The following is a 287,014-nucleotide window of genomic DNA, read 5'->3' as shown; positions in this document are numbered from 1 at the left end:
TCATGCTTCTTGGTTTTGTACTTCTTGGACGTTCTCTCGAAGAAAGGGCTAGACTACAGGCATCCAGTGATATGAATGAACTCTTGGTAAGCCTTGTTTTTGCTATGTGTATTAGCTCCATATTTATCTGTTAATTCATTTCTCATAGTTGTGCATTTCTAGCAAAATTGATATTAGCTTCATCTTTTGTCTAGGTAGTTCATTTGGCATCATTATGCATTTATAGTCAAGTTGAGAATCTACTAGTCATTATGCTTCTCCTATCATGCCAGTTGCACTTGACATTATCATATCAGTTCCAGCTAGGAAAATCATCATCAATCTATTCCCTGCATAGTCATCTCAATAGGGAGAAAGATGAAGAGAGATTATTCTTAACAGCTCACTTATATTCACTGTAAATGCCTACTTTAAATTCTACAATGTAGCAAGAAAATGATTTAACTTTTAATTCTATCTATATAAAGAAAAAATGTAATCATAAGTCTCTCAGAAAAGATTGTATTTTTGACAAATTTAATTACTTCCTTGCAGTCATTGGTCTCCTCTCAGTCACGATTAATAATCTCATCGCCTGAAGAGAATCCTACATCTGACAGCTTCTTGAGTGCTGATGCAATTAGCATTGAAGTTCCAACTGATGATATTCGTATTGGAGACACGATCTTGGTTTTGCCAGGGGAAACAATTCCCGTAGATGTATGTTTAAAATTCAATTTTTTTCACTGTTCTGCTTTTATAACATATCTAGAGACAGACATAAGACACAAATGTTGCCTCCAACTCATTTCATAGTACGTGTCTTTTTTCTTATTATCTAAGTTTACTTGTTAATTAAACACCTATACCTATCATGTTGCTCTTTCTCTGCTTTTTAACATAGAGGCATCTATAACAACAATAGCAAACTTCTAATCAGTTTATTGGAGTCAATTATCTAATTTACAAGTCTTTGATGATTATTTAACATCATAACTCATACAGACTTAAATGTGAAACTTGATTCTAATTAACCATCTGATTTACAAGTCATGATTATTATTTGACATTATAACTCATCCAGACTTGATTACAGAATGTGAGTCTAATCAATTATCTAATTTACAAGTCAGGGATGATTATTGTGAAAATCAATGGGATTTTTTTTTTTTTCATCTTTTGGTTCATAACTTGTCCAGACTTGATTGTTGGTAAACCACATATTTATCTGAAATAATTTTGGATGCAGGGGAAAGTTCTTGGAGGTAGGAGCGTTGTCGATGAATCCATGCTCACAGGTGAATCTCTTCCTGTATTCAAGGAACATGGTCACAGTGTTTCTGCAGGAACAGTTAACTGGGTATGCTCATTCATGAAACTATATACCAACTTTAGTGAGTTGTGCCTAAATCTTGAGCAAAAGACTAGATGCTGTAAAATATTGCATGTGATCGATATATTTCTATGAAGTGCTTGATTATAGCTAGGGAAATTTGTTTGAAATAGTTCTTTAAGGTACTCTTTTAAGGTTGAAGTGCTCCTAGTTTCTTTGTTCTAAAACTAAGGGTTTCTAGCCTGATATTTCTTGGTTTCTGAATGCTTTTAATAAAATGTTGTTCTCCTTGAATGATGTTCTGTGATTTCTCCATGTTAATGTTAATATAACTTCTATATGAGACCTAGTTGGGTTTTTTATTTTGCAGGATGGGCCTCTAAGAATTGAAGCTGTGAAAACTGGTGCTATGTCAACTATCTCTAAAATAGTTCGCATGGTCAGTATGCAATACTTTCTCAAATTCTTGTTGGAATGTTTTTTTTCCTCTTAACTGAATGCTCTGATTTTTGCAGGTTGAGGAAGCACAAGCACATCAAGCACCTATTCAAAGACTGGCAGATTCAATTGCAGGACCTTTTGTGTACAGTGTGATGACACTATCTGCTGCAACCTTTGCCTTCTGGTGTGTGTTTGGCTTTTTAGTTGGTATTTGATAATCAATTATTGCATGCCTATGGAAGACACTTTTGAGTGGTTCCAGTAAGGATACAAATCTGAATTAATTGGCTTATATTCTTATTTGTTGATTGAGGATGAAAATGAATAAAAATAAGTTCTTCAATATCATGGTTTGCATTAAACAGATATAAATAATAGTTTTTTCTCTGCACATCTTTCAGGTATTATATTGGAACACACATCTTTCCAGATGTGTTGCTTAATGATATTGCAGGTCCTGATGCAGATCCATTGCTTTTGAGCTTGAAACTCTCTGTGGATGTACTGGTAAGTATATATGAACAATTCCGTTTAGTCTACAACTATATCATATCAAGGCCACATGAACAGGGTTTTTTAAAAAATTATCTTGATAAATTACCACATAGTTATTTATTAGCTTTAGATGCTATATTTCAGATGAAAAGTTGATGATTGCCCCTTAACTTGCATGCAGTTTTAATTTACTTGACTTTTTAAGTTCACACTAGGTGTTTATTGTATATCTATTTGCTGAACTAATGGACTGCACTTTACAGGTAGTTTCCTGTCCTTGTGCGCTGGGTCTAGCGACACCAACAGCCATCTTAGTAGGCACTTCTATGGGTAATATATTTAATTTATTGAATTTAGTTATGAAGATACTATGACGAACTGTAGAAAATAAAAAAAAATTTATGCTCTACATTGAGCCCGAAAATGGTGGACAAATTTAGTGGATTATAGATCATTTGAGATGGATCAATCTCTGATGTGTTCAGTGAACAACATTTGTTTTGGTGCATGAACTTGCTATCGAGCATGAATTGCTGTTTGATCTTGCATGTGCTTTTGTTGTTAATTTTGCATGTACATGCATATCGTTGTTACTCTATAAAGACTGTTTTCTCCGCATGAAGACTTCGACCATTCTGTATTATCTGTTCTTTTTTATCTGTTGAACAATGTGCTAATGTCCTAGTATTAAAGATCTGTCCGTCAATCAATCAAGGCTTCTTGGATGAACTACATTCTATTCTGATAGGTCAATTTCATGAGCAGGGGCAAAACAAGGACTTCTTATAAGAGGAGGTAATGTCTTGGAACGGTTGGCTGGTGTAGATGTCATTGCACTAGATAAGGTATTTTTGATGGTTGAATGTTCATTTCGTTTTATAGGCATTATTAAGTGAAGGAACAGCATTTTAACATGTGAGAGTTTTCTCTGCTAAGTGACTAATATTTATCCTGGAATCTTTTGTCTAAACTTACAGACTGGAACTCTTACAGAAGGAAAACCTGTTGTTACTGCTATTGCTTCTTTGGATTATGAAGAATCCGAAATTCTCCGACTAGCTGCTGCCGTGGAGAAGACGGCATCACATCCAATTGCCAACGCTATTTTGGATAAAGCTGAGTCACTGAATTTTGGAGTCCCTAGTACCAGTGGACAACTGACAGAACCTGGTTTTGGTTCCTTAGCAGAAGTAGATGGATCTCTAGTTGCAGTTGGTAGGCTTGACTGGGTTCATGAACGTTTTCAGAAAAAAGCTTCAACATCTGAATTGCTGGATCTGGAAAATCGTGTGGGATGCCTTTCATCTAGCATGGCAACATCATCAAAACAGTCAAAATCAGTAGTGTATGTTGGGAAGGAAGGTGAAGGCATAATTGGAGCTATAGCAATATCTGACGTTCTGCGATATGATGCAAAATCTACAGTTAGCAAGTATATTTCCTACACCATGGATTAACATGATAAAAGATGCAAAATATTGAATTCTGAGTTTTTTCCTTTTTTGTTTTTTAGCTTCATTTTAAAATAGAAACTTGTTGAAGTTCCTATTAAGAAATATATTATTCAACTAAAAGTCCTTGAATTTATTATGAACTACAGCATTCTAAAACATACTTAGTGATATTATGATCATATCACAAACAAATATTTGGTCTTAGTTTATGTATAAGATGTTTTAGCATTTCTGTTTACATGCTTAAACGTATTCTGTTTGGTTGAAAGGCTGCAGGGAATGGGAATAAAGTCAGTCCTCGTATCTGGGGACAGGGAAGAGGCAGTGACAAGTGTTGGCGAGATGGTTGGAATTGGAACTATAAATGCAGCTTTGACTCCGCAGCAAAAATCAAGTATCATATCAAGTTTACAAGCTGAGGGGCATAGTGTTGCTATGGTAATTCATTGTAGCATATTAATACACTACCAGTACTCCATTTTAGAACAACGTTAATCATGGCATTAATATTATGATGCAACTGTTTTTGGAATTCAGTCTTATACCAAATGGAATATTCTAATGTTTTCTTTATTTCTTTTCGAATTTAAGGTTGGTGATGGTATAAATGATGCACCATCATTGGCACTTGCTGATGTTGGAGTTGCTTTGCAAATTGAGGCCAAAGAGAATGCTGCATCTGATGCAGCATCAGTTATTCTTTTAGGCAACAGGCTTTCACAGGTAAAAGATCTAACGGTGATACTACAATTGTATGCCCATTGTTGCATTTCTGTAACAAAGACAAAACATCTTTTTTCTGAATTTCCTTCGCCTAGATAGCAACCAAATGAAATCTCCCATGGAATAGAAGTGTTATGAAGATGAATAGCATGTTACTGTTTTAGGGCATCTTGAAACAACATTATTGACAATAGTAATAGTTTATCAGTTAAGTCCAATCCTTTATTCCACTATATGTTAGTATTTGCTAATTGCTGCTAGTATTTCTTTTGTCTTGCGATGCATGTGACCTTTCATCTCTTTTTAGCAATTGCATCTTTTTTATAACAACAACGATACAAGCCATACCATATGGATCTTTTCCACCAATGAGCCGTGTCGAGGGAAGTATCACACTATTGTTTAATGTTTGTCTTTCTACTATGAGTGCTTATGAGTAGATTGAAATCTTGCAAAATCGTCTTATATGCTACCAGCAAATGCTGAGGGGTCTAGCAAGCTAAATTAGATCATTTGCATGGTAGTTTGTCGTGCAAGTGTGGGCATGGTTCAGATCATGGGCGCTTAAAAAGGATCCTGTTATTCAAATCACATCTTACATAATCTGTATCCAACGGCCATAATGATTCCTGGATACTTCAAACCGAAGCACTGGTCTTCCCTTGCGTTTTTTGTGAGCTAGCTGAGAGATAAAACCACGACAAACACATGGTGTTTGCTGTTTTGTCATGTCCTATTTGCAATATATCATTTTCAGTTTGTTGTTATTTCTGATTCAGTTCAAAACTTGTTTATTTACAGATAGTGGATGCTATATCGTTAGCTCAAGCAACAATGGCAAAAGTTCACCAGAACTTGGCATGGGCAGTGGCATATAATGCAGTTGCCATCCCCATTGCAGCAGGGGTGCTGCTCCCGAATTTTGATTTCGCCATGACACCATCACTTTCTGGTAAGTCATGACAAAACGTCTTAGTAGCATGATCGACGCTCCAGTTTGTGATCGGATATAAACTAATTAGGTTGACAATTCAGCTATTTAGTTGAAGGAAAAACAAATAAAGTTCCTAGGAAATTTTTGCAGGAGGGTTGATGGCCTTGAGCTCCATTTTCGTCGTCAGCAACTCTTTGCTACTACAGCTGCATGGATCTTTCCCCAAGAAAGCGAACAACTACAAAGCAAACGTTGATAAATGACATCGAGATTCGATGTGGTAAAACCCTACAACTGGAGATTTTTTTTGGTTGTCTTGTATTAGAGCATACATCAACTCAATAGCAGCTATCTTAACTCAATAACAGCTATTGACAGAATAAACTATCGTGTATTTGGATTCAGTGTATGTTGTTCCTCTACATTCCATTCATCGAAAGTCGCTGAATTAAATAGATCTAAAGCAAAATACTATGTATATTTCCATTGTTCCCCTGATAGTTTTGCTGAAATGATTGTATAGAAATTTATAGATGCACCTGCAATTTCGTATTACCTACCGAAAATGTAAATTCATTTTAGCATTTATGTATATATCTATACAGTTATAATAAGCATATAATGGAAGGAATACATGCAAGAGAAGGTTTGTATTTGGATAGACACGTTTATAACCAGTAGCAACTCAAGAAGATGATGCCATATGCTGCTGCTTGTAGCTTCATCAACCCCAATTCAACACATAATTTCCATTCAAACCCATCTCCCATCTTTGCAAGAAGACTAGCGTAGTATTCCCATACATAACCACTAAAGGGAACTCATGTCTGAATACCCTGCAGCAAATAGCCCGGGGCTTATTTTTCTAAACAGAAAAGAATCTAATCTACATCATATCTGGACAGTGAGAGTCGTCAAGCACAACCACCATGTAGTAGTTTACAGTGAAGACTTGGGTGCACCTAATAAGAAGCTGAGGACGACCTTGTTGAACCTGCCGGCGTCTTCCATCTGCGGCATGTGACCAGTTTTCTGCACCACCTCCAACCTCGCATTCTCTCCGAAACGCCTGCACTTACTCATTTGGTTCACGGTCATCAACATATCATCATTGACAGAAGCAGGAAAAGAAGGCTTGTTGGCAACTTACTTTTGCATCTCGAACGCCTTATCCACTGGGAATATCTGATCATCCTCTCCCCATATCATCAGAACTTGCTGCGAGGAACAGGGACTGAGAACAAAAGAAGGTTTTTTGGGCTGATGAGCTGATTGCATGCAAAGTAAAGCTGTTTGTTACCTGGGGAAGAGGAGTAAGTTGGAACTGGTCTTTGTTGGCGAGGGAGATGCCCTTGACGAGTTCTAGCTTTTCCTCCAGCTTATCGCTGAACAGATTCTGCACACAGACAGACATGCATATTTACTTTGGTAAGCTTTTTGGCATAATTTGTGTTTCCTTTTATCCCAAACAAGTAAAAAACAAATGTAAGTAGAAAGTGCTTGCTAAATTAAACAAAAAATAAGAGTAGGAACATTACAAAGATTCTATTACATCTTCATTACGGAAAATAATAGTCAAGATCAGAGTTTACATTTACTCTTTGTAAGATTTAAGATTCTTCACATATACACATCCCTTAATATTCATCCAAAAATCTCAAGTTAAATAATGACTAGCAGGTTTTAAAGAGGTTCTTGGCCTTTTGTAAGGATGCATATGCTAAACTTAGATTTGTAAAGGATGAATGCTAAGATCATGGACTTTGGATGCATATATGGTTTCCTTTGTAATGTGAGAACCTCCTATATGTCATCAATACATTGAGATTTGTAGGAGGCTTTGATGTGTGCTGCCACTTTTCTAAGAGAATCAACGCTTTCATCTTCCCATCGACCTATGATCTCGCCGTTGCCCCTCTCTCGGCCGAGAGAAGAATGTAGTCCGTTGGTTGGTAGCTGCGGACACCAGCAGCCAACCAACGGTGGGTCCAACCGTTGGACCCACGCTGCCAACCAATGGCGGGTGAGCAGTGGGACCCACGTTTCTTAGAGCATTTCGTTGATTTCTATGAACATGATTTGGGGACGATCAATGTATCTAATAATCTCATCTTTCTAAGCGAGACTGAACTAATCGATCGATTCTAGGTTTGAGGATGAAAGGGAATAAGATCGAGGGAAGTGGAGAGCGCAAAGATGAACGTTTACCCGAAGCATGTCGCGGAGGATGAACTCCGGCATGAATCGAGGCGGGCGGTGGACGGCGACGCGGACGAGCCTCCTCATATCGGCGGTGGTCCGCGGGAGGAGAAGATCGGCGACGTCTCCACGGCCACCGGCCCGCTCCAGCAGCGCCTTGTCGTCCTCCGGCCCCTTGAGCAAGTCGGAGCTGGCGATCACCACTCGCTCCACCCGGTCCGGCCCCATCGCCCGCGCCACATGGTACGCCACGAACCCTCCGTAGCTGGTCCCCATCACCGAAACCCTCGCCCGGCGCGGCGGCGCGACGCCGAGGGCGTCGAGGAGGCGGGCGAGTGCGGCCGCCTGGAAGGCCTCGGACCGCTGCGGGGACCGGGTGGTGGAGCCGCCGAAGAAGAGAAGGTCCGGCACGATGAGGTCGAAGCGGGCGGCGAGGGGCGCGATCTGGCTGCGCCACTGCCACGTGGCGCGGGGCCCGAATCCATGGATGAGGAGGAGCGGGGGCTTCGGCTGCCTCCTCGATCCGCGGCCGGGGTCGGCTCCGGCGGAGGAGGGAGTGGGGAGGAGGGAGGTAGAGATCCAGCAATGGACGGTGGTGTCGGCGTCGACTGCGACGGTGTGGGAGCGGAGGCCGGCGGCAGTGTAGGCGCGCCGGACAAACATATCCATCAACCACACCAGGCTAAGCCCCATCTCTCTCTCTCTCTCTCTCTCTCTGCTGCTTCTGCTATTTGGATCCCTCGGGGGGCTTCTTATATTTATAGAGATGGGGAGGGGTGTTTCCATAAAACATAAGACGGGATTTAACATAAAACGAGAGGGGTTATATGAAAAATCTAAAAAGTGAAGGACTGAAAGGAAAAAGACTAAAAACATGTTGGATAGTTACATTGGCGGTTGGTTTACGTTAATGGAGACATAGAGATAGACACTCGAGGGAGATAAAAATAATCCAATTTAAGGGAGACATAATGAGTTGTGGTTTCATGTTTCATGTACTTGTTCTTGGAAGAATTCAACTAAAAGACTTGCTTATCCAAACAGTTTGGTCGAGAGTCCTCCAAGATTTCCGTAGAAGGAATTCTCCATGAAAGAATGATCCTGTGCTTGTGGAAGACCCCACCACCCCACCAAACCATTGCCTGCCTCTCTGGTAAGACCAGGCAATCTTCCACTCTGTTTTTTCTCTGTGACATCCGAGCTTCCCTTTTATTATTTCTCTAAGTTTGATTGATTCATAAATCTATCTCTTTCATGAACCCTTTTTATTTGGTTGTTGGTATGAAGTGACTCGTCAACCATCGATCACTTCTTCTTACCTTCATTATCTACCAGTATTTGATCTGATCAATTGGATCCAAAAGAAAAGATTTTGAACCTGATGGAGTGTTTTCATTGTGGCCATGGCAATGGGTGGCTGATCGGATTGATTAACATCGATTTGTGCATGCAAATTAGGTCGATATTTAAAATCATGCATTAATTCTACTTACTGTGTAAGCAACTAATTGGTAGTTCCACCTACCAATAGTACATGTGATTGATTATGAGAGACATAATGAGTATAACGTGATGTTGTCACCTTCTCCGCTACTCCTACCCTCTTTTTTGCCAGTAGTACCAAACCCAACTCAATGTCAACCATCCGATTTCAATCTTGTAATTTTGATCTGATGTATTTTTCACATCTATCCTTGTAGAGTTTAATGCTTTTATTATTTATCAAAAAAATCAGATTGATTATATTCCTGATTATATATATAATTAATATTAGTTTATTTTAGTAAAAAATAAATATAAAATATACTTATGGGATGAGCAGATAAAGATTTGAGGACTTATGTTGTTAATATAATGTGTTTTGAGGACTTGTATGTAAATAGGAAACAGAAACCAATTTTTCTGCGTAATAAATATAAAACATTTTTTCTTCTGTATTTTTTTACCTACACGTGGAAGCTGACATGGCGTCAACAACGAGGAGACGGTTTGCAAGGGAGGGAGAGACGGCATTGGAAGGGCAATAATGAGAGTCCCCAAAACCGCTTTCTCTAGTCTTGTCAGAACCCAACACACGGCGGCGAGAGCCCCCTCGGACGCCTACGCCTCCCTCCTCCGGCGATGCGCCGCCGAGCGGTCCCTCGAGAAGGCCCGCCGGGTCCACCGCCATATGAAGTTGTCTGGCTTCCGTCACCTCAGCCTTGGAAACAAGCTGGTCGACGTGTACCTCAAATGTGGCGCGATCGAGGACGCCCGGGAGGTGTTCGACGCAATGCCCAAGCCGCATCCTGTCTCCTGGAACGCCATGATATCTTCCTGCGTTCGCTGTAGCAGAAGCCGTGAAGCGGTGGATTTGTATAAACGGATGCTGTGGGAGGGCGTCAGGGCAGACGAGTTCACCTTCTCGAGCGTGCTTAGAGCATTCAGTGAGCTCGGTCTCGTGGCACAAGGCGGTGCAGCTCATGGGTGTCTGGTGATCACCGGTGTAGATGCCACAAATGCCTTTGTTGGTAGTGCCTTGGTAGATATGTATGCAAAGTTCGGCAAACTGAGAGAAGCTCGAGCGATCTATGATAGAGTATGTAGGAAGGACGTTGTCTTGACGACAGCTTTGATCGTAGGCTACACCCAGAATGGAGAGTACAGTGAGGCAATTCAGCTATTCCGGCAGGTGATGAAGGATGGCTTGAGTCCAAATGACTTCACATTCGCAAGTGTTCTAATAGCATGTGGGAGCATTGGAGACTTGAGGTGGGGGTTATCGATTCATGGTGTCATGGAAAAGTTTGGTTTTAAGCTAGGCTGTTCTTCACAGACATCACTCCTTACCATGTATTCAAGGTGTGGACTGATTGATGACTCCATAAAAGTCTTTGAGAGTATAGCGGATCCAAATACAGTAAGTTGGACGGCTATAATTGGATGTTTGGTATGTAATCACAGAGAAGAGCTTGCTCTTTTGATGCTTCAGAACATGATTAATGATTCAGTTCGGCCTAACGCATTCACTTTGTCCACAGCTCTGAGAGCGTGCTCCGCCCTTGCATTGTTCGAACAAGGGAAGTTGATCCATGCCTTCACTACAAAAATTGGGTTGGATAGCAACAGATTTGTTTGTGCTGCATTGATCGATACATATGGAAAGTGTGGGCGTATTGGAATGGCCAGAATTATTTTTGATGATCTGCCAGGGCTTGATTTAGTTTCTGTGAACTGTATGATCAATGCCTATGCACAAAATGGCCACGGAGTGGAAGCAATTCGAGCGTTTGAGATGATGCAAGTATTGGGTTTGGAACCAAATGATGCGACATTCACCAGTGTTCTTTCTGCTTGTGGTAATGCAGGACTGCTTGAAGAAGGCCATCGAGTGTTCTCCTTCATCATCGACTGCTACAAGCATGGACCATCTAGTGACCATTATGCATGTATGATCGACCTTCTAGGTCGTTCCGGAAAACTGGAAGAGGCTGAAGGGCTGATAACCAAACTTAGGAGTCCAGACAAAGTTCTGTGGAGGTCTTTGCTAAGTGCCTGCAAAATACATGGAAAACTGGATATGGCAAAGAGGGTTGCGAGAAATATACTCGAGCTTGATCCAGGTGACGATGCAACTTACATTCTTTTGTCGAACATTTATGCATCTTTAGGTCAATGGAATGAGGTGATCAATGTGAAATCTGCAATGAGAAGAATGAACCTGAAGAAAGATCCAGCCATGAGTTGGATCGAAGTGGACAGGGAGTTCCATACATTCATGGCGGGAGACAGGGGCCACCTGAAGGCAGAAGAGATCTATAAAGAGTTGGAAGGGCTGATTACAAGGACCAAGGAACTGGGCTATGTTCCGGACACAAGGTATGTCCTACAAGAAATGGAGGAGCTGGAAAAGGAGAGATCCTTGTATTACCACAGTGAGAAGCTGGCCGTGGCCTTTGGGGTCATGAGCAGCAATGACAAGGGAGACATACCAATCACAATATTCAAGAACCTCAGGGTTTGTGGTGACTGTCATTCTTGGATAAAGTTGGTGTCTCAAGTGGTGGGCAAAGAAATCATTGCTCGAGATGCTAAGAGATTCCATCATTTCAAGGATGGGCTGTGTTCATGTAATGACTATTGGTAATCGAAACTGGACTTTGGAGTGAAACATGGTTGAGTTGATTCCTCTCAGCTTATCCTGTTGGATTAACTTAAGAATGTGGTCTGGCCGTGGGGTGTTCAGCGAAACTCATTGCAGCTATTATGACAAGTTGATGGTGCCACTATTGCTGAGGTTATGGTTCCGATGATTTTTTCTGACCACTGTTACCGAACATTTCACTTCCTCCATAGAAAGAGATTGCTCTGAAACATGTGCCAGCATCAACTTAGTCAACACAGAAATCAAGATCTTTGCTATGGATGCTGTGAATTTGAAGGTGACTACAGGTTATCAATTTTTGCTAACTTGCAACTTGCTTCTTGAAATATGCAAGTTGCAAGTTAGAAAATTTTTGCTTACTTTACAATGTTTGAGCTAGCAATTTTGTTTTCATTACAAAGTGTAAGTTAGCATGTTTTGTATCTTGAGATAGGCAAGATTGCACTTTTGGTATATAAATGTATAGTATGCAAGTTATCAATTTTTACACATAAAAAGTTAGCAAAAAGATGTGCAAGATGGACTATTTTGCCTCTTTTCGAAATGTGTAACTTGGCACATATTGTTTTTATTGAGATTTGCAAGATAGCACTTTTGCTTCTTCGTAAAGTATGCAAGCTAGCTAGCAAGCTAGTAAAATTTGCTCCCCTATGTCATTGTCAAATAGAAGGGAATAACAATACAATCGTGTAACTCATTTCCCTTTACTATAATCTTTAAATTATGACAAGGGTAAATAACAAAGATGAAAAGTGAATATTTTTTGACAAATTTCTTCTTTTGTAAATAGAAAGCATGATAGGAAACAATCTTGATTCAAAAAGAAAACTCAAGTTATAAATTATCAAGATGTCAAGTAGTATATCATGGTTTACAAGAATAAGTTTCTTGTTAGTTAATAGCAAAAAGAATAGTAAAGAAATGAGAATATATTCGATGTGTATAAGAGTTATATGCACCAAACTATAGTCACAACTAGCTTTTTGTGCTAGAGGGAATGAATACGAAGGGAATCATCTATCCAATCCTATTCCATTCAAATGGTAAAAGCCTCCAAGACGGTATATTAGACTTATATTTCTGATGGATCTGTGTCTGGGCGTAAAGGAAGTACGGGTTATGTATTGGGAAATGACACCAGTATTTATGTTTTTGCAGGATGTGGATTCAGAACAGATCGAGCTTACAAAATGAGGCCAAGATAGGAAGGATACACAAAGACACAATTACTCACAGCTTATGGATGAAATATTGACAGAGAGCAAGACTTGGCGTTGGACAATTAAACATAGTATCTTTGGGATGATTGCTTGTACATGTCGAGGACAGACTCTCAGGATGCTCACTTGTTATGTTATCGAGTGTAAATTGTCCAGCACTGCATGGAAATTAGGAGGAGATGGATCATTTGCATGTACACGAGACTGCAAGAAAGAAAGCTATAGGGAGATCGACCAGTTGCAGAAGCTCCCCTAATTTGCAAATCGCAACAATACCAATTAGCATCCGCAGCGATCGCGTGAAACCAAACTTATCTCTGCTCTTCAACGACGACGACGACAACAAAAAGAGAGAGAAGGTTGCTTTGTTGGCCTGGAGATGCCAGCCTCATGGCATCCAATATTTGCCAAAAATGTGGGATGTGCAAAACCAAAACTTATTGCAGGAATCGACAGAATTAAAACACCAGGCAATTAACCCAAGCCATCAACATGCCACCATGACCCAATCAATCACCGCATGAATCTGTTTGAGGTGAGTTGACTGTCGAGTGGCTATCACAACTCTTCTATGTTTCCAACTTGAAATCAGCAGTGAAAGAGAATTAACAATAAGCAACCTGAGAAGTGCTACCATATTCCCAGGCAAATTTTGAGCAAGAACCTAAATAGTCCATAAGCCACAAAATGCAGCATGTTTGAGTTGATATAATCACATAAACTATCTAACCTTAGCAAAATGAGTGACGGGTATCAAAGATTTCACAAAACAATAAGCAACTGGAATCAACTTCTTATAAAAATGTTTGCCTTATTCCCAGGGAAGTTTTGAGTAGGAACCAAAATAGACCATAATCCACAAAAGAATATGCTTGATTTGGTATGATCACATAAATTGGTTAACCTTGCAAAATGAGTGATAGGTATCAAAGATTTTAGGGTAATAACATATTATCCCATGCAATTAGTTACCTTTAACCTTTCGATCCCTACACTATAAAAAAGTACATTGACATCCCTATAGTTAGGGAAGTGAAATATTTAAATTCATTCATCTGAACGTCGTCGATTTTATCAACGAAAACACAAAAACAAAAAAAAGAAAAGATAATTTAAATGTTTCAGTTGGTGGTGACAAACAACGTCGCTAGAGGGCCACGGGTAGCTGTTGTGGATGAGAGAGACGAGAGGTGAGGATTGTTCTGCATTTGCATCGACGCTTACACAATTACCGAGCAACCCTTTTATCGCTTTGCATCTGCGTTGGTGTCAATGCAGTTGCCAAACAACAAAAGGGTCGTCGATGCAGATGCCGAGTGATGTCGCACGACAACTGCGTCGACACTAACAAAGATCAAAGTGACACCACTAGACAATTACGTCAACGCCAACACATATGCAAAGCAACGAAAGGGTTGCTGGACAACTATGTTGGCGTTGACATAGATGCAAAGCGACCCTCACCTCTCGCCACCGCTCTTCTCATCCACAACAACCACCCGCGACCCCCAACGATGCTTTCGTCCGTCACTACCAACATCGTCCACGACCACTAACTGAAATAATAAAATTATCTTTTTGTCTTTTGTTTTCGTATCCATTGGTAAAACTATCGATGTTAGAAAAAATGGATCTAAATATTTCACTTTCGTAACTATAAGAATGCCAATGTAATTTTTTAAGTGTAAGATCCAAAATGCTAAAGATAACTAACTACAGAAGATAATATGTAATTAGTCCAAGATTTTACAAGCTAATATAATCTCTAATATGGTCCTTGATGATTTCTTTCTATGGACTCAAAACATATCGACTTGAGCTAAGAACACAAGTATTCCAACATCTGAACTCTACCAAGCCGTTAGAATGGGAATGGATTCCCAATATTTAAGTCCTGAAAATATGCAGAGTATCAAAACCAATTCATATCCACATCAGGAAGCACACCTGCAGCTAACGTAATCAGTTTTTCCAATTAACTTGTGCTTCATGTGTCATAGATTGGACAAACATGAGATGAACAGTTTCATCAGGTAAAAAGAGTCTCATCTTCATAGTCTATACAGACTCACCCATACCATTGGCAACCTCAAATATAGACAGAAGCTACACATCAAGTCTAATTATTTGCATTCATATAAACGACAATAATTTTACATAACAAAGACAATAGGCTCATCAACAAAAAAAGAACGAACATAAATATTTCTTCATGATAACACATATAAGAGGAAGAATAGCCTGACATTGTCCATTTTATTATGGAGTCCCATGTTTGCCTACTAAATTGTACTAATTTTAGATTCATTCACGGAGGCCAATAACTATGAGATCAAAATAAGAATTTTCAATCAAACATCGCATTACTAACTGCATTTGTCTAAATTGCAGATATTCTCAAGACAATAATTCAAGTCCAAGCAACAACATCAAAGTCAAAAGATCAAACAGATTGGGCTCAAAATAAACATTGCAGATTCCTATTGATGAGTTCAAGCAGATTCAAAAAGGAAAGCTCTTTGGTATAAAAAGAGACCGTCGATCGTGCAGATCAAGCGGTGAGCACTACAGCGCCACCGGCTGCCTTAATCTTCTTCTCGGCGATCTTCGAAATGAGCTTGGCCTTCACGACGACGGGGCGGTCCGGCGGCAGCATCCCCTTGCCGAGCACCTTGAAGTACCCGAACTGGGTTACGTCAATCAAGGGGGCGGCGGTGCCGTCCTTGGCAGCGGATTCCTTGACGGCGTCGGGGACGAGGGACCAGAGGCGGTCGACGTTGACGGCGGGGCAGTGGAACTTGTTGCGGAGGCGGTGGAAGTAGCGCATACCGACCTTTCCAAAGTAACCGGGGTGGTACTTGTCGAAGAGGATGCGGTGGTGGTGCATGCCACCAGCGTTACCGCGACCACCCGGGTGTTTCCGGTGCTTACCGATGCGCCCATGGCCGGCGCTCACGTGCCCTCGCTTCTTCCGGTTCTTCCTGAAGCGCGTCGTCATCGCCGCCGCCCCTCTCCTCCACTCTCCGCCGCTCCTTAGGGTTTGGGTTTTGAAGAGCGCAATGGAAATAAAAACCACGAGAGAGTAACTATTTATACCGACGTAGAATACCTATTGGCCGTCCGATCGAGAGAGAAATGGCACACGATTCAAAGCAACGTTCCGTGGGCTTAATGCGCTATGGGCTGCAATAATAGTCCGTCTCGACCCAATAAGAACTACACTCGACGATCGTAATACTATGTGAGAGTCTATAAAGGGTTTCTGATTTAGATTATGCTACAAATTTTAGTTCCAAGAAAGCATGTAAGAAGATATTATTCAATTATTCTTAGTCATGTTTCTTATATCAATAAGAAGAATAATTTTTCTGACTACCCTCAAAAATACAAGTACCCACCCATCACTAATTAACTTGATATGGCTAGGCGAGATAGTTAATTATAATTCAACATATAAAAATTAGTCAAATCGTAAGTGGTTAATTAAAACTCAATATGATAGTTTGATTTATTTTGATAGGTTGGTTAGTCAATAATAATATCGCGTCGTATATATACATACACATATACGTACATTCATATATATATATATATATATATATATATATATATAGCGAAGGTCATTATAGAGAATAAAAGGTGATAGATTTCATTATGCAATATGTTTTCCTGACTTATGTTATTTTCTTGGTGGTCATTATAGAGATAAGTATGTATCTCATTAATCGAAAATATTTATTATTGAGAAATGATACGGAGAAGGGTAAGAGAGGAAATATATGACATAAGAGATGCCTCTCAAGTGAAAAAGAAGATAAAAATATAATATTGTAACAATTATTGATGTATGAAATAAAAATAAGAAAAGACAATATGGCCATAAAGGATGATTTAAAATAAATAAATAAATAATAGTAAAGACCCTAAAAATAACAAAAAGGATATAAAGAGTAGGAGAAGCTATAATAGAGTTTTCCAATAATAGAAGATGATAATGATGAACACAGGGATGACAAAGAAAGAACAAAGAAATTATTTTAGGACCAGCTAATATGTTATCATTGGTGATGGCAATAATAGATGTGATAATCTTAGTATTATAAGGAGGAAATGAGAAATAATAATTAGATATTTTAGTGATGTACTATGAAAGATTGAAAAAAAAAATAGAACAAAGAGGTATTAGGAGAAAAATATGGAAAAGGGGAAAAATTATTAGTCTATACTAACATTTCCCTGTCAATTTTGAAATCATAAATAAAAATAAAAAAGAAAAGTAGTGTATATATATATATATATATATATATATATATATATATATATAGTAGGAAATAGTGAGTTCATTTGAAAAATGATGTATCAGAAATTTAAGTTTGAGGAGATTATCCTAAAAAAATGACACAAAGTAATTTCTACCATTAAAAAAAAAGAAATATTTTCCTGAATGCAGATGGGTCAAGCATTCATTGTCTCTTGTCAATAATAATTCCTGTTGGACCACTTTGAACATCTTTCTAGCTTGTACTTGAATCAACTTTATCCACATTATTGAATGCTTGCCCAAACTTTGCCCCCCATGTCCATTGTCAGATGCCACTGTGCCTGAGCCTAATGCATAAAAGTTCCACACAAAGGCCAAAGAGGAAAAATGATACAGGCTGATGGCAAGCAACTGCAATCAATCTTTCCCCCACCTTCATTAGATTTAGATTTCTTGTGCTCAATCCAGCTCCCTTCCCCACCTCAATAAAAGAGAATTATCACACCAACATGATTGCTTAGATTGCTCCATAAATCCATGCATGCTTGTTTATTTCAAATGATCACTTTAGGGGAATGCCACATTTCCACCAATGTAGATGCTAATGTCAAGCTTTTGGACCCAAGATGAGTGGTCACAAATCTTCATAATGTTATGTTCTCCAATAGTTAGACCAAATTGTTTTAATCTAGGCAGCATTAGATTAGTTTAGTGAAGCAATTACTAGGTTTGTTTATTAATCTTGCTACACTGAGTTAGGCAGGTGTAGGCAGAGCAGTCAATGTTTACTTTGTTCTGCAGCATCTTTTTGACCCTTCTAAACTCACATTTGAATGTAGTGCACTTGACATAATATAAGTTTTAGATATGAAATTAACAATCCATCTCCTTTCAGACAGGTGAGAAGTGATGCCCATCTGCTGTCCCAAATGCACTCATTTCTTTTGTATCTCTATCTGTCATGATTAAGTAGATGTCCCAGGATGCTCTGTTTCCAAGCTTACCATGTTGATGATTACAAGTCAGATGCTTACAACTCCAATAATGGATTGGAATGAGACTGCATGCAATGCTTCAGGCAGCAGATTAAGTAGGCTGCCTACATCTGTTCCTAGCTTACCATGTTAATTACAGGTTAGATGATGGCTGGCCACCATTGCTGTTTACTCCAAAAGTGGAGAGGAATGAGATTGCTTGCAGCGCTTGAAGCAGAGGCAGCTTTAATGGCTTCTTGGATTTTTCTGCAGAACCGCTTGTTGCAGTGATGAGCTAGTTTGGAAAGCTGCTGCTCTCAAATGCCCTCAGTGTGTCCATGGATAGACCCCAACTTCTCTCCATGCCTTGTCCTCTTGCAGCTGCAAAGTCCTTCTGCTACCGACCTCTGCCATTTGACTCGAATCGGAGCTCATGAACATATCATACATCTACAGCCCATCTCCTGTGATCACAAGTAGCACATGAATTGGCCATTTTATTTTCGACAATAATCAATCTTATCCCACCATAATCTTACCACCAATTGTGTAAGCATAAAAATAATTCACAGGCTTGAGCCACTTGGTCCATATTTAATACTGGCAGCCCCCATTTAAACCCAACCATGAGCTGTTTTCATTTGACTGCTATAAAGAATTAAAGGACGGATTAAAATATATATCTATATATATTTTTAATACATGAGACTCCTGTTAATATGAAATTTAAAAAGGATCAATATATATAATTCTATATTTAAATATTTAAAAATAGGTGTATTTGAAATATTATATATTTTCATAATTTTTATTTTGATTATAATTTCAAGATTTACTCATAATTATCATCCACCTCTCTCTCTCTCTATATATATTATATATTTAATATAATATATACGTACGTCAAAAAGAAGGAGAGTTACAATCTCCAGGTCTGCAGTGGCAGCTGCAGAGTGTTGCATATCCCGGAGCAACAGCCCTGATCGCGCCTACGTGGATGTCACGTGCGGTCTGCAGTACGTTGGCTCGCTCCCCCACCCCCACTGGCGCTGCCTAACCTACAATTCGGATTCGGATCAGATCCATCTAGGATCCAAATACGTGTGATCCGTCATGGAGATGCAATTGACTAGATTTTGATTCGGTAACTTCTAAGGATCCGTAATGAAGATCCATTGGATATTGGGTTATCGGATTTATTCCCTGACGGCCCCCGTTATATATGCTGCGATACATGGATGTTACGGGATTCGTGGTGTTATGTCGTGATAACGGACCGTGAGGATCATTGGCGACCGTTTTATGTGCTCCTTATAACGACTGTGAACGGCGGTGGAGGCGGTGTCCATATCCCTCGATCCGGTTACTTGCTTTCCTCCGCCGTTCCTCCGCATTTAAACGTGACGGCTCGCTCCTCCTTCCCTTATTGTTATTGTCGTATAGCTAAAGGCGACGCTTCTTCTTCCTTCATCGCCTATCGGTAGATTGTTATAGTGCTTCTGTTACGCTCGCACGAGACTGATGGCGGCAGAGGAGGGGTCCGGTGTACCGCCGAGCCCGCGGCCTCGGTCGCCGCCCCGGTATCCTGACCTCTGCGGGCGCCACCGGTTGCAGGCGGAGGTCCAGCTGCTGAGCCGAGAGATCAGCTTTCTCGAGGTAATTTTTTGTTGTTGCTGCTGCTGCTGATGGTTTTTTTTTTTTTTTGGCTCATGAAGGGTTTTCTTTGGTCTTTTGATTCCATTGAATGCCTGTGAAGATGTTGGCTTTGTCATGTGGTCCTGAGAGTGAGTTCTTAGATGGGACAACACAGTCATAGTTGAATCCTTTTCATCAGTGTGTGGGGGATGCACGTGCAGCACAGTGGGAGCGTGGAAGTCGATAACAATGTCAGATTTTTTCCCCCCTTTTCACTCTTTTTTTTCGTGTTGAACAATAGATACTGGTCAAGCTGAGGTTTTGCATTTTGAGATGAACCAAAAAGATCCGATGATCGGTAATATACTCGTTGTTGTTGGTGAAATGTATGAGAATACTGTTTGTGTGAACTTGAGTTGCAACATTGTACAAGAACAAAGTGCATAGACAAAAGTAAGGGAAGCGCCCTGTTTGTAAGTACATTGTTCAAGAGTTCTTTCTCAGTAGACAAGAAAAACTATAGAACCCCAGTTACTGCAGGATCTGCTGGTACTTGCCAAAACAAAAAGTGTGGCGGAAGATCACCCTTCTCTGTGTTGGTTATCTCTCTGTGGGAAAAATTTAGTGCACTCAAATAAATCTTTTCAAAAAAATTCTAATTTGTTCTATTATCTCTTGATATAGTAGCTTTCTTGAATATCTCTAATATAAAAAGTATAGGGGTTTTTCCATGTGCAAATTTTGCAACTTTTTTCTAGATGTCTTGGTTTTTCTTTTGTTAATATGCAAGGGTTTTAGGACCCTAAAATTTGTTGGTTTCTTTTCTTTTTTTGTTTTGTGTGTGTGTGTTGGGAGGGGGGGGTAAGACTCTAGGTTTGTTGGAGTTTTAAGGAATCTCATCGTTTCTCAAAATTACAATTTTCTTGTCTTGTGAGGAACGGATAGATGCATTTATCATTGACCAATTGTTACCGATACATCATGCTGAACAGTGTCAAGAACATTTGCAGTGGGAAGCATCCCTAATCCATCGAGTTCATAGAAGAAATAGCAGACCTTGCATGTAGATGAGCAGGATAGTTTCCTCTTAGCAGAACATGAAACACCAGCATCCTCATACTTCTCCCTCGATATGTTTGTATCCATAGAAGCCGGCCAGCAAATGTGCACATAAATCTTCCACTCCACATGATATGTCTGTAACGTAAAAACTATCAAACTACATCTTGTAAAAGAATAAAAACTGCTGTGGTTATTCAGTAATATAATTCTGTTGTTTGTGCTCTCCATAGTCCATAACTTGACACCAATACGTGTTCTTTCTCTTCTTTCTTTTACAATCAATTTTTCCAGCGAAAAAAGAGGACACATGATTGTTGTTATGAACTTCTTGGAGTAATGACTGTAGATGTAATTTCTTTATTTTTCCAGTCACTCAGGTTTTCGTATGCAGATATGTTCTCTATGATGCCTTTTTTTATCAGAAGTTCTTGAATATATGTATATATTTTGAGAAACTAATTACAACTTTATTTAAGTAGGATGAGTTACAGTCAGTTGAAGGACTCCAACCAGTCTCTGCATGCTGCAAAGAGTACGTTAGACTCAGTTATTGTTTTTCTTCTTTTGCAATCACAATGATCGATGGTTGAGATGGAAAACACGTAATAATGATGTTATTTGATATTATAACAATGTCCCAAATCATTTGAGGCATATTTTCTCTGGCCATCAACTGCATTTACCAGTTCTTATGGAGCCTACCATGAGTTAATAAAGACCAAATTCTTTTTTATTTTGTTACCTTTAATATCAGCAGAGCAAATAATTGCTATCATGATATTGGCAGAATTGATGACTATGTAGGGGCAAATCCAGATCCCTTAATCCCAATGTATGGTACTATAAACTCACTCTTTATATTGGACTTTCCTTTTAACATTGTACTTACAACATTCTCCGTAAATCAGATTTAAGAAGAGAAACAAACACCGCTGCATTTGGAGGTGGCTTCGGTAATTTCCAATTCTTTTAAATCCGCAATTTCTCTATTGGTGAAATGACTTCCAAAGTTGAAGTGTCTTATTTATTAGCTTTTCATGCATACAATATTTTTTTCCATATTGACCGTATGGATAAGCAACTATAAAATTTAGGACTACCAGAGAAGAGTTTATTCATGTTATTTAATCCTTTTTTTGAGTTTTTATAAGAAGTTCACTTGACAAATTTTCATACTGACTAATTGTTAATTAACATGGATAATAACTATTGTTCTGTGTTTAATAATTATATAGTAAAAAATCTTGCTGCTCATTATTCTTGTTGTAGGTACTTCTTTATGTGTCATGTGCTTGTCTTATCCCAGTAGCTTTAAAGCTTAGGTTGTAGAACCAACTCTTTTAAAAACCACGCAGTGTGGTAATTGGTGTTAAATTGTGTATGTGTATTGGATAAAGAGCACTACCATCATAACTTAGGTACTGTTCTTGAAGATATCATCATAGTTTGTGTATCATGGCAATAAATGTTTATCAATTTGTCAAAATATTTGTTGCTAAACATCATTCATATCATCCTTGATCACAAAAAGGAACTGAAAATCTTGGAGGAGGGAAAGATCCATCTCCTCTTAGAATGCAGTAGTATATGTAAGCATGAGGGATCTAAGTTCTGTCCGAGTTCAGAACAATGGGTCTGGTGGACATGTGAACAAAGGAAGAGAAAAAATGCACCAAAACAAATGCTTTTATTATTTACGATATATAAGCATGACGGATGCGAAACTGCCTGGAGCCTAAGAACAAACTAATTGATGTATCCCACATTGATAGTTAAAAAAATAAGTGAAATCTTGGAGGAGGAAAAGATCCATCTCCTCTTGGAATGCAGTAGTAAATGTAATCATGGCGGATCTATGTTCTGCCCAAGACCAGAACAATGGATTTTGGTGGACATGTGAACAGAGGAAGAGAAAAAATGCACCAAATCAAATGCCTTTAATTATTTAATCTATATAATAGAACAATGGAGTTGAGGTACGTGAAACTGGCTGGAGCCTAAGAACAAACTAATTGTTATATGTCGCCTTGGTCATGTGCAAACATGATGGTAAGTGAACTTTACAAAATCCTATGTTGATTTCTTTTAGATTTGTCAAGTTGCATCAGTGTTTGAAAATGGTCGAGGCAAGCAAAGAAGCAGTATCTTCTGATACAGATAAAAACTGAACTTAATAATTTGCTGTTTCATTCTTCAATTTACTTCTAAGAATGAATTTTGCTATGAGGTCAATATCTGCTTTCTTCTAGCATCCTTTATAACACACACACAGATAGAGATATATACACACACACACACCTTTGTCATATTGGTGATCCTCATACTAACTATAGTTGTTACTCGTAGAAAGCTTAAGTAATAACATCAAGTAAATTTGCTTTTCATATTGCTAGCCATTTAGTACATGCACCGAGAACTTGGTCTTTCCAAGTTTCTGTTTCGTATTGCTGAGATCTTAACATAGGGTGTTCTTTTGTGAGCAGAGCAATGGTTTGCTGCAACCCAACAAGGACTTGCTGCTCAGGTGATCAGTCGTGCCGGCGGAAAAGACCAAGTTGCACCTGTAAACAGAATTGGTCCTGCCCCTCATGTTGTGCATGCACACAAAGAAATTGCTGCAAGGTTCCCTGCTCCAGATTACATTGTGCCGTCCCAACTCTCTCGTGTCCTGGATATTCCTGTGGATGTGTTTGCTCTTGCTCCTTTGGAAGAAAAGTGTGCCTTTGCCCCAGATGTTTGTGTTGTATCAGCTGATGAATATGTGAATAGATTAATTTGATGCTCTTCTCTCAAGATTTCTTTTACATGGGTGTTTTTTCGCCTTTTTGGAATATTAATAATTGTTGTCATCACAGAATGATGGTGTAGTAGCCACTGTCATTCCCATAACAAAAAGTACTGAGTTCATTTTGTTGCCAGATTCACATGATGGTTTCATAACTTGTTTGGACCCAATGCTTATTTTAGAATTACTTTGTAATTCTATTTCTACCATTGCTTTAATATTTTTTGTGGTTAATATTTTCGTTATTAAGTTAATTTCTTGATCTTTTTCTTTGTGAATTAGCTAACATTTAAACATAGAGCTGGTATTTTTCTATACCTTAAATTTATCGTACATCTTGTAACTTCCATGATAATTCGATTGGATTCGAATGTGATCTTTTATAGCCAAGCAAGATCCGGATTGAAGAACAATACAATGTCAAGATCAAGCTTAATTTTTATTTACATGAAACTAGTCTTCTTGGTGACGGCGATCGATGTAATGAAGGAAGAGGGCATGGCAGGCCTGGTCGCACTGCTCAGCCAGCCAGCTTCAGAGGGCACACACGCCAGGTGAGCTCAAGGGTGTTAAGCCTGTTGATTCGGCGTTGGCTGATCACACGACCAAGATGGTGTGCGCTCCTTGCCGGCTGAGGCCAAGTTGGGTTCGAGAGCTGTGGCAGAGGAACAACAACTCGGTGTTTTTGTAGAACCATGAACGAGGAGATGGGTGGTGAAGACGAGTGCAGAATTTGGAGGGTTGTACGGAATTTGGAGTGCAGAACGAGGAGATGCGTGAGTTGGGTTGCGAAGACCAACTACTTCGTGCGAACATCATGTACGGCAGGAACAGCTCGCTCCGGCGTCAGTGGTGCAAAGCAATGGCTGCCTCCATCCATTATCGTTCCTCTTTCCTTCCTCCTGTCGGCAAAATATGGCCGGAAGAACGGAAACGAAGATAGTTTGAACATGAGACGCCAACATCCTCAAAACTTCTCCCTCGATATGCTTGTGCGCATGAATCTTCCACTCGATGTGTCTCTAACGTAAAACCTATCAAACTACTACAACTTGTAAAAGAACAACAACAGCTGTGGTTATTCGGTAATATACTTGTGTTGTTTGCGCTCTTTCACAGTCCCAGCCCTCGTGATGCGACACGTGTCCCTATTCCACCACAGCGACAGGCGTCATTTGTCAATTGGTGATAGTTTCTGTTTCGTATTTCACCCGCGTTGCTCTCGCCTCGTCCTGAAACAGCGGCACCGGTATTATACACGTAAAGACTTCACACGAATGACGTGGCTCAGGTCTATTGCGGGCGCCACCATCTCTGACCAACGGAATCACTTTACAATAGGCGGGTAATTTGGAACGAAGTGTTTTTGACATAAATTGCATTACATATCTGTCGTTGAATATAGTGTATTCACTGTTATGAATTTTGAGATAACACACGTGGCCATGTAAACAATGATCCTTTACATATGCAATTATCCACTCAGAAAACACTGTTGGGCCGCTTTTCACTACAATAAATATTAACTATTTTAAACTCCTAATAATATATTATACATATAATAACAATAGTTTTCCTTATAATAATGTTTTACAAGTAATATCATTTAGGATTCCAACTAATGTCAAATAATATCAAATCAACATATATGTAAATTTTTAATTTTACAGAAATATAAATTTAGAGGGAGGAATACGAATGTATATATATATATGTATGTATATACATATATATATATATATGTATATATATATATATAATTAATTAATTAATAATCATGTAGTCATTGTTTTAGTTGGGCGCGATTTCCGTTCCATCTCCTTTCTTGGCCTTATTTATTGTTTCTGTTTCACCGCACGCTTTTGAGGCTTCGACGCGAGCTCTTCGTGGGATCTGGACCGTCTTGAATCGGGCGGACCATGGCCGACGACGAGGCTTTCGCGAAGGCCGTCGAAGACGGGCTGAAGCTAGCGAAGCGGGTCTATGCCGGGAAGGACCAGCGGTTCGCCCCGCCGGTACCGGCGCCGCGGCCGGCCGCGGGAATGGAGCGGTCGCCGGAGTCGCCCTTTCTACCGGCGGCGCCCATGGTGTATGCGGTGATCGCTGATCCGGCTATCGTAGACAACCCGGACATTCCCAGCTACCAGCCGCACGTGCACGGGCGGTGCGACCCGCCGGCGCTGATCCCGCTTCATATGACCGATATTGGGGTGGAGGTGGACTGCATCCTCGATTCGGCCTTCGTCGCCGTCCGCGGCCGGTGGCGGGTCCACTGCGTGATGCGGACCCGGAGTTGTGACTGCCGTCTGGTGGTCCCAATGGGCGAGCAGGTAAGGAAATTTGGCTTTGATTTATCCGGCGATTGGTGATTCCATCGAAGCTGTCGCCAAATACAAAGGTTTTATTTGGTCTTCATTGCACTTTATGTTAGAACGAGGATATATATTTTGTAAATGATGAGTTATTGCTTACGTACAAAATTGCCTGCAATAACTCCGATCTCGAGCTATGTTTGTTTGTCGTTCGGCCAAGCTCGATCAGAAATATGAATCCTTTCGATCAACAATTCGGTTGATGAAGATTAGCGTTTTGATTAAATTGACACGTGTGGCTTAATTAGAGAATTGAGCTGAATGCTGCCAAATGGGAAGACAAGTTGATGGGTTGGTGATAAGTTGACGATGACATCTAGCTCGGCATCAAGCTTTTGTGGTACCATAAACACAATGAGCAAAAAGAAAAGCAAGAAAAAAAAATACTGATAATTTTGCTTCTTATATTCTCGAAATTGGCAATGCAATCCTTCAGGGAACTAAGAACAAGTTGAGACAATCATTAATACATGTATTGTGTGGTCACAAATCTTTGTTAGATGCTTTACTAAGATCAAAGGTGACTGGCGAATGTTATGATTCTCGTGGTTTCTGTTGGAGGTTTGTCTTCGTGAAATTATTTTATCCTAAAATAATTAGGTGGTTTATACTGATCTTACAGGATTAAGTAAACTACAAATATCAAAATTTGGCTGAAAAAGATGGTCCTCTAAGTTATCCTAGGTGATAGTTATTGTTCAATATTTTCTTTACCAAAGGTTTTTGTTTCCATATTAAACATTAAAGGCATGTAAATCACTTGGTAATAAATAGAATAAATGAATACTCTCTCTTGTAGAAATTAAATTATTGATTGTTTAGGCACATTCCTATGCAGATAATTTTCTACAAACTTTTCATAGTTTCCCGTGAAATTCATGCCTTCTTTTATTGACTGGCTTTTTTATTGCCAATATTTTGCTAGCTTTTTCTTTCTTCTCAAGCTAAGTGTCTTTTGGCCACTAGGACTCAGTTCTAGGCGTTGAGGTTGAAGTCGATGGAAGATCATACACTACCCAGGTGATTGAGCTAGAAGATCACAACATAGAGAACACTGCTAAAAGTGAAGGTGGTGGCTTCCTGAAACCACAACTGCTTTCTTTAACAATCCCCCAGGTGATTGACTCATGCATTTTGGTCTCTCACTGATCATCTATTCTCTTCTAAAAGGATATTGTCAATTCCATGTGTGATCAACATCTATATTATTTCCTTTTTGAAGGTTAATGGAGGCTCAGACATTTCCATTAGAGTGAGATGGTCTCAAAAGTTAATCTATAAAGATGATCAGTTCTTTGTTACCATACCTTTTAATTTTCCAGAATATGTCACTCCATTGGCGAAAATTGTAACAAAAAAGGAGAAGATTCAACTAAATGTGAATAGTGGTACCGGAAAGGAGGTTGTGTTGCAGAAATCAAGTCGTCCTTTGAAGGTGAAAATATGTCATATGTTAGTAACATGCAGAGGACATGAAAATAAATAGCTCTGTTAAAGGCATGCTCTCTTTCCTTTTTCAGGAAAGAAGTCGTGAAGTGGGGAAGTTGAACTTTCTGTACGAGGCACTCGTTGAGGGTTGGTCAAACCAAGATCTTGAATTTTCGTTTAGTGTAAGTACTATTTTCCTGGAGTTTTCATTTTATTTAAATTTGATCATTTTTCTAATGAGCTATGCATCTTCTAGCTTATGATTACAAGCTAATGATTGAGTTATGAACCAAATGAAGTCTTTGCTTCCACAAGTTTTTCTACTTATAGGTGTTTCTTTGCCAAAAACAACACAAAATGACACAAAATGCATGACTGCGTGCCAAGTAAAATTTGAAAATCGCTCCTTCTGGTATTTAAACTTATGGCTTTTTTAATGGTAGAATAGTTAGATCTGGAGTATTCTCTCCTGGATATGTAGATTTGCTTGCAAAATTCATTTTCCAATATTTTTTAGTGACGTTGCTGTATATATTTGCACATTCATGTAACTTATTGTCTATTGTCTACTGAATGTATTGTAGTTTTTTCTTTACAAAAACTAATAGTTAGATTATGATCTTAGTTCTTGAGGGATTTTATGGGTGTAATGAAAAAATGACAATTTTATATGGAAGAACCAATGAGTAAACAACTGAGCAAAAGGTACTTAAATGATAGTAGTAGGAATCCTTACCCAAGTTACTGGAAGATTTAAGATGTTTAAACTGTATACATATATGACAAATGAAAAGGAGGATATACAAATCGACATGTGTACCATTTTACATGCAAAATTTGCTAGAGGTAACATAACACATATGAACGTAACACCTATAAGCTTACTCTTTTTCAATACATGGATTTTATCCAGCATAAGAAGGATGTACATAGCTATGGCTTTGGTGATCAAGCACTATGCTGAGGTTAATATAAATAAGACTCCTGAAGGTTCTGTAGCAGTTATTTGTAATTTTATTTTAATTCTTACGTAATAAAACAACAGTTTTTCTGTTTAGTTATGAGTATTTCATTTCTTGTCACTTCTATATTCAAACAGGTCTCCTCGAACGATTTGTTTGGTGGTATACTCCTAAAATCCCCAACAGCATATGATGGTGACCGGAGAGATATATTCAGTCTGTATCTTTTTCCAGGAAGTAACCAGAAAAGAAAGGTCTACCGATGTCTCTTCTGCACATCTTTAGCAACACTCTTTTATCCTCAACTTAAGAAATAGATTTTTCCTTGTGCTTGCAACCTTGCATGCCATTTTAGGTTTTGAATAAGTGCACTGCAAGATTTTAAAGCAAAAGTTCTTTATTAACATATGCATAACAACATTTAATATATCCTGTAACTAGGCTAGCTATTTTGAAGCAAGACAAAGGTGATAGATATCTGTAACTGAAAAAGCCAAGCCAAGTACTTCAAGTAAGTTCTCCATTACAAATGTTATCTCACTGTTCTGATTGGGTCAGAACTTTAAAAAATGCTTGTCTTCTTGATGGTGTTATCACTATTGCTTAATTTTTTTTAATCAAATATCAAATTTTGTATTGACCATAGTGGACACTGAACCAAGAAGGTTCTGTTGGAGAATAAATATCTTTCTTGGCTGTCAGCCTACAATCACTTTATCTAAAGCGGTCACCCAATTCCTCTCAAAGACCTGATGTCTACTTGGTAATTAGTGAAACTATAACTTTAAACAAGCCTTCATTCTGAATTATTTAGTGTTGGTTTCTTGCATCTTTTCCTGCCATTTAGATTGTATAGTTCCTGGCAATTGTTAAAGCTGCATTTCATGAATTGAGAGTCAGCATGTGTTTGGTGTCTTAAAGAAAGCATGCAGGTTGAGGAATCAGGCATTGGTCTCAAAATTTTCCATGTATAGACATAGAGTTGATGAAATTTGTTAATAATATAACCAGTTATTAATAATTTCCTTATGCGGAGATGCTTAGGGATTAGTATGTATATTGACATAAATAATTTTCTATAAATACTTGAATAATTTTTATACATATGTTTTTTATATGCTGGACATCTAAAATATATAAAATATTATTTTAATCACCTTATCCATGTACATCCTAGCTGTATCCCTGTGTTTATATTATGTCACATGTGTATCCTATATCCATATCCATGGTTCTTAGCTTAGAAAGTAATTTATCTAGAACATTTAGTATACAATCAGACTCACTGAGCTTGTTAAACTTTTAAAAGTTGGTTCTTCCTTCAACATTTTTTCATTATCTTTATATTATTATCTTCAAAATCCCTGGTTCTTATACATTATGCCCATTTATTTCTTTCTGGTACCCTAATTCAAATATTTCCTTGCTTCCAAAGGAATTTTTGTTGCAACTTAAATGATCTAAGCATTTTGATACACTAAAGGTAGGTGCATACTATATGGTACCTATACATGATAAGAGTCCACTTGTGAATTCAAAATGCATGTAGATATTGTACGCCAGGTTTTTCCTTTTATGTGAATATGTTCAACCAAGTTACTGTCCTAACTCTGAAAATTAACTTAGTTTATGCAATAGGCCTTCAAAAATGAAGTTGTTTTTGTTGTGGATATAAGTGGAAGCATGCAAGGAAAGCCTATTGAGAATGTTAAGAGTGCATTAACTACATCCATCTTGGAGCTCAGACCAGGAGACTATTTTGATATAATAGCTTTCAATGATGAGTTGCACTCATTCTCATCCTGTTTGGAGCCTGCAACTGAAGTTGTGGTAGAAAATGCTATTCAATGGATGAACAAAAATTTTGTTGCAGAGGGTGGGACAGACATTATGCATCCATTAAATGAGGTAAATTCTTGACCATAACAAGTTTGATATATAGCTACATGTTTGTAACCTGTTGGTTTCTTGTCTACAGCCACAGGATGAATTTAATTTGTTCTGATGTCTACATTAAAATTTCTATTTCTTTTTGTTTCTTATTTATTTCATTTTTATTAACACTGCATTCAAATTCTGTGTAATGATTGTTCTCTTTCTCGTTGTATTCTTATAGGCAATTGGTTTGTTATCAAGTGCACAAAATTCCATTCCACAAATTTTTCTCATAACTGATGGAGCTGTTGAAGATGAACGCAACATCTGTCATACTATTAGAACACATCTGGCAAATAAGGGACACATGTCTCCTCGAATTTCTACTTTTGGCATAGGTAATGGTTCTAGAAAACCTGAATATTCATCTCTAAGTTAAATGTTTCTATGTAATTCCAATAGCTGTTCCTTTGTGTTTCATGCAAGTTCCTTGTCGCTTTGGATCATCGAAGTGTTCTAGGGGGCATATCTTTTAGATGGGTTTTCTCTGTTTCTATTGTGTGGCAACTTGCATTTTATGTACTTTATTCAAATGGATGAAAAGAAACATCTAAGTTTCAGATTAACTGCAAATGTAGCTGCAAATCTTCTCATTTTCTTATAAACAAATTTTGTGGCTGCTCTTGTTTCTCTATTGCTTCCATTACTACAACTATTATATGTTACTAAGAATCATAAAGTCCACTTCGATCAAATATATTCAGAAGTGATCATTCGAACTAGCGCCTTTGTATTTTGTTTCTAAAGCTAAAATGTCACCAATTTATTCAAATGGATCTTTCAGACCTACTTTTAAAATTTTACCACTGTATCCTTGCCTTTTGGTAGATAGTGATACATGGTTTCTATGCTTCTTTTTCCCTGTGCACTAGCTTATGCTTGTTATACCTTGATTGAATTGTCAATCTCCATCAACTAATAGTGTGTTGCATAATTATTCTATTGTTTATTTTAATCACTGATTATGGATGCATCAAGTATTTGCTCTGTACTAACTTAGACTCTTTTATTTTCTTGTCACACTGAAAACTTATATTAGGTTCTTATTGCAATCATTACTTCTTGAAAATGTTGGCATCAATTGGGAGGGGTCAGTATGATGCTGCATATGGTGCAGGTCAGTTGCAATTTTTAATATGTTAAAGATCTTCAGGCATCCTTCTGTGAAAATTAATTGTTACATACGTAAGCACTTCTTTAATATTCTATTTATGATTTTTAAGGTTTGTCATGTATGAGAAATCTATTCAATGTTGATTTGGATGTTTCATAAGGCTAGGAGAGTGTGCGGGACTCAGAGGATAAACCTAGGGTAGCCATTTAGATGTCATTTGTGCATGTACAACTTGGTAGATGATAATGTTACTGAGGAAGTAATGATTCTTCATTATAGGTGCAAGAGATCTGGAACAGAGGCATGAACTGTGATTTAAAATTTTAAATAGTCATTTTCCTATACTAGTGCTTGGAATTTGAAGTTTGAATTATAAAGTAGGATGCATCTGGTTTGTAGCAAGCCCTATACTTACTAGAGATGGTTGCACTTATTTGCTGGACCTGTATTTGATAGACCTAATGATATGGTAAATGGTTGAATGAATGTTTCTATGGTCAGTGCCTCAGTGATAGAACAAAGAAGACCTCCATATAAGTCTGTTCATTTGAAAAAAAAGTGCATTTTAAGATGGCTTGTGAACTTGCATGATCTCCTACAATGTTTCTGAGAGTCAACTGTCCAAATGGCCCCTAAGTTTTGACCACAGTTTGTACAGCTGTACAGCTAAGTTAGACACATGACATAGAAAATGCATGATTCATTATGTCTATAGTAGCCTCTACTTATTTTATACCTGTGGTGTTTAAGAAAAACGAGTTCAGCCCAATGTACAAGATGCTCATCATGCCAGGGTTTGGTGAGGGTAAACATGCAGTCTTACCTTGTTTCCATGACTGGAAACTTAATCTCCCAGGTTGCAAAGAAGCAACTTATCATGGTAACAAGTTTTCACTCTCTGTCTGGATGAGAACATGTATTTGTGTCAGGTTTCAGGGCTTAGTTTTCTAATGGCATTATGATTGTATATTTAGTTAAGTTCTCTGGTGACATCAGTTCAAATAGTTTCATTGACCCTTTTTTATGTCAAGCTAATTGCACCTTACGTTTTCTATGTAGATCTGATTGAAAAGCATATGGCAAGATGGTTTCATAGGGCTTTGTCCACTATGCTTGCAAATATCACTATTGACATCTTCAATGATCTTGATGAAGTAGAGGTATGTTCTGGAACTGTGAGCTCCTAGCCTCCTGCAGCTGCAATGTCAACCTTAACTGGTAACATGAGGTTAATGCTGTAATCAATTCATCCACCAGATCAGTTTACCACAAAATGCCACTTTCCCCTTCATTGTGATTCTTTTGTGCTCTAGATCAAGGTCCCCAATACCAGTCCAAGACTTGTACCAATCACAATCGGACCAGCATAGATCTCAGTGTGTGAGGTGTGTTGACACAGGACACCCTCAAATGGGTTGGTATGGAACAAAGAGAAAGAGGCTGAGAAGGAGAAGGAAAGAAGGAACTGAAGGAGGAGGAAGAGGGAGATATGGCTATGCATGTCATATAAGGAAGCAGTGGCAGTGACAATGTGAGGAGGCAATAGTTATAGCAGACATGGAGGTTGCAACATTGCAGCTGAGGGAAGGAAATAGAGAGAGAAAGGATTCCAGTTAACAGTAGCTTCCTTGAAGGGAAAACTGTCAAGAGATGAGAGAGAAAGCATCATTGCAGCTGAGAGAAGGAGACAGAGAGATTATTTCAGCTATTCAGATTAAAAAACTATAAAAAACTTGGTCTGCAGCCCACAACCTCGTGGGAGTGGTATACTGGTCCAATCAAGGATCTTCGTTTTGGGTACCAGACCCATTTTGCTGATCTGGTCAGAGTAGTACATGCTGGTTAGCACTGGTGTACTATGCGTCAATATGCTAGTATGTATTAGTGTTTCAGAGAGGAAGAAAAGGGAGAAGAAGAGGAAGGGATGGAGGAAGAGGAAGAAGGAAAGGAGATGGTAGAGGAAGAGGAGGAAGGAGGAAGAAGGATGAGAAAGGAAGAGGGAGGAGGAGGAAGAGGAGTTCTCATAGGCAGCTGTGCAAGGCAGAGGTGTGTGGCGAGGTTGTGGCGGAGGCATAGGCAACTGCACATAGCGGAGGTGTGTGGTGATGTGCACTACGAAGGTGTGCGGTTGTGCACGACAAAGGTGTTGCATGGCGACAGTATGCAATGTGCACAAGAAGATTAGGGTTATCACACAGACAATGATTTCCTATTTGCATGGGCAGACCAAACTAGGGATGGTCCATGTACCGGTTCATGCTCAGACCTGTACGTATCGGTCCGAGCAAAAAGTCAATCCTTGGGTCCAATAGATATCGGTCTGCCCTTTTTTTTAACCTTGCTTTAGACCATATTTTCTTTTATTATTTATGCATGCAACTTGAGGTAATCATGACTTTTTTCCTTGTCAAATTAAATTGACAAAATACAACTCAAAGGTTTGCCTTTCTGGTTTTTAAAATCTAATTGAGTCTTGGATGGTCCATGCTTTACTCGAGAATAAATGCAGTATCCTCTTCATCACAAAGTCCCATTGCTTGGAAAACATTGTTACTTTTGACTGCTTTCTATTAGCATCCTTTCACAACATGTTTAACTAGTGAAACATGTAGATACTTCACTAAATCCAAACTATCAGATAGTTCTAGCTTGTTGAAGGTGGAAACTTACATCACTGCCAAAGTAGAAAGGTTGGCTAATATAATTTGATGATGGTCATGTGCAATGTGATACCATATCCTTCATTGCTGACCTTAATTATTAAGGTTCTCTTTTGTTTTATGACTCTTGAAATTTGATCGAGTTGTCTTGTGGAGTAATATTCTTGTGCCGTGGGGACTACTTATGTAATCCTCTACCATAAGTATTGATTTTAAAAATTGTGAGCATCAAAAACGACTTTGCAAACAGGTCAGTTGTTTGGACCAACAGAAGGTCTGATTTAAACTTCATTCTATAATGTCAATCATGGTGAAACATGCCATTTACACAATCTGGGTGGTATTTGATACATCTAGAATTATTTTGCGTTATCATTCTCTGTCTAGATTTTATCTCATTATCAAGCAATTTATGATTTACTTGCGTGTTTTCTTAGGCATATAATCACCTTAAAACTTGTTTGCTTTCCTCGCAGGTATACCCTACTCATATTCCAGACCTAATGCGATGTCCATTGATCATATCAGGCAGATGTCGTGGAAAGTTTCCGGAGACTCTTAAAGCTAAGGGAATCTTGGCTGACATGAGTGACATTATTATTGACTTGAAGGTGCAACATACAAAAGATTTTCCTCTTGAGAAAGTAAGATGCTTATGTTTGATCTAAATGCTTTTAATTTCTGTTAGACATCTTACCTCATGTCAATTTGTTATCAAAGATTAAGTATGCCATACATGTCCATGGGGTCTTTGCCACCATATGGTACCTTGTTGGTGTGGTACTGCATGATGCCCATGCTGGTCATGAGCCAATGAAGCATGCCAATGTATTCAGTGCCTGCACCTACCCACAATAACATGTGATAATGGTTTCACACATATTGATCCCGGCCAGCATGGGATGGCATGACACCAGCAATTTCAGTGCAATATCAATAAACTCTTGTTCTGATAACATATTATGCATTGATGATTAGCACCAGTCTCAGACCAAATGGTCAAGAACCAGTCAATATTAGTTTTTTGGGTGATACCAGGTGACGTATTATGCCGGTCCAGTAGATTACTAGATAGATGTTGGACCAAGATTTGGACCCTTATCAATCAGAATCCATAAGTTCAAATTATTATGACTGTCAACTTCACTATTATTAGAACTGCCTAGATATATTTATGCTCGTGTATTTGACTTTATATTCAAATTGAGATTAGCTGTGTATGCAGGCCACAGATTATTGGTATTGCAGATCTGAATGATATTCTTTCCTTAAATGATTCTTTTTACAGGCTTTTTCTAAGCAACATATTGATCTTCTTACAGCTCAGGCATGGTTTTCTGAAAGCAAACTACTTCAGGAAAAGGTTTGTTGTTACCACACTTAGTATGTCATCTGCAACAGTCAATTACTGTATGCATGGATCAATTTAGAAGTTCTAAAGTGCATAACTACAATTTAGTAGTATTCTGTTCTTTCAGATAGAGTTTTCAATATATTTGATTCTGTACTTGTATATGCTTTGACCAGAATGCATGTCAGATTCACTTTTCCATATAGGTCATCATTATCCTCATCTCCAGTAACATCTACCCACGTGTATGGCATGTGCTGCTAACTAGTCTTATTTTGGATATGTTGCATATCTTGCGGCAGAGGCAAACCTGCCCTAAATTCTTAAAAGAAAAATAGACCTGCATTTATGTTGGATGTTTTTTCCTTGTTTAATGTAATGTATGAATCAATAGATTCACTATTTGAGGGAAGTATGCATTACAAAGAAAACAGTGGTGGGAAATTAAAACTGACCATAATGTTTTCTTTTGTGGATCTCAGTGGTGGGAAATTACCAATGCAGTGACCTAAAATAGTTGAAATCTCGTGGCTAAATTCTAGGAAATGCAATGAATAATTCACATAATAGATAAGAATTTCACTCGAACGACTTTACAATTCCTTAAGAAAGACCATTGCATAGAAAATGTTATTTTTAATTGATTTAACTAGCAAGCTGCTTCAACAAAATCATGCATGACCCTACGACCTCATGTGGAATGGCTTTCTTCCAATGTCATCAATTTTAGACTACAACGCACTGACAAATGCATATCTTGCTTTAGATATGGAGATATGCAGGTTCATGTCAATCGTTTTTTCCTATGCCGAAATTCCTTTGTTTTTTGTCATATATTAAATTGGAAGTGTTTAAATATGCTGAACAATATGCTGAAATCTTTAAAATTCTAGTTTATATTTGAAAAATGAAAATAAGATGATTTCTTCAACGTAGTCAAGTAGTCTTTTCTGTAATTGGCTGTCATAAAATTTGGTATTACATCTGCTCATAAATAGCAATGTCATGGCCATGTATACTTTGTGTTTTATTTTCTCTTTCATTATATAGGTGACTAAATTAAGCATACAGAGTAGCATCCCCTCAGAGTATACGTGTATGGTCTTCCTTCAAACTGACACTGGAAAGCAGGAGGCAATAAAACAGGTACTGCAGCTGTGCTAGCATATTTTACCACATGCAAGGCAGGTATTCACCTGTCTAATAATAGTAGGTGATCTGATACTAAAAAATTTCAATCCAACTTCCTTGAATATTAACTAGAGTTGGACATTATTCTGGAGATTAAGTTTGCTTTGGCTGAATTTATGTTCTTTATAAACTGGTGCATTGGTATGCCTGCCCAGTAAGCTAAATAAGCATGGAAATGACTTTTAATTGCAAAGAAATATCTGCTTCATTTCTCGACTAATATGGTAAGGCTTTAACATGCATACTTGTGATCCTTCAGTTGGTCATTACTGCCACTGTAAGAGTATTTGTTTTCTGGGATTTCTGAACATCAAACAGTTTCTGATGATGAAAAGTTTGTGGAGTCAGATTCATGTATTTAAGATATCATGATCATTTTATATAAGTTGACTCAAATCTCCCAATATAAGGTTGCATCATCAATAGCCAAGAAATCCAGAAAGAAACCTCTGTTATGATAAACCTTGATCGTTTTACAGGTCTCAACACTAAACCATCGCATTTTGAGACTTACAATTTCAAGTTTTTGTTATTATATATGTTCCAAATTCCTATGTAAAAGAGAGTGTCTACTCAATTCTCTGTGACTTTTGAATGCAATGGTAGGTTCGTCAGTAGTGTTTCCGATTGAAATGAGTTCTAAGTAGATCAGATACAACATAAAATAAAGTTTTCAAACATCATACTATTATTGTTTGCCTTAACCTAAAACTGGCATAGGATCTCAGCACTGTAATGTCCAAATTATCTGATAGATGTTGCATGGCTGTAACAGGTTAAGAAAAAAGATTCTCGGAAGCATGCCAATCCAAAAGAAAACTTATCAGTTTTGGTACGCAGAACAGCCATTGGATTTGGAGATATAATTGCAACCACGGAAAACCATCCTACTGGATTTGGAGGGCTCAAGGAACCTGAGACCTTCGACGTCTACAACAAGGCTGTTGGCTGCTGCAACGGGATAGCCTACTGCTGCTGCTGCCCGTGCTTCATAAAAACATGTTCTAAGGTGAACGATCAGCTTGTGATTGCAATGACACAGCTCTGCACAGCTCTTTCATGCCTTGCCTGCTCAGAGTGCTGCACCGAGTTATGCTGTGATGGCTCCGAATAGTTAGATTTCTCTGGCCATGCCATTGTTGTATATTTTGTTATTTACTTCATGCATATGTTTATGGTTTGATTTATGTTGCCGGTTACAAGAACATTAGTTCCAGGATGAGTTGTATAATGCCTTGTATTCATGCTTGTATGTTGATATATAGCAATTGACTTAAGACACGAGGAAATGACGATAACGATTCTTTGTATTTGAAGATGTTTTTTCTCTTTTTATTTTTTGTCGAAAGCTATATTAAATATTTGAAAAGATTACATCCATCACCTTTGGCTTAAGAGAGGGATGGTTCTCTCTCTTAAAAGTTATCAATTATCAATGCTACTATTTACACATCTTAATACAATGGTAAGGTTACTTTTTTACAATTTGAGAGATCAAGATACTATATATACATATATATATATATATATATATATATATATATATATATATATATATATATATATATATATATATATATATATATATATATGGTAAATTTCTTAAAGTTCGCTTTTTTTTTCACATAATTCTCCTTTTTGGTTTATTTTGGCAGAGCGCCTCTAATTTAAAAGATAAAATTACTTTTGTGACTTGTCAACGCCACTCTCACTCCTTCGATCATCATGACTTCAATCTTTTTGTTATGATCCATCATTAGCGAGACCTCATATAGGCGATAAAAGTTCCTTCCCCATCCTTTTTTATCATTAGAATCTCTTTTCCCACTTCTATCACCGTTCGAAGCCCTCCTCCTCCTTCCTTCGTTCATTAAGTGACATCCATAGTCCTTAAACGAGAAGCCTCCGATATCCTCATCGACTAGAAGTCAATCAACTCTAATGTCCTCATCGACTAGAAGTCAATCAACTCTAACATTCCTTAGTCCTACTGTGAGGCCTATCACAGGGGTGGGGGAGGGTTGTGGGCACAAGGGTTGCTTCGTCAAATGGACCAAATTCGTGAATGTGATGTCGAACATGTTATAATATCGAGTCAGAGCACTATCGATTGAGGCTAGCTCTAGCATAAGCTAGGGACCCAAGAGCAATACAATGTAAGGAGAAAACCGTAGTCATATGAGCTTGCTAACACCCTCAAGGTGAGAGGAGGTGACGGTGACACAGGTCTCGTGACAAGGTGAATACAACAAGGGTCTCCCAATGTTAAAGGTGGCCCACAATACAATGCAATGCAACAGGACAAAGACCAAATATAATTTCATCTTAAAAAATAATAATAAAGAGCACTCTGCAAGAATAAACCAACAAAAGAGCACTATGTGAGAAAAGACAAAAAAAGTTAAAAAAAATTAAGAATTTATCATTATACATATATATAAATAAATATAAACTTGAAAAATCTAACAAAGAACTTAAAAGGTAAATTATGTCAACTATTTTTTGCAAACTCGGAGGAGGAGGAGCAAGTTCACGTTTGTTCAGGATGTCACCTAAAACTTTGGAATTCATGCAAATAATATCATTTTCAACAACTGGATACAAGATACCATAGGTACACTTAGCCCCATGAAATGAAACATCACTTCCGGTCTGCCATATCATCCATAAGGAAGTAGAAACCATAGTCCTCACAATTAGGATTTAACACTATGGTCATAATAACCCTTCCCTAAGCCATACTCCGTCTAAACTCGAGTTATTATTTTTCATCACAAAGATATCACCAGATGGGGCCAACTCTTTCCCTTCCCATTAGCCATTGAAGTGGCCAAACGGAAATCAGCTCATCATTTTTTCCCATCTTACAAACTTCAGAACCATCTTAATATTATATACATTGTATTCAAGTTGTTCTAAGATCCTTTCCTCAAAAGAAAGAAAGGAGTTTTACAGAGCTCCCATCGGTTCAATTGATATTATTAAGCAACTAAACACAGGACAGTGTCCAACATATTTTCTAGCCAAAGAAACAAACACAAAGCAACTAATGTAATTTTAGTAACACAGATCTATAGAGTTCTATGATCCAAAATTTTCATCGCTGTAAAATCCTCTTCACGAATCCCTGCATTGTGTTACCCATCCCTGCCCCGACTGCCTCTGCTAGGTATGCCGCCTACAGAAGCAAACCAGCTCAACGTGAATGCTGTGGTCAACTTCTAATGTGACAAATAAACTTGAAGCTATAGGTGGAAAGATGGAAGGCTAATACTGTAATACCTCTTGAACAGTTTTCTGAAAGTCGAAAGCATCCTTTATACAGCGGTCTAAAAACCTCCATGTGTCTTGAAACTCTGCAGAACAATAAAACATGCCTAGCTTTGTTGGAGATGAAAAGTAACAATATAGCATGCAGACAAAAACATGTTGAGTATCTTCAGCTGTTAATCAAGTGGCATTAGCAGGAAGAGACATGAGAGGAAGGAACAACTATGGGAGAGGCCAAAGAAAACCTCACAGCAAACGATAATCCAAAGAGCACCCAAGTCAACACTTTGTGAACCTCAATGACCAAAAGCATGCATAGATTGAAATATGCAAAGAGATGGTTGAGCGTCAATTGAATCAACTATTCAAATGGAAAAAAGATCAGTGCAATGACCTTAACACTATCTTGTTGAGGGTCGACCTTCGCACCAGAGTTAAATTATTCCTTTGTGAGACAGGGAATTAGTTTCACCATATGATGTGATTACTTTGCTTTATGGAAAAAAAGTCTAATCATTTTTTAAATAGTTCTTTATCCGGAGGAAGTTGTTCAGTCAGAAATGATTATGAATAAATTTAGAACAAAAAACATGAGAAATTTAACGAGTGAAAGAACTGAACCTAGAGAATGATCAGTCACCATATACACTTCAGTTGTTGAGTATATACCCCCAAGTACTGTTCGCTTCACATACCAATCTATGTCAGAACCTGAATCTCCAGCCGCATGCCATATCTCATCAACCAGTTCAGCCCGTTGCTTAAAACTGGTTGGGAGGTTTGCTGGTTGTGCCTGACAAAAACTAAGGTAATGAGCTCATACACTGATAACTTGGTCAATAGAAACACAAACTTGCACCTGGATACTTAGCGCTTGTGGCCATTTTGATATATAAGGTGTTTGCATCTTCAACCGGATGCGAATAAGCTTTCCGAGACGATTACTAAGTATCAAATCTTTTAGTTCATCTCCTGACTCAACTTTGTCTATAAGTTTTTGAAGGCAGTCATCCATGAAAAACTGAAGAGATGAAAAAGAGCACACGAACAAGATTAAGAACAATGTGGTATACCATACAGGTAAGATAGGGGCATAAGCTAGAGAAACTTCTGAAACTATGGTTGTTAATATCTCCTTAAAGCAGAGAATATACTGTCAAATTTTAGTACAATTTGCACATAAAGATTCAACTGGGAGAACCAAACTTTACTATTATCTGTGATAGTTGGGTTTCATGCTCAAATCTCATTTCATGAAAAATCTTAGAGGTATCTTAATGACTTTTGCAATATCTTCCTGTTGTAATATCCATGCAAAAATCTTCAAACGATGTTAATGACACAAAGGATACTAGTACAAGCTAGCTGAGACCAGTAGAAATTGCAAACAAAATATGCTCAGAATCAAAGAACATGAAAGAAAATTAGATTTAAGTTCTTGCTACCTATTACTTATTAATACAAAGATATTATTAAAACTCAAAGAAACAAGCTTCATGCAAAAGATAACTAGTAAAAGCTGTTAGATGACTACAAGGCCTGCCAGCACTTCCCACAAGAGAAGTATACCAAGATAAGGTGCTTCAGAGGAAAAAACTAGCCATCAACAGATGAACTAAAATTTAACCAATACGGAATATTGCATTCTCATGATGAGTGTCAAGCATGATTAACTTTTGAAGAGTTAAATCAGATCAATTAGAACCTAAGCATCTTCAGCATCAATGACGTTGTCCTCAAAAGTGATTTGGAGAAAAAGAAAACGAGAGCATAAGCATTTATTAAGCCAACTCACCACCATTAACATAGTGCAAGTCAACTGTAATATATTGAACGATAATGCCAACATGAACTGACATTCTACACCAGAGCTACAAAACCTGTTTAACATGTCGCTAATAATGATTAGTCGAATATTCTTGACTCAAGTAATTTTATTTTAAACTTTGTGTAATAATCATATTGCCAAAATTCTATGCCTAAGAATGTTGGGATAGACTTCCTTGAAAAGGAATGTTAGTATAAAAATTCAATCTACGCAATGAATGCCCCAATCATCGGAGATATGTTTACATAAGTACAAAAAAAGTTCAAACTCTAAAACATATCATATAAGATTCTATACATCTAATCCTAGGTACAAAATAAATTTCCAACTGAGATTGGAAGACTGAACTTCTTTATTTACGAATTAAATATGAGATTTCCTCATGTTGATCTCAAATAGGGTTGTTCCTCATTTATTTAAATACTATAATAAACCCAAAAAAAAAAACTACTCGGACAGAAAAGTCATTCGGCAATAATTGAATCGGCATGAAGAACCACATGTTAGAGCATGACGTGCCAGTGCCGACAATTTTAAACTATGGCTACATCAAACTTTTGATTTGTCTCAGCCAGTATACAGGGAGTGCCTTGATCTAGATCTTATCCAACTCTTCAAGAACAAGAAAACAGGTGTACATGAATGTCAATTCTATGCAAGCATAACCTAAGCATTGAGGCTATTTTATCGATCAAGAACTAGCTGGCAACCTAGAATTATGAACAATAATCCCAATTTTGTTTTTACCAATTACAGTCCCAGAAACTCTGCAACCTAATCCGAAACCCAGATATGTAGTTTCCATTCAGAAATTCAAACTTGCAATTGATCCATAAGGTTCAGTGGAGTTTCATAACATTCTAAAACAAATAAGGCACGGCAAAACCAAATGCCATCTACAATCACGAATCAGCTCTAATTACTTGAAAGAATGTACAAGAATAGCCTATTTCAGAAGTATCAAACAGAAAAGGGTGAGGTAGGCATTGATCTCAGACCAATCGACAAAGCTGCGTCTGTTTACCTCAACAAGTGCGGCTTCTTTACGAGGAATCGAGCCGACAATGGCCGGGGACACGCCCGCGTCTCTCGCCCCAGCGATCATCGCGGACTCGCTCCATCCCATCCTCATCTGCAACACCTCAAATGTCACGCGAGATCGAGAAACGCAGATCTTAGCACACAGTCAAGAAGCACGAGCTTGAGTGCATCGAAGGCATACGACGTGAGGAAGGGCCGCGCGGAGGACCCGAGCTTGCTCCTCCTCGTACTTCCCCGCGCCATCTGTCGTCCTGGATCCGGCCCTCTGCCGGCGGGCCGAGCCATCATCCTCCGAGGTCTCTTTCTGCTGCCGCGGCTGCTCCTCGGAGGGGGCCGGGGGAGGGGTGGGAAGGGGCGGTGCGTCGGTGGAGAAGCAGCGGAGGGCGGAGGGTGCCGCTGTGGCGACACGGTGGCGGGACGCGAGGGCGGAGAGGAAGCGACGAGTGGCCGCCGAGCTCAACATCGCGCGGAGAGAGAGAGCGAGAGACGTTTGAGGAAATGACCGAGTGAGCGAGTCTGTTCGTTTCCGCCGCTGTCTCGAGTGGCCGCTGAGGTTCACGAAACGATGTGCGCATAATGAGGGTATGGTGCGACTGAAGCATTCGCCATTGGTGGTAGACGAAACCGTAAACGAACGGTGGATCAAACGGTTTTGCGGTCGGGGTGGGCAGTTCGAGCTGGTCATGTGGCTCGGATTTGGGCATCGATCCCCGACCTGCCACCACGGAAACCCTCCAATAATTCCTAAGCGGGCCCTTCGTTGTTGTGGCGGGGCCCGCCGGCGGCTTTTCTACTTGGTAGAACAGCTTCCAGCATTATGTTTCAGTAATCTCCTTTCTCCTTCCTTTTTATCTCCAGATGTTGATGCTTGATATAGTCATTTCATACAGACCAACACTTCCTCTTTCCCTGCTTACCAAAGTGCCATTATGACAAAGCTTTTGATCTTAATTATTATGACCCGATAAACTTTTTTCAATGTATTTGTTGTAACAAAATATGAATAAAATATTTCTTCATTATTCTCTTTCTGATTAACCAAAAAAATCACTGCAATTGCATACAATCAATATATTTCAGATAATTTGGACATTTGGTATGTTCTGTGCAAAGGAAAGTAGTGATAAATTGTGTAAACTAGTGAATAAGAAAGCTATTTATTTGTAGCTGAGAGAGCTTTTAGTTAGGTTTAAATATGAAGGGTTCAAACATCCCAAATTCTCAAGAAAGCCTCAGTGACTGATTGAACTGAGGATTCTAAAACTATCCTGTGGATGATACCATCTCATCTTGCTCTTCTTTGTGTTCCTGCTATTAAATTCTTTCCAAGGGCATGAGTTCAATCATTGAGCATACAATCTTTTTGCCTATTTTCCATAAGAATTCATCTTCATAAATTGTTATATAAGTATTTTTTTTTACTTTAAGATACAAATAATATTGGCCCAAAAGATGATATTTTGAACTTAGCTTAGCTCCAACTCTCATCTTTCTTGATTTTTCAGGAGCAGCTTTTTCTTGCATGTATCAGCATAGACTTCAAAGCTTTCTCAGGAACTTTAATATATGGTAGATGGTAGAAGAATTGGATCAAATTTACATATCTGTTCTGGTTGACCAAATCTATAATTTCCGTTAAACCACCATCCATCTCTGTATGGTGATCCCAACTCGATGCATCTTTTTTGGCTCTTCATGATGAAAGATAATAGCATGGATTTCTTGAGCCAAGAAACCCCAAACCTTCGAAGAGGAAAAACTGGGATTTAGTTTGTGATCATAACTATCAAAATTTCTCTTACGCAACAGATTACACTGTTCTCATGCTAATTAATATCATCATGTGTAAACATGGTGTGATTTCCTGCAGCTCCAAGCTCTCTGATGCCTTCATTTGATTCCACCTTCACGACACAACGATGCCCGGAGAGAAGATCCGGTCACCGGAGTACGGCGAGCTCGATATCTCGGTCGGTCTCGTGGCTTCTGACCCACAGTTTTCCTGGTACTCGTCACTGACGATCTGCTGGTATCTGCACTCCATGCTACAGAACGCCTTCTCTCCTCTGCAACAACGATTGCATCGCCGTTAGCATACCATCGTATGCTATGCATCTAATTTCACAGAACAGAAAGATTGGTTCTTGATCATCCAAAGAAGTAGATGATCCCAATCTCTTCAATTATCTGAGACTAAAAGATGTGTAATTTACCTATACATGTAGATATCCTTTCCATGGAGTCTCTTCCTACACAGGTGGCAGTGGCTAAGGAAATCAGCCACCTGAAACCCCCCAAATTCTCCGGGCGTCGGCGGCGACAGGGACTCGCAATAGAAATCCATCACCCGCTCTCCTAAATCTCCACCGCCTTTCCCTTTTTCACAACTTCCACCGCTGGAGCACAGTTCAGATACCTCCGGACACCCTCTACGCCGGCTAGTCCTCGACGGAGTGATCGCGATCGGCGACGTGGCCGTGCTAACGACCACGTTAGCGGGACTCCCGCCGCGGGTCCTCTCGAGGGCCGCCACGATGGCTAGTCCGACACCGTCGGGCTCGAGCTTCCTCCAAACTTTAGGCGACTGGGAGTTACGTTCCGGCGAGTTCACCTGTGTTGGGGTGGCGTCGGCCAGCCGTGATCGATCACCGGTTAGTATAGGGTCCGGTAGCCGCCGGATTAATGGCCGAGATTGATGCACCATCTTGGCCGGAGTTAGCCCAACCCTAGATTCACACCCAGAGAGCAATTTGGAGGAGATTGAGAATGGGGATTTGTGCTCGCTTTTTATAGGCATCAACGTCTCCGATTTAGTACCTACTCAATTATTTAGTACTAATTTCTTTATTATTTTAATGGGTGAAAAATATTGAATTATTGAGCAATCATTGCTCGCTGAAATATATGCGGTTGGACGAAGGGAGCAACTCCGCTACACGTAAACTAATTATATAGGAGATTCCGAACAAAAGGAATCGAGCCCGTCGGATGAAGAGATTGGACGGTCAGGATTGGGGATCCTGAGGTTATTGGATATAGAGAACAAGCCTGCGAAAGACTCACATGGATTTCGGGGGGACAGACGGAGGTGTCGGAGAAAGACGGGAAGTCACCTCCGCGGATGGAGACCGGGTAACCGGGAAGTGAGGGGCGCGTGCCGGTTGCCCACGATGGCGAAGTGGGGAGGAGGGCGGAGTCGAGCGACGGCCACGTGGCTGTGGATTCGGAACCCCTCCAAATCCACCGTCCGATCAAGAACTGTGGGTCTGCTGGGGCCGCACGTGTACCACGTCTCGTGCCGCGCGAAGCGCTGTGGGCCAACGTGCTTCGCCAGACGACGAAGTGCCAGCATTGTCGGCGGGGCCCCCGACGTTGAGGCCTGGCCCCGCCTCCACACCTTCAGTTCGTGGCTGGGGCCGGCTCCCGTGGCTCGCCCAGAGACGAAACCATGATGAAGCCCCTCCGATTGGTCCGAGTGCAGGCCCCACACCGTGGGGCTCGCTGTTTGAGTCAACTATACGGGATGCCCAGCCCTGTTGCGGCCGGGGCCCATGACAGCACTCGAATAAAAAAGTGGTTGCTTTCCGGGTGCGTAACTGAGTGGACCCTCTCGGAGGCATGTGGGGCAGACTGAAAGCGACGTTGTGGGCCAATGAACAGGGAGATGAGTGAGTCAGTGCGTTGAGTGGGGATGGTAGGTATTCTTGAGATTGGCCGCTTCTCCATCCTGTGGGACCCAGTGTGGCATTCTTTTCGTCGTTACTGTTCTTTTTCTTTTGTGGGTCCCCCTCCCCATGGGTGTGGTCGATGACCAATTCGATAGAAAGTTCTTTTTCACATATATTATTTTGGGATTTATGATGGTATTTGAGTCTCATATAATAGATCGTTTTTATCTTTTTAGAGTTACCAAGATTTCATTTGATGCAGAAACTGTGGAATTACTGAGGTTGGCTCGGTGTGTGATTCGATTCTGATGCAGAAAAACAATAGTAGACAGCCCCGTTAGAGACGAACTGAGACATCATAGCTTCGACCAGCAAAAAAACATTGGTTGGAATACGTCCGATGCTTCACTATGAATCTGCTGAGACCGAGTCATCTCCAGCTCCACCTTGCAAACTTTCTTCCATAATGATGGCATTATTGGACTGGTGGGTTCACGAAGAAGACAACTTAGCAGGTGGAACATCACTTTCTGATGCTCTCGCATTTGTCGTACTTAATTGTGTTCGCATTTCCATGTTAATCTCAGTGTTATGCAGATTACGACGTTCGTCTTTATTGCGAATAAAGTTAGTATCATGGATTAGTGGATTAATCTTGCCCAAAACCCTCTTTTTTTTTGTTGTGGTGGCGGACAATGGGATCGCATATGTTCTTGTGCTTTTATGGGTTTATCGAGTACATGTTTGATGAGGAGGAGAACATTCCTAAAGGACGATATGCACATGGTTTGCTAATGAATCCTGTGAAACTAAGATCGCTACCGCACCCATGAACAGATGTCTCTTGATCTCTTCCAAAGTGTAGCACAGCAGCATGGTTCTAAATTCCAATAAGAAGACTGAACTGGCCATGGCCATGCAGATGAACACAACTGAGAAGGGAGAAAAATAGTGCATCATGGAGACGGAAGAAGCTACTGAGATGCTATCTGTTTTACTTCTTAAGAGTGAATACGTCAACACCAAGGTGAATGAACATGAACTATCAGATGCATCAGCTTTTACAGAATGTGTAAAGCCAAAAAAAAAAAAAAAAACACTGTTTCTTCATGATCAGAAGATAATATATTTTCATAGATCAGGCGAAAACAAGAATAGATACCAACTTTTGTTGAATGCATGCATGAGAACGAAGTTCCACTCATTTAACACCGAAACAAATTGTACAGAAGAAAAAAATTGTTCCTTGCCATCAATAACAAGTGGGGAAAATTTTAAAAAGAGACATAAGATTTTTTTTTTTTCATACAGTATCCTCTTTTTAACTTTTGACCTTTGTACAATCGTAATCGTCTTGGGCTTTCACCTATCGTTTTTGTCTAGTGCTCTCATCATCATCATTGTTTGTCACTATCAAGGTGTCACTAAAGCTTTTACCCTCGCCCTCCGTCTTTACCATAGTCTTTGTTATTATTATTATTTTCCTCCTCATCTCTATTTCGAACACCTCTCAAAACGTCATCTTTAAAGAGGATGTCCTCAACCACCTCTTATATTCCAAGCCTCCTGAATTAAGGAGCATGTCATTTCTCACTTTTGTCTATTGTTTCTCGTCGTATTTGCCTCTCGTCATCGCTCAATTAAGGGAGCTAAGTAGTTTGGAAAGAAGGTATAGGTGACACATGGCACAATAGGCCATGCGACAGACGAGAGGAAAAACCCTGCAATGATTACTTTCTTTTCCTCTATCGAGATCAATGACCATGATACATTGGAAAAAAAGTCGATAATCAATGTTGCATAAGGCAATGGGGCATCACAGTTGCACGAAAGTGGTATTGTGATTGTCTTTTTGCCCTCGGTTTTATCCCCCACCTCGATACTCTTGAGCAATAGATGATCACATGGAGAGGCCTCGTGACGGAGTGAAGGCAACGGAAAAAGATCAAGAGTAATCTTATATTTTTTAAAAAAATAAAGGATTCACTATGGATAAAAGTGAAAACTTAAAAAAAAAATTTGAGAAATTTACCAGAGAAAGGTAATCTAAGATTAAAAAGAGAACATTGTTAATACCATTATGTAGGAAACACAATTATCATAAAAAGAAATGAGAAATCGGTATTGCCGTGATCAATCTATTCTCGTACAATAACAAATTGGTTTGTGACAAGTTTAGAGAAGTAGAAACCTTCTTCCCCGGTGGAAGAACCCAACAAGTTCCCTACTGATATGAATCTATATGGATTCCCAAAGTATGCTTACACACTCCATTATAAGTTAGCACCAGCGAGTGTTACATGGATCAAAAAATGAAAGAGGAGAAACCATCAGAACTAATTCGATGAGCCATCTCCTGTAAATTTCATGTTCAAACCCACAAAGCTTTTTGTGGCTTTGGACTGCAATGGCTATATTTGATCATGCAAATAAATAGTTAGCCAATGTCTTCAATCAACAAGTATAAACACCATTCTTATTGATCTTACGCACCTAATAGAGTAAACAAAAGGGATTAATGGTTAGAGCATAATATAAATTGAATCCTTTCCGAATTGTTTAAACCTTTACGATAATAATAAGACATTATCGGATCCAACAAGTTCTGAAGACATGCGAGCATCGTCCCAGTCATCAGCCACGTTATCAGATAACTATCCAATCAACAACAACATGCATGATTGGGATCAAACCCCTCTTACCTCACTTGAATACCAACTGAAGATAACCACATCTTTTTCATTATAAACGAGTACCCTACGCTGATTGGACTGTTTGAACGGTCAACGAGTGAGAACACCGTAAAAGAAGATTCAAGGATAAAAGTGGTGAAGGATGACCCAATGTGAGGTCAACCAAACACATCCGTGGAAGCGGAGTAGCCGGTGACGGCCACATATAGTGAATTCCAAGTTGTAAGCCTCACTCGGCCTGCTGCTGGGTTCCACTTCTGTTGTATTCTGTGACACCGCTGGACACACGGACAACGAACGACGCCAACTGCCACAAGAAAACTCGACAAGGCGCCGCTGTTTCAGCAGATCTACCCTGCTGCGTCTCTCTCCCGTCTGTAGGTGTCCACGTGGCAAAGACATGTGGGACCTGAGTTCATACGGTGCTCGTAGTGGATGGTGTGATTCCGGGGCGATGGAGGTGGAGCTACGTAGCTCACCGTCCACAAGACAAGCGTGCCAGCAACATCCGACCGCGTCTCCATGCGGCCTTCCCCTGTCTCTCTCTCCTTTTAAATACGCGCCCATTCTTCCCGCCTCATTTGGAAAGCCATTGCGAATCGATCCGAGAGAGAAGCGTAGGACGTTACGGAGGGAGCGAGAAAGACATGGAGAAGGCGGCCACCGGCAAGCAAGCGCAGTCATCGTCGTCGTCACCGCGATACAAGGGAGTGCGGATGAGGAAGTGGGGCTCGTGGGTCGCAGAGGTGCGGTTTCCCAACAGCCGGGAGAGGCTGTGGCTCGGCTCCCACCCCACCGCCGAGCAGGCCGCCAGGGCCTACGATGCTGCCGTGTACTGTCTCCGTGGCACTCGTGCGGCGTTCAACTTCCCCGACCAGCCGCCCCAAATACCCTCGGCGGAGAGGCTGAGCAAGGAGGAGATACGGGCGGCGGCCATGCAGTTCGCGCAGGAGGAGACGAGGCGGCCTGCTGGGGAAGCACAGGAGAGTGGCGGGGAGAATTCGACGGAGGCGGTGGGTCAAGGGAAGGGGAGCTCGGTGACGACGGCAGTAGAGGGATTGATGATGGAGGATTCTTTCGTAGCAGCAGGAGCACTACCGGAGTGGTGGACCGAGGAGGATGAGGATGCTTGGGGTGCTGTTGCTGCTTCTACCGATGACATATATAGCTCATCACCTCTCTGGAATTTCTAATATTAATTCTCAGTCCATTTTATTGTGTCTAAAAATGAAACTTGAGAAATAAGTTTGCAACATCATCACAAAAAGTTATAGTCGTCGACAATAAACTATACGACTGTCAGCTCTCTTGATAGTCTCTGATGAGATATCCCGATGATTCAACTGTTGAGACCAACGGGCTTAACTATCATGATGCTTGGCTTGTGGGCCCATGATATCTGGAATTGCCATATCAGCACCATTCCTGTCATTTGACTAAGGATAGGTTGGGCTCCACTTTGCTTAGCTGGGTTAATTCAGAACCCAAAACAAAAGTTTCGTATGGCAATTTCTCAGAAACATAATTAAATATCTGTACAAAAGTACTACTGCTATATATACACACATAAAAGAGCTAAACTCATATTATAATTATCATGATTAATTTGATTGGAGTCAGGCACTTGTGCATCGGTTAGATGATAATGAAACTCCAAGTAAGTACAGAATAATATTAGTTTTATGGAAGCAACATCAAACTAAACAACATCAGTGATATTATTATTATTATTTCAGATGGAAACATATACTTGGTATTTCAACGATGTTTACCGTCGTGAGTTCAGATTGAATTTAAAGGAAAAAGAAAAAGTAAACCCTGTCAAATTTCTAGCATTGAATTCTCATCAAAATGACGTAAATGCTGAGCCGATGTTAGTGTGCACACAGCGAACGTTAATCAAAAATAGTTTCAACGCTATGTGATCGATGTACACGGACAATCGTTCCGTCCAACCTCGGACACGTTGACTAAGCTCACCGTCCAATAGATGTACGGATGCAGCATCCGACAGCTGACCATTCAACTCGTATCATCGGACGCTTGTTCAACGTGCATTCTTCTCGAAAACAATGGTGCCGTGTGCCCGTCCACGTACGTGCACGGAGCACTTGAAGTTAGTTAGTCAAAACCACAAACAGTTGATGGGTCAACAAACGATGATCGATCATTCAGGTGGTAGTAAGATGGTAAGCTCGAGCACGCAAGCGACAAGAAGACAACAATTGATCATACAGAAGCTTCGAATCCATGTGGCTGATGACACGGACGATGGCAAGAAATGAATCTCGTCATAGATCCATATTAGCAGGAGGAAGAATTTAAATGACAATGACCCAAAAGGCCATTGTGGATCCTTTTTAATGCTCAACTGCAAGTTTAATTGGTTGTATATAAAATATTTTGATGATTCAACTATTTGACTCTTTAGGTAGTCAACAGCAACAACATCAATAATAAGAATGAATGATAATAATAAAGAAAAGATAGATAGAAGGCATGTGTCATGGTCACAACCAGTAGAGGGGTGGCTGGTTCGAGGTCTGACCCAATCCAACATAATCCCTGTCATGCTGGCAGCAGACTATGGTGGATGAACTGCATGCTCCACTTGCTAGAGCAGATCAGTGTCTTGCATTGACAATGGTGGGGAATTCATACCACCAAAACGCAGCTGTCAGTTCACTACCAAGTATGACTCTGTCATTTATGTGGAGATGGCAGTGATTTTGATGTTTGGGCAGCCAGAGCATCATTAAAGAGTCCAGGAAATGAATCACTCTGCCACATTTAAGTAGATGGTGCCAAATCAATGCTTGACCAGTTTTACAATTAATGCTTAGTTTTGGCATTCATCTAACTTTAGGATGTATCATCTCAAATAACCAAAAAGAGACAACTACAAGAATACAAATGTTTGTGTGAGAATGAAGAGAGAAAGAGAGAGTGAGAGAGAGCGAGAGAGAGAGAGCCAGTCTGCAGGATCAGTTGTTGGTACCACATCTTTTAATCTTCCTTCCCCTGTTTTACTTCTTACCCTTGTATGATAAGAAGAAGAGGGGTTTGGAAGGAAGGTTTCTACACTTTGGGGGATTGGTGGATGACCCCCATTTGTCTGCTGCACCTCTTCTCAGTGCTGGTGGTGAAGGGATTGGTGGGAACAGACCTTCTCAGAAGTAAGGCCATGCCACCTTTAGTCTGTCTCATTATACCTCCTCTTCTTCCTTTCTTTCTTTCAGAAGTTCAAGGCAATGGCCACTTTAGTCTGTTATTATCCTCTCAGTGTTGGGATGTGTCTCCTTTCTCATCATGCCTCCTGCAAGATTTACCTTTTTTAATGGAAAAATGCCTCTATTAGGGATGTTGTAAAACCTGAAATTTTCAATATTTCTGCCCATATCATTTTGATTGAGGCAAAGGATATAAGAAAGGCTTTCATCCACTCCTTAAAAATTTACAGTAGAAAATGTGGGTGGTTTTACCTATTTCTCTGTTTTGAGCAAGACTAGTCCATGTAGAATCTTATATCTTATATATAACTTGGTTATCAATTTTACATCTTTGTGATGATGATGATGAAGAGAACTATCTGAAAATTGTTGTGATGTTGGAGAGGTTGTAGTTCAACTTTTGTTGTTTAAAAGAACATGCACCCCTTTTTTTGTGTTACAACAAACAAGTGATTTCGTGCATGCAAAATTAGTTAGGTCATATACTTAGGCACATCTCCATGATGATTTGTGCCAAGAAATTTTTTAAGATAAAGAAAGAAAATCAGACACTATGTCAAGGCTTGGTTGGCAAGAACATAAACATTCAATTTGTTGTTAATCTTGTATAGTTTCTGATATTGTGTGACACTACAACTTCAGTTTGTATGATGCACATACATGTCTAAAAGAATGTCTGCTAACACAATGGGGAGACAAGCTTAGTCTCTTAACCTCTATTCTAGACCACATATCCCAGTATTCTTGGTGGAAAAGTGTTAGTTGATTTTTTCTGAAACAATATATAAGCATTATATAGGTTAATATATTTTCATATGGCCAATTTGAGACAAAGCACTTCCTCTTCACCGACTACAGCAGTAATTTAGTCTTTCATCTCTATATACTTGTATGTCCCCTGATAGACTGCTATTGTTGCACTGAATCTAGCTGCCAAATCCAAAGTTTCATGCTAACATGTAATGATTTTTTTCTTTCGTTTTCTTTTTTGATTGCAGTTCATTAGATTTTTATTTTTGTGCTTAAATCTCAATATGCCTTTCAATATTTGAATTGCTAACCTAGGTGACCAGGTAGTAAATGATCAGAGAAGTGATACATAACCAATGAAAAAGAGAGGAGGATGAAAGAAATAACAGTTGCAGAAGCAAATGGAGATTTTTCTGACAGACCGTAGGTCCTATATAGTTCGGTCCCGTGACAAAAGTTTACAGATCTAGAATCGTTTGATTGCCTGAACAGCTACACACCTGACAAAATTACTAGGACACCATATCTTGTCAGAACTCAGAACTAATAATATGCTGAAGGTAGAAAAGTGATAGTTAAAATTCATATGCTTCATTTCTGCAAAACGTCCATATGCTTGATTACTGGAGAAAAGGCTACCATAAGGGCAATTTGTGGTGAGGAACAAATATGTAAGTTATTTTTCTAATGAGGATACATTTTGATTTGGTCCTCCCAGCAGGATGATTGGATTAGCAAAGAGTTTAGGAAACCAAATTTTCTAACAAGGTTTAAGAAAACCTGCAACTCATCCACATTTTGGAATATCATTTATGTTCTCTAACATTCTCTAGACAACATCAACCACCTTCATCAGTATCCTCTGTTTCATCAGAGTCTGTTCCTACATATCTAGACAACATCAACAACCTTTGTCATTTGAAAATCTGTTTATAAGAAAATGAAGTGAAGGCACTACTTCCTTAATTTGAGATTTTAAGGTTCATGAAAAAGCACTTTTTGTTTCTAAGATCTTTTACCTAATCATTGTTGCCAAAGTTCCTGGACTCATATCATACAGTGTTACAAGAAGAATGATGTCATGAATGACATCTAGCATAAAAAGTAACTCAAATTTCTTTCGAAAGTAGCAGCCACTAGTTTCTTTTCCCAATTACCGCCTCATGTTCTCTTTCATTGTTAATCTTGTCTTCTACTGCATAGTCTTGAAATATGGAAACCTGTTAGGCTTACATTAAATTAGGTGGGGAACGTTTCTGAAATGTTCGTTACAGTATACTTCACAGAGATCATGAATGAATGCTCATTTTTAGCTTGGACCTTGTGCAGTGGCAATCAACTAGGATTGGCAACCTCACCAAGGTGACAACTTCCTTGGCCATGCTTTCTGTGATGATCTTAAGAAGCTAGGTTAAAGTTGAAACTAAATCATAGAAGTTAAAAGGAAAACATCTTGTTGCTAGTAAACTGATTATTGCTTGATAGACTGGGAGGGGGATATAACAAGTGAGTTCAAACTTTTCTTATGATCTTATGAACAAAATTCTTGTAAATATCACAGATAAATTCCTCACTACGACTCTTAGCTAGAAAAATACAATCCCAAAATCATACAAGAAATTTGAGGAAATAAAAAGACGTGCTTCAATGGCTATAATTGTTCAGAAAATCTGAAAAATTCCACATCCAGAGTCTTCTTGTTGGATTAATCAAACCAAATTCAGATGTGGTTAGGATTGATCCTTTTGAATGGAAGATCACAATTTAATCTCAAATGAAACTTTATTGTATTAGAATGGATAATATGTGATATAGTTGAGTTACCTGCTCTACATTGATTGAGTTCTCTATTTTTCTTTTAATCAATTATTCAAATGTCTTAATCAAGGTATGCTCTGTGGTAATCTGAATTTTAAGTCCAGTAGTGTGGCTTATATATAGTCATCAATTTAGTCATTTCACATCACATCCATCACAGTCAGTAACAAACAACAAAAACAAAAACTTTGACATCTCAAAGAAAATGAAACTGTTCCCTGTTACATTGTATTCAACTCTTGAACTTGCCATTCTATATCTAAGAGAGCACTTTATTTGGGTCATGATGAAAGATTTCTTTGAAAATTGTGAGTCTCATTACACTGCAATCTCCAAGAGAACCTTGAGTTTCATTTTATTGAAGTATTGATGAAATAGCCCTTGTCAAAAATCATCATTCTCGCTCTGAAAACCATTCTTCTTACCAATATCCAATTTCTCCAATATCCAAGCTGCAAGAGAAAATAAAAACCACAAGCAAAAGACAATAAGTTTCAGCATAATGTGTCAGCCGAATAAATGAAGGTCTTTCTGATGATCATGCTGTCTGTGACTTAAATCACATGCAGAAGACTTTGTGGCTAGGCCACATGATGACTAATTTTTTGCAGCTAAAATTCAACGTATGCCAATCTCATCAAATTTTGATCTATCGTTGTTTCAGCAGATATTGAAATTCAGAAGATAGATTTTTTTTTCGTGGCTTTCAGAAAAAGTAAACAGTCAGTAAAAGAATTAGGCTTTGTATTCAGCAGATATTGAAATTCAGAAGATAGATTTTTTTTTTCGTGGCTTTCAGAAAAAGTAAACAGTCAGTAAAAGAATTAGGCTTTGTATTCAGCAGATATTGAAATTCAGAAGATAGATTTTTTTTTCGTGGCTTTCAGAAAAAGTAAACAGTCAGTAAAAGAATTAGGCTTTGTATTCAGCAGATATTGAAATTCAGAAGATAGATTTTTTTTTCGTGGCTTTCAGAAAAATTAAACAGTCAGTAAAAGAATTAGGCTTTGTATTGATTGTGTCATGGATTGCAATTGATCAAAACTGATCTAAACCTTTGGAAACATAAATTTTTTCACTTACCTTGCCAAGGATGTATCTTGCAAATAATCCTCCACTTGAAAATTGTCATCCAAATCTTGCTGACAAGAGGAAGTCTCCTTTGTATTCCCTTCGACACCATCATTTAACCAAGATGGTATATCTAGGAACTCATCAAACACATGAAGCCTATCTGCACCGACTCCACCCTCTCTCTCCTCTAGGCCACCTTCCATGCTTTTCAGGAATTTACTCCACCATGCTGTTGTTGCCAAATTCACTTTATCATTCCACTCCATGTCGTGTTGTTCCCCAATTGAATGTATCTCTGCCATCTCTTCATCATCCATCGCCAGGTGCAGCGGCATGGATGCAGGGTCCAATCGAACTTGAGAGGCTTGTTTGGAATTGTTTGAGACAGCCAGTAATTCTATACCCAACATGGCACTAGGAGGAGAATAAGAACAAGACGATGATGAAGCTTGTGATGATTCAATTGGTTGTTGATCGCGGTGGTTGTGGCGCAAGGAAATGTCGATATCCTTGAAACTTTGAAGGTTGAGGTTTAGGCCTAATGGCTGATCAGGCAAAGGAAAATTCAGGTTATCAGAGATGGACAAAGGTGTAATCGATGGACAAGCCCACGAGAAGGAAGAAGGGAAAGTTATGGGCGAGAAAGGAGCGCCATGCAAGTAGTTAGTAAAGTTGTAATTCGGCAGATGATTTGTAGTGTTCCTCACAGAACCCATCAGCTCATTCGATGTTTCTTTCGAGGGCGGTGCAGAGAGGTTGAAATTTGATACTGGTGCCGAGTTCTGTTGTTGTTGCTGATGTTCATTTGCTTGTTTAATGGCAGCTCTGTGCAATCTGAGGGCAGCTACAATCTCTCTTCGAGCTTCTGCCATGTTGAACAATCTTTCCTGGTAAGGCCTGGTTGTGTGGAGTCTTCTTCTCACTTGTTTCTTAGGTGGCCTTGACCTTGGTAATTGTTGTTGTTGCTGTGCTCCATGAAGGTGCTCACCATGGCTGCCAAGATCTTGGAAAACACCACCTACAACCTCCTCTTTCGCTGACGATGGATCTGTTGAAGCTCTGGACCTAGAGGAGCTCAGTTGCTTGACAAGACTACGAATGTACGCACCGGATAGATGCGGTTCTTCTTTGTGGTTTGGCTTCTCCACCTCCACGCTTCTGTTGACGGCGTGCTTGGAGCAGGAGTGGCTCCTCATGTCTCTCAATGGTGGCTAAAGTACAAGGCAGTTTCCTAGTCCTGGAAGGCAACTAAACGAGGCCTCATGGGGTTGCTATAAATACTAAAAGACATTGTTGCATTTGCTACTGTTTCTGCAGTCAGCAATGTGCAAGCATCCTCAATTCTCTTGATGTTTTAGCATCTGAGTGAGGGTAAAATGATTGGCTCATGATCCTAATAATCTACAATGTGCCATTTTCACAAAGTGAAAATTGTACAAGTGGTTAATTTGGATTTAGCAGTATAGATCTTATGTAATTGTTGGATCCTTCGGTTTGGTGACTTTAAGTATTCGTCGATGAGCAAACTAATGTTGTCGATTAGAAAACTTTGAAGTCTGATTGTGTGGTATTACTCTTATTTTTATGTAAGATTTCTGTTTCATTCAGCAAGAAAGTTGAGCTGTTCATAGACATGGTTTTTACTTATTTCATTCTTTTATATTGAATAATGCTATATAAAAGGTTTGCCTTCAAAATCTTTTGTGATGCCAAACATCATGACATAGAAATGAAAAGTGCTGTATCCATGGGAGACTCCTACTGGTGTCATATTTCACATCAACTAAAGATTTAAGCACACCTTTTTGCATGTCAGAATATATTCTCCTTCCATAACACAAAACTTGCTAGTAGAAAAAAGCATATGAATTGAGAATCTTATAATAATTTAGAATGCAAAGGACTTATCAAAAGACAATTCACAAAGAAAAGAAAGTGAACAGTCTGAAGTGAGAAAAATCAAGCCAATGTAGGAAGATCAAACCCAATGCATTCTCATGTGAATATAAGAGTCCTAATGTTCCAAACATATATTTATATATTCCATTTCTCTCTAGTATACAGAGAGAGAGAGAGAGAGAGATGCTAGAATGCCTTTGGGACATCAACCTAAGAATGTAGAACTGATTTAGTGACATTAATAACATATATTCTTCAATCAACTAAATAATACCATTAATATGCTGTGATTATGGCTATATATTGCAAAAGAATTATTGGGGAAACTTGGAAATTACAAGTTCATGGGAACCAACCATGTTGCTTCTCCAATCACACCACAAACCCATTTACTTATACTAAGTGAAAGCAAATGGAGAAAATAATTCCACAACTTAGTTTATTTAAAATGACAGTATTACATATTACAACACAAAAAAAACCTGAATCCAACCAAATGCAAATTCGGTCCGTCGATCGGTCGGTCGCGATCCGATCGAAACAAGTTTTGCTAGATTTTATTGGAAATGGTGTGAAACCGAACAAGATCATGGATCTTGTGTTATCAGAAATATTGATCCGGATAAAATAATTTTCTTCACTATGTTATGAACATAATAAATACACATAACATACTAATATTATATTACATAGAGCTATCTATGTAAGCAAGTAGTTGAGGACCCATTACTGTGGGCTTGTCTTGGAAGGGAGAAAGCACAAGGGAAGGGGACCATCATCACTTACTGATAGTGGACCCCAGAGCTGGAGTCCATGTGATTCAACCACCGTAAGGTTCGAGTGGGCACCACAGGATGAGGGGCCCATCCAATCTAAACACTACGTGTTCGCTTCTCTCACTCACTCTATTCATTCATTCATTCATTCATTCATTGGCCTATATGCGTATGTTGTGCTTACTCCCTACGCCATTCTCTTCTACACTGCCCCTTTCTTGATTGGATTTGGATGTTCTTTTGATTAGACAGAGGGATGAATAAACATAGAAAGAAATATATATCGAATTATGTTGCTATATAATAAATAGATGACTAGCACTATATTGTTGTTATTGTTATGATCATTTCTATCTATGACAACAAAATTACATTCTAATTCTAATTCTAATTATTATTATTTGATGAGATGGATCGTTTTGTAATGTTGAGCAGAGCTATAAATAAATGTCAAAGTCGTTTGATGCAATTCTTGGTCAGACCGATCAATCATTTGACTTCATGTACCTAATTGGCTAGAAAGTGTGGCTAGCTAGCACCTAAGGTCCTAAATGCACGTAGTTAATTGAGTTCAGTGCATTTCTTGCTTCTTTGTTTCTTGTGTGTGTTCTGATGATGATCATGGGGGGAGGAAGAGATAAGGAAGGAAGGAAGGAACGAAGGAGGAGATTGAGAATCCATTCATGCTTTTATGTGGAAGACATATGAAGTATGGGGGACCGCTTGATGGCGGTGGGAGGAATGCACCACCACCCAAGTTGGCTTGTGGAAGATGACAAGAGCCTTTGTTTGGTGAATTGGTTTGGTGCTCTTCCATTGCCATCAATAATGCATTTTAAATAATAATAATAATAATAATATATAATTTCAAATATAGGAATCTCTAGAAACCATTATCTTTTATATATTTATTTATATATGATCTATTCATTAAAAATAATATACATATAGTAAGCATTAGTTATTTATTAGATTGATCTAAAGAAAATAGGGGACGCAATCTAAAACTTAAAATTCATGGATGACTTAATCTGATGAAAAACTCGACGAAAAATATTTAATTCATTGATTTCACTCTTAATACTTTTTATTCGGTAAAATTTGTCTGACGATTAAGTTAATAGGAGCTTATTAATTTTTAAAACCTTCGTTATACATTCGATTATAAGAGATTAAATATTTTTAATAATATATTATTATGAGATATTATGTTATAACATATATAATTAATTAATATTTAGATTGAATAAGGTGTCGAGCTATAACTGAGCTAAAATAATAATCATATCACTTAGAGAAAAACATAATAAAAGTATTTACTATAGTATAAACATAGTTACAAGAGACTCTACGGTGTGAAGAGTGCGTAGCTGAAGACATAAAAATGAAGACGGATAAGAAAATATATTTTAATTATCTTGATTTATTAAAAATATTATGCTATACAAAAAAAATTCATAGGAAAAGTAAAGTTAGAGGTAGTTGGAATTTATGATTGTTGCAAATTTTCCTTCGTCAATAAATTACTTCCGACCTTTCTCTCTCATTCCCCTTGACAAATGCAACTCACACTCCCAACTTTCTCATTAGGATCAGATTGACCATAGCCTTTGGCTTTAGTCTCATGTTGGCATCGCCTTTGTTTTCTTGTAGCCTCCTCCAAAAGCATAGCTTCATAGGCCTTCGATAAACCGCCATCCCATCTGAAAAGACATGTTATGCATAATTAATAAAAATAGGTAAAGATCTTATAAATATTTTAGTAAATATATTTTTCATAGTTAATAAGGATTATATTTATAATTGGTCATTTTATCTTATTTTTACATTGGATATTTTTTTTTATTAATTTAATGAAGAATATCTTTCTTCATCTATTAATAACTTTCAATCATAAATATCACCGTTGACTGTCATATCTCTTTTGCTATTTTCTTTTGCTATCACCACAAACGATATCGCTCGTTGTCCCTTGCTCCCATCAGAGTGACTAATGCCACCCTTGCCTTCTTCCTCTCCTCATCTCTTTTTGCTTGTTGACTGTTTGCTTCCTCCTTTATTCTTTCGCTCTTTCTCATTTAATGAGCACGAAAAGATCTTAGTAGACAAAGAGGAAAATAGATGAAAGAAAATGAGAAGAGAGAAGATGACGAAGGAAAGAGAAAAGAAGAGAGGGCGGTGCTGCTCGCGGTGGGAGAAAGGGACGACAACGACGATGATAATCGGAGGCTACTAATGGAGGGAGAGGGATATTTTCATCAAATTGATAATAAAAAAAGTCCATAGATAAAAATCAAGTATGGGATGCTATTTGATTAAACCCTCAAGGTTTTTTAGTTAAAATGTCCTTTATAATTCAATATATATTTCTTGTACTTCAAAAGAACTTGTTGATGTTGGACTCATGTATATCTTTGTTGGGCCTCCACATGAACTTGCCTTCTCGGTCCACTATAGGAAGTTTACAGTGGCCCCCATCTGACGTGGACGATGAGATGCCCTTTCTGTCATCAACGCGTAAAAGGACTCTTTTCATTGGTCGTTGGATGCGCCGGAAGCGCGGTCCACTCAAGGAACTAATAGTAAAGAGACCTTTCCCTATATGCTGGTTCGGTCGAGACACGGGAGGCGAACTCTTCCACCACCACCACCTCCTCCTCCGCCTTACACGCGTCGCCTCGTTGCTTCTCTTCGAAGCTGCATCTCCGGCGCTCCATTCCCGTCGTCTTTCCCCATCCGACGAGTGCCGAATCCGACGGTCCACGTTTCGCTATTCCACCCTTATATCTACTGCTCACCGTTCGCGTTGCTGTTTCCAAAACTCCGCTTTTCTTCCCGGAATGGAACTGTTGGAAGCGCCGGCCGTGGTTTCCGCCTCCCTCGCCGGCGCGCTATGGGCGTGGCTCGTAGCCCTCTCCGTGGCCCTCGGCCTCTATCGCATCAGGGCCGTCGCTCCCAACCCCGACAACCCCCACGTCGTGAGCCCCGAAGCCCCGCCGGCCCTGATCCAGCTGCAGTTTCGCCTCCTCTCACTCTTTAGCCACGCCGAGCCGCCTGGTGAAGGACAGCCCGGCGCCGAAGGGGAGGTTCATACGGAGGGCGTCCAGGAAGAGGGCGACGGCGAGTTGGAGCAATAGTTTGGCCCAGTACTTTAGCAGTCATATTTGGCCCAAATAGGCCCAAAAGAGACCCAACCCGTTTAAATTTCAAACCCTCGTTTCTGCCGACGGTCTCTCTCTCTCTCTCTCTCTCTCTCTCTCTCCTCCAAAGTTAAAAGGGAAACACAGGAAAGACCACCATCGATACAATGGCCGCCCTTCGTGAGCTCAAACCATTGGAAGATGTAGCGGGTCCTCGAGATGAAGAAGACAATAATGATGTTGATGCAGATGAATGTTCTTCGGAGGAGGAGGAGGAAGAAGAGGGAAAGTTGGATTGCGACTTGTGCGGGACGGATGATTCCGAGGAAGATCCTACGTTTGATGTCCTGGAGGAGACGCGATCGGCCCTTTCAAGTATCTCTCTCGAGAAATCCAAGTGTCGGTAGGGGTTCTTGTCTCGTTCGATCAAAGAGATGAATGTGGACTCCGTTTCTTTTCTCTGTTGAAACTGGTTTTGGCACATACAGGAAAACGAGAAAAGGGGATGGAGAAAATGGGTCGGATTGCCCCCTGGTGGAGATTCCGGAGCTCGACGCGAAGGATAGGAAATGTTTCGAGGTTGTCGAGAAGCTTATCAAAGGTCAGTCGGATGCCATTCCACATATTTTTCTTCCTGTTCCTCTTGTATTTTTTTATCAATGCGTCTAAAAGCTTAAGCCTATAGTTTTATATTCTTGACAGTTCCGTTTTCATCCTCTATATTTTGAGACACTAATTGCCATTGCATATTTTATGTAGAAATAAAGAAAAAAAGGGGAAATTTTCTTATAACATAAAGAGAAAATAGTTGATTGAACATTCGTTGCGGTTTCAATCTAACAATTGTTTGCTTCTCCTTCTTGTTTAGTCATGTTGAGATTTTTCTTTAATTCATTTTGAAACCCCTGTTTCAACAATTTGTAGTTTTTCTTGTTTAAGAACTTCTTTGCTTTCTGTGTGGTACAATCTCTTTAGAGATGCTCTAAGACGGACTCATGCCAACGCATTGTTGCTTTGATATTCTATATTCCTTCCTGGGTAATTTCCATAGTAATTTTGATATTCTTGAAGACTTCAAAAGGAACAAGTTTTGTCTTTTGGCCCCAGCAAATTTCTGCACGTAAAGATGTCTCTTGAATCGTACTACTTCTATGTTAACAAAGAGTCATCAAGATTTGCTCTATTGTGCTAATTGTTTATGTACAAATGATTTCTGATAAATTATTATCTTCCTTTTGTTGAGACAATACCTAATGTCTAGCCGATCTTCTTGAGATGACAGATGGCCAGATGGAGAAACTTAAAGTCGATCAGTGCAAGGTCTATCTGAGGAAATATGGGCTGAGGTTAACAGGAAAGAAAGACACCCTCATAGGGCGAATCAGAGAGCACCTAGAGTATGTAAATTTTAATATAACTATTATATCTTTCACTATTAACTTAAGAATTTGTTGGAAAGTAAGTGTATGTGTGCCATGTCCTATAGCTGATGGTTGGTCACCCAAAGAACATATTATTTGGTCACACAATGTTGAGTCAACAATCTTCGATTAGCATAAGCATTACACACGAACCAGTTGTCCACTTCTAAGTTGTTTTATCTTACATAATCAATTGCAGGATCAAAGATGGTGGTGGAGAAAGAAAGTATCCGATTTCTAGCTTTGTGGTTAATTGCAAAGGTAAGATTCATGTTTCAGTGCAGTAAAGCATTAAATAAAGCACATTTAGTGGTATAATGGCTTCTAATTATTCTAAGCAAACAACGATAAACTAAGATAGCATAATTAAGTGGGTACAAGATTTAAGGCTATTGTTACTTGATTAAATAAAACAATATCAGCATCTTTTTGCTGATCTATCAAGCACACATTTGATTAACAATCAATGCTTCTTTCTCTATCTATAGGTGATGCCTGCACTGGGGATGTGGTGATGTTTGAGCAGAATGTATATGAAATGTAACATGTCTATATATACTCATGATCATTTTTGAAAATCTCAAATATTAAAAATGATTCTTCATTGTTCATGCTCCATTTCTACGTATCTAACTCTCATATGTTCGTTCTGCCCGACTTTATTTCAGGTTTAGCATTGCATCAAGAAGTGCCACAGGTCCCCCTTGTGGTATAAGGTTAGTAGCCGGCAGGATTGTGAAGGAAAGCTATGGCGCAGCCAAGCAGCAACACACGTTTACAGTATGATATAAACACCATAGTAGAGAAGTTTCTAACCTTTATCAACCACTGCATAACATCTAAGAGAATGTCACTGTCATTCTGGGAGTAGATTGAGGTGCTATGGAGCAAAGGAGAAAAAACACTACCTCTTCTCTACCCCCTCCTTATCAAGGGAAGAAACCTCTACCGTTTCAAGACATTGAGGCAGGTGGGTGTTCTCCAATGCACATAACAAGAAACACGAGTGTTGCTATAACAGATGGTCTAATTTCTTGATTTGCAGAGGTGGGATGATGAAGAGAATAGGAGAAAAGTTTTGCAGGAGAAACATGCAAGAGGATCCTTTGCACGATTTTCTCGAGATAATAGGATCCAGGAGAAGATGCTGAAAAAAGACAGATTGGACCGGTAAAAATTTGACTAAATGAAGGTTTCTTTTTTCCTGTGACTTCAGTTTTTTTCCCCCCTGAGATTTTAACTGAAGTTTTCATGTAGAGGACTATTAACTAAATGACCTTGCATTTTCTGTAACTTCTTATCCTGGTTCCTTGAGGAGATATTTAGGAAAGAAATAGTTTACATACCAAGCAATTGAGTAAATCCTTTACTCTTGAAATGACCTTAGAAAAAGTTAGAATTCAATTACAAGAGATTGAATGGTAATCTTTAAGTTGAGATATTTATTTCTTATTATTATATGTTGTTTAAGAAGCTTATTGGTCAATCATTTTTTCTTTAAGTTAATGGCATTTTCTTGATCTTTTGTTCATTTGTTATTACAGGATTCAGAAGAAAAGTAGTAGTAAAACGGTAGGAAAAAAGGGAATTCTCAGCCAAGTTGATCCATTTCGAGCAGCTGTTGTCGAACAACATAAGCTTCAACATGGACAACCACCTCAGCAGAGTCTAAACTCAGTCGACTTGAATTTTATGCAGGAAACAATCCTCAAAGAGATGCCAGTAAGTGGGCCTGGACCTCATCTATGGATGAGGTTTGATAAACCAACTACTACAAAGCATCAATCATTTGCTGTTCAACTGCACAAGATTCAGCATCTACGATCATTGCAGCACAATCTAAATTCGGTCGAATCAAATGATCCGAAACAAGCAACAAGTTTCAAGGAAAATCTAGAAGAATGGCCTGGACGACATCTGAATATGAGGTCTGATAAGCCTATCATGCCTGAGAATCAGAACTCTTTTCACCAAGGTTCGAAGCAAACTTCAGGTGGCTTTCAGCATCATCAGATCACTTGTGGAACATTGCAGAAACAGAATTATCTCCCGGACATGCACCAGTTGCACCTTCATGCAGAACGTCATCACCAGTATCGACTACCTCAACAGAGAGCATGCTCCTCCCATCACATGCAACCTTTGGTTAGTGTGAATTCTTTCCACCAGATTCCACCGAAGAGGCAATATCCTATAAGAGACAGAGAATCATGTCGCTTCTATCGCCAAGGAAGGTGTTATTTTGGAGTAGAATGCAAATATGTGCATGACAATTAGATTTATGGTGACCAATTTCTTCTTTGGCATTAGCTTTGTCAAGATAAAAATAGATGATTGCTAACTTCGTCCAAACTCATTTCTATGAGTCCATCATCTATGTTGTTTGATTCTGCAATGGTGTTGCAGGAGCACTTGTGCTGAACTTTTGCATACAACAACATATTGCCTCAGATCATTTGTCCTGCGATCAAATGTTTTGTAACCTGTTTTATCTTTTTGCCAATCTTACAAGGCAAAATTAGTTCGTGTGAGAGAAGTGACATCAGTAGAAACCTTCTGAGCTGACGACATATACGAGGCGTCCATCGGATAACCAAAAAATAAATGTAAAGGCTTGAATGCTATTTAGATGATGAAATATAGGTTGACTAGTAGACTAAATAAGGTCACAAATCCTATTAAATTGTTAGTACATGTATGCTTAATTTTCAAAAACTAATGCGCGATTAATCTTTCGCTCTCTTCGATAATATTTTGCACGAAAAATGCAAAGCATTACATAACGAATAGTTTCATTATCTCCTTTGAAGGTTGAAACATTCATGCCATCTGTAACCAATCCTTTCCATGAAAAGACAAAATATGATGCTTTCCATGAAAAGACAAACAATACACCACATGATAGTAAGCAACACAAAAATGATAAATAAAAAAATAATTTTAATATTCTCTATGTTTCAAATGACTTTACCGATAAAAAATAATTTTAATATCTCACATATTAAAAATAAAAAAATATTAAAATTATTTTTTAATTATCATTTTCATATCAATCCAATATATAATATAATGTATTATATTCTCCATCAATACATTTAACGATGTTAAAATAAATAAAATTATTTATTTCACTTGTATAAATAAAAAAATCTCAATATAAATCTTTTAAATACAAAAACTATGATATTAATAGAATCCAAGTATAGAAATTAATATATAATTAACTCGCAATTAGCCTATCGCTAGGCCTTAATATATAAGGAAAAAAAATCACTAGTAGCTGTTAACAGGTTCAGAGGTGGATAGTAAAATGGTGAGAAAAGCAAGCATCCAGAGGCACTGAAAGTGCTACCTAAATAAATACAAAAATTGAAACTACTTGACACATTCATGATTCCCAGCCTGAGGAAGCAGCAGGTGGAGCAGTTTCCCAACCAGATGGAGGAGGAGCAACAGCACCATCAGCAGGTGGAGCAGCAGCCACATCCCATCCCCCAGCAGCTATGGGAGCTGTCCATAAGAAAGACAAACATGTCAGATCCATTCCTTGAGAGACAGAATTGCACTATAGTTTCTTTTGCAATGGTTCAAAACGCAGATTGACTAACATGCTTTGTACACACGTAATTATTTTATGTGCCATATTACACTAAACCTTAATGCCATGGGAATATACACCCCGAGAACTGCTATCTTAAAGAACTACCGGTTGCTCCGATATCAAAATTATCTTATACTGGACATAATTGTTCTCTACAAACTACAAGAATAAAAGATTAACACCCTCATAAATGTGATGACAAGGACACCACTGACCTCAATAAGAATGCAATCACATCTGTCAAGCTGCAATTAGTGACAGAAAAAAATTCGGCCACCCCTATGTAACTGATAAATTATAATAGTTCCTGAATTATTGTGTTAATGGTTTTAAAAATAAATCTGGATAAAAAGGTAAAGACAGGGAAACAAATCTGGATGCACCATATTTCATTACTTTGATGCGGAGGGTAAATCCTAAGTATCATTTGCCTATATGTCTGGTTAGAGGAAGTAGTAAGCCTTTGTGGAATCAGGTGAGACTAACCTCAAGATTTCATTAAAGCATATCATAGGTCAATATAAACTTTGTTGTATAAATATCATCACATCAAGAGTTCGAGTCTTTCTAAAAAAATATATCATACAATTACCGAGACTAACCTTGAGCAGCAGTCCACTCAACCCCAGGAACCAGAGGCACGACGGCAGGTACAGCTCCCACATCAGGCATCCACTGTTCAGTAGTCCATTGTTCATTTGGTACCATAGCACCATAACCAGGAACTGCACCAAAATCGGGAGCAACTGGCGCTTCCTCTTCCTCCTGTTCCTTGGCTTCTTCAGGGTCTCTGTAGAAAAACAGATCAACCTGCAACAACCTGGCTTAATTAGAAAATAAAGGTATTAAAAGAACACCTCCAATATGCATTGATGATGAACCACCATTAACTTCAGGGACAAACAAAAACTAATTACTTCTCAATAAAATAAAAAGAGAGCAAAGACGTAAATAATACAGTAGTATGGTGAGCTATTCTTTTTCAATGAACCCAGGGGAATCACTATACAGATAGTTCTCAAGTGTAATAAAAATTTATACTAACAGGCATAAAGAATTTTGGAGTACAAGACTACAATATGTATGCTTTAAGATGCTCCTATTATGAAGCAATGGAGTTCACATAAACTCAAGGCCAAGGTTGCCATTAAAAGATTACCATTAATAATCTAAAAAATTTAAAAACAATTATACCAAACTGTATTAAGACTTTCTTAACCCTGAATAAAGGCATATCCATCAATGCATGCCTTGCTAAGGCCAGTAAAAGAAAACTAGAGGTGAACAACTTATGTAAGCTTACCATTACTTCCCATTTACGCCCAAGAGGAATGGTGCCACGCATCTGCAGAACCATCCTTGACAACAACCAAAAGAGGCAGCCAATACTGTGTTTTCCTTTATTGTTTGCTGGAATTCCAATATCAACATATCGCATTGGAGAATCAGTGTCACAGAAGGCAATTGTTGGAATGTTTCCAAGAGCAGATTCCTTGATAGGCTGTTGGTAAAAAGATCAAACAATGTTTTAAATAATCTATCTGTTCAGATATAAAACTTCATTTTTTTTTTACAGATTTTCTCACCTGGTGGTCGGTCCTAGGATCAGTAAGGATTAAAAGGCGAGGCTCACTAAAAGATGTTTGAAGCTGATTGGTAAAGGTACCAGGTGTATGCCGCCCTGCAATAGGATGAGCACCCGTGTACTGTGCAAACTTCAAAACAGCTCTCTGACCATATGGTCTTGCAGATTGGACAATAATATCCTGAGGGTTCTCGATGGCAACTATGACTCTAGCTGCTAGCTGAAGCTTCTCCCATGTTTTACCAAGGTTGATGATGTGTACACCTGAACAGTTAAAAGTATAATTGTTGAGAAACAGGGCTTAGCAGGTGATTATATGATTACATAAAGACAATTTGCTAGGTCAACAATAAAAAATAAAAATAAAAAAAGAACAAGGAAATGCAATATGCACATATTAATATGTGAAAAACTACTAGTTAGTGAAAACTAGAACAATATTCCGGAACTGAACTAAACTTCTACAACACTATCCAAAATATCCATCAAACCATAATACTCTTTCAGATCAGGTGGCCCTTTAATGAGTTCATTCATAGTTTATACATTTTAGTGTTTAATCAGATTGGTCCTTACTTCAGGTTACAAGGTGCTTTGGTGAATCAAAACCAGTCATTTGGGAGTACTATAAGCTCTAGCAAATAGAAAAGGAATATTGGTTGGGATTTATACTCTATTTGTTGTTAGCATTATGGAATTTCATATTTCAGCCACAAAAACACACTGCTCACCAACATACTTTAACATAATGAGCGAAAACAACTAAAAATAAATCAATAAACTCTATAAATAGAAACATGTGATTAACTAAAACAAAAGCCACTATGGTAATCTGTACAGAACACTTGAAAAAAATCTGCAAACATATCTTCCTGTCAAACCTAATTGTAATTCTTTTAGGTTCCTGAGTAAAAGATGCTGAATGATCAACAAGTTTTGGATTATAAATTCATGAGTTATTTAGAGACAATTGACCAAATGGGGTTTTGATATACAATGTCAACCAACAATTAATATGATGGTGACATAATCGGAGGAACAAACTAGCAATTTCCACTGATGAGCAAACCTGCTGTTTGCAGTAGTAGAGAATACTGAGATATGTTGTGCACATTGTGCTTTACAACGACCACTATAGTGTACTATAATGTATCAAGAACCAATATCTGTTTTTAAATTTTTTTTTACTTGCATGACTGCCATGTCATTCACAAGAAACAATATCCATTCTTCAATGTGATTCTCAGCTTGCAGAATCCTTAAGGTCCCCTTATTGCTTTCAACCTGCATCTATTTAATGATAAGTAGGCAAAAATGACCTTCAATTACCTTTACATAAGCACATCTTATGGGGCATCTACATGAGAGGTGTTCCTAGGGTTTTCCGATAAAACCCAGAACACTACTCATCTATGTTCTTGCCTATATTATGGACCTACTTCCACATTCCAATGACAACAATGCCGCCACTGAATCACCACAGCGAAATCTCTTTGTGAACCAAAAAGTAAATCCTATCTTCCTCAAATATGAGAATAAAAGCCATAAGCTCCGACGACAGTCAACCTTCACTCTCAAGAACACAAACTTATTTCTCCTCCACCACAGTTCGTTGCCATTAACATATCATATCAAACTTGCAAGGCAAAACATGAAACCAGAACAACAAATAGAAAGCACTACCAAACCCTCATGGAACACTACTATCAATTACTCCTCTCAGGCCCGGACGGCCAGAAAGCAGAAGAAAACAGAAGAAAGGATCAGACATCAAGGAAAGAAGAAAACAGAAGAGCGCAGAGGCGGTATCAAGGGGTCACCATCGGATCTGCGCTTGTAGACGTAGCGTTCCATCTGGAAGTCACAGTTCCTGGCGCCGAGGTGGACGTTGGCGGCGAGCATCATCTGTATGTCCTGCTCCTTCGGCGACAGCACACGCGTTGCCATGGCTTCGATCCCGAGAGCTCGCTCAACACGTTCCCGTGCTTTTGATCTCGCGAACGGCGTCGGCTGCGTAGCGCAATGGAGGACGAGTCGATGTTTCGCTTCTTATTTCCTGTTAAAAAGCCCTAGCAGCACATTAAAAGACCAAAATGCCCCGAAACTCGTAGAAAACCGATGCGGTTCGAGCGCGTATACGAATGCGAGTAATAGGGACCGGACCGGGACTCGGCTCGGTATTGGACGTGCATTCGAGAGACCGTTAGAAACCCTATCGGATCAGACATTGAAACGGCCAAATCTATGATCGCCATATTATTAGTGAGACTGATCGATCGACGGATCAGAACATAGGTTTTATTTTTTTATAAAAAATAATTATATATTGTGTTAAAAAATAATATATATATATATATATAGATAAAAAATAATTAATAAATTATAAACCATTATAAAAACATGTCTGTAATGAATAAATAAAAAAACACCCCTTGATCATATATAGTAAATTGTAAATTCTTAAGAGCTGGACGACGATAAAAAAGAGAATAACAGTGAGACGAAAAAAGAATAACGGTGAGAGAAAATAATATTAGAGATGAGAAAAGAAAAAGAGGAGAAAATAATATTTCATTTTTTTTTAATCTGGTCTGAGCCATATAATTACGGTTATGAAACATATCGTCAGATATGTTAATTTTGATTTTTGATTCATAACACTTCTAATGAATAAATGCATCCACGATATTAGCATCATCCATATCTGTCATGATCTCAAAGAAATACAAATCAAATAATCAATGAGCTGGGGCACTGTATTTCAAAAAGCATCTCAAAGAAACTTGTATACTTACAAATTATGGCCAAAATAAACAGCTTTAGCCGTAAAAGAAAATGAAACAGATCGGTTCTGTTACAAGTTTAATCAAGGCCACCAAGGAATCATAACTAATGTAGGCAAACCCTCCAATGACAGGATTCCAGTACTTAAAGAGTAATGCCACGATGTGGTCTCAAGAACAAATTCAGCTAAGCATGGGGAAGATGCGGGTAACATGCTCAAATGGCACGCCTTCTGCCGTGTGCTTCTTCAGCTCCGGGTGGTTGAACTCGTTGCGAGGAAGGACAATCAACTGTGAGCGGCCATGACTCTTCTCGAGGACCCAGCCACTGTTGGCCACATGATGTTCGATAAACTTGTCTAGGGAAAGACCTTCGATGTTGATGGCCTGTCCAAGCATTACAACATAACATGGAATGAGGGAAAAAGAAAAGTGGGCAGTGAGCTTAAGCAACTATATTCCTTCTGAGCACCCATGGTGTTTCATCTTGAGGCCACTGCATGAAGAGTAGCCCAGACTTCTTACAAATGGAGAAAAAAAAAAAAGGTTCAAACTTTTGAACTAAACAATCTCTGCAAGTTAATCAGTCTCTCAATAAAGGGTAAAATGTCTTACACATGTGCATCAATCGATATGTCATATTCTAACCACTGATGTGCCTACTGACTTATACTGTCGACCATGTAACATGAAAGATAGCCAATTGGCACCAGATTGGGATATCCATCCATATATTGCAAAAAAAAAAAAGGGTGACCAAATATTGACTATTCTTAAAGGTAATAAACATAATAGTGGCATCAAGAACATTACATTACTTAGTGGGTGGACAGAGTAGATGCCTCATTACATGGTGCAAGAAGCATGCACTCTTGAACCAGCATAACCCGGGGACTAGAACAGAAAATAAAACAAAAATTAGAAATGTGTGTAGTAAACGACTTCATATCAGAACCAGGTGGCTTTTGTTATTTTAACTGGTATTTATACATGTGTATATATAAATATTGGAGAGAAATAGACTTCAGGACGTGTTTATCAAAGCTAAATAAATGAAACTAGTATCGGCTTATGAAATATCAACATCAGGATCACATTACAACCCACATTTATGCAGCAAAATGTAACAGCTGAAAAAGCCCTTGCACCGACCAGAAGTTATTACATAAATGATCAGTAACATGTTAATTCTTGTGTGTGATAAAATTATGCCAGAGGCAAAACTTGATGCCACAAGATCAGAGAAGCAAAAACTTGTGATTACCATGAATTAAACTCTGAATAAACTAACAAAATTAGCAATCATCATACAGCAAATTGTGCCTCATTTTGGGTAAAAAGGAACTGATATTTTAACATTATACACTGCATTCGAACCACAATCAGGAACATACAGATAAAAAAGGAAAAATAAAGCAACATTACCTCGGCAAGTACAGGCCTTGGCACTTTCTGGTAAGTCAACGAGAGAACATGAATTGCATAAGCTTGGATAGCTTGTTCAAAACCTGCATCAAATAAGTCATAAGCCACAAAAACTGACCAATCTACTGCCTACAAGTACAAATTCAAAATGTATAACATGCATACATGTATCAAGAAGAAAATGGGACTGAAAAAAGAAGCATTCAACATTCCCTTTTTTCCGGCCATGGAAAGCTTTTAGGAAAGCATAAAATTTAAAAGAAACAGAAAAGGTGCTTGTTGTCAGGAGTCTTAACTGTTTGGCTACATTCTCCAAGTGGCATATCTATTTATACACCAAAATTTTCAACAAAGATGACCTTTTCTTTCTCTTTTTTTCCCATCGACAAGCTTATAAGAAAGATTATAATATAAAAGAACCAGAAAAGGTGATTGATGTCAGATATCCAGCTGAATGAATACGGGGTCCAATTGGTATATTCCATACTCCAACAATCACAATATGGGTGACCTTTTCTTTTCTTAATTTCTTTATTAAATTACAATATTGGTGACCATAAGAACATAGCTTGAAAGTAAAAATATCATGATTCCTGTTGTCTTCTTCTCCTCTTCCGTCGATCTGTAAAGATACAGCCTTTCTTCCCAAAAAGGAATTGCCTTATGCATATTATACACGTCCTAAACTTTTCCTAATTGATCCAAATGAAACTTAATAGAAGCTAAATTAATCCCTGCCATGAAGGGAGAGTTGGCACCAAAAACCCTCATTTGATCTTGTTGAGCTTCAGTATTGTCTTCAAAGAAGTACCCAGTATTATGAAAAATTGATGGAAAGGTCTAATATTTTTCTTCTAATCTCTACCATAGTTATTATCTTCCTCATCACAGATTCATCAAAACAGGGAGTAAGTAGCACATTCAGAACAACAGTATCTTTCTAGATTAAAGATCACTTCTGATAAGGCATGTTTTGCCCCGCGGATACGTCACAGCTGATGCCACACGTCACGTCAAAACTCGTACCCCAAGACACTATTCGACATGCCTGGTCCCGACAATCCCAGGACGGCAACGCCCCGCACACCAAGCCGGAATCCGTACTAATGTCGTGTTGTGTCCACCACGCCAATCCACGTACGACCGACCCTCTCACGCTAGTATAAAGACCTCTATCTCAGCCTCCAAAGGGGAGGAGAAAAAAACAATACCACCCACAACTGACTTGCTCGTCGGAGAGGCCAAAGTCGGGAATCACCCGACGAAGGCCTTTTTTTGCAGGGAAGCGGTCACCTATGAGCCACGAGCACCTCACCTGGAAATTGCCATCCAGTAAACGACGGCGAGCTATCACCTATCTCGGGAACGGAGAGACGCAGCTCGACGCAGACGGCGCTCGAACCAAGAAACGCTGACCAACACCCCGTCGTGAAGGCCCGACCTACCTCAGTGTCCGACTCAGCCGACAGAGAACTCCCGACATCGATCCGTGGACCTAGCCGTGTTGACTCACCAGCCATGGCCCATTTGTTCCCCAACAACTTCCAATTTAAAGACACTTCATTGCAATCTAAATTTGGTTGTTATGCATAATGACAGAAACCATTTTGTCCTTACATCTCCAAACAATCATCTCTGAGCTACCACAACCCTTCTGCTCAGACCAACCAAGCTATCATATTTGGTAAAACATACATTAATAGGTAGTCAAGCAATTATATAAGGTCCACAAAAGGAACTTTGGAGCATCTAATATCAAATATGCACATGCACCAAGTCATATACATGCTTACATAGTATTGCTATCATTGTAATCTATAAAATTGGCTAAAAAGAATATGCTAAGTTCCAAGAGCACTATAGATGGTAGTTATGCTGTTCTAATGTCAGCTCCTAAGAATAACCCATAAGTTCAAGTATTCTTTTTACCAGGAACAACTTCAAGTATGCTGCGGCTCTTTGCTGCTTCATCCCAAAATTGACGAAATCTCGCAGTCTGCAATTGTGTTCATGAACTCAGAATACGAACAGCCAATAGAAACACATGCAAAAGGAAGACATACTTCTAGATAGTGAGAGAGAACAATCAATGTCTTGAACTTCTCTTCCATTTGCTGACAACAAAAAATTATAACGTTAGAAATGTAACTAAACCTGTGCATTGAAAGAAACAGCTGGATGAACAGTGACATATGGAATCTCAAAATCTACAAATAGGCTCATCGGGAGATGTTTTGAAAACAATTTAAAGTGCACAATCACAGGTCAGTTGAGACTAACAACTTAATAATCATCATTAATTTGCAAATTTTCTAGTATTTCTTCTTGTGGTTTATTATGCAATATAGCATAGGATTGAACAGAATACTTTAAAAACTTTTTTCTATGATTAAATCCATGTGCCCAGTGAGTTTTCCAAGTAGTTCTTTTTCAAAATAATGATTTTTTTTATTGTTAACAAGAAATCTGGCACGAAGAACAACCACAAGATTTTTTTTTCCTAAAAGATGTGCAGATGGATATCCATGTAATTAATCAATGAAGTTGCCAAACACACTATTAATGGCATTTAGACTAGTTCCAAACCATTAATTGCAATATTTTCATGAGTACATCCTTCCCATATGCTAATACTTCCTATCAAGATATTTTAGTTGTCATTGAAATTGCCCATTATTAGTACATATCAGAGTGAAGTCAAGGGCACAAAAATTTAAAATACCACTTGCTCAGGAATCAAGAAGAGACAAAGGCTAAAGTCTGAGGCTGGCATCGCCATAAGAGCCTGCAAGACAAGGAAACAAATATAATAAAAATTCATGAGACATCAAGAAAGTTCATCAAAATTCAATTGCCTTTTCTACTTTTCACTTCTTAAATAAGCCAGACCTTGATCAAAATCTGAACCACAATTGGAATACTCATTCGACCTGGCTCAAACTAAAATGAAAAAATAGTCAGCGGAGAAAAACTTATGATGTTCTTCACTAAGTTATACAAATAATGCCTTGAAACCCACACCTGATAGAGTCGAAGAAGGCAAAGGTTTGCATCCAAACTATATGTTTGAGATGAAACCTACAAGATAAACAAACGATGATTAGAAGATGTAGAAGAAAATATACAACAACAAACCATAATGTCCCAACTATCGGGGTCGGTTTCATGGATTTTGCCCGACTATTGAGCTGTGTTTAGGACAGTACTCCTACGCAAAAGTAAGAAAACTCGAATCTTCTAACTACTTACAGTTTCTAATATACTTTTCATAGATCTCCCTCTACCCCTCCTCGCACAACACCACAAACCTAGTTTTCTTGTAAGAAACCCATCAAACATCCTCCAAACAACCCATGCTGGTAACGTGACAGATTCAATCGATTCCAAGAGGAACCCGCAGATAACAGTGAGGAAGGAGTTCTTGGCCATGGCTTTCCAATCAAGTGGTAAGCGGAAATGGCGGCGAGAAGGAGATCAAAGAGAACGGCTTCAGGAGTGAATCACCTGCTCGTTGACGTAGTTCTCGAGATCAGTGAGGATATCGGGGTTGTATGGATTCACACTGACAAGTTGCTCCACCGTGTAGGAGACCTGCTGCTGCTCTCTCCCCATCACGCGATTGAAACCCTAGCAATATCGAACGCGAAAGGAAAGCAGGATGCGAGCTTTGCACGAAATAGAAGGGAAAAAGGTAGGCGGGGGAAACCCTAAATGTCTGTAAAGGTCGGGGACTTGGAACCGAGGTCAGTGACGGGCCGCAGAAGAACATTTGCTTCAAGATTGCCATTTTCTCTTGATCGGATGATCTATACCCTTGGGTGAGAGAGGCAGCATCGGTTTTCCCTGCAATCTTGGTCGTCAAATTCCCCTGTACTTTAAATTGTGATTGTTCTACTGCAGATTAATTGGGCTCTGCCAGTGGGTGACGGGTTAATTTGGGCCGCGTGTTGAATATGGTCAACTTTAATTAAATCGGGTAGGATCGAATACCAGTCAGATTAATTGAGTGTGGTTTTGATGATCCAATAATCTCATAGATCCGTATTCTTACTCATGTTATCTGATGAAGCCGGTTACGTGCCGTGATGGGTTTGGTTGTTTTACTACACGACTCTAGAGACGGATCAACTATGCGGCGCACAAGCGGCGATTGCCACTAATCCACCTTCTTTAGCCACTGGATGAGCGCCACGTTTTTATTTGCTAGTTAAGTGGTAATTAAAGTCGTGCCATTAAGCAAGGAGAAATTGAAGTGGTTATCGTCACGTCTTAAATGATTACAGTTGGCTCGCTCGTATACCCATCGATTTCTTTCCTTCTTCGCTAAACAACAGCTATTCCATCGAGTTTCTCCCTCAACCTGTTCCAGACCATCGCATTGATCCGACATCCTCTCGTTATCCGATCCAATTGGTGAGTTCTGACCGATCTCTGTTCTTCTTCTGGTTTCTTTCTAAAAAATCTTTTGCCCTTCTTTCTGGTAGAGTTTCTCCCCTAAATTTCTAGGGTTAACGTCGTTCTTCCCTTTTAATTCAAGATTTCTGGTATTTTCGATTTCGTTGTAAATTGTTAAATCAAGAAACAGGAGGTTTCGCGGTTTCTATTTCCATTTCTTGCTGTTCAGATTGATTCTTGGATCTTGATATTGCGACCGCGTTCCCAAGCGTGGGATTGAGTTTGAGAAATTAAGTAAAACAATTTGATGTTCCTACTATCATCCATAGAACCACATGTTCGAAGAACTATTGCTAGGTAGTATTCTGTTGACTGCCAAAATACTTTGTTCTTTCGTTACAATTATGGTTATTAAAAACAGTACCTTAAAGAATAGGTTTAGGTACGTCAAAGACTAGCTAGACCTCTGATAAAGTTTTTGGACTAGCTAATCCATTTTTAAGAACACGTTCCAATAATTATTTTCTGATGGATGTAATTATGGAGTCTCCCATGAATTTTGGCAATTAGTTAGCCGGAAAGATAGTCAGGATAGGAACTGATGTTCTTAAGGGATATATAGAGGTTTGCAATACCACCCGATCCGTATCGGTATGGGTGGTATTTACCAGTTCGTCATGTAATCTGTACATGAACCATGGTAAACTGGATATTATGCATGGTACATATCAGATGGTACAGGGCCAATATTGCCTGGTAAGCTCTGTACAGGATCCACATTGCTTGTTATGCTTGGTACAGGTTTGGTATTGCCCCGTAAGCTCATTACAGGATCAGTATCACTTGGCACCCTCAAGACAGTTGGCATCACCCATTACAGAGGCTGCATTGCATACAGGCTTTCCGGGCAGTTTCTTTTCTTTGTTTCTCAGTCATTTTTAGGCTTTTTTTAAAGCTGGGTCTGTACCAGTATATCAACACTTTGGTACACTGGTATAGTACCAGTTCGAACCCTGGCTGGTACAGTGTCGATATATATAATTGTGAATCTTGAGATCGAACACCTGTTGATTTCAACATGCATCGATGTAGTCATTTTAGTGTTAATATCTTTATATTTTGGTGACAGTGTCTTGACAACTTGAAGTTATAAACTCTCGTAGATCCTTCAGTGAAGTGAAAGCATTGTTGAATACTTTATTTCGTGGCAAATCTATACCTAGTTTTAGATAGTTAATAATATCTCAGGCTTAATTTGGCTGAATTATTATGTTCTATTTGAATTGCTACATATAAAGTTCCAAACTCCTTATATAGTCAACAGAGTCAAAGAATAGAACTTGGCCTGTTCTGATACCGAAAGTAATGAAATCTGCTATTGCCTTGGAATTATAGCTTGGACAGTAAATTGTCTTTTCAAGCAGATCTTCTAGGAGTTCATCTTTATCAAGCATGAACTTTCCAATATCCTTGCTTCTGATGTGACTACTTGTCAAGTGTTACTCTTCTTCTTGCTAATCCATCTATGCTAGATTGAATTTCTTCTCTTCATCCTAGAAATTTCAGGCGTTTCCTTTTCGTAGCATGCTATTATAAGTGATTACTGAAAAGGTTGCCTCACTACGTTTTGTGTTTTATTTGTCAATGGCAACATCCAAAAATAACACACACACACACACACACACACACACACACACACACACACACACACACACACACACATATATATATATATATATATATATATATATATATATATATATATATATATATCATTAAAAACATCTTAAATCTTTGCCTGTACCTAATGTCAATGCATAAAGATCATTGAAGTTCCTTTTACAGTAATTTTAACTTTCGGCTTTCATTTGCTTGATGGTTGGACTTCTCTTATTGTAAGTACCAAATAGCTCTTTAAGATAGTCTTGATGCAGGATGATGGAAATGCTAATGAAATGTTTTGGTTAATTGCTATGTCCTGTTTGCAAAAGAATTTACCTTTTATGATTATAATCTCAAATCTGAAAGCACACTGTTTCAGGAAAAGCTCACAAGTTTCAACTCCTGAATGAATCATGGTGACATCTGAAGAAATAACTACGTACTCATCACTCTCTAAGCTAGACACAGCAAATCATGATGATAGAGAGCGAGCTGATTTCTTGGTTGACCACCACAGCGGTTCATTATCAAGCCCAAGAGGGTCTAGACAAGATTATCTATGTCAACCATCATCAAAGCCTGACTTTCCTGACAACAATTCAACTCAGGAACCTTGCTTTATAAGTCAAAATGGAGCCAATCATAAAGGAAACTTGAAGAATGTTTTGAGTGGGTTATCTGCAATGGTTACGAGTCGGAACCTTGTTGATGGTGCTATTCAATCACAGCTAAATTCCAGCTTAGATATATCATTTTTGAGTTCTGAACTGAATGGAGATAGTTTTTTGTGTCCATCAGTTTGTATGCCAAGTGCGCCACCTCTACTTGGGGTAGAATCTGTTAACTATAGTGCATATAAAGAGATACTTGCAGCAGAGCCTCCTGAGTGGCTTCCAGATAGTTATTCTAAAGTCTGCATGCAATGCAATTCCCCTTTCACAGCAATTACTCGTGGAAGGCATCACTGTCGATTTTGTGGTGGTATCTTCTGCAGAGACTGTACAAAAGGAAGATGCTTGTTACCAGTCAAATTCCAGGAGCGAAATCCTCAGAGAGTCTGTGATACTTGCTATGACAAGCTTGATTCTTTACAGAGCATATTGATTAACTCAAATAGCAATGCTGTGCAGTCAGCTAAACATGATGTTACTGACTGGACATGCATGAGAGGGTGGTTAAATTTGCCTGTGGGCCTCTCCATGGAATATGAAATATACAAGGCCACAAATACTTTGAGAAGTTATTGCCAGGTACAATTTTCTATAATGTCTGTGTGATCTCTTTTAATGCAAATTGGAGATCTTTTAACTTATATGAGGATCTTTTTGGTTTTCAAATATCAAGTGACTTCTAATAAGTTCACAACTTTTACAATATGCAGGTTGCTAGATTAAATCCTGAGAAATCTATTCCATGGTCTGTCCTTAGAGGAGCAAAAGGGCTTGCCATACTAACAGTAGTTAAAGTTGGTGCGCTTCTTACTTACAAGGTTGGTTCTGGTCTTGTAATTTCACGAAGGGTCGATGGATCATGGTCTGCACCATCTGCCATTCTATCTGTTGGTTTAGGATGGGGAGCTCAGGTAAAACTTATATATTGGTGCTCCCCTTCACTTTCATGATACTAACATGCAGTGTTTCATGACTGTTTACCAGCATTATTACTTTGGATTCTTATGATTAACATAATTGCATCAGTTGAAGTTTTCGGAAAGATAGATTGTAATAAATGATGACTTATAAGGTGGTTTTAGGAGGAATGAAGATGGTTGAATTTTAGAAACAACTTGAAGGGTAATAAAATATGTATGTGGTTTATGACAATAAAATAGTGCTATAGAGAAGACTGAAGTGCTTAGGGTATCTGGAATGTAAATGATTTTTGTGACATGGATTGCAGAAGCTGGAGACCTGTTCCCATCTTGTGCAAAAATTTGATCAAAATAATGGAACTCCACTACATACACCATCTGAATTATAAATATCTTAGTGACTATCTTCCCAGAAGAAGAAAGAAGTGATAAAACATAGGAAAGAATAACCATAATTTAGTTTCAATGCTTGTGATGTCATAGTAATGAACTTTTTCTCTAAGGGCAAACCTGGTCTTTTATAAGGATTTACCATTGTGATACTGCATTCATGTATTCTAATGGAAGAGAAAAGCTTCACCATGTGCTAGTTTAGTCTGTGTGCATCTGACACTTTTTTTTGCACTGCTGTTGTTGCCAATGGCCTTTCCTCTAGGTATGTGTTTGGTCCAAGTTTGTATCCAATTTTAGACCAAGCTTTCTTTAACAAAAAATCCAAACTGGTGCTTAAAAGGTCCACCAAACGGTTCTCACAGAAAAAAATAATAATAATAAATTTTCTTTACTAAGGTGTAGAACATAGGAAATGCTAATAGCTAGACTTTTTTGGAGAAAAGTGGACAAAAATGAACTAGAAAGAAGGGATACAAAATTTTATTACAAAGGAAATGGAAGGTTAAGTTTTTCTAAAATTTGCGAAAAATTTATTGCCACCATTCAAGCATTGGAAAACTAATTTACTAATGGAAGCAATCTTTTATAGAATTGAATGGAGCAATAGTAGTAACTAGTTGTCAATGGAATTTTTGCCCAATTCCTTTCACTTCAATTTCTGTCATGACCATGGAATTTTGAATGTGTATGAATGTATTATCTTCTTTGATGTATTATCTTCTTTGATTCTGATAATCACATCACTATGGATGCTACTGAAACTTTTGGTGGCCCGTGCTGATGCAGCTTCCAATGTTGGTGTCTTGTGATTTGCCTAATAAGATCTACAATCCTTCTATCGGGGTATTTAGTTTCATGTTCTTTTTTTCTCTACAATTAAAAGAGACGTGACTGTTCAATTTTCCTGCAGTGGTGTTATCATGTTATGATGCATGTGCATACATAGAAGTTCATGCACTTGGGTGTGCTTATCCTAGTACTGGAGGTAAATCTCCAGATTCCACATGGCGAGAAATCCATTTTAATATAAATAGGAACAGAGGGATCATGTAACAGAACAAGTCTGGATTTTTCTTAATCTTCCAAATGGTTCAAGATATTCACTCGTATATGTTGGTCACAAGGAAATGAGTGTTCTGCATTGCTGGCCATAATATGCAAGTTAGAATTATTGATGTGTGATACATTACATACTTCCATTTTAATACAATATTTATGATTGCTTTATTGGGATAAATCATAGTTTGACCTGTGTTGCTTAATCACATTTTGAGGAAAAAATGAATTTTAATATTCTTGTATCATCCAAACTATCAAATCATCAATTAAACTCGGTGAGATGATAGTCTACTGTCTATGTAACTTCTGGCAAACTAATTGATATCTGTTTCCCCACTTCCATGCTATGGTCATAGTGCTTTGACTTAATGAGAACATGCCTTTAGCTTATTGGATTAATCTGACTTCATAGGCTAAAATGATACTAATGCACTTTTGATTCTTATGCTTGACCTGGGTACCCAAGCACTTCCATTAACTTATTTCATCAAGCAGACTTCATAGGCTAAAATGCCACTGACTTTTGATTGTTTTGCTTGGTCTAGGTACCCAAGGTCTTCTTCTACACCCAAATATTGTTCTTGTAATTTGATCCTTTCCTTCTGTTACACAGATTGGAGGCGAACTGATGGATTTCATCATTGTGCTGCATGGCTCTAAAGTTGTCAAGGCATTTAGCAGCCATATGCATATTTCATTTGGTGCGGGTATCAGTGCTGCTGCAGGACCAGTTGGCAGAGTGTTTGAAGCAGATCTCCGAGCTGGTGCTAAAGGGTCTGGCATTTGTTATACATACAGCTGTAGCAAAGGTTAGTCATTTTCTTAGCGTTGCATGACGGACGAACTTTGAGTCACTAAATAGTCATAGAATCTATGGATATTTTGTCCATTTGGAACACAATTCAATAACGTATAGTATCACTGTTAACTAATGACATTGTTTTGATTGACGACAGACTATGGAAACTAAGAATTTCAATCAAGACTAATATGGACTATTGAGTGTAAATTCAGTTATACTAAATCAAGTGATGACCTGTTACATAAGGCATGTTTGGTTGCTTGCAATTGGGACCATAAGAAAAATTGGGGTTGTATTTCCATGTCCTGACCTACAACTGATACCTGCAAGCTACCTACAGACATGCCATCAAATTCGGTGGTTTTCAGGCCTATGTAATATGAGTTGGTATTTTACCTGAAAAAAAGTTTCACTTGTAAATGCAATGCATCCTCAAATGATCAGCAACCAAATATTGCTTGTCATGGTATAATTTTTAAATGCATTACAACCCTGACTGCTGATAAAATGAAGCAAAATCAACACATCCATGCTAGAAAGAGATGATTTGAATGGAGAGCTGAATCTAGTATGTTATATGACAGTAAGACAATCACTGGCTACATGCTCAAGCCAAATGGATCATTATACGTTTATCATATAAATAGTAAATAATGAAAAATCTGTTTGTCTGAGTATATTTATTGTATCCATGATTTTCTTTCATTGTAAATTTATTCGATGTCACCATGAGTCTAAGAAATTAATTGTTTAATTAAAGAACAAACAAAGATGATCATAAATCAACTTTGTATCCTAGGATAAAATAACAGCACAGTAAGTTCATGATAATCATATACATGCATGATCAATTTAGTTGACAATTTCTTGATACCATGAATCTAGTTAATTGGGAGGTGATTAGTTGCCATACAGGAAGGTGATCATTTAGTGATCAAACTGTTTGATGCTTTAAAATATGTGAAGGAACAAGTTGAATTTATAGATAAGAATAGAATTATGAAATAATAGGTTCATAATGACTGTTATTCACATCAAATGTGTTTCATGTCCTCATGAGTGTGTACCCATCTTTACAATGTATAATGGATTTATTTTGAGATATTTTTTTCTGAAAAAGGGTCATGTTTTATGTGTTGGATGACTATGAATTGTATATCTAGAAAGACATTTCTAGCTGCGTCAGTGATGATGTTGAGATGGACGAGTAGAGTATCACACAGAAATAAGTCACGTGTATCTCGTTTTGCTGGTAGTCACTGTGCAAGTATAAGATGAAAAATTTTATAAGCTTATTTAGACATGTGGAATGACGGCAGTAACTACATAATGAATAATGGATGAGTAATATTAAATAAGAGTTTACATGATCAGGAGATAAATACCAAAACAAACTTTGGAACCATGTGGAAGGGCATGATACTTTCAGGAATGTTTGGGGTCTATACTCCCCAGTAGAGCTAATGGCAGAAAAGTTCCCATGCAGCCAGATTTAGATACATTTTTGTAACATCTACCATGGGTTGGTTATCTGCAAATTCATCAGGAATTGGTGTATTTTAAAACATTTATCTGACTATTTCCACAAGTTACTTTCTTTTTTTCTTATTATCTTTGCAAGTTTGCTCTTGCTGCACAGCTGTAGAAAGGATTATTTGGGTGCATTCCTTAATGCCTGTTATGATGATTTCGCTTATGATTGAAGAGTTGTCCTGTAATTTAACTATTATTGCGGGAAAACAATCATAATTGTTGCTCAACAGGTGCTTTTGTTGGGGTCTCGATGGAAGGGAATGTCGTAGCAACAAGAATGGACGCCAACTTGCGCTTCTATGGTGATCCTTACTTGACCACTGGTGACATTCTTTTTGGGACAGTGGAGAGGCCAAAAGCTGCTGCGCCATTGTACTTGGCACTGGATGAGCTATACTCGAAGGTTTCATAGTTAGCTTTTCGTTGGGTGGGGGATCTCATATGTGTACATTATGTATAGTTTCCCTCTACCACTAGCTTTATATGGTCTCTCACCTTATCATCTTATTGGAGGATAAGAGAGCATGAAAACCATTGCTTGCTCTCGGTATAGTTTACAGATTAAAATTGTGCATATTGTAGAGTCGCTTGACACATTTTATATACAATGAGAGGTAGTGAATAAAGAGAATGTTGGTTTAACCGATTGTGGGTTGCAATTTAATCTGAAAGATGCTTCATCAAATTTTGAAGAATTATTGACTTGGTAATTAATCTCTCCTATGATTTGTTTGTTTTGATGGTGTTTTCTTTTTGATCAAAATAGAGTTGTTTTCTTTTTTAATTGTCGATTTGTTCAATATAAAATAAAACCAATATCCAATATATACTTTGCATGGATTTCATTGGTCGCTATGTTGCAAAAGTGCTTAAATTCATCTAAGATCATTTCACAATTTGTTCTGAATCAGATCAAATATTTAGCATTTATGTTCACAACTCCACCGACAGGAAGGTAGAAGAAACATCATCTTGTGCTGCGGTTCTTCACTCTCTCTTTGGGTTGTACTCAACAAATGTACTGCTGACTGAGCCAATATATAGAAAGAGATCATCCTCTCGGCCAAATCAATTTCCATTAAATATCTCGGAGCAGAGATGACTTGGAATTAGATGGATGCCTGAAATCGCTGGGCAACAGAAGCATAGCTTGGAACACGATCGACTGCAGAAGACGACGGGTGTAGTTACTGAATTAATATAAAGACTGTGCATGAGAAATAAATGAACCGACCATCGCCCCATGATGCCATCGTAAGAGGTGACGACAACATCTTTTGTGCCAAGATGGTGAGATCATCAAGAGTCAACTCATCCAAGCATCGTAGAAAATAATCCACAGGTTTCCTTAAAAGCAATATATCACAACAATCAATATTAAAAAAGAAAAAAAAATGAAACTCATTAACTAAGGCACTCCTTTGAGGTTGTATTTTTACTAACTTACCGGCATCCATATGTCAGCATTTGCCTCCCAATATCCTCGGCTGCGATTGCCTAATAAGCAAAGAGGCAAACTTAAATTGGCCTTGAGAAAACCAAACATTAGAAAATTTTGCAAAAGAAAATATTTTCATTTACCCTGGATTCCAGATTCAACAATATAGCTAATCTTGTTGCATTTTTGGCTCGGTGAAGTTCAAGCTCAGTCACTAAAAAAACATGTTTAAACAGAAGGATGACACGTAATGAATTACCAGCATCTGAATTAAACCCAAAAAAAAAGAAGAGTTCCAAGATGATTGATTACCCTGGCCTGGGGTAGCAATTGCATGCAACTCATTAACTGCAACATCAACTGCCTTGGACACAAAATCAGATCCCTGCATTAGTTTAAAAAAATAAATGAGTTTCCACAAAACCAACAAGTAAAAAAGATAGAATTAAGTATTTGAATATTGTTGCAGACAAATACATCAGACAGGTGGGATTCACTAGAACATGGACGAGGTCGCTCAAACAACACTAGGACTGGTAACACAAGACAAGTCAATAATCGACATTTATCAACACATCATAGGAAGTCCTCTAGTCAATAGCATTCGATTGTATCTAATATATGAGAAGAAAGCTTCGATTGAATATATGCAACCATCATGCTATTTCCATTCTCAAGGTGAAATTCAAGCTTACACGAATCAAAATTTTTGACACCAAAATCTGATTTTAATATACCTTGTTTCAGCAAGTGGACAAAGGGCATATCAAGCATTTGGCAGCTCCACAATAAAAAAAAAAGAAGTAATAATGAGTTGGTGTTAAAGTCAACCAAATCATTTCAGGTAATAGAGATCTTATACAACAAACACCAAAACTGACATCAACCATGCAGGATCAAGCCCTATTTTCAGATATTGACATCTATAGCTACTATGAGTTTTATATGATGCATTCTTCAATCTAATTTAAAAAATAATCCATAAAACCCCTACAGATCATCTTATAAGAAAAAAAAAAAAAGTAATTACAAGCAGTTAGGAACTGACATCAGCCACCAGTACTGTTGGGCAAATTTGATTAGGCAACTTGCAATTTTAGAAACTGTATTTGTGCAAATTACAGTCCATCTCCTTACCCTAACAACCATCCCCATCATTTCCACAGCCTGAAGCGTTTATGGCCATTTTTGTCTTTGAATAAAAAGAACTAAAGAAATCAAATGAGAAACATTTTGTAAGGACCGTCACTGAAAAGATGTTGTAATTTATTCCCATTGTTCAGCCCTACATATTTAATGCCTTATTACTTTAGGTTTGACTTTAACATGAGTTTGAAAATGGGTGCTGAAGAGAGGACATCTAAAACTGGATTTTTCATACGAAGTACATCATATTTTATTGGCACTAAGAATATAGAAGATCCTGATAACAAGATCTACCTAAACTATTTTAAATTTTATACAGTTTCTTCTTATGTGTGTGTGTGTGTGTGTGTGTGTGTATATATATATCTAACAAGTACCCTCTTTCATCAGCAATAATTTGCACATTGTCTCATCCCAAAAGAAGTTGAGTGAAGAAACCAAAACCTGAGCCATCAAAATAAGCAACTAGCAAAAGATGATACATGTAAACCTTAAAATTCTCGATTTCAAACAATAGAAAGTTGAAGATGATGAAATAAGAGCTTACTGTAATCGAGTGGATGCCAAATAAGCCAGTGTCATTACATATGCTGCTAAAAGCCAAAAAGGACTGCACTTCTTGGTATTTATTTAGCACCCGAAGATCTGCATCAATCACAGATGAACAGTGCATCAATCACAGTATCCATGAATCAAATTCTATATGACATGCACCATGTGTTCGGTAACACCCAACACATTATGATACTTCTTACATGCGAATGTCCTAGCATTACTTTAATATAAGAAAACACAAGCACCTGCTTCTAATGCGACAAACGCTTTCATATGATCCACTAAGACAAGTGATCCTGGAATCTCTTTAATCACCTTCGATAACTTTTGGGGTGACGGATGCAGAGAGAAGAGAGAAGAGGGAGGGTAAACAAAAGGGAAGATGGAGTGGCGATAGCAGCAAAACACTTGCAAAGAGGAGTGGCGATAGCGGCAAAACACTTGCAAAGAGGAGTGGCGATAGCAGCAAAACACTTGCAAAGAGAGAGGGGTGAAAGAATGGGAAAGGGGCAGAAAGAGGGAAGATATGAGAAGGTAGCATTGCAAGAAAAGAGAATAGAGACCTACACTGAGAGGAGGTTAAATCCCAAAGGAAATAGGTTAGTTAAATGGACAGATTCAATTCTGCCCAGTGCCTCAACTGAGAAGTTCACCTAAGCAACCCCATTTGAAGGCCCTTGCCCTGACTCCATTTAAAAGGTCGAACAGGATCGAGACGGTGTCACAATTCTCTTCAACACTCAAGATCTATCAGGAGTCGGAATAGGATCAAGAGTCATGCTGAGCCTAAGGAGGAATCAGGTGCCCTTGACAGGAATCAAATAGGGCAAGCTTACATTTGATTGCCATCCCCACAATTTTTTTAAGGCAGAGTATCAAGCATTGGAACCAGTCAGTTTACACGTGGTGATGATGACCTTACTAACTAAGCTACTAAACCGGAACATCATCTACATCTTATTTTGTTATATAGTGAATCCAATATAGGATTTTAATCTTCTAAATGAACCCAAATTCTCATCTCCTACCAACTTTATTATGTAATCCCTTACCAGAAAGATGTGTAAAAATTCAACAATAGGTACACTAGGCTGCTTGCGAGATTATTTAGAATTGTCAACTTCATAATTTAAGAATTCTAAATTTAGATTAAAAGTGTCCTTACAATTTTATCTGTCACAGCTAATACTTTTTACCATTATAGTCAATATCATAACATCAAAAACAATCATGTACATATCAGTAATTCAGCTTACTATTTTCCAAAAGTAGAAGAATGTTAGTTTGCAAGATAGCCATGTTAATAGCCGAGAAATGCACAAAGGAAGTTGCACAAAAAAATGTATGACAGGCAGTTCAATGACTCACAAAGCCGAGAATGCATCCCTTTCCCAGGACCTCCAGCAGAAAACGAACCTCCACCACCCATTAAAGTCTGTAAAAAGGTTCATATTCATACAACTTGAAAAAGGCAACAAAATTCTCAAGTTCCGAAAGAATCAAAATTACAAGTTAAAGAATAAATGTCAAAAGATTATTTATCGATAACAAGAACTTTACCTGAAGAACAGTCAGGGCTGTTGCATCTTTCTCATGCCGCCAGCCCCCTGGAACTTCAAAAGCTAATGCCACATGGGTTTTCTACTTGGAGGAAAGCAAATAAGATAGATAATGTAGACACAACAAAGAGAATAATTAATCTCAGTGAATGTCTACTTTTACCTCTGAATATATTTTATGCCTCAAATCACCACCAGTATAAGTAGACTTTGGCACCTCCATAGCAATCCCTCTCTCTAAGTCATACAACAGAGGTTCCGCAATAGCTAACAAGTGTTCATGATCCACTCCAAATGCGGCCAAAACCATGCGATCAGCGGTATAGTTTTCCTGAAAATTGGTTTAGAACATTGAATCATCAAATTCCAAGAAGTCTGGCATTTGTTTTGTTGTATAAAAAATTCAGATTTCACAATCATGTAAACCCCAGAATGTAATGAACAATTCTTACTTGATAGAACTTCCCAATCTTAGACCCATTAATTCTTTCTAAAGCAGACTCAGGGGCCATCAATGGTTTCCCTAAAGCACCAGAGAAACCAGCAAGATGAAGTGAGTCCAAGAGAAATTGTTGAGGATCTTTCGTGATATCTCCAATTTCCCATTTGATTCTATTTACCTGTACAATGACATCATAGAATCTAAATAATGATAGCGATGTTATTCTGCAAAAGAACCAACATAAAAAAACTGGATCTTAATAGCATATAAAACATAAATATATGACTGACCTGCTCTTGAACCTCACTCTCAAGAAATACCGGGTTCCTAACACAGTCAATTAGTAACTCAACAGCCGCAGGCAGGTAGGCTTTTAGCGTGTCGTAACTGTATCCCATCTGTTCACGTGATGCTGATGCCCCTACATTGCCTCCAGTTGACTCAACTTCATGAACAATTTGTAAATGACTACGGTGTTTCGTGCTCTTGAAAGCCAGTCTTTCTAAAAGATGTGTAACACCAATGGATTCCTCAGTCTCGTATATAGAACCAGAATCAACGTATATCCCTACACAAGCAGCAGGCCCCTGTCATGAGGCAGATTTAGAACAATCTAGATCCAGCAAACAGTTATATCTTTCTATCATATACCATAATTAAGTTACTTAAGTATACAGATTAGCTTACGCAATAGAAAACCACAATAGTATTAACTGGTGGATGAATCAAGTTTCCATATAGCAAAACTAGAGGCCAATATCAATGTTAAGTTATATAAGTGGCAATAGCAGCAATCTTCAGTTAAATGTGGTCATAAGATGTCATGCAGTTGTAATGGTGGCAAAATATTAGGTAAATTAATGAAAACTAGATACGAACATACCAGAGCATCCTCAGAGGCAACCCTTAGACCATTTGGAAGAGTCGTAACCTTAGTAGGATTTTGTTCAGCAGAATCCGGGAGGCAGATAGGAAGCTTGAGCCCAGGTAAGGGGTGAAAAAGAGGAGGGATGCACTTTGTGTAGCTGTCTTCGCTACAGGAGAGAGGTTCATGAGATAGATATCGAGATGCAACACCATGGCCTGATGTCCCATCATGCAAGGTGAGGGCCGTGAGGCCACTCTTACGGATTGCTCCATTCTTAAAAAGCTGCAATAACAGCCAACATAAAACAAATATATATAAGTTTCAACAGGGAATGGACTTCTGTGTCCATGTTGCTTCGACATTTGGAAACAGATATCCAAGTCAATCAAAAATTTAGGCAAGAAGTTGATTGCTCATCGTTAACGGCATCGAAGTATCGATTCCATCTGAAGCAATGTTGTATAACCTTATTGTTTGCAAAGACAAATTAATTATGCATCTGTGTGCATTACACAATTGATCCAGATCTCAAACATTATCATATTTTGTATTGAAGTTCTTAAAACTTAAAGACCCTGAAAAATTATCAGAGAGAACCTCAATACAGAGAGGCACTGATTGAGTCTTTCAAGCAAGTTCTACACTGGAGAGAACTTGCTTGAAAGACTCATCACCGTCATTACTTCAATTAGTTTATAACATTTTAGCTTTCTTGGCTCTCAAAAGCGCTGTCTAGGGCAGCATTTGGTACCAAGAAAATCCGAACCGCAGAAGATTAAGACCGAATAGTCTTCGAATTCGCCAAAAACATCCACACGAAGAACACGAGGCAGAAACGATTTGGAATACAGCGAAAAAAAAACAAGAAACGAGAAGAGATGATATGAGCTCCACAAGAACGGACTTGATATCAAGATCATAAGATACAGAAACACCGACCTTATCAAGACGAAATCGTTTCGAAAATCGAAACATTTTTCCCGAGCAGCGAACCAAAGAGAACCCTCTTTCGCAACCCCGGTGACGACACGAGGGTTTTGTGGAGGCGGAAGCTTTTTAGGGGGGGGGAAGCGAGCGAAAGCAGTCGAGAAAATTACTTCCCTAACAAGTGCTTCGCGGATCAATGACGATCCACCGTCGACTTGCTTTCGAGAATGCAATCCGTCGGTGCCAACTGGTTTTGGTAGAGGCGGCGTCGTCATCGCCGAGGCGGACGAACCACGCTCGGTTGTCTTGAGCTCGTGTAGGAGAGCGGGCACGGACACGTTGGTTGCGTTCGCGTTCACTTCCGGGTTCGTATACGAGTGCCTAAATCTGAGATTGTACTCATCTTTTCACTGCACGTGCTAAAACGTTCCGTATATACTTATTGTATACATTAACATAAAAAGTATTTATAACTTGAACTAATTAATGAGAAATATAAATTATGATAGAAACTACAGAAGTTTTACTTTCATCATATTTCCTGCAAACAAAAAAAAAAGGAATTCATGAAAGAAAAAAGAACGAGAAAAAGCCTGTCAAAATTACATGGGTCGGTTTATAAATGATCCAACCATAAAAATTTTGAGAGGTAATTAAGAGAGCCTCTGCTCGAACCAAAGTACAAAGCCAAAGGTATCTTATCGATCTGCTGCTGCGGTAGTCTTCCTCACCAGTGCTTCGCCTGGAAGCCGCCTTTGCGCACGAAGGAATTCTTCGGCTTTGGGATCTCGTGGATATCCATCACCTGAATCGTCCGTTGCTTTTTGGCTTCCACCCATCACGAATCGTAGCAGAACGAGAAGAACGTTAGCAAATGTCCGTCGTAAATATGATGTTGATTATAGGAAGAGAAGCTTTCGGAGGGGTAGATAAAGATGAGATACCGTTCTGTGCCTCTCGGTAGTTCTCGTGAAGTCGTCTCCTGGCAGAAGCGAGCTTCTCGGGATCGAGCAGTTTTTGTGACGTCTGCTATTAGTAAACAGGAGGAGGAAAGAAGATGAAACACTTTCGTAGAATGCAGAGAGACTCGTATGAATGTAGTAAAGCACATTACAGAGGGAGTGGCGGAGCCGTTGGGCTTGGTCGGAAGAGCTTCTTTGCGCGGTGGATTGACCTTTGCCTTTGGTTCCATCGTTTCCAAGGTGTTCCTCTCTGAACTCGAGTAGTCATCTGCTTGAACCCAGCACGGCTTCAGCAAATAAAAGGAAACGCAAAAGGAAAGGAGGCTACTTCTTCTCGTTCCACTCACACTGAGAATGCGGAGAGCTTCCACGTTCCGGAGTCTGTCGCGATTCGGCAGAGAAATCAACAACTAAATCGACAAATCTCGAAAGGAGAAGAAAAGAATCATTGTCGAGTTAATGGGAAGATTAAGAACCTGGTGGCCGTTCCGGTGGTTCTTTCCGAGATGTTCATGCGGCGAATCACCATCCGCTGTGATCAAAATTAAAATGACTAGCTTTTAACTCTATTCTTGACATCGTAAGGAGAAACGAAATGATTCTGATGGGGTTTGGGCAACGCACTGAGGATTGCAGGAGATGCCGTGGAATCACCTGCAGAATTCGATTTCACCCACCCGTCCACGAGATCTTTCCACTTCCTGCGCAGACGCGGAGAGGCATCAGAGATGCATACAAAATCCCAAGTTCCTTCTTCTGTTTTTGTTCTTTTCTTCTCTCCCTCCCATGCCCATCATCACCTCACGACTTGCTTCGCCAATCCCCGTACTTGGTCGGAAGAATGCTTCCGAAGGACGTTCACATGCCTCCCTATGTCCGTTTCCTGAATCCAAAACAACGCCGAGAAGATTGGAACTTGGAAGGAAACCGATACGAGTAAGAAACTTCAAGGCAAAAGAAAAAGAGTTCTTGGATCAGATTTGTCACCTTGAGAGCTTTGAAGGTGATGTCCGTATCAAGAAGGTCTTGTAAGAGGCCGACCAGAGAATCCTCCGATCGCTACGCCAAAAGAAGAAAGATCTCTTTTATTATTCAATCGAATCAAGAATGACTGTTGGAGGACGAGGAGCCACACCTGATCGGCGTCTTCCAAGGACTTCTTAATGGCGAGTACGTTCCTCTTCTCCACATTCACCTCCACGTCCTCCTCATCCTCTTCCCTGTGCACCGTCTTCGTCACCGGGCTGCTACTCCCTTTCTCCTCTTTTTGTAGCGACGCCGGCGGAGCGTAGAGCCGCTCCACGATGCCGTCCCGCCGCGCGCGGAGCTCCTCGGCATGGTCCGCCGCCGCGACCGCAACCGCGGTGTCCAACAGGGCCCACAAATCCACGCCGGAGCCCCTCAACATCCTCCGCAGCTCCTCCGCATCCATGGCCTCCGATCGGGAAGTCGCGCCACCAGATTCAACCCCTAATTCCTCTCCTCCGATCATCCGTCGTCATCGATCGGATCAAATCCAAACGGAAGGGACATGAAGAAAGCTTCGTTTCTCGATTTATTTATTTTCTTATTCTTTTTTCCCTTCTTTTTCTTGATTGGGGATTGGATTGGGGATTGGGGATTGGGGAGGACAGAAGCGAAGAAGACGCGATGGGGAGATCAACGTTTGTTGCGTTCAGCAATTGATGAAATAAATTAATTAATCAAAATATTTTTTTCTTTATTGGGATTCGTCAGATATGGGCGGCCGCGCGAGAGGACACAGACGGTTTCCCCTCCGGCATATTCCAATTCCCCGGTCTTTTCTGATTGCCCCATTTTGCCCCTATACTTTATCATGTTTTACGGTGGGGGTGTACGGGATGCTCGCAAATACCTCAACACCAATTTGGTCTTTAACTTTGACATTTATTATATATCAGACGATGGGTGTATGGCATGCTTGATGGAACACAATGGACATACGGAAGACTATCGATACCTCACCATCATCTACCTCATCACCTTTTTGGCCGACATACCATCACACTGTGGACACTAAGCAATCTATTCAGCCTCATGGAAAAATGATAATATTACATCATGTTCTTATGATTCAAAACATATATTATTCTGATAATTAAAAGAAATCAAAGGAATATCCAACTTTTAAACAGATTATAATTTGCTAGGGTTGACCACTTATGGTCGAGTCAAACAAATTTTTATGTCAGATTTGTGGCAGCCTAAAGAAATTTAGGTAGTGAAGAAGCATCAGAATTTGATGTTTTCTGGATAAACATCTTCCCATCCTCATCTCGTGTTTGATCTTTTCTTGCTCGCTCAATGACCACATGGTTATATGCTCTCTGGAGATTAGACAACCTAAAGAAGTGGATACCTTTTCCTACCATTGTTTTTTCTAATTCACGACTCACCGTAAGTGTCTAAAAGATGGGAACAACACATTGTATAGACTTTTGGCCCCCCGCAATAATCTCAACCGTCATATAAAATTATTAAGGTGGATAGATAGTCAAAGTAGGATAAGATCTACTCACTGTGTGCGCTTCACACGCAGATAGCTCACATGAATCTTTATCATCTATCTACCATTCGATACGTAATGTTTCAAAACATATGGGTTGGAGAAGCTATTAGATGATATATCATATCACATAAAAATTAGTACATAAGATCTGACTCTAACTTTGTTCTCTAACATTCGATATTATATGATCGTATCATTTTTTATATTTAATTATGAATATAATAATAATACATCTCATTATAAAAAGATTTATATTTTTTTATATCCGAATTCTTTTAGTGCATATGCTTTCGTACGTAGTTTGAATCGAAATTAACTAACTTGGACATCGGAAGGATTTTATTGAAAATATCCTTAGGATAATATTTTAAGAAAACCTAAAAAAACTTGAACCAGAGGATGGATGGGGCCCAGGTAGGCAAACGGTAGTGGGTATGGCCCACGACATAAAGAAAACAAAAAGGAAGGGAATGGTGGTGGGAGCCACGAGTATCCGATAGCAATTTTAGTGCGTTCAAGAATACATGCCTTTTTCACTTAACAACACCCTTATCTAGCATTTTATCGTCTTGGCTATGCATGCAAGTGCACGCTTGTATGTCTCTTTTTGTGTTTGTTTTTGGGGGCTGTTCCTCTTGAAATGATATCAAGCAGGCAGTAGCACTCGTCCTGCCACCAATGATGTGTGCTTTCTTTGAGCGTTTCCTCAGTGCAGGCCCCCACATCATGCAATGAATGAACTTTGCTAATTCCCTTAGCAATAATCCATTCCAACTTTTTGGAAAGAGGACTTAATCACAACATATGCACGCACAACACAATTAATCATCTCAGCTTTGCTTTTGTTTATGGTCTCTATATAGATCTTTGGCAGATGGAGTTGGAGTCTCTCAGAATCATACCACAGTACAAAGAACTGTGCAGTCATGTCTTCGGCCTCGACCGTCGTCGGACCCATCGTGTTGGACATCTACTCCAGAAGACTCTTGCTCAGCGCTCCCGTGTTCATGCAGCACCCCGAGCCACCATCCCCTTGGATCGCCGGCTCGAACTTCGGGCTCTCCGATCGGCCCGGGAGCAGCAGCACCAACGCCGTCATGATCGTCGCCGTCTTACTCTGTGCTCTAGCGTGCGCGCTGGGGCTCAATTCCGTGGTCCGCTGTGCGCTCCGGGCGTCGAACCAGATGGCGGCGGAGGGCGTGGCGAACCACCCGGTGGCTCGACTGGCCCGGACCGGGCTGGGGAAGAAGGCCCTGCAGCGGCTGCCGATGCTGGTCTACTCCACCGGGCTGAAACTCACCGGGTCGGTTCCCGAGTGCGCGATCTGCCTGTCGGAGTTCGAGGCGGGCGAGGAGATACGCGTCCTCCCCAAGTGCAATCATCGGTTTCACCGCAGGTGCATCGACAAATGGCTGATGGCTCGGTCCTCCTGCCCGACCTGCCGCCGGTGCTTGTTCGGGGCGTGCCGGAAGACCTCGGGCCGTGCCGGAGAGAGCCAGCCGGCCCACGCGGTCATAGTGGCCTTGGAACCGGAAGGTTTAGTCACTGGCTACCGCTATTGAGCAGTGCCATTAGTCATTTAGTGGCAGTCTGTACAGAGTTCATAGAGGCGGAATTGGTTCATCTTTTGTAATGTTTGTGATTTGGGGTAAGGAGATGAAAGATGATTCAACTCCCGAGTGGTTTTCGGCTTCTAAAGAAGCAGAAGCAGAAGCAGCGGATGGGCTATGGAAATAGAGATGATGGGAATCTAAGTGAAGCCCACTAAGGCATGGTCCACTTTATCCAGTTGCGGCATAGATTTTAGATATCCAGTTGCGGCATCTCATTGGCTGCCACTTTAAAGGATGACGGAGAACCTTTGTGATGGCGAGACAAGAAAAACCAATGAAATTTTACCTTCATTTGTATTCCTACTCTGAAAGATCTCACTGATCTGAAAGATCTCACTGATCTGAAAGATCCCCCCCTTCCTTTGTATTCCTACTCTTCTTCTTTTTTCCTCCCTCCATCTCCCCTCTTTTTCCTTGTCTCCCCCTCCATGTTCCCTCCTCACCCATTGCCATTGTCTCCTCCCTTCCCTCTACTGCTGCTTCATCTTTTCACTCCTCCTCCTATTCTTTTCTCTCTTGTCTCTTCTTCCTTCGTTCCCTCTTTCTTATATTTCTTGTTCCCTCTTTCTCTTCTGCCTCCTCTCTTCTCTTCTTCCTTTTGCCCTCTTAAGAGAGGTAGAGGAGAGGGGTTAAGAGAGAGAGAGAGAGAGATATATATATATTGAATCAGACTATAAAAAGTTGATATTTATTATTATTATTTTTTAACAAACCGATCCACCATCGAAACAATGTCATAATTTAGAAGATTACTATTGGTGATCGTTATTTTGCTATTTATCATTTACTTTATACATACACCTAAGAAATAATAAAAATTATTTTTCCTAAAATCAAACTAATTAATTGCTAATTATATTTTTATTTTTTTATAATCTTTTAATTACTTAAATATCTTATTTCATATGTCAATCAATCGTTCTCATGAACATTAACGTTCACTATATCCCCTCTAATCATCTTCCACGAAAAAATAATAATAATAATAATAATAAAATAATTCAAGATATTTTCGAGATAATAATAATAAATCAGTTATTTCTGTTTATTCTATGAACCCATTTTAGTTTTATTCTTTTAATTATTTTTCAGTCGTATTTTCCCATCCTATGGGCCCCATGAAATTTTAATTGTTATCCTTTTTTGTTTCGGGTAATTAACGCAGGTATGTTCTCCGTAGCACATCAAACATCGGTACAGGGATTTGACGCCGTCGATTGATCGAGAGCAGCAAGTCAAAGTTCACGCGACATGTGTATCTTTTGGGAGGTAATACAGACTCCCGAAGCTTCTTTAAACGAATCTACCGCAAGCGGACAGTGATGCGATCTTTAGATTGGTATCGATGGATGGGTCAAAAAATATGACAGACAAGTCTCCATGATCCTTTTTCTCGTCGTCGTCAGGTCATGTCATGTGTTTCCTCCGAACAAAGCTAATGTTGATTGCTGTGAGTTTCATCATCTTCACTCTGCGTTTATGATCGATGATACTTCGTGGACTCGAAATAAGAGCGTCTTTAATCTTTCCATCTCTTATTATCTCAATGCATGTACCAAAATTTCCTAACCATGTACAGCAAAATTCTTCCTTTTTAACTCGGAGATTTCTTCTTCGTTTTGGTGTCGATCAAAATGGCATGATGTGGGTGGTTTTGGTGTCGTATCCCGTGATGCAGCTTTTCGAGCTCACCCTGAAGATCTTAAGCAAATCCGCCGCCATCTGCCTCGCCGCCGGCGAGCAGCCGCTCTGCATCAGGAGGAGCAGCTTCGTCACCACCCCTTCCGCCGCAGCCACTGCCTCCACCGCTCGCCGGTCCCGGAACCGGTGGCACACCCTCCACAGCACCGCCACCGCGGCCTCCGCCCCCGCCTTCCCCGCTTTCACCATCCTCCGCACCACCGCCATCGCCGCCGCTGCACCGTCCTCGCAGATCGACGCCCGTCCCTCGGCGCATCCCGACGCCGCCTCCATCACCCGCAGCGCCTTCTCCACCGTCGCGGCCGCCGACTCCGCCCCTAGCACGCGGGTTACTGCCGCCACCACCCCCATCCGGACCATCAACGGCATGATCCGCCTCGACGCGGAGAGCCCCACCATGCACGCCAGCCCTGCCTCGATCGCCCGCTGGTCCATCGCCGTCCCCTTCTCGTCCGACGGCCCGATCAGCCGGATCAGCTGCTGGACCAGCTCCTCCTCGGAAATCCTGAACTTGCATTCCGCATCGGCGGCGGCGAGGATCGAATGGAGAACCCGGGCCGCGTCGATCCGTGATTCCAAGCTGCTGCCGCCTCTCAGAACTCGTGTCAGAGCGGAAACCGATCGCCTGACGTCGGAGGTGAGCTCAGAGATCGTGATCTTCTTGTTGCCCTCTTCGATGGAATCGAGGGTGAGGATCACGATAAGAACCGTGATCGCCGCCTCCTTGGCCTCCGACACGGCATCCCCGTGGAGAACGGAGACGACCACGGAGGCGCAGCCACCGGCATTGACGAGGTTGTTCTTGTCGAACTCGTCTACTTCGTCGGATGACAAGAACTCGGCGAGCTTGCGGAGCGGTGGGATGGGATCGCCGCCGGAGGCGGAGAAGCGAAGGTCACGGAGGATCTCCCCGGCAACAGGGGCGTCGCCGACGGCGGAAGAGGGGGAGCAGGAGGCGTAGGAGGAGGACCAGACGCCGATGAGGCGCTGGAGGGTGAGGTTGGGAACGAGGTCGGTGGAGGGGAGGGGGAGCATCGTGGCGGGACACGTTGTGTTACCGGAATCCAGCCACCGTTGGATGGAGGCGCGGTCGTAGGTTACGCCGGTGCACAGGCTCACCGGTGACCGCATCACGTCCAAGGAAATCGGGCACCGGAAATAGCTCGGTATTTTCACCTGCAACGCCTGCCCGAACGTCGCTTCTTTCCTCCCCATTCCTTTCTGTACGAGCTCTTCTCCGTTCGTTACGAACACACAGGAGAGGGAGTCGATGGGATAAGGAAGGGAAAGCCGGGGAGGGAAGGAACGGAGCAAATAAAGGAGACGGAGGAAAAAGGTGGAGGAAGGAAGCGAAGAGAAAGAGAGAGAGAGAGACGTTGGGGTTTGGGCATCGGAGTGGGGCGCATGGGATACATTTCATATAGGTGCTTTACGTTTCTTATTCCACTAACACGCAGCTGCCGCTGAATGGGCAGTCAAAGGTGGACCAAAAGACGTGAGATCTCTCTCATTTCTTTCGTGTGGCACGGAAGAAAACCAGCGGAATAACATCATTATTCTACGGAGACCGGAGAAGTGGACCACGACCAACTTAGAGAAGAAATTACCGAGTACGTCAAGCTTTTTATTTCTATTTATATTTCTTTTTTGGATAGTTTAATGATGGAAATTATTTTTTGTTAGTGTGCCTAAAAGAGACGCTACTGCTGCTGCTGCTGCTGCTGCTGAAATGTTGGACGCAACGCGGTTCTTCCGCTGCTTTCCGGGGTGTAATATTACAAATGGGCCCCAGATGTCGTTGACCGGCTCGAACTCCAACTCGAGAAGGACAGACACGCGATGGCTTCGCCTTCGGCATATCGGTCAGCGGTCGCTTTCCTGTTTGACTCGTTTTGCTGTCTTTTCTTGCAAGTATGTATTTATCTTTATCTGCTCGACTTTAGTAGCCATAATAATTCGCTAGAGATCACTTTCGTAATTTGACTTGGATCGATGTTTCGATGTGTCGTTCACATGAGTTTTTATATCTTTTCCAACAGTATTTTTGGCCGAAATCTTCCCATTCATACACTATCTCATCACTTTCCTCGCCGTGTGATGATGTCCTCTGGTGGGTGATCGATCTTATACGTTAATTACAGTGTGTTCTCTTCGTTTGTGGCATCAGCACTCATTGCACTCGATTTGGCACGACACTTGTTGGGATAAAGCAAAACATGATTATTGATGATGATAATAATTATCATTATTATTATAGAGAAGAACAGGAAGTGCGCATATTGTCGACAATGGCATTGGAGATAAAATGCGTACCCTTTCACACGCTCGATGGTTCTCTCTTAGATGAGTCGATAATGTTGATTGTCATGAGAAGGTGACATAGAAGAGCACTGCTGCTCGGTGTGAGCCAACTCAGGCTACGAAGGAAGGACGAAGTCGTAAGTGGGTGTCTCTCGCTTGGCACATAAAGTCTTAGGAACATGAGATGAACAGAGTCAGTGTCAACCACCGATTTGGTCCAGCCGAATCGAAGCTGCATGGCATCATTAGTAGACGTGGTGGTGGTGCCAACCCCAAAGTACGTACGATTCGATGCATGCTTGCCCACTTTCCAAGTCAATGTTCCAACTCCAAGGAATTCCGATGGTTGCATGCTCTCTCTCTCTCTCTCTCTCTCTCTCTCTCTCTCTCTGTGTATTCCCACATCCCATGAAATTAGCAGATGCGAGAGACACCGATGCCTTCTACTTTGGCCGATACCGTAACATGCGATTGGAGTTGGAGGCGACGGATGCGTCGCACCACATTAATTAAACGCGCACCGAAGTCTAACGTGTTGACTTGGAATCCACCAAATGTGTTAAAGTTAGTGTGTGTGGGTGGGGTTGTCGTGCGTTTCAAGAAAAAGTCTTCGTTCGCGTCTATTTAATGTGAAGGTGGCTATGGAAGGGGATCAAAATTTCCTACCAAAATGTGTTCTCATCTTTTTTTTCTTTCTTTTTTTTTACTATTTTCATGATAATAATTGAAATTTGACTATATTGTATCAATCCGACTTAGTTTTGAGTCGTAGAAAATTTGATATGATTGAATAGGACTCAAGTATTCGCTTGATGGTCAACTTGTATGAAGATCAAGGTTATATGTGGTTTTCGATGTGATCAGTCTTGTACTCTAACTAATTATGAAACTAAATACGAGAGATTTAATTAAACAATAATTGATCTCGATTACTATAATAACATTTGTTTTATCTACGAGAACATTTACGACGTGGATAAAATATTCATAGGTTGAAATCCATATAACCTAATTATTGATCGAGACTCGTAATGACTACGTCGTCATGCGTAGAGTCATGATTGGGATGAACATTTTCTCATGTCACTAGCCATTATAACTTAAAACTAAAGCCCTTTGAAACTATGATAACTTCTTAGAATGATAAATCTATATAGAGTTTGTAAGATACTGATTTAATGCCAAATCTGCTACATTACCAAGCAAAATTGGATGTCTCAAAATTATAAATTTTAATATAAATTTTAGAAGAATAGTAAGTTATCGTGGTTGAATCCCATTTTCATCCCATAATATTTGTCAAAATTCTAATAAACGATCACAATATAAAACCATAAAAAAATATCTTTTTCATAACATAGAGAATGTTGGGAAGGAAGACATGCAATTTTTATCTTCCCAAATTTATGTATTTGGGAGAAACTGTAATGCTATAATAATTAACTATCAAATTAATATCGAGCAATTAGTCGATATGAGAGATCAAATAAACTAAACAAGTATAAAATAAACAAAATCTCTCCAAAAAAAGAAAAAAAGTGTTAGAGCAATTTATATGCTCCTTTCATAATTTTTTTGAGTTTTGCAAAATAAAAGCACCTTTCAGCTTTGTATATCGCGACAGCTTTGGTTGTTCTAATTTCGTTTAAGTTTATATTTATCTATTACATTTGTTAATAGATAACATAAAAAAAATGTAAGAACACTTGAATTAGCAACGATGGAGAGTCAAGTAATGACGCCCACCAAATCGAACCAAACCAAACACAAGAAAGATGGTGGGTCAACCAAACCCATGTGAGTGGTTAAGTGGGGTTGACCATAGATACAAATCGATAGGTACAATTCGTCATTAGATTAGATTAGATTTCCTTGGCATCCAAACATATTTCAAGTACCCGAATTGGAATAGGTTAGACTTTTACCCCCCAACCATCCTTCATATGAAATCGCATTGGCGTTCTCAGATCGATCTCGTCCCATCTCATATGAGTTAGATAAGAGATGCATCGTATCGGAGTTCATCATACTCTCGGTCTACTCTAAATCAAATTGCAATAATGAAAATACAAGTAGAATTCGGACGCCACACTTGCTTTGGAAAGCGTGTAAAACACTCTCTCAGTGGACTTCATGGCAACATGTAATGTTTACTAACTAACATGGGAGGGATCAAATGTTTTACCAATGAAAAGCTGATCATGTGACTTTAATCAATGGAAACCACCATCTGAAATAGGCGTTGATCAGTAATCAATCACCTTCTATGACTTAAAAATGGATGAGGTCTGACTTCCTACTTTGATGTCGAGAGTGTAGAATATGGACAGTGGTCTCTAAAAAATGAATGTTGCAGGTGAGAAACATTACAGGGAGTGTGCTGTGTTCCATTTGGCTTTTGTAAGTGGTGTTTGTCGATGCTATTCGGTGAGCATACAATACATGTGAAGGAACATGAACTTTTCTCATCTACTTTTATAAGGGAACGTTGCTCGATTACACTTGTGCTTGTATCATAGCTAATAATCATCATCATATATACTATAATGATCATCCTAAATATACTTCTTTCTAAAACCAAAGGAATTGTTATTTCGATTAGAAGGTTATAAACTAACTCTTGAGGATGTCTTTGAATTCATTAATAATGATATGGATTCTGTTAATTGATTAGTATTTGTGTAGTGACTTTTTTTGTTATAATGAGTATCATATCGATGTGATTTTATCTACTGACATATATGAATGGACAATTGAAGCTGTCATCGACAACTTAGCATCATCGTTTGATCCACATGTGGTCGGCACGAGACTAATAGTTGGATCACAACAACAAGATCGATCAAATCTGTGAGGTGTTATTATATCCTTGATTCGACACTAAACGAACCTGATTAGATTCGAGATAAACATATAATTGCCCAGAACAACAATCTAAAAAGTACATTAGAAAAGGGGTCCATAAATGTGTTCCCAAGATACATTTGAACATTACTCTCAAGCGTCATTTGAATCTTTCGAGCCCTTGACTAACTTAAACATCAAATAGATATTTATTGTGAATACTCTCAACATAGATTTGTAAGATTTGACATCCTCGTAGTCAGACGAGCAAGCCTTTAGTCGAGATTGAACTAAGATAAATATGGAAGAAGATTTCGATTGACTTCGAATCAACATTCAAATTAGATAACTAATTTATGATTTAACGATGCATAATCTAAATGGGCTAAGCAAAGTAAATCTCAATCATTGCCATAATGTGAAGAACACACTTATGGCATATACTCAATGACAAGGTGGGGAAGTGTAATCAAAATGACCGGCTAAAGTGAAGATAGGCATTTGGAGACGGAGCCAAATTGTCAACATTTAGTAGTTGGATAATGATATGACATGATCATATATGTCGAGTTGACTTCACAACTATCCTTGTAGCCATTTATGTACCAAATGCCAACGTGCCCAATACACTTATCGAAGAGAATGCAATATTTCTTGATGATATCTTATATTTCAAAATTGTTATAAACCGTATAATTTTCTGGTAATAGTTATTCGAATGTCTACATTAAGAGTCATTAGATGCCTTGTCATTATGGAGATGACTAATCATCTCCAAATCACAAGAATTAGGTTAAATTTTAGTGCGTGCATACTTTACTTTGTTGAGACTTATTATTAGTTTTGTCATTTGGATTGTTTTTCTCTTAATTATTCTTCACATCTATCTTTTTCATTTTTCTATGTTCATCTTTAATTAAGTAAATAGATTCTTAACATATCATATTCTTTTGGTTTCATATGTTAGTCATTTGTACACATAGATTATGACATATTGATGACCGTTAATATCTCATGTGATCAATTGTGCTATTAGGAAAGCTAGCTCAATCGATTATTACTCTCACATTTTTCGGATTCGATACTATATGATCATAGTTATGGTCAATGAAAATGCACAAGTGTCCCTAACGTTTAACCACGACCTCATATGCAATGGTTTCGTAGCACCATAATACATTTGCGCTCGTACAGTTTTCATACTCGATCAAATCTTTTCAAACAAAACTAATTTAAACATCGGAGGATCTTTATCGAGATGCCCATAATATAGTCTTACAAAATTTTCACATGAACTATAATCTAACTTTACAACTTGGATATTTTTATATATCGTTATTATAATGTACTTGTCATATTATTACGATACAAATATATTAAGTTGCCAATTACCATCGATAAATCATCTTACTTGCTAAATTAGATATTTCTAATCGGTATGTTCATTTTATTTATATTTTTATAGATCCGATATACATATTACAATTAGTTATTCGTTTTATTATAATAATTTATAAATACAATATTATATAATCCAATATTTATTCTTAATAAAAATTAAGGCAATTTTATCCTTACTAAATTTCACGTAAAATATACTAAGATCTAACGTACTCATCATCGTCAGCCATTATCACTTCAATTCCTTTTACAGGCTGTAGCTATGATTATGACTTACCACCCACTTTTGACAGCAAAATTCTAATTTATCTCGACGAAATTACATTGTTTTGTGAAACAACAGTGAATCATTTATATTTTTTCCTTCTTTACTGATCAAAATACTTTCTTATATATATATATATAAGGAGAGAGAGAGAGAGAGAGAGAGAGAGAGAGAGAGAGAGGGATGACACCATAAATGGCTCTCAAGCTTGGACAGGACGCTGCAACAGTAGATGATGAATCAAAGATTGGTGAGATCGTCAACGAGGAGAGGTAGAGTGTCAACCGGCCTACATGGGTGACACCCAATGGGTAAGCAAAAGTGTTGTAGTTGAGGTGGTGGGACATGAACTCAATAAATGGGGCACGAGGCAGGAGACCAAAGTCCATGATTGCAGACATCATCAAGCTTCACTCTTCTTTGCCCAGCATCATCTCTCTTTCCATTTCTCTTCTCCACTATATTGTGCCAGCTAACATGCGAGTGATATGCTTATTCGGGAGACATCTTATTCCATAGTTTGCATCTTCTCACAAGCATAAGGTCCCCACTGCACCATTTCATCATCGTAAGAGCCTTAATTTGAGGACATGAATGCACTATATTAACTGAAACGATCGCATGAAGTAAGCAGCTTCAGGAGAGAGAGAGAGAGAGACGAAGAAGAAGACAGCTATCACGGCAAAGTCCCTGAGACAGGGCAGTGTTCTCATTGGTGCTTGTGAGACGAGCTCCAGATTGTAGTCGGCCATTCAATTCATGTGGCCCCCTTCCGTCACCTGACCAGTCGACAACCCCCTCCTTTTTCTATCAACGCTTGCCTTCTTCCTCTTCTCTCTCTCTCTCTCTTCCTTTCTTTATTTGATGGCCATTCCCTCCCATCTCTTGAAAGTTTCTTCAGCTCACTCCAACCCCACCACGCATGCAGCATCAGTAGAAGCTATAAAGATAGCAAGCATTAGCTACACAAATCTTAGTCCTCCCTCGCATTTAATGCCACCTCATCTCCTCTTAAGCCCACACTATATATTTTTATGATCCTGCCTTTACGCATGCTTATGCCCACAGTCGCTTGCAGTTCGACCTCTTCTTCTTCCCCACCATTATCATCCTCTTCTAGGGTCCCTGCCAGCCTGCAGAGATGAGTGATCTGTGCAGGAGATCAGTTCTGGTAGTGTGGCTCCTCCTCCTCCTTCTGTTGCTGTTCTCATGTTGCTGCCATGGCGCTCGAGAAATGCAAGTCTTCAAGAAGAAGCCCAGTGCCGGGAGGAGGAATTCCGGTTATTTCACGGGCTTCCTGCCCAAGGCGACGCCCATACCACCGTCGGCACCGTCGAAGCACCACAACTCCATTGGCCTCGACAGAACTACTGCTGCACCATGACGTAGCAGCAGGAGAAATGTGAAAGTAGTTGTATATGAGTGTTTTCTCTTAGCTTCTTCTCCATACATACTATTCCTCCTTTGGATGAATCGTAGAGAGAAAGCGAGAGAGTGAGAGAGCTTTGCCGACCGATACCGGAAGAATGATTAGTATGTCATACATAGTGTTCGGAGTTCCAATTTTGTTGTCGTTGCTAACTTTGGGATTATTAGTAGATTTTGTATAAAGAAATATATTGATACAAAGATATTTTTCGCCTCAACACCCTTTTTGCATGTGATGATTTCTTGTGCTCGAATTGCAGAAATTAGAGTGTTACTCGAAGCAAAAATAAAATACAATTCACAATCCCTTCTTGCTTTTTATTTATTTATTTATTTAATTATTTGTATACATATAAAAACTTCAAAACTACTGCAACTTGTAATAATCTAATTATTTTTGTTCTCTGTTTCTTTAGGTACTTAAAGTTGTTTTCCAAGTTCTTAGGAATATAAAATTCTTCATATTCCTAAGCTATGTTCTCCCAATAACTGAGGAATGAAACACGGGGAATTCCTCCGAGCATGGGAGTGTAATCTCGGTATACCCTCAATCTTCTTCCTCACCTTCATGTCGCAGTCCGTTTGAAGCGACAAGCGCGACGTAACAATCTCCTGCAGCACCTACCGAGTAGGAGCAGCTATGAGTAATAACAGAGAAGAGATTTGAGAAGCAGCAATAGAGTAAGGTCGAGATTTATGATAAAAGATAAGATTTCTCCAACTATATTAGAAAATAGGGAAATCCTCTCTCCTAATCTGTATAAATAGGAAAGGGACATGTTAATGTATTCAAGCTAAGTTACTTCAATAAAGTTTCTTCAATAATTATTCTTATTGTTTGTCTTAGATTCGAATCCAATCCAAGTTTTGCTCCATGGCCATCTCAAAGCGAGATGATATCGCCGAACTCTACAAAACTACGAGGATACACTTAGAGATCTTTCATGATACATTTTATGGTTGGAATTGTGTGCGAACACAATAATTTATTTTTTTTATTTGTTATCACAAGAATGAATACTCTTTGACAATTTTTTATGATTAATATAAAAGTCAGTCATCCCATATACGGTTACAGTGACGGTTGAAAGGAGTTACATTATTAGTTTGGATATTCTTTCTTTTTAAAATAATTAAGATCTATAATAATACAACTAATGTTTAGATTCTATTGTAGGCGAACTAATATAATTATCTATCGTAATGCCCATTTGAATTGTTTTCTTGAATCAATTCAACATCGAAATCAAATAAAAATCGATTAGAAAAAAAGGGAAGGATGTTTTCAGTAAATTACCTCTTTCTTCCTTAATATTTATCTGTTCACCGTCTGCACAATCCAACGGCAGCGAAGCCACCCGTTTCCCACTCCCCTTATCGGCTCCCTGTCGACGAACTGCACTGCGGTGGGACGACGATTCGGAAGGCCCCCCATCGATTGCAGGAGACGAAGAAGAAGAAGAAGGCTTGAATTCTTGCAGCCTAATCTCAAAATGGACCCTAATCCCCTCCTCCTCCTCCTTCCTCCCTACCTCTCTTCCGATCCTTCTCTATCGCAAGATTTCAATTCCTCCTTTTGCAACCTCAATACCCTCATCCTCTCCTCGTCCTCCAAACCCTCCAGCCCTTACAAGATTTCCCCAACCCTTTCCAACCCCTCCTTCGCTTCTGTCTCCGTCTCCAAAGCTCGAACCCCCTCCGTCTCCCAGTACCGGTCCATCCTCAAGTCCCTCTCCAATCTAGAGCGTGCCCTCATCGGGGCCGCGGCCGGCGGTGCCGCCGGCGCCTTCACTTACGTCTGCCTTCTCCCCATCGACGCCGTCAAGACCAAGCTACAGACCAAGGGTGCCGCCCAGATCTACTCCGGTGCCCTCGATGCCGCCATCCAGACCTTCCGCACCCAGGGCATCCTTGGATTCTACCGCGGTGTCTCCGCCGTCCTCGTCGGCTCCGCCACCTCCTCCGCCATTTACTTCGGCACGTGCGAGCTCGGCAAGTCTCTCCTGTCGAAGCTCCCCTCTTTTCCTCCACTTCTCATTCCCCCCACCGCTGGCGCCATGGGCAACATCGTCTCTTCGGCAATCATGGTCCCGAAGGAGCTCATCACCCAGAGGATGCAGGCCGGTGCCGTTGGCCGCTCATGGGAGGTTTTGGTCCGAATTCTCGAGAAAGATGGCATCTTGGGGCTTTATGCTGGTTATTCTGCCACGTTGCTTAGAAATTTACCGGCTGGTATCCTTAGCTACTCTTCATTCGAGTACTTGAAGAGCTTTGTATTGAGCAAGACAGGCAAGGCCTATCTTGAACCGGCACAGAGTGTGCTATGCGGTGCCTTGGCGGGGGCTATCTCAGCATCTCTTACTACCCCTCTGGATGTTGTCAAGACCAGGTTAATGACGCAGGCTCATGGGGAGGTTAGGAATAAGGTATCTGAGACATTGAGGCAGATTGTGATGGAGGAAGGATGGGGTGGACTGACACGAGGAATTGGCCCTAGAGTTCTACACAGTGCATGCTTTGCGGCGTTGGGATACTTCTCATTTGAGACTGCAAGACTAGCCATCTTGCATCACTATGTCCACCGCCGGGATGAGATGGTGGTTGGTACAGTGGCATAAGAAAGGTAATATGCATTTTTGAATGTCGATGAGCTTCATAAATAAGAGTATGTTGGTGCATTTTGCACTTGGCTTGCTATTTCACATGTTCTTTATGGTTATTTATATCTGCTGATTAGAAGTTGCGTATACTATAGAGTTCCTTTGTGTGGATTATGATGCAAAATTGGCGCAGACCTACTTCAGTTCAGTGTTCAGTCTTCATCCCCTGTTTCTTATCAGATGCTAACTTCTTATCCCACAGGATGAATTTAGCCAACAGCGTGTGAGGTCATAATTTTCAATTATGGATCCATTAATTTTGTTAACTGGTACCATAAATATTATGTTATTATGATTTGTCTGACAGAGTTCATCCTCTTTATGTTTTTTAAGACAGCAAAATATATATTATATGTGGTATAAGTTGCAGGGATTAAACTAGCGAGAAGTTCTTTCCTTGCACGAGGAAGATTTTACAAAATATTTAATGACTCTATCTGTAAGAACTTCTCACAAGACCAATGTTTTTGTCATGTTAGTGCCTTCCACTTTCTTTTGCTAGGTCTTCGTTCTCAGCAGTGTTACTCTCGCAACACAATTGTCTACTACCTTATGGGTTGAAGATCAAACTCTTTTTTCCTATTTGTTTGTCTTTATAGAAGGAACATTTAGAGCCCTTGTTGTAGTCAACTACTTTAAGCCCAAGAAGTGCATGTAGGGACATCATTCATCATAATGGTGAGAAAATATGCAGGCTGCACAGGGTGGGGTTTCAAACTTTAATTGTGTTACAAAGGATACATGCTTTACCATTTAAGACAAGGGATGAACTGACAAGGTGCCTTCAAGCAAGTGCCTCCTAGGCGTGTGTCCTAATTGAAGTGTTGGTTGTCCCAAACGGTCGTTTGGGTTGGCCCAGATAACCGAACCCTTCCTTCAACCTGCTCCAAGTCCAAGTCCCTTCCCTAATCTGAATCCAATTCTGACTTGATCAAATCCTGATTCCCATGCAACTCAGTTTTTGGGTATATCACTTCCATGTTTAAGAATTGCTGTTCCATGGCATAGGAGCATATGCTGATACCTTGTTGGCACTACATGAAATGGTGTTATGTAAATTGATATGCTCGTATGCTGATCTTGACAATCCAAGATCAACCTGCCCTATGTTGGCATGTTTGACGTATGTCGGTATGATTTGTGTTGATACCATTCTGGTATGATATCTATAAGATGTTTGCCTCCTATATGGTGTCATATCCTCTAGAGTAGAGAATAGACAGAAATGAGGAAGAAAAGAGAGAGTAAAGAGATTGAGAAGAGAGGAGAGAGAGAGGCTGAGGAGAACACACATTTATATGCTCTCTTCACCTAGTAAAGCACTAATCTAGTTTGCTTCACCTAGTAAAGCACTAATCTAGTTTGTATAGGATCACTTCAATCAATAACTTATGATCTGCATAGCACACCTACTTATGGTCTCTTCTTACCTGGTAAAAGCACTAATCTTGTTTAATGGGATTATACAGTTTTTGGCCAATTGAACCCTAAACAAGTTAGGAAAATGAGAGTCAACAGCTGTCTGGTTTTCCAAACTTATACATGTCCCTAGCACTTATCCATAATTTTTGTGTGTCCCAAATTTCTCAAAATTCTCTCTTCTGATTTACCTTTCTCCTAATATTTAATCCAGTGGAGAAAATTCAGCCTGAATTGCTGCTATCCCAGTTAAAAACTCCTGCAGTCCTAGGCTGATTAGGACTACGAGTTACCCTTTTGCTTCATGAAACCATTCTTTTCAAACATAATTTTTTTATAAAACTAGCTAAGATGCTGCAATGAGACTCCAATTGATCTTGGCTGTTGATATATCATATGTTCCCTCTTCTTTAGCTGCTCATGTGTTAGGGGCATCAAGGTTGCTATAGACCCCCATTTAAAGGTTGTTTTGACCCATCTCTTTTCCCATCCTGAAAAGACATGGGCCAGCCTAAATAAGATTGTTATGGGGCCTTTTGGATCCAGACATCAGGCCTGAGGGAGAGGATCTCGGATTATTAAGAAATTACTTCGTAACAGATATTTTTAACTGATTATGTTGTATCGATATAAAAGTTAGGTTTGCTTGTTTCAGAAGCATGTAGCATTTTTGTATGGGCGTACAAAATCAGAATATCTAAGTTCACTGTTTAGAATTATTAGGAGAAGTTAACCTGAAGCATGGTTTGCTGATTTTGCATATTCGACATCTATTTTGGATTTCAAACATATTTTGGAATAAATGATGAAATGTACGGCTGACTGTCAGATTTTAAAGCAAATTTGTTGTCTACGGAGGGATGAGACTATTGTTCAGTGATTCATTGGGTTCAAGATGCAAGGAGTGGATTATTTGTTTCTTCACAATGTTTGGTCATTATAGTTAGTTTCAACTTGAAACTTTTTTTAGCTTCTGCAATAACTGGCAAGTGGAAGGGGAAATTTTATATGCATTCTTCAAAATATATGAAGCATCATTCGTGCCCCTTTTAAGGTCATTAACAATATCATGGTTGTCATCGTGATTTCCATATTCTCATGTATGACCCATTTTCTATACATAATTGTTTATTGACTTGGAAGGTTATTGATAATATTTGGAACTGTATCTATGACAGGTATTCATAAGTGGAGCCATGAATTTTGTTGCAAAAAGAACGTTTTAAGTGTTATGTTGTGATCTATGCCTTGCATTCTAGTGCAATGATATTTTCTTTTAGCTTTTTTGAAAGTTTGTAGACATCCATAATACAAGAGGAAGGTTTTTTTGGTACCAAGTTGTGGGCGACTGCAGAAAGCATTTTGTTACACTTATGGTGAGCTCAAGTCTTGTAACCACTATTGTATGTGCTCAACTTGTTTGAAGATGCTCTTATGGATTTTGTTGCAGTGATCCTGTAATGTTCAGTGTATTCTGGTGGATGTTGCATGGTGCCAGTGGCGTGAGATGGAATTCTGTGTCCTGCCTGAAACATCTTTGGAGTTATTTGGAACTGAATTAGTGTCCAAACTGTTATATGTCAGTCCCGATCAATTTGATTCAGATTTATCATCAATTTCTAACAAGTTGTTGGAGGTTTAATACTTGTTTTATGAATAAAATTACACATTATATATTAGATTAAAAATAGATAGTATTAGAAAGAGGATGACAGAAAATTATATTGTAGTGAAAGACAAATGATAGAAATGGAATATGCATGAAAGTTTTTTCTCTCATGGACTTAAATTAGCTTAGTACTTTTTGTACATACAGAGTTGTAACGTGTATTTATAGGGCAAAAGTGTAACTTAGTATTCTAAAAATTGATGTTAATTTTGCAAGCAATATAAAGTATATGAGTGATCAGAATACTGGATGTTAGTACATATTCTAGTTATTCAAGTTGAAATTATGATTCAAATCCAATTGCGATTAGTTTCTAAGTCAATCTCGCTTTAGGTCACTATTTATAGAGCGTCGAATATGTAAAACTAAGTTGGGAGTATTTCTAACCGATGCTTCTTCGATAATCAAGTCAGTTCTTGAGTTCAAGATTAGTGGGTTTGGTAACAAAATGCATAGCAAGGTCTGATTCAAAGCTCCCTATTCGTTTAATGCGTTCGGCATATTCAGCTCGTTCGACCTATTCGTTCCATTCGATACATTTGGTTCGTTGGGCTCTTTGGGATTCATCCTACATGACCCTATGAAATTTTCTTGAGACATCTTGGCAACTCTTCTTGTAACACCAATTTGTTATTGCATATTCTAGTTTGCATATTCTAGTTGCTCGAGCTAGGAGCTAGGATGTTGATTTAGATTCAACTGAGATATGTTCTCTAGGTCATTATTCGTAGAACGAGCTAGGAGCTAGGATGTTGATTTAGATTCAACTGAGATATGTTCTCTAGGTCATTATTCGTAGAACGTCAAACCAAAATAACTAGGTCGAGGGCGTTCCCAATAAATGTGCCTTTAAGGATCAAGTCAATTTTTGGGTTCGGTTCGATTAGACTAGTCGGCTAATACTAAAGTATTGTCTATCGGAGCATTCTTGGGAGTCTTTTTTAGGCTCTGAGGACGATTATGCTTAAAATCACTAACGGCAAGAGGTGTGTTTTTAGGCAAGAACTTAGCGTGATGTTCGTTGAACTTGGTGCCACGTCAAACACGAGTAGACAATCGGTTGTTCAGCCTTGTATCACCATGTGACAAGTGCTTGTCTTGCGATCCGATCGCCACTTATCAATCATGTGTGATCCCTATGTTCTTTGACGGTTAGATTGTTGATCCGTCGGCTAGTTGACCCATTAGGTATAAATGATGTAGAATATGGATCGGATGCGTAACAGTTTTCAAAAAAAAAAAAAGATATATATATATATATATATATATATATTATGAAATTGATGTAGTAGAAAAAAATGGGAGCATTACACACTTAGCTCTGATACCTGACATTTATCCCTTTAAAGCGCTGATAGGTCTAATATTTAACGCATTAAAATCTTAAATTAGCCTATTAACTTAATATAAGTTAGATTAACACAAATTAAAACTGTTAAGTTGTAAAATAAGATCAGCATATACATTTTTTTTAATTTTTAGTAGTATAAGACTATTCTTTTTAGTGTGTATTCTTCAAAATAGCTTTAAGAATTTTTCCGCCTCAACTTTGAAAAATTCTTGCCAAATACTTTTTTTTAATAAAATGTACGATCATCCCTACCGCTGGACCACCATGGCTCTCAACTTGCATTTCTCTCATCGTACTTGTTCATAGTCTTGCTCAAGGAAGGAGGGGGCACAAGTGCTATCGTCACCTTCGTAGACCCCGTCAATCCTCGTTGGACTCGCCCTTGCATGTGCAGAGGCAACATTAGATCCAACAAGGTCCACGGAAGTTGTGGTAGCGATCCTCGTGGCCCCTTCTTCCTCGTGCGAGAATCATGGGTGAGCAAGGACCAACAGGCAAGGTTGCCTGGCGTGGGTTTAAGGTCATAGGTGACGACGACGATGAGCCCTGGAGCAAGGGTTGCAGGAGATGACAATGGGTCCTTGCACGAGGATCGCGAGCAACAACAGTGACTCTTATGCCCCATCCTTCCTTATGTAGGTAAGACATGCAAGGGGGTAGGGCCGACAGGGTCATCAGAGATGACAATGGCCATCGTGGCGAGGGCTACAAAGATAAAATTATCTTTCTAGAAATTTTTCAAGATTGTGATGCTTTGTATTAAATTCTCAAAGTTAAAGTTTTTTTCTAGAAATTCACCGCAATGATAATTGTCAAATATTCTTTTGTTTTCCTTTTGACTCAAAAGTCTATTTTCGGTGTGTTTTGAAAAAGATGACGAGTTACATAAGGTTCCTGTGTACCGGTGTTTGCCACAGAATTCTGACCGGGAATACAGCGAAAAAGAAAAGTAATTGTAGCAACCGCTAAATATGTCAAAGGCCGATCGGTAATAGGAAAGGTCAAAACGCGAAGACATTTCCATGGTCAGACCCAGAAGCCGTCCTCCTGGCCGTCTCCAATACATAGATAGATAGGACTGCGTAAAGTTGGCAAACGTTGAGCCACTCCATGTCCCTTCCCATGACCGGCGCAACAGTAGAAGCTCAACTTTAATACACCGCTTCCTAAACCCTATGCAATACTAAATGGCTACCATCGTACGACTTCTTCCCATTTGAATCTCTCCTTTCCTCTCCCCTTCTGCTTCTATATATCAGCCACCACCTCAACGCACCCTTCATCATCGACGAACACCCTTCCGTCTTCCTCAACCTTTAGGTTAGCCTTCTCCTGTCATATACACAAAGATTAGCCTTGATGGAAGGAGCCGAAGTTCCACCATATTTCTTGTGTCCTGTATCTCTTGAGATCATGAGGGATCCGGTGACCCTCGCCACCGGCATCACCTATGACCGGGAGAACATCGAGAGGTGGATTTTCTCCCACAACCACGAGATCTGCCCAGTCACCAAACAGCCACTGCCAAACCTCGACGTCACACCCAACCACACTCTCCGCCGCCTCATCCAGGCTTGGTGTGCTGCTAATGCTTCCAACGGCGTCGAGCGCTTCCCGACGCCGCGTCCGCCGGTGGACATGACCCGGATCGCTGCTCTGCTCGACGAGGCCCGACTCCCGCAGACTCAAGTGACCGCCCTCGGAAAACTAAAAGCCATCGTAGCAGAGAGTGATCGCAACCGACGTTGTGTTGAAAGCTCAGGTGCTGTTGATGTTTTAGCTTCGATCATAGAGAGGAGCGTTTCCAACTCAACAGATCTCGAAGAAGTCCGCGATGGAGTGGGGTCTTCAAGTGCCACTGATGAAGCCTTCACCATATTGTGCTCTCTCCAACTCTCAGACAAAAGCTTACTCGGTCTACTTCAAAGGGATGACAACGTCATTGAATCGTTAACGAAGGTTTTGGAGCGATCGAGCTACCCGTCTCGAGCTTACTCGTTGCTGCTCCTCAAATCTCTTCTCTCCGTTGTCGCTCCAGCCCGTCTATTGTCTTTGAGGGAAGAATTGTTCCGAGAGCTGACGAAGGTGTTACGAGATCAGATCTCATACCAGGCTACGAAGGCAGCACTCCACGCCCTCGGCGCCGTTTGTCCTTGGGGACAGAACAGGCTAAAGGCAGTGCAAGCCGGAGCCGTAAGAGTCCTGATCGAGCTACTGCTCGACGAGCCAGAGAAGAGGATGTGCGAGATGATCCTGGGGATTCTACACCAGTTGTGTACGTGCGCGGAAGGGCGAGCCGAGTTGATCGGGCACGCAGCAGGGATTGCAGTGGTGTCGAAGAAGATGCACAGGGTGTCGCAACCAGCAAGCAGGATGGCAGTGAAGATTCTGTACACGGTAGCGAAGTCTTCGCCATCTCTGGCGGTGCTGCATGAGATGTTGCAGGTCGGGGCTGTTTCCAAGCTGTGTTTAATGCTTCAAATGGACTGCGATATGAAGGCGAAGGAGAAGATTCAGGGGATACTGAGGTTGCACTCCAAGGTTTGGAGGAACTCCCCCTGCTTAATCCCTCGCTTGCGGGCTTCCTATCCCTCTCTATAAAAACAACAGCAAAGAATATCCGCACTTTGTTCGCGTCTTCTGATCTTATACAGTTCCTTATTTTTGCGTAGCCAAGCAAGTGAATTATTATATTGTTTTGGAAATGTATTCAGCAAGTGACTTTTGTCATGCCAAGAATGTCTTTCGAATTAATCAGGTCAAAAACCTAAAAGATCGATATGACGACGGTGGATCAAAGCCACTTACTTGTCATCAAAGTGAAGGAGCAAAGACCGTATCTTTGAAAACGATGGAACTCCATATGAAAAGTATTTAGTACCTATTTTGAATGTTCGTATGAAAGATCATATGTTTGAATGTTCGTACGCAAAGACCGTATGTTGAGCTTCTTCGGACACTTTCCAAGTAGCTATTTAGTAGGAGAGTATTCAAATAACTCTTGAACTCGCCTCTCTAATTCACGCAAACATCATCATACCATGGATTCATATTTTACGTATTTATATATTGATCATCTGGAACAATTCCGTGTCTCTTGAATATTATTGATTATATGAGACTCTGAATGTAACATATTAGGTTAGTCTCTCTCCGATGGATGACCATAGCAACTCCGCCCATTTCAATCCGATGGAAAACAAAAGGAAGGGGGAGAATTTTCTTGAAAGAGACTTTGATTTTGGACTAACAAAGCAAGCTCTCTTCGGCTAGAACCGCTCGATTTTTCTTAAAAGTCAATGGTTAATGCACATCGAAAGCGAGAGGTGATTATGATCAGTTTATAAAGATTTGATGTATGTATTACCAATACCTTAATTTTAAGTAGTTTTGGTCAATAAGTTAGGCTCTTAGATATAAGTTTATGAGTCAATTATTTCATCACCATAAATAGTATCGAAGATGATCTAATATTGATATTACGAAGGGCTTAACCGGTCAACTAACTCTGTCGGGTTGGATGATCGATAGCTCGTTCAGGATTGATCCCAAGCCGGCCATCTTTTTGATCGACTCCCACTTGCTATGGTTGACATCTTCTCCCTCTAGAGAACCACTAGCGGTACTCAAACACGACGGCTTAGATTTGTGGAAAGGTGGGATTATGATGGAGATAAGGTGGAGCTTTTGTGCAAGATGATATGATGACTTGGTTGGTGCAATTAAGTTGACTTAGCTGCATGTTTCGTGCCGGTATTCCAATGGAAGAACACGTCCAACTTCTATCCACCGCAGACGAAGCAGCACCAAGTGAGCTCTCGTAATTTCGAAGGAGAAAGAGATTGCCACATCGCTACGCTTAATTTACAATCTCACGACAGCATGTCTCGTCCTCCTCTCTCTCTCTCTCTCTCTCTTATCCAGAAACACCGGTTACAAAGATGATCTTATGAACTCACTTTTCCCCATAACGTGTTTTTTGTTTATTTTCGTACAGCATTTATTATTATTTTTTAAATAAAATTATTTCTAATCTTTACTATGTCAACTATCGTCTCCGTCTCATTGGTCCATTGAATCTCGATACTATTAGCTCTCCTCGGCATATCCTCCCCTATGATACATCGAGGAGTAGGAACGATCGTAACGAGAAAAAAAAAAGTATGATAATAAATGTGAGATAAATATAACATCAATAAGACAATGAACGGAAAGAATCTTATTTTTCTAAAAATAAAAAGTACTCTCCAAAATTAAATAAAAAAGAAAGCATTATATATATAAATATATATATATATAAAGTGGTGATGAGCCACATGACTTGGCACGCAACACCCCACCCCGACACTTTTCTCCCTTGCATTGCCTTTTGATTAGTGCAGAGGGGAGAGCCACTATTTTACCTCCAACCACGGTTAATTGTACTTGTAAGAATCCCCGACAGCCCGAACATTACAAGCTAAAAAGGAAAAGGAAAGGAAGAGAGGCAATGTGTATGTCAATATGTTACTCCCCAAAGTAACACCTCGCAGTGGCTTACAAAAACTTGTTCATTCTTTCTTCTCAAGTAGGACAGTTCTCAAGCAAACTCATCCGAGCATCTATTCTCATATTCTTCGCCGAGCATAATCCACATCAGTCATGGAATAACACAAATCATTGGATAAGGATTGAATGAGAGGCGAGGAGGAGGAGGAGGAGGAGGAATGCAGGGAATGGAAGGCAAATCTTACGACTTGTACACATCACTCTTATGTCCTACTCATGAAAAGACTAAATCTTACGTCAGATTTGCAACCATACGAAGGGAGGAGATAAGACAGATGTGAACTTTATTCTCCAACTCTTGCTTAGTTGCCCATTCAAGTTGATGGGTGAATCACCACAGTCCATTGGTTTGTCTGTTGGTGCATAATGGATCAACTCACTTCTCACTCTTTAGAATACCAAAATATTCAAATAATTTGTTGATTAAATTTTATATACTTGACTCACTTACTAAGACCTCATTCGATAAATTATAAATGTATAATATTAGTCCGATAATAATAATGTGTCGGATTCGGATCTTTATCTAACATAATTTTTTTTTATTTAAAATATTAATTTGATGATGATATAATCGATCTAAAGTTTAAAAATTTATCCAAAATATTTTTATATATTAAATATTAATCTGATATTTTTGTATATTAGTTTCTGAAGCTGTGAGGAAAGGAATATGCTGTATTCCTAATTCACAGATGAAGATTTTGTTGGCTAGATTTGGAAGTCCAAAAGCGGATGGTACGAAGTGTTGTGTCACCTCATGCACTCGAAAGATAACCTTTGTAGAGGATGGATGGCCCGAAGACAAACAGCAGGGAAGGATGCCTTATTCGCATCTGATATGATCTCTGTTCTCTGTCTCGGCCTCTCATCGACTAACAATTCAATCCGTTGCTGCAATTTGCCATGGAAATAAAATTCTTGCATTCCTTATAGAGGATGGATAGAGTTAAATCGTTTCCTTGCGCAGCTGAGGCTTCAGAACCAAAGGTAAAAAAGGGTAGAGAATAATGTAGTCTTGATTCGACCTTCCATAGCAGCAAATAAGAAAACACTCACTCCACTTCCTCTGAAAGAACAAAGAAAGACAGGGAAAGGAATATCTTGTAATGTACTACTTATTCTACCCTTCCTAACAATTAAAATGGAGGATGCAGAAGCAATTTGCTTCAGAAAGCTGATTCTTTTAGCTTCTGCACAGCTACAAACTAAATTGAACTCATGTTGAGCGTCTGAAAAAGCGACATATATATTATTATTATATATATATATATATATATACGACAGTTGATAGAAGATAAGATTTTCGAAATCTTATCTATTCTGTTGAGGAAAATCCTCTATTCTGATGAGGAAAATCCTCCCTCTAATCCTATAAATAGGAGTAGAACATGTTAATGTATTCAAGCTACTTTATTTATTCAATAAAGCTTCTTATTCTATTATTTCTATCATGGTATCAGAGCCATTTGCCTAGAGCAAGTTCTCTTCTCGCTACCGACTCATTACCGTTGCTTGCCATACCTTTCTTCCTTGCTCTACCACTCTATGCCAATGTCTGTTCCCTTCCACTGCAACGTCTTTAAGCTACCTCCTAACTCTTTTGCTATAGCTTCCTCCTCTGTTACAGTTTTCTCCTCTGCTATAGCAGCATCACTACAATATTACTGTAGATTTCTCCTCTACCGTTGTCGTCGTCGTCGTCGTCGCAGTTGCAACCGTCGTCATCGCAGTTGTGGCCGTCGTAGCTACCGCCATCGCAATCGTAATCGCCGAAGGAAAATCCTCCATAGGAGTAGAACAATACATTCAAAGTGAGACAGGCAATACATACATCGGTCGCAATCCTGTTTCCAGGGGAAGGCAATACATACATCGGTCGCAATCCTGTTTCCAGGGGAATCCTCTTGTCACCCACGTTTAATATGCGATTGGACATTCCCACGTCTGTCTCCTTTCTTATATAAGCACTTGCAGCCATAGGACGACCATCGGACCAAGCAGGAAAAGAAAAGCCCGGTGCGACCCTCCACCATCGACTTATTTCCACTGCTGCACCATGGATCTTGGAGTTGAGATCAGAGAGAAGACGAGGACAATGGTCGTCGAGTTGTCGAAGAAGGTGAAGAAGATCGGAGAAGACGACCCTCGACGTATCGCTCACTCCTTCAAAGTGGGACTTGCACTCACGCTGGTCTCCGTCTTCTACTACGTTACCCCCCTGTTTGATGGCTTTGGGGTGTCGTCCATGTGGGCCGTGCTCACGGTGGTGGTGATCATGGAATATACAGTCGGTACGTGCATCTCATGCTTCGTTAGTCTTATTCCATGTACATGGGAAGGAAGAAGTTGTACTGAAGCAGTGCCGTGTGCTCTCACCAGGTGGAACTCTAAGCAAAGGCCTCAACCGAGCTGTCGCAACACTTGTGGGTGGTTCACTGGGAGTTGCAGCTCATCAGATCGCGGTCCTCTGCGGCGAGAAAGGAGAACCCATCCTTCTCGGGCTCTTCGTCTTCATACTCGGTATGCCTCACCGCTGCTCCCCGTCGAGTGTTGGTATCACGTGTTTGTGCCGAGAAGCGCACTGATGGTGCGCTGTGTGTGCTACATGGCATTACTTGCAGCTGCGGCGGCGACGTTCTCTCGGTTCATACCGGAGATCAAGGCGAGATATGACTACGGGGTGACGATATTCATACTGACCTTTAGCCTCGTGGCGGTGTCGAGCTATCGAGTCGACGAGCTGTTGCAGTTAGCTCTCCAGAGGGTGTCCACCATCGTCGTCGGAGTAGCTACTTGCCTGTGCACCTCCATCTTTGTCTTCCCAGTCTGGGCTGGAGAAGATCTCCACAAACTTGTGGCTGCCGATTTGGAAAAGCTTGCAAATTTCCTCGAAGGTATATGATTCTAGATGTGATGCTTGATGCCACAGCGGTATTACTGCTTGAGTACATCATCATCTAATTATTCCTTCAAAAAGACAACAGATGATGATGCATAATTTGCATTACATCAATATTACCCTTGAAATATAAATTGGAGCTGTTAGATTAAAATCGGAAGCCTAATTCTGTCACACACTGATATGACAAAAGTACATCTTCCAGAACATGTATGGTGGTACTAATTCCAGAATCGAATTTGCAGGACTGTCAACAGAATACTTTGCAGAGAAAGGGGAGGTTGAAAATTTGGAGACCAAGTCCTTTCTCCAGGTGTATATTAGTGTCCTCAACTCAAAGCCCACAGAGGACTCCTTGGTGAGGCCATCAGATACACTCATTCTTCTTCATAGCTTTACTTTCTTCTTCCATAAAGTGATTGGCTAGGCAAGCTTTAACTTGCTCTGTTCTTGAAGTTATCATCATCTGGTACATGGATGACCTTCGAATGGTGATCACATGGGGATACATAAGTTTCTATTGCCTAAAGTGCTTCTGTTGTCGCAACGTAGCCATCTTCATAAGCTAGCAAACAAGATGATCACAACAATAATGAAAGATTTATGATTCTGCAGATGAGTCTTGCGAGATGGGAACCGGGCCATGGTCGCTTTTGGTTTCGCCACCCATGGAAACAGTATCTAAGAATTGGAGCTTTGAGTCGGCAGTGTGCCTTCTCCATGGACGCTCTTGCTACCTACATCACCACCTATCCAAAATTCAAGGTATAAATATCTCGAGTCACTGTAACTCCTTCATTTCAATGAAGAGTAAAGTTGTACGCTCTTACAACAAGAACATCTTCTTGAGCAGCCAAGCTCGGATCCGGACCTCCACTTGAAGATCCGAAAGACGTGCCAGGAGATGAGCTCCGAATCGGCGAAGGCATTGAAGGAGCTGTCGTCCTCGATCCGGGCCATGACCGTGCCTTCCTTGGCCAGCCGCCACGCGTCGACCGTCGTCGCGACGGTCAGGAACTTGGAGGATGTTCTGTCGGAGGGCAAGGCGACGTCCGATGTCCTCCACTTGGCGACGATCGCATCCCTCCTCACCCAGTTGGACGTCCGAGCCCGGGAGATCGCGGGTTCGGTCGAGGAGTTGGCTCGGCTCGCCCACTTCAAGCGTTTCGATCCGATGCATGAAGTCAGGGTTAAACCATGACGGCTCACCACAGTGAGCATCAATTTGGAAGAGTAATAAGTGCGGCTAAACAGTGAAAACTGATAGAGGATTATGATATAAATTAATATGAAATGATAAATTTACATATTCCTTATATGTTTTAATCTTTAATTAAATTTGAATGATTGAAAGAAATATTTTTCTTAAATTTATATAAATATATTATATCTCAATGAATAAATCATCAAGTTTTTATATTAATTCTTCCTAATATCCACCGTCATTATTTGCTTCAATACCAGCCACAACAATAATCAATTGTTGCTGAGTTCATATAAGTATACCTTATGTCTTAAAGCGCATCTCTTATCACATCAACTAGTAGTTTTCTTTATTTTCTTATTACTCTAGTTCAATAGTATCTCACCCATTATATAATTTCTCTATCCATCTCTTCATCAATTAATCTCTTCATCAATTAATTTCCCAACGCTACAAGTGAAACCATAAATGATGTCTTTATCTTATTCTCGATCAAGTGACATTGAAATATATTAGTTTAATCAAGTGTATGTTACTGACTTTTCACTAATTCTCATACTATCAACATAATCTAATATTACCATGGAGCCTAAATATCACATGACAATATGTTCTAAAAATAATATATTTAAATCATATCAAATCCTTGACTTTCACGTTACCATAAGCTCTCCACTTGATCTTATTAAACTCATAAGCATTACCCAAGCTCAAAAATCTTCACATTAACGTAAAATCATATGTGAGGAATGCGATATCATACTCCACGATGTCATATGAATTCTTATATTATTTCACATAATATAAAATATTATCGGTTGTAAGTGGATCTTTTGAATTAAGCGAAATCCAAATGAATATATTACCAAAGGCAAAGCATGTTTAGTGGCCAAAATAATTCACAAATGATCAAGTGTTAGTTTCATAAAGACTTTCAACTGGATTGTTAAACTGATAATAATTTGACTCACCCTGAGTTTGACTATCGCTCAAAGTTAACATGTACGTCAATTAAATGTTAATAATAGGAGACCTTAATTAAATAGTATTTATATAATTACTTTTTTACTTCAACTATTCTTAATATCCAAATCATATTTATAAATTATAAATAATTATTTATTCATATCATATATCTAATGGTTTATATAAATGACATTATCATCATAGATAATAATTTTATAAAGATTAAGGAATTCCTTAAGTAATTAGCAAATTGAGTCTTGCGAGATGGGAACCGGGCCATGGTCGCTTTTGCTACCTACATCACCACCTATCCAAAATTCAAGGTATAAATCTCTCGACTCACTGTAACTCCTTCATTTCAATGAAGAGTAAAGTTGTCCGCTCTTTCAACAAGAACATCTTCTTGAGCAGCCAAGCTCGGATCCGGACCTCCACTTGAAGATCCGAAAGACGTGTCAGGAGATGAGCTCCGAATCGGCGAAGGCATTGAAGGAGCTGTCGTCATCGATCCGGGCCATGACCGTGCCTTCCTTGGCCAGCCGCCACGCGTCGAACATGGTGATCCCAAAAAGTAAGGTTTCAGAAATTTGTGCCTAATCGAAAGCATAATTAGTTTGGACTAAAATAATCAGTAATAAAATACTAGAGAAATTGAATCAGATGATCAAATCAAATAAGAATTCTAGATGACCATTTTAGAAATACTAGTATATTTAAAGGGATTAAATGACCATGTAGAGACATAACATGGAGATTTTTAAGGTTTAACACAAGGAAAGAATGAAGAAAGGATAGGTCATAATCTTATCACCTATTTGCCTATGGGATTTGTCATTTCATCTGTTTGAGTGGATGCAAAATCATTTCTTTCTTTCTTGCAAATAATCAACTCTTAATATATTTTTAGTATTCTTCTCTCTAATTTGTTGTATCATTAAATAGTGAGTGCCCTTTTGGTATGCACAGAGTGAATGGAGAACATATGCTTCGATGATAACATAATGTCACGAGATAAACACCAACATCCGTTTCGACTATGTCTAAGTAAACCCATTGATATTTGAACTCTCCTGTTGATCAAAATTTTCACTGTGGAATGAGGTACATCCATCATCTTCCATTTTAAGAGGATCAAAAAGAAATGAGAGGCCTCACTACTACAAAGACCAAAGACCAGAGTAGGCAAAACAAGTATTTTCAAATACAAATAATTGTCCCTTGCTGCATTTGTGAAAAAATGGGATAGGCTATGGACTATGAGTGCTACAGCACTGATGTAGAAGTTGCTCCTATGTGTATATTTACACAAATGAAGAAAAAAAAAAATTTAACAAAAACAAGGGGATTCCTGCACTAATCTTATGTGAAGCAACTGGTTGTGTCGGTCTTGATCACCCTGGTATTGTAAGAACCACAAAAAGCACATTTGTGGTAAAGCCAGTGAAAGCGAGATGTTCCCTTTTTGCCACAGTCGTTACATAGTATGTCCTGGGTATTACGAAATAACAATTAGTTCAGTATCATGTAGGATCTCAAGATAGTTGTTTGATACCTGACATCGATCCCGATACTCTTCAGCAGCCAACAAGGCATCAATCATGCCAAAGTACACCTGAACAAATGCACAACCATTTCCAATTAGAAGAAATGAAAGCTGAAGGAATTATATGCTGTATAGCAAGCATGCTCTAGCAAATATTTGCACTCTTTCAATTTCCATTTTGTACCCTTGTAAATTTTTGTTCAATTGTGTTCTAATATAGCTATTATGCATGATACTAGAAAGAATTGCGCCCTAGGCATGCTTACTATCACATCCTTTTCACATATGGCCCTCATCCTGAAAAGGAGGATGCCTTAACTTACCCGCTACATTTTGAATGATCATGCATGAAACATGAACCGGAACCAAATATATTTTGGGGCTAAATTGTCACTTTGAAATAATGAATAGCATCTTTATCGTTGCATGCTCCATGGAATAAAGAACAGATTAGAAGACCACTTAGATTTAAGAACACTTCTAGGAAACATGTTAAAGTTAATTGGTACAACAATTAGAAAGAGAAACTACATAATTTTTAAACGAAAAATTAGGTAGGTGAAAATTTATGAAACTGAGTGCATCAGATATAGGCTTTATTGTAGATATGGATTTCATTAAAAAATTCCAGCAGTATCTATAAGATTCCGATCGGGTTCAAGATTGATCATAAGATTTAGGACATGGATAGGTTTGGCAGCTCAGGGTGAGGTTAGGTTCTGCAGCCAGACTAACAAACCCAATAGTTTAATGGTTTCTTTGAAACAAGAAGATCTGACAAAAATCAGTCACAATCTGCATGATGAGACCAAGATGAGTTGGGATCAACGGGATTGGCTGGAAATCAATCTGGGATCAACCGACACTGACCAAAATTAGTTTGAAAGGCTGGTCATTGCTCAGGCTGCTATAATCAACTCAGGATCAGTGATTGAACTTGGTGATCCCAAAAAGTAAGGGTTCAGAAATTTGTGTCTAATCTGAAGCAGAATCAGTTTCAGACAAGGGACTAAAATAGTCAGTTATAGAATACTAGAGAAATTGATAACTTTTATGGAGATCCTTAAATTGAATCAGATGATCAAATCAAATAAGAATTCTGAATGAGTTAAGATGCGACCATTTTAGAAATACTAGTATGTTTAAAGGGATTAAATGACCATGTAGAGACATAACATGGAGATTTTTAAGGTTTAACACAAGGAAAGAATGAAGAAAGGATAGGTCATAATCTTATCACCTATTTGCCTATGGGATTTGTCATTTCATCTGTTTGAGTGGATGCAAAATCATTCCTTTCTTTCTTGCAAATAGTCAACATATACAATGAATCCTTCGAAGCTACCTATGCTTACAAAAATATAAAAAAATGCTTAATCTTGGAAGAAATACTGATAACTTACGGCCATGTCTCCCAAGGATTTGCTACAAATTGGGCAGGTGTAATGACTGCAAGTGTACGCCTAGGCAGAAACAAAAAAGTTAGCTAATTATCAACCAACTTCCTGAATAAAAGACATGCAGGACAACTTAAACAGCTAACAAATAAAGCCTCAAAGAAAAACAAAAGATACTTGACAGGAATAAGGGCATACTTGGAAGCATGCAGAATGCATGAAATGTCCACTGCGCAGAGCTCTTACAGCTGCACTTGATGTAAACAGAAAATCACAACAAATCGGACAGTTTGTCTCTAGACCTTTCTCTCGGCACTTGTGCTCCTTCAATTTCATACCCAAGCAACAATTGCATGTCATGCAATGAAAGAAGTCTATGCCAAGTCCTTTTCCAACACGACATAAGTTGCAAAATGGGCAGTGGTACACATTTCTGAAAAAATAAAAATTACAGGATTAGCTACTTGAAACATGTAGATTTGTTTGTTAGAGGACTCTAAGTCTTTTCATATCATTTATCGATTTGATTAAAGTTTATCTTAGTTTTATTAATTTTTGGCTGAAACAACACATTATGCTAATTACTAATGATCTATGTTAGTAGGTGACATGTGATGCTGAGACTTTCACATAGAGAACTGTGAAGACATTACTGAATGCAAGATCATATCTGTAAGGGTTTGTTCTTGCAAATATCACTTGATAACCTCTACAAAGGATATTTTATCATTACACAGGCAATCTAAGAATCATAGTTGTGCATGAAACCTCAAGCTCAATGATCAGGAACAACTATAATTTGCTAAGGATTTTGACTAAACAGCTAAGGATTTTGACAAAACAAGAGCCGAGAACACCGAGGAGTTCCCTTTGAGTCTTGAATAACTGGAAACAAATAATTAACTAACTAAACTGTTTCAGCTTGAGACCCAGAAATGACACCTATAGGAAACTAGAGGTTGTACAAAACACAACAGTTGATTTTCCTGATAGTCAATTCCAAAGAGAAGTCAAAACCACAATGTGGGGTTTTCTTTCATACCTTAACACTTACTTCATTTGACTAAAAAATTGGGCACCTACAACAATAAATCGAGATCTTCACTTACTAGTTTCAGTAGTTCATATAATTGATTCTCAAGAATTGAACGATGACTGTTGTTGTGCATAGGACACAATTATTATTGTCTATAAGGAAGTTTAAACTATATAGAAAAATGTTTATATGCAGAGGTTTAAGAATTCTGTTTAAAAGAATACATTTCCCTTAAAACAATCTATATTTATGCACAAATAAATGTCTAGATGCTCAAGATAAACATGAAAAAGATAAATAAATGGTTCTTTAACACCAGGTATAAGTAAAATAGGGAAGTTCCATAAAAGAAAAGTAAAGCAAAAAAAAAGGAACATTTATTTTTCCTAATGCCAAAATGTTATTAGAAATGCAATATTGAGTCATCAACCTTTCATCATCAAAAAACTTGCAGATATTGCAATAATACTTCGCCATCCAGAATCCAGCACAGGAAGGTGTCCTGCAAGTTGGACCAACTGGTTGAACCTTCAAACAACGCATACACATCATTTCACTTGTTGCTTTTCTGCAAAGGACAAGAAAGAATGGTTGGCACCACAATATTGTCCTAGCCAAGGGACCCAAAACTGCCAACATTGTCCAGTAGAGGAGGTTAGTTTCACCATTTGAATGCCAAATAAAATTCTTACACCAACAAGTCCAACTAATACACATACATACATACATACATACATGCTGTATGTATATATATATATATATATATATATAGCATATCTGAAATTCCTGTATGCAAGCTGCATGCGCAAGAACTTAAACCTGAGAAAACTTTTACAAGTTGCGATATGTTTGGAGCACCCTAAAGCAAAGGGTTCTATCCACCAATGCAATAACAAAATATACTCCGTAGTAATATGACTTATTGTGTCACAATGAGGACCTTAAAGATCCCACATTGGGCATGACTCCAAGATGTTTAGGTTAATGAGCAAGGTTCATTATTCCGTATGATGTAAGGCATCCTTTTATGAAGAAAAAATATTATTGCCCATAAGTGATTGGAGCAAGCTCAACAGCCAAAGAAGAGAATATTCAACACAGGACAGAACAATACTTTCAATCCGTATACAATCCAATTCTAACCAGCATCATAAGAAAAGATGAAGTGGAAAACCAATAAGATAGCACCAACTACCAACCGAGTACATTTTAAAAGTAGAACATACTATTATGCAGAATATTGATTGCACGGTTTGCACCATAATATATACCATCCCATACAGGTGGATACACACCAAATTGCATGACATACACTGATATGCAGCAAGTTCAACACAAAAAAGGCTCTGGCAGGCAACTAGCAAATTTCACATATAAACACAGCCTAGACAAGGCATGCAGTTGCATCACTGGGTGAATTGATTCAATTATGTAAGTCAACGGTCACCAACACAATATGGTCATACTACTTAGTGTTCACATGAATGCAACTTAAACTTCTACCCAAATGACAATGTACAGCAGGTTGCCTTCATTACTTTAGTTTTTGCAATTAATCCATTAGATCCTGGTAATATTTAGGCCATGCACAAGCTAGGTTCCTTTAGGGAGTCCCAAGAATTTAATCTCACTTAAAATATTGATTTTTTCCATTAAATGAAATATTTCATAAAATCACTTGCATTTAAACCTTTTAGTACATCAACTTAGTTATACAAATTTATACAAGAAAATAAAACAAGTTACTAATAATGGAACTACAGCCAAGCACAGTGCTGCGACATTTTACATGAGGAAAAAAATCAGCAGCATCAAGGATGATACCTGTCCATTGAATGATCACTGACTTTGTCATGGCAAAATCTGCATGTGAACAATTTGTTACAACATGCAGCAACAAGTTTGCAGTTCCTCCTGAATGCTCACAGCCAAATATTTGTTTCTCCGGATCTCGAAAGGATGGAGAGCATCCAGGTATGTCTTCTCCTTCTGTAGCTTCCTCAGTTCTAGCCTGAGGTAATTTCTGCTGAGCAGCTATCCAGCGACTGCAATGTCCATCTAAATTACTTACTTAAATGTCACATTAGCACATACAGAAGATTAAATAACACAAACCTTGTCATTAAGTTTTGTATAAGATATGCCTTTCTTCGTGGATCAATTGTTGGATCTCGTGAAACCTTCCTTATCTCTGATTCGAGCTCATTCTGATTCATCCTAAATATATTATTCCAACCAGGCTTGAACATCTGGTCACTTTGCTCGAGACTTTCTTGGTGATCAGCCTCTATGGATGCAACAATTTGATAAGTCATTTGTAGTAAAAAAAAGTCAGCAAAGAATTATAATTTCCACAACACTGAGAGTTATTTTAACTATAAAGTACAAACAGTAAAAGACTTGATTAGATTACAGACCTTTTGGAAGACCAGAACTCTCTGTTGCATCTGTAGACAATGAGGGAGTATCCTTCCACCACTCATTTAGCCACTCATTAAACATGGTGTTTTTGGTTGCCTGTCTCCATGTATCCATCATCTTATTCTGTTCCTCTTGACTAAGAGCAGAAGTTACCCATGGTAGCATCGATTGGAGGACCTCTGCACCTGTTGTTCCTATTATTCGTCCAACAATCTTATCTTGCTCATCCACTGAAAAATGCTTGTCAAATAATGGCCATAATTCAAGCTCTTCTCTGAAGATATGATTATCAAGAGTAACTCGTAGAGATTTGCACATTCCTTGAAGCTTAGTGACAAGCTCATTATGTTTTCTAGTCTGATCAACTACATGAGAATCAGAATTGCTTCCCCTTGCAGCATCTTTACTGATGTTCATTCCCAAGCCATCATGCAGTTGTGAGAGCTCTAAAAGCACTACAGAAATATCTCTAAATAGCTTTTCTTCCTGCTTGTGGTCAAGGGTGTATGAATGACTCACATTATGAAGTGTTTCTCTTGATTCTAAAGCTGGGAAAACAATATCATCCTCAGCATTACTATGAGCTCTGTATAGACCCCATAACAAGCGAAATCTTCCACTGAACTGCCGAAGAACAGTATCAACATAAGGTATAAGGTTTCCGGATTCATCATCCAAATACTTCACATCTTTGCTAATCGCCTTATGAAATTTAAATATGTTGTCAATTGGCCTCAAAGTGTTCTCTATACTACATAAATTCAATTCCATCTCTGGAACAAAGAGACTGGACTTAAAGTAAGGGACAGAAGAATTGTAAGATGAAAAAAGCAGAGACTTTGAAGCATCAGGTGAACTTATTCCAGTGTTGGCGCTAGCAACTCCCAGCGCCGGTACACAGCATGACTTTTGGCTACATGACACACTATAGATTTCATTACTTTCTGAAGTGTTGATTTCACCAGAATTTCCATATAATCCTGAAAAGTTGCCTCGTTTAATAGGCCTAGCATTGTTCTCAGATTTCAGAATTGTCAAGCCTTTCTCACACCCAAGTAGACAAGAACATGAACAGAAATTATGTCTGCAATCTTCTTCCGACTCAGTACTGTCTTCTAAAGGGAAGCAACAGATTGCTTTTGAAGTCAAGCATATGAACTTGCCAGAACTAGTAATATCCTCGCTCCTACCCTTGCACGCCCAACCGGAAAAAAGGGTGACCAGTGCATCTTCAGATGATGAGGCTGTGCCATGAAACATCAATCTTAGCTACTTTTAAAAAATTGGTAAAATGATGTGGCAAAAGTGAAGAGTAAAGATACACAAGAGAACTGACCAGCTAGATGCATATTCTGGAGAAACTGACTTGCCTCCTTATCACTTAAGTTTGCAACAAACCATGGTAAAACACGCTCTAACAGTTTCAAGGGCATAACACACAGACTTCTGAAAAGAAGCTTACACTGTTTCTCAGAAGAAAAATGCATCCTGGCAAGAGGAAGAACCTAAAAAAAGAGAAGTACAAATGTATTTTCAGATACTCAAAAGAAAACAATAAAGTTAATGTTGTCCGTATCAGCGTACCTCAGCTTCCTCACTATGGAAATGCTTCTGAATAGTATCCATTATTTGATCAGCATGCGAACAAAACTCAGAATAGAATTCTACAGAAGTAGAATTGGCCTCTGCACTCTGGATTTCTTCAATTAAGCACCTAAACTTGTTAAACTGAATTTTTTCATTTGCATGGTCCAGCAAAAGGAATTCCATTCCATCTGATACTGCTGGAAATATTACTTGGTCTTCAGCATAACTGCATGTGCAGAAAATGCTATTTGTCAATAGATGAGTTCAAGCACTAAGTCCAAGAATAATGGTGAATGTGTAAAGATTGCTTAAATCACTGCTATTTCATGTTGTACTTCATTATCTCAAATGCAGTCCCTGTGCTTCTTAGTGTAAGGGCACTGGCCAAACTTGTTATATGAGACGTATAGTCATATAGTAAGTTCAAATTTTCTATACATCATGGTCCACTTCTCTCAGAATGGTTAATTGGTTATGAGCTTCATATAATAACAAAAAAAAGGTCATGCAAAGAATGTAAAATCCAAGAGAGCTCTTAACCAGAATTCGTATAAACTTTATCTGCTTCTATTCAATAAAAAATAACAAAGTCCCTTACCTATGAAAGATGCACACATCAGCAATAAATTGAAGCCTTGTGTTGAAGACAGACAAATCAGATAAATCTCCAGAAAGCTGTATTTTCCTTGCACATTCTGCTATTTCATTTAATTCTTTTCTAATAGCATTATGCCAATGCAATATTTCATCTATCGGGTACAACCCAAGATCAATAGCTTTGCTGTCTGGTTCGTTATGTTTTCTCTTCCCAGTCCTGGAAAGATCAGAAAGACAGGCATACTTCTCAGTGTCATCAATGGACCTGCAAGGTGTAGAACTCTGTGATAGAGAATCATCAACATGACTTTTTCCCATGTCAGCCATGCTTTTGTCTTCAATCCAAGTAAATATGACCTACATGTTTCAAACAAATAACAATGCATGGCTGGTAATTCATCGTAGGGAAGAACTCTTAATATATTTTTAGTATTCTCCTCTCTAATTTGTTGTATAGTGCCCTTTTGGTATGCACAGAGTGAATGGAGAACATATGCTTCGATGACAACATAATGTCACGAGATAAACACCAACATCCGTTTCGACTATGTCTAAGTAAACCCATTGATATTTGAACTCTCCTGTTGATCAAAATTTCCACTGTGGAATGAGGTACATCCATCATCTTCCATTTTAAGAGGATAAAAAAGAAATGAGAGGCCTCACTAGTACAAAGACTAAAGACCAGAGTAGGCAAAACAAGTATTTTCAAATACAAATAATTGTCCCTTGCTGCATTTGTGAAAAAATGGGATAGGCTATGGACTATGAGTGCTACAGCACTGATGTAGAAGTTGCTCCTATGTGTATATTTACACAAATGAAGAAAAAAAAAATATTTAACAAAAACAAGGGGATTCCTGCACTAATCTTATGTGAAGCAACTGGTTGTGTCGGTCTTGATCACCCTGGTATCGTAAGAACCACAAAAAGCACATTTGTGGTAAAGCCAGTGAAAGCGAGATGTTCCCTTTTTGCCACAGTCGTTACATAGTATGTCCTGGGTATTACGAAATAGCAATTAGTTCAGTATCATGTAGGATCTCAAGATAGTTGTTTGATACCTGACATCGATCCCGATACTCTTCAGGAAGCTCTTCAGCAGCCAACAAGGCATCAATCATGCCAAAGTACACCTGAACAAATGCACAACCATTTCCAATTAGAAGAAATGAAAGCTGAAGGAATTATATGCTGTATAGCAAGCATGCTCTAGCAAATATTTGCACTCTTCCAATTTCCATTTTGTACCCTTGTAAATTTTTATTCAATTGTGTTCTAATATAGCTATTATGCACGATACTAGAAAGAATTACGCCCTAGGCATGCTTACTATCACATCCTTTTCACATATGGCCCTCATCCTGAAAAGGAGGATGCCTTAACTTACCAGCTACATTTTGAATGATCATGCATGAAACATGAACCGGAACCAAATATATTTTGGGGCTAAATTGTCACTTTGAAATAATGAATAGCATCTTTATCGTTGCATGCTCCATGGAATAAAGAACAGATTAGAAGACCACTTAGATTTAAGAACACTTCTAGGAAACATGTTAAAGTTAATTGGTACAACAATTAGAAAGAGAAACTACATAATTTTTAAACGAAAAATTAGGTAGGTGAAAATTTATGAAACTGAGTGCATCAGATATAGGCTTTATTGTAGATATGGATTTCATTAAAAAATTCCAGCAGTATCTATAAGATTCCGATCGGGTTCAAGATTGATCATAAGATTTAGGACATGGATAGGTTTGGCAGCTCAGGGTGAGGTTAGGTTCTGCAGCCAGACTAACAAACCCAATAGTTTAATGGTTTCTTTGAAACAAGAAGATCTGACAAAAATCAGTCACAATCTGCATGATGAGACCAAGATGAGTTGGGATCAACGGGATTGGCTGGAAATCAATCTGGGATCAACCGACACTGACCAAAATTAGTTTGAAAGGCTGGTCATTGCTCAGGCTGCTATAATCAACTCAGGATCAGTGATTGAACTTGGTGATCCCAAAAAGTAAGGGTTCAGAAATTTGTGTCTAATCTGAAGCAGAATCAGTTTCAGACAAGGGACTAAAATAGTCAGTTATAGAATACTAGAGAAATTGATAACTTTTATGGAGATCCTTAAATTGAATCAGATGATCAAATCAAATAAGAATTCTGAATGAGTTAAGATGCGACCATTTTAGAAATACTAGTATGTTTAAAGGGATTAAATGACCATGTAGAGACATAACATGGAGATTTTTAAGGTTTAACACAAGGAAAGAATGAAGAAAGGATAGGTCATAATCTTATCACCTATTTGCCTATGGGATTTGTCATTTCATCTGTTTGAGTGGATGCAAAATCATTCCTTTCTTTCTTGCAAATAGTCAACATATACAATGAATCCTTCGAAGCTACCTATGCTTACAAAAATATAAAAAAATGCTTAATCTTGGAAGAAATACTGATAACTTACGGCCATGTCTCCCAAGGATTTGCTACAAATTGGGCAGGTGTAATGACTGCAAGTGTACGCCTAGGCAGAAACAAAAAAGTTAGCTAATTATCAACCAACTTCCTGAATAAAAGACATGCAGGACAACTTAAACAGCTAACAAATAAAGCCTCAAAGAAAAACAAAAGATACTTGACAGGAATAAGGGCATACTTGGAAGCATGCAGAATGCATGAAATGTCCACTGCGCAGAGCTCTTACAGCTGCACTTGATGTAAACAGAAAATCACAACAAATCGGACAGTTTGTCTCTAGACCTTTCTCTCGGCACTTGTGCTCCTTCAATTTCATACCCAAGCAACAATTGCATGTCATGCAATGAAAGAAGTCTATGCCAAGTCCTTTTCCAACACGACATAAGTTGCAAAATGGGCAGTGGTACACATTTCTGAAAAAATAAAAATTACAGGATTAGCTACTTGAAACATGTAGATTTGTTTGTTAGAGGACTCTAAGTCTTTTCATATCATTTATCGATTTGATTAAAGTTTATCTTAGTTTTATTAATTTTTGGCTGAAACAACACATTATGCTAATTACTAATGATCTATGTTAGTAGGTGACATGTGATGCTGAGACTTTCACATAGAGAACTGTGAAGACATTACTGAATGCAAGATCATATCTGTAAGGGTTTGTTCTTGCAAATATCACTTGATAACCTCTACAAAGGATATTTTATCATTACACAGGCAATCTAAGAATCATAGTTGTGCATGAAACCTCAAGCTCAATGATCAGGAACAACTATAATTTGCTAAGGATTTTGACTAAACAGCTAAGGATTTTGACAAAACAAGAGCCGAGAACACCGAGGAGTTCCCTTTGAGTCTTGAATAACTGGAAACAAATAATTAACTAACTAAACTGTTTCAGCTTGAGACCCAGAAATGACACCTATAGGAAACTAGAGGTTGTACAAAACACAACAGTTGATTTTCCTGATAGTCAATTCCAAAGAGAAGTCAAAACCACAATGTGGGGTTTTCTTTCATACCTTAACACTTACTTCATTTGACTAAAAAATTGGGCACCTACAACAATAAATCGAGATCTTCACTTACTAGTTTCAGTAGTTCATATAATTGATTCTCAAGAATTGAACGATGACTGTTGTTGTGCATAGGACACAATTATTATTGTCTATAAGGAAGTTTAAACTATATAGAAAAATGTTTATATGCAGAGGTTTAAGAATTCTGTTTAAAAGAATACATTTCCCTTAAAACAATCTATATTTATGCACAAATAAATGTCTAGATGCTCAAGATAAACATGAAAAAGATAAATAAATGGTTCTTTAACACCAGGTATAAGTAAAATAGGGAAGTTCCATAAAAGAAAAGTAAAGCAAAAAAAAAGGAACATTTATTTTTCCTAATGCCAAAATGTTATTAGAAATGCAATATTGAGTCATCAACCTTTCATCATCAAAAAACTTGCAGATATTGCAATAATACTTCGCCATCCAGAATCCAGCACAGGAAGGTGTCCTGCAAGTTGGACCAACTGGTTGAACCTTCAAACAACGCATACACATCATTTCACTTGTTGCTTTTCTGCAAAGGACAAGAAAGAATGGTTGGCACCACAATATTGTCCTAGCCAAGGGACCCAAAACTGCCAACATTGTCCAGTAGAGGAGGTTAGTTTCACCATTTGAATGCCAAATAAAATTCTTACACCAACAAGTCCAACTAATACACATACATACATACATACATACATGCTGTATGTGTGTATATATATATATATATATATATATATATATATAGCATATCTGAAATTCCTGTATGCAAGCTGCATGCGCAAGAACTTAAACCTGAGAAAACTTTTACAAGTTGCGATATGTTTGGAGCACCCTAAAGCAAAGGGTTCTATCCACCAATGCAATAACAAAATATACTCCGTAGTAATATGACTTATTGTGTCACAATGAGGACCTTAAAGATCCCACATTGGGCATGACTCCAAGATGTTTAGGTTAATGAGCAAGGTTCATTATTCCGTATGATGTAAGGCATCCTTTTATGAAGAAAAAATATTATTGCCCATAAGTGATTGGAGCAAGCTCAACAGCCAAAGAAGAGAATATTCAACACAGGACAGAACAATACTTTCAATCCGTATACAATCCAATTCTAACCAGCATCATAAGAAAAGATGAAGTGGAAAACCAATAAGATAGCACCAACTACCAACCGAGTACATTTTAAAAGTAGAACATACTATTATGCAGAATATTGATTGCACGGTTTGCACCATAATATATACCATCCCATACAGGTGGATACACACCAAATTGCATGACATACACTGATATGCAGCAAGTTCAACACAAAAAAGGCTCTGGCAGGCAACTAGCAAATTTCACATATAAACACAGCCTAGACAAGGCATGCAGTTGCATCACTGGGTGAATTGATTCAATTATGTAAGTCAACGGTCACCAACACAATATGGTCATACTACTTAGTGTTCACATGAATGCAACTTAAACTTCTACCCAAATGACAATGTACAGCAGGTTGCCTTCATTACTTTAGTTTTTGCAATTAATCCATTAGATCCTGGTAATATTTAGGCCATGCACAAGCTAGGTTCCTTTAGGGAGTCCCAAGAATTTAATCTCACTTAAAATATTGATTTTTTCCATTAAATGAAATATTTCATAAAATCACTTGCATTTAAACCTTTTAGTACATCAACTTAGTTATACAAATTTATACAAGAAAATAAAACAAGTTACTAATAATGGAACTACAGCCAAGCACAGTGCTGCGACATTTTACATGAGGAAAAAAATCAGCAGCATCAAGGATGATACCTGTCCATTGAATGATCACTGACTTTGTCATGGCAAAATCTGCATGTGAACAATTTGTTACAACATGCAGCAACAAGTTTGCAGTTCCTCCTGAATGCTCACAGCCAAATATTTGTTTCTCCGGATCTCGAAAGGATGGAGAGCATCCAGGTATGTCTTCTCCTTCTGTAGCTTCCTCAGTTCTAGCCTGAGGTAATTTCTGCTGAGCAGCTATCCAGCGACTGCAATGTCCATCTAAATTACTTACTTAAATGTCACATTAGCACATACAGAAGATTAAATAACACAAACCTTGTCATTAAGTTTTGTATAAGATATGCCTTTCTTCGTGGATCAATTGTTGGATCTCGTGAAACCTTCCTTATCTCTGATTCGAGCTCATTCTGATTCATCCTAAATATATTATTCCAACCAGGCTTGAACATCTGGTCACTTTGCTCGAGACTTTCTTGGTGATCAGCCTCTATGGATGCAACAATTTGATAAGTCATTTGTAGTAAAAAAAAGTCAGCAAAGAATTATAATTTCCACAACACTGAGAGTTATTTTAACTATAAAGTACAAACAGTAAAAGACTTGATTAGATTACAGACCTTTTGGAAGACCAGAACTCTCTGTTGCATCTGTAGACAATGAGGGAGTATCCTTCCACCACTCATTTAGCCACTCATTAAACATGGTGTTTTTGGTTGCCTGTCTCCATGTATCCATCATCTTATTCTGTTCCTCTTGACTAAGAGCAGAAGTTACCCATGGTAGCATCGATTGGAGGACCTCTGCACCTGTTGTTCCTATTATTCGTCCAACAATCTTATCTTGCTCATCCACTGAAAAATGCTTGTCAAATAATGGCCATAATTCAAGCTCTTCTCTGAAGATATGATTATCAAGAGTAACTCGTAGAGATTTGCACATTCCTTGAAGCTTAGTGACAAGCTCATTATGTTTTCTAGTCTGATCAACTACATGAGAATCAGAATTGCTTCCCCTTGCAGCATCTTTACTGATGTTCATTCCCAAGCCATCATGCAGTTGTGAGAGCTCTAAAAGCACTACAGAAATATCTCTAAATAGCTTTTCTTCCTGCTTGTGGTCAAGGGTGTATGAATGACTCACATTATGAAGTGTTTCTCTTGATTCTAAAGCTGGGAAAACAATATCATCCTCAGCATTACTATGAGCTCTGTATAGACCCCATAACAAGCGAAATCTTCCACTGAACTGCCGAAGAACAGTATCAACATAAGGTATAAGGTTTCCGGATTCATCATCCAAATACTTCACATCTTTGCTAATCGCCTTATGAAATTTAAATATGTTGTCAATTGGCCTCAAAGTGTTCTCTATACTACATAAATTCAATTCCATCTCTGGAACAAAGAGACTGGACTTAAAGTAAGGGACAGAAGAATTGTAAGATGAAAAAAGCAGAGACTTTGAAGCATCAGGTGAACTTATTCCAGTGTTGGCGCTAGCAACTCCCAGCGCCGGTACACAGCATGACTTTTGGCTACATGACACACTATAGATTTCATTACTTTCTGAAGTGTTGATTTCACCAGAATTTCCATATAATCCTGAAAAGTTGCCTCGTTTAATAGGCCTAGCATTGTTCTCAGATTTCAGAATTGTCAAGCCTTTCTCACACCCAAGTAGACAAGAACATGAACAGAAATTATGTCTGCAATCTTCTTCCGACTCAGTACTGTCTTCTAAAGGGAAGCAACAGATTGCTTTTGAAGTCAAGCATATGAACTTGCCAGAACTAGTAATATCCTCGCTCCTACCCTTGCACGCCCAACCGGAAAAAAGGGTGACCAGTGCATCTTCAGATGATGAGGCTGTGCCATGAAACATCAATCTTAGCTACTTTTAAAAAATTGGTAAAATGATGTGGCAAAAGTGAAGAGTAAAGATACACAAGAGAACTGACCAGCTAGATGCATATTCTGGAGAAACTGACTTGCCTCCTTATCACTTAAGTTTGCAACAAACCATGGTAAAACACGCTCTAACAGTTTCAAGGGCATAACACACAGACTTCTGAAAAGAAGCTTACACTGTTTCTCAGAAGAAAAATGCATCCTGGCAAGAGGAAGAACCTAAAAAAAGAGAAGTACAAATGTATTTTCAGATACTCAAAAGAAAACAATAAAGTTAATGTTGTCCGTATCAGCGTACCTCAGCTTCCTCACTATGGAAATGCTTCTGAATAGTATCCATTATTTGATCAGCATGCGAACAAAACTCAGAATAGAATTCTACAGAAGTAGAATTGGCCTCTGCACTCTGGATTTCTTCAATTAAGCACCTAAACTTGTTAAACTGAATTTTTTCATTTGCATGGTCCAGCAAAAGGAATTCCATTCCATCTGATACTGCTGGAAATATTACTTGGTCTTCAGCATAACTGCATGTGCAGAAAATGCTATTTGTCAATAGATGAGTTCAAGCACTAAGTCCAAGAATAATGGTGAATGTGTAAAGATTGCTTAAATCACTGCTATTTCATGTTGTACTTCATTATCTCAAATGCAGTCCCTGTGCTTCTTAGTGTAAGGGCACTGGCCAAACTTGTTATATGAGACGTATAGTCATATAGTAAGTTCAAATTTTCTATACATCATGGTCCACTTCTCTCAGAATGGTTAATTGGTTATGAGCTTCATATAATAACAAAAAAAAGGTCATGCAAAGAATGTAAAATCCAAGAGAGCTCTTAACCAGAATTCGTATAAACTTTATCTGCTTCTATTCAATAAAAAATAACAAAGTCCCTTACCTATGAAAGATGCACACATCAGCAATAAATTGAAGCCTTGTGTTGAAGACAGACAAATCAGATAAATCTCCAGAAAGCTGTATTTTCCTTGCACATTCTGCTATTTCATTTAATTCTTTTCTAATAGCATTATGCCAATGCAATATTTCATCTATCGGGTACAACCCAAGATCAATAGCTTTGCTGTCTGGTTCGTTATGTTTTCTCTTCCCAGTCCTGGAAAGATCAGAAAGACAGGCATACTTCTCAGTGTCATCAATGGACCTGCAAGGTGTAGAACTCTGTGATAGAGAATCATCAACATGACTTTTTCCCATGTCAGCCATGCTTTTGTCTTCAATCCAAGTAAATATGACCTACATGTTTCAAACAAATAACAATGCATGGCTGGTAATTCATCGTAGGGAAGAACTCTTAATATATTTTTAGTATTCTCCTCTCTAATTTGTTGTATAGTGCCCTTTTGGTATGCACAGAGTGAATGGAGAACATATGCTTCGATGACAACATAATGTCACGAGATAAACACCAACATCCGTTTCGACTATGTCTAAGTAAACCCATTGATATTTGAACTCTCCTGTTGATCAAAATTTCCACTGTGGAATGAGGTACATCCATCATCTTCCATTTTAAGAGGATCAAAAAGAAATGAGAGGCCTCACTAGTACAAAGACTAAAGACCAGAGTAGGCAAAACAAGTATTTTCAAATACAAATAATTGTCCCTTGCTGCATTTGTGAAAAAATGGGATAGGCTATGGACTATGAGTGCTACAGCACTGATGTAGAAGTTGCTCCTATGTGTATATTTACACAAATGAAGAAAAAAAAAATATTTAACAAAAACAAGGGGATTCCTGCACTAATCTTATGTGAAGCAACTGGTTGTGTCGGTCTTGATCACCCTGGTATCGTAAGAACCACAAAAAGCACATTTGTGGTAAAGCCAGTGAAAGCGAGATGTTCCCTTTTTGCCACAGTCGTTACATAGTATGTCCTGGGTATTACGAAATAGCAATTAGTTCAGTATCATGTAGGATCTCAAGATAGTTGTTTGATACCTGACATCGATCCCGATACTCTTCAGGAAGCTCTTCAGCAGCCAACAAGGCATCAATCATGCCAAAGTACACCTGAACAAATGCACAACCATTTCCAATTAGAAGAAATGAAAGCTGAAGGAATTATATGCTGTATAGCAAGCATGCTCTGGCAAATATTTGCACTCTTTCAATTTCCATTTTGTACCCTTGTAAATTTTTATTCAATTGTGTTCTAATATAGCTATTATGCACGATACTAGAAAGAATTACGCCCTAGGCATGCTTACTATCACATCCTTTTCACATATGGCCCTCATCCTGAAAAGGAGGATGCCTTAACTTACCAGCTACATTTTGAATGATCATGCATGAAACATGAACCGGAACCAAATATATTTTGGGGCTAAATTGTCACTTTGAAATAATGAATAGCATCTTTATCGTTGCATGCTCCATGGAATAAAGAACAGATTAGAAGACCACTTAGATTTAAGAACACTTCTAGGAAACATGTTAAAGTTAATTGGTACAACAATTAGAAAGAGAAACTACATAATTTTTAAACGAAAAATTAGGTAGGTGAAAATTTATGAAACTGAGTGCATCAGATATAGGCTTTATTGTAGATATGGATTTCATTAAAAAATTCCAGCAGTATCTATAAGATTCCGATCGGGTTCAAGATTGATCATAAGATTTAGGACATGGATAGGTTTGGCAGCTCAGGGTGAGGTTAGGTTCTGCAGCCAGACTAACAAACCCAATAGTTTAATGGTTTCTTTGAAACAAGAAGATCTGACAAAAATCAGTCACAATCTGCATGATGAGACCAAGATGAGTTGGGATCAACGGGATTGGCTGGAAATCAATCTGGGATCAACCGACACTGACCAAAATTAGTTTGAAAGGCTGGTCATTGCTCAGGCTGCTATAATCAACTCAGGATCAGTGATTGAACTTGGTGATCCCAAAAAGTAAGGGTTCAGAAATTTGTGTCTAATCTGAAGCAGAATCAGTTTCAGACAAGGGACTAAAATAGTCAGTTATAGAATACTAGAGAAATTGATAACTTTTATGGAGATCCTTAAATTGAATCAGATGATCAAATCAAATAAGAATTCTGAATGAGTTAAGATGCGACCATTTTAGAAATACTAGTATGTTTAAAGGGATTAAATGACCATGTAGAGACATAACATGGAGATTTTTAAGGTTTAACACAAGGAAAGAATGAAGAAAGGATAGGTCATAATCTTATCACCTATTTGCCTATGGGATTTGTCATTTCATCTGTTTGAGTGGATGCAAAATCATTCCTTTCTTTCTTGCAAATAGTCAACATATACAATGAATCCTTCGAAGCTACCTATGCTTACAAAAATATAAAAAAATGCTTAATCTTGGAAGAAATACTGATAACTTACGGCCATGTCTCCCAAGGATTTGCTACAAATTGGGCAGGTGTAATGACTGCAAGTGTACGCCTAGGCAGAAACAAAAAAGTTAGCTAATTATCAACCAACTTCCTGAATAAAAGACATGCAGGACAACTTAAACAGCTAACAAATAAAGCCTCAAAGAAAAACAAAAGATACTTGACAGGAATAAGGGCATACTTGGAAGCATGCAGAATGCATGAAATGTCCACTGCGCAGAGCTCTTACAGCTGCACTTGATGTAAACAGAAAATCACAACAAATCGGACAGTTTGTCTCTAGACCTTTCTCTCGGCACTTGTGCTCCTTCAATTTCATACCCAAGCAACAATTGCATGTCATGCAATGAAAGAAGTCTATGCCAAGTCCTTTTCCAACACGACATAAGTTGCAAAATGGGCAGTGGTACACATTTCTGAAAAAATAAAAATTACAGGATTAGCTACTTGAAACATGTAGATTTGTTTGTTAGAGGACTCTAAGTCTTTTCATATCATTTATCGATTTGATTAAAGTTTATCTTAGTTTTATTAATTTTTGGCTGAAACAACACATTATGCTAATTACTAATGATCTATGTTAGTAGGTGACATGTGATGCTGAGACTTTCACATAGAGAACTGTGAAGACATTACTGAATGCAAGATCATATCTGTAAGGGTTTGTTCTTGCAAATATCACTTGATAACCTCTACAAAGGATATTTTATCATTACACAGGCAATCTAAGAATCATAGTTGTGCATGAAACCTCAAGCTCAATGATCAGGAACAACTATAATTTGCTAAGGATTTTGACTAAACAGCTAAGGATTTTGACAAAACAAGAGCCGAGAACACCGAGGAGTTCCCTTTGAGTCTTGAATAACTGGAAACAAATAATTAACTAACTAAACTGTTTCAGCTTGAGACCCAGAAATGACACCTATAGGAAACTAGAGGTTGTACAAAACACAACAGTTGATTTTCCTGATAGTCAATTCCAAAGAGAAGTCAAAACCACAATGTGGGGTTTTCTTTCATACCTTAACACTTACTTCATTTGACTAAAAAATTGGGCACCTACAACAATAAATCGAGATCTTCACTTACTAGTTTCAGTAGTTCATATAATTGATTCTCAAGAATTGAACGATGACTGTTGTTGTGCATAGGACACAATTATTATTGTCTATAAGGAAGTTTAAACTATATAGAAAAATGTTTATATGCAGAGGTTTAAGAATTCTGTTTAAAAGAATACATTTCCCTTAAAACAATCTATATTTATGCACAAATAAATGTCTAGATGCTCAAGATAAACATGAAAAAGATAAATAAATGGTTCTTTAACACCAGGTATAAGTAAAATAGGGAAGTTCCATAAAAGAAAAGTAAAGCAAAAAAAAAGGAACATTTATTTTTCCTAATGCCAAAATGTTATTAGAAATGCAATATTGAGTCATCAACCTTTCATCATCAAAAAACTTGCAGATATTGCAATAATACTTCGCCATCCAGAATCCAGCACAGGAAGGTGTCCTGCAAGTTGGACCAACTGGTTGAACCTTCAAACAACGCATACACATCATTTCACTTGTTGCTTTTCTGCAAAGGACAAGAAAGAATGGTTGGCACCACAATATTGTCCTAGCCAAGGGACCCAAAACTGCCAACATTGTCCAGTAGAGGAGGTTAGTTTCACCATTTGAATGCCAAATAAAATTCTTACACCAACAAGTCCAACTAATACACATACATACATACATACATACATGCTGTATGTGTGTATATATATATATATATATATATATATATAGCATATCTGAAATTCCTGTATGCAAGCTGCATGCGCAAGAACTTAAACCTGAGAAAACTTTTACAAGTTGCGATATGTTTGGAGCACCCTAAAGCAAAGGGTTCTATCCACCAATGCAATAACAAAATATACTCCGTAGTAATATGACTTATTGTGTCACAATGAGGACCTTAAAGATCCCACATTGGGCATGACTCCAAGATGTTTAGGTTAATGAGCAAGGTTCATTATTCCGTATGATGTAAGGCATCCTTTTATGAAGAAAAAATATTATTGCCCATAAGTGATTGGAGCAAGCTCAACAGCCAAAGAAGAGAATATTCAACACAGGACAGAACAATACTTTCAATCCGTATACAATCCAATTCTAACCAGCATCATAAGAAAAGATGAAGTGGAAAACCAATAAGATAGCACCAACTACCAACCGAGTACATTTTAAAAGTAGAACATACTATTATGCAGAATATTGATTGCACGGTTTGCACCATAATATATACCATCCCATACAGGTGGATACACACCAAATTGCATGACATACACTGATATGCAGCAAGTTCAACACAAAAAAGGCTCTGGCAGGCAACTAGCAAATTTCACATATAAACACAGCCTAGACAAGGCATGCAGTTGCATCACTGGGTGAATTGATTCAATTATGTAAGTCAACGGTCACCAACACAATATGGTCATACTACTTAGTGTTCACATGAATGCAACTTAAACTTCTACCCAAATGACAATGTACAGCAGGTTGCCTTCATTACTTTAGTTTTTGCAATTAATCCATTAGATCCTGGTAATATTTAGGCCATGCACAAGCTAGGTTCCTTTAGGGAGTCCCAAGAATTTAATCTCACTTAAAATATTGATTTTTTCCATTAAATGAAATATTTCATAAAATCACTTGCATTTAAACCTTTTAGTACATCAACTTAGTTATACAAATTTATACAAGAAAATAAAACAAGTTACTAATAATGGAACTACAGCCAAGCACAGTGCTGCGACATTTTACATGAGGAAAAAAATCAGCAGCATCAAGGATGATACCTGTCCATTGAATGATCACTGACTTTGTCATGGCAAAATCTGCATGTGAACAATTTGTTACAACATGCAGCAACAAGTTTGCAGTTCCTCCTGAATGCTCACAGCCAAATATTTGTTTCTCCGGATCTCGAAAGGATGGAGAGCATCCAGGTATGTCTTCTCCTTCTGTAGCTTCCTCAGTTCTAGCCTGAGGTAATTTCTGCTGAGCAGCTATCCAGCGACTGCAATGTCCATCTAAATTACTTACTTAAATGTCACATTAGCACATACAGAAGATTAAATAACACAAACCTTGTCATTAAGTTTTGTATAAGATATGCCTTTCTTCGTGGATCAATTGTTGGATCTCGTGAAACCTTCCTTATCTCTGATTCGAGCTCATTCTGATTCATCCTAAATATATTATTCCAACCAGGCTTGAACATCTGGTCACTTTGCTCGAGACTTTCTTGGTGATCAGCCTCTATGGATGCAACAATTTGATAAGTCATTTGTAGTAAAAAAAAGTCAGCAAAGAATTATAATTTCCACAACACTGAGAGTTATTTTAACTATAAAGTACAAACAGTAAAAGACTTGATTAGATTACAGACCTTTTGGAAGACCAGAACTCTCTGTTGCATCTGTAGACAATGAGGGAGTATCCTTCCACCACTCATTTAGCCACTCATTAAACATGGTGTTTTTGGTTGCCTGTCTCCATGTATCCATCATCTTATTCTGTTCCTCTTGACTAAGAGCAGAAGTTACCCATGGTAGCATCGATTGGAGGACCTCTGCACCTGTTGTTCCTATTATTCGTCCAACAATCTTATCTTGCTCATCCACTGAAAAATGCTTGTCAAATAATGGCCATAATTCAAGCTCTTCTCTGAAGATATGATTATCAAGAGTAACTCGTAGAGATTTGCACATTCCTTGAAGCTTAGTGACAAGCTCATTATGTTTTCTAGTCTGATCAACTACATGAGAATCAGAATTGCTTCCCCTTGCAGCATCTTTACTGATGTTCATTCCCAAGCCATCATGCAGTTGTGAGAGCTCTAAAAGCACTACAGAAATATCTCTAAATAGCTTTTCTTCCTGCTTGTGGTCAAGGGTGTATGAATGACTCACATTATGAAGTGTTTCTCTTGATTCTAAAGCTGGGAAAACAATATCATCCTCAGCATTACTATGAGCTCTGTATAGACCCCATAACAAGCGAAATCTTCCACTGAACTGCCGAAGAACAGTATCAACATAAGGTATAAGGTTTCCGGATTCATCATCCAAATACTTCACATCTTTGCTAATCGCCTTATGAAATTTAAATATGTTGTCAATTGGCCTCAAAGTGTTCTCTATACTACATAAATTCAATTCCATCTCTGGAACAAAGAGACTGGACTTAAAGTAAGGGACAGAAGAATTGTAAGATGAAAAAAGCAGAGACTTTGAAGCATCAGGTGAACTTATTCCAGTGTTGGCGCTAGCAACTCCCAGCGCCGGTACACAGCATGACTTTTGGCTACATGACACACTATAGATTTCATTACTTTCTGAAGTGTTGATTTCACCAGAATTTCCATATAATCCTGAAAAGTTGCCTCGTTTAATAGGCCTAGCATTGTTCTCAGATTTCAGAATTGTCAAGCCTTTCTCACACCCAAGTAGACAAGAACATGAACAGAAATTATGTCTGCAATCTTCTTCCGACTCAGTACTGTCTTCTAAAGGGAAGCAACAGATTGCTTTTGAAGTCAAGCATATGAACTTGCCAGAACTAGTAATATCCTCGCTCCTACCCTTGCACGCCCAACCGGAAAAAAGGGTGACCAGTGCATCTTCAGATGATGAGGCTGTGCCATGAAACATCAATCTTAGCTACTTTTAAAAAATTGGTAAAATGATGTGGCAAAAGTGAAGAGTAAAGATACACAAGAGAACTGACCAGCTAGATGCATATTCTGGAGAAACTGACTTGCCTCCTTATCACTTAAGTTTGCAACAAACCATGGTAAAACACGCTCTAACAGTTTCAAGGGCATAACACACAGACTTCTGAAAAGAAGCTTACACTGTTTCTCAGAAGAAAAATGCATCCTGGCAAGAGGAAGAACCTAAAAAAAGAGAAGTACAAATGTATTTTCAGATACTCAAAAGAAAACAATAAAGTTAATGTTGTCCGTATCAGCGTACCTCAGCTTCCTCACTATGGAAATGCTTCTGAATAGTATCCATTATTTGATCAGCATGCGAACAAAACTCAGAATAGAATTCTACAGAAGTAGAATTGGCCTCTGCACTCTGGATTTCTTCAATTAAGCACCTAAACTTGTTAAACTGAATTTTTTCATTTGCATGGTCCAGCAAAAGGAATTCCATTCCATCTGATACTGCTGGAAATATTACTTGGTCTTCAGCATAACTGCATGTGCAGAAAATGCTATTTGTCAATAGATGAGTTCAAGCACTAAGTCCAAGAATAATGGTGAATGTGTAAAGATTGCTTAAATCACTGCTATTTCATGTTGTACTTCATTATCTCAAATGCAGTCCCTGTGCTTCTTAGTGTAAGGGCACTGGCCAAACTTGTTATATGAGACGTATAGTCATATAGTAAGTTCAAATTTTCTATACATCATGGTCCACTTCTCTCAGAATGGTTAATTGGTTATGAGCTTCATATAATAACAAAAAAAAGGTCATGCAAAGAATGTAAAATCCAAGAGAGCTCTTAACCAGAATTCGTATAAACTTTATCTGCTTCTATTCAATAAAAAATAACAAAGTCCCTTACCTATGAAAGATGCACACATCAGCAATAAATTGAAGCCTTGTGTTGAAGACAGACAAATCAGATAAATCTCCAGAAAGCTGTATTTTCCTTGCACATTCTGCTATTTCATTTAATTCTTTTCTAATAGCATTATGCCAATGCAATATTTCATCTATCGGGTACAACCCAAGATCAATAGCTTTGCTGTCTGGTTCGTTATGTTTTCTCTTCCCAGTCCTGGAAAGATCAGAAAGACAGGCATACTTCTCAGTGTCATCAATGGACCTGCAAGGTGTAGAACTCTGTGATAGAGAATCATCAACATGACTTTTTCCCATGTCAGCCATGCTTTTGTCTTCAATCCAAGTAAATATGACCTACATGTTTCAAACAAATAACAATGCATGGCTGGTAATTCATCGTAGGGAAGAACTCTTAATATATTTTTAGTATTCTCCTCTCTAATTTGTTGTATAGTGCCCTTTTGGTATGCACAGAGTGAATGGAGAACATATGCTTCGATGACAACATAATGTCACGAGATAAACACCAACATCCGTTTCGACTATGTCTAAGTAAACCCATTGATATTTGAACTCTCCTGTTGATCAAAATTTCCACTGTGGAATGAGGTACATCCATCATCTTCCATTTTAAGAGGATCAAAAAGAAATGAGAGGCCTCACTAGTACAAAGACTAAAGACCAGAGTAGGCAAAACAAGTATTTTCAAATACAAATAATTGTCCCTTGCTGCATTTGTGAAAAAATGGGATAGGCTATGGACTATGAGTGCTACAGCACTGATGTAGAAGTTGCTCCTACGTGTATATTTACACAAATGAAGAAAAAAAAAATATTTAACAAAAACAAGGGGATTCCTGCACTAATCTTATGTGAAGCAACTGGTTGTGTCGGTCTTGATCACCCTGGTATTGTAAGAACCACAAAAAGCACATTTGTGGTAAAGCCAGTGAAAGCGAGATGTTCCCTTTTTGCCACAGTCGTTACATAGTATGTCCTGGGTATTACGAAATAACAATTAGTTCAGTATCATGTAGGATCTCAAGATAGTTGTTTGATACCTGACATCGATCCCGATACTCTTCAGCAGCCAACAAGGCATCAATCATGCCAAAGTACACCTGAACAAATGCACAACCATTTCCAATTAGAAGAAATGAAAGCTGAAGGAATTATATGCTGTATAGCAAGCATGCTCTAGCAAATATTTGCACTCTTTCAATTTCCATTTTGTACCCTTGTAAATTTTTGTTCAATTGTGTTCTAATATAGCTATTATGCATGATACTAGAAAGAATTGCGCCCTAGGCATGCTTACTATCACATCCTTTTCACATATGGCCCTCATCCTGAAAAGGAGGATGCCTTAACTTACCCGCTACATTTTGAATGATCATGCATGAAACATGAACCGGAACCAAATATATTTTGGGGCTAAATTGTCACTTTGAAATAATGAATAGCATCTTTATCGTTGCATGCTCCATGGAATAAAGAACAGATTAGAAGACCACTTAGATATAAGAACACTTCTAGGAAACATGTTAAAGTTAATTGGTACAACAATTAGAAAGAGGAACTACATAATTTTTAAACGAAAAATTAGGTAGGTGAAAATTTATGAAACTGAGTGCATCAGATATAGGCTTTATTGTAGATATGGATTTCATTAAAAAATTCCAGCAGTATCTATAAGATTCCGATCGGGTTCAAGATTGATCATAAGATTTAGGACATGGATAGGTTTGGCAGCTCAGGGTGAGGATAGGTTCTGCAGCCAGACTAACAAACCCAATAATTTAATGGTTTCTTTGAAACAAGAAGATCTGACAAAAATCAGTCACAATCTGCATGATGAGACCAAGATGAGTTGGGATCAACGGGATTGGCTGGAAATCAATCTGGGATCAACCGACACTGACCAAAATTAGTTTGAAAGGCTGGTCATTGCTCAGGCTGCTATAATCAACTCAGGATCAGTGATTGAACTTGGTGATCCCAAAAAGTAAGGGTTCAGAAATTTGTGTCTAATCTGAAGCAGAATCAGTTTCAGACAAGGGACTAAAATAGTCAGTTATAGAATACTAGAGAAATTGATAACTTTTATGGAGATCCTTAAATTGAATCAGATGATCAAATCAAATAAGAATTCTGAATGAGTTAAGATGCGACCATTTTAGAAATACTAGTATGTTTAAAGGGATTAAATGACCATGTAGAGACATAACATGGAGATTTTTAAGGTTTAACACAAGGAAAGAATGAAGAAAGGATAGGTCATAATCTTATCACCTATTTGCCTATGGGATTTGTCATTTCATCTGTTTGAGTGGATGCAAAATCATTCCTTTCTTTCTTGCAAATAATCAACATATACAATGAATCCTTCGAAGCTACCTATGCTTACAAAAATATAAAAAAATGCTTAATCTTGGAAGAAATACTGATAACTTACGGCCATGTCTCCCAAGGATTTGCTACAAATTGGGCAGGTGTAATGACTGCAAGTGTACGCCTAGGCAGAAACAAAAAAGTTAGCTAATTATCAACCAACTTCCTGAATAAAAGACATGCAGGACAACTTAAACAGCTAACAAATAAAGCCTCAAAGAAAAACAAAAGATACTTGACAGGAATAAGGGCATACTTGGAAGCATGCAGAATGCATGAAATGTCCACTGCGCAGAGCTCTTACAGCTGCACTTGATGTAAACAGAAAATCACAACAAATCGGACAGTTTGTCTCTAGACCTTTCTCTCGGCACTTGTGCTCCTTCAATTTCATACCCAAGCAACAATTGCATGTCATGCAATGAAAGAAGTCTATGCCAAGTCCTTTTCCAACACGACATAAGTTGCAAAATGGGCAGTGGTACACATTTCTGAAAAAATAAAAATTACAGGATTAGCTACTTGAAACATGTAGATTTGTTTGTTAGAGGACTCTAAGTCTTTTCATATCATTTATCGATTTGATTAAAGTTTATCTTAGTTTTATTAATTTTTGGCTGAAACAACACATTATGCTAATTACTAATGATCTATGTTAGTAGGTGACATGTGATGCTGAGACTTTCACATAGAGAACTGTGAAGACATTACTGAATGCAAGATCATATCTGTAAGGGTTTGTTCTTGCAAATATCACTTGATAACCTCTACAAAGGATATTTTATCATTACACAGGCAATCTAAGAATCATAGTTGTGCATGAAACCTCAAGCTCAATGATCAGGAACAACTATAATTTGCTAAGGATTTTGACTAAACAGCTAAGGATTTTGACAAAACAAGAGCCGAGAACACCGAGGAGTTCCCTTTGAGTCTTGAATAACTGGAAACAAATAATTAACTAACTAAACTGTTTCAGCTTGAGACCCAGAAATGACACCTATAGGAAACTAGAGGTTGTACAAAACACAACAGTTGATTTTCCTGATAGTCAATTCCAAAGAGAAGTCAAAACCACAATGTGGGGTTTTCTTTCATACCTTAACACTTACTTCATTTGACTAAAAAATTGGGCACCTACAACAATAAATCGAGATCTTCACTTACTAGTTTCAGTAGTTCATATAATTGATTCTCAAGAATTGAACGATGACTGTTGTTGTGCATAGGACACAATTATTATTGTCTATAAGGAAGTTTAAACTATATAGAAAAATGTTTATATGCAGAGGTTTAAGAATTCTGTTTAAAAGAATACATTTCCCTTAAAACAATCTATATTTATGCACAAATAAATGTCTAGATGCTCAAGATAAACATGAAAAAGATAAATAAATGGTTCTTTAACACCAGGTATAAGTAAAATAGGGAAGTTCCATAAAAGAAAAGTAAAGCAAAAAAAAAGGAACATTTATTTTTCCTAATGCCAAAATGTTATTAGAAATGCAATATTGAGTCATCAACCTTTCATCATCAAAAAACTTGCAGATATTGCAATAATACTTCGCCATCCAGAATCCAGCACAGGAAGGTGTCCTGCAAGTTGGACCAACTGGTTGAACCTTCAAACAACGCATACACATCATTTCACTTGTTGCTTTTCTGCAAAGGACAAGAAAGAATGGTTGGCACCACAATATTGTCCTAGCCAAGGGACCCAAAACTGCCAACATTGTCCAGTAGAGGAGGTTAGTTTCACCATTTGAATGCCAAATAAAATTCTTACACCAACAAGTCCAACTAATACACATACATACATACATACATACATGCTGTATGTATATATATATATATATATATATATATAGCATATCTGAAATTCCTGTATGCAAGCTGCATGCGCAAGAACTTAAACCTGAGAAAACTTTTACAAGTTGCGATATGTTTGGAGCACCCTAAAGCAAAGGGTTCTATCCACCAATGCAATAACAAAATATACTCCGTAGTAATATGACTTATTGTGTCACAATGAGGACCTTAAAGATCCCACATTGGGCATGACTCCAAGATGTTTAGGTTAATGAGCAAGGTTCATTATTCCGTATGATGTAAGGCATCCTTTTATGAAGAAAAAATATTATTGCCCATAAGTGATTGGAGCAAGCTCAACAGCCAAAGAAGAGAATATTCAACACAGGACAGAACAATACTTTCAATCCGTATACAATCCAATTCTAACCAGCATCATAAGAAAAGATGAAGTGGAAAACCAATAAGATAGCACCAACTACCAACCGAGTACATTTTAAAAGTAGAACATACTATTATGCAGAATATTGATTGCACGGTTTGCACCATAATATATACCATCCCATACAGGTGGATACACACCAAATTGCATGACATACACTGATATGCAGCAAGTTCAACACAAAAAAGGCTCTGGCAGGCAACTAGCAAATTTCACATATAAACACAGCCTAGACAAGGCATGCAGTTGCATCACTGGGTGAATTGATTCAATTATGTAAGTCAACGGTCACCAACACAATATGGTCATACTACTTAGTGTTCACATGAATGCAACTTAAACTTCTATCCAAATGACAATGTACAGCAGGTTGCCTTCATTACTTTAGTTTTTGCAATTAATCCATTAGATCCTGGTAATATTTAGGCCATGCACAAGCTAGGTTCCTTTAGGGAGTCCCAAGAATTTAATCTCACTTAAAATATTGATTTTTTCCATTAAATGAAATATTTCATAAAATCACTTGCATTTAAACCTTTTAGTACATCAACTTAGTTATACAAATTTATACAAGAAAATAAAACAAGTTACTAATAATGGAACTACAGCCAAGCACAGTGCTGCGACATTTTACATGAGGAAAAAAATCAGCAGCATCAAGGATGATACCTGTCCATTGAATGATCACTGACTTTGTCATGGCAAAATCTGCATGTGAACAATTTGTTACAACATGCAGCAACAAGTTTGCAGTTCCTCCTGAATGCTCACAGCCAAATATTTGTTTCTCCGGATCTCGAAAGGATGGAGAGCATCCAGGTATGTCTTCTCCTTCTGTAGCTTCCTCAGTTCTAGCCTGAGGTAATTTCTGCTGAGCAGCTATCCAGCGACTGCAATGTCCATCTAAATTACTTACTTAAATGTCACATTAGCACATACAGAAGATTAAATAACACAAACCTTGTCATTAAGTTTTGTATAAGATATGCCTTTCTTCGTGGATCAATTGTTGGATCTCGTGAAACCTTCCTTATCTCTGATTCGAGCTCATTCTGATTCATCCTAAATATATTATTCCAACCAGGCTTGAACATCTGGTCACTTTGCTCGAGACTTTCTTGGTGATCAGCCTCTATGGATGCAACAATTTGATAAGTCATTTGTAGTAAAAAAAAGTCAGCAAAGAATTATAATTTCCACAACACTGAGAGTTATTTTAACTATAAAGTACAAACAGTAAAAGACTTGATTAGATTACAGACCTTTTGGAAGACCAGAACTCTCTGTTGCATCTGTAGACAATGAGGGAGTATCCTTCCACCACTCATTTAGCCACTCATTAAACATGGTGTTTTTGGTTGCCTGTCTCCATGTATCCATCATCTTATTCTGTTCCTCTTGACTAAGAGCAGAAGTTACCCATGGTAGCATCGATTGGAGGACCTCTGCACCTGTTGTTCCTATTATTCGTCCAACAATCTTATCTTGCTCATCCACTGAAAAATGCTTGTCAAATAATGGCCATAATTCAAGCTCTTCTCTGAAGATATGATTATCAAGAGTAACTCGTAGAGATTTGCACATTCCTTGAAGCTTAGTGACAAGCTCATTATGTTTTCTAGTCTGATCAACTACATGAGAATCAGAATTGCTTCCCCTTGCAGCATCTTTACTGATGTTCATTCCCAAGCCATCATGCAGTTGTGAGAGCTCTAAAAGCACTACAGAAATATCTCTAAATAGCTTTTCTTCCTGCTTGTGGTCAAGGGTGTATGAATGACTCACATTATGAAGTGTTTCTCTTGATTCTAAAGCTGGGAAAACAATATCATCCTCAGCATTACTATGAGCTCTGTATAGACCCCATAACAAGCGAAATCTTCCACTGAACTGCCGAAGAACAGTATCAACATAAGGTATAAGGTTTCCGGATTCATCATCCAAATACTTCACATCTTTGCTAATCGCCTTATGAAATTTAAATATGTTGTCAATTGGCCTCAAAGTGTTCTCTATACTACATAAATTCAATTCCATCTCTGGAACAAAGAGACTGGACTTAAAGTAAGGGACAGAAGAATTGTAAGATGAAAAAAGCAGAGACTTTGAAGCATCAGGTGAACTTATTCCAGTGTTGGCGCTAGCAACTCCCAGCGCCGGTACACAGCATGACTTTTGGCTACATGACACACTATAGATTTCATTACTTTCTGAAGTGTTGATTTCACCAGAATTTCCATATAATCCTGAAAAGTTGCCTCGTTTAATAGGCCTAGCATTGTTCTCAGATTTCAGAATTGTCAAGCCTTTCTCACACCCAAGTAGACAAGAACATGAACAGAAATTATGTCTGCAATCTTCTTCCGACTCAGTACTGTCTTCTAAAGGGAAGCAACAGATTGCTTTTGAAGTCAAGCATATGAACTTGCCAGAACTAGTAATATCCTCGCTCCTACCCTTGCACGCCCAACCGGAAAAAAGGGTGACCAGTGCATCTTCAGATGATGAGGCTGTGCCATGAAACATCAATCTTAGCTACTTTTAAAAAATTGGTAAAATGATGTGGCAAAAGTGAAGAGTAAAGATACACAAGAGAACTGACCAGCTAGATGCATATTCTGGAGAAACTGACTTGCCTCCTTATCACTTAAGTTTGCAACAAACCATGGTAAAACACGCTCTAACAGTTTCAAGGGCATAACACACAGACTTCTGAAAAGAAGCTTACACTGTTTCTCAGAAGAAAAATGCATCCTGGCAAGAGGAAGAACCTAAAAAAAGAGAAGTACAAATGTATTTTCAGATACTCAAAAGAAAACAATAAAGTTAATGTTGTCCGTATCAGCGTACCTCAGCTTCCTCACTATGGAAATGCTTCTGAATAGTATCCATTATTTGATCAGCATGCGAACAAAACTCAGAATAGAATTCTACAGAAGTAGAATTGGCCTCTGCACTCTGGATTTCTTCAATTAAGCACCTAAACTTGTTAAACTGAATTTTTTCATTTGCATGGTCCAGCAAAAGGAATTCCATTCCATCTGATACTGCTGGAAATATTACTTGGTCTTCAGCATAACTGCATGTGCAGAAAATGCTATTTGTCAATAGATGAGTTCAAGCACTAAGTCCAAGAATAATGGTGAATGTGTAAAGATTGCTTAAATCACTGCTATTTCATGTTGTACTTCATTATCTCAAATGCAGTCCCTGTGCTTCTTAGTGTAAGGGCACTGGCCAAACTTGTTATATGAGACGTATAGTCATATAGTAAGTTCAAATTTTCTATACATCATGGTCCACTTCTCTCAGAATGGTTAATTGGTTATGAGCTTCATATAATAACAAAAAAAAGGTCATGCAAAGAATGTAAAATCCAAGAGAGCTCTTAACCAGAATTCGTATAAACTTTATCTGCTTCTATTCAATAAAAAATAACAAAGTCCCTTACCTATGAAAGATGCACACATCAGCAATAAATTGAAGCCTTGTGTTGAAGACAGACAAATCAGATAAATCTCCAGAAAGCTGTATTTTCCTTGCACATTCTGCTATTTCATTTAATTCTTTTCTAATAGCATTATGCCAATGCAATATTTCATCTATCGGGTACAACCCAAGATCAATAGCTTTGCTGTCTGGTTCGTTATGTTTTCTCTTCCCAGTCCTGGAAAGATCAGAAAGACAGGCATACTTCTCAGTGTCATCAATGGACCTGCAAGGTGTAGAACTCTGTGATAGAGAATCATCAACATGACTTTTTCCCATGTCAGCCATGCTTTTGTCTTCAATCCAAGTAAATATGACCTACATGTTTCAAACAAATAACAATGCATGGCTGGTAATTCATCGTAGGGAAGAACTCTTAATATATTTTTAGTATTCTCCTCTCTAATTTGTTGTATCATTAAATAGTGAGTGCCCTTTTGGTATGCACAGAGTGAATGGAGAACATATGCTTCGATGACAACATAATGTCACGAGATAAACACCAACATCCGTTTCGACTATGTCTAAGTAAACCCATTGATATTTGAACTCTCCTGTTGATCAAAATTTCCACTGTGGAATGAGGTACATCCATCATCTTCCATTTTAAGAGGATCAAAAAGAAATGAGAGGCCTCACTAGTACAAAGACTAAAGACCAGAGTAGGCAAAACAAGTATTTTCAAATACAAATAATTGTCCCTTGCTGCATTTGTGAAAAAATGGGATAGGCTATGGACTATGAGTGCTACAGCACTGATGTAGAAGTTGCTCCTACGTGTATATTTACACAAATGAAGAAAAAAAAAATATTTAACAAAAACAAGGGGATTCCTGCACTAATCTTATGTGAAGCAACTGGTTGTGTCGGTCTTGATCACCCTGGTATTGTAAGAACCACAAAAAGCACATTTGTGGTAAAGCCAGTGAAAGCGAGATGTTCCCTTTTTGCCACAGTCGTTACATAGTATGTCCTGGGTATTACGAAATAACAATTGGTTCAGTATCATGTAGGATCTCAAGATAGTTGTTTGATACCTGACATCGATCCCGATACTCTTCAGCAGCCAACAAGGCATCAATCATGCCAAAGTACACCTGAACAAATGCACAACCATTTCCAATTAGAAGAAATGAAAGCTGAAGGAATTATATGCTGTATAGCAAGCATGCTCTAGCAAATATTTGCACTCTTTCAATTTCCATTTTGTACCCTTGTAAATTTTTGTTCAATTGTGTTCTAATATAGCTATTATGCATGATACTAGAAAGAATTGCGCCCTAGGCATGCTTACTATCACATCCTTTTCACATATGGCCCTCATCCTGAAAAGGAGGATGCCTTAACTTACCAGCTACATTTTGAATGATCATGCATGAAACATGAACCGGAACCAAATATATTTTGGGGCTAAATTGTCACTTTGAAATAATGAATAGCATCTTTATCGTTGCATGCTCCATGGAATAAAGAACAGATTAGAAGACCACTTAGATTTAAGAACACTTCTAGGAAACATGTTAAAGTTAATTGGTACAACAATTAGAAAGAGAAACTACATAATTTTTAAACGAAAAATTAGGTAGGTGAAAATTTATGAAACTGAGTGCATCAGATATAGGCTTTATTGTAGATATGGATTTCATTAAAAAATTTCAGCAGTATCTATAAGATTCCGATCGGGTTCAAGATTGATCATAAGATTTAGGACATGGATAGGTTTGGCAGCTCAGGGTGAGGTTAGGTTCTGCAGCCAGACTAACAAACCCAATAGTTTAATGGTTTCTTTGAAACAAGAAGATCTGACAAAAATCAGTCACAATCTGCATGATGAGACCAAGATGAGTTGGGATCAACGGGATTGGCTGGAAATCAATCTGGGATCAACCGACACTGACCAAAATTAGTTTGAAAGGCTGGTCATTGCTCAGGCTGCTATAATCAACTCAGGATCAGTGATTGAACTTGGTGATCCCAAAAAGTAAGGGTTCAGAAATTTGTGTCTAATCTGAAGCAGAATCAGTTTCAGACAAGGGACTAAAATAGTCAGTTATAGAATACTAGAGAAATTGATAACTTTTATGGAGATCCTTAAATTGAATCAGATGATCAAATCAAATAAGAATTCTGAATGAGTTAAGATGCGACCATTTTAGAAATACTAGTATGTTTAAAGGGATTAAATGACCATGTAGAGACATAACATGGAGATTTTTAAGGTTTAACACAAGGAAAGAATGAAGAAAGGATAGGTCATAATCTTATCACCTATTTGCCTATGGGATTTGTCATTTCATCTGTTTGAGTGGATGCAAAATCATTCCTTTCTTTCTTGCAAATAGTCAACATATACAATGAATCCTTCGAAGCTACCTATGCTTACAAAAATATAAAAAAATGCTTAATCTTGGAAGAAATACTGATAACTTACGGCCATGTCTCCCAAGGATTTGCTACAAATTGGGCAGGTGTAATGACTGCAAGTGTACGCCTAGGCAGAAACAAAAAAGTTAGCTAATTATCAACCAACTTCCTGAATAAAAGACATGCAGGACAACTTAAACAGCTAACAAATAAAGCCTCAAAGAAAAACAAAAGATACTTGACAGGAATAAGGGCATACTTGGAAGCATGCAGAATGCATGAAATGTCCACTGCGCAGAGCTCTTACAGCTGCACTTGATGTAAACAGAAAATCACAACAAATCGGACAGTTTGTCTCTAGACCTTTCTCTCGGCACTTGTGCTCCTTCAATTTCATACCCAAGCAACAATTGCATGTCATGCAATGAAAGAAGTCTATGCCAAGTCCTTTTCCAACACGACATAAGTTGCAAAATGGGCAGTGGTACACATTTCTGAAAAAATAAAAATTACAGGATTAGCTACTTGAAACATGTAGATTTGTTTGTTAGAGGACTCTAAGTCTTTTCATATCATTTATCGATTTGATTAAAGTTTATCTTAGTTTTATTAATTTTTGGCTGAAACAACACATTATGCTAATTACTAATGATCTATGTTAGTAGGTGACATGTGATGCTGAGACTTTCACATAGAGAACTGTGAAGACATTACTGAATGCAAGATCATATCTGTAAGGGTTTGTTCTTGCAAATATCACTTGATAACCTCTACAAAGGATATTTTATCATTACACAGGCAATCTAAGAATCATAGTTGTGCATGAAACCTCAAGCTCAATGATCAGGAACAACTATAATTTGCTAAGGATTTTGACTAAACAGCTAAGGATTTTGACAAAACAAGAGCCGAGAACACCGAGGAGTTCCCTTTGAGTCTTGAATAACTGGAAACAAATAATTAACTAACTAAACTGTTTCAGCTTGAGACCCAGAAATGACACCTATAGGAAACTAGAGGTTGTACAAAACACAACAGTTGATTTTCCTGATAGTCAATTCCAAAGAGAAGTCAAAACCACAATGTGGGGTTTTCTTTCATACCTTAACACTTACTTCATTTGACTAAAAAATTGGGCACCTACAACAATAAATCGAGATCTTCACTTACTAGTTTCAGTAGTTCATATAATTGATTCTCAAGAATTGAACGATGACTGTTGTTGTGCATAGGACACAATTATTATTGTCTATAAGGAAGTTTAAACTATATAGAAAAATGTTTATATGCAGAGGTTTAAGAATTCTGTTTAAAAGAATACATTTCCCTTAAAACAATCTATATTTATGCACAAATAAATGTCTAGATGCTCAAGATAAACATGAAAAAGATAAATAAATGGTTCTTTAACACCAGGTATAAGTAAAATAGGGAAGTTCCATAAAAGAAAAGTAAAGCAAAAAAAAAGGAACATTTATTTTTCCTAATGCCAAAATGTTATTAGAAATGCAATATTGAGTCATCAACCTTTCATCATCAAAAAACTTGCAGATATTGCAATAATACTTCGCCATCCAGAATCCAGCACAGGAAGGTGTCCTGCAAGTTGGACCAACTGGTTGAACCTTCAAACAACGCATACACATCATTTCACTTGTTGCTTTTCTGCAAAGGACAAGAAAGAATGGTTGGCACCACAATATTGTCCTAGCCAAGGGACCCAAAACTGCCAACATTGTCCAGTAGAGGAGGTTAGTTTCACCATTTGAATGCCAAATAAAATTCTTACACCAACAAGTCCAACTAATACACATACATACATACATACATACATGCTGTATGTATATATATATATATATATATATATAGCATATCTGAAATTCCTGTATGCAAGCTGCATGCGCAAGAACTTAAACCTGAGAAAACTTTTACAAGTTGCGATATGTTTGGAGCACCCTAAAGCAAAGGGTTCTATCCACCAATGCAATAACAAAATATACTCCGTAGTAATATGACTTATTGTGTCACAATGAGGACCTTAAAGATCCCACATTGGGCATGACTCCAAGATGTTTAGGTTAATGAGCAAGGTTCATTATTCCGTATGATGTAAGGCATCCTTTTATGAAGAAAAAATATTATTGCCCATAAGTGATTGGAGCAAGCTCAACAGCCAAAGAAGAGAATATTCAACACAGGACAGAACAATACTTTCAATCCGTATACAATCCAATTCTAACCAGCATCATAAGAAAAGATGAAGTGGAAAACCAATAAGATAGCACCAACTACCAACCGAGTACATTTTAAAAGTAGAACATACTATTATGCAGAATATTGATTGCACGGTTTGCACCATAATATATACCATCCCATACAGGTGGATACACACCAAATTGCATGACATACACTGATATGCAGCAAGTTCAACACAAAAAAGGCTCTGGCAGGCAACTAGCAAATTTCACATATAAACACAGCCTAGACAAGGCATGCAGTTGCATCACTGGGTGAATTGATTCAATTATGTAAGTCAACGGTCACCAACACAATATGGTCATACTACTTAGTGTTCACATGAATGCAACTTAAACTTCTACCCAAATGACAATGTACAGCAGGTTGCCTTCATTACTTTAGTTTTTGCAATTAATCCATTAGATCCTGGTAATATTTAGGCCATGCACAAGCTAGGTTCCTTTAGGGAGTCCCAAGAATTTAATCTCACTTAAAATATTGATTTTTTCCATTAAATGAAATATTTCATAAAATCACTTGCATTTAAACCTTTTAGTACATCAACTTAGTTATACAAATTTATACAAGAAAATAAAACAAGTTACTAATAATGGAACTACAGCCAAGCACAGTGCTGCGACATTTTACATGAGGAAAAAAATCAGCAGCATCAAGGATGATACCTGTCCATTGAATGATCACTGACTTTGTCATGGCAAAATCTGCATGTGAACAATTTGTTACAACATGCAGCAACAAGTTTGCAGTTCCTCCTGAATGCTCACAGCCAAATATTTGTTTCTCCGGATCTCGAAAGGATGGAGAGCATCCAGGTATGTCTTCTCCTTCTGTAGCTTCCTCAGTTCTAGCCTGAGGTAATTTCTGCTGAGCAGCTATCCAGCGACTGCAATGTCCATCTAAATTACTTACTTAAATGTCACATTAGCACATACAGAAGATTAAATAACACAAACCTTGTCATTAAGTTTTGTATAAGATATGCCTTTCTTCGTGGATCAATTGTTGGATCTCGTGAAACCTTCCTTATCTCTGATTCGAGCTCATTCTGATTCATCCTAAATATATTATTCCAACCAGGCTTGAACATCTGGTCACTTTGCTCGAGACTTTCTTGGTGATCAGCCTCTATGGATGCAACAATTTGATAAGTCATTTGTAGTAAAAAAAAGTCAGCAAAGAATTATAATTTCCACAACACTGAGAGTTATTTTAACTATAAAGTACAAACAGTAAAAGACTTGATTAGATTACAGACCTTTTGGAAGACCAGAACTCTCTGTTGCATCTGTAGACAATGAGGGAGTATCCTTCCACCACTCATTTAGCCACTCATTAAACATGGTGTTTTTGGTTGCCTGTCTCCATGTATCCATCATCTTATTCTGTTCCTCTTGACTAAGAGCAGAAGTTACCCATGGTAGCATCGATTGGAGGACCTCTGCACCTGTTGTTCCTATTATTCGTCCAACAATCTTATCTTGCTCATCCACTGAAAAATGCTTGTCAAATAATGGCCATAATTCAAGCTCTTCTCTGAAGATATGATTATCAAGAGTAACTCGTAGAGATTTGCACATTCCTTGAAGCTTAGTGACAAGCTCATTATGTTTTCTAGTCTGATCAACTACATGAGAATCAGAATTGCTTCCCCTTGCAGCATCTTTACTGATGTTCATTCCCAAGCCATCATGCAGTTGTGAGAGCTCTAAAAGCACTACAGAAATATCTCTAAATAGCTTTTCTTCCTGCTTGTGGTCAAGGGTGTATGAATGACTCACATTATGAAGTGTTTCTCTTGATTCTAAAGCTGGGAAAACAATATCATCCTCAGCATTACTATGAGCTCTGTATAGACCCCATAACAAGCGAAATCTTCCACTGAACTGCCGAAGAACAGTATCAACATAAGGTATAAGGTTTCCGGATTCATCATCCAAATACTTCACATCTTTGCTAATCGCCTTATGAAATTTAAATATGTTGTCAATTGGCCTCAAAGTGTTCTCTATACTACATAAATTCAATTCCATCTCTGGAACAAAGAGACTGGACTTAAAGTAAGGGACAGAAGAATTGTAAGATGAAAAAAGCAGAGACTTTGAAGCATCAGGTGAACTTATTCCAGTGTTGGCGCTAGCAACTCCCAGCGCCGGTACACAGCATGACTTTTGGCTACATGACACACTATAGATTTCATTACTTTCTGAAGTGTTGATTTCACCAGAATTTCCATATAATCCTGAAAAGTTGCCTCGTTTAATAGGCCTAGCATTGTTCTCAGATTTCAGAATTGTCAAGCCTTTCTCACACCCAAGTAGACAAGAACATGAACAGAAATTATGTCTGCAATCTTCTTCCGACTCAGTACTGTCTTCTAAAGGGAAGCAACAGATTGCTTTTGAAGTCAAGCATATGAACTTGCCAGAACTAGTAATATCCTCGCTCCTACCCTTGCACGCCCAACCGGAAAAAAGGGTGACCAGTGCATCTTCAGATGATGAGGCTGTGCCATGAAACATCAATCTTAGCTACTTTTAAAAAATTGGTAAAATGATGTGGCAAAAGTGAAGAGTAAAGATACACAAGAGAACTGACCAGCTAGATGCATATTCTGGAGAAACTGACTTGCCTCCTTATCACTTAAGTTTGCAACAAACCATGGTAAAACACGCTCTAACAGTTTCAAGGGCATAACACACAGACTTCTGAAAAGAAGCTTACACTGTTTCTCAGAAGAAAAATGCATCCTGGCAAGAGGAAGAACCTAAAAAAAGAGAAGTACAAATGTATTTTCAGATACTCAAAAGAAAACAATAAAGTTAATGTTGTCCGTATCAGCGTACCTCAGCTTCCTCACTATGGAAATGCTTCTGAATAGTATCCATTATTTGATCAGCATGCGAACAAAACTCAGAATAGAATTCTACAGAAGTAGAATTGGCCTCTGCACTCTGGATTTCTTCAATTAAGCACCTAAACTTGTTAAACTGAATTTTTTCATTTGCATGGTCCAGCAAAAGGAATTCCATTCCATCTGATACTGCTGGAAATATTACTTGGTCTTCAGCATAACTGCATGTGCAGAAAATGCTATTTGTCAATAGATGAGTTCAAGCACTAAGTCCAAGAATAATGGTGAATGTGTAAAGATTGCTTAAATCACTGCTATTTCATGTTGTACTTCATTATCTCAAATGCAGTCCCTGTGCTTCTTAGTGTAAGGGCACTGGCCAAACTTGTTATATGAGACGTATAGTCATATAGTAAGTTCAAATTTTCTATACATCATGGTCCACTTCTCTCAGAATGGTTAATTGGTTATGAGCTTCATATAATAACAAAAAAAAGGTCATGCAAAGAATGTAAAATCCAAGAGAGCTCTTAACCAGAATTCGTATAAACTTTATCTGCTTCTATTCAATAAAAAATAACAAAGTCCCTTACCTATGAAAGATGCACACATCAGCAATAAATTGAAGCCTTGTGTTGAAGACAGACAAATCAGATAAATCTCCAGAAAGCTGTATTTTCCTTGCACATTCTGCTATTTCATTTAATTCTTTTCTAATAGCATTATGCCAATGCAATATTTCATCTATCGGGTACAACCCAAGATCAATAGCTTTGCTGTCTGGTTCGTTATGTTTTCTCTTCCCAGTCCTGGAAAGATCAGAAAGACAGGCATACTTCTCAGTGTCATCAATGGACCTGCAAGGTGTAGAACTCTGTGATAGAGAATCATCAACATGACTTTTTCCCATGTCAGCCATGCTTTTGTCTTCAATCCAAGTAAATATGACCTACATGTTTCAAACAAATAACAATGCATGGCTGGTAATTCATCGTAGGGAAGAACTCTTAATATATTTTTAGTATTCTCCTCTCTAATTTGTTGTATCATTAAATAGTGAGTGCCCTTTTGGTATGCACAGAGTGAATGGAGAACATATGCTTCGATGACAACATAATGTCACGAGATAAACACCAACATCCGTTTCGACTATGTCTAAGTAAACCCATTGATATTTGAACTCTCCTGTTGATCAAAATTTCCACTGTGGAATGAGGTACATCCATCATCTTCCATTTTAAGAGGATCAAAAAGAAATGAGAGGCCTCACTAGTACAAAGACTAAAGACCAGAGTAGGCAAAACAAGTATTTTCAAATACAAATAATTGTCCCTTGCTGCATTTGTGAAAAAATGGGATAGGCTATGGACTATGAGTGCTACAGCACTGATGTAGAAGTTGCTCCTACGTGTATATTTACACAAATGAAGAAAAAAAAAATATTTAACAAAAACAAGGGGATTCCTGCACTAATCTTATGTGAAGCAACTGGTTGTGTCGGTCTTGATCACCCTGGTATTGTAAGAACCACAAAAAGCACATTTGTGGTAAAGCCAGTGAAAGCGAGATGTTCCCTTTTTGCCACAGTCGTTACATAGTATGTCCTGGGTATTACGAAATAACAATTGGTTCAGTATCATGTAGGATCTCAAGATAGTTGTTTGATACCTGACATCGATCCCGATACTCTTCAGCAGCCAACAAGGCATCAATCATGCCAAAGTACACCTGAACAAATGCACAACCATTTCCAATTAGAAGAAATGAAAGCTGAAGGAATTATATGCTGTATAGCAAGCATGCTCTAGCAAATATTTGCACTCTTTCAATTTCCATTTTGTACCCTTGTAAATTTTTGTTCAATTGTGTTCTAATATAGCTATTATGCATGATACTAGAAAGAATTGCGCCCTAGGCATGCTTACTATCACATCCTTTTCACATATGGCCCTCATCCTGAAAAGGAGGATGCCTTAACTTACCCGCTACATTTTGAATGATCATGCATGAAACATGAATCGGAACCAAATATATTTTGGGGCTAAATTGTCACTTTGAAATAATGAATAGCATCTTTATCGTTGCATGCTCCATGGAATAAAGAACAGATTAGAAGACCACTTAGATATAAGAACACTTCTAGGAAACATGTTAAAGTTAATTGGTACAACAATTAGAAAGAGAAACTACATAATTTTTAAACGAAAAATTAGGTAGGTGAAAATTTATGAAACTGAGTGCATCAGATATAGGCTTTATTGTAGATATGGATTTCATTAAAAAATTCCAGCAGTATCTATAAGATTCCGATCGGGTTCAAGATTGATCATAAGATTTAGGACATGGATAGGTTTGGCAGCTCAGGGTGAGGTTAGGTTCTGCAGCCAGACTAACAAACCCAATAGTTTAATGGTTTCTTTGAAACAAGAAGATCTGACAAAAATCAGTCACAATCTGCATGATGAGACCAAGATGAGTTGGGATCAACGGGATTGGCTGGAAATCAATCTGGGATCAACCGACACTGACCAAAATTAGTTTGAAAGGCTGGTCATTGCTCAGGCTGCTATAATCAACTCAGGATCAGTGATTGAACTTGGTGATCCCAAAAAGTAAGGGTTCAGAAATTTGTGTCTAATCTGAAGCAGAATCAGTTTCAGACAAGGGACTAAAATAGTCAGTTATAGAATACTAGAGAAATTGATAACTTTTATGGAGATCCTTAAATTGAATCAGATGATCAAATCAAATAAGAATTCTGAATGAGTTAAGATGCGACCATTTTAGAAATACTAGTATGTTTAAAGGGATTAAATGACCATGTAGAGACATAACATGGAGATTTTTAAGGTTTAACACAAGGAAAGAATGAAGAAAGGATAGGTCATAATCTTATCACCTATTTGCCTATGGGATTTGTCATTTCATCTGTTTGAGTGGATGCAAAATCATTCCTTTCTTTCTTGCAAATAGTCAACATATACAATGAATCCTTCGAAGCTACCTATGCTTACAAAAATATAAAAAAATGCTTAATCTTGGAAGAAATACTGATAACTTACGGCCATGTCTCCCAAGGATTTGCTACAAATTGGGCAGGTGTAATGACTGCAAGTGTACGCCTAGGCAGAAACAAAAAAGTTAGCTAATTATCAACCAACTTCCTGAATAAAAGACATGCAGGACAACTTAAACAGCTAACAAATAAAGCCTCAAAGAAAAACAAAAGATACTTGACAGGAATAAGGGCATACTTGGAAGCATGCAGAATGCATGAAATGTCCACTGCGCAGAGCTCTTACAGCTGCACTTGATGTAAACAGAAAATCACAACAAATCGGACAGTTTGTCTCTAGACCTTTCTCTCGGCACTTGTGCTCCTTCAATTTCATACCCAAGCAACAATTGCATGTCATGCAATGAAAGAAGTCTATGCCAAGTCCTTTTCCAACACGACATAAGTTGCAAAATGGGCAGTGGTACACATTTCTGAAAAAATAAAAATTACAGGATTAGCTACTTGAAACATGTAGATTTGTTTGTTAGAGGACTCTAAGTCTTTTCATATCATTTATCGATTTGATTAAAGTTTATCTTAGTTTTATTAATTTTTGGCTGAAACAACACATTATGCTAATTACTAATGATCTATGTTAGTAGGTGACATGTGATGCTGAGACTTTCACATAGAGAACTGTGAAGACATTACTGAATGCAAGATCATATCTGTAAGGGTTTGTTCTTGCAAATATCACTTGATAACCTCTACAAATGATATTTTATCATTACACAGGCAATCTAAGAATCATAGTTGTGCATGAAACCTCAAGCTCAATGATCAGGAACAACTATAATTTGCTAAGGATTTTGACTAAACAGCTAAGGATTTTGACAAAACAAGAGCCGAGAACACCGAGGAGTTCCCTTTGAGTCTTGAATAACTGGAAACAAATAATTAACTAACTAAACTGTTTCAGCTTGAGACCCAGAAATGACACCTATAGGAAACTAGAGGTTGTACAAAACACAACAGTTGATTTTCCTGATAGTCAATTCCAAAGAGAAGTCAAAACCACAATGTGGGGTTTTCTTTCATACCTTAACACTTACTTCATTTGACTAAAAAATTGGGCACCTACAACAATAAATCGAGATCTTCACTTACTAGTTTCAGTAGTTCATATAATTGATTCTCAAGAATTGAACGATGACTGTTGTTGTGCATAGGACACAATTATTATTGTCTATAAGGAAGTTTAAACTATATAGAAAAATGTTTATATGCAGAGGTTTAAGAATTCTGTTTAAAAGAATACATTTCCCTTAAAACAATCTATATTTATGCACAAATAAATGTCTAGATGCTCAAGATAAACATGAAAAAGATAAATAAATGGTTCTTTAACACCAGGTATAAGTAAAATAGGGAAGTTCCATAAAAGAAAAGTAAAGCAAAAAAAAAGGAACATTTATTTTTCCTAATGCCAAAATGTTATTAGAAATGCAATATTGAGTCATCAACCTTTCATCATCAAAAAACTTGCAGATATTGCAATAATACTTCGCCATCCAGAATCCAGCACAGGAAGGTGTCCTGCAAGTTGGACCAACTGGTTGAACCTTCAAACAACGCATACACATCATTTCACTTGTTGCTTTTCTGCAAAGGACAAGAAAGAATGGTTGGCACCACAATATTGTCCTAGCCAAGGGACCCAAAACTGCCAACATTGTCCAGTAGAGGAGGTTAGTTTCACCATTTGAATGCCAAATAAAATTCTTACACCAACAAGTCCAACTAATACACATACATACATACATACATACATGCGTATATATATATATATATATATATATATATATATATATATATATATATATATATATATATATAGCATATCTGAAATTCCTGTATGCAAGCTGCATGCGCAAGAACTTAAACCTGAGAAAACTTTTACAAGTTGCGATATGTTTGGAGCACCCTAAAGCAAAGGGTTCTATCCACCAATGCAATAACAAAATATACTCCGTAGTAATATGACTTATTGTGTCACAATGAGGACCTTAAAGATCCCACATTGGGCATGACTCCAAGATGTTTAGGTTAATGAGCAAGGTTCATTATTCCGTATGATGTAAGGCATCCTTTTATGAAGAAAAAATATTATTGCCCATAAGTGATTGGAGCAAGCTCAACAGCCAAAGAAGAGAATATTCAACACAGGACAGAACAATACTTTCAATCCGTATACAATCCAATTCTAACCAGCATCATAAGAAAAGATGAAGTGGAAAACCAATAAGATAGCACCAACTACCAACCGAGTACATTTTAAAAGTAGAACATACTATTATGCAGAATATTGATTGCACGGTTTGCACCATAATATATACCATCCCATACAGGTGGATACACACCAAATTGCATGACATACACTGATATGCAGCAAGTTCAACACAAAAAAGGCTCTGGCAGGCAACTAGCAAATTTCACATATAAACACAGCCTAGACAAGGCATGCAGTTGCATCACTGGGTGAATTGATTCAATTATGTAAGTCAACGGTCACCAACACAATATGGTCATACTACTTAGTGTTCACATGAATGCAACTTAAACTTCTACCCAAATGACAATGTACAGCAGGTTGCCTTCATTACTTTAGTTTTTGCAATTAATCCATTAGATCCTGGTAATATTTAGGCCATGCACAAGCTAGGTTCCTTTAGGGAGTCCCAAGAATTTAATCTCACTTAAAATATTGATTTTTTCCATTAAATGAAATATTTCATAAAATCACTTGCATTTAAACCTTTTAGTACATCAACTTAGTTATACAAATTTATACAAGAAAATAAAACAAGTTACTAATAATGGAACTACAGCCAAGCACAGTGCTGCGACATTTTACATGAGGAAAAAAATCAGCAGCATCAAGGATGATACCTGTCCATTGAATGATCACTGACTTTGTCATGGCAAAATCTGCATGTGAACAATTTGTTACAACATGCAGCAACAAGTTTGCAGTTCCTCCTGAATGCTCACAGCCAAATATTTGTTTCTCCGGATCTCGAAAGGATGGAGAGCATCCAGGTATGTCTTCTCCTTCTGTAGCTTCCTCAGTTCTAGCCTGAGGTAATTTCTGCTGAGCAGCTATCCAGCGACTGCAATGTCCATCTAAATTACTTACTTAAATGTCACATTAGCACATACAGAAGATTAAATAACACAAACCTTGTCATTAAGTTTTGTATAAGATATGCCTTTCTTCGTGGATCAATTGTTGGATCTCGTGAAACCTTCCTTATCTCTGATTCGAGCTCATTCTGATTCATCCTAAATATATTATTCCAACCAGGCTTGAACATCTGGTCACTTTGCTCGAGACTTTCTTGGTGATCAGCCTCTATGGATGCAACAATTTGATAAGTCATTTGTAGTAAAAAAAAGTCAGCAAAGAATTATAATTTCCACAACACTGAGAGTTATTTTAACTATAAAGTACAAACAGTAAAAGACTTGATTAGATTACAGACCTTTTGGAAGACCAGAACTCTCTGTTGCATCTGTAGACAATGAGGGAGTATCCTTCCACCACTCATTTAGCCACTCATTAAACATGGTGTTTTTGGTTGCCTGTCTCCATGTATCCATCATCTTATTCTGTTCCTCTTGACTAAGAGCAGAAGTTACCCATGGTAGCATCGATTGGAGGACCTCTGCACCTGTTGTTCCTATTATTCGTCCAACAATCTTATCTTGCTCATCCACTGAAAAATGCTTGTCAAATAATGGCCATAATTCAAGCTCTTCTCTGAAGATATGATTATCAAGAGTAACTCGTAGAGATTTGCACATTCCTTGAAGCTTAGTGACAAGCTCATTATGTTTTCTAGTCTGATCAACTACATGAGAATCAGAATTGCTTCCCCTTGCAGCATCTTTACTGATGTTCATTCCCAAGCCATCATGCAGTTGTGAGAGCTCTAAAAGCACTACAGAAATATCTCTAAATAGCTTTTCTTCCTGCTTGTGGTCAAGGGTGTATGAATGACTCACATTATGAAGTGTTTCTCTTGATTCTAAAGCTGGGAAAACAATATCATCCTCAGCATTACTATGAGCTCTGTATAGACCCCATAACAAGCGAAATCTTCCACTGAACTGCCGAAGAACAGTATCAACATAAGGTATAAGGTTTCCGGATTCATCATCCAAATACTTCACATCTTTGCTAATCGCCTTATGAAATTTAAATATGTTGTCAATTGGCCTCAAAGTGTTCTCTATACTACATAAATTCAATTCCATCTCTGGAACAAAGAGACTGGACTTAAAGTAAGGGACAGAAGAATTGTAAGATGAAAAAAGCAGAGACTTTGAAGCATCAGGTGAACTTATTCCAGTGTTGGCGCTAGCAACTCCCAGCGCCGGTACACAGCATGACTTTTGGCTACATGACACACTATAGATTTCATTACTTTCTGAAGTGTTGATTTCACCAGAATTTCCATATAATCCTGAAAAGTTGCCTCGTTTAATAGGCCTAGCATTGTTCTCAGATTTCAGAATTGTCAAGCCTTTCTCACACCCAAGTAGACAAGAACATGAACAGAAATTATGTCTGCAATCTTCTTCCGACTCAGTACTGTCTTCTAAAGGGAAGCAACAGATTGCTTTTGAAGTCAAGCATATGAACTTGCCAGAACTAGTAATATCCTCGCTCCTACCCTTGCACGCCCAACCGGAAAAAAGGGTGACCAGTGCATCTTCAGATGATGAGGCTGTGCCATGAAACATCAATCTTAGCTACTTTTAAAAAATTGGTAAAATGATGTGGCAAAAGTGAAGAGTAAAGATACACAAGAGAACTGACCAGCTAGATGCATATTCTGGAGAAACTGACTTGCCTCCTTATCACTTAAGTTTGCAACAAACCATGGTAAAACACGCTCTAACAGTTTCAAGGGCATAACACACAGACTTCTGAAAAGAAGCTTACACTGTTTCTCAGAAGAAAAATGCATCCTGGCAAGAGGAAGAACCTAAAAAAAGAGAAGTACAAATGTATTTTCAGATACTCAAAAGAAAACAATAAAGTTAATGTTGTCCGTATCAGCGTACCTCAGCTTCCTCACTATGGAAATGCTTCTGAATAGTATCCATTATTTGATCAGCATGCGAACAAAACTCAGAATAGAATTCTACAGAAGTAGAATTGGCCTCTGCACTCTGGATTTCTTCAATTAAGCACCTAAACTTGTTAAACTGAATTTTTTCATTTGCATGGTCCAGCAAAAGGAATTCCATTCCATCTGATACTGCTGGAAATATTACTTGGTCTTCAGCATAACTGCATGTGCAGAAAATGCTATTTGTCAATAGATGAGTTCAAGCACTAAGTCCAAGAATAATGGTGAATGTGTAAAGATTGCTTAAATCACTGCTATTTCATGTTGTACTTCATTATCTCAAATGCAGTCCCTGTGCTTCTTAGTGTAAGGGCACTGGCCAAACTTGTTATATGAGACGTATAGTCATATAGTAAGTTCAAATTTTCTATACATCATGGTCCACTTCTCTCAGAATGGTTAATTGGTTATGAGCTTCATATAATAACAAAAAAAAGGTCATGCAAAGAATGTAAAATCCAAGAGAGCTCTTAACCAGAATTCGTATAAACTTTATCTGCTTCTATTCAATAAAAAATAACAAAGTCCCTTACCTATGAAAGATGCACACATCAGCAATAAATTGAAGCCTTGTGTTGAAGACAGACAAATCAGATAAATCTCCAGAAAGCTGTATTTTCCTTGCACATTCTGCTATTTCATTTAATTCTTTTCTAATAGCATTATGCCAATGCAATATTTCATCTATCGGGTACAACCCAAGATCAATAGCTTTGCTGTCTGGTTCGTTATGTTTTCTCTTCCCAGTCCTGGAAAGATCAGAAAGACAGGCATACTTCTCAGTGTCATCAATGGACCTGCAAGGTGTAGAACTCTGTGATAGAGAATCATCAACATGACTTTTTCCCATGTCAGCCATGCTTTTGTCTTCAATCCAAGTAAATATGACCTACATGTTTCAAACAAATAACAATGCATGGCTGGTAATTCATCGTAGGGAAGAACTCTTAATATATTTTTAGTATTCTCCTCTCTAATTTGTTGTATCATTAAATAGTGAGTGCCCTTTTGGTATGCACAGAGTGAATGGAGAACATATGCTTCGATGACAACATAATGTCACGAGATAAACACCAACATCCGTTTCGACTATGTCTAAGTAAACCCATTGATATTTGAACTCTCCTGTTGATCAAAATTTCCACTGTGGAATGAGGTACATCCATCATCTTCCATTTTAAGAGGATCAAAAAGAAATGAGAGGCCTCACTAGTACAAAGACTAAAGACCAGAGTAGGCAAAACAAGTATTTTCAAATACAAATAATTGTCCCTTGCTGCATTTGTGAAAAAATGGGATAGGCTATGGACTATGAGTGCTACAGCACTGATGTAGAAGTTGCTCCTATGTGTATATTTACACAAATGAAGAAAAAAAAATATTTAACAAAAACAAGGGGATTCCTGCACTAATCTTATGTGAAGCAACTGGTTGTGTCGGTCTTGATCACCCTAGTATCGTAAGAACCACAAAAAGCACATTTGTGGTAAAGCCAGTGAAAGCGAGATGTTCCCTTTTTGCCACAGTCGTTACATAGTATGTCCTGGGTATTACGAAATAGCAATTAGTTCAGTATCATGTAGGATCTCAAGATAGTTGTTTGATACCTGACATCGATCCCGATACTCTTCAGGAAGCTCTTCAGCAGCCAACAAGGCATCAATCATGCCAAAGTACACCTGAACAAATGCACAACCATTTCCAATTAGAAGAAATGAAAGCTGAAGGAATTATATGCTGTATAGCAAGCATGCTCTAGCAAATATTTGCACTCTTCCAATTTCCATTTTGTACCCTTGTAAATTTTTATTCAATTGTGTTCTAATATAGCTATTATGCACGATACTAGAAAGAATTACGCCCTAGGCATGCTTACTATCACATCCTTTTCACATATGGCCCTCATCCTGAAAAGGAGGATGCCTTAACTTACCAGCTACATTTTGAATGATCATGCATGAAACATGAACCGGAACCAAATATATTTTGGGGCTAAATTGTCACTTTGAAATAATGAATAGCATCTTTATCGTTGCATGCTCAATGGAATAAAGAACAGATTAGAAGACCACTTAGATTTAAGAACACTTCTAGGAAACATGTTAAAGTTAATTGGTACAACAATTAGAAAGAGAAACTACATAATTTTTAAACGAAAAATTAGGTAGGTGAAAATTTATGAAACTGAGTGCATCAGATATAGGCTTTATTGTAGATATGGATTTCATTAAAAAATTCCAGCAGTATCTATAAGATTCCGATCGGGTTCAAGATTGATCATAAGATTTAGGACATGGATAGGTTTGGCAGCTCAGGGTGAGGTTAGGTTCTGCAGCCAGACTAACAAACCCAATAGTTTAATGGTTTCTTTGAAACAAGAAGATCTGACAAAAATCAGTCACAATCTGCATGATGAGACCAAGATGAGTTGGGATCAACGGGATTGGCTGGAAATCAATCTGGGATCAACCGACACTGACCAAAATTAGTTTGAAAGGCTGGTCATTGCTCAGGCTGCTATAATCAACTCAGGATCAGTGATTGAACTTGGTGATCCCAAAAAGTAAGGGTTCAGAAATTTGTGTCTAATCTGAAGCAGAATCAGTTTCAGACAAGGGACTAAAATAGTCAGTTATAGAATACTAGAGAAATTGATAACTTTTATAGAGATCCTTAAATTGAATCAGATGATCAAATCAAATAAGAATTCTGAATGAGTTAAGATGCGACCATTTTAGAAATACTAGTATGTTTAAAGGGATTAAATGACCATGTAGAGACATAACATGGAGATTTTTAAGGTTTAACACAAGGAAAGAATGAAGAAAGGATAGGTCATAATCTTATCACCTATTTGCCTATGGGATTTGTCATTTCATCTGTTTGAGTGGATGCAAAATCATTCCTTTCTTTCTTGCAAATAGTCAACATATACAATGAATCCTTCGAAGCTACCTATGCTTACAAAAATATAAAAAAATGCTTAATCTTGGAAGAAATACTGATAACTTACGGCCATGTCTCCCAAGGATTTGCTACAAATTGGGCAGGTGTAATGACTGCAAGTGTACGCCTAGGCAGAAACAAAAAAGTTAGCTAATTATCAACCAACTTCCTGAATAAAAGACATGCAGGACAACTTAAACAGCTAACAAATAAAGCCTCAAAGAAAAACAAAAGATACTTGACAGGAATAAGGGCATACTTGGAAGCATGCAGAATGCATGAAATGTCCACTGCGCAGAGCTCTTACAGCTGCACTTGATGTAAACAGAAAATCACAACAAATCGGACAGTTTGTCTCTAGACCTTTCTCTCGGCACTTGTGCTCCTTCAATTTCATACCCAAGCAACAATTGCATGTCATGCAATGAAAGAAGTCTATGCCAAGTCCTTTTCCAACACGACATAAGTTGCAAAATGGGCAGTGGTACACATTTCTGAAAAAATAAAAATTACAGGATTAGCTACTTGAAACATGTAGATTTGTTTGTTAGAGGACTCTAAGTCTTTTCATATCATTTATCGATTTGATTAAAGTTTATCTTAGTTTTATTAATTTTTGGCTGAAACAACACATTATGCTAATTACTAATGATCTATGTTAGTAGGTGACATGTGATGCTGAGACTTTCACATAGAGAACTGTGAAGACATTACTGAATGCAAGATCATATCTGTAAGGGTTTGTTCTTGCAAATATCACTTGATAACCTCTACAAATGATATTTTATCATTACACAGGCAATCTAAGAATCATAGTTGTGCATGAAACCTCAAGCTCAATGATCAGGAACAACTATAATTTGCTAAGGATTTTGACTAAACAGCTAAGGATTTTGACAAAACAAGAGCCGAGAACACCGAGGAGTTCCCTTTGAGTCTTGAATAACTGGAAACAAATAATTAACTAACTAAACTGTTTCAGCTTGAGACCCAGAAATGACACCTATAGGAAACTAGAGGTTGTACAAAACACAACAGTTGATTTTCCTGATAGTCAATTCCAAAGAGAAGTCAAAACCACAATGTGGGGTTTTCTTTCATACCTTAACACTTACTTCATTTGACTAAAAAATTGGGCACCTACAACAATAAATCGAGATCTTCACTTACTAGTTTCAGTAGTTCATATAATTGATTCTCAAGAATTGAACGATGACTGTTGTTGTGCATAGGACACAATTATTATTGTCTATAAGGAAGTTTAAACTATATAGAAAAATGTTTATATGCAGAGGTTTAAGAATTCTGTTTAAAAGAATACATTTCCCTTAAAACAATCTATATTTATGCACAAATAAATGTCTAGATGCTCAAGATAAACATGAAAAAGATAAATAAATGGTTCTTTAACACCAGGTATAAGTAAAATAGGGAAGTTCCATAAAAGAAAAGTAAAGCAAAAAAAAAGGAACATTTATTTTTCCTAATGCCAAAATGTTATTAGAAATGCAATATTGAGTCATCAACCTTTCATCATCAAAAAACTTGCAGATATTGCAATAATACTTCGCCATCCAGAATCCAGCACAGGAAGGTGTCCTGCAAGTTGGACCAACTGGTTGAACCTTCAAACAACGCATACACATCATTTCACTTGTTGCTTTTCTGCAAAGGACAAGAAAGAATGGTTGGCACCACAATATTGTCCTAGCCAAGGGACCCAAAACTGCCAACATTGTCCAGTAGAGGAGGTTAGTTTCACCATTTGAATGCCAAATAAAATTCTTACACCAACAAGTCCAACTAATACACATACATACATACATACATGCTGTATGTGTGTATATATATATATATATATATAGCATATCTGAAATTCCTGTATGCAAGCTGCATGCGCAAGAACTTAAACCTGAGAAAACTTTTACAAGTTGCGATATGTTTGGAGCACCCTAAAGCAAAGGGTTCTATCCACCAATGCAATAACAAAATATACTCCGTAGTAATATGACTTATTGTGTCACAATGAGGACCTTAAAGATCCCACATTGGGCATGACTCCAAGATGTTTAGGTTAATGAGCAAGGTTCATTATTTCGTATGATGTAAGGCATCCTTTTATGAAGAAAAAATATTATTGCCCATAAGTGATTGGAGCAAGCTCAACAGCCAAAGAAGAGAATATTCAACACAGGACAGAACAATACTTTCAATCCGTATACAATCCAATTCTAACCAGCATCATAAGAAAAGATGAAGTGGAAAACCAATAAGATAGCACCAACTACCAACCGAGTACATTTTAAAAGTAGAACATACTATTATGCAGAATATTGATTGCACGGTTTGCACCATAATATATACCATCCCATACAGGTGGATACACACCAAATTGCATGACATACACTGATATGCAGCAAGTTCAACACAAAAAAGGCTCTGGCAGGCAACTAGCAAATTTCACATATAAACACAGCCTAGACAAGGCATGCAGTTGCATCACTGGGTGAATTGATTCAATTATGTAAGTCAACGGTCACCAACACAATATGGTCATACTACTTAGTGTTCACATGAATGCAACTTAAACTTCTACCCAAATGACAATGTACAGCAGGTTGCCTTCATTACTTTAGTTTTTGCAATTAATCCATTAGATCCTGGTAATATTTAGGCCATGCACAAGCTAGGTTCCTTTAGGGAGTCCCAAGAATTTAATCTCACTTAAAATATTGATTTTTTCCATTAAATGAAATATTTCATAAAATCACTTGCATTTAAACCTTTTAGTACATCAACTTAGTTATACAAATTTATACAAGAAAATAAAACAAGTTACTAATAATGGAACTACAGCCAAGCACAGTGCTGCGACATTTTACATGAGGAAAAAAATCAGCAGCATCAAGGATGATACCTGTCCATTGAATGATCACTGACTTTGTCATGGCAAAATCTGCATGTGAACAATTTGTTACAACATGCAGCAACAAGTTTGCAGTTCCTCCTGAATGCTCACAGCCAAATATTTGTTTCTCCGGATCTCGAAAGGATGGAGAGCATCCAGGTATGTCTTCTCCTTCTGTAGCTTCCTCAGTTCTAGCCTGAGGTAATTTCTGCTGAGCAGCTATCCAGCGACTGCAATGTCCATCTAAATTACTTACTTAAATGTCACATTAGCACATACAGAAGATTAAATAACACAAACCTTGTCATTAAGTTTTGTATAAGATATGCCTTTCTTCGTGGATCAATTGTTGGATCTCGTGAAACCTTCCTTATCTCTGATTCGAGCTCATTCTGATTCATCCTAAATATATTATTCCAACCAGGCTTGAACATCTGGTCACTTTGCTCGAGACTTTCTTGGTGATCAGCCTCTATGGATGCAACAATTTGATAAGTCATTTGTAGTAAAAAAAAGTCAGCAAAGAATTATAATTTCCACAACACTGAGAGTTATTTTAACTATAAAGTACAAACAGTAAAAGACTTGATTAGATTACAGACCTTTTGGAAGACCAGAACTCTCTGTTGCATCTGTAGACAATGAGGGAGTATCCTTCCACCACTCATTTAGCCACTCATTAAACATGGTGTTTTTGGTTGCCTGTCTCCATGTATCCATCATCTTATTCTGTTCCTCTTGACTAAGAGCAGAAGTTACCCATGGTAGCATCGATTGGAGGACCTCTGCACCTGTTGTTCCTATTATTCGTCCAACAATCTTATCTTGCTCATCCACTGAAAAATGCTTGTCAAATAATGGCCATAATTCAAGCTCTTCTCTGAAGATATGATTATCAAGAGTAACTCGTAGAGATTTGCACATTCCTTGAAGCTTAGTGACAAGCTCATTATGTTTTCTAGTCTGATCAACTACATGAGAATCAGAATTGCTTCCCCTTGCAGCATCTTTACTGATGTTCATTCCCAAGCCATCATGCAGTTGTGAGAGCTCTAAAAGCACTACAGAAATATCTCTAAATAGCTTTTCTTCCTGCTTGTGGTCAAGGGTGTATGAATGACTCACATTATGAAGTGTTTCTCTTGATTCTAAAGCTGGGAAAACAATATCATCCTCAGCATTACTATGAGCTCTGTATAGACCCCATAACAAGCGAAATCTTCCACTGAACTGCCGAAGAACAGTATCAACATAAGGTATAAGGTTTCCGGATTCATCATCCAAATACTTCACATCTTTGCTAATCGCCTTATGAAATTTAAATATGTTGTCAATTGGCCTCAAAGTGTTCTCTATACTACATAAATTCAATTCCATCTCTGGAACAAAGAGACTGGACTTAAAGTAAGGGACAGAAGAATTGTAAGATGAAAAAAGCAGAGACTTTGAAGCATCAGGTGAACTTATTCCAGTGTTGGCGCTAGCAACTCCCAGCGCCGGTACACAGCATGACTTTTGGCTACATGACACACTATAGATTTCATTACTTTCTGAAGTGTTGATTTCACCAGAATTTCCATATAATCCTGAAAAGTTGCCTCGTTTAATAGGCCTAGCATTGTTCTCAGATTTCAGAATTGTCAAGCCTTTCTCACACCCAAGTAGACAAGAACATGAACAGAAATTATGTCTGCAATCTTCTTCCGACTCAGTACTGTCTTCTAAAGGGAAGCAACAGATTGCTTTTGAAGTCAAGCATATGAACTTGCCAGAACTAGTAATATCCTCGCTCCTACCCTTGCACGCCCAACCGGAAAAAAGGGTGACCAGTGCATCTTCAGATGATGAGGCTGTGCCATGAAACATCAATCTTAGCTACTTTTAAAAAATTGGTAAAATGATGTGGCAAAAGTGAAGAGTAAAGATACACAAGAGAACTGACCAGCTAGATGCATATTCTGGAGAAACTGACTTGCCTCCTTATCACTTAAGTTTGCAACAAACCATGGTAAAACACGCTCTAACAGTTTCAAGGGCATAACACACAGACTTCTGAAAAGAAGCTTACACTGTTTCTCAGAAGAAAAATGCATCCTGGCAAGAGGAAGAACCTAAAAAAAGAGAAGTACAAATGTATTTTCAGATACTCAAAAGAAAACAATAAAGTTAATGTTGTCCGTATCAGCGTACCTCAGCTTCCTCACTATGGAAATGCTTCTGAATAGTATCCATTATTTGATCAGCATGCGAACAAAACTCAGAATAGAATTCTACAGAAGTAGAATTGGCCTCTGCACTCTGGATTTCTTCAATTAAGCACCTAAACTTGTTAAACTGAATTTTTTCATTTGCATGGTCCAGCAAAAGGAATTCCATTCCATCTGATACTGCTGGAAATATTACTTGGTCTTCAGCATAACTGCATGTGCAGAAAATGCTATTTGTCAATAGATGAGTTCAAGCACTAAGTCCAAGAATAATGGTGAATGTGTAAAGATTGCTTAAATCACTGCTATTTCATGTTGTACTTCATTATCTCAAATGCAGTCCCTGTGCTTCTTAGTGTAAGGGCACTGGCCAAACTTGTTATATGAGACGTATAGTCATATAGTAAGTTCAAATTTTCTATACATCATGGTCCACTTCTCTCAGAATGGTTAATTGGTTATGAGCTTCATATAATAACAAAAAAAAGGTCATGCAAAGAATGTAAAATCCAAGAGAGCTCTTAACCAGAATTCGTATAAACTTTATCTGCTTCTATTCAATAAAAAATAACAAAGTCCCTTACCTATGAAAGATGCACACATCAGCAATAAATTGAAGCCTTGTGTTGAAGACAGACAAATCAGATAAATCTCCAGAAAGCTGTATTTTCCTTGCACATTCTGCTATTTCATTTAATTCTTTTCTAATAGCATTATGCCAATGCAATATTTCATCTATCGGGTACAACCCAAGATCAATAGCTTTGCTGTCTGGTTCGTTATGTTTTCTCTTCCCAGTCCTGGAAAGATCAGAAAGACAGGCATACTTCTCAGTGTCATCAATGGACCTGCAAGGTGTAGAACTCTGTGATAGAGAATCATCAACATGACTTTTTCCCATGTCAGCCATGCTTTTGTCTTCAATCCAAGTAAATATGACCTACATGTTTCAAACAAATAACAATGCATGGCTGGTAATTCATCGTAGGGAAGAACTCTTAATATATTTTTAGTATTCTCCTCTCTAATTTGTTGTATAGTGCCCTTTTGGTATGCACAGAGTGAATGGAGAACATATGCTTCGATGACAACATAATGTCACGAGATAAACACCAACATCCGTTTCGACTATGTCTAAGTAAACCCATTGATATTTGAACTCTCCTGTTGATCAAAATTTCCACTGTGGAATGAGGTACATCCATCATCTTCCATTTTAAGAGGATCAAAAAGAAATGAGAGGCCTCACTAGTACAAAGACTAAAGACCAGAGTAGGCAAAACAAGTATTTTCAAATACAAATAATTGTCCCTTGCTGCATTTGTGAAAAAATGGGATAGGCTATGGACTATGAGTGCTACAGCACTGATGTAGAAGTTGCTCCTACGTGTATATTTACACAAATGAAGAAAAAAAAAATATTTAACAAAAACAAGGGGATTCCTGCACTAATCTTATGTGAAGCAACTGGTTGTGTCGGTCTTGATCACCCTGGTATTGTAAGAACCACAAAAAGCACATTTGTGGTAAAGCCAGTGAAAGCGAGATGTTCCCTTTTTGCCACAGTCGTTACATAGTATGTCCTGGGTATTACGAAATAGCAATTAGTTCAGTATCATGTAGGATCTCAAGATAGTTGTTTGATACCTGACATCGATCCCGATACTCTTCAGGAAGCTCTTCAGCAGCCAACAAGGCATCAATCATGCCAAAGTACACCTGAACAAATGCACAACCATTTCCAATTAGAAGAAATGAAAGCTGAAGGAATTATATGCTGTATAGCAAGCATGCTCTGGCAAATATTTGCACTCTTTCAATTTCCATTTTGTACCCTTGTAAATTTTTATTCAATTGTGTTCTAATATAGCTATTATGCACGATACTAGAAAGAATTACGCCCTAGGCATGCTTACTATCACATCCTTTTCACATATGGCCCTCATCCTGAAAAGGAGGATGCCTTAACTTACCAGCTACATTTTGAATGATCATGCATGAAACATGAACCGGAACCAAATATATTTTGGGGCTAAATTGTCACTTTGAAATAATGAATAGCATCTTTATCGTTGCATGCTCCATGGAATAAAGAACAGATTAGAAGACCACTTAGATTTAAGAACACTTCTAGGAAACATGTTAAAGTTAATTGGTACAACAATTAGAAAGAGAAACTACATAATTTTTAAACGAAAAATTAGGTAGGTGAAAATTTATGAAACTGAGTGCATCAGATATAGGCTTTATTGTAGATATGGATTTCATTAAAAAATTCCAGCAGTATCTATAAGATTCCGATCGGGTTCAAGATTGATCATAAGATTTAGGACATGGATAGGTTTGGCAGCTCAGGGTGAGGTTAGGTTCTGCAGCCAGACTAACAAACCCAATAGTTTAATGGTTTCTTTGAAACAAGAAGATCCGACAAAAATCAGTCACAATCTGCATGATGAGACCAAGATGAGTTGGGATCAACGGGATTGGCTGGAAATCAATCTGGGATCAACCGACACTGACCAAAATTAGTTTGAAAGGCTGGTCATTGCTCAGGCTGCTATAATCAACTCAGGATCAGTGATTGAACTTGGTGATCCCAAAAAGTAAGGGTTCAGAAATTTGTGTCTAATCTGAAGCAGAATCAGTTTCAGACAAGGGACTAAAATAGTCAGTTATAGAATACTAGAGAAATTGATAACTTTTATGGAGATCCTTAAATTGAATCAGATGATCAAATCAAATAAGAATTCTGAATGAGTTAAGATGCGACCATTTTAGAAATACTAGTATGTTTAAAGGGATTAAATGACCATGTAGAGACATAACATGGAGATTTTTAAGGTTTAACACAAGGAAAGAATGAAGAAAGGATAGGTCATAATCTTATCACCTATTTGCCTATGGGATTTGTCATTTCATCTGTTTGAGTGGATGCAAAATCATTCCTTTCTTTCTTGCAAATAGTCAACATATACAATGAATCCTTCGAAGCTACCTATGCTTACAAAAATATAAAAAAATGCTTAATCTTGGAAGAAATACTGATAACTTACGGCCATGTCTCCCAAGGATTTGCTACAAATTGGGCAGGTGTAATGACTGCAAGTGTACGCCTAGGCAGAAACAAAAAAGTTAGCTAATTATCAACCAACTTCCTGAATAAAAGACATGCAGGACAACTTAAACAGCTAACAAATAAAGCCTCAAAGAAAAACAAAAGATACTTGACAGGAATAAGGGCATACTTGGAAGCATGCAGAATGCATGAAATGTCCACTGCGCAGAGCTCTTACAGCTGCACTTGATGTAAACAGAAAATCACAACAAATCGGACAGTTTGTCTCTAGACCTTTCTCTCGGCACTTGTGCTCCTTCAATTTCATACCCAAGCAACAATTGCATGTCATGCAATGAAAGAAGTCTATGCCAAGTCCTTTTCCAACACGACATAAGTTGCAAAATGGGCAGTGGTACACATTTCTGAAAAAATAAAAATTACAGGATTAGCTACTTGAAACATGTAGATTTGTTTGTTAGAGGACTCTAAGTCTTTTCATATCATTTATCGATTTGATTAAAGTTTATCTTAGTTTTATTAATTTTTGGCTGAAACAACACATTATGCTAATTACTAATGATCTATGTTAGTAGGTGACATGTGATGCTGAGACTTTCACATAGAGAACTGTGAAGACATTACTGAATGCAAGATCATATCTGTAAGGGTTTGTTCTTGCAAATATCACTTGATAACCTCTACAAAGGATATTTTATCATTACACAGGCAATCTAAGAATCATAGTTGTGCATGAAACCTCAAGCTCAATGATCAGGAACAACTATAATTTGCTAAGGATTTTGACTAAACAGCTAAGGATTTTGACAAAACAAGAGCCGAGAACACCGAGGAGTTCCCTTTGAGTCTTGAATAACTGGAAACAAATAATTAACTAACTAAACTGTTTCAGCTTGAGACCCAGAAATGACACCTATAGGAAACTAGAGGTTGTACAAAACACAACAGTTGATTTTCCTGATAGTCAATTCCAAAGAGAAGTCAAAACCACAATGTGGGGTTTTCTTTCATACCTTAACACTTACTTCATTTGACTAAAAAATTGGGCACCTACAACAATAAATCGAGATCTTCACTTACTAGTTTCAGTAGTTCATATAATTGATTCTCAAGAATTGAACGATGACTGTTGTTGTGCATAGGACACAATTATTATTGTCTATAAGGAAGTTTAAACTATATAGAAAAATGTTTATATGCAGAGGTTTAAGAATTCTGTTTAAAAGAATACATTTCCCTTAAAACAATCTATATTTATGCACAAATAAATGTCTAGATGCTCAAGATAAACATGAAAAAGATAAATAAATGGTTCTTTAACACCAGGTATAAGTAAAATAGGGAAGTTCCATAAAAGAAAAGTAAAGCAAAAAAAAAGGAACATTTATTTTTCCTAATGCCAAAATGTTATTAGAAATGCAATATTGAGTCATCAACCTTTCATCATCAAAAAACTTGCAGATATTGCAATAATACTTCGCCATCCAGAATCCAGCACAGGAAGGTGTCCTGCAAGTTGGACCAACTGGTTGAACCTTCAAACAACGCATACACATCATTTCACTTGTTGCTTTTCTGCAAAGGACAAGAAAGAATGGTTGGCACCACAATATTGTCCTAGCCAAGGGACCCAAAACTGCCAACATTGTCCAGTAGAGGAGGTTAGTTTCACCATTTGAATGCCAAATAAAATTCTTACACCAACAAGTCCAACTAATACACATACATACATACATACATACATGCGTATATATATATATATATATATATATATATATATATATATATATATATATATATATATATATAGCATATCTGAAATTCCTGTATGCAAGCTGCATGCGCAAGAACTTAAACCTGAGAAAACTTTTACAAGTTGCGATATGTTTGGAGCACCCTAAAGCAAAGGGTTCTATCCACCAATGCAATAACAAAATATACTCCGTAGTAATATGACTTATTGTGTCACAATGAGGACCTTAAAGATCCCACATTGGGCATGACTCCAAGATGTTTAGGTTAATGAGCAAGGTTCATTATTCCGTATGATGTAAGGCATCCTTTTATGAAGAAAAAATATTATTGCCCATAAGTGATTGGAGCAAGCTCAACAGCCAAAGAAGAGAATATTCAACACAGGACAGAACAATACTTTCAATCCGTATACAATCCAATTCTAACCAGCATCATAAGAAAAGATGAAGTGGAAAACCAATAAGATAGCACCAACTACCAACCGAGTACATTTTAAAAGTAGAACATACTATTATGCAGAATATTGATTGCACGGTTTGCACCATAATATATACCATCCCATACAGGTGGATACACACCAAATTGCATGACATACACTGATATGCAGCAAGTTCAACACAAAAAAGGCTCTGGCAGGCAACTAGCAAATTTCACATATAAACACAGCCTAGACAAGGCATGCAGTTGCATCACTGGGTGAATTGATTCAATTATGTAAGTCAACGGTCACCAACACAATATGGTCATACTACTTAGTGTTCACATGAATGCAACTTAAACTTCTACCCAAATGACAATGTACAGCAGGTTGCCTTCATTACTTTAGTTTTTGCAATTAATCCATTAGATCCTGGTAATATTTAGGCCATGCACAAGCTAGGTTCCTTTAGGGAGTCCCAAGAATTTAATCTCACTTAAAATATTGATTTTTTCCATTAAATGAAATATTTCATAAAATCACTTGCATTTAAACCTTTTAGTACATCAACTTAGTTATACAAATTTATACAAGAAAATAAAACAAGTTACTAATAATGGAACTACAGCCAAGCACAGTGCTGCGACATTTTACATGAGGAAAAAAATCAGCAGCATCAAGGATGATACCTGTCCATTGAATGATCACTGACTTTGTCATGGCAAAATCTGCATGTGAACAATTTGTTACAACATGCAGCAACAAGTTTGCAGTTCCTCCTGAATGCTCACAGCCAAATATTTGTTTCTCCGGATCTCGAAAGGATGGAGAGCATCCAGGTATGTCTTCTCCTTCTGTAGCTTCCTCAGTTCTAGCCTGAGGTAATTTCTGCTGAGCAGCTATCCAGCGACTGCAATGTCCATCTAAATTACTTACTTAAATGTCACATTAGCACATACAGAAGATTAAATAACACAAACCTTGTCATTAAGTTTTGTATAAGATATGCCTTTCTTCGTGGATCAATTGTTGGATCTCGTGAAACCTTCCTTATCTCTGATTCGAGCTCATTCTGATTCATCCTAAATATATTATTCCAACCAGGCTTGAACATCTGGTCACTTTGCTCGAGACTTTCTTGGTGATCAGCCTCTATGGATGCAACAATTTGATAAGTCATTTGTAGTAAAAAAAAGTCAGCAAAGAATTATAATTTCCACAACACTGAGAGTTATTTTAACTATAAAGTACAAACAGTAAAAGACTTGATTAGATTACAGACCTTTTGGAAGACCAGAACTCTCTGTTGCATCTGTAGACAATGAGGGAGTATCCTTCCACCACTCATTTAGCCACTCATTAAACATGGTGTTTTTGGTTGCCTGTCTCCATGTATCCATCATCTTATTCTGTTCCTCTTGACTAAGAGCAGAAGTTACCCATGGTAGCATCGATTGGAGGACCTCTGCACCTGTTGTTCCTATTATTCGTCCAACAATCTTATCTTGCTCATCCACTGAAAAATGCTTGTCAAATAATGGCCATAATTCAAGCTCTTCTCTGAAGATATGATTATCAAGAGTAACTCGTAGAGATTTGCACATTCCTTGAAGCTTAGTGACAAGCTCATTATGTTTTCTAGTCTGATCAACTACATGAGAATCAGAATTGCTTCCCCTTGCAGCATCTTTACTGATGTTCATTCCCAAGCCATCATGCAGTTGTGAGAGCTCTAAAAGCACTACAGAAATATCTCTAAATAGCTTTTCTTCCTGCTTGTGGTCAAGGGTGTATGAATGACTCACATTATGAAGTGTTTCTCTTGATTCTAAAGCTGGGAAAACAATATCATCCTCAGCATTACTATGAGCTCTGTATAGACCCCATAACAAGCGAAATCTTCCACTGAACTGCCGAAGAACAGTATCAACATAAGGTATAAGGTTTCCGGATTCATCATCCAAATACTTCACATCTTTGCTAATCGCCTTATGAAATTTAAATATGTTGTCAATTGGCCTCAAAGTGTTCTCTATACTACATAAATTCAATTCCATCTCTGGAACAAAGAGACTGGACTTAAAGTAAGGGACAGAAGAATTGTAAGATGAAAAAAGCAGAGACTTTGAAGCATCAGGTGAACTTATTCCAGTGTTGGCGCTAGCAACTCCCAGCGCCGGTACACAGCATGACTTTTGGCTACATGACACACTATAGATTTCATTACTTTCTGAAGTGTTGATTTCACCAGAATTTCCATATAATCCTGAAAAGTTGCCTCGTTTAATAGGCCTAGCATTGTTCTCAGATTTCAGAATTGTCAAGCCTTTCTCACACCCAAGTAGACAAGAACATGAACAGAAATTATGTCTGCAATCTTCTTCCGACTCAGTACTGTCTTCTAAAGGGAAGCAACAGATTGCTTTTGAAGTCAAGCATATGAACTTGCCAGAACTAGTAATATCCTCGCTCCTACCCTTGCACGCCCAACCGGAAAAAAGGGTGACCAGTGCATCTTCAGATGATGAGGCTGTGCCATGAAACATCAATCTTAGCTACTTTTAAAAAATTGGTAAAATGATGTGGCAAAAGTGAAGAGTAAAGATACACAAGAGAACTGACCAGCTAGATGCATATTCTGGAGAAACTGACTTGCCTCCTTATCACTTAAGTTTGCAACAAACCATGGTAAAACACGCTCTAACAGTTTCAAGGGCATAACACACAGACTTCTGAAAAGAAGCTTACACTGTTTCTCAGAAGAAAAATGCATCCTGGCAAGAGGAAGAACCTAAAAAAAGAGAAGTACAAATGTATTTTCAGATACTCAAAAGAAAACAATAAAGTTAATGTTGTCCGTATCAGCGTACCTCAGCTTCCTCACTATGGAAATGCTTCTGAATAGTATCCATTATTTGATCAGCATGCGAACAAAACTCAGAATAGAATTCTACAGAAGTAGAATTGGCCTCTGCACTCTGGATTTCTTCAATTAAGCACCTAAACTTGTTAAACTGAATTTTTTCATTTGCATGGTCCAGCAAAAGGAATTCCATTCCATCTGATACTGCTGGAAATATTACTTGGTCTTCAGCATAACTGCATGTGCAGAAAATGCTATTTGTCAATAGATGAGTTCAAGCACTAAGTCCAAGAATAATGGTGAATGTGTAAAGATTGCTTAAATCACTGCTATTTCATGTTGTACTTCATTATCTCAAATGCAGTCCCTGTGCTTCTTAGTGTAAGGGCACTGGCCAAACTTGTTATATGAGACGTATAGTCATATAGTAAGTTCAAATTTTCTATACATCATGGTCCACTTCTCTCAGAATGGTTAATTGGTTATGAGCTTCATATAATAACAAAAAAAAGGTCATGCAAAGAATGTAAAATCCAAGAGAGCTCTTAACCAGAATTCGTATAAACTTTATCTGCTTCTATTCAATAAAAAATAACAAAGTCCCTTACCTATGAAAGATGCACACATCAGCAATAAATTGAAGCCTTGTGTTGAAGACAGACAAATCAGATAAATCTCCAGAAAGCTGTATTTTCCTTGCACATTCTGCTATTTCATTTAATTCTTTTCTAATAGCATTATGCCAATGCAATATTTCATCTATCGGGTACAACCCAAGATCAATAGCTTTGCTGTCTGGTTCGTTATGTTTTCTCTTCCCAGTCCTGGAAAGATCAGAAAGACAGGCATACTTCTCAGTGTCATCAATGGACCTGCAAGGTGTAGAACTCTGTGATAGAGAATCATCAACATGACTTTTTCCCATGTCAGCCATGCTTTTGTCTTCAATCCAAGTAAATATGACCTACATGTTTCAAACAAATAACAATGCATGGCTGGTAATTCATCGTAGGGAAGAACTCTTAATATATTTTTAGTATTCTCCTCTCTAATTTGTTGTATCATTAAATAGTGAGTGCCCTTTTGGTATGCACAGAGTGAATGGAGAACATATGCTTCGATGACAACATAATGTCACGAGATAAACACCAACATCCGTTTCGACTATGTCTAAGTAAACCCATTGATATTTGAACTCTCCTGTTGATCAAAATTTCCACTGTGGAATGAGGTACATCCATCATCTTCCATTTTAAGAGGATCAAAAAGAAATGAGAGGCCTCACTAGTACAAAGACTAAAGACCAGAGTAGGCAAAACAAGTATTTTCAAATACAAATAATTGTCCCTTGCTGCATTTGTGAAAAAATGGGATAGGCTATGGACTATGAGTGCTACAGCACTGATGTAGAAGTTGCTCCTACGTGTATATTTACACAAATGAAGAAAAAAAAAATATTTAACAAAAACAAGGGGATTCCTGCACTAATCTTATGTGAAGCAACTGGTTGTGTCGGTCTTGATCACCCTGGTATTGTAAGAACCACAAAAAGCACATTTGTGGTAAAGCCAGTGAAAGCGAGATGTTCCCTTTTTGCCACAGTCGTTACATAGTATGTCCTGGGTATTACGAAATAACAATTGGTTCAGTATCATGTAGGATCTCAAGATAGTTGTTTGATACCTGACATCGATCCCGATACTCTTCAGCAGCCAACAAGGCATCAATCATGCCAAAGTACACCTGAACAAATGCACAACCATTTCCAATTAGAAGAAATGAAAGCTGAAGGAATTATATGCTGTATAGCAAGCATGCTCTAGCAAATATTTGCACTCTTTCAATTTCCATTTTGTACCCTTGTAAATTTTTGTTCAATTGTGTTCTAATATAGCTATTATGCATGATACTAGAAAGAATTGCGCCCTAGGCATGCTTACTATCACATCCTTTTCACATATGGCCCTCATCCTGAAAAGGAGGATGCCTTAACTTACCCGCTACATTTTGAATGATCATGCATGAAACATGAACCGGAACCAAATATATTTTGGGGCTAAATTGTCACTTTGAAATAATGAATAGCATCTTTATCGTTGCATGCTCCATGGAATAAAGAACAGATTAGAAGACCACTTAGATATAAGAACACTTCTAGGAAACATGTTAAAGTTAATTGGTACAACAATTAGAAAGAGGAACTACATAATTTTTAAACGAAAAATTAGGTAGGTGAAAATTTATGAAACTGAGTGCATCAGATATAGGCTTTATTGTAGATATGGATTTCATTAAAAAATTCCAGCAGTATCTATAAGATTCCGATCGGGTTCAAGATTGATCATAAGATTTAGGACATGGATAGGTTTGGCAGCTCAGGGTGAGGATAGGTTCTGCAGCCAGACTAACAAACCCAATAGTTTAATGGTTTCTTTGAAACAAGAAGATCTGACAAAAATCAGTCACAATCTGCATGATGAGACCAAGATGAGTTGGGATCAACGGGATTGGCTGGAAATCAATCTGGGATCAACCGACACTGACCAAAATTAGTTTGAAAGGCTGGTCATTGCTCAGGCTGCTATAATCAACTCAGGATCAGTGATTGAACTTGGTGATCCCAAAGAGTAAGGGTTCAGAAATTTGTGTCTAATCTGAAGCAGAATCAGTTTCAGACAAGGGACTAAAATAGTCAGTTATAGAATACTAGAGAAATTGATAACTTTTATGGAGATCCTTAAATTGAATCAGATGATCAAATCAAATAAGAATTCTGAATGAGTTAAGATGCGACTATTTTAGAAATACTAGTATGTTTAAAGGGATTAAATGACCATGTAGAGACATAACATGGAGATTTTTAAGGTTTAACACAAGGAAAGAATGAAGAAAGGATAGGTCATAATCTTATCACCTATTTGCCTATGGGATTTGTCATTTCATCTGTTTGAGTGGATGCAAAATCATTCCTTTCTTTCTTGCAAATAATCAACATATACAATGAATCCTTCGAAGCTACCTATGCTTACAAAAATATAAAAAAATGCTTAATCTTGGAAGAAATACTGATAACTTACGGCCATGTCTCCCAAGGATTTGCTACAAATTGGGCAGGTGTAATGACTGCAAGTGTACGCCTAGGCAGAAACAAAAAAGTTAGCTAATTATCAACCAACTTCCTGAATAAAAGACATGCAGGACAACTTAAACAGCTAACAAATAAAGCCTCAAAGAAAAACAAAAGATACTTGACAGGAATAAGGGCATACTTGGAAGCATGCAGAATGCATGAAATGTCCACAGCGCAGAGCTCTTACAGCTGCACTTGATGTAAACAGAAAATCACAACAAATCGGACAGTTTGTCTCTAGACCTTTCTCTCGGCACTTGTGCTCCTTCAATTTCATACCCAAGCAACAATTGCATGTCATGCAATGAAAGAAGTCTATGCCAAGTCCTTTTCCAACACGACATAAGTTGCAAAATGGGCAGTGGTACACATTTCTGAAAAAATAAAAATTACAGGATTAGCTACTTGAAACATGTAGATTTGTTTGTTAGAGGACTCTAAGTCTTTTCATATCATTTATCGATTTGATTAAAGTTTATCTTAGTTTTATTAATTTTTGGCTGAAACAACACATTATGCTAATTACTAATGATCTATGTTAGTAGGTGACATGTGATGCTGAGACTTTCACATAGAGAACTGTGAAGACATTACTGAATGCAAGATCATATCTGTAAGGGTTTGTTCTTGCAAATATCACTTGATAACCTCTACAAATGATATTTTATCATTACACAGGCAATCTAGGAATAATAGTTGTGCATGAAACCTCAAGCTCAATGATCAGGAACAACTATAATTTGCTAAGGATTTTGACTAAACAGCTAAGGATTTTGACAAAACAAGAGCCGAGAACACCGAGGAGTTCCCTTTGAGTCTTGAATAACTGGAAACAAATAATTAACTAACTAAACTGTTTCAGCTTGAGACCCAGAAATGACACCTATAGGAAACTAGAGGTTGTACAAAACACAACAGTTGATTTTCCTGATAGTCAATTCCAAAGAGAAGTCAAAACCACAATGTGGGGTTTTCTTTCATACCTTAACACTTACTTCATTTGACTAAAAAATTGGGCACCTACAACAATAAATCGAGATCTTCACTTACTAGTTTCAGTAGTTCATATAATTGATTCTCAAGAATTGAACGATGACTGTTGTTGTGCATAGGACACAATTATTATTGTCTATAAGGAAGTTTAAACTATATAGAAAAATGTTTATATGCAGAGGTTTAAGAATTCTGTTTAAAAGAATACATTTCCCTTAAAACAATCTATATTTATGCACAAATAAATGTCTAGATGCTCAAGATAAACATGAAAAAGATAAATAAATGGTTCTTTAACACCAGGTATAAGTAAAATAGGGAAGTTCCATAAAAGAAAAGTAAAGCAAAAAAAAAGGAACATTTATTTTTCCTAATGCCAAAATGTTATTAGAAATGCAATATTGAGTCATCAACCTTTCATCATCAAAAAACTTGCAGATATTGCAATAATACTTCGCCATCCAGAATCCAGCACAGGAAGGTGTCCTGCAAGTTGGACCAACTGGTTGAACCTTCAAACAACGCATACACATCATTTCACTTGTTGCTTTTCTGCAAAGGACAAGAAAGAATGGTTGGCACCACAATATTGTCCTAGCCAAGGGACCCAAAACTGCCAACATTGTCCAGTAGAGGAGGTTAGTTTCACCATTTGAATGCCAAATAAAATTCTTACACCAACAAGTCCAACTAATACACATACATACATACATACATACATGCTGTATGTGTGTATATATATATATATATATATATATAGCATATCTGAAATTCCTGTATGCAAGCTGCATGCGCAAGAACTTAAACCTGAGAAAACTTTTACAAGTTGCGATATGTTTGGAGCACCCTAAAGCAAAGGGTTCTATCCACCAATGCAATAACAAAATATACTCCGTAGTAATATGACTTATTGTGTCACAATGAGGACCTTAAAGATCCCACATTGGGCATGACTCCAAGATGTTTAGGTTAATGAGCAAGGTTCATTATTCCGTATGATGTAAGGCATCCTTTTATGAAGAAAAAATATTATTGCCCATAAGTGATTGGAGCAAGCTCAACAGCCAAAGAAGAGAATATTCAACACAGGACAGAACAATACTTTCAATCCGTATACAATCCAATTCTAACCAGCATCATAAGAAAAGATGAAGTGGAAAACCAATAAGATAGCACCAACTACCAACCGAGTACATTTTAAAAGTAGAACATACTATTATGCAGAATATTGATTGCACGGTTTGCACCATAATATATACCATCCCATACAGGTGGATACACACCAAATTGCATGACATACACTGATATGCAGCAAGTTCAACACAAAAAAGGCTCTGGCAGGCAACTAGCAAATTTCACATATAAACACAGCCTAGACAAGGCATGCAGTTGCATCACTGGGTGAATTGATTCAATTATGTAAGTCAACGGTCACCAACACAATATGGTCATACTACTTAGTGTTCACATGAATGCAACTTAAACTTCTACCCAAATGACAATGTACAGCAGGTTGCCTTCATTACTTTAGTTTTTGCAATTAATCCATTAGATCCTGGTAATATTTAGGCCATGCACAAGCTAGGTTCCTTTAGGGAGTCCCAAGAATTTAATCTCACTTAAAATATTGATTTTTTCCATTAAATGAAATATTTCATAAAATCACTTGCATTTAAACCTTTTAGTACATCAACTTAGTTATACAAATTTATACAAGAAAATAAAACAAGTTACTAATAATGGAACTACAGCCAAGCACAGTGCTGCGACATTTTACATGAGGAAAAAAATCAGCAGCATCAAGGATGATACCTGTCCATTGAATGATCACTGACTTTGTCATGGCAAAATCTGCATGTGAACAATTTGTTACAACATGCAGCAACAAGTTTGCAGTTCCTCCTGAATGCTCACAGCCAAATATTTGTTTCTCCGGATCTCGAAAGGATGGAGAGCATCCAGGTATGTCTTCTCCTTCTGTAGCTTCCTCAGTTCTAGCCTGAGGTAATTTCTGCTGAGCAGCTATCCAGCGACTGCAATGTCCATCTAAATTACTTACTTAAATGTCACATTAGCACATACAGAAGATTAAATAACACAAACCTTGTCATTAAGTTTTGTATAAGATATGCCTTTCTTCGTGGATCAATTGTTGGATCTCGTGAAACCTTCCTTATCTCTGATTCGAGCTCATTCTGATTCATCCTAAATATATTATTCCAACCAGGCTTGAACATCTGGTCACTTTGCTCGAGACTTTCTTGGTGATCAGCCTCTATGGATGCAACAATTTGATAAGTCATTTGTAGTAAAAAAAAGTCAGCAAAGAATTATAATTTCCACAACACTGAGAGTTATTTTAACTATAAAGTACAAACAGTAAAAGACTTGATTAGATTACAGACCTTTTGGAAGACCAGAACTCTCTGTTGCATCTGTAGACAATGAGGGAGTATCCTTCCACCACTCATTTAGCCACTCATTAAACATGGTGTTTTTGGTTGCCTGTCTCCATGTATCCATCATCTTATTCTGTTCCTCTTGACTAAGAGCAGAAGTTACCCATGGTAGCATCGATTGGAGGACCTCTGCACCTGTTGTTCCTATTATTCGTCCAACAATCTTATCTTGCTCATCCACTGAAAAATGCTTGTCAAATAATGGCCATAATTCAAGCTCTTCTCTGAAGATATGATTATCAAGAGTAACTCGTAGAGATTTGCACATTCCTTGAAGCTTAGTGACAAGCTCATTATGTTTTCTAGTCTGATCAACTACATGAGAATCAGAATTGCTTCCCCTTGCAGCATCTTTACTGATGTTCATTCCCAAGCCATCATGCAGTTGTGAGAGCTCTAAAAGCACTACAGAAATATCTCTAAATAGCTTTTCTTCCTGCTTGTGGTCAAGGGTGTATGAATGACTCACATTATGAAGTGTTTCTCTTGATTCTAAAGCTGGGAAAACAATATCATCCTCAGCATTACTATGAGCTCTGTATAGACCCCATAACAAGCGAAATCTTCCACTGAACTGCCGAAGAACAGTATCAACATAAGGTATAAGGTTTCCGGATTCATCATCCAAATACTTCACATCTTTGCTAATCGCCTTATGAAATTTAAATATGTTGTCAATTGGCCTCAAAGTGTTCTCTATACTACATAAATTCAATTCCATCTCTGGAACAAAGAGACTGGACTTAAAGTAAGGGACAGAAGAATTGTAAGATGAAAAAAGCAGAGACTTTGAAGCATCAGGTGAACTTATTCCAGTGTTGGCGCTAGCAACTCCCAGCGCCGGTACACAGCATGACTTTTGGCTACATGACACACTATAGATTTCATTACTTTCTGAAGTGTTGATTTCACCAGAATTTCCATATAATCCTGAAAAGTTGCCTCGTTTAATAGGCCTAGCATTGTTCTCAGATTTCAGAATTGTCAAGCCTTTCTCACACCCAAGTAGACAAGAACATGAACAGAAATTATGTCTGCAATCTTCTTCCGACTCAGTACTGTCTTCTAAAGGGAAGCAACAGATTGCTTTTGAAGTCAAGCATATGAACTTGCCAGAACTAGTAATATCCTCGCTCCTACCCTTGCACGCCCAACCGGAAAAAAGGGTGACCAGTGCATCTTCAGATGATGAGGCTGTGCCATGAAACATCAATCTTAGCTACTTTTAAAAAATTGGTAAAATGATGTGGCAAAAGTGAAGAGTAAAGATACACAAGAGAACTGACCAGCTAGATGCATATTCTGGAGAAACTGACTTGCCTCCTTATCACTTAAGTTTGCAACAAACCATGGTAAAACACGCTCTAACAGTTTCAAGGGCATAACACACAGACTTCTGAAAAGAAGCTTACACTGTTTCTCAGAAGAAAAATGCATCCTGGCAAGAGGAAGAACCTAAAAAAAGAGAAGTACAAATGTATTTTCAGATACTCAAAAGAAAACAATAAAGTTAATGTTGTCCGTATCAGCGTACCTCAGCTTCCTCACTATGGAAATGCTTCTGAATAGTATCCATTATTTGATCAGCATGCGAACAAAACTCAGAATAGAATTCTACAGAAGTAGAATTGGCCTCTGCACTCTGGATTTCTTCAATTAAGCACCTAAACTTGTTAAACTGAATTTTTTCATTTGCATGGTCCAGCAAAAGGAATTCCATTCCATCTGATACTGCTGGAAATATTACTTGGTCTTCAGCATAACTGCATGTGCAGAAAATGCTATTTGTCAATAGATGAGTTCAAGCACTAAGTCCAAGAATAATGGTGAATGTGTAAAGATTGCTTAAATCACTGCTATTTCATGTTGTACTTCATTATCTCAAATGCAGTCCCTGTGCTTCTTAGTGTAAGGGCACTGGCCAAACTTGTTATATGAGACGTATAGTCATATAGTAAGTTCAAATTTTCTATACATCATGGTCCACTTCTCTCAGAATGGTTAATTGGTTATGAGCTTCATATAATAACAAAAAAAAGGTCATGCAAAGAATGTAAAATCCAAGAGAGCTCTTAACCAGAATTCGTATAAACTTTATCTGCTTCTATTCAATAAAAAATAACAAAGTCCCTTACCTATGAAAGATGCACACATCAGCAATAAATTGAAGCCTTGTGTTGAAGACAGACAAATCAGATAAATCTCCAGAAAGCTGTATTTTCCTTGCACATTCTGCTATTTCATTTAATTCTTTTCTAATAGCATTATGCCAATGCAATATTTCATCTATCGGGTACAACCCAAGATCAATAGCTTTGCTGTCTGGTTCGTTATGTTTTCTCTTCCCAGTCCTGGAAAGATCAGAAAGACAGGCATACTTCTCAGTGTCATCAATGGACCTGCAAGGTGTAGAACTCTGTGATAGAGAATCATCAACATGACTTTTTCCCATGTCAGCCATGCTTTTGTCTTCAATCCAAGTAAATATGACCTACATGTTTCAAACAAATAACAATGCATGGCTGGTAATTCATCGTAGGGAAGAACTCTTAATATATTTTTAGTATTCTCCTCTCTAATTTGTTGTATCATTAAATAGTGAGTGCCCTTTTGGTATGCACAGAGTGAATGGAGAACATATGCTTCGATGACAACATAATGTCACGAGATAAACACCAACATCCGTTTCGACTATGTCTAAGTAAACCCATTGATATTTGAACTCTCCTGTTGATCAAAATTTCCACTGTGGAATGAGGTACATCCATCATCTTCCATTTTAAGAGGATCAAAAAGAAATGAGAGGCCTCACTAGTACAAAGACTAAAGACCAGAGTAGGCAAAACAAGTATTTTCAAATACAAATAATTGTCCCTTGCTGCATTTGTGAAAAAATGGGATAGGCTATGGACTATGAGTGCTACAGCACTGATGTAGAAGTTGCTCCTACGTGTATATTTACACAAATGAAGAAAAAAAAAATATTTAACAAAAACAAGGGGATTCCTGCACTAATCTTATGTGAAGCAACTGGTTGTGTCGGTCTTGATCACCCTGGTATTGTAAGAACCACAAAAAGCACATTTGTGGTAAAGCCAGTGAAAGCGAGATGTTCCCTTTTTGCCACAGTCGTTACATAGTATGTCCTGGGTATTACGAAATAACAATTGGTTCAGTATCATGTAGGATCTCAAGATAGTTGTTTGATACCTGACATCGATCCCGATACTCTTCAGCAGCCAACAAGGCATCAATCATGCCAAAGTACACCTAAACAAATGCACAACCATTTCCAATTAGAAGAAATGAAAGCTGAAGGAATTATATGCTGTATAGCAAGCATGCTCTAGCAAATATTTGCACTCTTTCAATTTCCATTTTGTACCCTTGTAAATTTTTGTTCCATTGTGTTCTAATATAGCTATTATGCATGATACTAGAAAGAATTGCGCCCTAGGCATGCTTACTATCACATCCTTTTCACATATGGCCCTCATCCTGAAAAGGAGGATGCCTTAACTTACCCGCTACATTTTGAATGATCATGCATGAAACATGAACCGGAACCAAATATATTTTGGGGCTAAATTGTCACTTTGAAATAATGAATAGCATCTTTATCGTTGCATGCTCCATGGAATAAAGAACAGATTAGAAGACCACTTAGATATAAGAACACTTCTAGGAAACATGTTAAAGTTAATTGGTACAACAATTAGAAAGAGGAACTACATAATTTTTAAACGAAAAATTAGGTAGGTGAAAATTTATGAAACTGAGTGCATCAGATATAGGCTTTATTGTAGATATGGATTTCATTAAAAAATTCCAGCAGTATCTATAAGATTCCGATCGGGTTCAAGATTGATCATAAGATTTAGGACATGGATAGGTTTGGCAGCTCAGGGTGAGGATAGGTTCTGCAGCCAGACTAACAAACCCAATAGTTTAATGGTTTCTTTGAAACAAGAAGATCTGACAAAAATCAGTCACAATCTGCATGATGAGACCAAGATGAGTTGGGATCAACGGGATTGGCTGGAAATCAATCTGGGATCAACCGACACTGACCAAAATTAGTTTGAAAGGCTGGTCATTGCTCAGGCTGCTATAATCAACTCAGGATCAGTGATTGAACTTGGTGATCCCAAAAAGTAAGGGTTCAGAAATTTGTGTCTAATCTGAAGCAGAATCAGTTTCAGACAAGGGACTAAAATAGTCAGTTATAGAATACTAGAGAAATTGATAACTTTTATGGAGATCCTTAAATTGAATCAGATGATCAAATCAAATAAGAATTCTGAATGAGTTAAGATGCGATCATTTTAGAAATACTAGCATGTTTAAAGGGATTAAATGACCATGTAGAGACATAACATGGAGATTTTTAAGGTTTAACACAAGGAAAGAATGAAGAAAGGATAGGTCATAATCTTATCACCTATTTGCCTATGGGATTTGTCATTTCATCTGTTTGAGTGGATGCAAAATCATTCCTTTCTTTCTTGCAAATAATCAACATATACAATGAATCCTTCGAAGCTACCTATGCTTACAAAAATATAAAAAAATGCTTAATCTTGGAAGAAATACTGATAACTTACGGCCATGTCTCCCAAGGATTTGCTACAAATTGGGCAGGTGTAATGACTGCAAGTGTACGCCTAGGCAGAAACAAAAAAGTTAGCTAATTATCAACCAACTTCCTGAATAAAAGACATGCAGGACAACTTAAACAGCTAACAAATAAAGCCTCAAAGAAAAACAAAAGATACTTGACAGGAATAAGGGCATACTTGGAAGCATGCAGAATGCATGAAATGTCCACTGCGCAGAGCTCTTACAGCTGCACTTGATGTAAACAGAAAATCACAACAAATCGGACAGTTTGTCTCTAGACCTTTCTCTCGGCACTTGTGCTCCTTCAATTTCATACCCAAGCAACAATTGCATGTCATGCAATGAAAGAAGTCTATGCCAAGTCCTTTTCCAACACGACATAAGTTGCAAAATGGGCAGTGGTACACATTTCTGAAAAAATAAAAATTACAGGATTAGCTACTTGAAACATGTAGATTTGTTTGTTAGAGGACTCTAAGTCTTTTCATATCATTTATCGATTTGATTAAAGTTTATCTTAGTTTTATTAATTTTTGGCTGAAACAACACATTATGCTAATTACTAATGATCTATGTTAGTAGGTGACATGTGATGCTGAGACTTTCACATAGAGAACTGTGAAGACATTACTGAATGCAAGATCATATCTGTAAGGGTTTGTTCTTGCAAATATCACTTGATAACCTCTACAAAGGATATTTTATCATTACACAGGCAATCTAAGAATCATAGTTGTGCATGAAACCTCAAGCTCAATGATCAGGAACAACTATAATTTGCTAAGGATTTTGACTAAACAGCTAAGGATTTTGACAAAACAAGAGCCGAGAACACCGAGGAGTTCCCTTTGAGTCTTGAATAACTGGAAACAAATAATTAACTAACTAAACTGTTTCAGCTTGAGACCCAGAAATGACACCTATAGGAAACTAGAGGTTGTACAAAACACAACAGTTGATTTTCCTGATAGTCAATTCCAAAGAGAAGTCAAAACCACAATGTGGGGTTTTCTTTCATACCTTAACACTTACTTCATTTGACTAAAAAATTGGGCACCTACAACAATAAATCGAGATCTTCACTTACTAGTTTCAGTAGTTCATATAATTGATTCTCAAGAATTGAACGATGACTGTTGTTGTGCATAGGACACAATTATTATTGTCTATAAGGAAGTTTAAACTATATAGAAAAATGTTTATATGCAGAGGTTTAAGAATTCTGTTTAAAAGAATACATTTCCCTTAAAACAATCTATATTTATGCACAAATAAATGTCTAGATGCTCAAGATAAACATGAAAAAGATAAATAAATGGTTCTTTAACACCAGGTATAAGTAAAATAGGGAAGTTCCATAAAAGAAAAGTAAAGCACAAAAAAAGGAACATTTATTTTTCCTAATGCCAAAATGTTATTAGAAATGCAATATTGAGTCATCAACCTTTCATCATCAAAAAACTTGCAGATATTGCAATAATACTTCGCCATCCAGAATCCAGCACAGGAAGGTGTCCTGCAAGTTGGACCAACTGGTTGAACCTTCAAACAACGCATACACATCATTTCACTTGTTGCTTTTCTGCAAAGGACAAGAAAGAATGGTTGGCACCACAATATTGTCCTAGCCAAGGGACCCAAAACTGCCAACATTGTCCAGTAGAGGAGGTTAGTTTCACCATTTGAATGCCAAATAAAATTCTTACACCAACAAGTCCAACTAATACACATACATACATACATACATACATGCGTGTATATATATATATATATATATATATATATATATATATATATAGCATATCTGAAATTCCTGTATGCAAGCTGCATGCGCAAGAACTTAAACCTGAGAAAACTTTTACAAGTTGCGATATGTTTGGAGCACCCTAAAGCAAAGGGTTCTATCCACCAATGCAATAACAAAATATACTCCGTAGTAATATGACTTATTGTGTCACAATGAGGACCTTAAAGATCCCACATTGGGCATGACTCCAAGATGTTTAGGTTAATGAGCAAGGTTCATTCCGTATGATGTAAGGCATCCTTTTATGAAGAAAAAATATTATTGCCCATAAGTGATTGGAGCAAGCTCAACAGCCAAAGAAGAGAATATTCAACACAGGACAGAACAATACTTTCAATCCGTATACAATCCAATTCTAACCAGCATCATAAGAAAAGATGAAGTGGAAAACCAATAAGATAGCACCAACTACCAACCGAGTACATTTTAAAAGTAGAACATACTATTATGCAGAATATTGATTGCACGGTTTGCACCATAATATATACCATCCCATACAGGTGGATACACACCAAATTGCATGACATACACTGATATGCAGCAAGTTCAACACAAAAAAGGCTCTGGCAGGCAACTAGCAAATTTCACATATAAACACAGCCTAGACAAGGCATGCAGTTGCATCACTGGGTGAATTGATTCAATTATGTAAGTCAACGGTCACCAACACAATATGGTCATACTACTTAGTGTTCACATGAATGCAACTTAAACTTCTACCCAAATGACAATGTACAGCAGGTTGCCTTCATTACTTTAGTTTTTGCAATTAATCCATTAGATCCTGGTAATATTTAGGCCATGCACAAGCTAGGTTCCTTTAGGGAGTCCCAAGAATTTAATCTCACTTAAAATATTGATTTTTTCCATTAAATGAAATATTTCATAAAATCACTTGCATTTAAACCTTTTAGTACATCAACTTAGTTATACAAATTTATACAAGAAAATAAAACAAGTTACTAATAATGGAACTACAGCCAAGCACAGTGCTGCGACATTTTACATGAGGAAAAAAATCAGCAGCATCAAGGATGATACCTGTCCATTGAATGATCACTGACTTTGTCATGGCAAAATCTGCATGTGAACAATTTGTTACAACATGCAGCAACAAGTTTGCAGTTCCTCCTGAATGCTCACAGCCAAATATTTGTTTCTCCGGATCTCGAAAGGATGGAGAGCATCCAGGTATGTCTTCTCCTTCTGTAGCTTCCTCAGTTCTAGCCTGAGGTAATTTCTGCTGAGCAGCTATCCAGCGACTGCAATGTCCATCTAAATTACTTACTTAAATGTCACATTAGCACATACAGAAGATTAAATAACACAAACCTTGTCATTAAGTTTTGTATAAGATATGCCTTTCTTCGTGGATCAATTGTTGGATCTCGTGAAACCTTCCTTATCTCTGATTCGAGCTCATTCTGATTCATCCTAAATATATTATTCCAACCAGGCTTGAACATCTGGTCACTTTGCTCGAGACTTTCTTGGTGATCAGCCTCTATGGATGCAACAATTTGATAAGTCATTTGTAGTAAAAAAAAGTCAGCAAAGAATTATAATTTCCACAACACTGAGAGTTATTTTAACTATAAAGTACAAACAGTAAAAGACTTGATTAGATTACAGACCTTTTGGAAGACCAGAACTCTCTGTTGCATCTGTAGACAATGAGGGAGTATCCTTCCACCACTCATTTAGCCACTCATTAAACATGGTGTTTTTGGTTGCCTGTCTCCATGTATCCATCATCTTATTCTGTTCCTCTTGACTAAGAGCAGAAGTTACCCATGGTAGCATCGATTGGAGGACCTCTGCACCTGTTGTTCCTATTATTCGTCCAACAATCTTATCTTGCTCATCCACTGAAAAATGCTTGTCAAATAATGGCCATAATTCAAGCTCTTCTCTGAAGATATGATTATCAAGAGTAACTCGTAGAGATTTGCACATTCCTTGAAGCTTAGTGACAAGCTCATTATGTTTTCTAGTCTGATCAACTACATGAGAATCAGAATTGCTTCCCCTTGCAGCATCTTTACTGATGTTCATTCCCAAGCCATCATGCAGTTGTGAGAGCTCTAAAAGCACTACAGAAATATCTCTAAATAGCTTTTCTTCCTGCTTGTGGTCAAGGGTGTATGAATGACTCACATTATGAAGTGTTTCTCTTGATTCTAAAGCTGGGAAAACAATATCATCCTCAGCATTACTATGAGCTCTGTATAGACCCCATAACAAGCGAAATCTTCCACTGAACTGCCGAAGAACAGTATCAACATAAGGTATAAGGTTTCCGGATTCATCATCCAAATACTTCACATCTTTGCTAATCGCCTTATGAAATTTAAATATGTTGTCAATTGGCCTCAAAGTGTTCTCTATACTACATAAATTCAATTCCATCTCTGGAACAAAGAGACTGGACTTAAAAGTAAGGGACAGAAGAATTGTAAGATGAAAAAAGCAGAGACTTTGAAGCATCAGGTGAACTTATTCCAGTGTTGGCGCTAGCAACTCCCAGCGCCGGTACACAGCATGACTTTTGGCTACATGACACACTATAGATTTCATTACTTTCTGAAGTGTTGATTTCACCAGAATTTCCATATAATCCTGAAAAGTTGCCTCGTTTAATAGGCCTAGCATTGTTCTCAGATTTCAGAATTGTCAAGCCTTTCTCACACCCAAGTAGACAAGAACATGAACAGAAATTATGTCTGCAATCTTCTTCCGACTCAGTACTGTCTTCTAAAGGGAAGCAACAGATTGCTTTTGAAGTCAAGCATATGAACTTGCCAGAACTAGTAATATCCTCGCTCCTACCCTTGCACGCCCAACCGGAAAAAAGGGTGACCAGTGCATCTTCAGATGATGAGGCTGTGCCATGAAACATCAATCTTAGCTACTTTTAAAAAATTGGTAAAATGATGTGGCAAAAGTGAAGAGTAAAGATACACAAGAGAACTGACCAGCTAGATGCATATTCTGGAGAAACTGACTTGCCTCCTTATCACTTAAGTTTGCAACAAACCATGGTAAAACACGCTCTAACAGTTTCAAGGGCATAACACACAGACTTCTGAAAAGAAGCTTACACTGTTTCTCAGAAGAAAAATGCATCCTGGCAAGAGGAAGAACCTAAAAAAAGAGAAGTACAAATGTATTTTCAGATACTCAAAAGAAAACAATAAAGTTAATGTTGTCCGTATCAGCGTACCTCAGCTTCCTCACTATGGAAATGCTTCTGAATAGTATCCATTATTTGATCAGCATGCGAACAAAACTCAGAATAGAATTCTACAGAAGTAGAATTGGCCTCTGCACTCTGGATTTCTTCAATTAAGCACCTAAACTTGTTAAACTGAATTTTTTCATTTGCATGGTCCAGCAAAAGGAATTCCATTCCATCTGATACTGCTGGAAATATTACTTGGTCTTCAGCATAACTGCATGTGCAGAAAATGCTATTTGTCAATAGATGAGTTCAAGCACTAAGTCCAAGAATAATGGTGAATGTGTAAAGATTGCTTAAATCACTGCTATTTCATGTTGTACTTCATTATCTCAAATGCAGTCCCTGTGCTTCTTAGTGTAAGGGCACTGGCCAAACTTGTTATATGAGACGTATAGTCATATAGTAAGTTCAAATTTTCTATACATCATGGTCCACTTCTCTCAGAATGGTTAATTGGTTATGAGCTTCATATAATAACAAAAAAAAGGTCATGCAAAGAATGTAAAATCCAAGAGAGCTCTTAACCAGAATTCGTATAAACTTTATCTGCTTCTATTCAATAAAAAATAACAAAGTCCCTTACCTATGAAAGATGCACACATCAGCAATAAATTGAAGCCTTGTGTTGAAGACAGACAAATCAGATAAATCTCCAGAAAGCTGTATTTTCCTTGCACATTCTGCTATTTCATTTAATTCTTTTCTAATAGCATTATGCCAATGCAATATTTCATCTATCGGGTACAACCCAAGATCAATAGCTTTGCTGTCTGGTTCGTTATGTTTTCTCTTCCCAGTCCTGGAAAGATCAGAAAGACAGGCATACTTCTCAGTGTCATCAATGGACCTGCAAGGTGTAGAACTCTGTGATAGAGAATCATCAACATGACTTTTTCCCATGTCAGCCATGCTTTTGTCTTCAATCCAAGTAAATATGACCTACATGTTTCAAACAAATAACAATGCATGGCTGGTAATTCATCGTAGGGAAGAACTCTTAATATATTTTTAGTATTCTCCTCTCTAATTTGTTGTATCATTAAATAGTGAGTGCCCTTTTGGTATGCACAGAGTGAATGGAGAACATATGCTTCGATGACAACATAATGTCACGAGATAAACACCAACATCCGTTTCGACTATGTCTAAGTAAACCCATTGATATTTGAACTCTCCTGTTGATCAAAATTTCCACTGTGGAATGAGGTACATCCATCATCTTCCATTTTAAGAGGATCAAAAAGAAATGAGAGGCCTCACTAGTACAAAGACTAAAGACCAGAGTAGGCAAAACAAGTATTTTCAAATACAAATAATTGTCCCTTGCTGCATTTGTGAAAAAATGGGATAGGCTATGTACTATGAGTGCTACAGCACTGATCTAGAAGTTGCTCCTACGTGTATATTTACACAAATGAAGAAAAAAAAAATATTTAACAAAAACAAGGGGATTCCTGCACTAATCTTATGTGAAGCAACTGGTTGTGTCGGTCTTGATCACCCTGGTATTGTAAGAACCACAAAAAGCACATTTGTGTTAAAGCCAGTGAAAGCGAGATGTTCCCTTTTTGCCACAGTCGTTACATAGTATGTCCTGGGTATTACGAAATAACAATTAGTTCAGTATCATGTAGGATCTCAAGATAGTTGTTTGATACCTGACATCGATCCCGATACTCTTCAGCAGCCAACAAGGCATCAATCATGCCAAAGTACACCTGAACAAATGCACAACCATTTCCAATTAGAAGAAATGAAAGCTGAAGGAATTATATGCTGTATAGCAAGCATGCTCTAGCAAATATTTGCACTCTTTCAATTTCCATTTTGTACCCTTGTAAATTTTTGTTCAATTGTGTTCTAATATAGCTATTATGCATGATACTAGAAAGAATTGCGCCCTAGGCATGCTTACTATCACATCCTTTTCACATATGGCCCTCATCCTGAAAAGGAGGATGCCTTAACTTACCCGCTACATTTTGAATGATCATGCATGAAACATGAACCGGAACCAAATATATTTTGGGGCTAAATTGTCACTTTGAAATAATGAATAGCATCTTTATCGTTGCATGCTCCATGGAATAAAGAACAGATTAGAAGACCACTTAGATATAAGAACACTTCTAGGAAACATGTTAAAGTTAATTGGTACAACAATTAGAAAGAGGAACTACATAATTTTTAAACGAAAAATTAGGTAGGTGAAAATTTATGAAACTGAGTGCATCAGATATAGGCTTTATTGTAGATATGGATTTTATTAAAAAATTCCAGCAGTATCTATAAGATTCCGATCGGGTTCAAGATTAATCATAAGATTTAGGACATGGATAGGTTTGGCAGCTCAGGGTGAGGATAGGTTCTGCAGCCAGACTAACAAACCCAATAGTTTAATGGTTTCTTTGAAACAAGAAGATCTGACAAAAATCAGTCACAATCTGCATGATGAGACCAAGATGAGTTGGGATCAACGGGATTGGCTGGAAATCAATCTGGGATCAACCGACACTGACCAAAATTAGTTTGAAAGGCTGGTCATTGCTCAGGCTGCTATAATCAACTCAGGATCAGTGATTGAACTTGGTGATCCCAAAAAGTAAGGGTTCAGAAATTTGTGTCTAATCTGAAGCAGAATCAGTTTCAGACAAGGGACTAAAATAGTCAGTTATAGAATACTAGAGAAATTGACAACTTTTATGGAGATCCTTAAATTGAATCAGATGATCAAATCAAATAAGAATTCTGAATGAGTTAAGATGCGACCATTTTAGAAATACTAGTATGTTTAAAGGGATTAAATGACCATGTAAAGACATAACATGGAGATTTTTAAGGTTTAACACAAGGAAAGAATGAAGAAAGGATAGGTCATAATCTTATCACCTATTTGGCTATGGGATTTGTCATTTCATCTGTTTGAGTGGATGCAAAATCATTCCTTTCTTTCTTGCAAATAATCAACATATAAAATGAATCCTTCGAAGCTACCTATGCTTACAAAAATATAAAAAAATGCTTAATCTTGGAAGAAATACTGATAACTTACGGCCATGTCTCCCAAGGATTTGCTACAAATTGGGCAGGTGTAATGACTGCAAGTGTACGCCCAGGCAGAAACAAAAAAGTTAGCTAATTATCAACCAACTTCCTGAATAAAAGACATGCAGGACAACTTAAACAGCTAACAAATAAAGCCTCAAAGAAAAACAAAAGATACTTGACAGGAATAAGGGCATACTTGGAAGCATGCAGAATGCATGAAATGTCCACTGCGCAGAGCTCTTACAGCTGCACTTGATGTAAACAGAAAATCACAACAAATCGGACAGTTTGTCTCTAGACCTTTCTCTCGGCACTTGTGCTCCTTCAATTTCATACCCAAGCAACAATTGCATGTCATGCAATGAAAGAAGTCTATGCCAAGTCCTTTTCCAACACGACATAAGTTGCAAAATGGGCAGTGGTACACATTTCTGAAAAAATAAAAATTACAGGATTAGCTACTTGAAACATGTAGATTTGTTTGTTAGAGGACTCTAAGTCTTTTCATATCATTTATCGATTTGATTAAAGTTTATCTTAGTTTTATTAATTTTTGGCTGAAACAACACATTATGCTAATTACTAATGATCTATGTTAGTAGGTGACATGTGATGCTGAGACTTTCACATAGAGAACTGTGAAGACATTACTGAATGCAAGATCATATCTGTAAGGGTTTGTTCTTGCAAATATCACTTGATAACCTCTACAAAGGATATTTTATCATTACACAGGCAATCTAAGAATCATAGTTGTGCATGAAACCTCAAGCTCAATGATCAGGAACAACTATAATTTGCTAAGGATTTTGACTAAACAGCTAAGGATTTTGACAAAACAAGAGCCGAGAACACCGAGGAGTTCCCTTTGAGTCTTGAATAACTGGAAACAAATAATTAACTAACTAAACTGTTTCAGCTTGAGACCCAGAAATGACACCTATAGGAAACTAGAGGTTGTACAAAACACAACAGTTGATTTTCCTGATAGTCAATTCCAAAGAGAAGTCAAAACCACAATGTGGGGTTTTCTTTCATACCTTAACACTTACTTCATTTGACTAAAAAATTGGGCACCTACAACAATAAATCGAGATCTTCACTTACTAGTTTCAGTAGTTCATATAATTGATTCTCAAGAATTGAACGATGACTGTTGTTGTGCATAGGACACAATTATTATTGTCTATAAGGAAGTTTAAACTATATAGAAAAATGTTTATATGCAGAGGTTTAAGAATTCTGTTTAAAAGAATACATTTCCCTTAAAATAATCTATATTTATGCACAAATAAATGTCTAGATGCTCAAGATAAACATGAAAAAGATAAATAAATGGTTCTTTAACACCAGGTATAAGTAAAATAGGGAAGTTCCATAAAAGAAAAGTAAAGCAAAAAAAAAGGAACATTTATTTTTCCTAATGCCAAAATGTTATTAGAAATGCAATATTGAGTCATCAACCTTTCATCATCAAAAAACTTGCAGATATTGCAATAATACTTCGCCATCCAGAATCCAGCACAGGAAGGTGTCCTGCAAGTTGGACCAACTGGTTGAACCTTCAAACAACGCATACACATCATTTCACTTGTTGCTTTTCTGCAAAGGACAAGAAAGAATGGTTGGCACCACAATATTGTCCTAGCCAAGGGACCCAAAACTGCCAACATTGTCCAGTAGAGGAGGTTAGTTTCACCATTTGAATGCCAAATAAAATTCTTACACCAACAAGTCCAACTAATACACATACATACATACATACATACATGCTGTATGTGTGTATATATATATATATATATATATATAGCATATCTGAAATTCCTGTATGCAAGCTGCATGCGCAAGAACTTAAACCTGAGAAAACTTTTACAAGTTGCGATATGTTTGGAGCACCCTAAAGCAAAGGGTTCTATCCACCAATGCAATAACAAAATATACTCCGTAGTAATATGACTTATTGTGTCACAATGAGGACCTTAAAGATCCCACATTGGGCATGACTCCAAGATGTTTAGGTTAATGAGCAAGGTTCATTATTCCGTATGATGTAAGGCATCCTTTTATGAAGAAAAAATATTATTGCCCATAAGTGATTGGAGCAAGCTCAACAGCCAAAGAAGAGAATATTCAACACAGGACAGAACAATACTTTCAATCCGTATACAATCCAATTCTAACCAGCATCATAAGAAAAGATGAAGTGGAAAACCAATAAGATAGCACCAACTACCAACCGAGTACATTTTAAAAGTAGAACATACTATTATGCAGAATATTGATTGCACGGTTTGCACCATAATATATACCATCCCATACAGGTGGATACACACCAAATTGCATGACATACACTGATATGCAGCAAGTTCAACACAAAAAAGGCTCTGGCAGGCAACTAGCAAATTTCACATATAAACACAGCCTAGACAAGGCATGCAGTTGCATCACTGGGTGAATTGATTCAATTATGTAAGTCAACGGTCACCAACACAATATGGTCATACTACTTAGTGTTCACATGAATGCAACTTAAACTTCTACCCAAATGACAATGTACAGCAGGTTGCCTTCATTACTTTAGTTTTTGCAATTAATCCATTAGATCCTGGTAATATTTAGGCCATGCACAAGCTAGGTTCCTTTAGGGAGTCCCAAGAATTTAATCTCACTTAAAATATTGATTTTTTCCATTAAATGAAATATTTCATAAAATCACTTGCATTTAAACCTTTTAGTACATCAACTTAGTTATACAAATTTATACAAGAAAATAAAACAAGTTACTAATAATGGAACTACAGCCAAGCACAGTGCTGCGACATTTTACATGAGGAAAAAAATCAGCAGCATCAAGGATGATACCTGTCCATTGAATGATCACTGACTTTGTCATGGCAAAATCTGCATGTGAACAATTTGTTACAACATGCAGCAACAAGTTTGCAGTTCCTCCTGAATGCTCACAGCCAAATATTTGTTTCTCCGGATCTCGAAAGGATGGAGAGCATCCAGGTATGTCTTCTCCTTCTGTAGCTTCCTCAGTTCTAGCCTGAGGTAATTTCTGCTGAGCAGCTATCCAGCGACTGCAATGTCCATCTAAATTACTTACTTAAATGTCACATTAGCACATACAGAAGATTAAATAACACAAACCTTGTCATTAAGTTTTGTATAAGATATGCCTTTCTTCGTGGATCAATTGTTGGATCTCGTGAAACCTTCCTTATCTCTGATTCGAGCTCATTCTGATTCATCCTAAATATATTATTCCAACCAGGCTTGAACATCTGGTCACTTTGCTCGAGACTTTCTTGGTGATCAGCCTCTATGGATGCAACAATTTGATAAGTCATTTGTAGTAAAAAAAAGTCAGCAAAGAATTATAATTTCCACAACACTGAGAGTTATTTTAACTATAAAGTACAAACAGTAAAAGACTTGATTAGATTACAGACCTTTTGGAAGACCAGAACTCTCTGTTGCATCTGTAGACAATGAGGGAGTATCCTTCCACCACTCATTTAGCCACTCATTAAACATGGTGTTTTTGGTTGCCTGTCTCCATGTATCCATCATCTTATTCTGTTCCTCTTGACTAAGAGCAGAAGTTACCCATGGTAGCATCGATTGGAGGACCTCTGCACCTGTTGTTCCTATTATTCGTCCAACAATCTTATCTTGCTCATCCACTGAAAAATGCTTGTCAAATAATGGCCATAATTCAAGCTCTTCTCTGAAGATATGATTATCAAGAGTAACTCGTAGAGATTTGCACATTCCTTGAAGCTTAGTGACAAGCTCATTATGTTTTCTAGTCTGATCAACTACATGAGAATCAGAATTGCTTCCCCTTGCAGCATCTTTACTGATGTTCATTCCCAAGCCATCATGCAGTTGTGAGAGCTCTAAAAGCACTACAGAAATATCTCTAAATAGCTTTTCTTCCTGCTTGTGGTCAAGGGTGTATGAATGACTCACATTATGAAGTGTTTCTCTTGATTCTAAAGCTGGGAAAACAATATCATCCTCAGCATTACTATGAGCTCTGTATAGACCCCATAACAAGCGAAATCTTCCACTGAACTGCCGAAGAACAGTATCAACATAAGGTATAAGGTTTCCGGATTCATCATCCAAATACTTCACATCTTTGCTAATCGCCTTATGAAATTTAAATATGTTGTCAATTGGCCTCAAAGTGTTCTCTATACTACATAAATTCAATTCCATCTCTGGAACAAAGAGACTGGACTTAAAGTAAGGGACAGAAGAATTGTAAGATGAAAAAAGCAGAGACTTTGAAGCATCAGGTGAACTTATTCCAGTGTTGGCGCTAGCAACTCCCAGCGCCGGTACACAGCATGACTTTTGGCTACATGACACACTATAGATTTCATTACTTTCTGAAGTGTTGATTTCACCAGAATTTCCATATAATCCTGAAAAGTTGCCTCGTTTAATAGGCCTAGCATTGTTCTCAGATTTCAGAATTGTCAAGCCTTTCTCACACCCAAGTAGACAAGAACATGAACAGAAATTATGTCTGCAATCTTCTTCCGACTCAGTACTGTCTTCTAAAGGGAAGCAACAGATTGCTTTTGAAGTCAAGCATATGAACTTGCCAGAACTAGTAATATCCTCGCTCCTACCCTTGCACGCCCAACCGGAAAAAAGGGTGACCAGTGCATCTTCAGATGATGAGGCTGTGCCATGAAACATCAATCTTAGCTACTTTTAAAAAATTGGTAAAATGATGTGGCAAAAGTGAAGAGTAAAGATACACAAGAGAACTGACCAGCTAGATGCATATTCTGGAGAAACTGACTTGCCTCCTTATCACTTAAGTTTGCAACAAACCATGGTAAAACACGCTCTAACAGTTTCAAGGGCATAACACACAGACTTCTGAAAAGAAGCTTACACTGTTTCTCAGAAGAAAAATGCATCCTGGCAAGAGGAAGAACCTAAAAAAAGAGAAGTACAAATGTATTTTCAGATACTCAAAAGAAAACAATAAAGTTAATGTTGTCCGTATCAGCGTACCTCAGCTTCCTCACTATGGAAATGCTTCTGAATAGTATCCATTATTTGATCAGCATGCGAACAAAACTCAGAATAGAATTCTACAGAAGTAGAATTGGCCTCTGCACTCTGGATTTCTTCAATTAAGCACCTAAACTTGTTAAACTGAATTTTTTCATTTGCATGGTCCAGCAAAAGGAATTCCATTCCATCTGATACTGCTGGAAATATTACTTGGTCTTCAGCATAACTGCATGTGCAGAAAATGCTATTTGTCAATAGATGAGTTCAAGCACTAAGTCCAAGAATAATGGTGAATGTGTAAAGATTGCTTAAATCACTGCTATTTCATGTTGTACTTCATTATCTCAAATGCAGTCCCTGTGCTTCTTAGTGTAAGGGCACTGGCCAAACTTGTTATATGAGACGTATAGTCATATAGTAAGTTCAAATTTTCTATACATCATGGTCCACTTCTCTCAGAATGGTTAATTGGTTATGAGCTTCATATAATAACAAAAAAAAGGTCATGCAAAGAATGTAAAATCCAAGAGAGCTCTTAACCAGAATTCGTATAAACTTTATCTGCTTCTATTCAATAAAAAATAACAAAGTCCCTTACCTATGAAAGATGCACACATCAGCAATAAATTGAAGCCTTGTGTTGAAGACAGACAAATCAGATAAATCTCCAGAAAGCTGTATTTTCCTTGCACATTCTGCTATTTCATTTAATTCTTTTCTAATAGCATTATGCCAATGCAATATTTCATCTATCGGGTACAACCCAAGATCAATAGCTTTGCTGTCTGGTTCGTTATGTTTTCTCTTCCCAGTCCTGGAAAGATCAGAAAGACAGGCATACTTCTCAGTGTCATCAATGGACCTGCAAGGTGTAGAACTCTGTGATAGAGAATCATCAACATGACTTTTTCCCATGTCAGCCATGCTTTTGTCTTCAATCCAAGTAAATATGACCTACATGTTTCAAACAAATAACAATGCATGGCTGGTAATTCATCGTAGGGAAGAACTCTTAATATATTTTTAGTATTCTCCTCTCTAATTTGTTGTATCATTAAATAGTGAGTGCCCTTTTGGTATGCACAGAGTGAATGGAGAACATATGCTTCGATGACAACATAATGTCACGAGATAAACACCAACATCCGTTTCGACTATGTCTAAGTAAACCCATTGATATTTGAACTCTCCTGTTGATCAAAATTTCCACTGTGGAATGAGGTACATCCATCATCTTCCATTTTAAGAGGATCAAAAAGAAATGAGAGGCCTCACTAGTACAAAGACTAAAGACCAGAGTAGGCAAAACAAGTATTTTCAAATACAAATAATTGTCCCTTGCTGCATTTGTGAAAAAATGGGATAGGCTATGGACTATGAGTGCTACAGCACTGATGTAGAAGTTGCTCCTATGTGTATATTTACACAAATGAAGAAAAAAAAAATATTTAACAAAAACAAGGGGATTCCTGCACTAATCTTATGTGAAGCAACTGGTTGTGTCGGTCTTGATCACCCTGGTATCGTAAGAACCACAAAAAGCACATTTGTGGTAAAGCCAGTGAAAGCGAGATGTTCCCTTTTTGCCACAGTCGTTACATAGTATGTCCTGGGTATTACGAAATAGCAATTAGTTCAGTATCATGTAGGATCTCAAGATAGTTGTTTGATACCTGACATCGATCCCGATACTCTTCAGGAAGCTCTTCAGCAGCCAACAAGGCATCAATCATGCCAAAGTACACCTGAACAAATGCACAACCATTTCCAATTAGAAGAAATGAAAGCTGAAGGAATTATATGCTGTATAGCAAGCATGCTCTAGCAAATATTTGCACTCTTCCAATTTCTATTTTGTACCCTTGTAAATTTTTATTCAATTGTGTCCTAATATAGCTATTATGCACGATACTAGAAAGAATTACGCCCTAGGCATGCTTACTATCACATCCTTTTCACATATGGCCCTCATCCTGAAAAGGAGGATGCCTTAACTTACCAGCTACATTTTGAATGATCATGCATGAAACATGAACCGGAACCAAATATATTTTGGGGCTAAATTGTCACTTTGAAATAATGAATAGCATCTTTATCGTTGCATGCTCCATGGAATAAAGAACAGATTAGAAGACCACTTAGATTTAAGAACACTTCTAGGAAACATGTTAAAGTTAATTGGTACAACAATTAGAAAGAGAAACTACATAATTTTTAAACGAAAAATTAGGTAGGTGAAAATTTATGAAACTGAGTGCATCAGATATAGGCTTTATTGTAGATATGGATTTCATTAAAAAATTCCAGCAGTATCTATAAGATTCCGATCGGGTTCAAGATTGATCATAAGATTTAGGACATGGATAGGTTTGGCAGCTCAGGGTGAGGTTAGGTTCTGCAGCCAGACTAACAAACCCAATAGTTTAATGGTTTCTTTGAAACAAGAAGATCCGACAAAAATCAGTCACAATCTGCATGATGAGACCAAGATGAGTTGGGATCAACGGGATTGGCTGGAAATCAATCTGGGATCAACCGACACTGACCAAAATTAGTTTGAAAGGCTGGTCATTGCTCAGGCTGCTATAATCAACTCAGGATCAGTGATTGAACTTGGTGATCCCAAAAAGTAAGGGTTCAGAAATTTGTGTCTAATCTGAAGCAGAATCAGTTTCAGACAAGGGACTAAAATAGTCAGTTATAGAATACTAGAGAAATTGATAACTTTTATGGAGATCCTTAAATTGAATCAGATGATCAAATCAAATAAGAATTCTGAATGAGTTAAGATGCGACCATTTTAGAAATACTAGTATGTTTAAAGGGATTAAATGACCATGTAGAGACATAACATGGAGATTTTTAAGGTTTAACACAAGGAAAGAATGAAGAAAGGATAGGTCATAATCTTATCACCTATTTGCCTATGGGATTTGTCATTTCATCTGTTTGAGTGGATGCAAAATCATTCCTTTCTTTCTTGCAAATAGTCAACATATACAATGAATCCTTCGAAGCTACCTATGCTTACAAAAATATAAAAAAATGCTTAATCTTGGAAGAAATACTGATAACTTACGGCCATGTCTCCCAAGGATTTGCTACAAATTGGGCAGGTGTAATGACTGCAAGTGTACGCCTAGGCAGAAACAAAAAAGTTAGCTAATTATCAACCAACTTCCTGAATAAAAGACATGCAGGACAACTTAAACAGCTAACAAATAAAGCCTCAAAGAAAAACAAAAGATACTTGACAGGAATAAGGGCATACTTGGAAGCATGCAGAATGCATGAAATGTCCACTGCGCAGAGCTCTTACAGCTGCACTTGATGTAAACAGAAAATCACAACAAATCGGACAGTTTGTCTCTAGACCTTTCTCTCGGCACTTGTGCTCCTTCAATTTCATACCCAAGAAACAATTGCATGTCATGCAATGAAAGAAGTCTATGCCAAGTCCTTTTCCAACACGACATAAGTTGCAAAATGGGCAGTGGTACACATTTCTGAAAAAATAAAAATTACAGGATTAGCTACTTGAAACATGTAGATTTGTTTGTTAGAGGACTCTAAGTCTTTTCATATCATTTATCGATTTGATTAAAGTTTATCTTAGTTTTATTAATTTTTGGCTGAAACAACACATTATGCTAATTACTAATGATCTATGTTAGTAGGTGACATGTGATGCTGAGACTTTCACATAGAGAACTGTGAAGACATTACTGAATGCAAGATCATATCTGTAAGGGTTTGTTCTTGCAAATATCACTTGATAACCTCTACAAAGGATATTTTATCATTACACAGGCAATCTAAGAATCATAGTTGTGCATGAAACCTCAAGCTCAATGATCAGGAACAACTATAATTTGCTAAGGATTTTGACTAAACAGCTAAGGATTTTGACAAAACAAGAGCCGAGAACACCGAGGAGTTCCCTTTGAGTCTTGAATAACTGGAAACAAATAATTAACTAACTAAACTGTTTCAGCTTGAGACCCAGAAATGACACCTATAGGAAACTAGAGGTTGTACAAAACACAACAGTTGATTTTCCTGATAGTCAATTCCAAAGAGAAGTCAAAACCACAATGTGGGGTTTTCTTTCATACCTTAACACTTACTTCATTTGACTAAAAAATTGGGCACCTACAACAATAAATCGAGATCTTCACTTACTAGTTTCAGTAGTTCATATAATTGATTCTTAAGAATTGAACGATGACTGTTGTTGTGCATAGGACACAATTATTATTGTCTATAAGGAAGTTTAAACTATATAGAAAAATGTTTATATGCAGAGGTTTAAGAATTCTGTTTAAAAGAATACATTTCCCTTAAAACAATCTATATTTATGCACAAATAAATGTCTAGATGCTCAAGATAAACATGAAAAAGATAAATAAATGGTTCTTTAACACCAGGTATAAGTAAAATAGGGAAGTTCCATAAAAGAAAAGTAAAGCAAAAAAAAAGGAACATTTATTTTTCCTAATGCCAAAATGTTATTAGAAATGCAATATTGAGTCATCAACCTTTCATCATCAAAAAACTTGCAGATATTGCAATAATACTTCGCCATCCAGAATCCAGCACAGGAAGGTGTCCTGCAAGTTGGACCAACTGGTTGAACCTTCAAACAACGCATACACATCATTTCACTTGTTGCTTTTCTGCAAAGGACAAGAAAGAATGGTTGGCACCACAATATTGTCCTAGCCAAGGGACCCAAAACTGCCAACATTGTCCAGTAGAGGAGGTTAGTTTCACCATTTGAATGCCAAATAAAATTCTTACACCAACAAGTCCAACTAATACACATACATACATACATACATACATGCTGTATGTGTGTATATATATATATATATATATATATAGCATATCTGAAATTCCTGTATGCAAGCTGCATGCGCAAGAACTTAAACCTGAGAAAACTTTTACAAGTTGCGATATGTTTGGAGCACCCTAAAGCAAAGGGTTCTATCCACCAATGCAATAACAAAATATACTCCGTAGTAATATGACTTATTGTGTCACAATGAGGACCTTAAAGATCCCACATTGGGCATGACTCCAAGATGTTTAGGTTAATGAGCAAGGTTCATTATTCCGTATGATGTAAGGCATCCTTTTATGAAGAAAAAATATTATTGCCCATAAGTGATTGGAGCAAGCTCAACAGCCAAAGAAGAGAATATTCAACACAGGACAGAACAATACTTTCAATCCGTATACAATCCAATTCTAACCAGCATCATAAGAAAAGATGAAGTGGAAAACCAATAAGATAGCACCAACTACCAACCGAGTACATTTTAAAAGTAGAACATACTATTATGCAGAATATTGATTGCACGGTTTGCACCATAATATATACCATCCCATACAGGTGGATACACACCAAATTGCATGACATACACTGATATGCAGCAAGTTCAACACAAAAAAGGCTCTGGCAGGCAACTAGCAAATTTCACATATAAACACAGCCTAGACAAGGCATGCAGTTGCATCACTGGGTGAATTGATTCAATTATGTAAGTCAACGGTCACCAACACAATATGGTCATACTACTTAGTGTTCACATGAATGCAACTTAAACTTCTACCCAAATGACAATGTACAGCAGGTTGCCTTCATTACTTTAGTTTTTGCAATTAATCCATTAGATCCTGGTAATATTTAGGCCATGCACAAGCTAGGTTCCTTTAGGGAGTCCCAAGAATTTAATCTCACTTAAAATATTGATTTTTTCCATTAAATGAAATATTTCATAAAATCACTTGCATTTAAACCTTTTAGTACATCAACTTAGTTATACAAATTTATACAAGAAAATAAAACAAGTTACTAATAATGGAACTACAGCCAAGCACAGTGCTGCGACATTTTACATGAGGAAAAAAATCAGCAGCATCAAGGATGATACCTGTCCATTGAATGATCACTGACTTTGTCATGGCAAAATCTGCATGTGAACAATTTGTTACAACATGCAGCAACAAGTTTGCAGTTCCTCCTGAATGCTCACAGCCAAATATTTGTTTCTCCGGATCTCGAAAGGATGGAGAGCATCCAGGTATGTCTTCTCCTTCTGTAGCTTCCTCAGTTCTAGCCTGAGGTAATTTCTGCTGAGCAGCTATCCAGCGACTGCAATGTCCATCTAAATTACTTACTTAAATGTCACATTAGCACATACAGAAGATTAAATAACACAAACCTTGTCATTAAGTTTTGTATAAGATATGCCTTTCTTCGTGGATCAATTGTTGGATCTCGTGAAACCTTCCTTATCTCTGATTCGAGCTCATTCTGATTCATCCTAAATATATTATTCCAACCAGGCTTGAACATCTGGTCACTTTGCTCGAGACTTTCTTGGTGATCAGCCTCTATGGATGCAACAATTTGATAAGTCATTTGTAGTAAAAAAAAGTCAGCAAAGAATTATAATTTCCACAACACTGAGAGTTATTTTAACTATAAAGTACAAACAGTAAAAGACTTGATTAGATTACAGACCTTTTGGAAGACCAGAACTCTCTGTTGCATCTGTAGACAATGAGGGAGTATCCTTCCACCACTCATTTAGCCACTCATTAAACATGGTGTTTTTGGTTGCCTGTCTCCATGTATCCATCATCTTATTCTGTTCCTCTTGACTAAGAGCAGAAGTTACCCATGGTAGCATCGATTGGAGGACCTCTGCACCTGTTGTTCCTATTATTCGTCCAACAATCTTATCTTGCTCATCCACTGAAAAATGCTTGTCAAATAATGGCCATAATTCAAGCTCTTCTCTGAAGATATGATTATCAAGAGTAACTCGTAGAGATTTGCACATTCCTTGAAGCTTAGTGACAAGCTCATTATGTTTTCTAGTCTGATCAACTACATGAGAATCAGAATTGCTTCCCCTTGCAGCATCTTTACTGATGTTCATTCCCAAGCCATCATGCAGTTGTGAGAGCTCTAAAAGCACTACAGAAATATCTCTAAATAGCTTTTCTTCCTGCTTGTGGTCAAGGGTGTATGAATGACTCACATTATGAAGTGTTTCTCTTGATTCTAAAGCTGGGAAAACAATATCATCCTCAGCATTACTATGAGCTCTGTATAGACCCCATAACAAGCGAAATCTTCCACTGAACTGCCGAAGAACAGTATCAACATAAGGTATAAGGTTTCCGGATTCATCATCCAAATACTTCACATCTTTGCTAATCGCCTTATGAAATTTAAATATGTTGTCAATTGGCCTCAAAGTGTTCTCTATACTACATAAATTCAATTCCATCTCTGGAACAAAGAGACTGGACTTAAAGTAAGGGACAGAAGAATTGTAAGATGAAAAAAGCAGAGACTTTGAAGCATCAGGTGAACTTATTCCAGTGTTGGCGCTAGCAACTCCCAGCGCCGGTACACAGCATGACTTTTGGCTACATGACACACTATAGATTTCATTACTTTCTGAAGTGTTGATTTCACCAGAATTTCCATATAATCCTGAAAAGTTGCCTCGTTTAATAGGCCTAGCATTGTTCTCAGATTTCAGAATTGTCAAGCCTTTCTCACACCCAAGTAGACAAGAACATGAACAGAAATTATGTCTGCAATCTTCTTCCGACTCAGTACTGTCTTCTAAAGGGAAGCAACAGATTGCTTTTGAAGTCAAGCATATGAACTTGCCAGAACTAGTAATATCCTCGCTCCTACCCTTGCACGCCCAACCGGAAAAAAGGGTGACCAGTGCATCTTCAGATGATGAGGCTGTGCCATGAAACATCAATCTTAGCTACTTTTAAAAAATTGGTAAAATGATGTGGCAAAAGTGAAGAGTAAAGATACACAAGAGAACTGACCAGCTAGATGCATATTCTGGAGAAACTGACTTGCCTCCTTATCACTTAAGTTTGCAACAAACCATGGTAAAACACGCTCTAACAGTTTCAAGGGCATAACACACAGACTTCTGAAAAGAAGCTTACACTGTTTCTCAGAAGAAAAATGCATCCTGGCAAGAGGAAGAACCTAAAAAAAGAGAAGTACAAATGTATTTTCAGATACTCAAAAGAAAACAATAAAGTTAATGTTGTCCGTATCAGCGTACCTCAGCTTCCTCACTATGGAAATGCTTCTGAATAGTATCCATTATTTGATCAGCATGCGAACAAAACTCAGAATAGAATTCTACAGAAGTAGAATTGGCCTCTGCACTCTGGATTTCTTCAATTAAGCACCTAAACTTGTTAAACTGAATTTTTTCATTTGCATGGTCCAGCAAAAGGAATTCCATTCCATCTGATACTGCTGGAAATATTACTTGGTCTTCAGCATAACTGCATGTGCAGAAAATGCTATTTGTCAATAGATGAGTTCAAGCACTAAGTCCAAGAATAATGGTGAATGTGTAAAGATTGCTTAAATCACTGCTATTTCATGTTGTACTTCATTATCTCAAATGCAGTCCCTGTGCTTCTTAGTGTAAGGGCACTGGCCAAACTTGTTATATGAGACGTATAGTCATATAGTAAGTTCAAATTTTCTATACATCATGGTCCACTTCTCTCAGAATGGTTAATTGGTTATGAGCTTCATATAATAACAAAAAAAAGGTCATGCAAAGAATGTAAAATCCAAGAGAGCTCTTAACCAGAATTCGTATAAACTTTATCTGCTTCTATTCAATAAAAAATAACAAAGTCCCTTACCTATGAAAGATGCACACATCAGCAATAAATTGAAGCCTTGTGTTGAAGACAGACAAATCAGATAAATCTCCAGAAAGCTGTATTTTCCTTGCACATTCTGCTATTTCATTTAATTCTTTTCTAATAGCATTATGCCAATGCAATATTTCATCTATCGGGTACAACCCAAGATCAATAGCTTTGCTGTCTGGTTCGTTATGTTTTCTCTTCCCAGTCCTGGAAAGATCAGAAAGACAGGCATACTTCTCAGTGTCATCAATGGACCTGCAAGGTGTAGAACTCTGTGATAGAGAATCATCAACATGACTTTTTCCCATGTCAGCCATGCTTTTGTCTTCAATCCAAGTAAATATGACCTACATGTTTCAAACAAATAACAATGCATGGCTGGTAATTCATCGTAGGGAAGAACTCTTAATATATTTTTAGTATTCTCCTCTCTAATTTGTTGTATAGTGCCCTTTTGGTATGCACAGAGTGAATGGAGAACATATGCTTCGATGACAACATAATGTCACGAGATAAACACCAACATCCGTTTCGACTATGTCTAAGTAAACCCATTGATATTTGAACTCTCCTGTTGATCAAAATTTCCACTATGGAATGAGGTACATCCATCATCTTCCATTTTAAGAGGATCAAAAAGAAATGAGAGGCCTCACTAGTACAAAGACTAAAGACCAGAGTAGGCAAAACAAGTATTTTCAAATACAAATAATTGTCCCTTGCTGCATTTGTGAAAAAATGGGATAGGCTATGGACTATGAGTGCTACAGCACTGATGTAGAAGTTGCTCCTATGTGTATATTTACACAAATGAAGAAAAAAAAAATATTTAACAAAAACAAGGGGATTCCTGCACTAATCTTATGTGAAGCAACTGGTTGTGTCGGTCTTGATCACCCTGGTATCGTAAGAACCACAAAAAGCACATTTGTGGTAAAGCCAGTGAAAGCGAGATGTTCCCTTTTTGCCACAGTCGTTACATAGTATGTCCTGGGTATTACGAAATAGCAATTAGTTCAGTATCATGTAGGATCTCAAGATAGTTGTTTGATACCTGACATCGATCCCGATACTCTTCAGGAAGCTCTTCAGCAGCCAACAAGGCATCAATCATGCCAAAGTACACCTGAACAAATGCACAACCATTTCCAATTAGAAGAAATGAAAGCTGAAGGAATTATATGCTGTATAGCAAGCATGCTCTAGCAAATATTTGCACTCTTTCAATTTCCATTTTGTACCCTTGTAAATTTTTGTTCAATTGTGTTCTAATATAGCTATTATGCATGATACTAGAAAGAATTGCGCCCTAGGCATGCTTACTATCACATCCTTTTCACATATGGCCCTCATCCTGAAAAGGAGGATGCCTTAACTTACCAGCTACATTTTGAATGATCATGCATGAAACATGAACCGGAACCAAATATATTTTGGGGCTAAATTGTCACTTTGAAATAATGAATAGCATCTTTATCGTTGCATGCTCCATGGAATAAAGAACAGATTAGAAGACCACTTAGATTTAAGAACACTTCTAGGAAACATGTTAAAGTTAATTGGTACAACAATTAGAAAGAGAAACTACATAATTTTTAAACGAAAAATTAGGTAGGTGAAAATTTATGAAACTGAGTGCATCAGATATAGGCTTTATTGTAGATATGGATTTCATTAAAAAATTCCAGCAGTATCTATAAGATTCCGATCGGGTTCAAGATTGATCATAAGATTTAGGACATGGATAGGTTTGGCAGCTCAGGGTGAGGTTAGGTTCTGCAGCCAGACTAACAAACCCAATAGTTTAATGGTTTCTTTGAAACAAGAAGATCTGACAAAAATCAGTCACAATCTGCATGATGAGACCAAGATGAGTTGGGATCAACGGGATTGGCTGGAAATCAATCTGGGATCAACCGACACTGACCAAAATTAGTTTGAAAGGCTGGTCATTGCTCAGGCTGCTATAATCAACTCAGGATCAGTGATTGAACTTGGTGATCCCAAAAAGTAAGGGTTCAGAAATTTGTGTCTAATCTGAAGCAGAATCAGTTTCAGACAAGGGACTAAAATAGTCAGTTATAGAATACTAGAGAAATTGATAACTTTTATGGAGATCCTTAAATTGAATCAGATGATCAAATCAAATAAGAATTCTGAATGAGTTAAGATGCGACCATTTTAGAAATACTAGTATGTTTAAAGGGATTAAATGACCATGTAGAGACATAACATGGAGATTTTTAAGGTTTAACACAAGGAAAGAATGAAGAAAGGATAGGTCATAATCTTATCACCTATTTGCCTATGGGATTTGTCATTTCATCTGTTTGAGTGGATGCAAAATCATTCCTTTCTTTCTTGCAAATAGTCAACATATACAATGAATCCTTCGAAGCTACCTATGCTTACAAAAATATAAAAAAATGCTTAATCTTGGAAGAAATACTGATAACTTACGGCCATGTCTCCCAAGGATTTGCTACAAATTGGGCAGGTGTAATGACTGCAAGTGTACGCCTAGGCAGAAACAAAAAAGTTAGCTAATTATCAACCAACTTCCTGAATAAAAGACATGCAGGACAACTTAAACAGCTAACAAATAAAGCCTCAAAGAAAAACAAAAGATACTTGACAGGAATAAGGGCATACTTGGAAGCATGCAGAATGCATGAAATGTCCACTGCGCAGAGCTCTTACAGCTGCACTTGATGTAAACAGAAAATCACAACAAATCGGACAGTTTGTCTCTAGACCTTTCTCTCGGCACTTGTGCTCCTTCAATTTCATACCCAAGCAACAATTGCATGTCATGCAATGAAAGAAGTCTATGCCAAGTCCTTTTCCAACACGACATAAGTTGCAAAATGGGCAGTGGTACACATTTCTGAAAAAATAAAAATTACAGGATTAGCTACTTGAAACATGTAGATTTGTTTGTTAGAGGACTCTAAGTCTTTTCATATCATTTATCGATTTGATTAAAGTTTATCTTAGTTTTATTAATTTTTGGCTGAAACAACACATTATGCTAATTACTAATGATCTATGTTAGTAGGTGACATGTGATGCTGAGACTTTCACATAGAGAACTGTGAAGACATTACTGAATGCAAGATCATATCTGTAAGGGTTTGTTCTTGCAAATATCACTTGATAACCTCTACAAAGGATATTTTATCATTACACAGGCAATCTAAGAATCATAGTTGTGCATGAAACCTCAAGCTCAATGATCAGGAACAACTATAATTTGCTAAGGATTTTGACTAAACAGCTAAGGATTTTGACAAAACAAGAGCCGAGAACACCGAGGAGTTCCCTTTGAGTCTTGAATAACTGGAAACAAATAATTAACTAACTAAACTGTTTCAGCTTGAGACCCAGAAATGACACCTATAGGAAACTAGAGGTTGTACAAAACACAACAGTTGATTTTCCTGATAGTCAATTCCAAAGAGAAGTCAAAACCACAATGTGGGGTTTTCTTTCATACCTTAACACTTACTTCATTTGACTAAAAAATTGGGCACCTACAACAATAAATCGAGATCTTCACTTACTAGTTTCAGTAGTTCATATAATTGATTCTCAAGAATTGAACGATGACTGTTGTTGTGCATAGGACACAATTATTATTGTCTATAAGGAAGTTTAAACTATATAGAAAAATGTTTATATGCAGAGGTTTAAGAATTCTGTTTAAAAGAATACATTTCCCTTAAAACAATCTATATTTATGCACAAATAAATGTCTAGATGCTCAAGATAAACATGAAAAAGATAAATAAATGGTTCTTTAACACCAGGTATAAGTAAAATAGGGAAGTTCCATAAAAGAAAAGTAAAGCAAAAAAAAAGGAACATTTATTTTTCCTAATGCCAAAATGTTATTAGAAATGCAATATTGAGTCATCAACCTTTCATCATCAAAAAACTTGCAGATATTGCAATAATACTTCGCCATCCAGAATCCAGCACAGGAAGGTGTCCTGCAAGTTGGACCAACTGGTTGAACCTTCAAACAACGCATACACATCATTTCACTTGTTGCTTTTCTGCAAAGGACAAGAAAGAATGGTTGGCACCACAATATTGTCCTAGCCAAGGGACCCAAAACTGCCAACATTGTCCAGTAGAGGAGGTTAGTTTCACCATTTGAATGCCAAATAAAATTCTTACACCAACAAGTCCAACTAATACACATACATACATACATACATACATACATGCGTGTATATATATATATATATATATATATATATATATATATATATATATATATATATATATATATATATATATATATATATATATATATATATATATATATATAGCATATCTGAAATTCCTGTATGCAAGCTGCATGCGCAAGAACTTAAACCTGAGAAAACTTTTACAAGTTGCGATATGTTTGGAGCACCCTAAAGCAAAGGGTTCTATCCACCAATGCAATAACAAAATATACTCCGTAGTAATATGACTTATTGTGTCACAATGAGGACCTTAAAGATCCCACATTGGGCATGACTCCAAGATGTTTAGGTTAATGAGCAAGGTTCATTATTCCGTATGATGTAAGGCATCCTTTTATGAAGAAAAAATATTATTGCCCATAAGTGATTGGAGCAAGCTCAACAGCCAAAGAAGAGAATATTCAACACAGGACAGAACAATACTTTCAATCCGTATACAATCCAATTCTAACCAGCATCATAAGAAAAGATGAAGTGGAAAACCAATAAGATAGCACCAACTACCAACCGAGTACATTTTAAAAGTAGAACATACTATTATGCAGAATATTGATTGCACGGTTTGCACCATAATATATACCATCCCATACAGGTGGATACACACCAAATTGCATGACATACACTGATATGCAGCAAGTTCAACACAAAAAAGGCTCTGGCAGGCAACTAGCAAATTTCACATATAAACACAGCCTAGACAAGGCATGCAGTTGCATCACTGGGTGAATTGATTCAATTATGTAAGTCAACGGTCACCAACACAATATGGTCATACTACTTAGTGTTCACATGAATGCAACTTAAACTTCTACCCAAATGACAATGTACAGCAGGTTGCCTTCATTACTTTAGTTTTTGCAATTAATCCATTAGATCCTGGTAATATTTAGGCCATGCACAAGCTAGGTTCCTTTAGGGAGTCCCAAGAATTTAATCTCACTTAAAATATTGATTTTTTCCATTAAATGAAATATTTCATAAAATCACTTGCATTTAAACCTTTTAGTACATCAACTTAGTTATACAAATTTATACAAGAAAATAAAACAAGTTACTAATAATGGAACTACAGCCAAGCACAGTGCTGCGACATTTTACATGAGGAAAAAAATCAGCAGCATCAAGGATGATACCTGTCCATTGAATGATCACTGACTTTGTCATGGCAAAATCTGCATGTGAACAATTTGTTACAACATGCAGCAACAAGTTTGCAGTTCCTCCTGAATGCTCACAGCCAAATATTTGTTTCTCCGGATCTCGAAAGGATGGAGAGCATCCAGGTATGTCTTCTCCTTCTGTAGCTTCCTCAGTTCTAGCCTGAGGTAATTTCTGCTGAGCAGCTATCCAGCGACTGCAATGTCCATCTAAATTACTTACTTAAATGTCACATTAGCACATACAGAAGATTAAATAACACAAACCTTGTCATTAAGTTTTGTATAAGATATGCCTTTCTTCGTGGATCAATTGTTGGATCTCGTGAAACCTTCCTTATCTCTGATTCGAGCTCATTCTGATTCATCCTAAATATATTATTCCAACCAGGCTTGAACATCTGGTCACTTTGCTCGAGACTTTCTTGGTGATCAGCCTCTATGGATGCAACAATTTGATAAGTCATTTGTAGTAAAAAAAAGTCAGCAAAGAATTATAATTTCCACAACACTGAGAGTTATTTTAACTATAAAGTACAAACAGTAAAAGACTTGATTAGATTACAGACCTTTTGGAAGACCAGAACTCTCTGTTGCATCTGTAGACAATGAGGGAGTATCCTTCCACCACTCATTTAGCCACTCATTAAACATGGTGTTTTTGGTTGCCTGTCTCCATGTATCCATCATCTTATTCTGTTCCTCTTGACTAAGAGCAGAAGTTACCCATGGTAGCATCGATTGGAGGACCTCTGCACCTGTTGTTCCTATTATTCGTCCAACAATCTTATCTTGCTCATCCACTGAAAAATGCTTGTCAAATAATGGCCATAATTCAAGCTCTTCTCTGAAGATATGATTATCAAGAGTAACTCGTAGAGATTTGCACATTCCTTGAAGCTTAGTGACAAGCTCATTATGTTTTCTAGTCTGATCAACTACATGAGAATCAGAATTGCTTCCCCTTGCAGCATCTTTACTGATGTTCATTCCCAAGCCATCATGCAGTTGTGAGAGCTCTAAAAGCACTACAGAAATATCTCTAAATAGCTTTTCTTCCTGCTTGTGGTCAAGGGTGTATGAATGACTCACATTATGAAGTGTTTCTCTTGATTCTAAAGCTGGGAAAACAATATCATCCTCAGCATTACTATGAGCTCTGTATAGACCCCATAACAAGCGAAATCTTCCACTGAACTGCCGAAGAACAGTATCAACATAAGGTATAAGGTTTCCGGATTCATCATCCAAATACTTCACATCTTTGCTAATCGCCTTATGAAATTTAAATATGTTGTCAATTGGCCTCAAAGTGTTCTCTATACTACATAAATTCAATTCCATCTCTGGAACAAAGAGACTGGACTTAAAGTAAGGGACAGAAGAATTGTAAGATGAAAAAAGCAGAGACTTTGAAGCATCAGGTGAACTTATTCCAGTGTTGGCGCTAGCAACTCCCAGCGCCGGTACACAGCATGACTTTTGGCTACATGACACACTATAGATTTCATTACTTTCTGAAGTGTTGATTTCACCAGAATTTCCATATAATCCTGAAAAGTTGCCTCGTTTAATAGGCCTAGCATTGTTCTCAGATTTCAGAATTGTCAAGCCTTTCTCACACCCAAGTAGACAAGAACATGAACAGAAATTATGTCTGCAATCTTCTTCCGACTCAGTACTGTCTTCTAAAGGGAAGCAACAGATTGCTTTTGAAGTCAAGCATATGAACTTGCCAGAACTAGTAATATCCTCGCTCCTACCCTTGCACGCCCAACCGGAAAAAAGGGTGACCAGTGCATCTTCAGATGATGAGGCTGTGCCATGAAACATCAATCTTAGCTACTTTTAAAAAATTGGTAAAATGATGTGGCAAAAGTGAAGAGTAAAGATACACAAGAGAACTGACCAGTTAGATGCATATTCTGGAGAAACTGACTTGCCTCCTTATCACTTAAGTTTGCAACAAACCATGGTAAAACACGCTCTAACAGTTTCAAGGGCATAACACACAGACTTCTGAAAAGAAGCTTACACTGTTTCTCAGAAGAAAAATGCATCCTGGCAAGAGGAAGAACCTAAAAAAAGAGAAGTACAAATGTATTTTCAGATACTCAAAAGAAAACAATAAAGTTAATGTTGTCCGTATCAGCGTACCTCAGCTTCCTCACTATGGAAATGCTTCTGAATAGTATCCATTATTTGATCAGCATGCGAACAAAACTCAGAATAGAATTCTACAGAAGTAGAATTGGCCTCTGCACTCTGGATTTCTTCAATTAAGCACCTAAACTTGTTAAACTGAATTTTTTCATTTGCATGGTCCAGCAAAAGGAATTCCATTCCATCTGATACTGCTGGAAATATTACTTGGTCTTCAGCATAACTGCATGTGCAGAAAATGCTATTTGTCAATAGATGAGTTCAAGCACTAAGTCCAAGAATAATGGTGAATGTGTAAAGATTGCTTAAATCACTGCTATTTCATGTTGTACTTCATTATCTCAAATGCAGTCCCTGTGCTTCTTAGTGTAAGGGCACTGGCCAAACTTGTTATATGAGACGTATAGTCATATAGTAAGTTCAAATTTTCTATACATCATGGTCCACTTCTCTCAGAATGGTTAATTGGTTATGAGCTTCATATAATAACAAAAAAAAGGTCATGCAAAGAATGTAAAATCCAAGAGAGCTCTTAACCAGAATTCGTATAAACTTTATCTGCTTCTATTCAATAAAAAATAACAAAGTCCCTTACCTATGAAAGATGCACACATCAGCAATAAATTGAAGCCTTGTGTTGAAGACAGACAAATCAGATAAATCTCCAGAAAGCTGTATTTTCCTTGCACATTCTGCTATTTCATTTAATTCTTTTCTAATAGCATTATGCCAATGCAATATTTCATCTATCGGGTACAACCCAAGATCAATAGCTTTGCTGTCTGGTTCGTTATGTTTTCTCTTCCCAGTCCTGGAAAGATCAGAAAGACAGGCATACTTCTCAGTGTCATCAATGGACCTGCAAGGTGTAGAACTCTGTGATAGAGAATCATCAACATGACTTTTTCCCATGTCAGCCATGCTTTTGTCTTCAATCCAAGTAAATATGACCTACATGTTTCAAACAAATAACAATGCATGGCTGGTAATTCATCGTAGGGAAGAACTCTTAATATATTTTTAGTATTCTCCTCTCTAATTTGTTGTATCATTAAATAGTGAGTGCCCTTTTGGTATGCACAGAGTGAATGGAGAACATATGCTTCGATGACAACATAATGTCACGAGATAAACACCAACATCCGTTTCGACTATGTCTAAGTAAACCCATTGATATTTGAACTCTCCTGTTGATCAAAATTTCCACTGTGGAATGAGGTACATCCATCATCTTCCATTTTAAGAGGATCAAAAAGAAATGAGAGGCCTCACTAGTACAAAGACTAAAGACCAGAGTAGGCAAAACAAGTATTTTCAAATACAAATAATTGTCCCTTGCTGCATTTGTGAAAAAATGGGATAGGCTATGGACTATGAGTGCTACAGCACTGATGTAGAAGTTGCTCCTATGTGTATATTTACACAAATGAAGAAAAAAAAAATATTTAACAAAAACAAGGGGATTCCTGCACTAATCTTATGTGAAGCAACTGGTTGTGTCGGTCTTGATCACCCTGGTATCGTAAGAACCACAAAAAGCACATTTGTGGTAAAGCCAGTGAAAGCGAGATGTTCCCTTTTTGCCACAGTCGTTACATAGTATGTCCTGGGTATTACGAAATAGCAATTAGTTCAGTATCATGTAGGATCTCAAGATAGTTGTTTGATACCTGACATCGATCCCGATACTCTTCAGGAAGCTCTTCAGCAGCCAACAAGGCATCAATCATGCCAAAGTACACCTGAACAAATGCACAACCATTTCCAATTAGAAGAAATGAAAGCTGAAGGAATTATATGCTGTATAGCAAGCATGCTCTAGCAAATATTTGCACTCTTTCAATTTCCATTTTGTACCCTTGTAAATTTTTGTTCAATTGTGTTCTAATATAGCTATTATGCATGATACTAGAAAGAATTGCGCCCTAGGCATGCTTACTATCACATCCTTTTCACATATGGCCCTCATCCTGAAAAGGAGGATGCCTTAACTTACCAGCTACATTTTGAATGATCATGCATGAAACATGAACCGGAACCAAATATATTTTGGGGCTAAATTGTCACTTTGAAATAATGAATAGCATCTTTATCGTTGCATGCTCCATGGAATAAAGAACAGATTAGAAGACCACTTAGATTTAAGAACACTTCTAGGAAACATGTTAAAGTTAATTGGTACAACAATTAGAAAGAGAAACTACATAATTTTTAAACGAAAAATTAGGTAGGTGAAAATTTATGAAACTGAGTGCATCAGATATAGGCTTTATTGTAGATATGGATTTCATTAAAAAATTCCAGCAGTATCTATAAGATTCCGATCGGGTTCAAGATTGATCATAAGATTTAGGACATGGATAGGTTTGGCAGCTCAGGGTGAGGTTAGGTTCTGCAGCCAGACTAACAAACCCAATAGTTTAATGGTTTCTTTGAAACAAGAAGATCTGACAAAAATCAGTCACAATCTGCATGATGAGACCAAGATGAGTTGGGATCAACGGGATTGGCTGGAAATCAATCTGGGATCAACCGACACTGACCAAAATTAGTTTGAAAGGCTGGTCATTGCTCAGGCTGCTATAATCAACTCAGGATCAGTGATTGAACTTGGTGATCCCAAAAAGTAAGGGTTCAGAAATTTGTGTCTAATCTGAAGCAGAATCAGTTTCAGACAAGGGACTAAAATAGTCAGTTATAGAATACTAGAGAAATTGATAACTTTTATGGAGATCCTTAAATTGAATCAGATGATCAAATCAAATAAGAATTCTGAATGAGTTAAGATGCGACCATTTTAGAAATACTAGTATGTTTAAAGGGATTAAATGACCATGTAGAGACATAACATGGAGATTTTTAAGGTTTAACACAAGGAAAGAATGAAGAAAGGATAGGTCATAATCTTATCACCTATTTGCCTATGGGATTTGTCATTTCATCTGTTTGAGTGGATGCAAAATCATTCCTTTCTTTCTTGCAAATAGTCAACATATACAATGAATCCTTCGAAGCTACCTATGCTTACAAAAATATAAAAAAATGCTTAATCTTGGAAGAAATACTGATAACTTACGGCCATGTCTCCCAAGGATTTGCTACAAATTGGGCAGGTGTAATGACTGCAAGTGTACGCCTAGGCAGAAACAAAAAAGTTAGCTAATTATCAACCAACTTCCTGAATAAAAGACATGCAGGACAACTTAAACAGCTAACAAATAAAGCCTCAAAGAAAAACAAAAGATACTTGACAGGAATAAGGGCATACTTGGAAGCATGCAGAATGCATGAAATGTCCACTGCGCAGAGCTCTTACAGCTGCACTTGATGTAAACAGAAAATCACAACAAATCGGACAGTTTGTCTCTAGACCTTTCTCTCGGCACTTGTGCTCCTTCAATTTCATACCCAAGCAACAATTGCATGTCATGCAATGAAAGAAGTCTATGCCAAGTCCTTTTCCAACACGACATAAGTTGCAAAATGGGCAGTGGTACACATTTCTGAAAAAATAAAAATTACAGGATTAGCTACTTGAAACATGTAGATTTGTTTGTTAGAGGACTCTAAGTCTTTTCATATCATTTATCGATTTGATTAAAGTTTATCTTAGTTTTATTAATTTTTGGCTGAAACAACACATTATGCTAATTACTAATGATCTATGTTAGTAGGTGACATGTGATGCTGAGACTTTCACATAGAGAACTGTGAAGACATTACTGAATGCAAGATCATATCTGTAAGGGTTTGTTCTTGCAAATATCACTTGATAACCTCTACAAAGGATATTTTATCATTACACAGGCAATCTAAGAATCATAGTTGTGCATGAAACCTCAAGCTCAATGATCAGGAACAACTATAATTTGCTAAGGATTTTGACTAAACAGCTAAGGATTTTGACAAAACAAGAGCCGAGAACACCGAGGAGTTCCCTTTGAGTCTTGAATAACTGGAAACAAATAATTAACTAACTAAACTGTTTCAGCTTGAGACCCAGAAATGACACCTATAGGAAACTAGAGGTTGTACAAAACACAACAGTTGATTTTCCTGATAGTCAATTCCAAAGAGAAGTCAAAACCACAATGTGGGGTTTTCTTTCATACCTTAACACTTACTTCATTTGACTAAAAAATTGGGCACCTACAACAATAAATCGAGATCTTCACTTACTAGTTTCAGTAGTTCATATAATTGATTCTCAAGAATTGAACGATGACTGTTGTTGTGCATAGGACACAATTATTATTGTCTATAAGGAAGTTTAAACTATATAGAAAAATATTTATATGCAGAGGTTTAAGAATTCTGTTTAAAAGAATACATTTCCCTTAAAACAATCTATATTTATGCACAAATAAATGTCTAGATGCTCAAGATAAACATGAAAAAGATAAATAAATGGTTCTTTAACACCAGGTATAAGTAAAATAGGGAAGTTCCATAAAAGAAAAGTAAAGCAAAAAAAAAGGAACATTTATTTTTCCTAATGCCAAAATGTTATTAGAAATGCAATATTGAGTCATCAACCTTTCATCATCAAAAAACTTGCAGATATTGCAATAATACTTCGCCATCCAGAATCCAGCACAGGAAGGTGTCCTGCAAGTTGGACCAACTGGTTGAACCTTCAAACAACGCATACACATCATTTCACTTGTTGCTTTTCTGCAAAGGACAAGAAAGAATGGTTGGCACCACAATATTGTCCTAGCCAAGGGACCCAAAACTGCCAACATTGTCCAGTAGAGGAGGTTAGTTTCACCATTTGAATGCCAAATAAAATTCTTACACCAACAAGTCCAACTAATACACATACATACATACATACATACATACATGCGTATATATATATATATATATATATATATATAGCATATCTGAAATTCCTGTATGCAAGCTGCATGCGCAAGAACTTAAACCTGAGAAAACTTTTACAAGTTGCGATATGTTTGGAGCACCCTAAAGCAAAGGGTTCTATCCACCAATGCAATAACAAAATATACTCCGTAGTATTATGACTTATTGTGTCACAATGAGGACCTTAAAGATCTCACATTGGGCATGACTCCAAGATGTTTAGGTTAATGAGCAAGGTTCATTATTCCGTATGATGTAAGGCATCCTTTTATGAAGAAAAAATATTATTGCCCATAAGTGATTGGAGCAAGCTCAACAGCCAAAGAAGAGAATATTCAACACAGGACAGAACAATACTTTCAATCCGTATACAATCCAATTCTAACCAGCATCATAAGAAAAGATGAAGTGGAAAACCAATAAGATAGCACCAACTACCAACCGAGTACATTTTAAAAGTAGAACATACTATTATGCAGAATATTGATTGCACGGTTTGCACCATAATATATACCATCCCATACAGGTGGATACACACCAAATTGCATGACATACACTGATATGCAGCAAGTTCAACACAAAAAAGGCTCTGGCAGGCAACTAGCAAATTTCACATATAAACACAGCCTAGACAAGGCATGCAGTTGCATCACTGGGTGAATTGATTCAATTATGTAAGTCAACGGTCACCAACACAATATGGTCATACTACTTAGTGTTCACATGAATGCAACTTAAACTTCTACCCAAATGACAATGTACAGCAGGTTGCCTTCATTACTTTAGTTTTTGCAATTAATCCATTAGATCCTGGTAATATTTAGGCCATGCACAAGCTAGGTTCCTTTAGGGAGTCCCAAGAATTTAATCTCACTTAAAATATTGATTTTTTCCATTAAATGAAATATTTCATAAAATCACTTGCATTTAAACCTTTTAGTACATCAACTTAGTTATACAAATTTATACAAGAAAATAAAACAAGTTACTAATAATGGAACTACAGCCAAGCACAGTGCTGCGACATTTTACATGAGGAAAAAAATCAGCAGCATCAAGGATGATACCTGTCCATTGAATGATCACTGACTTTGTCATGGCAAAATCTGCATGTGAACAATTTGTTACAACATGCAGCAACAAGTTTGCAGTTCCTCCTGAATGCTCACAGCCAAATATTTGTTTCTCCGGATCTCGAAAGGATGGAGAGCATCCAGGTATGTCTTCTCCTTCTGTAGCTTCCTCAGTTCTAGCCTGAGGTAATTTCTGCTGAGCAGCTATCCAGCGACTGCAATGTCCATCTAAATTACTTACTTAAATGTCACATTAGCACATACAGAAGATTAAATAACACAAACCTTGTCATTAAGTTTTGTATAAGATATGCCTTTCTTCGTGGATCAATTGTTGGATCTCGTGAAACCTTCCTTATCTCTGATTCGAGCTCATTCTGATTCATCCTAAATATATTATTCCAACCAGGCTTGAACATCTGGTCACTTTGCTCGAGACTTTCTTGGTGATCAGCCTCTATGGATGCAACAATTTGATAAGTCATTTGTAGTAAAAAAAAGTCAGCAAAGAATTATAATTTCCACAACACTGAGAGTTATTTTAACTATAAAGTACAAACAGTAAAAGACTTGATTAGATTACAGACCTTTTGGAAGACCAGAACTCTCTGTTGCATCTGTAGACAATGAGGGAGTATCCTTCCACCACTCATTTAGCCACTCATTAAACATGGTGTTTTTGGTTGCCTGTCTCCATGTATCCATCATCTTATTCTGTTCCTCTTGACTAAGAGCAGAAGTTACCCATGGTAGCATCGATTGGAGGACCTCTGCACCTGTTGTTCCTATTATTCGTCCAACAATCTTATCTTGCTCATCCACTGAAAAATGCTTGTCAAATAATGGCCATAATTCAAGCTCTTCTCTGAAGATATGATTATCAAGAGTAACTCGTAGAGATTTGCACATTCCTTGAAGCTTAGTGACAAGCTCATTATGTTTTCTAGTCTGATCAACTACATGAGAATCAGAATTGCTTCCCCTTGCAGCATCTTTACTGATGTTCATTCCCAAGCCATCATGCAGTTGTGAGAGCTCTAAAAGCACTACAGAAATATCTCTAAATAGCTTTTCTTCCTGCTTGTGGTCAAGGGTGTATGAATGACTCACATTATGAAGTGTTTCTCTTGATTCTAAAGCTGGGAAAACAATATCATCCTCAGCATTACTATGAGCTCTGTATAGACCCCATAACAAGCGAAATCTTCCACTGAACTGCCGAAGAACAGTATCAACATAAGGTATAAGGTTTCCGGATTCATCATCCAAATACTTCACATCTTTGCTAATCGCCTTATGAAATTTAAATATGTTGTCAATTGGCCTCAAAGTGTTCTCTATACTACATAAATTCAATTCCATCTCTGGAACAAAGAGACTGGACTTAAAGTAAGGGACAGAAGAATTGTAAGATGAAAAAAGCAGAGACTTTGAAGCATCAGGTGAACTTATTCCAGTGTTGGCGCTAGCAACTCCCAGCGCCGGTACACAGCATGACTTTTGGCTACATGACACACTATAGATTTCATTACTTTCTGAAGTGTTGATTTCACCAGAATTTCCATATAATCCTGAAAAGTTGCCTCGTTTAATAGGCCTAGCATTGTTCTCAGATTTCAGAATTGTCAAGCCTTTCTCACACCCAAGTAGACAAGAACATGAACAGAAATTATGTCTGCAATCTTCTTCCGACTCAGTACTGTCTTCTAAAGGGAAGCAACAGATTGCTTTTGAAGTCAAGCATATGAACTTGCCAGAACTAGTAATATCCTCGCTCCTACCCTTGCACGCCCAACCGGAAAAAAGGGTGACCAGTGCATCTTCAGATGATGAGGCTGTGCCATGAAACATCAATCTTAGCTACTTTTAAAAAATTGGTAAAATGATGTGGCAAAAGTGAAGAGTAAAGATACACAAGAGAACTGACCAGCTAGATGCATATTCTGGAGAAACTGACTTGCCTCCTTATCACTTAAGTTTGCAACAAACCATGGTAAAACACGCTCTAACAGTTTCAAGGGCATAACACACAGACTTCTGAAAAGAAGCTTACACTGTTTCTCAGAAGAAAAATGCATCCTGGCAAGAGGAAGAACCTAAAAAAAGAGAAGTACAAATGTATTTTCAGATACTCAAAAGAAAACAATAAAGTTAATGTTGTCCGTATCAGCGTACCTCAGCTTCCTCACTATGGAAATGCTTCTGAATAGTATCCATTATTTGATCAGCATGCGAACAAAACTCAGAATAGAATTCTACAGAAGTAGAATTGGCCTCTGCACTCTGGATTTCTTCAATTAAGCACCTAAACTTGTTAAACTGAATTTTTTCATTTGCATGGTCCAGCAAAAGGAATTCCATTCCATCTGATACTGCTGGAAATATTACTTGGTCTTCAGCATAACTGCATGTGCAGAAAATGCTATTTGTCAATAGATGAGTTCAAGCACTAAGTCCAAGAATAATGGTGAATGTGTAAAGATTGCTTAAATCACTGCTATTTCATGTTGTACTTCATTATCTCAAATGCAGTCCCTGTGCTTCTTAGTGTAAGGGCACTGGCCAAACTTGTTATATGAGACGTATAGTCATATAGTAAGTTCAAATTTTCTATACATCATGGTCCACTTCTCTCAGAATGGTTAATTGGTTATGAGCTTCATATAATAACAAAAAAAAGGTCATGCAAAGAATGTAAAATCCAAGAGAGCTCTTAACCAGAATTCGTATAAACTTTATCTGCTTCTATTCAATAAAAAATAACAAAGTCCCTTACCTATGAAAGATGCACACATCAGCAATAAATTGAAGCCTTGTGTTGAAGACAGACAAATCAGATAAATCTCCAGAAAGCTGTATTTTCCTTGCACATTCTGCTATTTCATTTAATTCTTTTCTAATAGCATTATGCCAATGCAATATTTCATCTATCGGGTACAACCCAAGATCAATAGCTTTGCTGTCTGGTTCGTTATGTTTTCTCTTCCCAGTCCTGGAAAGATCAGAAAGACAGGCATACTTCTCAGTGTCATCAATGGACCTGCAAGGTGTAGAACTCTGTGATAGAGAATCATCAACATGACTTTTTCCCATGTCAGCCATGCTTTTGTCTTCAATCCAAGTAAATATGACCTACATGTTTCAAACAAATAACAATGCATGGCTGGTAATTCATCGTAGGGAAGAACTCTTAATATATTTTTAGTATTCTCCTCTCTAATTTGTTGTATAGTGCCCTTTTGGTATGCACAGAGTGAATGGAGAACATATGCTTCGATGACAACATAATGTCACGAGATAAACACCAACATCCGTTTCGACTATGTCTAAGTAAACCCATTGATATTTGAACTCTCCTGTTGATCAAAATTTCCACTGTGGAATGAGGTACATCCATCATCTTCCATTTTAAGAGGATAAAAAAGAAATGAGAGGCCTCACTAGTACAAAGACTAAAGACCAGAGTAGGCAAAACAAGTATTTTCAAATACAAATAATTGTCCCTTGCTGCATTTGTGAAAAAATGGGATAGGCTATGGACTATGAGTGCTACAGCACTGATGTAGAAGTTGCTCCTATGTGTATATTTACACAAATGAAGAAAAAAAAAATATTTAACAAAAACAAGGGGATTCCTGCACTAATCTTATGTGAAGCAACTGGTTGTGTCGGTCTTGATCACCCTGGTATCGTAAGAACCACAAAAAGCACATTTGTGGTAAAGCCAGTGAAAGCGAGATGTTCCCTTTTTGCCACAGTCGTTACATAGTATGTCCTGGGTATTACGAAATAGCAATTAGTTCAGTATCATGTAGGATCTCAAGATAGTTGTTTGATACCTGACATCGATCCCGATACTCTTCAGGAAGCTCTTCAGCAGCCAACAAGGCATCAATCATGCCAAAGTACACCTGAACAAATGCACAACCATTTCCAATTAGAAGAAATGAAAGCTGAAGGAATTATATGCTGTATAGCAAGCATGCTCTAGCAAATATTTGCACTCTTCCAATTTCCATTTTGTACCCTTGTAAATTTTTATTCAATTGTGTTCTAATATAGCTATTATGCACGATACTAGAAAGAATTACGCCCTAGGCATGCTTACTATCACATCCTTTTCACATATGGCCCTCATCCTGAAAAGGAGGATGCCTTAACTTACCAGCTACATTTTGAATGATCATGCATGAAACATGAACCGGAACCAAATATATTTTGGGGCTAAATTGTCACTTTGAAATAATGAATAGCATCTTTATCGTTGCATGCTCCATGGAATAAAGAACAGATTAGAAGACCACTTAGATTTAAGAACACTTCTAGGAAACATGTTAAAGTTAATTGGTACAACAATTAGAAAGAGAAACTACATAATTTTTAAACGAAAAATTAGGTAGGTGAAAATTTATGAAACTGAGTGCATCAGATATAGGCTTTATTGTAGATATGGATTTCATTAAAAAATTCCAGCAGTATCTATAAGATTCCGATCGGGTTCAAGATTGATCATAAGATTTAGGACATGGATAGGTTTGGCAGCTCAGGGTGAGGTTAGGTTCTGCAGCCAGACTAACAAACCCAATAGTTTAATGGTTTCTTTGAAACAAGAAGATCTGACAAAAATCAGTCACAATCTGCATGATGAGACCAAGATGAGTTGGGATCAACGGGATTGGCTGGAAATCAATCTGGGATCAACCGACACTGACCAAAATTAGTTTGAAAGGCTGGTCATTGCTCAGGCTGCTATAATCAACTCAGGATCAGTGATTGAACTTGGTGATCCCAAAAAGTAAGGGTTCAGAAATTTGTGTCTAATCTGAAGCAGAATCAGTTTCAGACAAGGGACTAAAATAGTCAGTTATAGAATACTAGAGAAATTGATAACTTTTATGGAGATCCTTAAATTGAATCAGATGATCAAATCAAATAAGAATTCTGAATGAGTTAAGATGCGACCATTTTAGAAATACTAGTATGTTTAAAGGGATTAAATGACCATGTAGAGACATAACATGGAGATTTTTAAGGTTTAACACAAGGAAAGAATGAAGAAAGGATAGGTCATAATCTTATCACCTATTTGCCTATGGGATTTGTCATTTCATCTGTTTGAGTGGATGCAAAATCATTCCTTTCTTTCTTGCAAATAGTCAACATATACAATGAATCCTTCGAAGCTACCTATGCTTACAAAAATATAAAAAAATGCTTAATCTTGGAAGAAATACTGATAACTTACGGCCATGTCTCCCAAGGATTTGCTACAAATTGGGCAGGTGTAATGACTGCAAGTGTACGCCTAGGCAGAAACAAAAAAGTTAGCTAATTATCAACCAACTTCCTGAATAAAAGACATGCAGGACAACTTAAACAGCTAACAAATAAAGCCTCAAAGAAAAACAAAAGATACTTGACAGGAATAAGGGCATACTTGGAAGCATGCAGAATGCATGAAATGTCCACTGCGCAGAGCTCTTACAGCTGCACTTGATGTAAACAGAAAATCACAACAAATCGGACAGTTTGTCTCTAGACCTTTCTCTCGGCACTTGTGCTCCTTCAATTTCATACCCAAGCAACAATTGCATGTCATGCAATGAAAGAAGTCTATGCCAAGTCCTTTTCCAACACGACATAAGTTGCAAAATGGGCAGTGGTACACATTTCTGAAAAAATAAAAATTACAGGATTAGCTACTTGAAACATGTAGATTTGTTTGTTAGAGGACTCTAAGTCTTTTCATATCATTTATCGATTTGATTAAAGTTTATCTTAGTTTTATTAATTTTTGGCTGAAACAACACATTATGCTAATTACTAATGATCTATGTTAGTAGGTGACATGTGATGCTGAGACTTTCACATAGAGAACTGTGAAGACATTACTGAATGCAAGATCATATCTGTAAGGGTTTGTTCTTGCAAATATCACTTGATAACCTCTACAAAGGATATTTTATCATTACACAGGCAATCTAAGAATCATAGTTGTGCATGAAACCTCAAGCTCAATGATCAGGAACAACTATAATTTGCTAAGGATTTTGACTAAACAGCTAAGGATTTTGACAAAACAAGAGCCGAGAACACCGAGGAGTTCCCTTTGAGTCTTGAATAACTGGAAACAAATAATTAACTAACTAAACTGTTTCAGCTTGAGACCCAGAAATGACACCTATAGGAAACTAGAGGTTGTACAAAACACAACAGTTGATTTTCCTGATAGTCAATTCCAAAGAGAAGTCAAAACCACAATGTGGGGTTTTCTTTCATACCTTAACACTTACTTCATTTGACTAAAAAATTGGGCACCTACAACAATAAATCGAGATCTTCACTTACTAGTTTCAGTAGTTCATATAATTGATTCTCAAGAATTGAACGATGACTGTTGTTGTGCATAGGACACAATTATTATTGTCTATAAGGAAGTTTAAACTATATAGAAAAATGTTTATATGCAGAGGTTTAAGAATTCTGTTTAAAAGAATACATTTCCCTTAAAACAATCTATATTTATGCACAAATAAATGTCTAGATGCTCAAGATAAACATGAAAAAGATAAATAAATGGTTCTTTAACACCAGGTATAAGTAAAATAGGGAAGTTCCATAAAAGAAAAGTAAAGCAAAAAAAAAGGAACATTTATTTTTCCTAATGCCAAAATGTTATTAGAAATGCAATATTGAGTCATCAACCTTTCATCATCAAAAAACTTGCAGATATTGCAATAATACTTCGCCATCCAGAATCCAGCACAGGAAGGTGTCCTGCAAGTTGGACCAACTGGTTGAACCTTCAAACAACGCATACACATCATTTCACTTGTTGCTTTTCTGCAAAGGACAAGAAAGAATGGTTGGCACCACAATATTGTCCTAGCCAAGGGACCCAAAACTGCCAACATTGTCCAGTAGAGGAGGTTAGTTTCACCATTTGAATGCCAAATAAAATTCTTACACCAACAAGTCCAACTAATACACATACATACATACATACATACATGCGTGTATATATATATATATATATATATATATATATATATATATATATATATATATATATATATATATAGCATATCTGAAATTCCTGTATGCAAGCTGCATGCGCAAGAACTTAAACCTGAGAAAACTTTTACAAGTTGCGATATGTTTGGAGCACCCTAAAGCAAAGGGTTCTATCCACCAATGCAATAACAAAATATACTCCGTAGTAATATGACTTATTGTGTCACAATGAGGACCTTAAAGATCCCACATTGGGCATGACTCCAAGATGTTTAGGTTAATGAGCAAGGTTCATTATTCCGTATGATGTAAGGCATCCTTTTATGAAGAAAAAATATTATTGCCCATAAGTGATTGGAGCAAGCTCAACAGCCAAAGAAGAGAATATTCAACACAGGACAGAACAATACTTTCAATCCGTATACAATCCAATTCTAACCAGCATCATAAGAAAAGATGAAGTGGAAAACCAATAAGATAGCACCAACTACCAACCGAGTACATTTTAAAAGTAGAACATACTATTATGCAGAATATTGATTGCACGGTTTGCACCATAATATATACCATCCCATACAGGTGGATACACACCAAATTGCATGACATACACTGATATGCAGCAAGTTCAACACAAAAAAGGCTCTGGCAGGCAACTAGCAAATTTCACATATAAACACAGCCTAGACAAGGCATGCAGTTGCATCACTGGGTGAATTGATTCAATTATGTAAGTCAACGGTCACCAACACAATATGGTCATACTACTTAGTGTTCACATGAATGCAACTTAAACTTCTACCCAAATGACAATGTACAGCAGGTTGCCTTCATTACTTTAGTTTTTGCAATTAATCCATTAGATCCTGGTAATATTTAGGCCATGCACAAGCTAGGTTCCTTTAGGGAGTCCCAAGAATGTAATCTCACTTAAAATATTGATTTTTTCCATTAAATGAAATATTTCATAAAATCACTTGCATTTAAACCTTTTAGTACATCAACTTAGTTATACAAATTTATACAAGAAAATAAAACAAGTTACTAATAATGGAACTACAGCCAAGCACAGTGCTGCGACATTTTACATGAGGAAAAAAATCAGCAGCATCAAGGATGATACCTGTCCATTGAATGATCACTGACTTTGTCATGGCAAAATCTGCATGTGAACAATTTGTTACAACATGCAGCAACAAGTTTGCAGTTCCTCCTGAATGCTCACAGCCAAATATTTGTTTCTCCGGATCTCGAAAGGATGGAGAGCATCCAGGTATGTCTTCTCCTTCTGTAGCTTCCTCAGTTCTAGCCTGAGGTAATTTCTGCTGAGCAGCTATCCAGCGACTGCAATGTCCATCTAAATTACTTACTTAAATGTCACATTAGCACATACAGAAGATTAAATAACACAAACCTTGTCATTAAGTTTTGTATAAGATATGCCTTTCTTCGTGGATCAATTGTTGGATCTCGTGAAACCTTCCTTATCTCTGATTCGAGCTCATTCTGATTCATCCTAAATATATTATTCCAACCAGGCTTGAACATCTGGTCACTTTGCTCGAGACTTTCTTGGTGATCAGCCTCTATGGATGCAACAATTTGATAAGTCATTTGTAGTAAAAAAAAGTCAGCAAAGAATTATAATTTCCACAACACTGAGAGTTATTTTAACTATAAAGTACAAACAGTAAAAGACTTGATTAGATTACAGACCTTTTGGAAGACCAGAACTCTCTGTTGCATCTGTAGACAATGAGGGAGTATCCTTCCACCACTCATTTAGCCACTCATTAAACATGGTGTTTTTGGTTGCCTGTCTCCATGTATCCATCATCTTATTCTGTTCCTCTTGACTAAGAGCAGAAGTTACCCATGGTAGCATCGATTGGAGGACCTCTGCACCTGTTGTTCCTATTATTCGTCCAACAATCTTATCTTGCTCATCCACTGAAAAATGCTTGTCAAATAATGGCCATAATTCAAGCTCTTCTCTGAAGATATGATTATCAAGAGTAACTCGTAGAGATTTGCACATTCCTTGAAGCTTAGTGACAAGCTCATTATGTTTTCTAGTCTGATCAACTACATGAGAATCAGAATTGCTTCCCCTTGCAGCATCTTTACTGATGTTCATTCCCAAGCCATCATGCAGTTGTGAGAGCTCTAAAAGCACTACAGAAATATCTCTAAATAGCTTTTCTTCCTGCTTGTGGTCAAGGGTGTATGAATGACTCACATTATGAAGTGTTTCTCTTGATTCTAAAGCTGGGAAAACAATATCATCCTCAGCATTACTATGAGCTCTGTATAGACCCCATAACAAGCGAAATCTTCCACTGAACTGCCGAAGAACAGTATCAACATAAGGTATAAGGTTTCCGGATTCATCATCCAAATACTTCACATCTTTGCTAATCGCCTTATGAAATTTAAATATGTTGTCAATTGGCCTCAAAGTGTTCTCTATACTACATAAATTCAATTCCATCTCTGGAACAAAGAGACTGGACTTAAAGTAAGGGACAGAAGAATTGTAAGATGAAAAAAGCAGAGACTTTGAAGCATCAGGTGAACTTATTCCAGTGTTGGCGCTAGCAACTCCCAGCGCCGGTACACAGCATGACTTTTGGCTACATGACACACTATAGATTTCATTACTTTCTGAAGTGTTGATTTCACCAGAATTTCCATATAATCCTGAAAAGTTGCCTCGTTTAATAGGCCTAGCATTGTTCTCAGATTTCAGAATTGTCAAGCCTTTCTCACACCCAAGTAGACAAGAACATGAACAGAAATTATGTCTGCAATCTTCTTCCGACTCAGTACTGTCTTCTAAAGGGAAGCAACAGATTGCTTTTGAAGTCAAGCATATGAACTTGCCAGAACTAGTAATATCCTCGCTCCTACCCTTGCACGCCCAACCGGAAAAAAGGGTGACCAGTGCATCTTCAGATGATGAGGCTGTGCCATGAAACATCAATCTTAGCTACTTTTAAAAAATTGGTAAAATGATGTGGCAAAAGTGAAGAGTAAAGATACACAAGAGAACTGACCAGCTAGATGCATATTCTGGAGAAACTGACTTGCCTCCTTATCACTTAAGTTTGCAACAAACCATGGTAAAACACGCTCTAACAGTTTCAAGGGCATAACACACAGACTTCTGAAAAGAAGCTTACACTGTTTCTCAGAAGAAAAATGCATCCTGGCAAGAGGAAGAACCTAAAAAAAGAGAAGTACAAATGTATTTTCAGATACTCAAAAGAAAACAATAAAGTTAATGTTGTCCGTATCAGCGTACCTCAGCTTCCTCACTATGGAAATGCTTCTGAATAGTATCCATTATTTGATCAGCATGCGAACAAAACTCAGAATAGAATTCTACAGAAGTAGAATTGGCCTCTGCACTCTGGATTTCTTCAATTAAGCACCTAAACTTGTTAAACTGAATTTTTTCATTTGCATGGTCCAGCAAAAGGAATTCCATTCCATCTGATACTGCTGGAAATATTACTTGGTCTTCAGCATAACTGCATGTGCAGAAAATGCTATTTGTCAATAGATGAGTTCAAGCACTAAGTCCAAGAATAATGGTGAATGTGTAAAGATTGCTTAAATCACTGCTATTTCATGTTGTACTTCATTATCTCAAATGCAGTCCCTGTGCTTCTTAGTGTAAGGGCACTGGCCAAACTTGTTATATGAGACGTATAGTCATATAGTAAGTTCAAATTTTCTATACATCATGGTCCACTTCTCTCAGAATGGTTAATTGGTTATGAGCTTCATATAATAACAAAAAAAAGGTCATGCAAAGAATGTAAAATCCAAGAGAGCTCTTAACCAGAATTCGTATAAACTTTATCTGCTTCTATTCAATAAAAAATAACAAAGTCCCTTACCTATGAAAGATGCACACATCAGCAATAAATTGAAGCCTTGTGTTGAAGACAGACAAATCAGATAAATCTCCAGAAAGCTGTATTTTCCTTGCACATTCTGCTATTTCATTTAATTCTTTTCTAATAGCATTATGCCAATGCAATATTTCATCTATCGGGTACAACCCAAGATCAATAGCTTTGCTGTCTGGTTCGTTATGTTTTCTCTTCCCAGTCCTGGAAAGATCAGAAAGACAGGCATACTTCTCAGTGTCATCAATGGACCTGCAAGGTGTAGAACTCTGTGATAGAGAATCATCAACATGACTTTTTCCCATGTCAGCCATGCTTTTGTCTTCAATCCAAGTAAATATGACCTACATGTTTCAAACAAATAACAATGCATGGCTGGTAATTCATCGTAGGGAAGAACTCTTAATATATTTTTAGTATTCTCCTCTCTAATTTGTTGTATAGTGCCCTTTTGGTATGCACAGAGTGAATGGAGAACATATGCTTCGATGACAACATAATGTCACGAGATAAACACCAACATCCGTTTCGACTATGTCTAAGTAAACCCATTGATATTTGAACTCTCCTGTTGATCAAAATTTCCACTGTGGAATGAGGTACATCCATCATCTTCCATTTTAAGAGGATAAAAAAGAAATGAGAGGCCTCACTAGTACAAAGACTAAAGACCAGAGTAGGCAAAACAAGTATTTTCAAATACAAATAATTGTCCCTTGCTGCATTTGTGAAAAAATGGGATAGGCTATGGACTATGAGTGCTACAGCACTGATGTAGAAGTTGCTCCTATGTGTATATTTACACAAATGAAGAAAAAAAAAATATTTAACAAAAACAAGGGGATTCCTGCACTAATCTTATGTGAAGCAACTGGTTGTGTCGGTCTTGATCACCCTGGTATCGTAAGAACCACAAAAAGCACATTTGTGGTAAAGCCAGTGAAAGCGAGATGTTCCCTTTTTGCCACAGTCGTTACATAGTATGTCCTGGGTATTACGAAATAGCAATTAGTTCAGTATCATGTAGGATCTCAAGATAGTTGTTTGATACCTGACATCGATCCCGATACTCTTCAGGAAGCTCTTCAGCAGCCAACAAGGCATCAATCATGCCAAAGTACACCTGAACAAATGCACAACCATTTCCAATTAGAAGAAATGAAAGCTGAAGGAATTATATGCTGTATAGCAAGCATGCTCTAGCAAATATTTGCACTCTTCCAATTTCCATTTTGTACCCTTGTAAATTTTTATTCAATTGTGTTCTAATATAGCTATTATGCACGATACTAGAAAGAATTACGCCCTAGGCATGCTTACTATCACATCCTTTTCACATATGGCCCTCATCCTGAAAAGGAGGATGCCTTAACTTACCAGCTACATTTTGAATGATCATGCATGAAACATGAACCGGAACCAAATATATTTTGGGGCTAAATTGTCACTTTGAAATAATGAATAGCATCTTTATCGTTGCATGCTCCATGGAATAAAGAACAGATTAGAAGACCACTTAGATTTAAGAACACTTCTAGGAAACATGTTAAAGTTAATTGGTACAACAATTAGAAAGAGAAACTACATAATTTTTAAACGAAAAATTAGGTAGGTGAAAATTTATGAAACTGAGTGCATCAGATATAGGCTTTATTGTAGATATGGATTTCATTAAAAAATTCCAGCAGTATCTATAAGATTCCGATCGGGTTCAAGATTGATCATAAGATTTAGGACATGGATAGGTTTGGCAGCTCAGGGTGAGGTTAGGTTCTGCAGCCAGACTAACAAACCCAATAGTTTAATGGTTTCTTTGAAACAAGAAGATCTGACAAAAATCAGTCACAATCTGCATGATGAGACCAAGATGAGTTGGGATCAACGGGATTGGCTGGAAATCAATCTGGGATCAACCGACATTGACCAAAATTAGTTTGAAAGGCTGGTCATTGCTCAGGCTGCTATAATCAACTCAGGATCAGTGATTGAACTTGGTGATCCCAAAAAGTAAGGGTTCAGAAATTTGTGTCTAATCTGAAGCAGAATCAGTTTCAGACAAGGGACTAAAATAGTCAGTTATAGAATACTAGAGAAATTGATAACTTTTATGGAGATCCTTAAATTGAATCAGATGATCAAATCAAATAAGAATTCTGAATGAGTTAAGATGCGACCATTTTAGAAATACTAGTATGTTTAAAGGGATTAAATGACCATGTAGAGACATAACATGGAGATTTTTAAGGTTTAACACAAGGAAAGAATGAAGAAAGGATAGGTCATAATCTTATCACCTATTTGCCTATGGGATTTGTCATTTCATCTGTTTGAGTGGATGCAAAATCATTCCTTTCTTTCTTGCAAATAGTCAACATATACAATGAATCCTTCGAAGCTACCTATGCTTACAAAAATATAAAAAAATGCTTAATCTTGGAAGAAATACTGATAACTTACGGCCATGTCTCCCAAGGATTTGCTACAAATTGGGCAGGTGTAATGACTGCAAGTGTACGCCTAGGCAGAAACAAAAAAGTTAGCTAATTATCAACCAACTTCCTGAATAAAAGACATGCAGGACAACTTAAACAGCTAACAAATAAAGCCTCAAAGAAAAACAAAAGATACTTGACAGGAATAAGGGCATACTTGGAAGCATGCAGAATGCATGAAATGTCCACTGCGCAGAGCTCTTACAGCTGCACTTGATGTAAACAGAAAATCACAACAAATCGGACAGTTTGTCTCTAGACCTTTCTCTCGGCACTTGTGCTCCTTCAATTTCATACCCAAGCAACAATTGCATGTCATGCAATGAAAGAAGTCTATGCCAAGTCCTTTTCCAACACGACATAAGTTGCAAAATGGGCAGTGGTACACATTTCTGAAAAAATAAAAATTACAGGATTAGCTACTTGAAACATGTAGATTTGTTTGTTAGAGGACTCTAAGTCTTTTCATATCATTTATCGATTTGATTAAAGTTTATCTTAGTTTTATTAATTTTTGGCTGAAACAACACATTATGCTAATTACTAATGATCTATGTTAGTAGGTGACATGTGATGCTGAGACTTTCACATAGAGAACTGTGAAGACATTACTGAATGCAAGATCATATCTGTAAGGGTTTGTTCTTGCAAATATCACTTGATAACCTCTACAAAGGATATTTTATCATTACACAGGCAATCTAAGAATCATAGTTGTGCATGAAACCTCAAGCTCAATGATCAGGAACAACTATAATTTGCTAAGGATTTTGACTAAACAGCTAAGGATTTTGACAAAACAAGAGCCGAGAACACCGAGGAGTTCCCTTTGAGTCTTGAATAACTGGAAACAAATAATTAACTAACTAAACTGTTTCAGCTTGAGACCCAGAAATGACACCTATAGGAAACTAGAGGTTGTACAAAACACAACAGTTGATTTTCCTGATAGTCAATTCCAAAGAGAAGTCAAAACCACAATGTGGGGTTTTCTTTCATACCTTAACACTTACTTCATTTGACTAAAAAATTGGGCACCTACAACAATAAATCGAGATCTTCACTTACTAGTTTCAGTAGTTCATATAATTGATTCTCAAGAATTGAACGATGACTGTTGTTGTGCATAGGACACAATTATTATTGTCTATAAGGAAGTTTAAACTATATAGAAAAATGTTTATATGCAGAGGTTTAAGAATTCTGTTTAAAAGAATACATTTCCCTTAAAACAATCTATATTTATGCACAAATAAATGTCTAGATGCTCAAGATAAACATGAAAAAGATAAATAAATGGTTCTTTAACACCAGGTATAAGTAAAATAGGGAAGTTCCATAAAAGAAAAGTAAAGCAAAAAAAAAGGAACATTTATTTTTCCTAATGCCAAAATGTTATTAGAAATGCAATATTGAGTCATCAACCTTTCATCATCAAAAAACTTGCAGATATTGCAATAATACTTCGCCATCCAGAATCCAGCACAGGAAGGTGTCCTGCAAGTTGGACCAACTGGTTGAACCTTCAAACAACGCATACACATCATTTCACTTGTTGCTTTTCTGCAAAGGACAAGAAAGAATGGTTGGCACCACAATATTGTCCTAGCCAAGGGACCCAAAACTGCCAACATTGTCCAGTAGAGGAGGTTAGTTTCACCATTTGAATGCCAAATAAAATTCTTACACCAACAAGTCCAACTAATACACATACATACATACATACATACATGCTGTATGTATATATATATATATATATATATATAGCATATCTGAAATTCCTGTATGCAAGCTGCATGCGCAAGAACTTAAACCTGAGAAAACTTTTACAAGTTGCGATATGTTTGGAGCACCCTAAAGCAAAGGGTTCTATCCACCAATGCAATAACAAAATATACTCCGTAGTAATATGACTTATTGTGTCACAATGAGGACCTTAAAGATCCCACATTGGGCATGACTCCAAGATGTTTAGGTTAATGAGCAAGGTTCATTATTCCGTATGATGTAAGGCATCCTTTTATGAAGAAAAAATATTATTGCCCATAAGTGATTGGAGCAAGCTCAACAGCCAAAGAAGAGAATATTCAACACAGGACAGAACAATACTTTCAATCCGTATACAATCCAATTCTAACCAGCATCATAAGAAAAGATGAAGTGGAAAACCAATAAGATAGCACCAACTACCAACCGAGTACATTTTAAAAGTAGAACATACTATTATGCAGAATATTGATTGCACGGTTTGCACCATAATATATACCATCCCATACAGGTGGATACACACCAAATTGCATGACATACACTGATATGCAGCAAGTTCAACACAAAAAAGGCTCTGGCAGGCAACTAGCAAATTTCACATATAAACACAGCCTAGACAAGGCATGCAGTTGCATCACTGGGTGAATTGATTCAATTATGTAAGTCAACGGTCACCAACACAATATGGTCATACTACTTAGTGTTCACATGAATGCAACTTAAACTTCTACCCAAATGACAATGTACAGCAGGTTATCTTATCAACTAACCGTTCTCCACTAGATATATATTCTCACCCCTTTTGTACCTTTTCATCAATTAATTTCATAATGTCTAATGAACAAAGCCATCGGTATCACAAATGATGTCTATCTTATCCTCAAACAAGTGATACCAAAATACATTAATTTGATCAAGTATGTGTCATTGACTCTTCACTAATTCTCATACTATCAATATAATCTAATAATACCACCAAGCCTAAATATCACATAACAACATGCTCTAAAAATGATATATTCAAACCAAGTCAAATCTTTGATCTTCATGTTATCATAAGCTCTCCTACCGATCTTACTAAACTCATAGGCATCACCCAAACCCAAAAATCTTCATACTAACATAAAGTCATATGTGAAGAATATGATATCATACTCCATAATGTCACATGAACTCTTGTACTATCTCATATCACACAAAATGTTATCGATTGTAAGTGGACCTTTTGAATTAAGTGAAACCCAAATGAATATATTATCAAATATAAAGCATGTTTAGTAGCTAAAAAATTCCACAAACGATCAAGTGTTGGTTTTATAAAGACTTTCAACTCAATTGTTAAACCAATAATAATTTGACTCATCCTTAGTGACTATTACTCAAAGTTAGCATGTACACCAATCAAATGTTAATAATAATTTCTTATAGGGACCTTAATTGAAGACATCTTTATTTAATAACCCTTTTGCTTCATTCATCCTTAATACCTAAACCATATTTATAAATTATAAAAAGTTATTTATGAACTTTGCTAAGCTCCAAAAGTCTAGTATACCAAACTTGGCTCGCTTTTTATATCAGTCGACTTCGTCAACTCTAAATTCGATAACTCTTTATTCTTACAATAACAAAAAAGATATATCATATATCTAATAATTTATATGAATAACATTATTATCATAATAATTTCATAGAGATTAATGAATTCTTTAAGCTATTGATAGATCAATTCTCTATTAAAGACTTAGGAATCTTAAGTTATTTTTTTAAAGTAAAAACAACATTAATATTTTCTTGATTTTTTTTATCTCAAAACAAATACACTCTATCAAAGATAAACATACAAATACCAAAATAGTTACTCAAATTATATAATGATATCCATACTGTGGATCTCATATAGTATGAATAAATACTTGGCTCTTTGGAGTATTTTTCTCTTATACGTTTAGAAATTTTATTTGTAATTAATAAATTATCATAATTTATATATTGACCCTCCATTATGCATTAGTTTGTACTAATGTGTATCTTACGATATCCTAAAAGGACCCTCAATCATGAACTTTTTTCGTAAACACTCATCATTTTATTTTCATGTCTACGTTGATGTTGATTAGATAGAAAATATTGATGATAGAACATCTACATCAACATATATATTCTTCCTTTTTAAAGTTCTAAGACACATAATATAATCGTAAGATCTACCACTAAAACTAAATATCGATCTATCGTCATCAGCACCGTAAAACTCAATTGGCTCACCCCACTACACGAACTTAGTATCATCTCCTAATCCACTCCAATAATATGTTCTGATAATGTTTGTGTCATCTACCTATGCTCTAACTCAATGTTCTACTCTCACATGAAATACATTATCATCGACTCTCATTTTACTAAAGATTAAATTGGTAAATATCAACTACGTGTTTCTCGCATCTATACTTTTGACTAACTAACTGACTCTCTCACAAGGTCTCTCACATGAAGGGTATTTCAATTACAAAAACATGATAAAAGATCATGATAGATATAAATATAAAATTATAACTTTTTATTTCTTGTATATTCTAATCCTCGATCAATCTATCATTTGATGATTATATATATATATATATATATATATATATATATATATATATATATATATATATATATATATATATATATGATTTGAACACATAAATAAAAAAAAATCTCTTCCTCAAATCTATATAAATATATATCATCTAAACGAATAAAATTATCAAATTTTTATGGTAATTCTTCAAGAACAATCTTAGTATGTATCTCAAAATTAATTCTTATGAATATAGATACATTATGATAATCATTAATTACGGACTCCGCCTCTGCCACCATCTTTTCTCCGGCGTCGATGATCTCGCGGGACAACTCGCCGCATTCGGCCCGCTCCATCCTTCCGCTTCAGCCACGTCTGTCTTCCCTCTTCTCTATCGTTAGTGGGTTTTGCTTCGGTCCATTGTCTTCGCACCTTAAGCCCTTTCCTTTTCTGGTGGCAGGGGTTGAAGCCTGGTGGAGTGGCGGCTCGGTTTGGACCGGGCTAGTTTACAACATGTTGGAGATTTCGACTAAAGGGGCGTCTCCGGGCGGTGACGACGGGGGGTTCAGAACCGGTTCGAGGCCGGGGGAACAGCGGTTTGTTCCAGTGGTGGTGGCTCAGCGACAGGTACGGTTCACTTTTCTTTCTCCGAAAACTATTTTCTGCATTTTCATCCTTCTCAGAGGTGTTTGGTCGGGTTCTGCAGAGGGAGCTGCGGCTGTTCGGCACGGTTCGACCGAGTGGTCTGAGAAGGGAGCACGGTGGGACAGGCGTGTTTCTTCCCCGTGTGTTCACCAACAATAAAGTCAGCAAGAAGCACAGTGTGCCTCAGAAATTGATTTGTTCTCAGACGAGAGAAAAGGAGAGCAACATAAGCCGCAGCCAACAGGAAACACAGCGATGGTCAAACGAGGCATTCCATAACAGCCTTCCCTTCACGGGTCTTCCTCAGGAATGGACTTACCGAGTCCGGAGACCCAACTCCACCTTCGTCCTGCTCCATGTGAGACTTAATCGCATGCTTTCTTTTCGTCTCGAGGAATAAGTGCAGGAAAATTAGATAGATAGATAGATAGATAAAGAGAGTGGAGGATGACGCAGGAACTTTTGAGAGGTGGAGGGGTGGGGAAACAACATTAAAAATAATCCATTAAAAAACAACATTAAAAAATTAAAATAAATAATTATATTTAATCTTATAAAAATTATATAACCCAAATTTATAATAAATAAATTATATAATCATACAAATAAATAGAAAATTATTTTTAAAAAGAAAATACATAAAATTTTTATTTTAAAAATAAATCATTTTGATAATTTTATAATTTTAGATAAAGATATAAGATACTTTTGATTTGTATTTAAAATATATATATATTAACATGTTTTAAATGTGTTCCCAAAAGTAATTGTTGGAGACTTGGTTTTTCTTTTTATTTTCCTCAGAAAAATCTTTCCTGGTATCAAATTACTTTGGAAAGAGTGGTAAAATATTGAAGGCTTCTTAATTTTCTTTGGATGAATTCTCGAAAAACACTCATTCATTTTGACTTTTTTTCTTTTTAATGAACGTCTAGGTTTTTATTTTCCTTGTTCTGATTTCGCACCAAAGGATACCCGTACTCGAATACTTCGTAGTTAAACAATCAAGAAAAAAAGGTCTTATTCTAATGATAAAAGATTGTGAAAGTTGAAAGTTTAATTAATGATAAAAAAAGTTCAATTGATTTAGTATATCTAATTTAGATAAGATTATGATTGGTACTAATATGACAAAGTAAGCATCATGAGTATTGATTATAAATAGGGTGTGGTGAATGAAGGAGAGACAAGCAGAAGATGGTTCTCAAATCGATTTGAGAATTGTCGTGTTTGATGATTCAATCAATCAATCAAAAGAATCGTGTTAGATAAGTAAGAGGCCTATCAGCAGGAGGAATACATTTGTTTCACGAATAGGATTCCGATTCCTATACGGTGCCTACTTTAAACGAGGTGAAGTATATATATATATACAAACCTAAATCCCACGTTTACTGTTTCTTCGCAATCGAAGCCCACTGCGATGGGTTTTCTCCGACTACTCAGGTGCTGCTGTTGCCATGGCGATTCCGGTGATGAATATGATGTGTTTCAGAACGGTGGCTTTGAGATGGAAGGAGGAGGGTGCGATGCCGATGAAGAAGATAACATGCTTCGGAACGGTGGCTTTGAGATGGAAGGAGGAGGGTGCGATGCCGATGAAGAAGATAACATGCTTCGGAACGGTGGCTTTGAGATGGAAGGAGGAGGGTGCGATGCCGATGAAGAAGATAACATGCTTCGGAACGGTGGCTTTGAGATGCAAGGAGGAGGGTGCGATACCGATGAAGAAGATAACATGCTTCCGAACGGTGGCTTTGAGATGGAAGAAGGAGGGTGCGATGTCGATGAAGAAGATAACATGCTTCGGAACGGTGGTTTTGAGATGGAAGAAGGAGGGTGCGATGTCGATGAAGAAGATAACATGCTTCGGAACGGTGGCTCTGAGATCGTCGAAGACGAAGACTACGGAGACGAAGAAGACGACGAGGACGACTACGGCGGTTTTTTTCCGGCAGAGATTGAAGAGCTGCCAATTTACGTGCATGACGGCGGCGATGCTGTTCCAACCGCTGTGGCCTCCTCTGTGTGCTGCATATGCATGGAAGGATTCCAAAATGGCGACCGATATCGACTTCTTCCGGCGTGCAGTCATGCCTTTCACGTTGACTGCATCGATCAATGGCTGGTGCGCGCGACTACTTGTCCGATGTGCCGATCTGAGGTGGACCCGCTTGCGAGCGACCAATATTTGATGTAATAAATACAATACATACGTATACATACATAAGTGTAGACCAAATCGATGTAATGAACGTTCCTTTTCATGTTCGAATAATTCAAGGACTATTTTCTTTCATATTGCATCGACCAAATCGATTACAGGATTATTTTCTTTGACGATTCAATCAACACAAAAGAATGTTTCCATTCAATGAGAATCTCAACTCAAAAACCTCCTTGTGCTGTTAAGTAGGAGCCGGATTAGGAGGCGGAGTAAGAAGAGATATACGTTCACTCCTGTTTTATTTCTTTTTATTCCAACATATTATAATTCAGACTAATTAGTTTATTTTGATCTTTATACTTTAAAATATTATATTGACATTGTTATAATTACGAAAGTGAAATATTTAGATCAAATTATCATAACGACATTAGTTTTATCGATAGAAATATAAAAAATAAAGGGTAAAAAGAGAATTTTAACGTTCGATGGCATCGATAGAGTATGACGGCACTGCTGGCGTCAATGTCGACGCAATTGCCTAGCCACCTCCTATGATAATAAGATTTACTCTTACTACGATGTCATCCGCCTCCATGAGGAGTGTGCCCCCGACCTCATCATTGCCTGCCCACGTCGCTCTATTGCTTGTTCGGCATCGACGCAGATGGTGGTGGCCGTCATGGCATCTATAGCGAAGATAGTAGCTGTCCCGCCTCTAACTCATCTAATGGATCCCAGCCTCAACCCCTTACCCTTTGCATCTATGTCGATGTCGATATAGACGTCGGGCAATCATCGCCCTTCGATCTATGCTCTCTCAGCAAGCTTTGCACCATGTCCAACAACCTCCTTAGCAAGTGGTCGTTGTTATTAGACTAGACTATCACCTCCACCTGCACCTCTCTAGTCATCTATAGCACTTCCGCATCGGTGGTCGGTTCTCTGCCTCGATTGCTACTCATGCCACCATGATGTTCAGCAACGCCATTAGCTTCTTCTTAGATGCCTTATTCTCAGACGATCTGGGGTCCTCATCAAAATTGTTTTGCTTTTTATCAAAGTTATTCTCGATAAAACTAACGTTATTAGGGTAAATGGATCTAGATATTTCACTTTCATAATTATATGAATGTCAATACAATTTTTTAAAGTATAAAAATTGAAATATTAAAAACATCTAACTACATGGGCCAATATATAATTAACTCTTATACTTATAATTATATATGCATGTAGGATTCCGATTCACACACACACACACACACACACACACACACATATATATATATATATATATATATATATATATATATATATATATATGCTGACTCCTGTTTTATTTCTCTTTCTCCCATCATACTTATAATTATTTTACAAGTAGGATTCCGATTCCTATATATTTGCTCACTCCTGTTCTGTTTCTCTTTCTCCCATCATACTTATAATTCTTTTACAAGTGGGATTCCAATTCCTATACAAATGCGACATTTCTGACCTCTATATATACGAGAGGGTTACATGGTATTTCCTTCGCAATTGAAGCCCGCTGCGATGGGTTATTGTCGATCATTCATCTCAATCACTGCGATATGTTGTTTACTGTCACTCGTCTGCTGCTTTTGCGGAGAATACGATTCCGATGATGTGGACTATATGCTTCGTATCGGTGGCTTTGTGACCGACGATGACGAAGACGAAGCCGATGAGGAAGAGGAAGCCGAAGAGGAAGAGAATATGGGGCTTTCTCCGGAAGAGCTTCGAGTGCTCCGAGTTGACGTGCTTGAAGACGACGCTGTTCCAACTGCGGCCTCCTCCTCCTCCTCCTCGTCCGCGTGTTGCATATGCATGGAAGAGATCCACAAGGGCGATCGATGTCGACTGCTTCCGCCGTGCCGTCATGCCTTCCACCTGGACTGCATCGATCCATGGCTGGTGCTTGTCCGATATGCCGGGCTTTTGTCAAGCTTGGCCGTGACAGCATCCCAGATATATGATATAATACATACACATAACACATACGCACATACGTAGCGGTCTTGCTCTCCATACTATATCTTGAGTCGATGTAATATTCATGAACAAGTTCTTTAGATACGGAGATAGTGATCATCGATGGGAACCCTGTGGCCGACATATAAGAGAGATACTTTGTGACGATTATAATGGAAGAGCGACAAGTGGATTCACATGAATAATGTCTAATGTGATGGGTCATATACGAAAAAGTAGGAGAAAATTGATCCTCACAGTTTGTGAGGAGGGGCCATGACAAGAAGGCAACAAGGCCTAATGATGGGGCGAAGACGATCGATATTTAGAATATTAAAAAATATATAAAAATAATAATAATAAATGAACGAGAGAAAAAGCTAGAATTAATGATTTTATATATACCAATTTAAATTTTAGTTTAGAATGCAAAGCTCCAAAAATTAAAAATATATTGGTGTAGTTGATCGCTGTCAATTGACCGATAAATACGATGAGTGGAAAACTAATTTGAGTCCGGTCAAAATTAAAATTAGCAAAAGAAATCAATATTCAGAAAGAGAAATTGTAGTAATTAAATCAACATTATTGATTTTATTGTTAGTGCTAGTAGTAATTAGGAGGAAAATTATGAGCAAGAGAAGTTGGATACTTGATTTGATAAGGATTTCTTGCAATTGCTAGTCAAATCCTTGCTGACCCCAATCGAAGGGCGACATTTATTGCATAGATAGATTAAAGTAAAATATTCTGACTTAGTAGGTAGGACCAAAGGAAATGTAAAATATCATCAATATGCCTCGCTAGTATTGTCCTTTAGAGGGATAGGTAATTTATTTATTGGTTTTCGCTTTTTGTCTCGTACGATACCCACTCGTGGCCTTCACTTTGGTTTTGAGAAAAAGGATTTGTATCCCCTATTCTCTCTAGCATGCATTGATTCCTTTATTGGCTTTTCGAGATGCATTCTCCATGATTTTGGATGGATATATAGTTAGATATTCCAACTCTTGGTAATTGGATCACGTTAATATAGATTTTGATTTCATTAAAAGTCAACGATTCGATATCAACTCAGGTCAAGCATCCAAAGTTTGTCCTAAGTTTAATTTGATAGTATGAAAGGATTGACAAGGGATCTCACCGGATTATATTAAAGATATACTTAGGGAAAGATCTCTCCAATTTATAAGTTAGTAGAATGAATGAGTTTGCATAATATAACGGGGTTGTGAGCTTAAACTACTTAAGAAATTTATGATGTGCACTTGTGGCCTCTAATGTGAGGAGTTTGGATAATTATTGTAGTTAAGTAAAAAATTAATCAACGAGATAATTTTATGGAATCTTTAGTAGTATTTCCATCGTGCAAGGATGTGTCAAACCATCAAATGTTATGATTGGTATATTGGTATATGAAAATTTATATTTGATAGAGGATATTTTGATACCATCCAGTTGACAGCCACTTTAGATCACATGTAGTATCACTCTAGTTAAAATAACGTACATATCTCAGTATAAAACGACACAAATCGATTTAGGAATGATTGCATCATAAGGCGATATAGCCCAACTCAGAAGTGATGTTGCTTGGCTCCAAAACAATACACAGCAAATCTACATAATTCGGAATCAATTGATGCTTGCCAGCAAAGATATAACTCAGTAATGCATGGGGTCAGGAGGATGACCCCGGGACAGACAAATTGTTCGTCGAAAATATCAATGGACGCTAGAAAGCACAAAGGGAGTTGACCCTTATGAAAAGTATAAAAATCACCCCCAAATAGATGTCAAGAGACAAGATTCACTATCCATAGACTTAAGCTTCGGATGAGTCAAACCGAAACTTCCTTCTCTGGCATTGACCTATTGTGCAGGGACTCAAGATCAGAAGCCTTTCAAAAAACACCCTAGGAAAAAATGATCACGATTCTTCGTTCCTTCTCCATAAAATATTTCTTCCAAGTAATTACACGAACGATCTTACATTATTAGAACTAAACCATATTATACCCTTTTTTAAGCCACAATATAAAATATCACAATAATATCAAGTCGTTGTTGATATTAACTAATCATTCCGTTATTGATATATGTTCGAATATAATATGTTATCGGATCATCTCAATCATATTTTAGATTTCTTAATTAACCTTAATCAAATTATATTAATTTATCAATTTATACTTATATATATATATATATATATATCCCAAAACACACCTTTTTAAACAGTCAAAAAGATATTTAAAATTTTTATATTAACATATCCAGATGGTTAATATACTTTTTATAAAAAAAATCCATCTAAGAGATGAAGTACTATAATCCAATATAATGTAATACTTGTAGAAAGAAAGAAAAAAAGGGTGCTCGGAACACATTCACTTTTGTCACTATCTAAGCATCTGCCACGTGGCTGTCACACAGTTTTTGCGGCACGAGTGGCGAGTGTGGGTAAAAGTTATCCTTCCCTCGTAAGCAACGCCACAGAGCACAGCCACGAAGGCGAATCCCCTGCACGCGTTTTAGCCTAACGGCTCACGCGGCTTCTGCCTTTAACCGGTTCAATGTCAATGGAATTTGAACTCTGTTGGACCAACCCACGGGTCTTATAGTCGTCGTCGTCGTCGTGGTGGGAGTCGTTGAACCAACCCTCCACTCCCCACTCCGCTTCTTGCGGCCGTCGCCATGAGTTCCTCCTCCGGCGACCCTAAGCCCGTCGTTACCGGATACCCCGCTCCCCTTGCCGCCGCCGCCGCCTACCCTTACCCCGCTCCGCCGCCCCCCTCCTACTACTCCAACGTCGCTCCTCCCCCGCCCCAGCCGCAGTACTACCCCCGACCCTACGCTGCCGCCGCTGTCGCCGCACCCGCCTACAACCCTCTCTTCCTTCGCCGCCTCCTCTCCTTCTTCGTCGCCCTCTTTCTCCTCGTCGGCCTGGCCGTCTTCATCGTATGGCTCGTCCTCCGCCCCCGCCTTCCCGAGATCGGGGTCACTTCCGTCGCCGTCTCCGGCTTCAACCTATCGGCTTCCGAGCAGCAGCTCTCCGCCGACTTCGACCTCAACCTCGCTGTCCATAACCCCAACAGAAAAATGGGGATCTACTATGACCACGTCACCGCCGCCGTCCTCTATGGCACCGAGACCATATCGGAAGCCTCGCTGGCACCTTTCTATCAGGAGAAGGGAAACACCATCGCCATCCGGGCTCGGTTCGTGGCGGTCGGTGAGTACGTGGATCCCGATGCGGTGAAGGGGATCCGTTCGGACCAGAGCCGGGGTGATGGGGCGGTGGGCTTTCAGGTTACGGTTTTGGCCTGGGTGAGATTTAGATCTGGGGCATGGCGAACGAGGTGGCACACCATGAGGGTATACTGTGATGATGTCCCGATCGGGTTGAAAAATGGGACAACTTCATCGGCCTCAGGGTACTTGGTCGGATCGACACCGAAGAAATGCGTGGCTAATCTCTGAGTAAGTTCGTGAACAATCATCCTTGTTTTGGACTTCTTAACTTCTTTAGGATTATCTTATAGCGATACGAGACTGAGTTGCTCTGATACTGTAACTATCTGCCTATGATTTGATTGATAAATCCTTTTCTGACTTTTTCCTGTCCACTATTAAATTTAAAGAAAATAATAACTGTTACGGTAGGTAACTGTTTAAGCCGTGGCCTCGGGGCCGACGCAGCTCGGTTCTGGAGTCCGGAAGTCGGGAATCTCGGGACGTCACGTCCCTCGGGGTCTCCTGGCGGCCGAGCACCGTGGTTCGGGGCGGTAGATCGGGTCAGCAGCTCCACAGTAGCGCCGGGAAGAGGCCACCTCGCCTTCGTTCCTGCACACAGGTCGGGTCGGAGGCTCGGCCCGACCCCTCCGACGATCAAGTTAGCAACGTGGAGGGGGTTTAGGAGGAGGAGAAACCTCCGTGTGTTGAGTGTGTGATCCCCCATGAACGAGAGGGTGGTTGAAGAGGGGGTGTTTCCGTCTCGGTCCCCTCCGTTCTTCTAATGAGCAAGAGGGTATTTATAGGGAAGCAATCTGCTTCCTAAGCTGCCCACTTGCAGGGGGCAGGTCGGGATTGATGTGCCTCGGTCAGCATGTTAGACTTGACTTTTGGCAGGGGGCAAGCTGGTATTAATGGTGCCTCGGTCAGCGTGTTGGCCAGTTTGACCAGGTGCTGAGGCGTGATGGGACAGGTGACGTCAGCCAGTCTTGTTGCCATTATTTCCCTTATCAATAACTATGATAAATTCTATATAAAATGTATTTTTAGTTCATATGGATAAACTTTCTTATTGTTTTTGTTCTTCTCGAGCCATGCTAAGTACATATTATGCGATCTCTGTTTTGTTTTCGAATTCTTGTAAATGTTCTCAGCACGTTGTAAGTTTTAGGTTGATTTATGACTCATTGCTAGTTTACAACTATATCTGTAGATAAAAAAGCAATTTGGAGGCTTTTTCCAAGAAAAGACAACTAGTTTGGAAAGTAGTAAGATAGAGATGAAGATTTAAATAACAGAGATCTTCTTCTTTTGGCTTAAGGAATCGTCTCTTGTCTAGAAATTACCAAGCAAACCAACTAAAACCATCTCCACAGTTTTCTAATCCAAATCATAGAGAATCGATGATGTTCAGGACTTCACATTAATTGATTGGAACCTCAGATTTCTCAATTTTGGCAAGGTCCCAGCAAAGTGGTTTTAAGCTGAATAATTGAACTTGATTAAAGGTTGACATGACTTAATTTAGGACAGGATCATATTCTAGTAATTCCCCCTCCCTCAACGTGAGGTGGAGGGCGGAGTCCATGTTGTTAGATCACATTCTTCACCTTCAACGTCTCCTTTTATTTTTCACATGCTTAGGCATGACGTCAATGTTATTGTACATGCTTGTGGATTTAAAGAGTGTATTGTTTCACTGCATTGCACTACATTATTTGTATATTGTCACTAAGAAGGAAATTGTTTCACTGCATTGCACTACATTATTTGTATACTGTTCACCTTGTTCAGATGGTAGTAGAATGAACAATGATTTCGGGAACGGTGGAACTGATGAAAATCAATGGACATGTTTGAGCCTTCTGCAGCAAAAAATATACGGGAGCAAAATTTTTAAGATGGGATATAAGGTGGTATGCGTCTGTGGCTGTTTAACCCTAGAATTTACTAAAGGTAATCAATATGTGCTCTTTCCAGTAACTGTAATTTTGGCTCTCTCTGTGGTATAGAAATATGCGAGTAACAGCCAGATAAATAATGTTTTGTTGTCTTTTGGAGTTCAGAATAGTAGACATTCCTGGTACAGTCTGCAGTATTTGCCAGTCTGGCATGGGATGGTACTTGGTATCAAGTATTAAACCGCTCAATATATATGTTGAGAACAATGATTTTCTTTGCGATTTTCCATCAGGTTATTCTATTAGTAACTTTATTAGGCTTAAAAAAGGACGGACCTAGTGCACAAGGCTCGCTCCTGCTAATGTTGAAGCCGGGGAGGATTAATATACACAGTCTTAACTTTAAGTATTCAAAGAGATTGTTTTCGTGACTCGAATCCTAGTCGCTCAGCTTAGTGACTTTATTAGGCTCCATTACCGAAATGTATCATATTGGTTGAACGGAAGGAAGAAACATGGTACAAAGTACTTCAATTCTTAGCTTAGTTCAGTAATGGCTGTCTCAGGACAGCTTAACTTCTTGCATCTTTCCTTTTCTTTTAGTATTAGCTTCTCACTGCCATGTTGTTTACTTGAATTTTCATAATGGTTAAACCATTGGATAGAGTTTCGAGAACCGTCTTTGTACAGCTTGATTTGGGTCTTTCTGCCATAGCAGTATTGGCTTCTCTGGCTATGTTTGAAACTTGAGGCCCTCACGAAAGGACACTTGTGATGACAGTAGTTATGATTCCGAGATTCAAACGCTTTACTTAAAAGTTAATTATGTCGATGATGACAGTAGTGTGCAGTTGAGATACAACCGTTATATTATCTAGTTGGTAGGTTGTGCACTGTTTGTTTCGTTTCTGCTGAGTTATTGTATGTGGGAGGCATCTGACCACCTTCATTCATCACTAGGGCATGTGATGTGTTGTGTTGGTTGTGTACCACTGAGTTGACAGTACCATTTGACTATAGGGTAAAATTTTGGTCATAGGTGCTATCGTGTGTCTCTTTCCTGGAATATCATGATTATGAATATTAGGAGAAGGAAGTTTCTTAGACATGAACGTTTAGCTTGGAAGCATGGTATGGACATTGGCTGATGTGCCTATCATATTTGCACCATGTAGTTTGTGATTAGTATCTTGTTACACTGACGAAGCACATCTCCTTGGTTCATGTTGTGCAGAAATGTTGGTGGAAGCTCAAGGATATTCATGAAGCTTTTATTGACCTTGCTGAGGATGAAAGCTCCATCAGAATCAACTTATACAGGAGTGTTTTATGCTTAAAATGTCTGGAGCAGTTGTGCACAAAAATACCAGTTCTTGGACTATATCAAGAATGTAGAAATTTTATGGTTTAGCCACATAATGGAAGATGGACCATGGTTAATAGGGAAGGGACTGTGCATTAATTTGTCCTGCAAGTTGTTTCCTTTCTATCCATTTCTATTATCGTTGCATCCTTCTTTCGTAAGAAGGGTGAAGAGATTTGATTGTATAATAATAATAATAATGCCGGCTATGCAGTAGTAGGTGATTAAAATAGATGAGTTTCTTCTCATAGTGGCACGGAAGATGTCTGAGATCGTCCTTTAGTAAATGTATGTTATTCTCCGTGGCGTTTTGAGGAGATATCCTATTGGTTAAACCGTAGATTACATAATATTTGTATGAATAAAAAGTAAATGATAATTTTTCTTCTTTCTTTTTTCAGAAGGTATTACGAATTTTCAGTTTTTAGTTTTTTTATTTCATATATTTTTTTAATATCTTAAATATATTTTTATCATCATTCGTTTGTCATGCTGTAAGGCCCCACCACCATTGTCCCACCTCTTCGCCGGGTCCCGTGATGGGCCTTGCAAAAGGGAAGGAGGCCGTTATGGTGGGGTGGGGATATTTAAGACATTAAAAAAAATAAAAATCGAGCACCATTGAGATCCGTAAATGGGCCGATTGGATCAACCGAGAAGGGAGATTGGGCCAAGCTCGGGGAATGTAACGTTAAGGCCCGGTCAACGTTTGGGTCGACCCAAGACACGCTGTTATCCTATCCTACATTCTCCAATGTCGTAGCCATCCACCACGAAAACACCATCATTCCCCAACGTCGTCATTCTTCATGCGATGCATGCAACTTGTATCTACCATTACTCTCCTTTTTTGACCAGCCCACCTCCTCCTCTTACTGAACGTAAAAGGAAAAGCCAAAGAAGAGCACATGGATCGGTGCCCTTCTTCTCCATGGAACCGAAGCATCATCACACATAGCCACTCATCTCCTTGGATCCTCCAATCATCACATTGAAATTAAGATATGATCAAAGACAAGGATATCTGCATTGGATAGACAAGCCATCATTGCAGGTTGCAGAGCTTCCAGATCCGAGAATTCCCTTACTTCCATGCAGGCATTCTCACATGCAAGCTTAGAGGAAAGACGAAAAAGTTAAAGGCTCGGATGGAGACTCTTAGCAAAAGAAGCCAGTGCGAGCTTCCTTTTCCTAAAGACTGCAAAAGATCATAGGTGTGAAAACTTTGTCTCCATGCTTGTGTTTCTTTTGCAGATGCCGATGGGGTGTTCTTTTTTCCTCGAGGGCTTTGAGTGAACCACGGGAGGTTTGGCAGCTGCTCTTCGTTATAGACTGAGCAGTCGCCATGGAGAAGATACATGTTGCTTTTGAAGGATACCAATCGGATGAACTGTGGCTGACAAAGCTGTACGACTTGTGGTTCTCAAAGAACATCCGTATCTTTGTTTTGTCTTTTATCTGCTAGGAAATGAGTAGCATCGTTGAAGGCTGCTCCCAGTTGAAATGATCTTACGATGCCTACGGTACGATGCTTTGCATTCTGAAATGTCAAGCTTTTGATGCGCAGATGCCGTGGCTCTTCCAACGAAAAGAACTGATCTCAAGCCTACGTAGGTCAATAGTCTAATGATGAATGCCATAGCTACTGTCAGTCGTCGCACATGGTGTCACCGCCCGTGCTTTACGGTGCTCTCATCGCGAGTTCTACCGCAAGCTTTCTTCACCATCCAACTTGTGATCTTGCACTGCACTTTGTTGGCTGCACAACTATCACTGTTTGATCCAGTTTAAGTTACAGTCTGCGCAGCCTATGTTGGCCATCGAGGATCGCAGCGCAGCACTCGGTTAAGTTCACAAGGCATGCAAAGTACCTCAACGAGAAGAAGCACAACTGAGAAAGATGATAAGAGCTAAAAGACACCCTCTCTTTTCGTTGGGTATTCGTTCGGCTTGAAAGGGACGTCAAGCTTTAGCAAACTCATAGGCTACTGTGAAGTGTGGACGACGTTGTCGTCATGAGTGTGCTTCTCATCCTGTACAGCTAATCATAAAACTCTTTGTTTCTTTTCCTCCTTTATCTTTCAATCCGCTGATGGGCTGTCACTTAAAGACCGTGCATGCCTACAGTGATGTCTCTCTCTTTATCTCCTGCAAAGCTCGAGGCCTCGTCTTTCATGTCACCATGAAGGCCATAAAGAAAAGAACCCTTGCAATACATAGCTACCCAATGAGACGCATTAAAGCCTTCTGATTTCGGAAATGTAGCCTAAAATAGAAAACAAAGGTGGGAATAAAAGAAATCCAAATTCTTTACGTGATCCAAGACGCATGCATGAATCTTTTCTTTTCCACACTGCCTCCACTGTGATGACCAGTGCACTATCAAAAAAGACCAAGAGGTGGTGGCAATGTGACATGTCTGAAAACCACCATGACATTATAGGACGCATCTCCTCCTTAGTACATAAAACTCACGAAGATTGACAGCTTAAAGGAGACCTATGTTCCATGGTTATCGAAGAAGGAAGACGATGGTCTGCCTTAGGTAAGGCATCTTGCTAGGTTGGCGTCAAGAGAGATGATTCATAAATTAGATAGGTTATCCGTTTCGAGTTTAAGGTAACATATGATGCCGAGAATTAGGACCGAGCTGTAAAGACCGACAAGCAGGCCACTCTAAAAGTGAAGCCATGGGTGAGTCTCCATTTGCAGCACAACCTGCACACATGATGATGCTGTTTAGATTGGCTGTAAAGATGTATGACTGATGTGGTTTCGACTTGGTTCTCTGCATCGATGAGACAAGTATGTTTAGCATTTGTCTGATAGTTAGTGATGGAAAGGTGCACTGAGATTATGATATAAGCAATCATTAAAGGTGAAATCCTTTACATAATAAATCACTAGAGTTTAAGAGCTAAAAATTCAATTACACTTCCGGCAGCGGTCTGTGGACGATGAATGAATGATTCATCATCTCCGAGTTCTTTTTTCATTGGAAAAGGTGCTGCTTTCGGCTGGCCAACAAGACATAAAGTAGCTTCACCTGTAGAAGAAGTAGCGTTCGAATTCTCTTTCGTTAGATTGCGCATTACCAGCCACAGCAGATACCGAATGAAAACAAGTTCATTAGGATTTGGCTACGATGAGACGCCTTTGTATATGATGCGTTTTGCTTGCAAGCCTTTTCTTATTCTTAAGGGCTTAAAATTGGTATGTATTGTTGGTGAACTGATGTGTCATGGCTGATTAGTCAGCACGGTCTGGTCCACGGGTCGATATCAGGAGTTTTTGGTTGGTTGAGTTGGATGTCGAGGTCGGTCGGGCCCTTGCGACGGGGTGTTGATCAGCGTCTCTCTGTCTCCAGGTTGGTTAGCGGCTCGCGTTCGCATACTGGATGGCAACTCCCGGGTTGAGACACTCGCGATTCGAGGGTGGCCGCTTTCCTGCAAAAATGACCTTCGTCGGGTGATTCCCGACTTTGGCCCCTCCGACGAGCAAGTCAATAGTTGTTTTTTTTTTTTTTGTCCTCTCCCTTGGTCGAATGCCGACCAAGAGCTTTTATACTACTGTACAAGGGTCGATCGTACACGGGTTTGGCGTGGTTGCCGATCCTCGAGGGATGAGATGATACTTTTATGCGATCGCCGTCCCGGGACGCGCGGAACGGTGCCAGATGGCGTCGTCCTGAGCTTCCGGGATGGGACATACCAAACAACACTTTGGTACAGATTCTGACTTGCGTGGGGGTGCTCCCCTTGCTGACTCGGCTATAGCGTGGCGTGATATCGATTGTGACATTGTTAGAATCAAGAGCACTACGAGGGAGAGGGGGGGGGGGGGGGGGGGGGGGAGTGGGGTTGGTGAATTAGTACAGCGGAAAACTTTTGACGATTAAAACTGCATTCGTACGATAAAAGCGATTTTGGTAAGAAAGTCGATTCGTAAATCACTTTAACTTGTGATCAAACGAGATGCAGTTAAAGCAAAGATATAAAGACAGTTTGCAGTTACGATGAAAATCAGAATGTAAGCGCAAACTGAAATATGATGTTCGTTTGATAAAATAAATTTCCATCTTAACGTCGATTCAGAAAATACTTAACTATGAAACACATCGTAAATGAGCAGAAGGCAGTAAGCTACTGAGGAGGTTTGCAGTAAAGATAAGATGCTCAAAGTAAATGTAAACTGAGGTTTAGAGTGGTTCGGTCAATCTTGACCTACATCCACCTTTGGCTTCCTCCTCCGATGAGATCACCGACGTCCACTAGAGGCCTTCCTTCAATAGGCGAAGGCCAACCACCCTTTTACAGTTTCACTCCTTTTGACAGGCTTAGGAGACAACCCTTACAGAATTTTCTCTCCTCTCTTGAAAGATCAAAACTTGGAAGAAAAGAGAGAGAACTTTTAGCCTTTACAACACTTTTGAGCTCTAAAATCACAGAGTAAGATCAAGCTTTCGGTGCCCTTTTATGTAGGAAAGGGTGGGGTATATATAGGCCCCAAACTGGTTTGAATTTGAAGCTCAAAAATGTCACCTCCCGGATTTTCGGGGTCCTGGCGATACTACCTCCTGACTGGGGCGGTACAACCGCCTGGTAGCTCGGAGACTAAGCCTCTAGGCGGTACCACCGCCTAAGAGGGGCAGTTGCACCGCCCAACTTTCCTGGCAGACCATCTCCTGGGCGGTGCCACCGCATGGCAGGAATTCTGGTCCGAATGGGTTGATCCATTCGGCCCAATTTGGGTCTATCAAGGGCCCAATTGCCCCTAGATTAAGTTAATGGGATCACCTCCCATTCCTAACTTAATATATATGCTAACTACAATATTTCTTAAGACATTTACTACAACTTGCTCCGGTGCTTCAATCGCATCTTCTAGCGAGCTTCCGACGAACTTCCGGCGAACATCCGACGAACCTTCGGTGATGCTCCGATGGACTTTTGGCAAACTCCTGGACTTGTGACGATCCACTTGGCGAGTTCCGACGAGCTACTTTGGCAAGCTCCTGGACTTCTCGGATTTGTTCCCGCAGAACCTCCGACGACCGTCCGAACTTTCGTCGAACTCCCAACGTGATCATAGTGTTGCCTCCGACGCAACTCCTGCTGCTTGTCTTTTTTCCATCGTAGTTAATCCTACATATGTAAAATAAAACTTCGATCGAGACAATTAATCCTAAGCAATTAACCAAGTTGTCCGGCATGTCATTGGTCCCTCGACGCTTCGTCCGATTATTCGGCGCATCGTCCTCTCCTGTAGCCTATTGCCCGATCGGCTAGTTGACTCCGCAACTCCGATATCCTTGGCACAATACTCGCTCTTCTTGGCCCGATACCTGAGTCCACGGCCCGAAGCCATCTGTCGATACGTCGATCGATCCACTGGCTCGACGTCCAATCTTCTGACATGTTCCTCTGGCACAACATGATTTTTCTTGCTTTAATTGTCTTGTCCTGATCGATGCATCCTGCGTCGCTCAAAACGCAAATTAAAACATAACCATAATTATCAATTAGTTTCATCATAAAAATATGAGATTCAACATACATATCTTAGATCCAAAATATATCTCATCATGTATCATATAAATATTTTTAACATCTATATCTTAGTGGAGTCGATCATTTGCATAGTAATATAATACTCTTTTATATTATACGTAAAAAGTATTTATCTATAATTTATTTAAGAGGATAATTCTACACTATTAAGAATCCAAATAATTCTGACGATTTTGATTGATCAATATTTTATTTCTAACATGGTTTTCGATTGACTCCGAATCAATATCATTCCATGTGCATATCAAATCCTCTTGAAACATTAAAAAGTGCCTATCCATTGTTTTACCAAATTGAAATATTTAGATCATATGCTCCACGAAATTGAATCTCCAATGTGCCCAAACATATTCGATTTAGTTATTTACTAAAAAAAACCGATCAGGAGGGTGTTTATGTTGTAGAAAACGAGGGTGTCTTTATATCCTATCCCTCGGTATTTGAACCGTATCTCTCTACTTCTTTACCTCGTGTTCCTTTTGTCATTCTTAATCTCGCTTGCACAACACGTTCTTTCTAAGATGAGAGAGAGAGAGAGAGAAAAGGAAGATTAAAAGAGTGCATGAATCCTTAAATGATGGTACATGATTGATAAGATAAACTATTTTGTAAGATTCGTTCGGCCTCGAAGTCTGTAAAGGGAGACAAGAGAAGATAAACTTTTTAGGATTCTTAGAGCACCAACCTTAAGGTCGGTCTAAAGAGTCGATAGATGCTTATCTTTGCTTGGTTAATCTTTCCAAGTCCCCCACTACTACTACTTTTTGGAGAAGGGAATGTTGAGTTGTGATATCAAAAGCAGAGAAAAGAGGGTTCCTTTTCAAATGCCATGAAAAGTAGTGCACTTTTGATGAGGAGGAGGAAGAAGATTGTCGTGCTCTTCTTGCTTTCTCAAGTGCCTCCTTTGCATAACCATTAAGTTACGAATCGTGCCTTTTGGTCCTTTTGTGCATATGTTTCATTACCTCTACTCCATCGTTTGCAGTCTTTCATCACATTTAATCCCATCTTTTACGACTTGATTAGATCATATCATTAATCCATTAACTTGTTAAGCCTAAACTACTTTTCTAGATTTTTAAGTTTAAGCTTATGATTATCCATCCGCTCATCGATTTCTTTGTTAGCTTTTGGTGTCGGTAGCCTATGCCGAGGTGAAAGGTGAAACGATTTGATTCAAAGTGTGAGAACTTATCACCCTTCTAAAAAACTTGGAAGGTTTTACTCATTTTCAATGAATTATGGATGTTATATAAGCAACATGAATATGTTGGGTCAACTCAAATGTTTTGATGTTCTTTTACAGCATGTAAAATGAGTGTAGTCGATTTTTGTGTCATTAAATCAAACTCCCTATAAAGTTGAGTTTTTAGTATTTGAATTCTTTCAACTTCATAATAGCATATCTGTTTGAAGGCTATGATTATTACTAATTTGGAGTTATATTAGGCTTTTACTATATACGTGCGAGAATGCATCTATTGGTTTACATTTGGGATCGTGTCAACGCATCACAAATTGCTAGTTGACATTACCTAGTACAACCCAAAAGTTCTCACATAATATATTTTATATATTATTTACGCGATGTGAATTATACATAACATAACATACGAGTTGTATATATGTTATGAGTCATTTATCTATGAGTAGTCTCAATAAATATTCTTTCAATGGTTAAATTAGTAATGAGTTTAAAATGATCACACTAGTCATATAATACTAAATAGAAGAATTATTTAGTAAGTATAGACGCACTTGGGGTCTCTTTTATAGGTGTCTCTGAAAATTATTACATCAGGGAACATCGACAATTGACATTGTCCAGTTGAGTAGTGGTATTGACATCATGTTCATTAAATCTGACATGCTTCTTAATTAACTTAATCTAGGCTATTGACCTATAGCCACAACCATGTATGATCGTCTTCGAGCTCGAGCGATCGACATGTTGGCTATGTGATGTTGGTATGCTGCCTGTGAATCGCATGTGGTTGATGTGGCTTTGAATCATTCGTCATCCATCATCTAATACTAATGTTCTTATTTTGATCTCATAATCAAGCAATATATTGAGTGGTCACTTTACCTAGGAAAAAAAAAAGATAAACATTATAGCTAAGCATGTGATATAGTGTTTTTTTGGGGAAAAAAAAAGAGTTTGAGTTTCCCTAGTTTCTTTTATTCAAATCTTGTATAGCGGTATATTATCCGAAAAAATAAATGATAAAGGCGTAAGTATACAAATAAATATCTTATAAAATCACAACCAATCACCATATCTTATTTATCAGGAAACAAAAACCTTAGTTTAGTATTAAAACTAACCATTAACTTATATATTCTCTATCGATATCGACTCAACATGATATGTTATTAAAAAGCATATTCATATGTATGAGAAAAAATAAATAGACTAGAAGATAGTCTCGCGTTAATAAATATTGGATTCCACCTAAGATCTAAAAAAAAAAAAAAATTACATTAAATTAGTATCAAACTTCTGATGACACCCTAACTCTATGAGAGTTAGGGTTTATGTTAAGTGGTTGGCTGCCTGCATGCAGTAGAAGCATTCCATTCCAAGTGTTTCTGATGACACCTGTAACGAGGAAACCTCAGCTAAAACAAAGGCCGATATGATGATTTGACGAGTAGAAAGATAAGACCATCAAGAAGACATTAAAATTAGCATCAGAAAGAGCTCATCAACCAATTACACACTGTGTTCCCTTCCCTACATGCAGACTAACCCATCCACCCAAACCTTTTCTTCCTCTCATCTTGTATTTCACTGAACAGTATTAAACGACAAAAGGTTCAGAATGAGGAATCAAGTAACTGCGGATCTAATAATCAAACAAATGATAGTTCCTCAGGCAACTCAAAAAAGAATGCACCGTCCACAGACTCGAGAAGCCCCATGTCATCCGAGAAATGATCATGGAGATCTTCTTCGTCTTCGGCACAAAGATTCAAATCTAACCTGCACGCCTCTTCCTTCTCGTCTTCGGTGTCAGCCTTGTGCTTGACCGGAGGAGAGCAAGCTCTTGACCTGGAATCAAAGCTTTCACAGCTCAAGATGATGATGGCGTCACAAAGCCTGACTTCCTCACCGCTGATGCTCTGTATCTTCCCTCTCTCCATCGAGGTCTTGATGCCAGCCCGAGCGTGGTAGTCCACTTGCTCGATGTCTTCCATCACGATGACTCGGTGTGGGTTTTCGCGTATGGCTTCGAAGAGGCTCTCGAGATAGCTATTTCTGACTTGTTCCCGCGACCTTTTATTTCGTACATCATCCGTGGAGTCCGACGGTGTGGATGAGAAGTTACTGAGTCCAATGGTGATGAAACTGGCGTAAGAGGCAAAGACAATGCCGGCGAGCTCTCTGGCTATCCTCTCCTTGCCTTCGGTGTCACCGCCTTGGAAGAAGAGCCATGTGTCTTCCTTTTTCTCCGAAGATGAATTCGACTTCTCTTTCCTTGTTATCAATCCTGACCTGCACCGGAGGATGATGCTCGCAATCTCAGGAATGAGATCCTTCTTCCGGGTGACCCTTCTCTCCAATGCGTCGCAAATGGTCTTTAGATTCTCGGCGGTAAGCTCCTTGAATCTCGAAATGTACTCCATCTCCATCGTGCCACTTGTAGTAGCCGAGTTAGGGTTAGACCGAGTTTGCCCCGCATGCTCTGGACCACTGCTTCTTGACTTGTGCTCGGGGCATTCATCAGCCACTTCTGATATCCAGAGGTTTTGTTCCCTCAGTTGATGTTTTGCCTCGAGAGACTGCAGGCAAGCTTGCTGCTGGTGCTGGTGTGGGTGCAAGCTCGGACAGCCATGATCGTAGGAAGAGATAGAAGAAGAAGATGGAGAAACCGAAGAGAAGTTAAATGTTATTTCAGATGCATGGTTATGGGTTTTATGGGCTGAAGCAGAAATAGAGTTACACTTCCTGCGCACATCTTTCAGCTGGAGGGAGCCCTGCAAATAAATCTATCACGCGTTGATGTTTATGCACAAAAAGAAAGATAATTTTTGGGCAAAATTCATCGGAGATTTAATTACCTGATCATCGCTGATCGCTCCCCTCTTCTCTTCTTTGTATCGTCGGAGCCATGATGGTAGGCTCGAGGATATGGATGCGTAGCTACCATAACAAGTTCTATTCGCGCTCCGAGCATCCGTTTCGAAATTGATAGCAGAATCTGCGCAGCAAGATGGATGACTTCCGATTTCATGTTCTGTTTTTGTCAGAAATTGGGAGCCTCCGCTGATCTTGATTGGCATTTGGCTTAAATCACTGAGCAAAAAATGAATATAACAGAGTTATTCTCTCTTTCGTAACGCATAGAATGCTGAGGTAGGATCTCTTCTTATCGAGTCAGAAAAGAGTTGGAGCGCATTAGTTTCGGTTTAGAAGAACAAATACCATCGAAAGAAAACATCGAGAAAGCAGACAATCCAAAGAATAGTCAGTGATTAGGCTACTGAATGGACTGGCAATCAGAGGAAAAGATCTCGAGGAAGGAAATTAGATGTTGATGAATGCTGAGGAGGAGATGCGTTAGTACCTGTCACAGTTGAGGCTTAATCCTAAGCTTCCGGTAGGAATGGTATGAGGCCGAAAGCCCCATAGAGTCTCCAACGATGGATTTCCAACCCTACACCTTATGTAGGTCTGATATGTTGCACTCCCCATGAGCCAAAGTCTCCCACCGCTATTCTCTCCCTCGCAGAACATGTTCCTGATCTCCAAGATTGCATGCTCCAGAGGACAATAGATATTTCTTCCCTTCTCCCCGCTTGCCCTATATTCCGCAGCCCAGTTGAGATCCTTCAGGTACAAGATTGCCCCCCTCTCCGCGCAGCAGCTCTTCACGAGGCACCTCAGCTCCCCAACCTTCTGATTCACCTCCTGCAATGGCATGTGGATGAAGGAGAAGAGTGGGAGTGGTATGAACTGTACGTTCCTTAAAACCTCGGGCACTTCTCCTTTATTTACTCTGTCCATCACCCCTCCGACCACAGCCTCGGTGGTAGCCAAGCACTCTCCCACTATCACAAGACTCCTCTTCCTCCTGGTGGCCAAAGTCTCGACGACGCTCACCACATCCTCGTTCTTCACTTGAACCAGAGGCTTTGTAGTGATCGCGCGAGGGATTGTGAAGGGACCGGAGGCATCCTTGGGCTTGCTAGGACTGCGATTAGGTGGGTTGGATGCGCATATGTCCATGGACACGGCCTGCTCCACGTTGCTCTTCACTTGAGTGCTGGAGAAGCCAGCCTCCCTCATGACCCTACTCACGCTCGGGTCGTCCAGGATGGAGATGATGAGCTGCTCAAGCTCGATCTTAACCGCGAGCAGAGGCTGCTGCTGGGTGTCGATGCATCCCCGACGCTGGTGCGCCTGAGCTCTCTTGAAAGCAGCAACGAGGGCGTTGGAGAGGGACGGCGGGTGGTGGGCTAGGGGAAGACCGAGCACCGGAGCGGACAAGGTGGAGGCGGGTATGCGGTTGAGGGCGACGTTGAAGCAAAGCTCCAGGGCCTTGCACTGAAGCGGGTGGGAGTGACAGCGGAGGCAGGCGGCGCGGAGGAGGCCAGTGGACGACGAAAGCATGGTGTTGGCCACATGGAGGGGCGTCACCTGTGCATGGCCTCGTCGTCGAGCTAGGTTTATGGATTGCTTCACGACAGTGGCTGCTTCGGGGGTTAAGCCTTGATGCACAGTGCAACCTCCCGCTCTCATCTTCCGGGATCTGCTTCCACCTCCGGTGATTCCAATTGTCAAAGGGAGAAGGAGAATAAAAAAGGATCAAGTGGTTGTGTCGATGGATTATGTTGAACTTTGGAAGACAGAGAAGAAAAGAGTGGAGAGATGACAAGGAGGGGGAGTTGTTGGAGAATATGAGGGAGCTGCTGTTGGCTTGTCAATCTTCATTTAAGCTGAGTGAGAAGGTGATAGGAGAAGTATTCTTCTTTTTATGGTGGAGGAGAAGAGTGGCATTTAATTTGATTTTGAGCTGTGCTTTTCTTGTAGGGGGAGGTAAAATGGAGGGGTCCAAAGTCCATTTTGTGATTGGAAAGTGGAATGCATGTGATGACAAGCGGCATCCAAAGGCACATTACCTTTTCTTTCTTTCCATGTAATTAATTTTTATATATATATATATATATATATATATATATATATATATATATATATAAATAAAACAGTCTGATCGATATATAATTATTAATTAAAATTTAATTATTTTAAATTTAATAAAAATTAATATATTAATTATTTAATAATTATTATAATAATATTTTTTAGATGAAACTAAATATCCTTATCAACGCCCCCAATAGCTAACGATAGAGACAACACAAAGACTTATATGAAATTATCTTTGAGGTCATACAATTTTACCTTTTCGGGATAAATCTTAAAACACACTTCTAAGAGTAAAGGTGATGTTAAAGGTTTATAAATTTTTGATTCCTCTATTCTTCGATCGACATGAGATTAAGTGTCTTTATCGTCCCAGGGTGATCAGATCGAGCTCAAATTCATAATCTCCTTGAGAAGTCTTTTCTGGCCTCAAGGAATTGGTCATTTGCGTACGTACAGCTTCTTTCTCGAGGACATCAAGAACAACTTCTTTTATGGCGGCCAAATAGTTGTTTGAAGGGATACTTAACTTGTTTGGGGCAGTCTGCATATTTTGGTCTTTATTAGCGTGCCTTTGCATGGAAAGCAGAGCTCTAAGATCGCTTTAATGGTGGGGTGGAAAAGAAGATGACACAAAATTCACCTCACACTCCTTCCGAGAGATCTCTCTTCATTCCTCAATCATATTCCTTTGTTGTCTATAACTTCGAGACCAAAAGAGAGTTTTAGGCAGAAAATTTTGATCTGAAATATAATACGAGAATCATATTGATAGACAAAATATTCTATCTCCGATCACACGGTTCTACACATGACAGTATAGTCAGTAAGTACAAAAAGATCTCCATCAATAATTCAATCAGATAGATATTAGTTTAATATAAAATTTTAAAAAATATTTCGTCTATATCATAGAAACTTTTATTTTTTATCTTAGAATTAACTTGAATGTCAGAAAGATCTTATAAGAAATTACATCCGATATCGATCTTTGTATAAGTCGATTGTTAAACGAACGCTCAAACCTCTTGTCAAATTTTCTATGCATACGAATCCGAATTGAATTGTGCTGATTTAGATGTCACCGATATTGCTGCGGCTGCTGCTTCGGTAAGATTTAACCCAACTCAGAGAAACAAGCATTAAAATATGCATTTGTTCTGTGCATCCCAATTCGAAATGATTCAGTACACTTTGCCAATAAACACATATCGATCAATCATGGGTTTAAATCTCAGTTTGAATTCTGAAACTTTGTGCTTCAAACGAGTCCGGGCCACAGTCAAAAGCTGGGCATATAATGGTCCAAAAGACACGCGCAGAGGACAGCTCTAATAATTAGAAAGCCAAAAGGAACCTGAGATGCAGCAAAAAGAAGGCTCGAAGGAAGAATTGCGGTGAAGGAATGCAGAAAGTCCTCGAACTGACCAAGAGATGCATGTTGAAAGTGAGAAGAAATCCACTGCAGTTTTGCACCTTACTTTTACATCTTCTTCCCTCTCTTCTCCAATGGAATAGCCTTCTCATCTCACTGCCCGTCTTGAAAGTAAAGCAGCGATATAAAAGCTTTATCTGGCATCATCTGCCCGGAAGTTCTCATTGCAATGCCACCTTCATTCTCTCTCTCTCTCTATCTATCTATCTCACATATATATATATATAAAGAAATTATTAGTTCGAACCCTACTTGATCCATATAAAGAAGTGTCTCAAGACTTTATAGTATCTATTCATTCAATCATGTTGTTATTAAAGTGTTGAGGATAGACTCTCTTTCTTATATATTTCTTTAAGCATTTTTTTGGAGATGGTATAGTTTAATTAGACAACTCTACCGGCTGGAATTGTTTGGATAGACACCGTAAAAAAGAATCCAAGTTCTATCTTAGTAGAAGTCCTAATCTAAAATATTGACCGTCTTTTCTCCTCTCCGATCTGTAGTCTTTTTGAGATTTGTCTGGAACCAAGATTTTATTGGTGGTGAATGATGAGTGGGGGGAGACCAAAGGTGGTTGGAAGATTAGATTTAGGAGAAATCTTAATGGCATTTTCGCTATAGGATTACGACAGCCTTCCTGTAGTCTGACTATATATTATTGCACGCTCTCTCTGGTTCTAATGATACCCCCAAGGATGAAGCTGGAATGTGAAGGAGATATCTTTCCTGTTGCTTCTCCCCACAACATCTGAAATCATGGTGAGGTGACATTATAATTTCTTCCCCTCCATCTTTAGCTTTTGTTTTTGGCTCCAACTAAAGTTAAAGCTTTTGTTTGTTTATTCCCTAATAATAGAATCCTCTCCTTTTTATTTCTCCAATTGTTGAAGCGGTGGCTCATCATTTCCCTGCAAAATTTGTTGTCTATTTAGAAGTGGTTTTGTTCTCTGTTTGCTATTAGAGAAGGCTTAAATTCTATTATTTATTATTGGACATCAATCTGCAGTGACAAAAAAAATTAATTCTGCCACTTCCCCGGACAAGCAAGCAATACTTCTCCTGATAGAATTCTTCTCAGAATTGAACTTCTATGTTCATCTTACTGCTGCTCAGACTGATACAAATAACTGAAGAAGCTACAAATGAGGTCTATGTTATTGCAACTTTTGCGTTTACATCACTTTTATCTTGGTGCAATTTTGATAATAGCAACTTCGACTTCACAAGCCTCGGCTGCATCCTCTTCTGTTCATAATCATATATAGACTGACCACTGTCACTTCAAACAACTTTTATGTGTATAAATAAGCGTCTAACATGAAACGTTTGACGCTTCTTTTGCTTATTTTGGTGAAATGCTTACAGCAAACTTACCAAGAGGTGCACTTCTTGAGTTCCTCAAAAACTAAATAACCGATGAGGTTACTATAAATGACATCAGAGAATACCAATTTTAACTCCAGATATAAGTGCTAAATAGAGACGAAACAACTGCTTTCCAACTGCTGTCTTGCTCTCTTTCGAGTTAGAAAACGCTCTCTTGCTGAAGCCAATGCGTCATCACCTCTTGTGTAACATTCAGTTGATTGATCCACAGCTGCCAATTTATCACCATCATCGTAATCTTTTACAGTAACATCTGATGTTGTTAACTCTGCAGCTTACTCAGAGTTGTTCTGTGTATGACTAGAAGTCTTGGCTTGAGTATCATCTTTCTCTGTATCTCGAGTATAATCTGTCTGTGCATTCTTCTCAGTAGGGCCATGTTTAGGTACCGCTGAAGTGCCTCCGGGTGGCTTTTGTTCCTTCCGTTTTGTGGCATCTTCTGACTGAGCACCAAAAGCTACATTCTCACCGAGCCCAAAGTAAAAATCGCTCAAGTCACTCTTCTTGGTTACCTACATGAAGCAGTCATGTCGGTTACATTAACTGATTAAAGAAAAGAAATCGCTGCTTCATAATGAAATTTAATGACCACTCCTGAGAAATAATGAAATTGCTAGTCCCACTTAATTGTATCATAAAACAACTTATCACTCAAATACTAGTCAAATTTGAATTGCATCATTGCTGAATGCAACCATTTGAATTGGATTCGATATACAATAACTAGAAGCCTTCACTCATAATGGATCTTCTTGCACTATGGTTGATAACATAAAAGAAAATTCACATTAAGTTTCAGAAAATTAAACATTCGTATTGTCACCAGAAGGACCAATCTTACTGGCTAAGCGTAAAAAAATTATGGTGCTCCATGTTTCACAATAACATGAGAACCATCATAAGTCTTGTCCTCTCCTAAGTCTTGCCCTAACTGATGTTAAAGACATGAACCATGCTGATCATAAGTTAGCCAGGTTGTCAAATCCACTCAAACCCTCAAGACACCTCACCGTGCTTCATAATTGGAAGATTATAGTTTATAAGACTACAAGTGTCACTTATCTTAACACGATGTGATCTGATAGCCTATCTGACTAAATTGGGTATGAATCAAACCCCTAACCAAAACTGTCCAAATTCTGATCTGATCAAGGTTTTAAAAATCGAGATGAAGGTCAAGACCGGTAAACAAGAAGGGGATAATAATGCAACAATTGGTTGGGACAATATGGTTGGAGTATTGGACAAAGATGATGATAGGATAAGGTCACAGAAAAATTAAAATCAATACAAAAAACCAAAATCAGATAAATTCAATTTTTATGGAAAAAATTAAAATTACTACCAAGCTTATTTTAATAGATGACTAAGATGTGAACCTTGGATACAATACTTTTACCAAGGTCTCATTCCATGTGGCCAACACCAAATAGCATCTAATACTTGATAGCTAATATTACAATTCATCAATTTTTATGGTTGAAGCACATTCAAACAATAAATTGATAAGTTCTAATAAAAGTATTACCATGTTTCACGACCCTGACAAACTCATGGTTTTGGCTTCTAAAAAAAGTCCAGATAAACATACAAAAGGCAATTGCTGATGAGCTGATTCTTCCACCAGAGAAAAACAAAATCAATTGTCGAATACACCCCATTTTGTTGAACAGTGGATGTTTTTTATGAACAAAAGGTTGCATAAATCACATTACATATGCAACAAGAAAAATAAAGCAAAGCAGCAAAAAGAAAGATATGAGCCACTTACATCATCTCTTTCTTTCAGCAGCTTCCTCTTATATACAATTTCATGTTCCCGCTCACGTTGTTTTGCTTTCTCCATAAGTGTTTCTATATACTTTGACTGCAACCAAGATCAAACACAGGTATAAAATTTTTAACTTGCATTCTTAATCGTTAAGCACTCAAAAAATAAGGTCGATCCTCTCCCACAATTTAGGTTTAATACAAAAAGGATGCCGCCGAAAAAGAACTACCGAATTAGGATTTTTGAATTCACATCATACTTGAATAAAGCACAATTGAAAATTAAAATGCTAATTATTGTGCCAAAGCAAACATACAAAGTCCACAAAGCTTTACTTTGTATCCTATTATTGATCTGAATTTCAACCAAAATATAATTCAATACTCTTTGTATGAGAGATCGACTAACTTGAAAAAGAAAAAAAAACTGGAAAAGGTATCCCATGTTTATTTCAAGAAAGGAATAGAGAAGATACGATAAATAATCACCGTCACACCTGCCCCACCTTGAACACGAGGGAAAACCAATTTCAAAAAGAGTAATAAGGTGAGTTCGTTTTGTAGAGTATCCGACTTTGGGTACATATCTAAGAAATCTTCTTGGAGCCCAATTATCATCGTCATAGTCTCATCTAAAAGATCACTTCTTTCAATTTGATCATTCGAAATGACCATGAAAGAAGGGAATAAAGAGGTCTCACATAAGACTGAAACGCAATTCCATGCGATCATCAGCGTAATTAAAATGATCATGTTTTCATCCAAACGTAGGCAAAAGTGAAATACCTTTCTCTCCGTTCGATTCTGAACCTTGGGGCGCGCAATCTTCCCTTTCATCTCGTCGTAAACCCCGTCGTAGTCGAAGACCGAGGGATCCTCTTCCATTGCCTTTTTGTGCTGCTCCTCGATCTACCAAATTCCACCATCAATCAATCAACCCGTAAGTTAATTTACTCATAAATACTAGGAATAAGGAAACCATTTTAAAAAACCTTCCGGAGAGATTTGTTCTTGGACGCCTGCCGTGAGATTTTCCTCTTGATGTCATCCTCGTCGTCGCCGCCGCCAGGAATAAGGTACCCTAATTTTTGCCTCGAATAAGTGGCAATCGAATCCGACTTTGGGTACATATCTACTGGTTTTCTTCTTTTGAGAAATCTTCTTGGAGCCTAATTATCACCGCCATAGTCTCATCTAAAAGATCACTTCTTTCAAATTGTTCAATCGAAATGACCATGAAAGAAGGGCATAAAGGGGTCTCACATAAGACCGAAACGTAATTCCGTGCGATCAACAGCGTAATCAAAAACCCGATAAGAATTGTTAATAGATCCAGATGAACTAATATCCTAATCGAACCTGATCTGATAAATAGACCATCTAAAACGATGCCAAATGGATCCTTGTATCGTATCGGACGTATCATTCATTAGGTGACAATCGGATCTGACATATTGATATTTGGTTATTTTAATAAAAGAGAAGGGAAGATTGACGAGACAGAAAGAAAATTACACAAGCGTCTCTTTTTAGGATTTTGATTGCATACAACGATTAAAACGACGAAGCATCCCACACTGACACGAATCTTAAACAAAAATACACTCGTTATTGTTAAAGCCTCAGTCACGCGGATCGGATTCGATCTTAAACGCGATAAAAGTTGTTAATGTATCCAAATGGACCAATATCCTAATCGGACCTGATCCGGTAAATAGACCAGTCGGAGGTTCTGCGGGAACAAATCCGAGAAGTCTAGGAGCTTACCAAAAGAATCTTGTCGAAACTCGCCAAGTGGATCGTCGCAAGTCCAGAAGTTTGCCGGAAGTCCGCAGGGCGAAATTTGGTAGATTGAGGAGTAACACAAAAAGGCAATTAAAGAGGATCCCTCGGTCATCGACTGCGACGGGGTTTACGACGAGATGAAGGGGAAGATTGCGTGCCCCAAGGTTCAGGATCGAACGGAGAGAAAGGTACTTCACTTTTACCTACATTTGGATGAAAACATGATCCATTTGATTAAGCTGATGATCGCATGGAATTACGTTTCGGTCTTATGTGAGACCCCTTTATGCCTTTCTTTCATGGTCATTTCGAATGATCAAATTTAGGTTTTTGGAGTTGGAAGTTAAGTCTGGCGTTAGCGATGAGTTGGCCGAATCAAGCTAGATTTGTGGAGGGTAGTTGGTCTGCACAATACCACAGGTGAGAGCCAAGTGATAAAGCAAATCCTTCCATATAGAATTAGAAATCGGGTGAAGTGTGGATCTTAGTATAAATCAATTGAAGTTAGGTTTAATTAGGATTGATTAATTGATTGTGTCGCGATGATTTTTCCTTGGATTAAATCTTGGTCCTGGATAAATAATCTAATCCGTTTCTTTGCACCGGTTCCCCAATCATAAACGTACCGGAGTTAGAAAAACAAATACAATTTGGTCTGACAATTGGCCACCCCATCTCAACAAATGCGTCAAAATAATTTATCAGATTAATATAACATTCGGACGTTTCGATCGATCGATCGATCGATCTTATGAATCAAAGATTAACTTAATTGTTTCGATAAATCATTATATGATGCATCATCTAATCTCTCGCAACCTATACCTAATAGTTGAATATTCTGAATCTTCAGAATCCCCTGAGAATTGGGGAGACACGCTCAATACAATAATAGAAAATCCAATCCGATTGAATTCAAGACTCCCTACTGAGGCTTACGACCTAATTGAAAGTTGGACACACGTCCTCCCCTACTACACATTACACACCAAAATTTGCTTTAACAGACAAAAAAAACACTTATAGATGGCCCGGCCCAAGTGATGCATTAACAATAGGCTATAATTGGTCAAATTACGTCCAAGAACAGATGATGAGGAAACACAATCAAGATTAAACAAGACCTATGCATGTTTCCGGTGGCCAAGTTGAGCAAGAATTGGTCCACAATGTGAAACATAAGCTGTAGTGGCTTCCTAGAAGGTAAAATGGGGATGAGTCAAAGCATCAGGATACCTAAATGGACAAATACCAACCATATCCGAAAGAAGATGATCGGGCACTCAACCATCAACACCAATCCAAAAGAAATTTTCTTCACCAGTATTAGACCAACCATGAAATCCCAAAAGAAACCCAACAAACTGGCACCAAAGGATAGCTGCAAAAGCATAAAAGAGGAGTGATAGCAAAGAGTTACAAACCAAGCTAAGCTGCACCTTTGCTCAAAAATAAAATCCCAAGATCATCAAACTTAAATTATAAGCTGAATTGCTATTTCCCGGTTCATGCTTCACTTTCATAAGAAAGATATTGTGGATCTTGGATGTATTTTCCATGTAAAATGACATCTCCGAGGAAATGTTTACCCAACATCATTGTGATGCTTTTTTAAACAGCAAGTAGCACTGGCAGAAAATGAAGCACATTATGTTATACTATGACACATCCACACCAAGCCAAACTCCAATGTCAAACCCATCAAAAAGTGAAACATTAAAATCTTTCCAGAAGCAAAGTCCAAGAATAAGAATTGATTTTTACTTATCAACCAACAGGCCATTACTGTCCTAAATTTAACTAATGCCAGTTGTTCAATCCCCTCCTTTTACCCATCCCCTCTCCCTATCCACATTACCAACATAAGAAGCTTTTGGATTCTTAATTGAAAATTTGCTTCTGATGTTTTTGCCATTAAGAATGCTGCTGTTTAATGATATATTTGGTAAATGTATAAGAGTAAAGGCAAGTCTTATCAAACAAGACAAGCATGACAGAAATGAAATAAATCAATGAAAGTGTAATGGTTAATAGAAACTAAAGTGGAATAAAGGAAATACACTTACGAGTTGCAGGGGTTACGTTAGGTCAATGACAAAGCAATAGAACCAGTTGAGATGGTAAGTATTGTACAAGAAAAAATTGAAGCATTTAAATTTATCAAGATCGATGTTTTAGTTCACAATGTATCATCCGGAGGTGCTCAAGTTTGTTCTGAGGTATCCCGAGAAACAGTACCATGGTTTAAGTGCATGAAATATTACTTAGAGGAGTGCAATAATATCACATAACTCCTACAAGAAACAATTAGCCTCTGAACTTCCAAAAGCCAAAACTTTAGTAGACCTCAATAACTTGGAAGCAGTTTCACTTTATTATATCATACTCTTTTACTGCAAACAGTCCTGATAAAAAAATTTTAAAATGTCAAGAACTAACTACCAATAGCTCACAATATCTCTAATGGAAGATTCCTTCAAGAATTGACCAACAAAACCTTTGAATATGCAAAAGATGACAATTATATTCTTGACACGGAACCTTTATTTTGCTCAAAATGAGAATAAACAAGTCATATTTTAACCATTCTAGCAAGCAAGAAAGTCTACGGTTATTATGAATTCAGATGCTCCCGTTTACAGCAAAACATAGATTACACCTATATTCTCGCTAATGTACATGACATACTTGCAGTGAAGATGATCCTCTAGATTATTTTGCAACTAAAGACCAAATATAATACAGAGATGACACTAAGAACAATATTGTAAAGAAACAAGTCCACTTTTTCTTCAATTTCCAAAAATTACAAAACAAGATAGCTTATTCTATGTTCACAGATCGCTTGCCACTATTGGCAGCATCGCAAGTTATTTTATGATATGAAGTTTGTTAATGGGGGGAAGCAGTTTCATGATTAACCTCCACTAATTTCAGGTGAAAATTCCAACCAAAGCAACAACAATTAAAGCATAACAATCATGTTTATACATAAGCTTTAAAGACAACTATTATCAAAAATCAAGTTTCAAGTCCTGATTCATCTAATCTCACCTTTTCTCATGTCATACCTGCTATACAATGTAATTGTCTTTTGATGGCTTTGAAGAAGAATGCTTGATGGCACAATGACCATCATGACAAGAAGTCTGACAACAGCAGGCTTTCAGATGAGGTAATTTGTCTCGCTGCTGTGATGAAATACAACAGATCCAACTGCTGAATTGCTCACCAGCAGATAAAAGTAGGGGCAGGGAGGAGAGAAAGATGGGTTGAGTAATTTTGTTGTATTAAGTCACATTAAAATTATAAAAAGAAAACAAATGCAGGGTCTTGTGACAAATAAGAAGGAAAAATAGAAAAATTAGGAAATAGATGAACATAAAGAACATGCTAAGAAAACCCAACATTATTTTTTTGCATTTTAAATTTATATTTTATCTAAGGAACGGATACTCCTTAAAACAAAATTACATGCAATTCAGACACTTTTGTTAATTAGAATTCTGAAAAGAAAGGGAGAAAAATCACTAATCAGCCTATAGTAGGCACCCAAAAAAGCCTGCAGGTTGCATTTTGTAAGAGTTTGGTTCCAAATGAAAAACTATCAATAGGTCTCTTGAACCAAGCTCAAATCAAAATAAAGCTGGTCAAGAAGGGTGATAAAGTATCTTCTTCCTCCTCATAACTGGTATGTGTTAGAATTTACATTACTTGTTCTTTTATTGTTTCGACTGAAATTTTTGTGAATTAAGTATGTTAAATTGAATCCTCCCCCTTTTTTTACCTTCCATCAACTCTCTTCTCAAATTCTTAAGCCTACCACCCTGTAGGTTGTTCTAAATCACTACCCTTGAATTGATTAAATCAACCACTACCATTGAGTTCATAAAAACTATGAACCCACATCCAATCCAAGTCTATTTCCCAAAGAAAACTATTTCACCTTTGGCTATTGAGTAATGCTAAGAGCAAACAGGTAAGCCAAGCTTCTCTATCTTTGCCTTCAAATACTATCAATCCTTTCTAAGTAGATTGCCTAGGCAACATCCACGCTCAATAGATGTAGGAATGTCCTCTGCAAGAACTATTTGCTTTTCAGGTTAATTATGCACCATGTCTGATTTTCCATTGTAGAAACATATAACAGTTGGTCTTGTGAAACATCCAAGTTCTGCTTCAATTTCTAAAGCAACGTGGTACGCAACTAAGAACAATGGTCAAATGTGTGATCCTAGACCTCTTCCTTCAGCCGAACCATGTGTTTAGCAACCGACAGCTCTTCATGGAATATAAATGTTCTTGTTGCCAGCTCATGAATCTTATCGGTGTCGGCTTCAATTAATCAATCCTCTTCGATAATTTACCAAACCTTAGCCATAATTATCCATCATACCAAAAAAGAAATGTCTACCACATCAAATTCTTCTACTCTGTCCGAATAACGTTCTCTTACCCTTTCTTCTGCTATCATCCTGTTGCTTTGTTACCATGTATGTGTCCTTAAGTTGGTCCCAATCCTTTATGGATCTGGGCAATTTAGTTGGCACAAAATAAAACCTCTGGTGAACCCTTACACTAGTTCAGAAAATTGATTCCAGGATCATTGGTTTTATCCTGAATTAGTCCAATCAGCTCGAGAAGTTTAGCACAATATGGGAACAACTCATTGACACTTCAGATGTTAATTGTTAGATGGCTTCTTCAATGAACGTGGACGGTGACATTATTTATAAGAGATTCACCTCTCCATATGGTTGCCAAAAATAGAGGAGGAACTCAGTTATTCTTTTTTTAAAGAGAAAAAAGCAAATAAAACAGGGTTAAGAACACAATAAAAATACATGCATGTACTACCGATCACCATGTCAACATCAAGGATTTTTGTATATGTCATGGTACACAATGAAAGCAGATTTAGAAAAATATAATCATCTTCAGAAGGCTAGATTTCAGTAATGTCATAAAAAAACTACATTTTAGTAATCTTTAGGCATAAATTTTATATATGGCAATAAGTAGCTCCTGATGATCTTTGTCTGATGTTTTCATATATGATACATGATTAGCCAGAGCTAGACTATTAGAGTTTCTTGTCACAAGTAATCAAAGATGAAAATAGAAAGTTAGAAATTTTGGTGAAATTCAAAATTCATAAATTGAACATTTAGGGGATTTTATCTAGAAAATTGAGTAGTTTTTCTTTAACTTTCTGTTGTAGTTTCAAAAGTTGAGGAAAATAACAAGCTTTAAGTATTTTTATATTTTTAATTTTAATTTTTCCCCAAATTTAGGTTCCTTTAATATTTTAATTATTTTTATCTCAAATCTGATGTTTTTATTACACATTGTCCAATTTGACCAACCTAATGCAACACAAATTTTTATATCCTTGAGCATTCAATCCAGTAAAAGACTTGGTTCAAATTTCATGGACCTTTCTAACAGCAATAAAAAGTTTCATTCACTCTTCATTATATGGTTTCACATGCCAATTCTTTGAACACTAGTAGTCCACTTCTTTACAAAATTTTCATACTTATGTGTTCTCATTCTCACTTCCTTTCCCTGGAAAGCCAAGAGGCAACCTCTAGAATTTCTAATTTATCTTGATAAAATATACTAGAAATCGAACTTAGATGTGTTACAAGGATCTACCAACTGCAAGCCAATCTAGCACTAAACATAAGATT

General features: G+C 38.0%; 25 protein-coding genes, 2 long non-coding RNA genes and 14 pseudogenes across 41 annotated transcripts in view; 14 read left to right on the top strand and 27 right to left on the bottom strand.

Moving 5' to 3' along the window:
• LOC135645555 (copper-transporting ATPase PAA2, chloroplastic-like) overlaps positions 1-5,837 on the top strand; it is a 9,012-nt gene extending 3,175 nt beyond the window's left edge. The window contains exons 5-17 of the mRNA XM_065164050.1: positions 1-86; positions 535-699; positions 1,229-1,339; positions 1,683-1,751; positions 1,828-1,937; positions 2,155-2,260; positions 2,512-2,578; positions 3,014-3,093; positions 3,226-3,680; positions 3,972-4,140; positions 4,294-4,425; positions 5,227-5,377; positions 5,510-5,837. The exon at positions 1-86 is cut by the window's left edge and continues 1 nt beyond it. Of these exons, the coding sequence (XP_065020122.1) occupies positions 1-86; positions 535-699; positions 1,229-1,339; positions 1,683-1,751; positions 1,828-1,937; positions 2,155-2,260; positions 2,512-2,578; positions 3,014-3,093; positions 3,226-3,680; positions 3,972-4,140; positions 4,294-4,425; positions 5,227-5,377; positions 5,510-5,622 (1,814 nt within the window). The 3' untranslated portion in view covers positions 5,623-5,837. The remainder of the gene's footprint in view (positions 87-534; positions 700-1,228; positions 1,340-1,682; positions 1,752-1,827; positions 1,938-2,154; positions 2,261-2,511; positions 2,579-3,013; positions 3,094-3,225; positions 3,681-3,971; positions 4,141-4,293; positions 4,426-5,226; positions 5,378-5,509) is intronic.
• Positions 5,838-6,061: 224 nt separating this feature from the next.
• Positions 6,062-8,496, bottom strand: LOC135645558 (uncharacterized). Of its 3 annotated transcripts, XM_065164052.1 has the most exons (5): positions 7,568-8,487; positions 6,660-6,755; positions 6,510-6,577; positions 6,322-6,428; positions 6,062-6,195 (listed from the first exon to the last, which is right to left on the bottom strand). In XM_065164052.1, exons 1-5 carry the CDS (start codon positions 8,432-8,434, stop codon positions 6,170-6,172), a joined length of 1,164 nt encoding a protein of 387 aa, XP_065020124.1. In that variant the 5' UTR covers positions 8,435-8,487; the 3' UTR covers positions 6,062-6,169. The 3 variants fall into 3 exon arrangements, with proteins under 3 accessions (XP_065020124.1, XP_065020125.1, XP_065020126.1); XM_065164053.1 differs by lacking the exon at positions 6,062-6,195 and having other exon boundaries at positions 6,206-6,428; positions 7,568-8,483; XM_065164054.1 differs by lacking the exon at positions 6,062-6,195 and having other exon boundaries at positions 6,510-6,593; positions 7,568-8,496.
• A 78-nt stretch (positions 8,497-8,574) lies between these two features.
• LOC135645556 (pentatricopeptide repeat-containing protein At5g65570-like) lies at positions 8,575-11,878 on the top strand. Its single transcript, XM_065164051.1, has 2 exons — positions 8,575-8,711; positions 9,518-11,878. Exon 2 carries the CDS (start codon positions 9,585-9,587, stop codon positions 11,682-11,684), a length of 2,100 nt encoding a protein of 699 aa, XP_065020123.1. The 5' UTR covers positions 8,575-8,711; positions 9,518-9,584; the 3' UTR covers positions 11,685-11,878.
• A 3,371-nt stretch (positions 11,879-15,249) lies between these two features.
• LOC135644726 (large ribosomal subunit protein uL15x-like) lies at positions 15,250-15,997 on the bottom strand. The gene has a single exon (XM_065162591.1). The coding sequence runs from the start codon at positions 15,918-15,920 to the stop codon at positions 15,474-15,476; it is 447 nt and encodes a 148-aa protein (XP_065018663.1). The 5' UTR covers positions 15,921-15,997; the 3' UTR covers positions 15,250-15,473.
• A 3,458-nt stretch (positions 15,998-19,455) lies between these two features.
• On the top strand, positions 19,456-23,791 carry LOC135644496 (guanine nucleotide-binding protein subunit gamma 4-like). Its single transcript, XM_065162104.1, has 5 exons — positions 19,456-19,813; positions 21,334-21,386; positions 21,642-21,686; positions 21,763-21,807; positions 23,338-23,791. The coding sequence occupies exons 1-5, from the start codon at positions 19,679-19,681 to the stop codon at positions 23,606-23,608; spliced, it is 549 nt and encodes a 182-aa protein (XP_065018176.1). The 5' UTR covers positions 19,456-19,678; the 3' UTR covers positions 23,609-23,791.
• A 1,702-nt stretch (positions 23,792-25,493) lies between these two features.
• LOC135645063 (uncharacterized) lies at positions 25,494-38,032 on the top strand. Of its 3 annotated transcripts, none has more exons than XR_010498658.1 (13): positions 25,494-25,969; positions 26,978-27,127; positions 27,234-27,446; positions 27,532-27,621; positions 28,539-28,655; positions 30,040-30,309; positions 30,518-30,674; positions 31,376-31,453; positions 32,510-32,610; positions 34,587-34,754; positions 35,433-35,473; positions 36,512-36,607; positions 37,428-37,469. XR_010498658.1 is itself a non-coding variant. In XM_065163121.1 (13 exons), exons 1-13 carry the CDS (start codon positions 25,559-25,561, stop codon positions 37,764-37,766), a joined length of 2,265 nt encoding a protein of 754 aa, XP_065019193.1. In that variant the 5' UTR covers positions 25,495-25,558; the 3' UTR covers positions 37,767-38,032. The 3 variants fall into 3 exon arrangements, 2 of the variants coding, with proteins under 2 accessions (XP_065019194.1, XP_065019193.1); XM_065163121.1 differs by having other exon boundaries at positions 25,495-25,969; positions 35,399-35,473; positions 37,428-38,032; XM_065163122.1 differs by lacking the exon at positions 37,428-37,469 and having other exon boundaries at positions 36,512-36,610.
• Positions 38,033-39,524: 1,492 nt separating this feature from the next.
• On the bottom strand, positions 39,525-43,383 carry LOC135644939 (uncharacterized). Its single transcript, XM_065162924.1, has 6 exons — positions 42,973-43,383; positions 42,775-42,882; positions 40,782-40,943; positions 40,544-40,715; positions 39,935-40,008; positions 39,525-39,830 (listed from the first exon to the last, which is right to left on the bottom strand). Exons 1-6 carry the CDS (start codon positions 43,252-43,254, stop codon positions 39,750-39,752), a joined length of 879 nt encoding a protein of 292 aa, XP_065018996.1. The 5' UTR covers positions 43,255-43,383; the 3' UTR covers positions 39,525-39,749.
• Positions 43,384-44,543: 1,160 nt separating this feature from the next.
• LOC103995837 (FCS-Like Zinc finger 13) lies at positions 44,544-45,557 on the bottom strand. Its single transcript, XM_009416550.3, has 2 exons — positions 45,005-45,557; positions 44,544-44,857 (listed from the first exon to the last, which is right to left on the bottom strand). The coding sequence occupies exons 1-2, from the start codon at positions 45,493-45,495 to the stop codon at positions 44,698-44,700; spliced, it is 651 nt and encodes a 216-aa protein (XP_009414825.2). The 5' UTR covers positions 45,496-45,557; the 3' UTR covers positions 44,544-44,697.
• Positions 45,558-49,741: 4,184 nt separating this feature from the next.
• Positions 49,742-50,513, top strand: LOC135645180 (ethylene-responsive transcription factor ERF017-like). Its single transcript, XM_065163311.1, has one exon. It carries the CDS (start codon positions 49,800-49,802, stop codon positions 50,343-50,345), a length of 546 nt encoding a protein of 181 aa, XP_065019383.1. The 5' UTR covers positions 49,742-49,799; the 3' UTR covers positions 50,346-50,513.
• Positions 50,514-52,069: 1,556 nt separating this feature from the next.
• On the top strand, positions 52,070-57,143 carry LOC135645119 (uncharacterized). Its single transcript, XR_010498669.1, has 3 exons — positions 52,070-52,328; positions 56,848-56,914; positions 57,005-57,143. It is a non-coding gene; the product is annotated as an uncharacterized LOC135645119 (long non-coding RNA).
• Positions 55,127-57,369, bottom strand: LOC135645118 (uncharacterized). The gene is made up of 2 exons (XM_065163206.1): positions 56,034-57,369; positions 55,127-55,402 (listed from the first exon to the last, which is right to left on the bottom strand). Exons 1-2 carry the CDS (start codon positions 57,218-57,220, stop codon positions 55,372-55,374), a joined length of 1,218 nt encoding a protein of 405 aa, XP_065019278.1. The 5' UTR covers positions 57,221-57,369; the 3' UTR covers positions 55,127-55,371.
• A 4,527-nt stretch (positions 57,370-61,896) lies between these two features.
• On the top strand, positions 61,897-65,732 carry LOC135581275 (zinc finger CCCH domain-containing protein 62-like). 4 transcript variants are annotated; one of them, XM_065162897.1, is made up of 10 exons: positions 61,899-62,242; positions 62,328-62,440; positions 63,122-63,236; positions 63,460-63,521; positions 63,749-63,800; positions 63,929-64,040; positions 64,132-64,230; positions 64,306-64,430; positions 64,805-64,982; positions 65,094-65,732. In XM_065162897.1, the coding sequence occupies exons 1-10, from the start codon at positions 62,007-62,009 to the stop codon at positions 65,535-65,537; spliced, it is 1,536 nt and encodes a 511-aa protein (XP_065018969.1). In that variant the 5' UTR covers positions 61,899-62,006; the 3' UTR covers positions 65,538-65,732. The 4 variants fall into 4 exon arrangements, with proteins under 4 accessions (XP_065018972.1, XP_065018969.1, XP_065018971.1 ...); XM_065162899.1 differs by having other exon boundaries at positions 61,902-62,242; positions 64,805-64,832; positions 64,959-65,732; XM_065162900.1 differs by lacking the exon at positions 65,094-65,732 and having other exon boundaries at positions 61,897-62,242; positions 64,306-64,452; positions 64,805-64,833.
• Positions 65,733-66,480: 748 nt separating this feature from the next.
• LOC135644858 (small ribosomal subunit protein uS2-like) lies at positions 66,481-70,488 on the bottom strand. The gene is made up of 5 exons (XM_065162788.1): positions 70,267-70,488; positions 68,448-68,710; positions 68,165-68,362; positions 67,464-67,671; positions 66,481-66,770 (listed from the first exon to the last, which is right to left on the bottom strand). The coding sequence occupies exons 1-5, from the start codon at positions 70,391-70,393 to the stop codon at positions 66,649-66,651; spliced, it is 918 nt and encodes a 305-aa protein (XP_065018860.1). The 5' UTR covers positions 70,394-70,488; the 3' UTR covers positions 66,481-66,648.
• Positions 70,489-71,181: 693 nt separating this feature from the next.
• LOC135644547 (eukaryotic translation initiation factor 3 subunit K-like) lies at positions 71,182-76,419 on the bottom strand. Its single transcript, XM_065162214.1, has 8 exons — positions 76,159-76,419; positions 75,676-75,732; positions 75,544-75,594; positions 75,377-75,439; positions 74,718-74,768; positions 74,584-74,650; positions 72,655-72,737; positions 71,182-71,616 (listed from the first exon to the last, which is right to left on the bottom strand). The coding sequence occupies exons 1-8, from the start codon at positions 76,264-76,266 to the stop codon at positions 71,413-71,415; spliced, it is 684 nt and encodes a 227-aa protein (XP_065018286.1). The 5' UTR covers positions 76,267-76,419; the 3' UTR covers positions 71,182-71,412.
• Positions 76,420-76,911: 492 nt separating this feature from the next.
• On the top strand, positions 76,912-84,731 carry LOC135643975 (uncharacterized). The gene is made up of 5 exons (XM_065161302.1): positions 76,912-77,067; positions 79,091-79,961; positions 80,093-80,293; positions 82,368-82,563; positions 84,320-84,731. Exons 2-5 carry the CDS (start codon positions 79,125-79,127, stop codon positions 84,499-84,501), a joined length of 1,416 nt encoding a protein of 471 aa, XP_065017374.1. The 5' UTR covers positions 76,912-77,067; positions 79,091-79,124; the 3' UTR covers positions 84,502-84,731.
• Positions 84,732-84,944: 213 nt separating this feature from the next.
• LOC135645738 (mitochondrial-processing peptidase subunit alpha-like) lies at positions 84,945-91,435 on the bottom strand. Its single transcript, XM_065164393.1, has 13 exons — positions 91,037-91,435; positions 90,113-90,379; positions 89,520-89,816; positions 89,240-89,407; positions 88,951-89,118; positions 88,789-88,869; positions 88,597-88,663; positions 87,221-87,318; positions 85,840-85,912; positions 85,671-85,741; positions 85,537-85,586; positions 85,324-85,436; positions 84,945-85,254 (listed from the first exon to the last, which is right to left on the bottom strand). The coding sequence occupies exons 1-13, from the start codon at positions 91,070-91,072 to the stop codon at positions 85,199-85,201; spliced, it is 1,545 nt and encodes a 514-aa protein (XP_065020465.1). The 5' UTR covers positions 91,073-91,435; the 3' UTR covers positions 84,945-85,198.
• A 183-nt stretch (positions 91,436-91,618) lies between these two features.
• On the bottom strand, positions 91,619-93,661 carry LOC135645740 (probable mediator of RNA polymerase II transcription subunit 26c). 3 transcript variants are annotated; one of them, XM_065164397.1, is made up of 9 exons: positions 93,122-93,659; positions 92,974-93,045; positions 92,787-92,869; positions 92,611-92,687; positions 92,463-92,518; positions 92,334-92,367; positions 92,139-92,254; positions 91,969-92,050; positions 91,619-91,852 (listed from the first exon to the last, which is right to left on the bottom strand). In XM_065164397.1, the coding sequence occupies exons 1-9, from the start codon at positions 93,476-93,478 to the stop codon at positions 91,752-91,754; spliced, it is 978 nt and encodes a 325-aa protein (XP_065020469.1). In that variant the 5' UTR covers positions 93,479-93,659; the 3' UTR covers positions 91,619-91,751. The 3 variants fall into 3 exon arrangements, with proteins under 3 accessions (XP_065020469.1, XP_065020468.1, XP_065020467.1); XM_065164396.1 differs by having other exon boundaries at positions 91,969-92,254; positions 92,641-92,687; positions 93,122-93,661; XM_065164395.1 differs by having other exon boundaries at positions 91,969-92,254; positions 93,122-93,660.
• A 1,544-nt stretch (positions 93,662-95,205) lies between these two features.
• LOC103995846 (RING-H2 finger protein ATL78-like) lies at positions 95,206-96,394 on the top strand. Its single transcript, XM_009416562.3, has one exon. The coding sequence runs from the start codon at positions 95,443-95,445 to the stop codon at positions 96,076-96,078; it is 636 nt and encodes a 211-aa protein (XP_009414837.2). The 5' UTR covers positions 95,206-95,442; the 3' UTR covers positions 96,079-96,394.
• Positions 96,395-97,645: 1,251 nt separating this feature from the next.
• On the bottom strand, positions 97,646-99,314 carry LOC135645739 (U-box domain-containing protein 27-like). Its single transcript, XM_065164394.1, has one exon. It carries the CDS (start codon positions 99,043-99,045, stop codon positions 97,759-97,761), a length of 1,287 nt encoding a protein of 428 aa, XP_065020466.1. The 5' UTR covers positions 99,046-99,314; the 3' UTR covers positions 97,646-97,758.
• An 8,092-nt stretch (positions 99,315-107,406) lies between these two features.
• On the top strand, positions 107,407-111,630 carry LOC135645836 (protein MITOFERRINLIKE 1, chloroplastic-like). Of its 2 annotated transcripts, XR_010498891.1 has the most exons (3): positions 107,407-108,692; positions 111,327-111,524; positions 111,599-111,630. XR_010498891.1 is itself a non-coding variant. In XM_065164637.1 (2 exons), the coding sequence occupies exon 1, from the start codon at positions 107,563-107,565 to the stop codon at positions 108,685-108,687; it is 1,125 nt and encodes a 374-aa protein (XP_065020709.1). In that variant the 5' UTR covers positions 107,407-107,562; the 3' UTR covers positions 108,688-108,692; positions 111,327-111,630. The 2 variants fall into 2 exon arrangements, 1 of the variants encoding a protein (XP_065020709.1); XM_065164637.1 differs by having other exon boundaries at positions 111,327-111,630.
• Positions 111,631-114,488: 2,858 nt separating this feature from the next.
• LOC135644296 (E3 ubiquitin-protein ligase PUB23-like) lies at positions 114,489-115,769 on the top strand. Its single transcript, XM_065161761.1, has one exon. The coding sequence runs from the start codon at positions 114,528-114,530 to the stop codon at positions 115,767-115,769; it is 1,242 nt and encodes a 413-aa protein (XP_065017833.1). The 5' UTR covers positions 114,489-114,527.
• A 3,945-nt stretch (positions 115,770-119,714) lies between these two features.
• LOC135645001 (aluminum-activated malate transporter 1-like) lies at positions 119,715-121,838 on the top strand. The gene is made up of 6 exons (XM_065163020.1): positions 119,715-120,010; positions 120,099-120,239; positions 120,341-120,613; positions 120,864-120,976; positions 121,234-121,383; positions 121,472-121,838. The coding sequence occupies exons 1-6, from the start codon at positions 119,776-119,778 to the stop codon at positions 121,817-121,819; spliced, it is 1,260 nt and encodes a 419-aa protein (XP_065019092.1). The 5' UTR covers positions 119,715-119,775; the 3' UTR covers positions 121,820-121,838.
• Positions 121,839-125,667: 3,829 nt separating this feature from the next.
• Positions 125,668-131,722, bottom strand: LOC135645069 (zinc finger protein BRUTUS-like; annotated as a pseudogene).
• A 373-nt stretch (positions 131,723-132,095) lies between these two features.
• LOC135645020 (zinc finger protein BRUTUS-like) lies at positions 132,096-139,839 on the bottom strand (annotated as a pseudogene).
• A 255-nt stretch (positions 139,840-140,094) lies between these two features.
• Positions 140,095-147,952, bottom strand: LOC135645018 (zinc finger protein BRUTUS-like; annotated as a pseudogene).
• A 255-nt stretch (positions 147,953-148,207) lies between these two features.
• LOC135645040 (zinc finger protein BRUTUS-like) lies at positions 148,208-156,047 on the bottom strand (annotated as a pseudogene).
• Positions 156,048-156,314: 267 nt separating this feature from the next.
• LOC135645008 (zinc finger protein BRUTUS-like) lies at positions 156,315-164,152 on the bottom strand (annotated as a pseudogene).
• Positions 164,153-164,419: 267 nt separating this feature from the next.
• LOC135645021 (zinc finger protein BRUTUS-like) lies at positions 164,420-172,288 on the bottom strand (annotated as a pseudogene).
• A 2,061-nt stretch (positions 172,289-174,349) lies between these two features.
• Positions 174,350-180,400, bottom strand: LOC135645042 (zinc finger protein BRUTUS-like; annotated as a pseudogene).
• Positions 180,401-180,655: 255 nt separating this feature from the next.
• Positions 180,656-188,536, bottom strand: LOC135645022 (zinc finger protein BRUTUS-like; annotated as a pseudogene).
• A 267-nt stretch (positions 188,537-188,803) lies between these two features.
• Positions 188,804-196,645, bottom strand: LOC135645026 (zinc finger protein BRUTUS-like; annotated as a pseudogene).
• Positions 196,646-196,912: 267 nt separating this feature from the next.
• LOC135645058 (zinc finger protein BRUTUS-like) lies at positions 196,913-204,761 on the bottom strand (annotated as a pseudogene).
• Positions 204,762-207,019: 2,258 nt separating this feature from the next.
• On the bottom strand, positions 207,020-212,870 carry LOC135645066 (zinc finger protein BRUTUS-like; annotated as a pseudogene).
• Positions 212,871-216,465: 3,595 nt separating this feature from the next.
• Positions 216,466-220,991, bottom strand: LOC135645055 (zinc finger protein BRUTUS-like). Its single transcript, XM_065163109.1, has 7 exons — positions 220,640-220,991; positions 220,039-220,267; positions 219,791-219,959; positions 218,451-219,698; positions 218,149-218,320; positions 217,858-218,078; positions 216,466-216,597 (listed from the first exon to the last, which is right to left on the bottom strand). The coding sequence occupies exons 1-7, from the start codon at positions 220,963-220,965 to the stop codon at positions 216,578-216,580; spliced, it is 2,385 nt and encodes a 794-aa protein (XP_065019181.1). The 5' UTR covers positions 220,966-220,991; the 3' UTR covers positions 216,466-216,577.
• Positions 220,992-221,246: 255 nt separating this feature from the next.
• LOC135645041 (zinc finger protein BRUTUS-like) lies at positions 221,247-229,171 on the bottom strand (annotated as a pseudogene).
• Positions 229,172-229,438: 267 nt separating this feature from the next.
• On the bottom strand, positions 229,439-237,291 carry LOC135645019 (zinc finger protein BRUTUS-like; annotated as a pseudogene).
• Positions 237,292-237,616: 325 nt separating this feature from the next.
• Positions 237,617-245,431, bottom strand: LOC135645060 (zinc finger protein BRUTUS-like; annotated as a pseudogene).
• A 1,627-nt stretch (positions 245,432-247,058) lies between these two features.
• On the bottom strand, positions 247,059-249,249 carry LOC135644966 (uncharacterized). The gene is made up of 3 exons (XR_010498638.1): positions 249,009-249,249; positions 247,741-247,975; positions 247,059-247,608 (listed from the first exon to the last, which is right to left on the bottom strand). It is a non-coding gene; the product is annotated as an uncharacterized LOC135644966 (long non-coding RNA).
• Positions 249,250-253,987: 4,738 nt separating this feature from the next.
• On the top strand, positions 253,988-254,764 carry LOC135644295 (uncharacterized). The gene has a single exon (XM_065161760.1). It carries the CDS (start codon positions 253,988-253,990, stop codon positions 254,762-254,764), a length of 777 nt encoding a protein of 258 aa, XP_065017832.1.
• Positions 254,765-259,312: 4,548 nt separating this feature from the next.
• Positions 259,313-263,453, top strand: LOC103995851 (NDR1/HIN1-like protein 10). 4 transcript variants are annotated; one of them, XR_010498523.1, is made up of 3 exons: positions 259,314-260,206; positions 261,829-261,913; positions 263,093-263,453. XR_010498523.1 is itself a non-coding variant. In XM_009416567.3 (2 exons), the coding sequence occupies exon 1, from the start codon at positions 259,421-259,423 to the stop codon at positions 260,204-260,206; it is 786 nt and encodes a 261-aa protein (XP_009414842.2). In that variant the 5' UTR covers positions 259,313-259,420; the 3' UTR covers positions 263,093-263,453. The 4 variants fall into 4 exon arrangements, 2 of the variants coding, with proteins under 2 accessions (XP_009414842.2, XP_065018399.1); XR_010498522.1 differs by having other exon boundaries at positions 261,752-261,913; XM_009416567.3 differs by lacking the exon at positions 261,829-261,913 and having other exon boundaries at positions 259,313-260,206.
• Positions 263,454-271,454: 8,001 nt separating this feature from the next.
• Positions 271,455-274,757, bottom strand: LOC103995852 (protein SMAX1-LIKE 3). Of its 2 annotated transcripts, none has more exons than XM_065163715.1 (3): positions 273,363-274,757; positions 272,857-273,091; positions 271,455-272,784 (listed from the first exon to the last, which is right to left on the bottom strand). In XM_065163715.1, the coding sequence occupies exons 1-3, from the start codon at positions 274,535-274,537 to the stop codon at positions 271,648-271,650; spliced, it is 2,547 nt and encodes an 848-aa protein (XP_065019787.1). In that variant the 5' UTR covers positions 274,538-274,757; the 3' UTR covers positions 271,455-271,647. The 2 variants fall into 2 exon arrangements, with proteins under 2 accessions (XP_065019787.1, XP_009414844.2); XM_009416569.3 differs by having other exon boundaries at positions 271,455-272,772; positions 273,363-274,756.
• Positions 274,758-287,014: the final 12,257 nt, after the last annotated feature.

The sequence above is a fragment of the Musa acuminata genome, chromosome BXJ3-8 (assembly GCF_036884655.1).
Source record: "Musa acuminata AAA Group cultivar baxijiao chromosome BXJ3-8, Cavendish_Baxijiao_AAA, whole genome shotgun sequence".
NCBI lineage: Eukaryota > Viridiplantae > Streptophyta > Magnoliopsida > Zingiberales > Musaceae > Musa > Musa acuminata.
This window is presented reverse-complemented; position numbering and strand designations above follow the sequence as displayed.

Bases quoted from the DNA above. Each gene is read 5' to 3' on its own strand.
- LOC135645558 (XM_065164052.1), bottom strand. From the start codon at position 8,434: ATGTTTTTAGTCTTTTTCCTTTCAGTCCTTCACTTTTTAGATTTTTCA. The intron at 6,578-6,659 runs GTAACAAACAGC...TGTTCCTCGCAG, and splicing joins AACTTACTCCTCTTCCCCAG to CAAGTTCTGATGATATGGGG. The intron at 6,429-6,509 runs GTAAGTTGCCAA...GAGTAAGTGCAG, and splicing joins AAGGCGTTCGAGATGCAAAA to GCGTTTCGGAGAGAATGCGA.
- LOC135645556 (XM_065164051.1), top strand. From the start codon at position 9,585: ATGAGAGTCCCCAAAACCGCTTTCTCTAGTCTTGTCAGAACCCAACAC.
- LOC135644726 (XM_065162591.1), bottom strand. From the start codon at position 15,920: ATGACGACGCGCTTCAGGAAGAACCGGAAGAAGCGAGGGCACGTGAGC.
- LOC135644496 (XM_065162104.1), top strand. From the start codon at position 19,679: ATGGCGGCAGAGGAGGGGTCCGGTGTACCGCCGAGCCCGCGGCCTCGG. The intron at 19,814-21,333 runs GTAATTTTTTGT...TTATTTAAGTAG, and splicing joins GAGAGATCAGCTTTCTCGAG to GATGAGTTACAGTCAGTTGA. The intron at 21,387-21,641 runs GTACGTTAGACT...TGATATTGGCAG, and splicing joins GTCTCTGCATGCTGCAAAGA to AATTGATGACTATGTAGGGG.
- LOC135645063 (XM_065163121.1), top strand. From the start codon at position 25,559: ATGGCCGACGACGAGGCTTTCGCGAAGGCCGTCGAAGACGGGCTGAAG. The intron at 30,310-30,517 runs GTAAATTCTTGA...GTATTCTTATAG, and splicing joins TTATGCATCCATTAAATGAG to GCAATTGGTTTGTTATCAAG. The intron at 31,454-32,509 runs GTCAGTTGCAAT...TTTTCTATGTAG, and splicing joins TGATGCTGCATATGGTGCAG to ATCTGATTGAAAAGCATATG.
- LOC135644939 (XM_065162924.1), bottom strand. From the start codon at position 43,254: ATGTTGAGCTCGGCGGCCACTCGTCGCTTCCTCTCCGCCCTCGCGTCC. The intron at 42,883-42,972 runs GTATGCCTTCGA...GAGGTGTTGCAG, and splicing joins GCGCGGCCCTTCCTCACGTC to ATGAGGATGGGATGGAGCGA. The intron at 39,831-39,934 runs GTATTACAGTAT...TTGCTTCTGTAG, and splicing joins TTCAGAAAACTGTTCAAGAG to GCGGCATACCTAGCAGAGGC.
- LOC103995837 (XM_009416550.3), bottom strand. From the start codon at position 45,495: ATGGTGCATCAATCTCGGCCATTAATCCGGCGGCTACCGGACCCTATA. The intron at 44,858-45,004 runs GTAAATTACACA...TCGTTGTTGCAG, and splicing joins AAGGATATCTACATGTATAG to AGGAGAGAAGGCGTTCTGTA.
- LOC135645180 (XM_065163311.1), top strand. From the start codon at position 49,800: ATGGAGAAGGCGGCCACCGGCAAGCAAGCGCAGTCATCGTCGTCGTCA.
- LOC135645118 (XM_065163206.1), bottom strand. From the start codon at position 57,220: ATGAGGAGCCACTCCTGCTCCAAGCACGCCGTCAACAGAAGCGTGGAG. The intron at 55,403-56,033 runs GTAAGTGAAAAA...TTTCTCTTGCAG, and splicing joins CAAGATACATCCTTGGCAAG to CTTGGATATTGGAGAAATTG.
- LOC135581275 (XM_065162896.1), top strand. From the start codon at position 62,007: ATGGCCGCCCTTCGTGAGCTCAAACCATTGGAAGATGTAGCGGGTCCT. The intron at 63,801-63,928 runs GTAACATGTCTA...ACTTTATTTCAG, and splicing joins GAGCAGAATGTATATGAAAT to GTTTAGCATTGCATCAAGAA. The intron at 64,431-64,804 runs GTAAAAATTTGA...TTGTTATTACAG, and splicing joins AAAAAAGACAGATTGGACCG to GATTCAGAAGAAAAGTAGTA.
- LOC135644858 (XM_065162788.1), bottom strand. From the start codon at position 70,393: ATGGCAACGCGTGTGCTGTCGCCGAAGGAGCAGGACATACAGATGATG. The intron at 68,711-70,266 runs GTGACCCCTTGA...TTAACTGTTCAG, and splicing joins CTACAAGCGCAGATCCGATG to GTGTACACATCATCAACCTT. The intron at 67,672-68,164 runs GTAAGCTTACAT...AGGTTGTTGCAG, and splicing joins GGCGTAAATGGGAAGTAATG to GTTGATCTGTTTTTCTACAG.
- LOC135644547 (XM_065162214.1), bottom strand. From the start codon at position 76,266: ATGGGGAGAGAGCAGCAGCAGGTCTCCTACACGGTGGAGCAACTTGTC. The intron at 75,440-75,543 runs GTCTGGCTTATT...CTTGTCTTGCAG, and splicing joins TGGTTCAGATTTTGATCAAG to GCTCTTATGGCGATGCCAGC. The intron at 74,769-75,376 runs GTATTTTAAATT...TTTTGTTGTCAG, and splicing joins TCTTGATTCCTGAGCAAGTG to CAAATGGAAGAGAAGTTCAA.
- LOC135643975 (XM_065161302.1), top strand. From the start codon at position 79,125: ATGGTGACATCTGAAGAAATAACTACGTACTCATCACTCTCTAAGCTA. The intron at 79,962-80,092 runs GTACAATTTTCT...TACAATATGCAG, and splicing joins CTTTGAGAAGTTATTGCCAG to GTTGCTAGATTAAATCCTGA. The intron at 82,564-84,319 runs GTTAGTCATTTT...GTTGCTCAACAG, and splicing joins TACATACAGCTGTAGCAAAG to GTGCTTTTGTTGGGGTCTCG.
- LOC135645738 (XM_065164393.1), bottom strand. From the start codon at position 91,072: ATGTTTCGATTTTCGAAACGATTTCGTCTTGATAAG. The intron at 89,817-90,112 runs GTATGTTCGTAT...GCCTCATGACAG, and splicing joins TTGCCTCTGAGGATGCTCTG to GGGCCTGCTGCTTGTGTAGG. The intron at 85,437-85,536 runs GTAAGTTAGTAA...ATTGCTTTTAAG, and splicing joins ATGCTGACATATGGATGCCG to GAAACCTGTGGATTATTTTC.
- LOC135645740 (XM_065164395.1), bottom strand. From the start codon at position 93,478: ATGATCGGAGGAGAGGAATTAGGGGTTGAATCTGGTGGCGCGACTTCC. The intron at 92,870-92,973 runs GTGACAAATCTG...TTTTGGATTCAG, and splicing joins TCACCTTCAAAGCTCTCAAG to GAAACGGACATAGGGAGGCA. The intron at 92,519-92,610 runs GTGCGTTGCCCA...TTTTGATCACAG, and splicing joins GGCATCTCCTGCAATCCTCA to CGGATGGTGATTCGCCGCAT.
- LOC103995846 (XM_009416562.3), top strand. From the start codon at position 95,443: ATGTCTTCGGCCTCGACCGTCGTCGGACCCATCGTGTTGGACATCTAC.
- LOC135645739 (XM_065164394.1), bottom strand. From the start codon at position 99,045: ATGGGGAGGAAAGAAGCGACGTTCGGGCAGGCGTTGCAGGTGAAAATA.
- LOC135645836 (XM_065164637.1), top strand. From the start codon at position 107,563: ATGGACCCTAATCCCCTCCTCCTCCTCCTTCCTCCCTACCTCTCTTCC.
- LOC135644296 (XM_065161761.1), top strand. From the start codon at position 114,528: ATGGAAGGAGCCGAAGTTCCACCATATTTCTTGTGTCCTGTATCTCTT.
- LOC135645001 (XM_065163020.1), top strand. From the start codon at position 119,776: ATGGATCTTGGAGTTGAGATCAGAGAGAAGACGAGGACAATGGTCGTC. The intron at 120,614-120,863 runs GTATATGATTCT...TCGAATTTGCAG, and splicing joins GCTTGCAAATTTCCTCGAAG to GACTGTCAACAGAATACTTT. The intron at 121,384-121,471 runs GTATAAATATCT...CTTCTTGAGCAG, and splicing joins CCACCTATCCAAAATTCAAG to CCAAGCTCGGATCCGGACCT.
- LOC135645055 (XM_065163109.1), bottom strand. From the start codon at position 220,965: ATGGCTGACATGGGAAAAAGTCATGTTGATGATTCTCTATCACAGAGT. The intron at 218,321-218,450 runs GTCTGTAATCTA...TTGCATCCATAG, and splicing joins GAGTTCTGGTCTTCCAAAAG to AGGCTGATCACCAAGAAAGT. The intron at 216,598-217,857 runs GTATCATCCTTG...TGTCCTTTGCAG, and splicing joins AGTGATCATTCAATGGACAG to AAAAGCAACAAGTGAAATGA.
- LOC135644295 (XM_065161760.1), top strand. From the start codon at position 253,988: ATGGGTTTTCTCCGACTACTCAGGTGCTGCTGTTGCCATGGCGATTCC.
- LOC103995851 (XM_009416567.3), top strand. From the start codon at position 259,421: ATGAGTTCCTCCTCCGGCGACCCTAAGCCCGTCGTTACCGGATACCCC.
- LOC103995852 (XM_065163715.1), bottom strand. From the start codon at position 274,537: ATGAGAGCGGGAGGTTGCACTGTGCATCAAGGCTTAACCCCCGAAGCA. The intron at 273,092-273,362 runs GTACTAACGCAT...TTTTTTGCTCAG, and splicing joins TTAAGCCTCAACTGTGACAG to TGATTTAAGCCAAATGCCAA. The intron at 272,785-272,856 runs GTAATTAAATCT...AACGCGTGATAG, and splicing joins GAGCGATCAGCGATGATCAG to ATTTATTTGCAGGGCTCCCT.